This window comes from Peromyscus leucopus, chromosome 23 (genome assembly GCF_004664715.2).
Source record: "Peromyscus leucopus breed LL Stock chromosome 23, UCI_PerLeu_2.1, whole genome shotgun sequence".
NCBI lineage: Eukaryota > Metazoa > Chordata > Mammalia > Rodentia > Cricetidae > Peromyscus > Peromyscus leucopus.
This window is the reverse complement of record NC_051082.1, coordinates 44195727-44478117: the sequence shown is the minus strand read 5'-3', so window position 1 is coordinate 44478117 and position 282391 is coordinate 44195727. Positions and strand designations below refer to the sequence as shown.

General features: G+C 44.7%; 4 protein-coding genes and 1 non-coding gene across 9 annotated transcripts; 2 read left to right on the top strand and 3 right to left on the bottom strand.

The window, feature by feature from the left end:
* Positions 1 to 71451: 71451 nt before the first annotated feature.
* Usp42 (ubiquitin specific peptidase 42) lies at positions 71452 to 93815 on the top strand. Of its 3 annotated transcripts, XM_028890318.2 has the most exons (18): positions 71453 to 71557; positions 75862 to 76108; positions 77321 to 77521; positions 80256 to 80366; positions 81104 to 81206; positions 81958 to 82025; positions 82608 to 82678; positions 83586 to 83668; positions 84246 to 84357; positions 84734 to 84874; positions 85040 to 85140; positions 86573 to 86726; positions 87188 to 87916; positions 88020 to 88114; positions 89036 to 90499; positions 91353 to 91654; positions 93073 to 93123; positions 93705 to 93815. In XM_028890318.2, the coding sequence occupies exons 2-17, from the start codon at positions 75871 to 75873 to the stop codon at positions 93078 to 93080; spliced, it is 3981 nt and encodes a 1326-aa protein (XP_028746151.1). In that variant the 5' UTR covers positions 71453 to 71557; positions 75862 to 75870; the 3' UTR covers positions 93081 to 93123; positions 93705 to 93815. The 3 variants fall into 3 exon arrangements, with proteins under 3 accessions (XP_028746148.1, XP_028746151.1, XP_028746149.1); XM_028890315.2 differs by lacking the exons at positions 93073 to 93123; positions 93705 to 93815 and having other exon boundaries at positions 71452 to 71557; positions 91353 to 93066; XM_028890316.2 differs by lacking the exons at positions 71453 to 71557; positions 93073 to 93123; positions 93705 to 93815 and having other exon boundaries at positions 75299 to 76108; positions 91353 to 93066.
* Positions 93816 to 94793: 978 nt separating this feature from the next.
* Positions 94794 to 187612, bottom strand: Cyth3 (cytohesin 3). 3 transcript variants are annotated; one of them, XM_037198488.1, is made up of 13 exons: positions 187408 to 187612; positions 121952 to 122034; positions 119931 to 119995; positions 119449 to 119515; positions 111109 to 111227; positions 106628 to 106708; positions 103548 to 103660; positions 103194 to 103342; positions 102081 to 102192; positions 97993 to 98069; positions 97841 to 97912; positions 97591 to 97745; positions 94794 to 97351 (listed from the first exon to the last, which is right to left on the bottom strand). In XM_037198488.1, the coding sequence occupies exons 3-13, from the start codon at positions 119966 to 119968 to the stop codon at positions 97279 to 97281; spliced, it is 1056 nt and encodes a 351-aa protein (XP_037054383.1). In that variant the 5' UTR covers positions 119969 to 119995; positions 121952 to 122034; positions 187408 to 187612; the 3' UTR covers positions 94794 to 97278. The 3 variants fall into 3 exon arrangements, with proteins under 3 accessions (XP_037054383.1, XP_028746152.1, XP_037054382.1); XM_028890319.2 differs by having other exon boundaries at positions 187421 to 187546; XM_037198487.1 differs by lacking the exon at positions 187408 to 187612 and adding an exon at positions 156608 to 156807.
* Positions 171501 to 171607, top strand: LOC114707586. Its single transcript, XR_003736673.1, has one exon. It is a non-coding gene; the product is annotated as a U6 spliceosomal RNA (small nuclear RNA).
* Positions 187613 to 253079: 65467 nt separating the features above from the next.
* On the bottom strand, positions 253080 to 254755 carry Fam220a (family with sequence similarity 220 member A). The gene is given in 3 exon segments (XM_028890293.2): positions 253080 to 254266; positions 254268 to 254635; positions 254638 to 254755. Coding segments are annotated over 3 exon segments (810 nt in total). The 5' UTR covers positions 254744 to 254755; the 3' UTR covers positions 253080 to 253930.
* Positions 254664 to 273140, bottom strand: LOC114707580. Its single transcript, XM_028890354.2, has 3 exons — positions 273056 to 273140; positions 268458 to 269029; positions 254664 to 254821 (listed from the first exon to the last, which is right to left on the bottom strand). The coding sequence occupies exons 1-3, from the start codon at positions 273138 to 273140 to the stop codon at positions 254801 to 254803; spliced, it is 678 nt and encodes a 225-aa protein (XP_028746187.1). The 3' UTR covers positions 254664 to 254800.
* Between the last annotated feature and the right edge of the window lie 9251 nt (positions 273141 to 282391).

The following is a 282391-nucleotide window of genomic DNA, read 5'->3' as shown; positions in this document are numbered from 1 at the left end:
TTGCTTTAGCTAGAACTTCAAGCATTATATTGAGTAAATACCAGGAGAGTGGAAAGCCTTGTCTTATTCGTGATTTTAATGGAATCGCTTTGAGTTTCTCTCCATTTAATTTGATATTGGCTGTGGGCTTGCTGTAAATTGCCTTTATGTTTAGGTTCCTTGTGTACCTGATCTCTCTAGGACCTTTATTATGCAGGGGTGTTGGATTTTGTCAAAGGCTTCTTCAGCATCTAATGAGAAGATCATGTGTATTTTTTCTTTCAGTTTGTTTCTATGGTGCATTACATTGACAGATTTTTGTATGTTGAATCATCCTTGCATCCCTGAGATGAAGCCTACTTGGCCATGGTGGATAATTTTTTTTATGTGTTCTTGGATGTGGTTTGCCAATATTTTATTGAATATTTTTGCATCAGTGTTCATGAGGGCGATTGGTCTGTAATTCTCTTTCTTTATTGTATCTTTGTGTGGTTTGGGTATCAGAGTAACAAGCTTCATAAAAAGTTTGGTAATGTTCCTTCCGTTTTTATTGTGTCGAATAATTTGAAGAGTATTGGTATTAGCTCTTCTTTGAAAATCTGGTAAAATTCTGCACTGAAACCATCTGGTCTGGGCTGTTTTTTTTATGTTGGGAGACATTTAATGACTGTTTCTATTACCTTAGGGGTTATTGGTCTATTTAAATAGTTTATCTGATCTTGGTTTAACATTGGTATGTGATACCTATCCAGAAAATTGTCCATTTCTTTAAGATTTTCCAATATTGTGGCATGCAGCATGACAGATAATTTTCTGGAGGTCCTCATTGTCTGTTGTTATGTCTCCCTTTTCATTTCTTATTTTTAATTTGGATGCTCTATCTCTGCCTTTTGGTTAATTTGGATAAGAGCTTGTCTATCTTGTTGATTTTTTCTCAAAGAACCAACTCTTTTTTTCATTGATTCTTTGTATTGTTATCTTTGTTTCTATTTTATTGATTTCAGTCCTCAATTTGATTATTTCTTGGCATCTATTTCCCCAAGGTGAGTTTGCTTTTTCTTGTTCTAGAGCTTTCATGTCTGCTGTTAAGTCGCTAGTGTGAGATTTCTCCATCTTCTTTTTTGGCCCTTAGTGCTATGAATTTTCCTCTTAGCACTGCTTTCATAGTGTCCTATAATTTTAGGTATGTTGTATCTTCATTTTCATTGAATTCTAGGAAATCTTTAATTTCTTTCTTTCTTTATTCCTTGACCCATTGATGATTCAGTTGGACATTATTCATTTTCCATGAGATTTTAGGCTTTCTGTAATTTTTGTTGTTGTTGAAATACAGGAGGTTATTCTAATTTTTTGTATCTGTTGAGATTTGATTTGTGACCAAGAATGTGTTCTATTTTAGAGAATGTTCCATGGGGTGCTGAGAAGAAGGTACATTTGTTTATGTTCGGTTATAATATTCTGTAGATATCTATTAAGTCCATTTGAGTCATAACATCAGTTAAGTCCCTAGTTTCTCTGTTAATGTTTCCTTCTGGCAGATCTGACCAGTGGTGAGAGTGAGGTGTTGAAGTCTCCCACTACTAGTGTGTGGGGTTTGATGTGTTATTTAAGCTTTAGTATGTTTCTTTTACATATGTGGGTGTCCTTGCATTTGGGGCATAAATGTTCAGAATTGAGACTTCATCTTGGTGATTTTTCCTGTGATAAATATGTAATGTCCTTCCCCATCTCTTTTGATTTATTTTAGATTACGCCTATTTTGTTAGATATTAGGATAGCTATACCTTGCTTCTTAAGTCCATTTGAATGGAAAGTTTTTTTCCATCCTTTTACTCTGAGGTAGTGTCTGTCTCTGAAGTTGAGGTGTGTTTCTTGTATGCAACAGAATGATGTATACTCCCTTTATATCCACTCTGTTAGCCTGTGTCTTTTTATAGGCAAATTGATATTAAGAGATATTAATGTCCAGTGATTGTTATTTCCTGTTATCTTTTGGTGGTAGTGTTGTGTGTTTCCTTCTTTGTATTTGATGGTGTGGGTTTATCTATTGCCTGTGTTTTCATGGGTGTATCTAACTGCCTTAGGTTGGATTTTTCCTTCTAGTGCTTTATGTACGGCTGGATTTGTGGATAGGTATTGTTTTAATCTGGTTTTATCATGGAATATTTTGTTTACTCTGTCTATGGTAATTGAAAGTTTTGCTGGGTATAATAGTTTGGGTTGGCACCTCTGGTCTCTTAGTGTCTGCATAACGTCTGTCTTGAACCTTCTGGCTTTCAGAGTGTCTTTTGAGGTCAGGTGCTATTCTTATGTGTCTGTCTTTATATGTAACTTGGCCTTTTGTTTTACAGCTCTTAACATTTTTATTTATTCTATATGTTTAGTAGCTTACTATGGCATAGGGATCTTTTTTTTAATCCAGTCTATTTGGTGTTCTGTTAGCTACTTGTATCTTCATAGGCATTTAGTTCTTTAGGTTGGGAAAGTTTTCTTCTATGATTTTGTTGAATATATTATCTGTGCCTCTGAGTTGAAATTCTTCTTCTATCCCTTTTTATTCCTTTGGTTTGGTCTTTTAATGTTTTCCAAAATTTCCTGGATGTTTTATGTTATGAATTTTTTGGCTTTAGTGTTTTCTTTGACAGATAAATCTATTTCCTCTATCATATCCTCACCACCAGAGATACTCTCTTCATCTCTTGCAATCTGTTGGTAACACCTACACCTGTAGTTCCTGTTCATTTACTCAGATTTTTCACTTCCAGCATTCTCTGAGTTTGCATCTTCTTTATTGTCTCTATTTCAGTTTTCAAATCTTGAAGTGTTTCCTTCATCTGTTTGTTTTTTCTTGGGTTTATTTAAGGGATTCATTGATTTCTTCCATTCATTGTTTGTCTTTTCCTCGAATTCTTTAAGGGAATTTTTCATTTCCTCCATAAAGGCCTCTATCATCTTCTTAATGTCATTTTTAAGGTCAACATCTTCTGCTTCTTCTGTGATGGGATGTTCAGGTCTTGCTAATGTAGAACCACTAGGTTCTAATGGTGCCATATTAGTCTTTATGTTGTTGACTGTATTTTTGCACTGGCATCTACTCATCTTTTCCTCCACTCAGTAGATGTGGTATCTGTGTCTGAGGGAGCCTCTCTTGGTCTGATCAATACTCTTGGTCCAATGGGAGCTCTTAGGTAATCGTGGGATCTTGGTCCCATTGTTGGTGATGGACTCTATGTCTCTGGGAGCAGCTCTTAGTCTGGTGGCCTCTGTTCCAGGGAACAGCTGCAGTCTCAGAGTGTGGGTGGCTTTGGGAGGGGTTGGGCTTGTACGATACAGCGTCTGGTGGGGGATGGTAGTATTCCAACCTGTCTGCAGGAGATGTGTCTGCTGGCCTGAAACTGGGTCTGCAATGGGTGATGGTGTGGGGGTGTAGGGTTGTGCACCTGGGTCCAAAACTAGAGGCTGGGATGTTTGTCTATTAGAACAAAGACTCACCTCTTAGTCCAATCAGCTGGTGGGCTCTCCAGAATATACTTTCTTGATGACAGTCCTACATCTTTCTCCTAGGAGGCTCATTGGTACGCCCGGCAAGTAAGGACCTAGGTCATCAGGTCCTAGGGCCTCTGACCCTCTGGGTCAAGTCCATTACCGGACCCCCACCATTGGAGCTCATTTGCAGGAGGAGATTTCCACAAATCTCTGAAGCTATCCCCCCTATTTCTTGAGGTGAGTGGGATACTTGAATTATCATCTGTACCATGGCCCCCACCTTTGACTCATGCCTAGACAGCTCTAGGGGTCTGGAGTTGTAGATGCTGGAGGTGGATGTTAGAGACCTTACATTCCTGGGAGGGGACCGGAGAAGCCTTGGAAGGAAGATGGTTCTACAGTCACAGACCCCTCTCATACAAGGAGTGTTTCCTGTTCTAGGCACGGGGAGAAGACTAGGGATGAATCAAGAGGAATGGAAGTCAAGGATGAGGGCAAAAGATCATGTGTTCACGATAATTTACTGTTTAGAGATGAGCCTGGGAAACATAAGATTTCCCAGGCTGGGCTGGACCCTCGGCAGTGGAGAAGGAGGAGTGCTGAGGAGATGGCTAATTGGGTAAGACCTTGCCAGCCAGCAGAGGATCTGAGTTTGAGGCCCAAAAACACAGGCAAAATTAAGGGAGTAGCATAGGTCATACTCAAGGGCTTTCTGTGGGCACCTGGGAGGCAGAGCTGATACAAAGAGTCCAGAAATTCATAGGGCAGCAGGCTTAGGGAGCACAATGGAGAAAAGGCACTGTTTCAAAAAGGTGGAAGGCCAGGACCACATCCTATGATGCCTGGTTCCCTCCAAACACTTGCAAGATACTTATTGAGCCTGCTCACAGGCCAGTGTGTGTGTGTCCAGTCTACAGGAGACACAGAGGGAAGTGCAAACAATGACATGAAACAGAGTAAGTGGATATTCTGAAGGCGAGCCTCTAATGGCACTTCATGGTTTTACAAAAACACATGGGATGGCTCACTGTAGGGACTCACTGTCTCACCAAGGAGGACTTTCAATTGCTCTGTCAGCTGCCTCCAGCCTTAGGAGAGCCAGGATCACTGCCTGAGTTATCACGTGGCTTTCGGCGCTGACGAGGGAACCGATGGCTTCCTGCATGTGAGACTGGCACTTGGTCAACTGGATTTATTCCCTATTAACCATACACATGCCTTTATTAAAGTATTTGTATCACATGGATTGTGTGAGTTGTACACCCAGCCACGGTATACCATCACACACGGGCGTGGGTCTGAGGACAACTTGTGGGTGTCATTTCTCTCCTCCCATGTGGGTCCTGGGATCTGGATAGTTCACTCCAGTCCTTGGACTGTCAGCAATAGCCTGTGTCCACTGAACCCCTTATCCAGCCTTAATTTACTCTCTTAACGACAGTCCTTCATCTTTGCTCTTAGGACACTCTCCAGTGTGCCTGGCCAGTAGGGACCTACGACAACAGGTCCCAGGACCACTGACCCTCTGGGTCAAGTCCACTTCTGGCCCTGCCCCACACCCATTGGAGCTCCCCTGCTGGAGAATTCTCCAAAGCCTCCAAGTTACTCCCCCTATTGCTTGAGGTGAGTTAGAAACATGGCTTATCTTTGTCCTGTAACCTTGTTGCCCCTGTCTGAGACACCTGCAGGGCACTATGGTGAAGGTGTAGGAGGCAGAATGTTAAAGACCTTAACAGCCCCTGGCGAGACCTGAAGCATCCCTGGATGGATGTTGCACATATTTTCCCATATCCCACCTAGAGAGGGGATTAATCACGAGAGCCCCTGGTTAGATCAAGTGGCCAAAGGAGGAAACGTATCATGGAGTGGTATGAGCATGTAATCCCAGTACTCAGAAAAACAGCCATACTGATTTCCAAAATGACTGTATAAGTTTCCTGGTAGAATTTTTGAGGTCACTTAAGTATACTATCATATTGTCTGCAAATGGAGAAAGTTTGAATTCTCCCATTATAATATCTATCCCTTTGATCTCCTTTTGTTTTCTTATTGCTCTAGCTAGAACTTCAAGCATTATATCGAGTAAATATGAGTAGAGTGAAAAGCCTTGTCTTGTTTCTGATTTTAATGGAATTTCTTTGAGTTTCTCTCCATTTAATTTGATATTGGCTGTGGGATTGCTGTAAATTGCCTTTATGTTTAGGTTCTTTGTGTTCCTGATCTCTCTAGGACGTTTATCATGAACGGGTGTTCAATTTTTTCAATGGATTCTTCAGTATTTAATGAGAAGATCATGTGTTTTTTCCTTTCAGTTTTTTTCTATGATGTATTATATTGACAGATTTTCGTATGTTGAATTATCCTTGCATCCCTGAGGTAAAGCCTACTTGGTTATGGTGGATAATTTTTTTTATGTGTTCTTGGATGCTGTTTGCCAATATTTTATTGAATATTTTTGCATCAATGTTCATGATGGAGACTGGTCTGTAATTCTCTTTCTTTATTGCATGTTGGTGTGTTTTGGGTATCAGAGTAACTGTAGCCTCATAAAAAGTTTAGTAATATTCCTTCTGTTTCTATTGTGTGGAACAATTTGAAGAGTATTGGGATTAGCTCTTCTTTGACAATGTGGTAGAATTCTGCGCTGAAACCATCTCCATCTGGTCCTGGACTTTTTTTTTTTTTTTTTTTTTTTTTTTTTTTTTTTTTTTTGGTTGGGAGACATCTAATGACTGCTTCTATTTCCTTAGGGTTATTGGTCTATTTAAATAGTTTATCTGGTCTTGGTATAAATTTGGTATGTGGTACCTATCCAGAAAATTGTCCATTTCTCTATGATTTTCCCATTTTTTGGAGTATAGCATGACCTGATGTTTCTCTGTATGTCCTCATTGTCTGTTGTTATGTCTTTCTTTTCATTGCTGATTTCTAATTGGATTGCTCTATCTCTGTCTTTTGGTTAATTTGGATAAGAACTTGTCTATCTTGTTGATTTTTTTCTCAAAGAACCAACTCTTGGTTTCATTGATTCTTTGTATTGTTATCTTTGTTTCTATTTTATTGATTTCAGCACTAGATTTGATTATTTCTTGGCATCTATTCCTCCAGGGTGAGTTTGCTTCCTCTTGTTTTAGAGCTTCGAGGTGTGCTGTTAAGTCGCTAGTGTGAGATTTCTCCATCTCTTTTTTTTGGCCTTTAGTGCTATGAATTTTTCTCTTATCACTGCTTACATACTGTCCCATAATTTTAGGTATGTTGTTCCTTCCTTTTCATTGAATTCTAGGAATTCTTTAAATTCTTTCTTTCTTTATTCCTTGACCCATTGATGATTCAGTTAGCCATTATTCAGTTTATATGAGATTTAAGTTTTCTTTAATTTTTTTGGTTTTTGAAATCTACCTTTAAGCCATCATGCTCCAATAACATACTGGAGGTGATTCCAAATTTTTTTGTATCTGTTGAAATTTGCTTTGTGACCAAGAATTTGGTCTATTTTAGAGAATGTTCCATTGGGTGCTGAGAAGAAGGTATATTTGTTTATGTTTGGGTAGAATATTCTGTAGATATCTATTAAGTCCATTTGAGTCATAACATCAGATAAGTCCCTTTTGTCTCTGTCAAGTTTCATTCTGGCAGATCTGTTCAGTGGTGAGAGTGGGGTGCTGAAGTCTCCCACTACAAGTGTGTGGGGTTTGATGTACAATTTAAGCTTTAGTAATGTATCATTTACATATGTGGGTGTCCTTGTATTTGGAGCATAAATGTTCAGAATTGAGACTTCGTCTTGGTGATTTTCCCTTGATAAATATGTAATGACCTTCCCAATCTCTTTTGATTTATTTTAGTTTGAAGCCTATTTTGTTAGATATTATGATAGCTCTAGCTTGCTTCTTAAGTCCATTTGAATGGAAAGTCTTTTTCCAGCCTTTTACTCTGAGGTAGTGTCTGTCTCTGAAGTTGATGTGTGTTTTTTGTATACAACAGAATGATGTATCCTCTCTTAATATCCATTTTGTTATCCTGTGTCTTTTTATAGGTGAATTGAGACCATTGATAATAATGGATATTAATGCCCAGTGATTGTTAATACCTGATATCTTGGGTGGTAGTGTTGTGTGTTTCCCTTCTTTGGTATTTGATGGTGTGGGGTTATCTATTGCCTGTGTTTTCATGGGTGTATTTAAATTCCTTAGGTTGGATTTTTCCTTCTAGTACTTTCTGTAGGGCTGGATTTGTGGATAGGTATTGTTTTAATCTGGTTTTGTCATGGAATATTTTGTTTACTCTGTCTATGGTGATTGAGAGTTTTGCTGGGTATTACAGTTTGGGTTGGCATCCATGGTCTCTTAGTGTCTGCATAACATCTGTCCTGAACCTTTTGGCTTTCAGAGTGTCCTTTGAGATCAGGTGCTATTCTGAGGCGTCTCTATTTATATGTTACTTGGCCTTTTTCCTTTACAGATCTTAACATTTTCTCTTTATATGTTTAGTAGTTTGTTGGTATGGCAAGGGGACTTTTTTGTTTTGATCCAGTCTATTTGGTGTTCTATAAGCTTCTTGTATGTTCATAGGCATTTCTTTCTTTAGGTTGGGAAAGTTTTCTTATATGGTTTTGTTGAATATATTTTCTGTACCTTTGAGTTGGTATTCTTCTCCTTCATCTATCCCTATTTTTCTCACATTTTGTTTTTAGTGGTTTCCCAAATTTCCTGGATGTTTTGTGTTATGACTTTGTTGGCTTTAATGTTTTCTTTGACTGACAAATCTATTTCCTCTACCATATCTTCACCACCAGAGATTCTCTCTTCTTCTCTTACATTCTGTTGGTTATGCCTACACCTGAAGTTCCTGTTCATTTACTCAGATTTTGCACTTCCAGCATTGCCCGAGTTTGCATCTACTTTATTGTCTCTATTTCAGTTTTCAAATTTTGAACGGTTTCCTTCACCTCTTTGTTTTTTTCTTAGGTTTCTTTAAGGGATTCATTGATTTCTTCCAATTTATTGTTTGTTTTTACCTCGAATTCTTTAAGGAATTTTTCATTTTGTCTCTAAAGGCCGCAGTTATCTTCTTAATGTCATTTTTAAGGTCAATATCTTCTGCTTCTTCTGTGTTGGGATGTTCAGGTCTTGCTGATGTAGAACCACTAGGTTCTAATGGTGCCATATTGGTCTTTATGTTGTTGACTGTATTTTTGCACTGGCATCTGTTCATCTCTTTCTCCACTCAGTGGGATTGGTTTCTGTGTCTGAGGGAGCCTCTCTTGGACTGATCAATACCCTTGGTCCAATGGGAGCTCTTGGTTTAATCAGGGATCTTGGTCCCATTGGTGCTGATGGACTCTATGTCTCTTTGAGCAGCTCTTAGTCTGGTGGTCTGTCCGAGGGAGCTGCTGCAGTCTCAGAGGGTGGGTGGCTTTGGGAGGGGTGGAGCTTGTAGGATACAGTGTCTGGTGGGGGATGGTGGTATTCCAACCTGTCTGCAGGAGATGTGTCTGCTGGCCTGAAATTGGGACTGCAATGGGTGATGGTGTGGGGGTGCGGAATTGTGTACCTGGGCTCAAAGCCTAGAGGCTGGTATGTTTGTCCTGAGAACAAAGATTCACTCTTAGTCCAATTAGCTGGTGGGCTCTCCGGAATATACTTTCTTGATGACAATCCTGCATCTTTCTCCTAGAAGGCTCATTGGTACACCCGGCCAGTAAGGACCTAGGCCATCAGGTCCTAGGACCTCTGACCCTCTGGGTCAAGTCCATTACCGGACCCCCACCATTGGAGCTCACTTGCAGGAGGAGACTTCCACAAGTCTCTTAAGCTACCCCCCCATTTCTTGAGGTGAGTGGGATACTTGAATTATCTGTACCATGGTCCCCATTTCTGACTCATGCCTAGACAGCTCTAGGGGTCTGCAGTTGCAGATGCTGGAGGTGGATGGTAGAGACCTTACATTCCGGGGAGGGGACCGGAGAAGACTTGGAAGGAAGATGGTTCTATTTTTTTTTTTTGAGACAGGGTTTCTTTGTGTAGCTTTGCACCTTTCCTTGAACTTACTTTATAGACCAGACTGGCCTCAAACTCACAGAGATCTGCCTGTCTCTGCCTCCCGAGTGCTGGGATTAAAGCTTGCGCCACCACTGCCCGGCTTTTTTTTTTTTTTTTTTGAAGATGGTTCTATACTCACAGACCCCACTCATAGAAGGAGTGCTTCCTGTGCTAGGCATGGGGAGACTTGGGATGGACCAAGAGGAGGGGGAGTCAAGGATGAGGGCCAAAGATCATGTGTTTAAGGGGGTGGTGGCCTGAGATGCCACCTCTCAGGAGGCTCATGGAGATGTACTCTTTAGATATGAGCCTGGGAAACAGAAGATGTCCCAGGCTGGCCTGGACCTTGGCAGTGGAGGAGAAGGATTGCTGAGGAGATGGCTAATTGGGTAAGACCTTGCCAGCCAGCAGAGGATCTGAGTTTGAGGCCCAACAATACAGGGAAAATTGAGGGAGTAGCATAGGTCATACTCAAGGGCTTTCTGTGGGCACCTGGGAGGCAGAGCTGATACAAAGAGTCCAGAAATTCATAGGGCAGCAGGCTGGGGGAGCACAGTAGAGAAAAGGCACTGTTTCAAAAAGGTGGAAGGCTGGGACCACATCCTATGATGCCTGGTTCCCTCCAAATACTTGCAAGAGACATTTGAGCCTGCTCACAGGCCAGTGTGTGTGTGTGTGTCCAGTCTACAGGAGACACAGAGGGAAGTGCAAACAATGACATGAAGCAGAGTAAGTGGACATTCTGAAGGCGAGCCTCTAATGGCACTTCATGGTTTTACAAAAACACATGGGATGGCTCACTGTAGGGACTCACTGTCTCACCAAGGAGGACTTTCAACTGCTCTGTCAGCTGCCTCCAGCCTTGGGAGAGCCAGGATCACTGCCTGAGTTATCACGTGGCTTTCGGGGGTGACAAGGGAACCGATGGCTTCCTGCATGTGAGACTGGCACTCAGCAAACTGAATCTATTCCTTATTAACCATACACATGCCTTTATTAAACGTATCTGTATCACATGGATTGTGTGAGTTGTACACCCAGCCACGGTATACCATCACACACGGGCGTGGGTCTGAGGACAACTTGTGGGTGTCATTTCTCTCCTCCCATGTGGGTCCTGGGATCTGGATAGTTCACTCCAGTCCTTGGACTGTCAGCAAAAGCCTGTGTCAACTGAACCCCACAACCAGCCCTAATTTACCCTCTTAATGACAGTCTCTGTTCTTTGCTCTTAGGACACTCTCCAGTGTGCCTGGCCAGTAGGGACCTACGACAACAGGTCCCAGGACCACTGACCCTCTGGGTCAAGTCCACTTCTGGCCCTGCCCCACACCCATTGGAGCTCCCCTGCTGGGAATTCTCCAAAGCCTCCCAATTACTCCCCCTATTGCTTGAGGTGAGTTAGAAACATGGCTTATCTTTGTCCTGTTGCATTGTAGCCCCTGTCTGAGACACCTGCAGGGCACTATGGTGAAGGTTTAGGAGGCAGAATGTTAAAGACCTTAACAGCCCCTGGCGAGACCTGAAGCATCCTTGGATGGATGTTGCACACATTTTCCCATATCCACCTAGAGAGGGGATTAAGCACGAGAGCCCCTGGTTAGATCAAGTGGCCAAAGGAGGAAAAGTAGCATGGAGTGTTGTGAGCATGTAACCCCAGTACTCAGGAGTCTCTCGAGGTGTATTACGTAGTTGATGATCATTCTGGGAAACATAGAATGGTCCACGATACACTGTACACTCAAACAGTGGTATGGAGAGTTCAGAGGAGATGATGTGATGCTTTCCCAGTGATAAGGAGCATGTGGACCTCTCTTTGGGTCCCAAGAAAACATATACGAGCTGAAGACAAACACCTCAGGACTCCTATCATGGCTGTAGTAAGATGGTAGGCAGAGCTAGGCAACAAGCTTGAAGTTCCTGGACCAGCTAGCCAGCTCTGTGCAGAGGATGACTTGAGACCCTGCCCCCAAGAGAGGGAGAAGTTGCAGACCAACACCTGAGCATCCAGTAGCCTCCACAAAGGTCACTGGATGTATTACGTACAGTGTGTCTCTATTTACCCTTCTCTCTCTCTTTTATCTTACACTCATGCACACATTAAAGACTAAAATGAATGAGAAGGAGCAGAGTTTCCCAGGGAGAGCCTTTAATGGCCTGCTGTCACTCAGGTCCAAGGAATTACAGTGTCTTCAAGAATGTAATTAATCCCTGGATCCAGCTCTGTCTAGCTGGAAGTCTCTAGAGTTAAAAGGCCTAAACTACCATTTGCTCTTTGTGTGGTACAGAGGAAGGCAACACTACGGTTTCATGGCTTCATACATATGCCTGGAATGTGCCATTCCAATCCAGTATATTTCTTGATGTTAACATCCTCTCTTATCTTTATTTGTGTGTCTGTTTGTGTGTGTGTGCATGTGTATTTGTGTGTGTGTGTGTGTGTGTGTTGATATGTGTTTATGTGCACACGTGCATGTGTCCTGATTAGTATGGAATGGTGCCCCTGGCCATGTAGAAGACAAGATATGGGTGTTACTTTCCATCTCCCAAATTGACTCCTGGATTTTGAATGTAGTGTTAAGGCTTGGCTGCAAATACCTTCAATCCACTGAGCCATAGTGCTGGCCCCCAAAATCTTTGAAATATATATGGCCCCTGTATTATAATGAACACAAGAATAGAAACATCACATAGATACATTAATATCATGACTCAGACAGTCACTTGCCGGAATATACTTTCTTTTTTTATATATTAGTTTTATTATAATAAAGTAGTATTTCTTTAACATTTCTTCTTTTTTTTCTATTATTTCCGTTCTTTTAAAAAAATTCTTCTCTGATATATATATAGTTTTTCGAGACGGGGTTTCTCTGTGTATCTTTGTGCCTTTCCTGGAACTCACATGGTAGCCCAGGCTGGCCTCAAACTCACAGAGATCCGCCTGGCTCTGCATCCTGAGTGCTGGGATTAAAGGCATGCGCCACCACTGCCCGGCATGTACTATATATTTTGATGGCAGCCTTTCTTTACTCCTCATCTCCCATTCCTGCACCCAATTATTCTCTTCCCCAGATCCACTGTTCCTCCTTTGACTTCAGAAAAGTGCAGGTTTCCCAGGATATCAACCTAAAATGTCATCTTAAGATGTGAGAAGACCAGGCGCAAACTCCCATATTAAGGCTGGGTGAGGCAAAGTAGGACCAGTGGGAGGAAAAGGGTCCCAAGAGCAAGTAAGATTCAGAAATATCCACATTTCCACTGTTAGGAGTCTCACAAACAACCTACACTAAACAACCAATTACAAAGTGCTGGCTTTGCTTTATACCATGCTATATTTCAATATAGCCTCGAAAATACTTTTGACTTTTAGATCTATATTCAGGAATTTTACTCTCATTCTGTTTCTTTCCATATTTTGTATATGATTCTATTTTCTGTAATGTAAATTGTATGCTTATTACTCTATTGAAGGTTTGTTTTAATTTTATGGTTCTGAGTTTCTCAAAGATGATTTTTATATCTTAATTTTCATTTGTCATGTGAATTTACACTTATTTTCATTTTTTTTAATTATAAATGGCCAGCTTTGGCTTGGCTTGTTTCTTGCCAGATTTTTCTTTTTTTTTATTATTAAGAAATTTTCTATTTATTTTGAATACCAACTACAGATCTCACTCTCCTCCCTCCTCCCACCCCAGAGCCTTCTCCCTCAACTCACCCCCCATTCCCACTTCCTCCAAAGGGGACTCAGCAGATCCTGGTACATTCAGTTGGGGCAGGTCCAAGCTCCTCACCCTTGCACCAAGGCTGTGTAAGGTGTCCTTCCATAGGCTCTGGGCTCCAAAAAACCCACTCATGCACCAGGAATGGACCCCAATTCCGCTGCCTGGGGGGCCCTAAACAGTTCAAGCTAAACAACTATCTCACCTATCCAGAGTGTCTAGTCCAGTCCCATGGGGTTCAACAACTAATGGTCCACAGTTTATGAGTTTCCACTAGTTTGGGTGGCCATCTCTGTATGCTTTCCCATTATACTCTCAATGTCCCTTGCTCATAGAATCTCCCCTCTCTGTCATTGATTGGAATTCTGGAGCTCGGCCTGGTGCCTGGCTGTGGATATCTGTATCTGCTTCCATCAGTTACTGGATGAAGGCTCTATGATGCCAGTTAGGGTAATCACTAATCTGATTACCGGAATAGGCCAGTTCAGGCACTCTCTCCACTATTGCCAGTAGTCTAAGGTGGGGTCAACCTTGTGGATTCCTGGGAACTTCCCTAGCACTTCTCCATATTACCATGGTGTCTACCTTTATCATGGTATCTCTCTCCTTTATCTCCTACTCTGTCGCTGTTTCCAACTTCCCTTATGTTCTCATCCCCCATCCCTAGCCTGTCATTAACCCAACACCCCCAGTTTCCTCATGGAAATCTCATCTATTTCTCCTTCACTGGGCGATCTATATTTCCCTCTTAGGGTCCTCCTTGTTAGCTAGCTTTTCTGGGGCTGTGGGTTGTAGTCTGGTTATCATTTGCTTTACATCTAGTATCCACTTATGAGTGAGTACACACCATGTTTGTCCTTCTGACTCAGGATGATATTTTCTAGTTCCATCCATTTGCCTGTAAATTTATGATACCAATTTTTTTTTATTGCTGAGAGTACTTCATTGTGTATATGTGCCACATTTTCTTTATGCATTCTTCAGTTGAGGAGCATCTATGTAGTTTCCATGTTCTGGCTATTACAAATAATACTGCTATGAACATAGTTGAGCATGTGTCCTTATTGTATGATTGAGCATTCCTTGAGTATATGCCCAAGAGTGGTATAACTAGGTCTTCAGGTAGATTGATTCCCTATTTTCAGAAAAACAGACTTATTGATTTCCAAAGTGGCTGTATAAGTTTCTTGGTAGAATTTTTGAGATCACTTAGGTATACTATCATATTGTCTGAAAATAGAGAAAGTTTGACTTCTGCCTTTCTAATTCCTAACCCGGTGATCTCCTTTTGTTGTCTTATTGCTCTAGCTAGAACTTGAAGCATTATATTGAGTAAATACCAGGAGAGTGGAAAGCCTTGTCTTGTTCCTGATATTAATGGAATTCCTTTTAGTGGAATGGAGGAATTTCTCTCCATATCATTTGATATTGGCTGTGGGCTTGCTGTAAATTGCCTTTATGTTTAGATTCCTTGTGTTCCTCATCTCTCTAGGAGCTTAATCATGAAGGGGTGTTGTATTTTGTCAAGGGCTTCTTCAGCATCTAATGAGAAGATCATGTGTTTTTTTCTTTCAGTTTTTTTCTATGGTGTATTACATTGACAGATTTTTGTATGTTGAATCATCCTTGCATCCCTGAGATGAAGCCTACTTGGCCATGGTGGATAATTTTTTTATGTGTTCTTGGATGTGGTTTGCCAATATTTTATTGAATATTTTTGCATCAATGTTCACGAGTGCGATTGGTCTGTAATTTTCTTTCTTTATTGCATCTTTGTGTGTTTTGTGTATCAGAGTAACTGTAGCCTCATAAAAAGTTTAGTAATATTCTTTCTGTTTCTATTGTGTGGAACAATTTGGAGAGTATTGGGATAAGCTCTTCTTTGAAAATCTGGTAAAATTCTGCACTGAAACCATCTGGTCCTGGGCTTTTTTTTTTTTTTTTTTTTTTTTTGGTTGACAGACATTTAATGACTGTTTCTATTTCCTTAGGGGTAATTGGTCTATTTGAATAGTTTATCTGGTCTTGGTTTAACTTTGCTATGTGGTACCTATCCAGAAAATTGTCCATTTCTTTAAGATTTTCCAATATTATGGCCTACAGCATGACCTGATGATTCTCTATATGTCTTCATTGTCTGTTGTTATGTCTCCCTTTTCATTTCTGATTTAATTTGCTCTCTCTCTCTCTCTCTCTGCCTTTTGGTTAATTTGGATAAGAACTTGTCTATCTTGTTGATTTTTTTCTCAAAGAACCAACTCTTTGTTTCATTGATTCTTTGTATTGTTCTTTGTTTCTATTTTATTGATTTCAGCCCTCGATTTGATTATTTATTGGCATCTATTCCTCCAGGGTGAGTTTGCTTCCTCTTGTTCTAGAGCTTTTAAGTGTGCTGTTAAGTCTCTAGTGTGAGATTTATCCATCTTCTTTTTTTTTTTGGCCTTTAGTGCTATGAATTTTCCTCTTAGCACTCCTTTCATAGTGTCCCATAATTTTAGGTATGTTGTACCTTCATTTTCATTGAATTCTAGGAAATCTTTAATTTCTTTCTTTCTTTATTCATTGACCCATTGATGATTCAGCTGGGTATTATTCATTTTCCATGAGATTTTAGTCTTTCTGTAATTTTTTGTTGTTGTTGTTGAAATGTACCTTTAAGCCATGGTGGTCCAATAAAATACAGGAGCTTATTCTAAATTTTTGTATCTCTTGAGATTTGCTAGTGACCAAGAATGTAGTCTATTTTAGAGAATGTTCCATGGGGTGCTGAGAAGAAGTTATATTTGTTTAATTTCAGATAGAATATCCTGTATTTATCTATTAAGTCCATTTGAGTCATAGCATCAGTTAAGTCCCTTGTTTCTCTGTTAAGTTTCATTCTGGCAGATCTGTTCAGTGGTGAGAGTGGGGTGTTGAAGTCTCCCACTACTAGTGTGTGGGGTTTGATGTATGATTTAAGCTTAAGTAATGTTTCTTTTACATATGTGGGTGTCCTTGTATTTGGGGCATAAATGTTAAGAGTTAAGACTTCATCTTGTTGATTTTCCCTGTGATAAATATGTAATGTCCTTCCTGATCTCTTTTGATTTATTTTAGTTGGAAGTCTATTTTGTTAGATATTAGGATAGCTATAGCTTGCTTCTTAAGTCCATTTGAATGGAAAGTCTTTTTCTAGCTTTTTACTCTGAGGTAGTGTCTGTCTCTGAATTTGAGGTGTGTTTCTTGAATGGAACACAATGATATATCTTCATTTTATATTCACTCTCTTAGCCTGTGTCTTTTTATAGGCAAATTGAGACCATTGATATTAAGGGATATTAATGTCCACTATTGCTATTTCCTGTTATCTTTTGGTGGTAGTGTTGTGTGTTTCCCTTCTTTGTATTTGATGGTGTGGGGTTATCTATTGCCTGTGTTTTCATGGGTGTATTTAACTTCCTTAGGTTGGATTTTTCCTTCTACTGCTTTCTGTAGGGCTGGATTTGTGGATAGGTATTGTTTTAATCTGGTTTTATTATGGAATATGTTATTTACTCTGTCTATGGTGATTGAGAGTTTTGCTGGATATAATAGTTTGGGTTGGCACCCCTGGTCTCTTAGTGTCTGCATAACATCTCTCTTGAACCCTCTGGCTTTCAGAGTCTCCTTTGATATCAGGTGCTATTCTTATGTGTCTGTCTTTATATGTTACTTGGCCTTTTTCCTTACAGATCTTAACACTTTGTCTTAATTCTATATGTTTAGTAGCTTGTTATTATGGCATGGAGACTTTTTTTTATCCAGTTTATTTGATGTTCTGTTAGCTTCTTGTATCTTCATAGGCATTTCCTTCTTTAGGTTAGGAAAGTTTTCTTCTGTGATTTTGTTGAATATATTTTCTGTGACTTTGAGTTGGAATTCTCCTTCAACTATTCCTATTTTTCTTAGGTTTGGTCTTTTAATGTTTTCCCAAATTTCTTGGATGTTTTGTGTTATGACTTTTTTTTGACTTTAGTGTTTTCTTTGACTGAACATTCTATTTCCTCCATTTTATCCTCACCACCAGAGATTCTCACTTCATCTCTTGCATTCTGTTGGTTATGGCTACACCTGTAGTTCCTGTTCATTTACTCAGATTTTTCACTTCCAGCATTCTCTGAATTTGCATCTTCTTTATTGTCTCTATTTCAGTTTTCAAATATTGAACTGTTTCCTTCAACTGTTTGTTTTTTTCTTGGGTTTGTTTAAGGGATTCATTGATTTCTTCCATGCATTGCTTGTCTTTTCCTCGAATTCTATAAGGGAATTTTTCATTTCATCTTTAAAGGCCACTATCATATTCTTAATGTCATTTTTAAGGTCATATCTTCTGCTTCTTCTGTGTTGGGATGTTCAGGTCTTGCTGATGTAGAACCACTAGGTTCTAATGGTGCCATATTGGTCTTTATGTTGTTGACTGTATTTTTGCACTGGCATCTGCTCATCTCTTTCTCCACTCAGTGGAATTGGTTTCTGTGTCTGAGGGAGCCTCTCTTGGACTGATCAATACCCTTGGTCCAATGGAAGCTCTTGGTTTAATCAGGGATCTTGGTCCTATTGGTGCTGATGGACTCTATGTCTCTTTGAGCAGCTCTTAGTCTGGTGGTCTGTGCCAGGGAGCCGCTGTAGTCTCAGAGGGTGGGTGGCTTTGGGAGGGGTGGGGCTTGTAGGTTACAGGGTCTGGTGGGGGATGGTGGTATTCCAACCTGTCTGCAGGAGATGTGTCTGCTGGCCTGAAACTGGGACTCCAATGGGTGATGGTGTGGGGGTGCAGGGTTGTGTACCTGGGACCAAAGCCCAGGATGTTTATCTATGAGTACAAAGACTCACCACTTAGTCCAATCAGCTGGTGGGCTCTCTGGAATATACTCTCTTCATGACAATCCTACATCTTTCTCCTAGGAGGCTCATTGGTACGCCCGGCTAGTAAGGACCTAGGCCATCAGGTCCTAGGACCTCTGACCCTCTGGGTCAAGTCCATTACCGGACCCCCACCATTGGAGCTCATTTGCAGGAGGAGGAGACTTCCACAAGTCTCTGAGGCTATCCCCCTTATTTCTTGAGGTGAGTGGGATACTTGAATTATCATCTGTACCATGGCCCCCACCTTTGACTCATGCCTAGACAGCTCTAGGGGTCTGCAGTTGCAGATGCTGGAGGTGGATGGTAGAGACCTTACAGCCCTGGAAGGGGACCGGAGAAGACTTGAAAGGAAGATGGTTCTACAGTCACAGACCCCACTCATAGAAGGAGTGCTTCCTGTGCTAGGCACAGGGAAAAGACTTGGGAAGGACCAAGAGGAGTGGAAGTCAAAGATGCAGACCAAAAATCATGTGCTTAAAGGGGGTGGTGGCCTGAGATGCCACCACACAGGAGGCTCACATAACTTACTGTTTAGAGATGAGCCTGGGAAACAGAAGATGTCCCAGGCTGGCCTGGACCCTCGGCAGTGGAGGAGAAGGAGTGCTGAGGAGATGGCTTATTGGGTAAGACCTTGCTAGCCAGCAGAGGATCTGAGTTTGAGGCCCAACAATACAGGGAAAATTGAGGGAGGAGCATAGGTCATACTCAAGGGCTTTCTATGGCCAACTGGGAGGCAGAGCTGATACAAAGAATCCATAAATTCATAGGGCAGCAGGCTGTGGGAGCACAATGGAGAAAAGGCACTGTTTCACAAGGTGGAAGGCTAGGACCACATCCTGTGATGCCTGGTTCCCTCCAAATACTTGCAAGAGACATATTGAGCCTGCTCACAGGCCAGTGTGTGTGTGTCCAGTCTACAGGAGACACAGAGGGAAGTGCAAACAATGACATGAAGCAGAGTAAGTGGACATTCTGAAGGAGAGCCTCTAATGGTACTTCATGGTTTTGCAAAAACACGTCAGATGGCTCATTGTAGGGACTCACTGTCTCACCAAGGAGGACTTTCAATTGCTCTGTCAGCTGCCTCCAGCCTTGGGAGAGCCAGGATCACTGCCTGAGTTATCACGTGGCTTTCGGTGGTGACGAGGGAACCGATGGCTTGTTTCAATGGAGACTGGCACTCAGCCAACTGAATTTTTTCCCTATTAACCATACACATGCCTTTATTAAACGTATCTGTATCACATGGATTGTGTGAGTTGTACACCCAGCCACGGTATACCATCACACACGGGCGTGGGTCTGAGGACAACTTGTGGGTGTCATTTCTCTCCTCCCATGTGGGTCCTGGGATCTGGATAGTTCACTCCAGTCCTTGGACTGGCAGCAATAGCCTGTGTCCACTGAACCCCTTATCCAGCCTTAATTTACTCTCTTAATGACAGTCCTTCATTTTGCTCTTAGGACACTCTCCAGTGTGCCTGGCCAGTAGGGACCTACGAAGACAGGTCCCAGGACCACTGACCCTCTGGGTCAAGTCCACTTCTGGCCCTGCCCCACACCCATTGGAGCTCCCCTGCTGGAGAATTCTCCAAAGCCTCCCAAGTTACTCCCCCTATTGCTTGAGGTGAGTTAGAAACATGGCTTATCTTCTGTCCTGTAGTCTTGTAGCCCCTGTCTGAGACACCTTCAGGGCACTAGGGTGAAGGTGTAGGAGGTAGAATATTAAAGACCTTAACAGCCCCTGGTGGGACCTGAAGCATCCTTGGACAGATATTGCACAGATTTTCCCATATCTCACCTAGAGAGGGGATTAAGCATGAGAGCCCCTGGTTAGATCAAGTGGCCAAAGGAGGAAACATAGTATGGAGTGGTGTGAGCATGTAATCCTAGAACTTAGGAGGCTCTGGAGGCATATTACATTGTTGCTGATCATTGTGGGAAAGAGAGAATGGTCCAGGATATCCTGTACACTCAAAACAGTGGTATGGAGAGTTCAGAGGAGATGATGTGATGCTTTCCCAGTGATAAGGAGCATGTGGACCTCTCTTTGGGTCCCAAGAACACATATACGAGCTGAAGGCAAACACTTCAGGACTCCTATCATGGCTGTAGTAAGATGGTAGGCAGAGCTAGGCAACAAGCTTGAAGTTCCTGGACCAGCTAGCCAGCTCTGAGCAGAGGATGACTTGAGACCCTGCCCCCAGAAAGGGAGAAGTTGCAGACCAACACCTGAGCATCCAGTAGCCTCCACAAAGGCCACTGGCATGTATTGTGTACAGTGTGTCTCTATTTACCCTTCTCTCTCTCTTTTATCTTACCCTCATGCACACATATAAAGACTAAAATGAATGAGAAGGAGCAGAGTTTTTCAGGGAGAGCCTTTAATGACCTGTTGTCACTCAGGTCCAAGGAATTACAGTGTGTTCAGGAATGTAATTAAAACCTGGATCCAGCTCCTTCTAGCTGGAAGTCTCTAGAGATAAAAGGCCTAATCTACCATTTGCTCTTTGTGTGGTACAGAGGAAGGCACCCCTATGGTTTCATGGCTTCATATATATGCCAGGAATGAGCCATTCCAATCCAGTATATTCCTTAATGGTAACATCCTCTCTTTTCTGTATTTGTGTGTGTGTGTGTGTGTTGGTGTTGGTATGTTTTTATGTGCACACGTGCTTGTGCCCTGATTAGCATGGAATGGGGCACTTGGGCATGTCAGAAGACAAGATGTGGGTGTCAGTTTCCATCTCTCTATTTGACTCCTGTCTTTTGAATGTAGTGTTCGGGCATGGCAGCAATCACCTCAATACAGTGTGCCATATTGCTGGCGCCCAAGATCTTTTGAAATATATGTGGCCTCTGTATTATAATGAACACAGGAATAGAAACATCACATAGATAGATTAATATCATGACTCAGACAAACACTTGCTGGAATATATTTTCTTTTTTGCATATAATAGTTTTATTATAAAAAAGTATTATTTTATTAACATTTCCTCTTTTTTTATTTTTTTCGTTCTTTAAAAAAAAATTCTTCTCTGGTACTATACACTTTGATGGCAGCCTTTCTTCTCTCCTCTCCTCCCATTTCCCCCTCACACCTCCTCTTCCCCAGATCCACTGTTCCTCCTTTGCCTTCAGAAAAGTACAGGTTTCCCAGGGATATCAACCTAAAATGTCATCTTAAGATGTAATAAGACCAGGCACAAACTCCTATATCAAGGCCTGGTGAGGCAAAGTAGGACCAGTGGGAGGAAAACGGTCACAGGAGCAAGTAAGAATCAGAGATATCCACATTCCCACTGTTAGGAGTCCCACAAACAACCTACACTAAACAACCAATTACAAAGTGCTGGCTTTGCTTTCTACCATGCTATATTTCAATATAGCCTTGAAAATACTTTTGACTTTTAGATCTATATTCTGGGAATTTTATTCTTATTCTGTTTCTTTCCATATTTTGTATATGATTCTATTTTTTGTAATATAAATTTATGCTTTTACTCTAATGAAGGATTGTTTTACTTTTGTGGTTCTGAGTTTCTCAAAGATCATTTTTATATCTTTAGTTTTCATTTGTCATGTGAATTTACACTAATATTTTGTTTTTCTTAATTATAAATGCCCAGCTTTGGCTTCGCTTGTTTCCTGGCAGATTTTTTCTTTTTTTATTATTAAGAAAATTTCCATTCATTGTACATACCTACTACAGATCCCCCTCTCCTCCCTCCTCCCATACCAGAGCCTTCCCCCTCAACACACCCCCAATCCTACTTCCTCCAAGGCAAAGTCTCCCATGGGGACTCAGCAGATCCTGGTACATTCAGTTGGGGCAGGTCCATGCTCCTCCCCCTTGCATCAAGGCTGTGTAAGGTGTCCTACGATAGGCTCTGGGCTCCAAAAAACCCACTCATGCACCAGGAATGGACCCCAATCCTACTGCCTGGGGGGCCCTAAACAGTTCAAGCTAAACAACTATCTCACCTATCCAGAGAGTCTAGTCCAGGCCCATGGGGACTCCACAGCTAATGGTTCATGAGTTTCCACTAGTTTGGCTGGCCATCTCTGTATGCTTTCCCATCATACTCTCAATGTCTCTTGCTCATAGACTCCCTCCTCTTTCTCATTGATTGGACTTCTGGAGCTCAGCCTGGTGCCTGGCTGTGGATTTCTGTATCTGCTTCCATCAGTTACTGGATGAAGGCTCTATGATGCCAGTTAGGGTAATCACTAATCTGATTGCAGAATAGGCCAGTTCAGGCACTCTCTCCACTATTGACAGTAGTCTAAGGTGGGGTCATCCTTGTGGATTACTGGGAACTTCCTAGCACTTTTCCCTATTACAATGGTGTCTTCCTTTTTCATGGTATCTCTTTCCTTGAACCTCCCATTCCCTTATGTTCTCATCCCACATCCCTTGACTGTCATTAACCCCCACACCCCCAGTTTGCTCATGGAGATCTCATCTATTTCTCCTTCATTGGGCGATCTATGCGTTGCTCTTAGGGTCCTCCTTGTTAGCTAGCTTCTCTGGGGCTGTGGATTGTAGTCTGGTTATCCTTTGCTTTACATCTAGTATCCACTTATGAGTGAGTACATACCATGTTTGTCCTTCTGACTCAGGATGTTATTTTCTAGTTCCATCCATTTGCCTGTAAATTTCATGATACCTATGTTTTTTTTTCCTACTGAGAGTACTCCATTGTGTATATGTGCCACATTTTCTTTATCCATTCTTCAGTTGAGGGGCATCTAGATTGTTTCCATGTTCTGGCTATTACAAATAATATTGCTATGAACATAGTTGAGCATGTGTCCTTGTGGTATGATTGAGCATTCCTTGAGTATATGCCCAAGAGTGGTATAGCTGTATCTTGAGATAGATTGATTACCAATTTTCAGAGAAACTCCCATACTGATTTTATTAGTTTTCTGGTAGAATTTTTGGAGTCACATAGGTATACTATCATATTGTCTGAAAATAGAGAAAGTTTGACTTCTCACTTTCTAATTTCTATCCGTTTGATCTCCTTTTGCTTTCTTTGATCTAGCTAGAACTTCAAGTATTATATTGAGTAAATACCAGGAGAGTGGAAAGCCTTGTCTTGTTTCTGATTTTAATGGAATTGCTTTGTGTTTCTCTCCATTTAATTTGATATTGGCTGTGGGCTTGCTGTAAATTGCCTTTATGTTTAGGTTCCTTGTGTTTCTGATCCCTCTAGAAACTTTATTATGAAATGGCATTGGATTTTGTCAAAGAATTCTTCAGTATTTAATGAGAAGATCATGTGTTTTTTTTTCTTTCAGTTGTTTCTATGGTGTATTACATTGACAGATTTTCGTATGTTGAATCATCCTTGCATCCCTGAGATGATGCCTACTTGGTCGTGGTGGATAATTTTTTTTTGTGTTCTTGGATTCGGTGTCCCAATATTTCATTGAGTATTTTTGCATCAATGTTCATGAGGGAGATTGGTCTGTAATTCTCTTTCTTTGTTGCATTTTTGTGAGGTTTGTGTATCAGGGCAACTGTAGCCTCATAAAAAGTTTGGTAATATTCCTTCTGTTTCTATTGTATGAAACAATTTGAAGAGTATTGGGATTAGCTCTTCTTTGAAAATGTGGTAGAATTCTGCACTGAAACCATCTGGTCCTGGGCTTTTTTTTTTTTTTTTTTTTTTTGGTTGGGAGACATCTAATGACTGTTTCTATTTCCTTAGGGGTTATTGGTCTATTTAAATAGTTTATCTGGTCTTGGTGTAACTTTGGTATGTGGTACCTATACAGAAAATTGTCCATTTCTCTAAGATTTTCCCATTTTTGGAGTACAGCATGACCTGATGATTCTCTGTATGTCCTCATTGTCTGTGGTTATGTCTCCCTTTTCATTTCTGATTTTTAATTTGGATGCTCTATCTCTGCCTTTTGGTTAATTTGGATAAGAGCTTGTCTATCTTGTTGATTTTTTCTCAAAGAACCAACTCTTTGTTTCATTGATTCTTTGTATTGTTATCTTTGTTTCTATTTTATTGATTTCAGCCCTCGATTTGATTATTTCTTGGCATCTATTCCTCCAGGGTGAGTTTGCTTCCTCTTGTTCTAGAGCTTTGAGGTGTGCTATTAAGTCGTTAGTGTGAGATTTCTCCATTTTTTTTTTTTTGGCCTTTAGTGCTATGAATTTTCCTCTTAGCACTGCTTTCATAGTGTCCCATAATTTTAGGTATGTTGTACCTTCATTTTCATTGAATTCTAGGAAATCTTTAATTACTTTCTTTCTTTATTCCATAACCAATTGATGATTCAGTTAGGCATTATTCAGTTTCCATGAGATTTAAGTTTTCTGTATTTTTTTGGTTTTTGAAATCTACCTTTAAGCCATGGTGTTCCAATAAAATACTGGAGGTGATTCCAATTTTTTTTTTGTATCTGTTGAAATTTGTTTTGTGACCAAGAATTTGGTCTATTTTAGAGAATGTTCCATGGGATGCTGAGAAGAAGGTATATTTGTTTATGTTCAGGTAAAATATTCTGTAGATATCTATTAAGTCCATTTGAGTCATAACATCAGTTAAGTCCCTTGTTTCTCTGTTAAGTTTCATTCTGGCAGATCTGTCCAGTGGTGAGAGTGCGGTGTTGAAGTCTCCCAGTACTAGTGTGTCTGGTCTGATGTATGATTTAAGCTTAAGTAATGTTTCTTTTACATATGTGGGTGTCCTTGTATTTGGGGCATAAATGTTCAGAATTGAGACTTCATCTTGGTGATTTTCCCTGTGATAAATATGTAATGACCTTCCCAATCTCTTTTGATTTATTTTAGTTTGAAGGCTATTTTGTTAGATATTACGATAGCTATAGCTTGCTTCTTAAGTCCATTTGATTGGAAAGTCTTTTTCCAGCCTTTTACCATGAGGTAGTGTCTGTCTCTGAAGTTGAGGTGTGTTTCTTGTATACAACAGAATAATGTATCCTCTCTTTATATCCATTTTGTTAGCCTGTGTCTTTTTATAGGTGAATTGAGACCATTGATAATAATGGATATTAATGCCCAGTGATTGTTAATACCTGTTATCTTTTGGTGGTAGTGTTGTGTGTTTCCCTTCTTTGTATTTGATGGTGTGGGGTTATCTATTGCCTGTGTTTTTATGGGTGTATTTAAATTCCTTAGGTTGGATTTTTCCTTCTAGTGCTTTTGTAGGGCTAGATTTGTGGATAGGTATTGTTTTAATCTGGTTTTATCATGGAATATTTTGTTTACTGTGTGTATGGTGATTGAGAGTTTTGCTGGGTATAATAGTTTGGATTGGCATCCATGGTCTCTTAGTGTCTGCATAACATCTGTCCTGAACCTTCTGGCTTTCAGAATCTTTTTTAGATCAGATTCTATTCTGATGTGTCTGTCTTCATATGTTACTTGGCCTTTTTCCTTTACAGCTCTTAACATTTTTTCTTCATATGTTTAATAATTTGTTATCATGGCAAGGGACTTTTTTTTTGATCCAGTCTATTTGGTGTTCTGTTAGCTTCTTGTATCTTCATAGGCATTTCCTTCTTTAGGTTGGGAAAGTTTTCTTCTATGATTTTGTTGAATATATTTTCTGTGACTTTGAGTTGGTATTCTTCTCCTTCATCTATCCCTATTTTTATTAGATTTGGTCTTTTAATGGTTTCCCAAATTTCCTGGATGTTTTGTGTTATGACCTTGTTGGCTTTAATGTTTTCTTTAACTGACAAATCTATTTCCTCTACCATATCTTCACCACCAGAGATTCTCTCTTCTCTCTTACATTCTGTTGGTTATGCCTACACCTGTAGTTCCTGTTCATTTACTCAGATTTTTCACTTCCAGCATTCTCTGAGTTTGCATCTTCTTTGTCTCTATTTCAGTTTTCAAATTTTGAACTGTTTCCTTCACCTCTTTGTTTTTTTCTTGGGTTTATTTAAGGGATTCATTGATTTCTTCCAATTTATTATTTGTCTTTTCTTCGAATTCTTTAAGGGAATTTTTCATTTTGTCCCTAAAGGCTGCTAACATCTTCTTATGTTAAGTTCAATATCTCCTGCTTCTGCTGTGTTGGGATGTTCAGGTCTTGCTGATGTAGAACCACTAGGTTTTAATGGTGCCATATTGATCTTTATGTTGTTGACTGTATTTTTGCACTGGCATCTGTTCATCTCTTTCTCCACTCAGTGGAAATGGTTTCTGTGTCTGAGGGAGCCTCCCTTGGTCTGATCAATACTCTTGGTCCAATGGAGCTCTTGGTTTAATCAGGGATCTTGGTCCCATTGGTGCTGATGGACTCTATGTCTCTTTGAGCAGCTCTTAGTCTGGTGGTCTGTCCCAGGGAGCCGCTGTAGTCTCAGAGCATGGGTGGCTTTGGGAGGGGTGGGGCTTGTAGGATACAGTGTCTGGTGGGGGATGGTAGTATTCCAACCTGTCTGCAGGAGATGTGTCTGCTGGCCTGAAACTGGGACTGCAATGGGTGATGGTGTGGGGGTGCGGGATTGTGTACCTGGGCACAAAGCCTAGAGGCTGGTATGTTTGTCTATGAGAACAAAGATTCACTCTTAGTCCAATCAGCTGGTGGGCTTCTCCGGAATATACTTTCTTGATGACAATCCTACATCTTTCTCCTAGGAGGCTCATTGGTACGCCCGACTAGTAAGGACCTAGGCCAACAGGTCCTAGGACCTCTGACCCTCTGGGTCAAGTCCATTACCGGACCCCCACCATTGGAGCTCACTTGCAGGAGGAGACTTCCACAAGTCTCTGAAGCTAATCCCCCTATTTCTTGAGGTGAGTGGGATACTTGAATTATCATCTGTACCATGGCCCCCACTTCTGACTCATGCCTAGACAGCTCTAGGAGTCTGCAGTTGCAGATGCTGGAGGTGGATGCTAGAGACACCACAGTCCTGGGAGGGGAGTGGAGAAGACTTGGAAGGAAGATGGTTCTACAGTCACAGACCCCACTCATAGAAGGAGTGCTTCCTGTGCTAGGCACGGGGAGAAGTCTTGGATGGACCAAGAGGAGTGGAAGTCAAGGATGAGGGCCAAAGATCATGTGCTTAAGGGGGTGGTGGCCTGAGATGCCACCACTCAGGAGGCTCACATAACTTACTGTTTAGAGATGAGCCTGGGAAACATAAGATGTCCCAGGCTGGCCTGGATCCTCGGCAGTGGAGGAGGAGGAGTGCTGAGGAGATGGCTTATTGGGTAAGACCTTGCCAGCCAGCAGAGGATCTGAGTTTGAGGCCCAGCAATACAGGGAAAATTGAGGGAGGAGCAGAGGTCATACTCAAGGGCTTTCTGTGGGCACCTGGGAGGCAGAGCTGATACAAAGAGTCCAGAAATTCATAGGGCAGCAGGCTGTGGGAGCACAATAGAGAAAAGGCACTGTTTCACAAGGTGGAAGGCTAGGACCACATCCTTTGATGCCTGGTTCCCTCCAAATACTTGCAAGAGACATGTTGAGCTTGCTCACAGGCCAGTGTGTGTGTGTCCAGTCTACAGGAGACACAGAGGGAAGTGCAAACAGTGACATGTATAGAGTAAGTGGACATTCTGAAGAGAGCCTCTAATGGCACTTTATGGTTTTATAAATCCCATCAGATGGCTCACTGTAGGGACTCACTGTCTCACCAAGGAGGACTTTCAACTGCTCTGTCAGCTGCCTCCAGCCTTGGGAGAGCCAGGATCACTGCCTGAGTTATCACGTGGCTTTCGGTGCTGACGAGGGAACCAATGGCTTCCTGCATGCGAGACTGGCACTCAGCAAACTGAATCTATTCCCTATTAACCATACACATGCCTTTATTAAACGTATCTGTATCACATGGATTGTGTGACTTGTACACCCAGCCACGGTATACCATCACACACGGGCGTGGGTCTGAGGACAACTTGTGGGTGTCATTTCTCTCCTCCCATGTGGGTCCTGGGATCTGGATAGTTCACTCCAGTCCTTGGACTGTCAGCAATAGCCTGTGTCCACTGAACCCCACAACCATCCCTAATTTACTCTCTTAATGACAGTCCCTCATCTTTGCTCTTAGGACACTCTCCAGTGTGCCTGGCCAGTAGGGACCTACGACAACAGGTCCCAGGACCACTGACCCTCTGGGTCAAGTCCACTTCTGGCCCTGCCCCACACCCATTGGAGCTCCCCTGCTGGAGAATTCTCCAAAGCCTCCCAAGTTACTCCCCCTATTGCTTGAGGTGAGTTAGAAACATGGCTTATCTTCTGTCCTGTAGTCTTGTAGCCCCTGTCTGAGACACCTTCAGGGCACTAGGGTGAAGGTGTAGGAGGTGGAATTTTAAAGACTAGAGACCGTGGTGGGACCTGAAGCATCCTTGGATGGATGTTGCACATATTTTCCCATATTCCACCTAGGGAGGGGATTAACCAAGAAGGCCCCTGGTTAGATCAAGTGGCCATAGGAGGAAAAGTAGCATGGAGTAGTGTGAGCATGAAACCCCAGTACTCAGGAGTCTCTCCAGGTATATTACATAGTTGCTGATCATTCTGGGAAAGATAGAATGGTCCAGGATATCCTGTACACTCAAAACAGTGGTATGGAGAATTCAGAGGAGATGATGTGATGCTTTCCCAGTGATAAGGAGCATGTGGACCTCTCTTTGGGTCCCAAGAACACATATAAGAGCTGAAGGCAAACACCTCAGGACTCCTATCATGGCTGTAATAAGATGGTAGGCAGAGCTAGGCAACAAGCTTGAAGTTCCTGGACCAGCTAGCCAGCTCTGAGCAGAGGATGACTTGAGACCCTGCCCCCAGAAAGGGAGAAGTTGCAGACCAACACCTGAGCATCCAGTAGCCTCCACAAAGGCCACTGGCATGTATTGTGTACAGTGTGTCTCTATTTACCCTTCTCTCTCTCTTTTATCTTACACTCATGCACACATATAAAGACTAAAATGAATGAGAAGGAGCAGAGATTCCCAGGGAGAGCCTTTAATGGCCTGTTGTCACTCAGGGGTCCAAGGAATGACAGTGTTTCCAAGAATGTAATTAAAACCCAGATCCAGATCCATCTAGCTTGAAGTCTCTAGAGTTAAAAGACCTAAACTACCATTTGCTCTTTGTGTGGTACAGAGAAATGCACCCCTCTGGTTTCATGGCTTCAATATATGCCAGGAATGTGCCATTCCAATCCAGTATATTTCTTGATGTTAACATCCTCTCTTATCTTTATTTGTGTGTGTGTGTGTGTGTGTGTGTGTGTGTGTGTGTGTGTGTGTTGATATGTGTTTATGTGCACACATGCATGTGTCCTGATTCGTATGGAATGGTGCACCTGGCCATGTAGAAGACAAGATGTGGAAGTCACTTTCCATCTCCCAGTTTGACTCCTGGATTTTGAATGTAGTGTTCAGGCTTGGCAGCAAACACCTTCAATCCACTGAGCCATAGTGCTGGCCCCCAAGATATTTGAAATATATATGGCCCCTGTATTATAATGAACAGAGAATAGAAACAACACATAGATAAATAACATGACTCAGACAAACATCTGCTGGAATATACTTACTTTTTTGTATATAATAGTTTTATTACAATAAAGTATTATTTAATTAACATTTCCTCATTTTTTCTATTATTCCCGTTCTTTTAAAAAAAATTCTTCTCTGGTACAATATATTTTGATGGCAGCCTTTCTTCTCACCTCTTCTACCATTCCCGACCCCCACCTCCTCTCTTCCCCACATCCCCTGTTAATCCTTTTCCTTCAGAAAGTACAGGTTTCCCAGGGATATCAACCTAAAATGTCATCTTAAGATGTAATAAGACTAGGCACAACTCCCCTAACAAGGCTGGGTGAGGCAAAGTAGGACCAGTAGGAGGAAAAGGGTCCCAAGAGCAAGTAAGAGTCAGAGATATCTACATTCCCACTGTTAGGAGTCCCACAAACAACCTACACTAAACAACCAATTGCTTTCTACCATGCTATATTTCAATATAGCCTTGAAAATACTTTTGACTTTTAGATCCATATTCTGGAATTTTACTTTCATTCTGTTTCTTTCCATATTTTGTATATGATTCTACTTTCTGTAATATAAATTGTATGCTTGTTCCTCTAATGACGGTTTGTTTTACTTTTGTGGTTCTCAGTTTCTCAAAGATCATTTTTATATATTTAGTTTTCATTTGTCATGTGAATTTACACTAATATTTTATTTTATTTTTCTTAATTATAAATGCCCACCTTTGGCCTTGGCTTGTTTCTTGCCAGATTTTTTCTTTTTTTATTATTAAGAAATTTTCTATTCATTTTACATATCAACTAAAGATCTCTCTCTCCTCCCTCCTCCCACTCCAGGACCTCCCACCTCAACCCACCCACATTCCCACTTCCTCCAAGCCAAGGTCTTCCATGGGGACTCAGCAGATCCTGGTACATTCATTTGGGGCAGGTCCAAGCTCCTCACCCTTGCATCAAGGCTGTGTAAGGTGTCCTACCATAGGCTTTGTGCTCCAAAAAGCCCACACATGCACCAGGAATGCACCCCAATCCTACTGCCTGGGGGACCCTAAACAGTTCAAGCTAAAAACTATCTCACCTATCCAGAGAGTCTAGTCCAGTCCCATGGGGACTCCACAGCTAATGGTCCACAGTTTATGAATTTCCACTAGTTTGGCTGGCCATCTATGTATGTTTTCCCATCATACTCTCAATGTCTCTTGCTCATAGAATTCCTCCTCTCTCTCATTGATTGGAATTCTGGAGCTTGGCCTGGTGCCTCGCTGTGGATTTTTGTATCTGCTTTCATCAGTCACTGGATGAAGGCCCTATGATGCCAGTTAGAGTAATCACTAATCTGATTACCGGAATAGGCCAGTTCAGGCAATCTCTCCACTATTGCCAGTAGTCTAAGGTGGGGTCATCCTTGTGGATTCCTGGGGACTTCCCTAGCACTTCTCCCTTGATAATAGTCATGGCGTCTTCCTTTATCATGGTATCTCTTTCCTTGCTCTCCTACTCTATCCCTGTTCAAACTTGAATCTCCCATTCCCTTATGTTCTCATCCCACACCCCTTGCCTGTCATTAACCCAACACCTTCAGTTTGTTCAAGGAGATCTCATCTATTTCTCCTTCACCGGGCGATGTATGCTTCCCTTCTACAGTTCTCCTTGTTAGCTAGCTTCTCTGGGGCTGTGGGTTGTAGTCTGGTTATCCTTTGCTTTACATCTAGTATCCACTTATGAGTGAGTACGTACCATGTTTGTCCTTCTGACTCAGGATGTTATTTTCTAATTCTATCTATTTGCCTGTAAATTTTATGATACCAATGTGTTTTTGTTTTGTGTTTTTTACTGGTGAGAGTACTTCATTGTGTATATGTGCCACATTTTTTTTTTTATCCATTCTTCAGTTGAGGGACATCTAGGTTGTTTCCATGTTCTGGCTATTACAAATAATGCTGCTATGAACATAGTAGAGCATGTGTCCTTGTGGTATGATTGAGCATTCTTTGAGTATATGCCCAAGAGTGGTATAACTGGGTCTTGAGACAGATTGATTCCCAATTTTCGGAAAAACAGCCATACTTATTTCCAAAGTGGCTGTATAAGTTTCCTGGTAGAATTTTTGAGGTCACTTAGGTTACTATCATATTGTCTGCAAATAGAGAAAGTTTGACTTCTCCCTTACTATCCCTTTGATCTTCTTTTGTTATCTTATTGCTCTAACTAGAACTTGAAGCATTATATTGAGTAAATACCAGGAGAGTGGAAAGCCTTGTTTGTTCATGATTTTAATGGAATCGCTTTGAGTTTCTCTCCATTTAATTTGATATTGGCTGTGGGCTTGCTGTAAATTGCCTTTATGTTTAGGTTCCTTGTGTTCCTCATCTCTCTAGGACCTTTATCAAAAAGGGGTGTTGGATTTTGTCAAAGGCTTCTTCAGCATCTAATGAGTAGATCATGGTTTTTCATTCTTTCAGTTTGTTTTTATGGTGTATTACATTGACAGATTTTTGTATGTTGAATCATTCTTGCATCCCTGAGATGAAGCCTACTTGGCCATGGTGGATAGTTTTTTTTTATGTGTTGTTGGATGTGCTTTGCAATATTTTATTGTATATTTTTGCATCAATGGTCATGAGGGCGATTGGTCTGTAATACTCTTTCTTTATTGCATCTTTGTGTGGTTTGGGTATCAGAGTAACTGTAGCCTCATAAAAAGTTTGGTAATATTCCTTCTGTTTCTATTGTGTGGAACAATTGAAGAGTATTGGTATTAGCTCTTCTTTGAATATCTGGTAAAATTGTGCACTGAAACCATCTGGTCCTGGGCTTTTTATTTTTCTTTTTATGGAGACATTTAATGACTGTTTCTATTTCCTTAGGGTTATTGGTCTATTTAAATAGTTTATCTGGTCTTGGTTTAACTTTGGTATGTGGTACCTATCCAGAAAATTGTCCTTTTCTTTCAGATTTTCCAATATTGTGGCGTACAGAGTGACGTGATAATCCTCATTGTCTGTTGTTATGTCTCCCTTTTCTTTTCTTTTCCTTTTCTTTTTCTTTTTTTTTTTTTTTTTTTTTTTTTTTTTTTTTTTTTTTTTTGTTTTTCGAGACAGGGTTTCTCTGTGTAGCTTTGTGCCTTTCCTGGAACTCAATTGGTAGCCCAGGCTGGCCTCGAACTCACAGAGATTTGCCTGCCTCTGCCTCCCGAGTGCTGGGATTAAAGGCGTGCGCCACCACTGCCCGGCTTATGTCTCCCTTTTCATTTCTGATTTTTAATTTGGATGCTCTATCTCTGCCTTTTGGTTAATTTGGATAAGAGCTTGTCTATCTTATTGATTTTTTTCTCAAAGAACCAACTCTTTGTTTCATTGATTCTTTGTATTGTTATCTTTGTTTCTATTTTATTGATTTCAGCTCTCAATTTGATTATTTCTTGGCATCTATTCCTCCAAGGTGAGTTTGCTTCCTCTTGTTCTAGAGCTTTCAGGTGTGCTGTTAAGTTGATAGTGTGAGATTTCTCCATCTTTTTTTTTTGGCCATTAGTGGTATGAATTTTCTTCTTAGCACTGCTTTCATAGTTTCCCATAATTTCAGGTATGTTGTACCTTCATTTTCATTGAATTCTAGGAAATCTTTAATTTCTTTCTTTCTTTATTCCATAACCCATTGATGATCCAATTGGGCATTATTCAGTTTCCAAGAGATTTTAGGCTTTCTGTAATTTTTTGTTGTTGTTGTTGAAATGTACCTTTAAGCCATGGTGGTCCAATAAAATACAGGAGGTTATTCTAATTTTTTTGTATCTCTTGAGTGACCAAGAATGTGGTCTATTTTAGAGAATGTTCCATGGAGTGCTGAGAAGAAGGTATATTTGTTTATGTTCAGTTATAATATTCTGTAGATATCTATTAAGTCCATTAGTGTCATAACATCAGTTAAGTTCCTTGTTTCTCTGTTAAGATTCATTCTGGCAGATCTGTCCAGTGGTGAGAGTGGGGTGTTGAAGTCTCCCACTATTAGTGTGTGGTATTTGATGTGTTATTTAAGCTTTAGTAATGTTTCTTTTACATATGTGGGTGTCCTTGTATTTGGGGCATAAATGATCAGAATTAAGACTTCATCTTGGTGATTTTCCGTGTTATAAATATGTAATGTCCTTCCCGATCTCTTTTGATTTTTTTAAGTTTGAAGTCTATTTTGTTAATATTAGGATAGCTATAGCTTGCTTCTTAAGTCCATTTGAATGGAAAGTGTTTTTCCAGCCTTTTACTCTGAGGTAGTGTCTGTCTCTGAATTTGAGGTTTGTTTCTTGTATGCAACAGAATGATGTATCCTCTTTTTATATCCAATCTGTTAGCCTGTGTATTTTTATAGGCAAATTGAGACCATTGATACTAAGGGATATTAATGTCCAGTGATTGTTATTTCCTGATATCTTTCGGTGGTAGTGTTGTGTGTTTCTCTTTTTTGTATTTGATGGTGTGGGGTTATCTATTGCCTGTGTTTTCATGGGTGTGTTTAAATTCCTTAGGTTAGATTTTTCCATCTAGTGCTTTCTGTAGGGCTGCATTTGTGGATAGGTATTATTTTAATCTGGTTTTATCATGGAATATTTTGTTTACTTTGTCTATGGTTGTTGAGAGTTTTGCTGGATATAATAGTTTGGGTTGGGACCCAGGTCTCTTAGTGCCTGCATAACATCTGTCTTGAACCTTGTGGCTTTCAGAGTGTCCTTTGAGAACAGGTGCTATTCTGATGGGTCTGTCTTTATATGTTACTTGGCCTTTTTCCTTTAAAGCTCTTAACATTTTGTCTTAATTCTATATGTTTAGTAGCTTGTTATTATGGCATAGGGACTTTTTTGTTTTGATTCAGTCTATTTGGTGTTCTGTAAGCTTCTTGTATCTTCATAGGCATTTCCTTCTTTAGGTTGGCAAAGTTTTCTTCTATGATTTTGTTGAATATATTTTCTGTGCCTTTGAGTTGGAATTCTTCTTCTTCTTTCTTTTTTTTTTTCCTTATGTTTGGTCTTTTAATGTTTTACCAAATTTCCTGGACGTTCTATGTTATGACATTTTAGGCTTTAGTGTTTTCTTTGACTGACAAATCTATTTCCTCTATTATATCTTCACCACCAGAGATTCTCTCTTCATCACTTGCATTCTGTTGGTTATGTTTACACCTGTAGTTCCTGTTCATTTACTCAGATTTTTCACTTCCAGCATTCTCTGAGGTTGTATCTTTTTTTTTTTTTTTTTTTTTTTTTTCGAGACAGGGTTTCTCTGTGTAGCTTTGCACCTTTCCTGGAACTCACTTGGTAGCCAGGCTGGCCTCGAACTCACAGAGATCCGCCTGCCTCTGCCTCCCAAGTGCTGGAGTTTGTATCTTCTTTATTGTCTCTATTTCAGTTTTCAAATCTTGAAGTGTTTGCTTCACCAGTTTGTATTTTTTTTTTGGGTTTCTTTAAGAGAATCATTGATTTCTTCCAATTATTGTTTGTCTTTTCCTCGAATTCTATAAGGGAATTTTTCATTTCATCTCTAAAGGCCACTATCATCTTCTTAATGTAATTTTTAAGGTCAATATCTTCTGCTGCTTCTGTGTTGGGATGTTCAGGTCTTGCTGATGTAGAACCACTAGGTTCTAATGGTGCCATATTTGTCTTTATGTTTTTGTCTATATTTTGGCACTGGCATCTACTCATCTTTTCCTCTACTCAGTGGAAGTGGTATCTGTGTCTGAGGGAGCCTCTCTGGGTCTGATCAATACTCTTGGTCCAATGGAAGCTCTTGGTTTAATTGGGGATCTTGGTCCCATTGGTGCTGATGGACTCTATGTCTCTGGGAACAGCTTTTAGTCTGGTGGCCTCTGTCCCAGGGAGCAGCTGCAGTCTTAGAGGGTGGGTGGCTTTGGGAGGGGGTGGGGCTTGTAGGTTACAGGGTCTGGTGGGGATCGTGGTATTCCAACCTGTCTGCAGGAGATGTGTCTGCTAGCCTGAAACTGGGACTGCAATGGGTGATGGTGTGGGGGTGCGGGATTGTGTACCTGGGCCCAAAGCCTAGAGGCTGGGATTTTTGTCTATTAGAACAAAGACTCACCTCTTAGTCCAATCAGCTGGTGGGTTCTCCGGAATATACTTTCTTGATGACAGCCCTACATCTTTCTCCTAGGAGGCTCATTGGTACGCCCAGCCAGTAAGGACCTAGGCCATCAGGTCCTAGGACCTCTGACCCTCTGGGTCAAGTCCATTACCGGACCCCCACCATTGGAGCTCACTTGCAGGAGGAGGAGACTTCACAAGTCTCTGAAGCTATCCCCCCTATTTCTTGAGGTGAGTGGAATACTTGAATTATCATCTGTACCATGGCCCCCACCTCCGACTCATGTCCAGACAGCTCTAGGGGTCTGCAGTTGTAGATGCTGGAGGTGGATGGTAGAGACCTTACATTCCTGGGAGGGGACGGGAGAAGACTTGGAAGGAAGATGGTTCTACAGTCACAGACCCCACTCATACAAGGAGTGCTTCCTGTGCTAGGCACGGGGAGAAGACTTGGGAAGGATCAAGAGGAGGGGGAGTCAAGGATGAGGGCCAAAGATCATGTGCTTAAGGCGGTGGTGGCCTGAGATGCCACCACTCAGGAGGCTCACGATAATTTACTGTTTAGAGATGAGCCTGGGAAACATAAGATGTCCCAGGCTGGCCTGGACCTCGGCAGTGGAGGAGAAGGAGTGCTGAGGAGATGGCTTATTGGGTAAGACCCTGCCAGCCAGCAGAGGATCTGAGTTTGAGGCCCAACAATACAGGGAAAATTGAGGGAGGAGCATAGGTCATACTCAAGGGCTTTCTGTGGGCACCTGGGAGGCAGAGCTGATACAAAGAGTCCAGAAATTCATAGGGCAGCAGGTTGGGGGAGCACAATAAAGAAAAGGCACTGTTTCACAAGGTGGAGGGCTAGGACCACATCCTTTGATGCCTGGTTCCCTCCAAATACTTTCAAGAGACATGTTGAGCCTGCTCACAGGCCAGTGTGTGTGTGTCCAGTCTACAGGAGACACAGAGGGAAGTGCAAACAATGACATGATTCAGAGTAAGTGGACATTCTGAAGAGAGCCTCTAATGGCACTTCATGGTTTTACAAAAACACATGGGATGGCTCACTGTAGGGACTCACTGTCTCACCAAGGAAGACTTTCAACTGCTCTGTCAGCTGCCTCCAGCCTTGGGAGAGCCAGGATCATGGGCCTGAGTTATCACATGCCTTTCGGTGCTGACGATGGTCCAATGGCTTCCTGCATGCGAGACTGGCACTCAGCAAACTGAATTTATTCCCTATTAACCATACGCATGCCTTTATTAATCATATTTGTATCACATGGATTGTGTGACATGTACACCCAGCCACGGTATACCATCACACACGGGCGTGGGTCTGAGGACAACTTGTGGGTGTCATTTCTCTCCTCCCATGTGGGTCCTGAGGATCTGGATAGTTCACTCCAGTCCCTGGACTGTCAGCAAAAGCCTGTGTCCACTGAACCCCTCAACCAGCTCTAATTTACCCTCTTAATGACAGTCTCTCTTCTTTGCTCTTAGGACACTCACCAGTGTGCCTGGCTAGTAGGGACCTACGAAGACAGGCTCCAGGACCACTGACCCTCTGGGTCAAGTCCACTTCTGGCCCTGCCCCAAACCCACTGGAGTTCCCCTGCTGGAGATATCTCCAAAGCCTCTGAAGTTATTCCACCTATTGCTTGAGGTGAGTTAGAAACATGGCTTATCTTCTGTCCTGTAGCCTTGTAGCCCCTGTCTGAGACACCTGCAGGGCACTAGGGTGAAGGTGTAGGAGGTAGAATGTTAAAGACCTTAACAGCCCCTGGTGAGACCTGAAGCATCCTTGGATGTTGCACATATTTTCCCATATCCCTCCTAGAGAGGGGATTAACCACGAGATTAAGTGGCCAAAAGAGGAAAAGTAGCACGGAGTGGTGTGAGCATGTAATCCCAGTACTGAAGTGGCTCTCGAGGTATATTATGAAGTTTCTGATCATTTTGGGAAAGATAGAATGGTCCACAATACCCTGTACATTCAAACCAGTGGTATGGAGAAATCAGAGATGATGTGATGCTTTCCCAGTGATAAGGAGCATGTGGACCTCTCTTTGGGTCCCAAGAACACATATAAGAGCTGAAGACAAACACCTCAGGACTCCTATCATGGCCGTAGTAAGATGGTAGGCAGAGCTAGGCAACAAGCTTGAAGTTCCTGGACCAGCTAGCCAGTTCTGAGCAGAGGATGACTTGAGACCCTGCCCCCAGAAAGGGAGAAGTTGCAGACCAACACCTGAGCATCCAGTAGCCTCCACAAAGGCCACTGGCATGTATTGTGTACAGTGTGTCTCTATTTACCCTTCTCTCTCTCTTTTATCTTACCCTCAAGCACACATATAAAGACTAAAATGAATGAGAAGGAGCAGAGATTCCCAGGGAGAGCCTATAATGGCCTGTTGTCACTTAGGTCCAAGGAATTACAGTGTCTTCAAGAATGTAATTAAGACCTGAATCCAGCTTTGTCTAGCTGGAAGTCTCTAGAGATAAAAGGCCTAAACTACCATTTGCTCTTTGTGTGGTACAGAGGAAGGCAACACTATAGTTTCATGGTTTCATATATATGCCATGAATGTGCCATTCCAATCCAGTATATTCCTTGCTGTTAACATCCTCTATTATCTTTGTGTGTGTGTGTGTGTGTGTGTGTGTGTGTGTGTGTGTGTACATGTTTGTGTGCGTGTGTGTTGGTGTTGGTATGTGTTTATGTGTACAGGTGCATGTGACCTGATTAGCATGGGATGGGGCACTTGGCCATGTCAGAAGACAAGATGTGGGTGTCAGTTTCCATCTCTCAATTTGACTCCTGGGTTTTGAATGAAGTGTTCAGGCTTGGCAGCAAAACATCATATTGGTGGCCCCCAAGATCTTTTGAAATATATATGGCCTCTTTATTATAATTTTTTTGTATCTGTTGAAATTTGCTTTGTGTCCAAGAATGTGGTCAATTTTAGAGATGTTCTATGGGGGTGCTGTGAAGAAGGTATATTTGTTTATGTTCAGGTGGAATATTCTGTAGATATCTATTAAGTCCATTTGAGTCATAACATCAGTTAAGTCCCTTGTTTCTCTGTTAAGTTTCATTCTGGCAGATCTGTCTAGTGGTGAAAGTGGGGTGTTGAAGTCTCCCGCAACTAGTTTGTGGGGTTTAATGTGTTATTTAAGCTTCAGTAATGTTTGTTTTACATATGTGGGTGCCCTTGTATTTGGGGCATAAATGTTCAGAATTGAGACTTCATCTTGGTGATTTTCCCTGTGATAAATATATAATGTCCTTCCCAATCACTTTGATTTATTTTAGTTGGAAGTCTATTTTGTTAATATTAGGATAGCTATAGCTTGCTTCTTAAGTCCATTTGATTGGAAAGTCTTTTACTCTGAGGTAGTGTCTTTCTCTGAAGTTGAGGTGTGTTTCTTGTATGCAACATAATGATGTATCCTCATTTTATATCCAATCTCTTAGCCTGTGTCTTTTGATAGGCAAATTGAGACCAATGATATTAAGGGATATTAATGACCAGTGAATGGTAATTCCTGTTACTTTTGGTGGTAGTGTTGTGTGTTTCCCTTCTTTGGTATTTGCTGGTATGGGGGTTTATCTATTACCTGTGTTTTCATGGGTGTATCTAACTTTCTTAACTTTGATTTTTCCTTCTAGTGCTTTCTGTAGGGCTGGATTTGTGGATAGGTATTGTTTTAATCTGGTTTATCATGGAATATTTTGTTTACTCTGTCTATAGTGATTGAGAGTTTTGCTGGGTATAATAGTTTGGGTTGGTACCCATTGTCTTTTAGTGTTTGCATAACATCTGTCTTGGACCTTCTGGCTTTCAGAGTGTCCTTTGAGAACAGGTGCTATTCTGATGGGTCTGTCTTTATATGTTACTTGGCCTTTTTGCTTTATAAATCTTAACATTTTTTCTTTATTCTATATGTTTAGTAGTTTGTTATTATATGGCAAGGGTTTTTTTTTTAATCCAGTCTATTTGGTGTTCTGTTAGCTTCTTGTATCTTCATAGGCATTTCCTTCTTTAAGTTGGGAGAGTTTTCTTCTATGATTTTGTTGAATATAATTTTTGTGCCTTTGAGTTGGAATTCTTCTTCTCTTCCTATTTTTCTTAGGTTTGGTCTTTTAATGGTTTCCCAAATTTCCTGGATGTTTTGTGTTGTAACTTTATTGGCTTTAGTGTTTTCTTTGACTGACAAATCTATTTCCTCTCTTATATCTTCACCACCAGAGATTCTCTCTTCATCACTTGCATTCTATTGGTTATGTTTACACCTGTAGTTCCTGTTCATTTATTCAGATTTTCCATTTCCAGCCTTCCCTCAGTTTGCATCTTCTTTGTTGTCTCTATTTCAGTTTTCAAATCTTGAAGTATTTCTTTCTTTCTTGGTTTCTTTATTGTTTCCATTGTTTTCTTCCAGTTTTTTATTCTTTTCCTTGAATTCATTAAGGGAATTTTTCATTTAATCTTAAAGGACTCTATCATCTTCTTAATGTCATTTTTAAGGTCAATTTCTTCTGCGTCTTCTGTGTTGGGATGTTCAGGTCTTGCTGATGTAGAACCACTAGGTTCTAATAATGCCATATTGGTCTTCATGTTGTTGACTGTATTTTTGCACTGGCATCTACTCATCTTTTCCTCCACTCAGTGGAAGTGGTATCTGTGTCTGAGGGAGCCTCTCTTGGTCTGATCAATAAACTTGGTCCAAAGGGAGCTCTTGGTTTAATTGGGGATCTTGGTCCCATTGTTGCTGATGAACTCTATGTCTCCGGGAGCAACTCTTAGTCTAATCAGCAGTGCTGATTGGCTCTGTACCAGGGAGCAGCTGCAGTCTCATAGGGTGGGTGGCTTTGGGAGGGGTGGGGCTTGTAGGTTACAGGGTCTGGTGGGAGATGGTAGTATTCCAACCTGTCTGCATGAGATGAGTCTGTTGGCCTGAAACTGGGACTCCAATGGGTGATGGTGTGGGGGTGCAGGGTTGTGCACCCGGTTCCAAAGCCTAGAGGATGGGATGTTTGTGTATGAGAACAGACTCACCACTTAGTCCAATCAGCTGGTGGGTTCTCCGGAATATACTTTCTTGATGACAATCCTACATCTTTCTCCTAGGAGGCAGATCGGTGTGCCGAGCCAGTAAGGACCTAGGCCATCAGGTCCTAGGACCTCTGACCCTCTGGGTCAAGTCCATTACCAGACCCCCACCATTGGAGCTCATTTGCAGGAGGAGACTTCCACAAGTCTCTGAAGCTACCCCCCCCCATTTCTTGAGGTGAGTGGGATACTTGAATTATCATCTGTACCATGGCCCCCATTTCTGACTCATGCCTAGACAGCTCTAGGGGTCTGCAGGTGTAGATGCTGGAGGTGGATGGTAGAGACCTTACATTCCTGGGAGGGGAGTGGAGAAGACGTGGAAGGAAGATGGTTCTACAGTCACAGACCCCACTCATACAAGGAGTGCTTCCTGTTCTAGGCACGGGGAGAAGACTAGGGATGAATCAAGAGGAGGGGGAGTCAAGGATGAGGGCCAAAGATTATGTGCTTAAGGGGGTGGTGGCCTGTGATGCCATCACTAAGGAGGCTCACATAACTTACTGTTTAGAGATGAGCCTGGGAAACATAAGATGTCCCAGGCTGGCCTGGACCCTCGGCAGTGGAGGAGGAGGAGTGCTGAGGAGATGGCTTATTGGGTAAGACCCTGCCAGCCAGCAGAGGATCTGAGTTTGAGGCCCAAAAATACAGGGAAAATTGAGGGAGTAGCATAGGTCATACTCAAGGGCTTTCTGTGGCCACTGGGAGGCAAAGCTGATACAAAGAGTCCAGAAATTCATAGGGCAGCAGGCTGGGGGAGCACAATGAGAAAAGGCACTGTTTCAAAAAGGTGGAAGGCTAGGACCACATCCTGTGATGCCTGGTTCCCTCCAAATACTTGCAAGAGACAGATTGAGCCTGCTCACAGGCCAGTGTGTGTGTGTCCAGTCTACAGGAGACACAGAGGGAAGTGCAAACAATGACATGAATCAGAGTAAGTGGACATTCTGAAGAGAGCCTCTAATGGCACTTCATGGTTTTACAAAAACACATGGGATGGCTCACTGTAGGGACTCACTGTCTCACCAAGGAGGACTTTCAACTGCCCTGTCAGTTGCCTCCAGCCTTGGGAGAGCCAGGATCATGGGCCTGAGTTATCACGTGGCTTTCGGTGCTGAAGATGGAACCAATGGCTTCCGGCATGGGAGACTGGCCCTCAGCCAACTGCATTTATTCCCTATTAACCATGTGCATGCCTTTATTAAACGTATCTGTATCACATGGATTGTGTGACTTGTACACCCAGCCACGGTATACCATCACACACGGGCGTGGGTCTGAGGACAACTTGTAGGTGTCATTTCTCTCCTCCCATGTGGGTCCTGAGGATCTGGATAGTTCACTCCAGTCCTTGGACTGTCAGCAAAAGCCTGTGTCAACTGAACCCCTCAACCAGCCCTAATTTACTCTCTTAATGACAGTCCCTCATCTTTGCTCTTAGGACACTCTCCAGTGTGCCTGGCCAGTAGGGACCTACGAAGACAGGTCCCAGGACCACTGACCTTCTGGGTCAAGTCCACTTCTGGCCCTTCCCCACGCCCATTGGAGCTCCCCTGCTGGAGAATTCTCCAACGCCTTCCAAGTTACTTCCCCTGTTGCTTGAGGTGAGTTAGAGACATGGCTTATCTTCTGTCCTGTAGCCTTGTAGCTCCTGTCTGAGATACAGCAAGGCACTAGGATGAAGGTTTAGGAGGTAGAATGTTAAAGACCTTAACAGCCCCTGGTGGGACATGAAGCATCCTTGGATGGATGTTGCACATATTTTCCCATATCCCACCTTGAGAGGGTATTAACCACGAGATTAAGTGGCCAAAAGAGGAAAAGTAGCACGGAGTGGTGTGAGCATGTTATCCCAGTACTAAGGAAGCTCTCGAGGTATATTATGAAGTTTCTGATCATTCTGGGAAAGATAGAATGGTCCACAATACCCTGTACACTCAAAACAGTGGTATGGAGAATTCAGAGGAGATGATGTGATGCTTTCCCAGTGATAAGGAGCATGTGGACCTCTCTTTGGGTTCCAAGAACACATATAAGAGCTGAAGACAAACACCTCAGGACTCCTATCATGGCTGTAGTAAGATGGTAGGCAGAGCTAGGCAACAAGCTTGAAGTTCTTGGACCAGCTAGCCAGCTCTGAGCAGAGGATGACTTGAGACCCTCCCCCCAAGAGAGGGAGAAGTTGCAGACCAACACCTGAGCATCCAGTAGCCTCCACAAAGGCCACTGGCATGTATTGTGTACAGTTTGTCTCTATTTACCCTTCTCTCTCTCTTTTATCTTACCCTCATGCACACATATAAAGACTAAAATGAATGAGAAGGAGCAGAGATTTCTAGGGAGAGCCTTTAATGTCCTGTTGTCACTCAGGTGTCCAAGGAATTACAGTGTCTTCAAGAATGTAATTAAAACCTGAATCCAGCTTTGTCTAGAGATAAAGCTGGAAATCTCTAGAGATAAAAGGCCTACACTACCATTTGCTCTTTGTGTGGTACATTGGAAGGCACCCCTATGGTTTCATGGCTTCATATATATGCCAGGAATATGCCATTCCAATCCAGTATATTCCTTGCTGTTAACATCCTCTATTATCTTTGTGTGTGTGTGTGTGTGTGTGTGTGTGTGTGTGTGTGTGTGTACATGTTTGTGTGCGTGTGTGTTGGTGTTGGTATGTGTTTATGTGTACAGGTGCATGTGACCTGATTAGCATGGGATGGGGCACTTGGCCATGTCAGAAGACAAGATGTGGGTGTCAGTTTCCATCTCTCAATTTGTCTCCTGGATTTTGAATGTAGTGTTCAGGCATGGCCGCAAACACCTTCAATCCACTCTGCCATATTGCTGGCCACCAAGATCTTTTGAAATATATATGGCCGCTTTATTATAATGAACACAGGAATAGAAACATCACATAGATAGATTAATATCATGACTCAGACAAACACTTGCCGGGATATACTTTCTTTTTTTGCATATAATAGTTTTATTACAATAAATTATTATTTCATTAACATTTCCTCTTTTTTCTATTATTCCCGTTCTTTTCAAAAAAATTCTTCTCTGGTACAATATACTTTGATGGCAGCCTTTCTTCTCTCTTCTCCTCCCATTTCCCCTCCCACCTCCTCTCTTCCCCAGATCCACTGTTAATCCTTTGACTTCAGAAAAGTACAGGTTTCCCAGGATATCAACCTAAAATGTCATCTTAAGATGTAATAAGACCAGGCACAAACTCCCATATCAAGGCTGGGTGAGGCAAAGTAGGACCAGTAGGAGAAAAGGGTCCCAAGAGCAAGATACAGTCAGAGATATCCACATTCCCACTGTTAGGAGTCCCACAAACAACCTACGCTAAACAACCAATTACAAAGTGCTGGCTTTGCTTTCTACCATGCTATATTTCAATATAGCCTTGAAAATACTTTTGACTTTTAGATCTATATTCTGGAATTTTACTCTCATTCTGTTTTTTTCCTTATTTTGTATATGATTCTATTTTCTGTAATATAAATTGTTTTCTTGTTACTCTAATGAAGGTTTGTTTTTACTTTTGTAGTTCTGAGTTTCTCAAAGATGATTTTTATATCTTTAGTTTTCATTTGTCATGTGAATTTACACTTATATTTCATTTTATTTTTCTTAATTATAAATGGCCAGCTTTGGCTTGGCTTGTTTTTTTTGCCAGATTTTTTCTTTTTTTATTATAAAGAAATTTTCTATATTTATTTTGCATACCAACTACAGATTCCCCTCTCCTCCCTCCTTTCACTGCAGAGCCTTCCCCTCAACCCCCCCCATTCCCACTTCCTCCAATGCAAGGTCTCCCATGGGACTCAGCAGATCCTGGTACATTCAGTTGGGGTAGGTCCAAGCTCCTCCCCCTTGCACCAAGGCTGTGTAAGGTGTCCTACCATAGACTCTAGGCTCCAAAAAGCCCACTCATGCACCAGGAATGGATCCCAATTCTACTGCCTGGGGGGACCTAAACAGTTCAAGCTAAAAACTATCTCACCTATCCAGAGAGTCTAGTCCAGTCCCATGGGGACTCCACAGCTAATGGTCCACAGTTCATGAGTTTCCACTAGTTTGGCTGGCCATCTCTGTATGCTTTCCCATCATACTCTCAATGTCTCCTGATCATAGAATCCCTCCTCTCTCTCATTGATTGGACTCCTGGAGCTCGGCCTGGTGCCTGACTGTGGATTTCTGTATCTGCTTCCATCAGTTACTGGATGAAGGCTCTATGATGCCAGTTAGGCTAATCACTAATCTGATTACCAGAATAAGCCAGTTTAGGCAATCTCTCCACTATTTCCCAGTAGTTTAAGGTGGGGTCATCCTTGTGGATTACTGGGAACTTCCCTGGCACTTTTCCCTATTACCATGGTGTCTTCCTTTATCATGGTATCTCTCTCCAATCTCTCCCACTCTGTTGCTGTTTCCAACTTGAACCTCCCATTCCCTTATGTTCTCATCCCACATCCCTTGTCTGTCATTAACCCAACACCCCCAAATTGCTCATGGAAATCTCATCTATTTCTTTTCACTGGGCAATCTATGCTTCCCTCTTAGGGTCCTCCTTTTTAGCTCGTTTCTCTGGGGTTGTGGGTTGTAGTCTGGTTATCTTTTGCTTTACATCTAGTATCCACTTATGAGTGAGTACATACCATGTTTGTCCTTCTGACTCAGGATGATATTTTCTAGTTCCATCCATTTGCCTGTAAATTTATGATATCAATGTTTTTTATTGCTGAGAGTATTTCATTATGTATATGTGCCACATTTTCTTTATGCATTCCTCAGTGGAGGAGCATATATGTATTTTCCATGTTCTGGCTATTACAATTAATGCTGCTATGAACATAGTTGAGCATGTGTCCTTATTGTATGATTGAGTGGTATAACTGGGTCTTGAGGTAGATTGATTCCCTATTTTCAGAAAAACAGTCATACTGATTTCCAAAGTGGCTGTATAAGTTTCCTGGTAGAATTTTTGAGATCACTTAGGTATACTATCATATTGTCTGAAAATAGAGAAAGTTTGACTTCTGCCTTTCTAATTCCTATCCCTTTGATCTCCTTTTGTTGTCTTATTGCTCTAGCTAGAACTTCAAGCATTATATTGAGTAAATACCAGGAGAGTGGAAAGCCTTGTTTGTTCCTGATTTTAATGGAATTGCTTTTAGTGGAATGGAGGAATTTCTCTCCATTAATTTGATATTGGCTGTGAGCTTGCTGTATATTGTCTTTATGTTTAGATTCCTTGTGTTCCTCAACTCTCTAAGACCTTTATCATGAAGGGGTGTTGGATTTTGTCAAAGGATTCTTCAGCATCTAATGAGAAGATCATGTGTTTTTTTTTTTTCAGTTTGTTTCTATGGTGTATTACATTGACAGATTTTTGTATGTTGAATCATCCTTGCATCCCTGAGATGAAGCCTACTTGGCCATGGTGGATAATTTTTTTATGTGTTCTTCGATGCGGTTTGCCAATATTTTATTGCATTTTTTTGCATCAATGTTCATGAGGGCAATTGGTCTGTAATTCTCTTTCTTTATTGCATCTTTGTGTGTTTTGTGTATCAGAGTAACTGTAGCCTCATAAAAAGTTGGTAATATTCCTTCTGATTGTATTGTGTGGAACAATTTGGAGAGTATTGGGATTAGCTCTTCTTTGAAAATGTGGTAGAATTCTGCACTGAAACCATCTGGTCCTGGGCTTTTTATTTATTTATTTTTTGGTTGGGAGACATTTAATGACTGTTTCTATTTCCTTAGGGGTTATTGGTCTATTTAAATAGTTTATCTGGTCTTGGTTTACCTTTGCTATGTGGTACCTATCCAGAAAATTGTCCATTTCTTTAAGATTTTCCAATATTGTGACATACAGCATGACCTGATGATTCTCTGTATGTCCTCATTGTCTGTGGTTATGTCTCCCTATTCATTTCTGATTTTTTAATTTGAATGCTCTGTCTCTGCCTTTTGGTTAATTTGGATAAGAGCTTGTCTATCTTGTTGATTTTTTTTCTAAAGAACCAACTCTTTGTTTCCTTGATTCTTTGTATTGTTATCTTTGTTTCTATTTTACTGATTTCAGCCCTCGATTTGCTTACTTCTTGGCATCTATTCCTCCAGGGTGAGTTTGCTTCCTCTTGTTCTAGAGCTTTCAGGTGTGCTGTTAAATAGCTTGTGTGAGATTTCTCCATCTTCCTTTTTTTTTTTTTTTTTTTTGGCCTTTAGTGCTATGAATTTTCCTCTTAGCACTGCTTTCACAGTGTCCAATAATTTTAGGTATGTTGTACCTTCATTTTCATTGAATTCTAGGAAATCTTTAATTTCTTTCTTTTTTTATACCTTGACCTATTGATGATTTAGTAGGGCATTATTCATTTTCCATGAGATTTTAGGCTTTCTGTAATTTTTTTGTTGTTGTTGTTGAAATCTAACTTTAAGCCATGGTGGTCCAATAAAATACAGGAGGTTATTCCAATTTTTTTTGTATCTGTTGAGATTTGCTTAGTGACCAAGAATGTGGTCTGTTTTAGAGAATGTTCCATGGGTTGCTGAGAAGAAGGTATATTTGTTTATGTTCAGGTAGAATATTCTGTAGATATCAATTAAGTCCATTTGAGTCATAACATCGGTTAAGTCCCATGTTTCTCTGTTAAGTTTCATTCTGGCAGATCTGTTCAGTGGTGAGAGTGGGGTGTTGAAGTCTCCCACTACTAGTGTGTGGGGTTTGATGTATGATTTAAGCTTTAGTAATGTATCTTTTACATATGTGGGTGTCTTTGTATTTGGGGCATAAATGTTCAGAATTGAGACTTCATCTTGGTGATTTTCCCTGTGATAAATATGTAATGTCCTTCCTGATCTCATTTGATTTATTTTAGTTTGAAGTCTATTTTGTTAGATATTAGGATAGCTATAGCTTGCTTCTTAAGTCCATTTGAATGGAAAGTTTTTTTCCAGCCTTTTACTCTGAGGTAGTGTCTGTCTCTGAAGTTGAGGTGTGTTTCTTGTATGCAACAGAATGATGTATCCTCATTTTATATCCAATCTCTTAGCCTGTGTCTTTTGATAGGCAAATTAAGACCATTGATATTAAGGGATATTAATGTCTAATATTGTTATTTCCTGTTATCTTTTAGTGGTAGTGTTGTGTGTTTCCCTTCTTTGTATTTGATGGTGTGTGGTTATCTATTGCCTGTGTTTTCATGGGTGTATTTAACTTCCTTAGGTTGGATTTTTCCTTCTAGTGCTTTCTGTAGGGCTGGATTTGTGGATAGGTATTGTTTTAATCTAGTTTTATCATGGAATATTTTGTTTACTCTGTCTATGGTGATTGAGAGTTTTGCTGGGTATAATAGTTTGGGTTGGTACCCATTGTCTCTTAGTGTCTGCATAACATCTCTCCTGGACCTTCTGGCTTTCAGAGTGTCCTTTGAGATCAGGTGCTATTCTGATGGGTCTGTCTTTATATGTTACTTGGCCTTTTTCCTTTACAGATCTTAACATTTTGTCTTAATTCTCTATGTTTAGTAGCTTCTTATTATGGCATAGGGACTTTTTTTTATCCAGTCTATTTGGTGTTCTGTAAGCTTCTTGTATCTTCATAGGCATTTTCTTCTTTAGGTTGGGAAAGTTTTCTTCTATGATTTTGTTGAATATATTTTCTGTGACTTTGAGTTGGAATTCTTCTTTATCTATCCCTATTTTTCTTAGGTTTGGTCTTTTAATGTTTCCCAAATATCTTTGATGTTTTGTGTTATGACTTTTTTGGCTTTAGTGTTTTCTTTGACTGACAAATCTATTTCTTCAATCATATCTTCACCACCAGAGATTCTTCCTTCCTCTCTTACATTCTGTTGGTTATGCTTACACCTGTAGTTCTTGTTCATTTACTCAGATTTTTCACTTCCAGAATTCCCTGAGTTTGCATCTTCTTTATTGTCTCTATTTCAGTTTTCAAATATTGAAGTGTTTCTTTTACCTGTTTGTTTTTTTTTTCTTGGGTTTCTTTAAGGGATTCATTGATTTCTACCAAATCATTGTCTATCTTTTCCTCGAATTTTTTAAGGGAATTTTTCATTTCTTCTCTAAAGGCCTCTATCATCTTCTTAATGTCATTTTTAAGGTCAATATCTTCTGCTTCTTCTGTGTTGGGATGTTCAGGTCTTGCTGATGTAGAACTACTAGTTTTTAATGGTGCCATATTGATCTTTATGTTGTTGACTGTATTTTTGCTCTGGCATCTACTCATCTTTTCCTCCACTCAGTGGAAGTGGTATCTGTGTCTGAGGGAGCCTCTTTTGGTCTGATCAATACACTTGGTCCAATGGGAGCTCTTGGTTTAATCAGGGATCTTGGTCCCATTGGTGCTGATGGACTCTATGTCTCTGGGAGCAGCTCTTAGTCTGGTGGCCTCTGTCCCAGGGAGCAGCTGCAGTCACAGAGGGTGGGTGGCTTTGGGAGGGGTGGGGCTTGTAGGTTACAGGTTGGTGGGGGATGGTGGTATTCCAACCTTTCTGCATGAGATGTGTCTGCTGGCCTGAAACTGGGACTGCAATGGGTGATGGTGTGGGGGTGCGGGATTGTGTACCTGGGCCAAAAGCCTAGAGGCTGGTATGTTTGGCTTGAGAACAAAGATTCACTCTTAGTCCAATCAGCTGGTGGGCTCTCCGGAATATACTTTCTTGATGACAATCCTACATCTTTTTCCTAGGAGGCTCATTGGTACGCCCGGCCAGTAAGGACCTAGGCCAACAGGTCCTAGGACCTCTGACCCTCTGGGTCAAGTCCATTACCGGACCCCCACCATTGGAGCTCCCTTGCAGAAGGAAGAGACTTCACAAGTCTCTGAGCTATCTCGCTTATTTTTTGAGGTGAGTGGGATACTTGAATTATCATCTGTACCATGGCCCCCACCTCCGACTCATGTCTAGACAGCTCTAGGCGTCTGCAGTTGCAGATGCTGGAGGTGGAGGGTAGAGACCTCACAGCCGTGGGAGGGGACCGGAGAAGACTTGGAAGGAAGATGGTTCTACAGTCACAGACCCCACTCATACAAGGAGTGCTTCCTATGCTATGCATGGGGAGAAGACTTGGGATGGACCAAGAGGAGTGGAAGTCAAGGATGAGGGCCAAAGACCATGTGCTTAAGGGGGTGGTGGCCTGAGATGCCATCACTAAGGAGGCTCATGATAATTTAATGTTTAGAGATGAGCCTGGGAAACATAAGATGTCCCAGACTGGCCAGGACCCTCGGCAGTAGAGGAGAAGGATTGCTGAGGAGATGGCTTACTGGGTAAGACCTTGCCAACCAGCGGTGGATCTGAGTTTGAGGCCCAACAATACAGGCAAAATTGAGGGAGTAGCATAGGTCATACTCAAGGGCTTTTTGTGGGCACCTGGTAGGCAGAGCTGATATAAAGAGTCCAGAAATTCATAGGGCAGCAGGCTGGGGAGCACAATAGAGAAAAGGCACTGTTTCACAAGGTGGAAGGCTAGGACCACATCCTATGATGCCTGGTTCCCTCCAAATACTTGCAAGAGACATGTTGCGCCTGTTCACAGGCCAGTGTGTGTGTGTCCAGTCTACAGGAGACACAGAGGGAAGTGCAAACAGTGACATGAATCATAGTAAGCGGACATTCTGAAGGAGAGCCTTTAATGGCACTTCATGGTTTTATAAATCACGTCGGATGGCTCACTGTAGGGACTCACTGTCTCACCAAGGAGGACTTTCAACTGCTCTGTCAGCTGCCTCCAGCCTTGGGAGAGCCAGGATCACTGCCTGAGTTATCACGTGGCTTTCGGTGCTGACGAGGGAACCAATGGCTTCCTGCATGCGAGACTGGCACTCAGCAAACTGAATCTATTCCTTATTAACCATACACATGCCTTTATTAAAGTATCTGTATCACATGGATTGTGTGAGTTGTACACCCAGCCACGGTATACCATCACACACGGGCGTGGGTCTGAGGACAACTTGTGGGTGTCATTTCTCTCCTCCCATGTGGGTCCTGAGGATCTGGATAGTTCACTCCAGTCTCTGGACTGGCAACAAAAGCCTGTGTCAACTGAATCTCTTTCAACCTGCCCTAATTTACTCTACTACTGACAGTCTCCCTTCTTTGCTCTTAGGACACTCACCAGTGTACCTGGCCAGTAGGGACCTACGAAGACAGGTCCCAGGACCACTGACCCTCTGGGTCAAGTCCATTTCTGGCCCTGCCCCATACCCATTTGAGCTCCCCTGCTGGGAATTCTCCAAAGCCTTCCAAGTTACTCCCCCTATTGCTTGAGGTGAGTTAGAAACATGGCTTATCTTTGTCCTGTAGCCTTGTAGCCCCTGTCTGAGACACCTGCAGGGCACTATGGTGAAGGTGTAGGAGGCAGAATGTTAAAGACCTTAACAGCCCCTGGCGAGACCTGAAGCATCCTTGGATGGATGTTGCAAATATTTTCCTATATCTCACCTAGAGAGGGGATTAAGCATGAGAGCCCCTGGTTAGATCAGGTGGCCAAAGGACGAATTGTAGCATGGAGTGGTGTGAGCATGTAATCCCAGTACTCAGAAAAACAGCCTTACTGATTTCCAAAGTGGCTGTATAAGTTTCCTGGTAGAATTTTTGAGGTCCCTTAAGTATACTATCATATTGTCTGCAAATAGAGAAAGTTTGACTTCTCCCATTCTAATTTCTATCCCTTTGATCTCCTTTTGTTGTCTTATTGCTCTAGCTAGAACTTCAAGCATTATATCGAGTAAATACAAGTAGAGTGGAAAGCCTTGTCTTGTTTCTGATTTTAATGGAATTGCTTTGAGTTTCTCTCCATTTAATTTGATATTGGCTGTGGGATTGCTGTAAATTGCCTTTATGTTTAGGTTCTTTGTGTTCCTGATCTCTCTAGGACCTTTATCATGAAAGGGTGTTGGATTTTGTCATAGAATTCTTCAGTATTTACTGAGAAGATCATGTGTTTTTTTTCTTTCAGTTAGTTTCTATGATGTATTACATTGACAGATTTTCGTATGTTGAATCATGCTTGCATCACTGAGATGAAGCCTACTTGGTCATGGTGGATAATTTTTTTATGTGTTCTTCTATGCGGTTTGCCAATATTTTATTGAATATTTTTGCATCAATGTTCATGAGGGCGATTGGTCTGTAATTCTCTTTCTTATTTCATCTTTGTGTGTTTTGGGTATCAGAGTAACTGAGGACTCATAAAAAGTTTGGTAATATTCCTTCTGTTTCTATTGTGTGGAACAATTTGAAGAGTATTGGGATAAGATCTTCTTGGAAAATGTGGTTAAATTCTGCTCTGAAGCCATCTAGTCCTGGGCTTTTTTTTTTTTTTTTTTTTTTTTTTTTTTTGGTTGGGAGACATTAATGACTGTTTCTATTTCCTTAGGGGTTATTGGTCTATTTAAATAGTTTATCTGGTCTTGGTTTACCTTTGCTATGTGGTGCCTATCCAGAAAATTGTCCATTTCTCTATGATTTTTCCAGTTTTTTGGACTACAGCATGACCTGATGATTCTCTGTATGTCCTCATTGTCTGTGGTTATGTCTCCCTTTTCATTTCTGATTTTTAATTTGGATGCTCTGTCTCTGCGTTTTGGTTAATTTGGATAAGAACTTGTCTATCTTGTTGATATTTTTCTCAAAGAACCAACTCTTTGTTTCATTGATTCTTTGTATTGTTATCTTTGTTTCTATTTTATTGATTTCAGCCCTCAATTTGATTATTTCTTGGCATCTATTCCTCCAGGGTGAGTTTGCTTCCTCTTGTTTTAGAGCTTTGAGGTGTGCTGTTAAGTCGCTAGTGTGAGATTTCACCATCTTTTTTTGGCCTTTAGTGCTATGAATTTTCCTCTTAGCACTGCTTTCATAGTGTCCCATAATTTTAGGTATGTTGTACCTTTATTTTCACTGAATTCTAGGAAATCTTTAATTTCTTTCTTTCTTTATTCCTTGACGCATTGTTGATTCAGTTAGGCGTTATTCAGTTTCCATGAGATTTAAGTTTTCTGTAATTTTTTTGGTTTTTGAAATCTACCTTTAAGCCATGGTGGTTTAATAAAATACTGGAGGTTATTTCAATTTTTTTTTGTATCTGTTGAAATTTGCTTTGTGAACAAGAATTTAGTCTATTTTAGAGAATGTTCCATGGGGTGCTGAGAAGAAGTTATATTTGTTTATGTTTGGGTAGAATATTATGTAGATATCTATTAAATCCATTTGAGTCATAACATCAGATAAGTCCCTATTGTCTCTGTCAAGTTTCATTCTGGCAGAACTGTTCAGTGGTGAGAGTGGGGTGTTAAAGTCTCCCACTATAAGTGTGTGGGGTTTGATGTACAATTTAAGCTTTAGTAATGTATCTTTTACATATGTGGGTGTCCTTGTATTTGGGGCATAAATGCTCAGAATTGAGACTTCATCTTGGTGATTTTCCCTGTGATAAACATGTAATGACCTTCCCAATCTCTTTTGACTTATTTTAGTTTGAAGTCTATTTTGTTACATGTTAGGATAGCTATAGCTTGCTTCTTAAGTCCATTTGATTGGAAAGTCTTTTTCCAGCCTTTTACTCTGAGGTAGTGTCTGTCTCTAAAGTTGAGGTGTGTTTCTTGTATACAACAGAATGATATATCCTCTTTTTATATCCATTTTGTTAGCCTGTGTCTTTTTATAGGTGAATTGAGACCATTGATAATAATGGATATTAATGCCCAGTGATTGTTAGTACCTGTTATCTTGGGTGGTAGTGTTGTGTGTTTCCCTTCTTTGTATTTGATGGTGTGGGGTTATCTATTGCCTGTGTTTTCATGGGTGTATTTAAATTCCTTAGGTTGGATTTTTCCTTCTAGTGCTTTCTGTAGGGCTGGATTTGATGATAGGTATTGTTTTAATCTAGTTTTATCATGGAATATTTTGTTTACTCTGTCTATGGTGATTGAGAGTTTTGCTGGGTATTATTGTTTGGGTGGCATCCATGGTCTCTTAGTGTCTGCATAACATCTGTCCTGAACCTTCTGGCTTTCAGAATCTCCTTTGAGATCAGGTGCTATTCTGAGGCATCTGTCTTTATATGTTACTTGGCCTTTTTCCTTACAGCTCTTAACATTTTTTCTTTAGATGTTTAGTAGTTTGTTGGTATGGCAACGGGACTTTTTTTTTTTTTTTTTTTTTTTTTTTTTTTGATCCAGTCTATTTGGTGTTCTGTAAGCTTCTTGTATGTTCTTAGGCATTTCCTTCTTTAGGTTGGGAAAGTTTTCTTCTATGATTTTGTTGAATATATTTTCTGTGACTTTGAGTTGGTATTCTTCTCCTTCATCTATCCCTATTTTTCTTAGATTTGGTCTTTTAATGGTTTCCCAAATTTCCTGGATGTTTTGTGTTATGACTTTTTTGGCTTTAATGTTTTCTTTGACTGACAAATCTATTTCTTCTCCCATATCTTCACCACCAGAGATTCTCTCTTCTTCTCTTACATTCTATTGGTTATGCTTGCATCTGTAGTTCCTGTTCATTTACTCAGATTTTCCACTTCCAGCATTCCCTCAGTTTGCATCTTCTTTATTGTCTCTATTTCAGTTTTTAAATATTGAGGTGTTTCCTTCACCAGTTGGTTTTTTCTTGGGTTTCTTTAAGGAATTCATTAATTTCTTCCAATTTATTGTCTTTTCCTCAATTCTTTAAGGGAATTTTTCATTTCATCTCTAAAGGCCGAAATTATCTTCTTAAAGTCATTTTTAAGGTCAATATCTTCTGCTTCTTCTGTGTTGGGATGTTCAGGTCTTGCTGATGTAGAACCACTAGGTTCTACTGGTGCCATATTGGTCTTTATGTTGTTGACTGTATTTTTGCACTGGCATCTACTCATCTTTTCCTCCACTCAGTGGAAGTGGTATCTGTGTCTGCGGGAGCCTGTCTTGGTCTGATCAATACTCTTGGTCCAATGGGAGCTCTTGGTTTAATCAGGGATCTTGGTCCCATTGGTGCTGATGGACTGTATGTCTCTGGGAGCAGCTCTTAGTCTGGTGGCCTCTGTCCCAGAGAGCAGCTGCAGTCTCAGAGGGGGGGTGGCTTTGGGAGGGGTGGGTCTCGTAGGTTACAGGGTCTGGTGGGGGATGGTGGTATTCCAACCTTTCTGCATGAGATGTGTCTGCTGGCCTGAAATGGGACTGCAATGGGTGATGGTGTGGGGGTGCGGGATTGTGTACCTGGGCCAAAAGCCTAGAGGCTGGTATGTTTGGCTATGAGAACAAAGACTCACCACTTAGTCCAATCAGCTGGTGGGCTCTCAGGAATATACTTTCTTGATGACAATCCTGCATCTTTCTCTCTAGGAGGCTCATTGGTACGCCCGGCCAGTAAGGACCTAGGCCAACAGGTCCTAGGACCTCTGACCCTCTGGGTCAAGTCCATTACCGGACCCCCACCATTGGAGCTCATTTGCAGGAGGAGGAGACTTCACAAGTCTCTGAAGCTATCCCCCTATTTCTTGAGGTGAGTGGGATACTTGAATTATCATCTGTACCATGGCCCCCACCTCCGACTCATGCCTAGACAGCTCTAGGGGTCTGCAGTTGCAGATGCTGGAGGTGGATGGTAGAGACCTTACATTCCTGGGAGGGGACCGGAGAAGACTTGGAAGGAAGATGTTTCTACAGTCACAGACCCCACTCATACAAGGAGTGCTTTCTGTGCTAGGCACGGGGAGAAGACTTGGAAGGAAGATGGTTCTACAGTCACAGACCCCACTCATAGAAGGAGTACTTCCTGTGCTAGGCACAGGGAGAAGTCTTGGATGGGCAAGAGGAGTGGAAGTCAAGGATGAGGGCCAAAGATCATGTGCTTAAGGAGGTGGTGGCCTGAGATGCCACCACTAAGGAGGCTCATGGAGATATACTGTTTAGAGATGAGCCTGGGAAACATAAGATGTCCCAGGCTGGCCTGGACCCTCGCAGTGGAGGAGAAGGGATGCTGAGGAGATGGCTTATTGGGTAAGACCCTGCCAGCCAGCAGAGGATCTGAGTATTTGCCCAACAATACAGGGAAAATTGAGGGAGGAGCATAGGCCATACTCAAGGGCTTTTTATGTGCACCTGGGAGGCAGAGCTGATACAAAGAGTCCAGAAATTCATAGGGCAGCAGGCTGGGGGAGCACAATGGAGAAAAGGCACTGTTTCACAAGGTGGAAGGCTAGGACCACATCCTGTGATGCCTGGTTCCCTCCAAATACTTGCAAGAGACATGTTGAGCCTGCTCACAGGCCAGTGTGTGTGTGTCCAGTCTGCAGGAGACACAGAGGGAAGTGCAAACAGTGACATGAATCAGAGTAAGTGGACATTCTGAAGGAGAGCCTTTAATGGCACTTCATGGTGTCAGCCATGATGTAATTGACTCATCTCCATCTCCTATGTGTTTATTCTCTCTCTCTCTTTTTACCTCTCTCTTCTCTTGTCTCTTACACATTAGACACACACACACACACACACACACACACACACAGATGTTGCAATAAAATGGTATAAATTTTAGAAATTATAAAAATATGAGGTATTTCAATGGAGGCCATTTACTGTATGTCCTCCATGGTTCATGTTGTCATGTAGGATGGCCAAGGACTCACTGTGTCTCCCAGAGGACAATGAACTTCTGTTCCTCAAATGCTAAGGATGCAGGCCTGAACTAGTGTATGTCCATTACTCCATTTTTGTAGGAAGTTATGACCTCTTATTTGCCTGGCTTGCCCTCTTCTGAGTTTAATTCCTAGTCCTAATATTCTGTGTTCTATTTTATGGATTGATTGTATGTCTACCTACTTAATGTAACTGGTTAAGACAGAAGTTGTTTCCTTCTGTCAAATAATAATTTATATTTTTCATCCTGTGGGTTCAGGAATCAAATCAGTGGTCAGACACATGGGTAAAACCTTTTATATTCTGAGGATCTAGCCAACTTGTAATATCTTTTCTTTTTTAAGTATATCTCTATTTGTATGAATGTTCTGCCTGCATGTATGTCTGTTCACCACATGTGTGCATGGTCTCTTTTCCAATTTAGAACATGGCATCAGATCCCTTGGGAAAGGAGTTACAGACAGTTGTGAGTCCTTGTATTGCATGCTAAGAAAGCAAACGTGGGTCCTCTGCAAGAGCAGACAGTGGTCTTCATTGCTGAGCCATTTCCTCAGCCACCCCCAAAATCCTTTTTAAATGACTTCATTTGCACAAGAAGCTCAGTAGGGGAGTTAGTTACCTAGAGCTTCAGCAGGTCTGAGAGCTGAACCGTTTGCCAAATGGTCTGGGAGTATATGGGCCCGCAAGAAATTCATAATAAGGTGCAGCTGAATATTAAAGCTGTATATCACCAAATATTCTGTGATAAATGGCTTCCCATTTGACGGACCCTGATCGGTCAAACTATAGCTTTAATACACAGCTGAATCTATATTATATTCTTGCGCCCACAAGATCCCAGGTTGCATGAATTGGCAGAAGACAAGAATCAAAGCCCAAAGCAGCATATCTTGGTATGGGGCTGCAATCTCAACACTCAGGAGGCTTGGGGAAGAGATTTTCCATTCAAAGTCCGCCTGGGAAATAAAGAACATTCCAGGCTCTCCAGGTCTCTTAACAATGTGAAATGGGAGGGTTGAAGAGATGGTTTGATCGGTAAAGCAAGGACATGAGTTTGAGTTCCAGGAAGGAATGTAAAAACTGAGGCGTGAGGAGCAGCACACTCCCGGTCCTCTATGGCAAGATGTCAGGCAGAAATGGTATCTGGAAGCTTATAGTGCAGCTAGTCTGGTAAACACAGCAGAGAACTAGAGACTTAGCATTTGGAAAAAAAAAAAAAAGATGGAAGGTGAGGACCAACCCTGAGGAGTTCTTGTGGCCTCTATTCTCCTGTCATGGTATACAGCATCCACCCTCCTCAGACTTAATACAAGCACAAAGGTTAAAAAGAATGAGCATGGATTCTGAGGGAGAGCCTTTAAGTGGCATTTCATCATCTCACTTAGCCATGGAGGGTGGTCAGAAACCCACTCTGTGGCCATAGATGGCCCTCGAACTCCAGATCCAGCTGCTTTCACCTCTGGAATCTAGGACTATAATCCTGAGCTACTGTGCTCTCCATGCAGTGCTGGGCTAGGCTGGCACTGCTGCAGCTGAGTGTATCACCAGTCCTAACAGCCTTTCCTTTCTTAAAAGCCGTGTTGTATTACCTTGACTGTGTGCACCCAGGCACACACTAGGACTCACCTGGGTAGATCTGAGAACAACTCACAGTTGTCCTTTCTCTCCTGCCGCCACCTGGGGCTCGGGACCCGGCTGATCCATTCACGTGGTTGCACTGGTGGAGAAGACTTTCTCTTCTGAGCCATCTCACTCTCCTTACTGGGGATATGTTTCTCAATAATAATCTCACGTTTTCAGTCCCAAAGAGGCTCATTGGTGTGCCCAGCCAGTAGCAGGGACCTAGGTCAGCAGGTCCCAGGACCTCTGACCCTTGAGGTCAGGTCCACTGTCGGCCACCCACCAAGAGAGCTCGTAGGAGGAGGATTCTCCAAGCCTCCCCAGTTACTTCCCTATTTCTTGAGGTACATTAGACACACTGCTTATCTTCTATCCCATATCCTCTCAGTGCCTTTCCTAGAAGCCAACAGTGTATTAAGAATGCAGATATTGGGGCTGGAGAGATGGCTCAGAGGTTAAGAACACTGACTGCTCTTCCAGAGGTCCTGAGTTCAATTCCCAGCAACCACATGGTGGCTCACAACCATCTGTAATGAGATCTGGTGCCCTCTTCTGGCCTGCAGGCATACATGCAGGCAGAACACTGTATACATAATAAATAAATCCTTAAAAAAAAAAAAAAAAGAATGCAGATATTGGAGGTGAGATGATAAGGACTTCACAGCCACAGGAGTGGACATGAAGGAGGCCTGTGAAGAAGACGGTTACCCAATGACAGCTCTCACTCAAACCGGGCGGAGTTAGAGGGAAATCTCAGGTTGGATGAAGTGGCAGAAGACAAGAATAATTCGGGCAGGTGCTTGAGGTCAGCTTAGGAAAAATAGGAAGTTCTGTGGTAGCCTAGACTCTCAAACAGAGGGAAGGAGGAGCATTGGGAGGATGTTAAACCATAGGCAAAGTGCTTGCCAACGAGTGTGAACCTGGCTTTGAGTCTCAAGAACACATGGAAAAGTCCAGTGCAGAGCACACATCTGCACTCCCAGCTCCCCTGTGGGAAGAGGGCAGACAGAAATACAGGGCACTATCTAGAGTCTTGTGGGCAGGCAGCCTGGTCTGTGCCACACAGATGGAGATTCTACCTCAAAAAAAGTGGACAGTGAGGACTAACACCTGAGGATGACGTGTGTTTTATATATGTGTGCTGTGGCACGCGCGCACACACATACACACACACACACACACACACACACACACACACACACACACGCCCCTCAGGTTCTTATGGGGAGTTTTTAATGGCATTTCCTAGTCTCATGTAGCATGTTGGATGGTCAGGGTCTCAAAATGTCACCAGAGTAACATTGATCCCAGAGCCAGGTCCCTCTACTTCCAGGAATGCTAATCTAATTTGTGCCCTGTATTTAATGTTGGGGAGAGGACTCATGGCTGCTTCCTATAGTCTAAGTTAATCGTCCACCAGCTGAGTTGCCCCCCACACTTTAATTTAAAACATTTTTATTGAATTCATTATTCTCTGTGTGCCTGTGTTTTCCTTCCGCTATGTGAATCTTGAAGATCAAACTCAGATAGTCAAGCTGGGGACCCATGAGAGCTTTCATCTGCTGAGACATCTTGCCAGCCACTAATGTGCTTTCTTAATAGCAAATGTACATCTTTATTCTTAGGAAGCTTGTTGGTGTACCTGGACAGAGGGAACCAAGGTCTTCAGGTCCCAGGCCCTCTGGCCCTCTGGGTCAAATCCATTGTTCACACCCTACCTTTTAGAGCTCCCCTGCAGGTGGAGAATTATCTAAGCCTCTCAAGTTATTTCCCTTATTGTTTGAGGTGAGTTAGATAGTAGGATTATCTTCTCAGTTATGTACCCCCCAACCTTTCCTAGACACCTGTAGTGTATTAGAGGAAGGAGACGTCAGAAGTAAGATGATAAAGACAGCCTCAGGACATGACATGAAGGTGACCCAGAAGGAAGGTGGTTGTATAGTCCCAGAGATCATTCAGAAAGTGGATTTCTACATGCCACATTGGATCATAAGGGGTCCCAGTTTGGATCAAGCAACAGAAGGCAAGATTAAATGCCAAAGGAGGTGGTTTGGACCAACATAATTCCAACATAAGGCCCAGGCAGGTGATTTACCAATGGAGGCCAGCCTGGGAAACAAGTGTGTTCCAGGCTAGCCTGGACAATCAAAAAATGGGGAGAGCAGGGAAGATGGATTAATGCATAAAATTGTTGTTGAACAAGTGTGAAGACCTGAGTTGAGTCCCAAGAACACACACAAAGGCCTGACAGGTAGTGGATGTCAGTACCCCAGCTCTCCTCTAACCAGAGTGCATGCAGACATCAGAGACTATCTGGAAGCCTAGCAGGAAGCTAGCCTTGTATATGCAGCAGAGAACAGGAGACCATCAAAAACAGTGAGGATCAATACCTGAGATGTCTTGTGCCCTCCACATACCACATATCACACAGAGCTCAAGTCCACTGCTGGCCCCAGCCCGTTGGAGATGTTACAAGTCTCCCCATCAAATACTCATGGTTGGTTGTTTTTGCTCTTTACTCTTTGCTCTTTTGGGGGCCTGCCACCCACCTCTCAAATAAAACATACATGGAGACTTATTACGTGTGAATGACCAGCCTTAGCTTGGCTTGTTTCTAGCCAGTTTTTCTTAAATTAGCCCATCTACCTTTTGTCTCTGGGCTTTTTCCTTTTCTTACTTCTGTATATCTTACTTTCACTCTTACTCCCTGGCTAGCTGGGTGGCTGGGTGCCTGGCCCCTAACATCCTCCTTTCCTTGTTCTCTTGCTATTTCTTTCATCCTTCCAGATCTCTCCTTCTATTATTCTCTCTGCCTGCTGGCCCCACTTATCCTGCCTTGCTATTGGCCATTCAGCTCTTTATTAGACCATCAGGTGTTTTAGAAAGCACATTAAACACAGCTTCACAGAGTTAAACAAATGCAATATAGAGGAAATCAACACATATTTGCATCATTAAACAAATGTTTCACAGCATAAACAAATGTAACACATCCTAAAATAATATTCTACAACAAACACTAAGATGAAAAAGAAGACTAGCAGAGTAGCTAGGGGAGAACCTACAGGGATATTTCACAGTCTTATGTAGCCATGTAGGGTGGCCAAGTACGCTCTTAGGTTGCAGAAGATGACACTGAACTTCCTATGCACGTGCTTCCACCCTCAGAAGTACTAGTATTACAGGCCAGGTCTACGCTGTCTCCTTCAGTCAGGGTTGGGGAGAGGACCCGTGGCTGCCAGTCTGCTTGGCTAGCACTTTACCGTCTGAATTTATTCACAGTCCCGTCATTTCTTTTGTTCAAAATGTGTTTATTACGCTTATCAGTTATTCTCTGTGTGCAGGTCCTTGAGTACGTGGTACTTGTATGTAGGAAGGCAGAGGACAATATATGGGAGTCTTTTACTTTGTGGAACCTGGGGATTGAGCAGATGGGCTGCTGGAAAGCACCTTCATCTTCTAAACCACCTCACAGGGTTCCTGAGATCTTTGTTTAATGACAAGACTTTCTCTCTGCTCCTCGGGGCTCACTGGTGTGATCGGCCAGTAGGGACCTAGGTCAGCCAATTCTAGGACCTCCGACCCTTCCCGCCCCACCCTTTAGAGCTCCCCTGCTGGAAGATTCTCCAAGCCTCCCACACTACTTTCCCTATTTCTTGGATTACCCTGTATTCTATACCCATCCAGCACCTTTTCTAGACACCAGGAGTGTATTAAGGATCCAGATGCCTAAGGAGGTATCATGAAGAGCAAACAGCCTTGTGGGGAACAAGAAGGAGAGCTTGTAGGAAGATGGTCACATAGTCAGTACTGCCTGGACATGGGGTGCAGGGTCACAGGGAATTTCCAGATTGGATCAAGTGGCATAAGAAAAGAATGAGGGTCCAAAGAGCATGTGGTAGTGTGGGCCTCTAATACCAATATTCAGGGGCTCCCACAGGGGACTTAAGAGGTTGAGGTCAGCCCTGGAAACACAGGACTCTGAAAAGAAGAGGGAATGCTGGAGAGATGGCTAAATAATTTGCTTGCCAGTGAACATGAACCTCATGTTGAGTCCCAAGACATGTAGAAGACCAATGGGTACCATCCATCTGTACTGACAGCTTCCCTATGGTAAGATGGCAGACAGATACCGGAACTATCTAGACTTTGGTGGGGCAGATGGACTGCCTCTGCACCAGAGAGTAAGAACCTACCTCAAAAAATGTGGATACTCAAATGATCTGTGTCCTACATGTGTGCCATCATCCTCACTCATACATAGTATGTGGGGGGGGGATACACACACATAAAAGAAGGAAAACTAGGCATGTCTTTGTTTTATGTAGCCATGTAGGTTGGCTGATGACTCAGCATATCACTGAGGATGACTTTAAACTTGTGTTCCAGTTTTCTCCACCATGTGACATTTATTTGATGCTGGGGAGGGAACTCATGATGTGGTCCATGCTTGGCTAGCTCTCTACTAACTGACGCTATCTCCAAGTCCACATGCCATTCATTTATATACTCTGTGTTTGTTGTCACAAATCCTAAGGAGACCTAGGGAAACTGAAAGCAGTCAGTTCCCTCTACCCTGGGCCCCAGACTTGGGGGAAAAGCCCTATCATGCCAGCCACTCATGCATTCTTAATGACAAACCCATGTCTTTACTCCTAGGAGGCTCACTGTTGTGCCTGGACAAAGAGACCTAGGTCTTTAGGTCTCAGGACTTCTGACCCTCTGGGTCAAGTCCATTGTCCATCCCCCAGTTATTGGAGCTCCCCTGCAGGTGGAGAATTCTCCAGGTCTCCAAAGTTATTTCTTGAGGTGAGTCAGACACTCGGCGTATGTGCCCCTCAAACCTTTCCTAGACACCTGCAGTGTGTTAGTGGATGGAGAGGCTAGAGCTGGGATGATAAAGACCCTGTAGTCTCAGCAGGTGACCTAGGGGAGGCCTGGAAGGGAGGTGATCATACAGTCACTGATCCCACCCAGAGAGGGGGCTGCCATTTCCCAGACAGGCACATGAGGGCTCCTGGTTTGTATCAAGTTACAGAAGATAAAATAAGGCTCAAAGCAGATGGGGTGGCTTGGGCAGGGAACCCCAACACTCGTGAGGCTCAAGCAGCCAGCTGGAGGTCACCATAGAAAAAAGGTGTTTTTCAGGCTAGCTGGGCTAAGAAACGGGGCAGCGGTGGAGTGGTTGTGTGCACTGTGTGGTTGTCAAACAAGTTCTAAGACCTGACTCGAGTCCCAAGAATGCATGCAAAGGCCAAACAGGCAGGAGACATCAGCAGTCACACTCTCCTCTAACCAGAAAGCTGGCAGACATAGGAGACTATCTAGAAACCCAAGGGACAGTGATCCTGATGCATACAGTGGGGAAAAGGTGGACAGTGAGGACCAACATTCGGATCTGCCCTCCACATGCCTGCTGCTGCCCATCACATATCACCACCCTCCATCGAACATACACAAATGTTAAGAATGAGCAGAGATTCTGAGAAAGCGAAAGAGAGCCTTTAGTACCATTTCCTGGTCTCATTAACCATGTAGCACGGCCATCATTGGTGACCTCGAACCCCTGATCAGTTGCTGCCTTGTTCAGGATGCTAGAATTACAAGCCTTGTCACTTTGTACTCCATAGTTGGTGCTGGGGAGAGGACCTAAGGTTTGCTGAATGCCAAGACAGCACACTACCAACTCTACCTCACTCCTGTCATTTCTTTTGTTAGACGATCTATCATTTATTCTGTGTTTTCGCACCCTGTGTTCAGGGTGTAAGTGCACATGGGAAGGTAGAGGACAACTCTCAGGAGTCGGTTCTCACTTTCTACCATGTAGATTCTGAGATGGAACTCAGATGGTCAGGCTGGTGGCAAGTGCCCTCATGAGCTTAACAATCTGGTCTAAACAATTCCTAAGAATTCTCCTCAATGGCCGGGTGGTGGTAGTGCACACCTTTAATCCCAGTACTCGGGAGGCAGAGCCAGGTGGATCTCTGTGGGTTTGAGGCCCAGTCTGGTCTACAGAGTGAGGACAGGCACCAAAACTACACAGAGAAACCCTGTCTCAAAAAACAAAACAAAACAAAACAAAACAAAACAAAAAAAAAGAAAGAAAGAATCCTCCTCAGTGACAGACAGACCTTCCTCTTTTGTCCTAGGAGGCTCATTGGTGCTCCCAGCCAGTGGGACCCTACATCACCAGGTTTCAGGACCTCTGACCCCTGGGGTCAAGTCCTCTGCCAACCCCCACCCCCACCAATTGGAGCTCCCCTCTCTAGGCCTCCCAAGTTACTCCCCCTATTTTTTGAGGTGAGTTAGACTCTTGGCTTTTCTTTGGTCCTATGTCCCTTAGGCCCTTTCCTAGACAACTACAGAGAACTACAGGATGCAGAGAACAAGAAACACCATTTCAAAGCATGTATGTGGCCAGGAGCACACCAGAGAGAGGACTTGATACATTCCATCCTCTCTCACCGATGCACAGACACTAAAAATGACAACAGTGAGCAGAGACCTGAATGTCACGTCTTCTCGCGGAGCCATGTGTGATGGCCAAGGAGTCACCATGCTCTTACTATGACACTGACATTCCAACTCAGTTCCTGCAGCTTTGTTGTTGTTGTTTTAAGACAGGGCCTCACTGTGTAGACCAGGCTGGCCTGGAAGTCACTCTGTAGACCAGGCTGGCCTGGACTCACAGAAATCTGCCTACCTCTGCCTCCCAAGTGTTGGGATAAAAGGCGTGTGCCACTATTTCCAGCTTTTGCCCTGCACATTTGGGAATGTTGAGATCTCAAGCCTAACCTACCTCGGGCCCTTTATGCTGTTCAGAGGAGGGAACTCAAGGTTTCCTGTATGCTGTGTTAGTATTCTGCCCAGTAAATCATTTCTTCTGTTAAGATGTTTTATTGCTCTCTCCCACCTCCCCCCCTCGTGTGTGTGTGTGTGTGTGTGTGTGTGTGTGTGTGTGTGTGTGTGCGCGCGCGCACTATATATTTTGGGGTGACAGAGGGCACTCATTCCCCCCTTTCACTATGGGAGACCCACCTAGATCCTGAAGATCAAACCTGAGTAGTCTGGTCTAGCAGCAAACACCTATTTCTGAGCCATCTTGTAAACTCTCAATATCTACCTTTCATCTTTGCTCCTAGGAGGCTTATTGGTGAGGTCAATCTATAGCGACCAAGGCCACCAGGTCCTAAGACCTCTGACCCTAGGGGTCAAGTCTCCTCCCCAGTTGAGGAGAAGTCCTCATTTCCTACATTACTTCTATTTCTTAAGGTAAGTTGGACACTTGGCTGATAGGCTGCCACATGCTTCCATGTCCCCTTTCCTAGACACCTGCTGAGTACTAAGGGTAGAGACGTTAGAGAAGGATCTAGGTTTATGCCTTACAGTACAGGAGGGCGCTGGAAGGAGACTTGTTAGGAATATGCTCATACAGTCACAGGTCCCACCCAGAGAAGGAGTTGCCCCATACCAGGAACAGGGTCAAGCTGAGGTACCAGGTTGGATGAAGTAGCATAGACCAGAAGAAAGCTCCAAAGCAGCAAGTGGCATCATGGGTCTGCAATTCCAAGACTTTGCAGCCTCAGGCAGGAGATTTACCAGTTGGAGGTCAGTTTAGGCAACAGGATAACCCAGATTAGCCTGGACACTGTCAAAAATGGGGAATTCAAAGAGTTGGGAAGATGAATTTATGGGTAAAAAATCATGCCCAACAAGCATGAGGACCTGAGTTTTATTCCAAAGGACTCTTGCCAAATCTGAGGTGGTAGGATAATCTAGCACTCTGCTTTCCTCATGGTGAGAAGTCAGGTAGAGACAGGAAACAAAGCTTGTGGGGCAGTTAGCTTAGCATACACAATAGAGAAGAAGAGACTCCGCCTAAAAAAAGTGAAAGGTGGGGCTAGAGAAATGATCCAGTGGTAAATAACACTCAGTGCTCTTCCAGAGGACCTGGGTTCAATTCCTAGCATCCACAAGGCAGCTTACAACCATCTGTAACTCCAGTTGTAGGTGATCTGGTGCCCTCTTCTGGCCTCTATGGGCACCAGGAAAGCACACAGTACACTCATATTCATATATGTAAAAATAAATCTGCTTTTTTAAAAGATGAAAGGTAAGGAACAACACCAGAGGCTGTCCACTGGCCTCCACATGCATAGAATGGCATGTATTGCCTCTACCCCTCCACCCCAGAGAGAGAGAGAGAGAGAGAGAGAGAGAGAGAGAGAGAAGAGGAGAGGAGAGAGAGGAGAGACAGAAAGACAGACAGACAGACACACACACACACACACACACACACACACACACACTCAGGAATACTTAAAAGTGAATGGGCAAGCCAGATGGTGGTGGTGTACCCTTGTAATCCCAGCACTAGGAGGCAGAGGCAAGTGGATCTCTGTGAGTTTGAGCCCAACCTGGTCTACAGAGTAAGATCCAGGACAGCCAGAGCTACACAGAGAAACCCTGTCTTGGAAAAAACAAAACAAACAAACAAAAAAAAAAAAACAAAATTGAAAGGGCAGAGATTCTGAGGAAGAGCCTTTAATGCTGTTTTGAGTTCTCATGTAACCATGTAGGATGGCCATGGACTCACTGTGTTGACCACAATGACATTGAACTCCTGAAATAGTTGCTTTCTACCTTCAGAAATGCTAGTATAGGCCCGGGCTATCATTTGCCCTTTGTTTCTGGGGAGGGAACCCATGGTTCCTGTATCCTAGGGAATCACTCTACTTTCTAAGCTTATTCCATAGTCCTCGTATCTTTCCTTTAAAATGTTCGTATTACGTTTGCTGTGTGTGTTTGTACACCCACGTGCTTGGAGGTGAGCAGACAGCTTACAGCAGTTCTCTCCTCTCACTGTGTTGGTCCTAAAGATGAAATTCAGGTCATCAGACTTAGGGGCAATGGCATTTACCTGCTGAGCCATCCTTCTTAATGACAAGACCACATCTTTGCTTCTAGGAGACTCCTGGTGAGGTCAGCTCTTAGGTCCAACACCAGCAGACCCCAAGACCTCAGGGTCAAATCTATAGCCAGCCTCCAACCGGCTGGATCTCCGCAGTCTCCTACTTTACTTCCTCGAATTCCTGAGGTAAGTTAGACACCTGGTTTATCTGCTGTCCTACACCTCCACTGCCCCCTTCCCAGACACCCGCAGAAGAGTAAGGATGTTGGTGTCAGAGGTGGGATGACAAAGCCGGTACAGCCGCAGGAGCCCGTCTGACAGGGCTCTGGAAGGACAGCAACTCCCCCTGAGAGGGGCTTAAGCCATGCCAGGCAGGGTCAGACAGATCCCAGGCTGGATCAAGTGTCAGAAGGAGGACAAAAAGCAGTGTGTAGTGTGGACTTGTAATCCCAGGCCTCAAGGTACCCAGGCTTGAATTAATCCTGGGAAACAAAAGGTACTCCAGGACTAGTTGACTGTCAACAACAATAACAGAAGTGGGATTAAGGGAGAGCCTGAGAAGAATCTTTATTGCTATTTTTGATGAAAAGTAACCCAGGAAAAGTTAGGCATGTTAGCATTGGCAAACTGTAATGATTTTGGTGGAATTTTAGTGAAGAAGTGGTTGCCTATTACTTGTTTTTTCCTGACATAGTGGAGGCAAAACACACATTTGAGAATGAGCTTCATAAATAAGGAAGTTTTTGTGACTAGAGCCTTAGCTGGTTTACTTTGTAAATGAAAGATGTCCTCCTGGCATATACACTGTCTTTCAACATGGTCAGCTACTGTAGGAGCGGGGAGTCTCCCCAAATCTACAAGCTTTGGGTGATGTCAAACATAAGATACAAGGTGTAAGTAACACCTAGCACTTACTGCTTGTAAGCCCAGCACTCGTGGGGCTGGGTAGGAGGGTTTCTTTGAGTTCTTGGCTAGCCTGGGCACAAAGTGAGACCCTGTCCCAACAAATCTAACAGTGGATGTGGAAGATGGGTCCTTTATTGAGTGTTAGGAGCTTCCACATGTGGCATGCTTACAGTGGAGACCACAGGAAACATGAAATTAGTTCTCCTCCCACTATGTGGGTCCCAGGAATCGAACTCAGGTGCTGAGGCTTGGCAGCAAGCACTCTTCCTGCTGAGACGTTTCACTGGAATGCCATGGGGCCTTCAGTAAAGGTCTTCCAAGCATAAAGACCTGAGATAGATGGTCCGAACTCATGTGAGCCTGCCAGCTGTGCTAAGGCGGGCTTGTTTTCCTAGGTCTGGGGTGGTGAAATCCGGCAGGTCCCTGTGCCTTTCTGGCCTGCCAGTCTAGCCTTCATGGCTTGTTCCTGGCCAGTGAAAGTCACTGTCTCAAAAAACGTCAGTGGCATCTGACTAGTGATACCTAAAGTTCTCTGGCATGCACATGCACACACATACATATGTGCATGCCCCCATCACATACATGTGCCAACACACATACACACTGAGGCCAGGCATGATGGTGCAGCCTAGTAATCTCAGTTCTCCCGAGGTTGGTTCAGGGTCAGCTACATAGCCAGTTTGGGGCCAGTCAGGACTACATGATACCCTTTCTCAAAAAAGGTCTATTTATATAGCCAGGAGTGATGCATATGGCAAGAATTACATGGAAGCAATTCTCTTAGCTGGGTGAAATGGCAGTAGGAGCTTCTGGAATTCACTCAGTTCTGTCTTGCTTTAGGAGTGCTGCTTTCCAAGGCCAGTGCAGGCAACCTGGAGTGGTCACAGCTGGAACAGTGTTTCAGCCACAGTGGCAGACTCTTCTGCAGCTGCTGGGGTATCCTCACAGTGCCAGGGAGTGGGGAGAGGGCACAACACAGATGGCACAGGACATGTGGCTCTCAGGGGCTTGATGGATGCCATCTAGCCAAGCTCTTGGTTCAGTGAGAGACTCAAAAAAAAAAAAAAAAAAAAAAAAAAAAAAAAAAAGGAAGAATTCCACAGTCAACAATTGGCTTCCAAATGTGCATGTACCTGCAAGTACTACACACACATATGGGTGCATACATACATACTACACAAATATGGGAGCAGTTGAAAAAAAAAACACCTGATGTTGACCTCTGGTCTACACACACACACACACACACACACACACACACACACACACACACACGAAAAAGTTTTCCTATTCAAATTGCTTAGGTGATCGGAATGAAGGGACATCAAACTTTGTGTAAAATGAAATTAGAGGCAAGTCTCTCTTGCTCTTCCCTCAATTAAATCCTTAAGCCCAGCACTTGCAGATTGAGATGGAAACTGTTGAGTTTAAGCCCAGTTTACAGAATGAGACCCTGCCTCTAAAAACAAATACCAAACTCCCCCTTTCCTAATAAACCCCAACAGAGAGAAGAGGGAGGGACGGAGCAAGGGAGGGAGGGAAAGAAAGAGAGCGTGCACTTCTGTGACTTCAAAGGGAAGCATTCTGAAACACCAAAAAACTAGGTTGAATAGCAACAATTTAGTTCCTCAGTTTCTTAGTATTTGGATTTAGTTCCCTGAAAGATCCTTGGAAAAGGCAAAGTACTGAATCCATTGATGTCAGTTCGATTCTATCAAATCTGTTGTTTTCTTTGAGACAGGGTCTCACTACGTAGCCTTGGTCGAACTGGATTACAGACATGCACCATCACACTTAGTTTTTAAAAATGTATATACATATATATTTATTATATAAAATTATATATTAATTTGAGGCAGGATCTCAATCTGTATGTAGTCTAGGCTGGCTTCAACTCATGGCAATCCTTCTGCCTCAGCCCCTGAGTTCCAGGATTACAGACATGAGTAAACTCACCTTTTGCAAATCTCTTAATGTTAAAAAGGTCTACGATACTGAAATTCCAGTACCATTCTTTGTAAAGAAGAATGTTGTGGTGTTAATCTTGGCAGGAGAGCTGAAATCTGAGCAACTGGGATTCTCTTTCCCCCTTTTTATTTCCTCAGAGTACTTCAGCTTTTTTGCTCCAAATACACAACACTTCTTTTATTTATTTATTTATTTTCCTTTTCGAGACAGGGTTCTCTGTGTAGCTTTGGAGCCTGTCCTGGAACTCGATCTGTAGGCTGGCCTCGAACTCACAGAGATCCGCCTGCCTTTGCCTCCTGAGTGCTGGGATTAAAGGCGTGCGCCACCACCGCCTGACTCACAACAGAAATTTTATAGCCAGCCTACAGGGACAGTAATAAAATTGGTAGAATGAGTAGATATAGGCTTCCTATCTACAAATATAGTAATCAGAAGGGCTAGGGCTAGGGTGGGGTTATCAGAGCAGGCTGTGGCTGGAACATGGAAATTGTTGTTTTAAGACTGGATATCACTATGTAGCACAGGCTGCCTTCAAACTTGTGATCCTCCTGCCTCAGACTCACCTGTACTGGGAACCATGCGCCTTTTAATGCCCAAGCTGAGAAGTTTAGCCTCTTCTCTGGCCCAAGGAAGGCTCTGAAAGAGGGGAAATGGTATGCGTTGATCTGTATTTTAAAACAAAACAAAAAAAACTGTCCACAATAGTAAAGTGAAACCAGATTGGAGTGTCAGGGAAGCCAGTTAGACCAGGCTTAGTGAGAGAGAAGACAAGGGAGTGGTTAGTCAGGACCGCAGCTCCCTGGGTCAGTAGAGTGTAAGGGGTGAAAAACTGCGGTCAGCAGTGAGTGCACTTCAGGGCTGCGTCCTAAATGGACACCACAGGCAGGAGCTGTAGAGGGCAGGATGCAAGGATGTACTACTCTTGTCCAGCCTCGAGATCCAGGAAATGACAATAAGCAGCCCTGGGGCGCAGGAGCCTATCCAGTTGCGCCAAACACTGCAGCGCTAAGGCTTGAAGTGCAATGTCGACGGGGTGCAAGAGCTGTCCCTTTGCGCAGCCGGCCTCCGTAGGGTGAACAGCGGAGCCTCCGTGGGCCTAAAAGCCAGAGGTCGCGGATCCCAGGGTCGCCGTCGCCGTCCGTAAGGCCAAGCGCAGGAGAGGCACCAGTCTCGGGGGACGGGAAGCTCAGGTGGACCCTCGCTTTAAGGGCCCCAGCTGGGGCAGCTCGGGGAACTCTGGACGGAAGCGGCCCCTCCCCGCCCTGCTGCCGGACGCCCAGCCAATCAGCGCGCCCCGCCAATCAGCGCGTCGGACCAATCAGCGTGTCCTCTCCGGCGGCGCCCGGCGCTTAGCTGACGCGCGAGGCCAGCCCGCGCCCCGCCGCCCTTGGGCGACGGCCCCTCCCGCGCTTGCCGGGCCCGTTAGCTGCGCGCCGCGCCTCTTGCGCGACGGCCCCTGGGCGGCGGAGGCCGTGGCGGCGGCGCGTGCGGGCGCGGCCCTGGCGCGCCCTCTGGCGGCCCGGCCGGCGAGCTGCGGGTGCGGCGCTGACCCGGAGGCGGCGGCGGCGGTGCCCGGATGGAGGCACGTCATTGTCCCCGCCGGGCGGCTGGGCTGTGTGCGGCGGCGGCGGCGGCGGCGGCGGCCGAGGGGGATGGAGCGAGTGCCGAGCCGGGTCAGGTAAGCTCCCGCCTCCTTCCCGCCCGCTGCAGGCTGGCGTGGGGCCCGGCCGCGTGTCCTGCCTTGGCGGCCTCAGTCGCCCCGCCACCCTCAGCCGGCCGCGGCCCGCCGGTACTGGCGCGGCCCCTCGCCCGCCGCCCCCTCTCCAGGCACCGGGCGGCCCGGGGACCCCACGGCTGCGGGACCGGCGCTGCCGCCGCCCGGCCGAGCCAGGCCCGCGGAGCAGGAGGCGGCGGCGGCCAGCGCGGGCGGGAGGGCTCGCAGCGAAGGCAGCGCTGGGGCTGCACGGGGAGGGCCGGACCCCCATGGTTGCCATGGCCACCGCGCTCCCACCCCCACGGGCCCCAGCCCGCCCCCTCGGCCAGCGGGGCCGGGCCGCGCTGCAGCCGGCTGCTCCCGGGCCGCCGGGCGCGTTCGGAGCTGCCGGGGTGGGCGTGTGCACGCCGGGACGGTGTAGCCGGCGTCCGGGGCCCGCCCGCCGCCCCCCGCGTGACTGCCACCTCCGGCCTCGGGAGCCACCTCCGGCCCCTCGGAGCTCGGGGCTCGCTTCTCCACCCCCACCCCGCCCCCACCCCAGACAAACTTTGCCACCCGGGCGCGGTCCACTCGGCTTCTCCGCAGAACGCCCGAGTTGCCCACGCCGGAGCAGGCACCTGAAGGAGAGGCGGGCGGCTGGGGGTGTTGGGGGAGGAGCCCCGTAGCTCATTCCCCTCCAAAAAAAGCAAGTGTGCCTTCCTCCCTCACGTTCTTTATCTTTGGGGCAGGAAGAACCAACTTACCTGGGGGGAAAGGCGGGTGGGAGGGATCGGGTTCAGATGTTTGAAATGAAAATTTGACGGGACCAAAGTTTTACAATCTAGGACTTTAACCTCCCTAGAATGAATACAGTTGAGATTACTTTTGTTGAATAGCTCTTTTATATTTGAAGGCCTTAGGGCTTGCTTGTTTGTGGTTCTTTCAAGTAAATACACTCAAGTAACAAAAAGTGTTGAGAAACTAGTTAACGCCCCTTTTACAAAGTAACAACCCGATGCACGTTCTTATAGCTGTCTTTGGAGGATAACGTTTTCTTCAAAGGGTGCATTTTAAACATTTGCTTTTAACATGTCACTCATTCAGGTGCATAGGTCTGTGAATAATCAGTTACACTTGTTTTTACTTAGGGACAGTTTCACTTTCTTTTCTGTAATCATTGAATCAAGACTACAGTATTTGGTTTGCAGAGGTTTAAGACTAATCATTCCGTTTACCTAAATATAATTAAAGTTCAAATGGCATCTTTTTAAAGTTTCTTAAAATGGAAATGTTACAAGAACTTGTAAACAATATAATACATTGTTTATGAAGAAGTCGTGTATAAGTTTTTGTGTGTGTGTTGACTATTCCTTCAGTGTATGTGGAGTGACACAATGTTTAGTGATAATTGGTTTTTAAAATGAAAAAGATTAACATAGCCTACCATTTACTCCCCATAAAAGACATAACCAAGTAAAAGTTCTTAGTCCTGCTCATTTATCCAACTTTGGTCCCTGTTCAGGTTGCTAGTCTTTTAAAATGGTCTCTTGTAACTTTGTATGTCCTGAGAGGGTGTTAGGGGAAATTTTCGCTCAACTTTCATTAAGCAGTTACTTTCACAGTCCTATTTTGAACACTAACCTTCAGAAGCTTTAGTAAGAATAAAGAACAGGAGCCACATGAATCCTGTCGGACACAGTATAGTTGGGTTTTAAGAAAGGTTATCTCTATAAGAGGCAGAGTTTAGTTTGATACCTGATAGTTTTAGGGTAAGATGTCCTTGGCTGAATATCTAAATGAAGAATGATGAATGGATTTGGTTAGTCTTGTCAGAATCAAACAATAACATACTTATTGATGACTAGAATTGTGTCTTCCTTAATATTTTTCTTTTAAGCCTACTACCCCACCTTTCCTAGAATAATGATGTTTTATTTGGTTGGTTGTTAATCATTGGAAAGGTTACTTATCCCAGGAAAATCGGGTTTTACTGTCATTAATGTTATTTTAACTAAGGGTAGATTAGCCTTTCCTTATTGCTCAGTTTTGTCTTTCTTCCTTTAACTAACTCTCCCTCCTGTTTCTTCTTTCCTTTCTTTCATTAATACACCTTTTATTTCTCTTGCCTGTAGGATGAGAAAAGTGTAAACTTTACTTGGATAATAGGTTCAATCTTTCTTGTGAATGAAGGTCATTTATCTTTACTTGATTAAATATTCAAATCAGATATAATTGACTTTCTATTTTTATGTAACTGTCCTCACATTGTACTTCACTTTAATTAAAAATTGTAAACAAGAAGGTTGAAGCTTTTAAGAAACAACCTTATATTGTGAACAGTAAGCACATGGTGACACTGTTCACTGAAGTAGCAAGTACATGAGGATTTTATTACTGTTTGTACTTTACAGTAGTGAATATCTAAAGGCCAAATTTTAGAGGTACTTCCTTAGTTCAGAGTTTTTAAAGGACTAAATGAGATGCCTTATAAGATCACTCAGCACAAGCCGGTGCTCAAAGCAAACAGTAGTTTCTTCCTGTTTGCATGATTCCATTCATTTGTTGAACACAGTTGGGAAAGTTTTCCCCATGCCAGGTAGGGTGGAGTAAGTTTTTACTGCATGCTACTGTAGAAATCAGCAGAGGGCAGTTTTTAGGATGGGTTTCTGACTCAATCTTGGGGTGAAAAGTGTTGTCAAGGAAACCCTCTAGGATGGGTTTCTAATCCAGTCTTGGATGAAAGGAATTGTCAGGGAAAGCATCCTAGAGGAGTGAGTGAATTCTAAACCTGAGGATTGAAAGTGTTAACTGGCCAGTGGCAGAAAGATGGAAGAATAGCTTGCAGGAGCTCAGTGAGGACGGGGACTAAAACTGGACCCTATGGTGGGAACGTTCAGAGACCAAAGTGTGCCAAGACCAGATACTGGGAAGAACCATAGGGAGGTCAGTGGAACGCTCCTAAAAGGTTTTCTTCAGGGTGTGACATGTAGATCTGGCTGCCTGGACCATTCTTAAAAGCACTGTGGTGGTACAGTGGTTAGACAACCAACAGCCCAGCCGAGTTTCTTGGCCCTGGCTCTCTGTCCTGTCACTGACTAGTTTGAGTTGCTATTATTGCTTCATTCTGTAAACCTTGCAGATTTTGACTGATTGAAGGTTCATCATGAAAATTTAGCAAGTTAATATATATTCAGCAATTAATATGATGCCCAGCACATAGAAGAAGTTCAATTAGTAGATTTGAAAATAAGATTCATAGAGAATTCAATACACACATTTGTGTTCAAAGTTTGATGTTAGTAAAATCACAGGTTTCATTTTAAGTTATAATCCATATATGTGGACTTCAGAAAAATACCTTTCATTTATAAGACTTTTCTGTAGCTATAATTTTTCAAAACTTCAAATTTCATACAATGGTATTTTAGACTTTGAGTTAAAAATCAAAGCTAGAGGCCAGGTGGGTGGCGCACGCCTTTAATCCCAGCACTCAGGAGGCAGAGGAAGGCAGATCTCTGTGAGTTGAGGCCTGCCTGGTCACCAAAGCGAGTTCCAGGAAAGGCACAAAGCTACACAGAGAAACCCTGTCTCGAAAACAACAACAACAAAAAAAAATCAGCTAGGCCAGGCAGCGGTGGAACAAACCAGTACTCAGGAGGCAGAGCCAGGTGGATCTCTGAGTTTGAGGCCAGCCTGGTCTACAGAGCAAGATCCAGAACAGGCACCAAAAATACATGGAGAAACTCTGTCTTGGGAAAAAAAAAAAAATCAAAGCTAAATATTCTCTTTATGTAATTAAGATTTTGCCCTGAGAAATGGTATATGAATTGAAAATGTAGTCAAGTATATTAAAAGTGTGGAATGTTCCTAGCTTAAAGCAGTAGAGATGAAAAAAAAAGTTCTTAGTTAAATATATATAATTATGAATTGAGGTGCCTAATTATAAACTGAAAGATGATTTGGGGATGTGGTATAGGATACACATTTTTGTTGGTGGTGCTGCTGCTTTTAAGACAGGGTCTTGTATTGAACTCTTGATCCCCTGCCTCCACCTCTCCAGTGCTGGGATTACCTGCATGCACCACTGTGCCAGCTTAGTTGATGAAATATGGAAGATGGAACCCAGGCTTCATGGATGCTAGGCAAGACCTTGACCAGCTGAGCCACATCTCTACCCCACTAATGTCTTATGTTTGGGTGATGTGTTCGAAGATAGTGTCAGAAATTTCCAAGCTGGCGAAGTAGAGCTCTTCTCACCCTTTGACAAACATACTTTTTGTCTTTTGCAGGGTTGAAAAATGACCATAGTTGACAAAACTGAACCTTCAGACCCATCATCCTGTCAGAACCAGCCTGGCAGTTCTGAGGCGGTCTCACCTGAAGACATGGACACAGGCTCTGCCAGCTGGGGTGCCGTGTCTTCAATAAGTGATGTTTCAAATCATACACTTTCATTAGGGCCAGTGCCTGGTGCTGTAGTTTATTCTAATTCATCTGTACCTGATAAATCAAAACCATCACCACCAAAGGACCAAGGTATGACTGCAGAATTGCTGCGGGGATTCCTGTGCAAATGCTTCAGAAGGGCAGTGGTTTTCAAGTCTGGCACTATTTCATTTTCTTCTAATGAGCATTCATTCTTCATCCACCCACACCCCACTATTAACATGTATCACAAATAGGAGGGTAGATTGAGTTTTAGTTATCAGGATATGGATTTTTTTTTAATTCCCAGTTTATTGAAGGATAAACTTTATCTTGGCCTCAAACTCATTATATAGTCAAAGTTGGCCTTGATTCTCTTGTCTTCCTGATTCTCTCATCTCTACCCCCCCCCGAATGCTGGGATGGCAGGCAGGGCTGGGGGTCAAACACAGGACTTTCTGTGCCTTTTAGGGAAGCATTCTGTTAACTGAGCTACATTCCCAGACCCTTTTTATGAAAAAGTATGAGAAAATAGAAATATAGAATTCTAATGAACACTCACATAGCCATCAGTCAACTTTGACATGGCCACTTACTTGTACCTCCACCCACTGACTCCTTCTGCTGTGTGTGTGTGTGTGTGTGTGTGTGTGTGTGTGTGTGTGTGTGTGTACGTACATAAGCACATGTGCTTCGGGAGTTGTACTTAGTAGGCACACACACCTTGTCTTTCCCTGGTATTTTAGACAAGTCTAATATGCCACATTGTCTATAAGCATTTTAGTATGTACATCTTAGAGAATTCTTTCATAAAAATAAAGAATGTCTGGGACTGGAGAGATGGTTCAGCAGTTAAATATGCTGGCCCTTCTTGCAGAGGACCCTAGTTCACTTCCTAGCACCACTGTTACGTGAGTCGCTATTTGTGACTTCAAGTCCAGGGGTCTTACACCCTCTGTGGCCTTCATGGGAACCAGTGCTTGTATGTGCCCACATGTGGGAACAGACACACACAAATACAAATAAATCCAGTCAGTATTGTTTTTAATTAGTTTAAATGAAATCTACACATTAAGTGAATTTATATCTCTAAGATCCTTTCATTTGTATCCATCCCTTGTGTTTGAAAATGATTGAAGAAGCCCAATTAGAGGAGTTGATCTCACCTCAGATTCTGGACTTCAGTGTGGCTGTCTCCTCGGTGTTTGTGGCAGGCTGGTAATGAGGTAGAGGAGCTTGATCAGATCTAGGCATTGCTCTGTGTTTTGCTTATGAAATGTGCAAAGCTTTGTTTTTAATTTTTTGTTCTCTCTTTTGTTTAAGTCCTAGGTGATGGCATTGCTCCTCCTCAAAAGGTTCTATTTCCATCTGAAAAGATTTGTCTTAAGTGGCAGCAAACTCATCGAGTTGGCGCTGGGCTCCAGAATTTGGGCAATACCTGTTTTGCCAATGCCGCATTGCAGTGTCTGACCTACACACCACCCCTCGCCAATTACATGTTATCCCATGAACACTCCAAGACATGTGAGTGCTATGTACTCTTGTATGCATGTTTTCAGTGCGGTGGTTTGCTTTTGATGCTGTCTTCCTCAGAAATGAACATGAATTAGTGAAGCTACATGACCATGGGCATGGTATTTTGCTCAGTGGTAGTGTGTTCACTTAGCATGCACCGGGCCATTGGTTTAATCCTCAGCCTGCAACAACAACAACAACAACAACAACAAAAACCCCAAGAAACCAAGTTACATGATTACTGGGGATTTGGTTTGCTGATTTAGAAACCAGGATGAAGGTGGGCTATGGGGGGTGGGGCACGGACTCAGGGTTGGTGTTTGGGTTGCATAAGGAGCATTTCACACCTAATTTGATCTGTAAAATATTTTAAAAGAAGCTTATTTTGTCAGCACTTGACATTTCAACCCCCCCTAGTTTTTGGGGGGATTGGAATGTCTCACTGTGTAGCTCTGCCAGCCTTAAAATCAAGGCAGACATCCTCCTCAGCCTTCCAAGTGCTGGGGTTAGAGGTGTGAGCTGGCATTCTTAGTTTTAGATTTCTTTTAACTCAGTGGAAGCCCAGCTCAGAGTTGACTAGTGAAATTTGGAGTTGAAATCATTCAGTTCAGAGGTTTTGACTGCTGTCCCCATCCCTCTCCACAGCTCTTCTGAGGTGTGATTGATTACAGTAAACACATACTTGAGATTCACAAGTTAATTGTGAGGTTGTGGCCACAGTTGCTTGCATCCTATCCTAAGGTTCCCAGTGCTCCTCTGCTCTGCCCACTTCCCTGCTGTGCCTGCTCCCTTCCTCTACCCTGGGCAACTCCTGATGCACCCTTCACAGCAGATGAGTTTGATTTGTTTTCTAGGATGTCGCATAAATATGGAGTTATAAAGTATGTATTTTATTTTGCCTGACTTGGCATAATTAATTCAACGTTATTCTGTTGGATGCATGTATCAGTGGTTTGTTTTTATTGTTGAATAGTATTCCACAAATAAGCATACCACTATTTGATTGGCTATTAAAAACCTGTTTTGAGCCATCACAAATTACACTGCTCCACACTTGGGAGGTGGAGGAAGGAGGATCAGGAGTTCAAGGTCATCCTCAGCTACAAAGTGAGTTCCAGCCAGTCTGGCCTACCTGGGACCCTGTCTCCAATAAATAAACAACAACAACAACAAAAATTTAAGCTGGTACAAATATTTGCCAGTCTTTATAAAATAAGTATTTTATTTCTCTCAGGTAAGAATAAAATGGCTTCATCCTATGTTGGGCACATAACTTTTAAACAGTACAGAACTGTTTCCAAAAGGATTGTGATCTTTAAGTCCTGACCAGCAGGGATGAAGGTTCTGTTTGCACCATACATTTTCTAACACAGGGTGTGAACAGGCAACCCCCCCCCCCCCCCCCCCCCCGTATTGGGGCTTGAACCTAAGGTCTCATGCTTGCTAGGCAAATTCTTTATCACTCAGCTGTACCCTCAGCCCCTGTCTTCACCATCACGACCATTGACCATCAGGGACATTTAGTAAGTATCTTCTGATTGTTGGGACTTTTGTTTGCACTTCCCTAATTAGTAATGATGTTAAACATCTTCTGGGGAATCGAACTCTGGATACTTACTTTTCTGAAATGAAATACCTATTCTAATCTTTTTTTTTTTTTTCTTGAGACAGGATCTCCTAGCCCAGGCAGGCCCACACGGGCTGTACTACTAGTAGAGAATGTCCTTGAACTTGTGATCCTCCTGCCTCCTGAGTGCTGAGATTCCAGGTGTACACCACCATGTCCTGTTTATAGAGTGCTGGGGATGGAGCATAGGGCTTCATGCATGCTAGGCAAGCAGTCTGTCATGAGCTTACGTCTTTGGCTCCCCCTCACCCTTTTAAAGCCTGCTTATCTGTAAACGAGCTAGTTTTACAGTTGTTGAATTTGGGGGTTTTTTTGTTTTGGAAATGTTAGATTGAGACTTTTAAATGTTTTCACTGACAGGTGTCTTTTCATCTCAGTGTATTTTGGAAAGTTTGTTTTTTATTGTCAGAATTTGTGTTCATTACTTTTTATTTTTTTATCAGTTATATCTAAAATGTTCTGTTAAGAAGTCTTGAGCTGGCAGGATGACTCAGGGTCAGGTTGCTTGCCACCAGGCCTGACGGCCCGAATTTAATACCTGGGACTCCTGTTGTAGAAGGAAAGAACCGACTCCCACAAATTGTCCTCTGCACTTTACACACTGGCATGTGTGTCCAAACACATACAAACACAATAAATGTGATGTGAAATTCTTTACCTAGTCTGAGATCAGAGATAGTTTTCCTACTTTTTATTTGGGCCACTAATCCCTTTTTAGTTGATTTTTGTGGTGCGCTGGAGATGGAACTCGGCCTCACACACGCTAAGTGTCTGCCGCTGTGCCACACAGGTCTCTGCTGCTGTAGTTGTTCACATGTCTGTGCTTAGAGAGCAGCCGCCTTCCACTAGACAGCCAGAGCCTTTGTCTTGCACTTCTGCTGCTTAATAGAGAGCTGGCTTTGGGCACATTTCTTCTCTTGTCCTTAAACAGTCGGTGTAGGTAGACCTGTCACTCAGGCTCCTAGAGTAATGAATGAAAACTAATGATAGTAGCAAGCTCAGTGCATGCACATGGGAGCTGGCACTGTTGCTGCACCCTGGGCATCTGCCCTCATTTCCGGTCTTCCTGTTGCATACTGTCACATTTTGCCCATTTGGATTCTTATTATCTTGCAGGCCACGCAGAAGGATTTTGTATGATGTGCATAATGCAAACACACATTACCCAGGCACTCAGCAACCCTGGGGACGTTATCAAGCCCATGTTCGTCATCAATGAAATGCGGCGTAAGTTTCAACTGCAGTAGCTCATGTCAGTATTCCATGTCTAGTTATTTGTTATCATCCACATTGCCTCCTTTTCGTATTTTGAGATAAAGGCTCATGCTGTAGCCCAGGCTAGCCCCAAACTGATGGCACTCCTCCTGTATCATCCTCCCAAATGCCGAGGATGAAGGTGTACAACACTGTTCAGAGCTTGTATGCAGTTTTCTTACACACTTCATGCTTTTTGAGACAGGGTCCCAGCCTAGCCTTGAACTTGCTATGTAGCCAAGGATGGCTCTGAACTCCTGATTTCCATATCCCAAGTACTAAAGCATAGGCATGTGCCATCACTCCCAGCTTATCAGTGTGCTTTTTGTGCTATATCTTTTTATCATTTTAATTAGCCAAGTTGTAATAAAAATGAATACAAAACTCATTCAAGGTTCTAGCTGGGTAATTAGGTATATGGTTATCCCTTTGCCTAAAAAGCTGTTGAAAATAAGAGGTGATTTGGGTGTGGTATGCAAATACTTAGGATCCCAATACTTAGAAACTGAAGTCAGGAGGAGCAGTAGTTCAAGGTCGTCTTCAATTATATGGGGAGTTTAAGGCCCACCTGAGATCCATAAGACTCAGTCTCAAAAACCAACTCATTCAGGGATTTTTCCAGGCACATAGTTCAAGGTGTAGCTTTTAAGGGTGTCACCATGGCATAGGGTATCTAATAATAAGGCCTTGTCTTTCTTTAAATCCTATAGGTATAGCTAGACACTTCCGTTTTGGAAACCAAGAAGACGCCCATGAATTTCTTCAGTACACAGTTGATGCCATGCAGAAAGCCTGTTTAAATGGCAGCAACAAGTAAGTGAGCAGAGTCAGCGCTGCTTCGTCAGGCCGTGCTCTCAGCCTGTCTCTTCGAAGGCACAAGATCTGTCTGCTGTACCTTCCCCTGATCTGCAGTCTTTTAAAATGACTGAACTGTAAGGAAATGGACTTACTGTACCCATTCGGATTTGTTGATCCTACATGCTGGGCAACAGTCTTGCTGCTGTTTAGTTTCCAGGTCTGAATCTAGCTGCTTTTCCTCTTTAGTCACGCCTGATGCTTTCCTTCTTCATCTCCAGACTCAGAAATTGTCCCCCGACACCCTCTTCGGGTATCATTTCTGTAGCTTTTTGAAACCCAAATGCAGATCCAGGAAGACTAGAATGAAAGGTCACAACCCACCTTTGTGTTTGCAGATACCTGCACATGTCCCTCTGTGCTCTCATTATCTCATGTCTCAAGGATGGGTCTGAGTGACCATTATGCTGAGCCTCAGAGGAAGGTGCTCTGCTTTCAGCTCCCCTTGCCAGGCCTCAGCAAGGAAAGCAGCACAGCTCTGCAGAGAGCATCTTCTCAGTTCTCTGCCTCAAGTTCCATCCTAACAGGTCCTTCCCTCCTCTTACCAAGTCCTCCCAGTGGGCTAATCTCCAGCTGCCACACATTCTGACGTCATCATCATTTGTGATTCTCCTCTGAATTCTTGTTCCTTTATAAACAGATGCTTTTAGAATCCGGCCACAGTACTTGCCGAGCTCTCCTCTCATGTCACTATCTGGATGTTTTTCAGATTAGACAGACACACCCAAGCTACCACCCTGGTCTGCCAGATATTTGGAGGCTACCTAAGATCTCGAGGTAAACTTTGTTTGAAGGTTCATCATAACATACACACTTAGGGTTTTAAAATGCGAACAGTAGGGGTGGAGTAATAATGAAAAGTAGATTTCAGGTCTGCCCAGACCTCTGCTTCTAGTATATTCTTCTGGTACGTGCTTATGCACAAACAAACTGGGAGCATACTGTGCATAAGCTCTTCATGTTTCTCTTACTGCTAGAAAGCTTCCAGTTGGAAGTCAGAAGTCAGTCTCATTTCCTGTTGAGGAATAAATGGGTTTCTGTTTTGATGGTATTAGTATCCATGCACTATAGAGCATTCATAATCAGATACCTTCTTGTGTGCAAATGCTTGTGCAGGGTGAAGTCTTCTAATTTCTGGATCATAAGATATCTAGAGGTTATAGAACTTTATATTTCAGCCAGTGGCTTATAGGGGCTAAGTTGATGGCACTTCTACCCACAGTGTGTAGGATTTACTTATAGGCTTTTCGCTCACTGTAGTAAAAGTTGTACCTTTACATTCTTTATTTTGAAATGTATTCTGTCCTTTCAGTAGTTGGTAAGGCAAGAACTTACTGTTCCTATTTTCTTTTATTTCAGTTAAATGTTTAAATTGCAAGGGTGTTTCAGATACCTTTGATCCATATCTGGACATAACATTGGAGATTAAGGTGAGCTTAGCAGTTAATGGTGGTGAAGTTAAACATCCTTTCATAGCCTTTTTATGAATGTTCATATCAATCAAACAGATGGTGGTGGTTCTTAGAAATTTAAGCTCATTGAACTTTTCACACTCTTATTTTTTGTTGTTTGGAACTTTTGTTTTTCTGATTACAGATGCAGTTCTGTGCTTATTTAAACAAAGGAGAAATACTGTATAGAAGTACAAAACCTGCTTCTCAGAATCATTCTTGAGTGGTGTGATCTATACTGCTCCACAATAGCTTGCTTGCTTTTTAAAAAAGATTTAGAAACTTCAATGTCTGTGTATCTGTGAGTGTGTGTTGTGTGTGTGTGGATTCTGGCAGAGGCTAGAATGGGGCATTGGACCCCTGGAGCTGGAGTTATAGATGGTGCCAGCAGCCTGTGGGTGCTGGGAACTGAACTCTGGGTCTTTGGAAGAGCAGCAAGCACTCTTAACCTTGAACCATCTCTCAAGCCCAAAACTGCTTTCTGTTTATGAAGATAGGTTTATGATTATGCCTTAGCCTGTCTGCTGTTTTCATTTGATTCTGCTTGGAAGTATTGTTCTCTAGGCAATTTTATAGTAGATCTAGTAAGTAGATATTCCATAGTTTACATGCCTGGTTCTTGTTGGTTTTATTTTTATGCTGGTGTAAGTTAAACTACAATCTACTTTTGTTCTGTTTAATCTGCTTGTCTTTAAAGTGGGGGTAGGGCATAATTTCTTGTGTAGATGTATAAAAGTAGATACATCATGAACAGTAACATAACATTACATAAACATTTCCTGTTGCTTTTCTACCCAAAGGGTAGGAGTATATGTGTGTGCATTTGTCTGTCCATCTCAACCCCTGGCAGTGTGCATAGTGACATGATGTTTATGCCCTTTCCTAGGCTGCTCAGAGTGTTACCAAGGCATTAGAGCAGTTCGTGAAGCCGGAACAGCTGGATGGAGAAAACGCCTACAAATGCAGCAAGTACGCCATGGGGAGGTTGGGGGGGGGGGTTGCTTCCCTGGGGTTGTTTCAAGTTAGACACTGACTCGGTTTAAGGGCTTTTTAGGTGATTGTCTTTTTCTCTGTTCTTTTTGCTTGGGGGACTGGGTGTGGAATCCAGAGTCTCACATGTGCTAGGCAAGTTCCCTACCATGGAGCTGTATCCTAACCCAAGTTATCAGTTATTGTTTGGAATTGTCTTTTTAAAGGCAGAGTCTCTTATGTGGCCCAGCCTGCCCTTTGAATGTTAATCTTCCTGAACAATCAGATTACATATCTTTTATGTTGTTAGGCAGTTCCCTCCATTATTAATTATTATTACTACTCTGTGTATGTGGGTGTTATGGAGGATTGAACCCTGGGCCTTGTCCATACTAGGCGACCCACACCCCCAGCCCTCCTGGAATTTCTAATTTTACTGTTTTGACTGAGATGTTTTGTTGTTGTTTTTATTTAGTTTCTTTGTTTTAAATATTAAGAGTATTTTAGGAAAATAAAAACAGAGACACTGAAGTATCTATACTAAGCATCCCAACCTTTCCTTCCTGTGTGTTTCAAGGTGCAAAAAAATGGTTCCAGCTTCAAAGAGATTCACCATCCATAGGTCCTCTAATGTTCTCACCATTTCACTGAAGCGCTTTGCCAACTTCACTGGTGGAAAAATTGCTAAGGTACATACATGATTTGTGATTTTTTTTTTCATCACTGTACATTGAATTTCCCCTTTTCTTCCCAATGAATGATGAAAGTGGCTAAGATATAACACATGCTTGAGTCACTTAAAATAAGTCACGAGTGACATCTAGAGTCGTCCCTGTTACATTTTGTTGAAGATTCACAGTATGGATCCTTCCTTATTTATGGCAAATAAAAACATTGGGATTACCCTCAGCTCTCTTCTATTCCATGCATCGGCTTTCTGGGTCAAGGGTTGTAGGTCCTGCAAGTCCCTTCCTCAAGCACCATTCTTAGGTGTATGCCTGTAGCTGAACATGGGCCACCTGTGTCTTCAGAATGACGGCCCTAACTCTTCCCATTTATTTTTAGGATGTGAAATATCCCGAGTACCTTGATATTCGGCCCTATATGTCTCAGCCCAATGGGGAACCAATTATTTATGTTTTGTATGCTGTGCTGGTACACACTGGTTTTAACTGTCATGCTGGCCACTACTTTTGCTACATAAAGGTAAGCTGCTGGGTGGCTAGTAAGTCTGCTGTGGGACAGCACTGGCTTCCTGGGGTCAGCAGTGGGACTTTTACAGTGAGGTGTGATGGTCTATTGTTCTTAGGTGGTTTTTGACTGTGGTTCTCGAAACCAGACTCAATCCAGCCTCTCTGGTTTCTTTGACAGGCTAGCAATGGCCTCTGGTATCAGATGAATGATTCCATCGTGTCCACCAGTGATATTAGATCGGTGCTTAACCAGCAAGCTTACGTGCTCTTCTACATCAGGTATTGACCGGAACACAAGTTGTCAGCTTTGCTGTTGTGTCGGTTTCTCTCCCCCCTCATCAACATATTTAATTTTGAGCTGCTTTTTAAAAAGAGCAAGGTAAAGATGAATTGCCATCTGCCTGAGCATGAGGTCTTTGTGAGTGTAAGTTTGCTTAGCTTCCTGCTCAATGACAAGCGTAGAAAGAGGGGACAGCAGCCGGAGGAGGCCATGGGAAGGAAGGGGGCTGCGTGCCCTTGTGCCCTCTCTCAGCCAGGATCTCCCCAGCATGAACACAGGCCTCTAGTCAGGCACTGCCAGCACTTGGGCCCACTCTGTCTGCTGTTTTTGGAGAGATCTGATACAGGCTCCAAGTTGTCTCCTTTCCTTGTAAGGTGCTTGGGGTAGAACCCAGGGTCTCCAACACGCCAGCCAGGCCTTCTGTCGGCACATTCTCAGCCCCACAAAGTATCCCAAGTAGCCGAAAATTAAGACTATCCCCAGATACTCAACCAGGACAGAATGATCATATCCACAGGTTGATGTACTATACCAGTGTTAAGAGTAATTTGTTGGGGGAGATCAGGACTTCACTGTATAATGCAGAATGACCTTGATTTCTTGATCTTTCTGCTGAGAGTGATTTTCATAAAGCCTTTTTTATTTTTTCAATGCTCTGGGAAGGTGCTAAATGTATATGGAGGGGAAACAGTTTGAAATATTAAATGCAGGTACTGAAAAGAGCGGTATGGGCAAAAAGCCTGGGAGATAATCTGTATCAGAAGGGGAGATGTAGAGTCATTGACAGATGATATTACAGATTTTCTCTGATGGTGTATATTTATAATTGAAAACATAAACAGAAAAATAGTTTTTTAGAGAGCAGAACTATCAAAATAATACAGTTTAAAACATAATTAAGAGCCAGGCATGGAGGCTCATGCTGGTAATCCCAATACTCAGACTCAGGCAGGAGAATTGCCCCAAGTTTGAGGCCAGCCAAAACTACACAAGTGAGTTCCAAACCATCCAGAGCTTTAGAATGAGACCATGTCTCCAAAACAATAGCAAAAAGACAAAAACTAACGATAACAAAAAATCCAAACTGAAACCAACATTTCTTGACCCAGTTGGTGCTGGGTGTGGTAGTGCACACCTTTAATCCCAAGAGGCAGAGGCCAGTGGATCTCTGTATGTTTGAGGTCAGGTAGCCAGGGCCATGTAATGTGTCGGGGGGGGGGGGGGGTGCGGCTCATTGAATCAGTTCATTGTGTCCTGCCTCAGCACCCAGCACTGACAGCATAATGGAGGTGCTATGTGTAGCTCTGTCCATGAGACATGGAAGCTCCATTTCCCATTTCTGTCTGACAGGCTAAGTACTGTTAGATTTGTAAATAAATCTTCTAGGGAGATGTCCTTCCTCATATAAGCTATTTCATTCTTTGTCCTCAGGTCACATGATGTGAAGAATGGAGGGGAACCCACTCATCCTACCCATAGTCCTGGCCAGTCCTCTCCCCGCCCAGGAATCAGTCAGCGGGTCGTCAACAACAAGCAGGCGGCACCAGGGTTTATTGGACCCCAGCTGCCTTCCCATGTCATGAAGGTAACGCTTCAGTCGGGAATGCATTTCTGCTTGAATCCCAAACCTGGTATCACTGCAGGAGTTGCCTCATCTGCTGACCTTGCTGCCTGAGGTCACTGTAGCCCTTTATTCCATAAAAGGCTCCAGGATGGGGGAGTAGTGATCCGGTGGCTGCTTAGGGAGTGTGTGGAAGGCCCTTCTTACTGTGCACGCCCACGCTTCTTGTGGGCTAGGTATTTGGGTCTTAATTAAAGTTGGACTCAGGGAAGTAAAACTCTTTCAGGGACACTTTGTTCATGTCTGTGGGTCATCTTAGGAGTGTGGCAGTGCAGAAAGAGTTTGCTTGTAAACAGATAACAGAATGGTAGGTATTTCCGCATAGGTCAAGCTTGTCAATCAACAAAAGCAAAATGAGAAGGGCCCTAACCATTGTGTACTCTGTGTCTAGAGTCCTGACCCAACTGTTTGGTTCCTCCTTATAGAATACTCCACACTTGAATGGCACCTCACCGGTGAAAGATACGCCAAGTAGCTCCATGTCAAGCCCTAACGGAAACACCAGCGTCAATAGGGCGAGTCCTGTTAATGCTTCGACTTCTGTGCAAAGCTGGTCTGTCAGCAGGCCCTCCGTTATTCCAGAGCACCCCAAGAAACAAAAAATTACCATCAGTATTCACAACAAGTTGCCTGTTCGCCAGGGTCAGGCACAGCTGAATAACAACCTCCACGGCCCTTCTCTGGAGGCCCCTAGCAAGGCAGCACCTTCCTCCACCGTCACTAACTCCTCTGCAATACAGTCTACCTCGAACGCACCCGTGACGTCCGTTTCTAATAAAGTAGCAAAATCAGCTTCCCCTAGTGAATCCTGTTCTAAGCCCATGGTGAACGGCAAGGCTAAGGTGAGCTCCAGCGTGCTGGTCCCCTACGGGGCTGAGTCCTCAGAAGAGTCTGATGAGGAGTCCAAGGGCCTGGCCAAGGAGAACGGTGTAGACCTGATGGCCAGCACTCCCTGTGCCAGGCCAGAAGCTGAAGATGAGGACGGTGAGGCTTCACCTCATGAGCTTCAAGAACCCGTCACGTTAAATGGTGCTAATAGCGCAGACAGCGACCTGAGAGAAAACGGCCTGGCCTTTGACAGTACCAGCTGCCAGGTCCAGCCTGATCTACACACAGAAAACCTCTTTTCCAAACTTAACGGTCTTCCTGGAAAGGTAAGCAGCAGGGAGGGAGGTCTCAAATCTCATAGCTCACTTAGCTGGATGTCATTAGGCATGGAGCTGGCCACTGGAGCTGAAGTACTTTGTTTCATTGTAGGTGACCCCTGCTCCTTTACAGTCTGTTCCCGAAGACAGAATCCTGGAGACCTTCAAGCTTACTAACCAGGCAAAGGGCCCATTGGGTGAAGAGAGGTAGGAGTCATGTCAGTGAGTGTGCCCGTGTGAGTTGAGCACACAGTGTGAGTGAGCACACCAGATAGTGGAAGACTGGTATGATCATCTGTGGGTCTCGTTAGCTTACCTCTTAGAGTAAATACCAGCCTAGGAAGCCAGCAGTCACGTTCCCCTGACGGGTTCAGCTGACATTTCCTCCTGCATGCCCTCTTGCAGGTATAGTGGTATTCCTGGAAACACTGGTTTTGTTTTTGAGACGGGAACTCACGTTGTTGAGACTGACCTCCAGTCCCCTATGTAGCTGAAAATGGCCTTGAATTCTCAATCATCCTCCCGCCGCCGCCTCCTCCTCCTCCTCCTCCTCCCCCTCCTCCCTCCTCCTCTCCTCCTCCCCCTCCTCCTCCCCCCCCCTCCTCCTAAGGGCTGGGTTGTCAGGTGTGCACCATCACACCTGCTCTACGCAGTGCTGAGGGCAGAACCCAGGGTTTGTGCATGCTGGTGGACTACCAACTGCACCACACCCTTAGCCCCTAGATCTTGAGACAGGGCCTCACTGTGTAGTCCAGGCCGGCCTGGAACTGACTATGTAGATCAGGCTACCTTCAAATTCTTGCCGTTTCCCAAATGCTGGGCTTACAAATATGTGTAGCCACCATTCCTGGCTACATTTAGCTCTTCAGATGAGTTAGATACTTAGCTGAAGGTGTGGAGTGTCTAGAACTGCAGAATTGTGAAAGCAGGAAGTAGTCCTGATGCAAATTCTTTTATACTTAATGAGGGAAAAGAAACACTTGGTTTCTAGGAATGATAAGCTTCCTACTGCATTTCATCAGATCTGCTTAAAGTACAGGCTGTCGAGTAGAGCTGTCTGGCAGTCAGTCCTGTGTGGCAGTCAGTCTAACCGTCGCTTTTTGTTTCTTTGTTTTGGTGGGGCTGTAGTTGGACTACAACAAGGGAAAGCCCCCCGAAAGACCCTGTTTCACAGCTGGAGCCCATCAGTGGTGAGACTGGTCCCTTTGAGACACCGGAGGCAGTCACCAATGGGAGCATGAAGACCCCTACGACCATGTCACCCCTGGAACCTACCATCGACTGTACCAAAGAAGACTCCTCGATTGTTGTTTCAGCTAACCCTGGGGAAGCTCTGCCCTCCATCACTGCTCTTTGTAACACCACCGGTACTACCTTGGGGGATGGCCCACCGCCCGAATTGTGTGACCCTGATGACTTGACTACCAGCCCGAGCCAGCCAACCCAAGCAGCGAAAGGGGAGAGAGCTGAGAACTCGCAGGACTCCACCATGGCTGAAGCAGTGGAGAGGCTGAGCCCGGCTCCCTCAGTACTCACAGGCGATGGGGGTGAGCAGAAACTCTTCCTTTACCTCAGCACAGAGGGATCCGAGGAGGCGGAAGACTCTTCCAGAAGCTCAGGGATCTCTGCAGACACAGTGCCCCCTCAGCCTGACAGGACCACCAGCTCTTGTGAAGGGGCTGCCGAGCAGGTGACTGGGGACAGAGGTGACGGAAGCAAGATGGGACCCAAAGTTCAAGAGCCTTCCCCAGCCAAGGAGAAGATGAGCAGCCTCCGGAAAGTGGATCGAGGACACTACCGAAGCCGGAGAGAGCGTTCTTCTAGTGGGGAGCATGCGAGGGACGGCAGGGCCCGGACGGAGGACCACCACCACAAGAAGCGGCGCTGCCACAGTCGAGAGCGGCCCGCGCAGGAGCGCCGCCCTGCTAACCCACACTGCAATGGGGGCCAGCACCCGGGCCATGGCGACAGAGCCAGCCCTGAGCGCCGCTCCCTGAGCAGATACAGCCACCACCACTCACGGGTGAGGAACGGCCCAGAGCAGGACTGGAGCCGGTACCACCATTTGGAAAACGAGCATGCCTGGGTCAGGGAGAGATTCTACCCAGACAAGATGCGGTGGGACAAATGCAGGTATTACCACGACAGGTACACCCCGTACACGGCCCGAGAGTGGCGGCCTCTGCGTGGTCGTGAACATGAACGCACTGCCCAGCCTGGGCGTCCACACAAAGACAGCTACTGGGGCCGTAAGGGCTGGGAGCCGCAACCCCGGGGGAAGGAACGGCCCCACTTCCACAGCCCACGAGAAGCCCCTGGCCTTGCCCTGCCCCTCGAGAGGCATCCCCAGGAGAAGGCTGTTCTGGACGTGCAGGAAAGCAGCCACAGCCTCCCTGAGCGCTTTCATGAACATGAAAGTGTCAAGTCGAGGAAACGGAGGTATGAGACTTTAGAAAATGTTGATAGCCGCCTAGAAAAAAAAGCCCACAAAAATCTGGAGAAGGACACTTTGGAAGAGCCAAGGGTGAAGAAGCACAAAAAATCTAAAAAGAAAAAGAAGTCCAAAGATAAACATCGGGATCGAGATGGCAGGTGAGACCTGGAGAGGGGGTCCTAGTGGCTGGGCACGGAGTGGCCAGAGCCCTTGCCTGGCCAGCTCTGTCCTGATGACACCAAGCCAGAGGGTTGGGTCTTGCTCCACCAATTTGGGTTTTTTTTTAATCACTGGAGTTCACTGAGGTTTGATTATTTTACCCATCTCTAAAGTTTCACACAGCTTTTAAATTGTTGGTCCCTAACAACTCTCTCTGGCCTGACATACGTCATCATATTTGTGTATCTGTTGTATTTTCTCCTCTGCTGCCTGCTTGCCCACTTGGAGGAGTGAGTTTAGGACACACCCATTTCTTTCCTTGGCTTTTGTCTCCTTTGTAGGCCACCATTTCTCATTTTGAAGTCTAAATGTTTTTGTATCTTTTTGAGGCCCAAGCTGGCCTCCAACTTAGATCCCCTGCCTTAGTATCCCCAGTGCTGGGATTTATGGGCTGTCACCGCACCTGATTGGTTTTGCATCACTTAGGAGCTTAACTGTTGGTGACAGTCTTAATTGATGTCTGAATTGTGAGCATGAATGCAATTCCTGTATCTTTTAGCTGACATCACTTAACATTAAAACTGGGGAAGATTACCATAGCTATCTGTAAACAGGCAGCAGGTCACGGCTGCCTTCTATCCTGTCCTGGACATGTGGCAGAATGTGCCAAGCCTGGCTAAGGCAAAGCAGTGCTGTGGACTGTGGTGTTGTAGTTGAAGACCTTGGGCTTAAAACTTGTTTCCGTGAAAGGAAACAACACGTTGGCAGGAGAAATTTGCCCACTGTCCCGGGGGATGGAGTCCCAGGACTGCAGTGTTCCTTGGTGCTGAACTCTGGCTGCTTCTTCTGTAGGCACCAGCAAGAATCCGACTTTTCGGGAGCATACTCTGACACTGACCTCCATAGACACCGGAAGAAAAAGAAGAAAAAGAAAAGACATTCGAGGAAGTCAGAGGACTTTATGAAAGATGTTGAGATGCATTTACCGAAGTCCTCAGGCTATGAGGCTGTCGGCCATTTCCGGAGAACGGAGGGCACCTTTCTGCTGGCTGATGGCCTGCCTCTGGAAGACAGTGGCTCTCTCCGGGAGAAAACAAAGCATTTAAGGATGGAAAGCCGGCCTGACAGATGTCATCCGTCAGAGTATGGCCAGGGTAAGAAGATGGGGAATTACGGACACAGCTCTTTGAGTACCGAGTTTTGGGAAAGGTCATGAACACAGAAATGTAAGGGGCACAGAAGGGTGTAAGAGTGGACTCAAGATGCCCCAAAACAAGACCCTCCCGAGGAGCAGAGGTGTGGTTTGACCTCTGGCTGGGTGTGACCTCTGTTGAAGGCCTGAGTTGCATGGAGCTGGGCCAGGCATAATCTGTGTGCTCAGACCCCTGGAACTCAGAGCACCTATGTGTGTCACACAGAACTTTGGCTCTTAAGGTATTCTGTGCCTGTGTGTATATTTGTGTGCACTCACATGTACATCTGTGTGTGTGTATATTGTGTTAACTTCTGAGTCCCTAAAGGCCCTAGTATACCCCAGTTCCTAAGCCATAACTCAGTAGTGTGGTTTCTAGAGATTTATCTACATTGTGGGGCTCTGGCATCCTCCAGGCTGCTGGTTTCTGAGGTGTTTTTACTGGATCTCTTCTCCCAAAATGATGGGTCCAGGCTAGCCCGGAACTCACAATCCCCCCTCACCCTCCTGAGTGCTAGGATTACAGACCAGTGCCAGTGTGCTTGGCTGCCCCTTTTTCTTCCTACCCTGTTTCTAATGAGCTTTTCCTCTAAATGGGAGCATTTGGCTTGTAAAAACTGTACAGGATATGAATGTCAGTAGGGCCAGAGCAGAGGCTGGCAAAGTGTAGCCCTGGGGCTACAGCCTAACCTGCAGTTCAGAACGGCTCTAACACTTGAAAGTATTTAGTGGTATTTGTCCAAGTGAAACACTGTGTGAGATCAGTAGACTTTGGCTGAAGCTCGTGTTTTGTGTTGTACTGTTTTGGTGCCACGCAGTAGAGCTAAGACATGGCCTGTCCCATTGAAAAGGTTTTCATCATCTGGTCCTTGATATAAAAAGCTTGTCAATTCTGCCCCAGACACCCAAAGATTATGGTCACGAATAAAAGGCACGTGTGTTGCTACAGAGATGTGTTAGTGACCCTGAGTGGAACCTTTGGCTTTTTAGCAGTCCACCCATACACTGCATCAGGCTACCCCAAACTGGTGGGTGGTTTGCAGCTAATGCCTCTGCACCCACACCTCTGCTGTGACCACTGACCCTTTCTTACAAACTTCAGTTCTTCCTACAGCTCTCTGTAGGACTCTCAGCTCATTTCTTTGGGCTGAAATCTATCCGTCACATAAGAATGTACAGCAGTATGCTGGGGCAGAGACCTGGTCCTCGGGCGTGGCTCTAGAGCATCCTCTCTTGGTGTTCTTTGAAGCACTGCCAGCCAGTGTCTGCTTGCTCATCCTGTAGGAGTGATTTTTCAGCAGCGACATCGAACTGCAGGAACTGACTGTAGTCAGTCCTCAGCTTACACACATTAAATTGTTTCCTCACTTTACCTTCCAGGTGATTAAAGCCTTGGCCTCATAACAAAAAAAAAAAACAAAAAAAATTACGGTAAGCCATTCTCCTGTCTCTGTTTTGGTCATTTGTAGAAGTGCTGAGTGGATCTAGTTGGGTTTATTCTGAAGAAAAGACTGGAGTCCTGGGGTCTGCGTCTCCAGCATACACTCAGCCACTAGCTAGCGTGTCCAGACATGGAAGTTGTGCTGAGAAGTGGGGTTAAGTATCTGAGAGCAGAGAGGAACCACACGGGTCAGGGCCATGTCCGGGGGGGTCCTAACGCTGGTGTTTTATTGTATGGCCCTGAGAGACAGGAACGCATAGCCCACACTTGGTGAAGCAAAAAGGACTATGTCTGTCAGTCCAGTCTGCAAAGAGGGCTTTAAAATGAGCTGCTACAGAAGCTCAATTTGCGGCTAATTAACAGGCTTTGTCATCAAGACAAAGACTGTAAGCCTCTCCTCTGCCCAGTGAAAGTGGAATCTGAGGCGATTAGCAGCTGTGGGGCCCAGCAGATGGCGCCTCCCTGGCTTCCCAACTACAGTTCAGGAAGGAATTCACTTTAGGAACTTTTCAAAGCCCTTGGGGAATCAGCCGCCTCCCTTCAGCTAATGCTTGCACCTCTTTTCTTTCAGATTCAACATTTTCAACAGAAGCCATCCCCAACCCAGCTTAAATTATAAACATAGAAAATAACTTTGTTCAAACTGCGTGGTGCTTCTTTAGTAAATACTGTACAGACTTTACCATGGACAACTTTTTTTTTAAGTTTGTTTTTGTTTTTTTTTTTTTTTAGTTTTTACTTTTTAATTGCCCTTATTCCAAACGGATACTTTGTACACTGCTGAACATTGTAAATTACCGTGTACATAAAAACCACACTGAAAATAATGCCCTGGAATAGACCATCTCAGATGCTGCTTAACTACAGACTCAGGTTGACTACTTGTATTTCATGTAATGTTCCTCCAAGCTAGACATCTGGTGCACGACCAGCTGGGAACCATGGACTTCAAAAGGACAAACCCACAGTGCGTCTATTTAATTTAAAGACCCAAGCTCTCAACTAGACCTTCGAGGGCTTCCTCTGCAATGTCTGATACTAGAAACTAATTTGCTTCACATTTTAGTTGTATTCAAGATTTGAAGATGTATTTTATAGACAAGTTCTGTTTTTGAACTTTGTGGAACTATTCCAATCAATTTACCAGTTATGATGAGTATTTGCATTATGAATGTATAATCCAGACATTATTTGTAAAGCCTACAGTATGTTTTTATTACCTAACACTTTTTATACTGTGTCTTGTCTCGACAATATGATATTGGAGTCTGAGTCGTCAGCTTGATCCCTTCAAGTTTCTAGTTACAGACAAAAATCATACTGTGATTTTATTTTTAATATGGATATGCTATCAAACTGTGATACACTTATAATTCACTGGTCCTGCATCAGGAGACGGGAGTGGGGAAAAGACTGTATTTAATACAGTGTGTATCTGAATAATCTGTATGGTTTATACAGTTTGTGTTGTTCAGAGATGTCTAAAGTTGATCTTTGTTTTTTTAAGATTAAAAAAGCACTTGCCCCACTGTATATACGGCATGTAAAATTTATATAGTATATAAATGGCAGCAAATTGAACGACTCTGGCTCAGTTTTACTCTGTTCTCCATAAACTCACAGCCATGTCTGTTTTGAAGAATTGAGTCTGAGGCAGTTGTGTCTTAGCAGTATGTTTTTATTTAGGGAACACAGTATTTGCAACAGTTCTGACAGCTGTAAGCCCTCCATTTTACTAGCTGTTTGCTTTGCAATAAAATAGCCAGAAGTTCTGATATCAACAGTAATAGGATATTTCTTCATGCAGGTTGTGGGAGTATGTACATTGTATAACAAACACTGCAGAAATTAATACATATGTACATTATTTACATACTATTTATTGTAAATAGAAATGTTTTCTAAGATAAAAAGAAAGAAATCACTTGTGGTTTCTGGTCTGTAACAGACCTAACTTGTCAGCAAAGCACAGCTGTAGCTCTGAAAATCAGTATGACACGAAGCACAGAGCTGCTGCATCTCCAACAGCTCCTAGGTAGACGGTGGGACCATGTCACTCAAGTGTTCTGACACCTCCAGGGCCAGTCTACCTACACCTGAAAATGACACCAGGGCCCAGCAGGACAGGAAACTGTCTTTGGCCAGAGTAGGGCTTAATGCTTCGATGATAAGTGCAGACAAAGGGCGTGAGTATGACCGAGCCTTTGCAAGCCCTCGAAGTGGCCAGATGCCCTTGGGGTTAATACTGTCACAACATAACCTGAGTTAGGTGACTCCATGTAGATACTCTGAGAGCCAGTAACTTAGGATTCTTAGCACCAACGGCCATCAGCCAACCAACAGCCATAAGGCAAAGTCCCCTCCCAAAGATGACTATGGCATTAAAGACACCATGAGGTGGCCTCATGCTTAACATCCTCAACATCCAACAAAGAGTGATGTATCCCCAGGACCATACCTGGGTTGGACATGAGAAGGCAGATTCACCAGAGTCCTGATGGGAGGCATGTCAGTTCCCCACCTCCTGCCCCCCCAACACACACAGGCGCCCAATCAGCAGCAGGCTCTGGTCTGAGGTGGTGAAGGCTGTGGGGTAGGATCATGGAAGACTGGAAGCCAAGCTGCATACACACCAGCCAGGCAGCTCAAACAAAGGTTTCAGGTTTGAGGTATTAGTAAAAGTAAAAGCCTAGAAGCATGGGAATAAACCAAAAAGTGATCAGTCTGGTACAGGAGGGAGTTTTGGCCTTGAGCACCATCCCCAAAATCTTATGTGACAGCTACCTCTGAGGCAAAGAGCCTCAAGACAGCCCACAGAAAGTCATGTCTAAGTGCATTTGGTTGAAGGTTTTCAAGGACCCTCGGGATGCAAGCTCCAGGTGTGTCTGTGCAGACAGAGCAGGCAAGCACTTTGGCAGAGAAGGCCATTTTCCAAACAAGCCACATGCAGCCTCAACAGGGTCCTCCAAATTATGAATGGGCCTCCCCAGAAGTGCAACAGAAAAGGCCCTACCACCTCACCCTGTCCCTGTCACACAGTACCCTGAAATCACACCTGGTATATATAGGGTTCTATTGCCATAGGTTTCTAAGTGGCACCTTCAGCTTCTCCCTCTCTCAGAAGGGGAAAATGTTGGAAAGTGTATGACTGCTTATGCCTAGTCACTACATCAAAGTATCGGCTCTAATTACTATGTCAGTGAGCAGCACTTAACCAAAAGTTTGAAACAGCAAGCAACAAAAGTACCGAAGCCAACACAAGCCATGTGCAGGTGGACCACATGGAACTGTCATGTGTGAAGGTCAGACGACAGTTCCGTGTGGTGAACACGTCAACAGCCTGTTTCCAGGGAAGGACTCTTATCTCCCAGGCCTCGACACTGACAGGCTAAACATCCCGAGCCATAACCATATTTTAGTGATTCGTCTCTACGGGGGTACAGGAGGGGAAGTGGCAGTTAGCCACACCTGGAGTCTCTCAAGCATACTGGTCTGCACGGTTACCCCAGTGCCTCATCACCCAGAGTGGCTGCCTGGGCCCTACCTGACACATCAGGCCCCAGCTGCTTCCACTCAAGCTTGGGGGCTGCATATATAGACTGTTTTCAGTGCACAGTATATACGTGTGTCCAGGAGTTAAGTTTATAGCTGCCATTCTAAAAATACTACTGTTAGAAATTAAGTATCTTTCATTATAATTTTCAGAATATAAAAAGGCATATAAAAGCTATAGTCCTATATATCTGAGAAAAATTCTGGATAAAAAAATGGTAGGTTTTCCTTTCCCATTTTGATATAAAACAGCGACTTCTAGAACAGCTAGTGCTGCCCGAAAGAGCAGGTGTTGCGGCATGGTGTGGATGAGGCTCTGGCTCCAGAAAAGGAGGAGTCCCCTGTGGGCTGTGCAGGTCCTGAGGCTGTGTCACCAGGTGCTGTTTTGACAAGGGTCCCCAAAGGTCAACGCCAGGACAGTAGCAGGAAGGAAACACTCACAGCTGACCAACATCCCCGAGGACAGCACAAGGCTTTGAGGGCTCGGGCCTTGGCTAGCTGTTCTGGAGGACCCGTGGGCAGCGCACTCCCCTCGTCCTGCTGCCTGCGAGCAGCCGGTGCATCTGCTGTGGCGTCTGGCTCTCGGCATTTACCTATTTCTTATTGGCAATCCTCCTTTTCCTTGTGGCCAACATGTCATAGAATGGGTCCCTACTGATGCTTGCTCTGGGGAAGAAAGGAAGAAAAGTGGGTTGTGAATGCAGCAAGGCCTGGATGCCCAGTCCCACCACCTGACAAGCACACACAAAACAAGCAGCAGGTGTAGGTCTGGGGTGACCAGGCTAATCTGAGTTTCTGACAAAGGTCAATCCTGACACACTGAGGACAGGTTTCCGACATGCACATATGTGCACACAACACTCCTGCTTCCCATGGGACTGAGCAGCCTGGCTGTCCTCACTCACTTGATGGACTTCATCCACTCCTCCTTCTCCTCGGGGCTAGGGGCGGAGATCCGGTATACAACATGGTTCCCCTCCACCACACGGCCATCTGCCTCTGTCTTGCAGGCTTTGATGACCTGCCCTTTGTGACTGGGGTTGTACAGCTCAAAGCAGTTCTGGTAGAGAGAAGAGAGCCGTCACAGGGGCAGGGAGGAAGGGGAGGCTGCAAAGATCTGGAGTGGAAAGGCGCAGGCACAGGGAAACCTCATACCGGTTTCCGAGGGTCCTCCACCTCCCTGATGCTGAGGTTCTCCAGTGGGATGATCCCCCTGGGCTCCTTGTCCTAGAAGACAAATGTGTGAGGCCAGGCCTGGCAGCCTGAGGCTCCCGGGACCCTGCAGAAGGTAACGCAGCCTCACTTACCGTAGTGTACTCAAAGTAGTAGAGGCAGTTATCTGTGAGGATGAACCAGCGCCGTTTCCAGGTCTTCACACGTCCCCCTAGGAGCAGAAGAGCCCCGTGAAGCAGGTGTTCATGCAGCTGGAGCCCAAGGGTCCAGAGAGGATCCCAGAATCCCCTTAGCACCACATCACTGCCCTGTCAAAGGAGCCAAGCTCAAGACTGGGCTTCTTTCCTCTTCAAACCATCCCATACTAACCCCAGTTAGAAAGTCCAGAGCAAGCCATGAGGCCTGACCATCCAGGATGGCTGGGTGCAGGGCTGGGGCCCCCATGCACCCCCCACCCGGGGCCCACGCAGGTGCCCTCTCTCCATGGCCACCCAGGGTCACCCTAGGTCACGCACACTTTCAAATCTGCTTCCTGGAAAAGTTAGTTGTAATGGATGAGCGTAATTTTCCCCCATGAAATGAACACGATGAAGTCAGTGCCAGCTCACCCAGGTCTGTCCAGGCTTAATCCCGTTACGTCAGGGCAGTTATCGCATTACTGGGACTTTGAGCAGCCCTGGGATCCATCAAAGTCAATTACTCTTGGCCCAGGGAATTATTAGATTGAATTAATCTTTTAACAAGATCTGGAGCACATGTGTACGTACACACACACACACACACACACACACACACGGCTGTCTGTATCTGCTCTTTTCTATGGAAAGGAACCCTTCCTTCTGCCCTAACTTATTTGTTACTGTCAGTCAAAATATTTCTACTGACAGCTTTTGCTTTTGACAAGAAATTTGAAGGAAAAGAAAAAAAAAAAAAGGAAAAGCTGCTTGTGGTAACAAATTCAGGTGCTACCAAGAGTTCCAGGTAAGATTTAGCCCTCCCTGTCCCGTGGGCTCCTGGAACTAACAATGGCAATACAGAGGAACTGGCTTGGCTTTCTCTACAACAGGCCAGGAGTGGGGAGTGTGCCTCCGGCCCCCCAGGCAGTGCGGGGTGCTGGGAAGTGCAGCCAGGCTTCGGGAGGCACAGAAAGTGAGGGGGGAGGGGACAGCAGGTAGAGAGGGAATCACCAGAGCACAGTGGGATGTCAGCCAGTCCCAGCCCTCTCCACACCACACCCCTTCTTGCCCTAAGGGCCTGCCCTTTGCTTCTCCAGCCTGGAGTAACACCTCTTTCTCCCACCATCTTTCCTGGTAGCTGACCTGCACCCCTACTCCCCAGATCACAGCTTCCGCACTCCTGTCACTCAGGGCCTGTCTCGCATCATTACACACAGGAAACTAGGGATCCATGGGAAGCCCCATCTGTGCAGGCCCAGGAGAAACTCAGCTTAGCCTCTCTTTTCCCCAACACCTCCAGTGAGGAGGAACAGAGAAAGGTATGCCAAGATCTAGCCACACTAGCTGCTTCTCTCAGGTACTCTACTCTCCCAGGCCAAGGGGGTGACAGAATCAGGTAAGAGCAAGCTTGCACCTCAGGCACCCACCACCACTGTGTGTCGCCTCTTCTTCCCTCAGAGACTCCCACTGCAGTCATCCCAGCCTCACTGGTGCTTCTGGCCTTCCCAACAACAGTCTCAAGAGCACTGGGAAAGTAACTGGCCAGGCCCTCCCTTCTCTCCCTCCCTAGCCATGGGCTCCCGTTGGCAGAGCTGCTCCAGGTCTCTGTGGCAGCAGCCCCTGCCAAGTGCCTGCTCCTCCTCTGTGCGCCCACTGTGGCTGTCAGGCCCTTCTGTGCTTTGCTTGGCCTCAAGCCCCCTGGCCTGCCAGGCATGGGGTCACATTGCCCAGAAGGGGTATTTGTGAGGATGGAGGGCCTTGGCTCTGTACCCTGGACATCCCACCGCTCCCACAGTCAGGCACCTACACTGAGCAGGGATCCCATTCTGCTCAGAGGCAGGCCTAGCAGGGGTAGTGCCCCAAACCTGAAGTCACAGCAGATTCTGCTACAAGGTGGCAGGATGCCCTCCACTCCCGAACCCTGCGTTCAGCCTGTGCACAGGAGCTGTGCTCCCAAACACTTGGATGTTTTTGTACTTTCATTGCTATTACCAAGCATGTGTAGGTGGACACACATGGCTGTACATGCACATAAACACACGGATACATGCATGCCCATATATACTTTTTCTCCCATGATAATTCAACGCTAACTACATCCTATGTTTTTAACATGAATGGCCAAAATCCAACATTGTACACAGCCCCACCACGACAGCAGAATGCTTCCAGTATGTCTTCCACCCTCTTGACACTTTTGGAGAAGTACCAGCTGGCTGTGGCAAATGATAGGTCTGGGCTCTTCCACACAACTGAGGGAAGCAATGGGCAGAAGTGCCCATGGGCCCCAAGCACTTGGGAAAGGCCAGTGCAAGCTGTTCTGCCCACCAGCTTACTGGGTGGGGTGCTACCTGTGGATAGTGCCTCATGTCGTCATGGCTTTGGCCTCAGACTTTACCACTAGAGCAGAGTGGAGCCAGTGGCTGCTGGTGTGAGGGAGACCACAGTGCAGCACCGACAGCAAAGGCGGACCTTCGCTCCCTGCTTCTGGCTGCACCAGTCAACTGCTCTGCACACTTAGTTCACGGGTTAAAAAGCACGAGCTGGCCTATGTCTTGGCTTCATTCACTTATTCTCACTCTAGGACTGGCCTCTCTAGCGGCAGATGCTGATACTGCCACCGTCCCTCAAGGGCTCGTGGTCCACTGCCAGTGGCTCAGGAAGCACACTCTTCCTCTTCCTAGTCCAAGTCCACAAGCACAGTGTGACCTGAGGGGCTCAGGGTGCATATCTAAGTCACTCAGGTGTCCAAGTTCAAGGCTATGGTACTAGATTTTAAGGCCAACATTGAGAACATTTCTAAACTTTGACATAGTGAGAGCGAAGCCAAAGAGGAATGGTGAAGGCCAGGATTCCACAGGGAGACAGCAGACCCTCAGGAGAACCCCACAAGCTACACCTGTCACCTGTCTCCATGACACAGCCCATCCTCCCTTGATCCATATTTTTAAAATCATCATCAGAGGAGTTGGGGATTTAGCTCAGTGGTAGAGCGCATGCCTAGCAGGCGCAAGGCCCTGGGTTCGGTCCTCAGCTCCAAAAAAAAAAAAAAAAAAAACATCAGCATTCTATCCCTCATGTCTTTGTTATTATACAGCAATAATATTATCTGGACAGGGTGCTGTCACATGTCACAGGCTTTACTGTTGAACTATGATACTTTCATCCCCCCCCTAGAGTCAAAATGAAGCCTAAAAATCTCATTTGTTCCAAATGCAGGAAACCATTAAGTGTCCGATAAGGAAGCCTTTGTACAGACACACACACTGTTGGCTAGTGGTGTGGGGGTGGCACTGTAAGGACAGGCTGGTTTTCAGCTTCCTCACTGTTGCAGGACCTTGAAGATGGGGGGCAAGCTTGTTCCCACACAGTTTCCCCATGAGCTTCTGGTCCTAGGTGCTCTGGGCCCTGCCCTGGTGGGTGGGTATCACACACACTACACCTGCGTGATGCTGCCCCAGCCAAGTCCAAAGCCAAATGGATCAGATGAATGGCAACCACAGACCGGAGCTTCACACAGACCAACGTGGGGGAGAGAATGAGCCGCCGCCGGGAAGGGGAGGAAGCCACTGGGTACCTACCTCCTAACGCAGGACAAGCAGGGACAGCCCGTCACAGAACAGAAAGGTGGGAGCCACAGGCAGAAGGAAAACAACAAGAAGGCACATTTAAACCGCTCGTCAGAGTCACAGTCACGCCAAAGCACGAGAAAGCACACGGGTTCTGGAGGTAAAGGCACTTGCTTCCAGGCAGAGAACTACCCGGGTTCACGTGGATCCTAACTCAGTAGCTTTCTGGGATGGGTCTTGCAGTGGATGCTGCAAGCATGGCCCACTCTGGAAGGCCACAACTCAGTGACACAGTCACTAGTGCTGGGATGTGTGGCTGCCCAGAGTGGGCTCTGGCTTGACTGCATTTTTCTTTTTAATCTTTCTGCCTTGTAGTTGGGGGTTGTGGCTCCAAGGAAGGAGCAGGGCACAAAGCCCTCGGGAGCTGCTGCTGTGGGCTGAGGGGTGCAGGCGCAGGTCCCACCCTGCCAGGCTCACCCAGCTTCAGCAGCCAGCCTTCACGGTCTGGGTTGAAGAAGGTGTGTGTCAAATCATTCCCATCATCTTCTGGGATCTTAAACGGCTCATTCTTGATACTTTCATATAAGTTCTATAAGGAAGGAGAAGAGCCAATCAGGCGCTGTAAAGAGAAATAACCATCCTCCTCCCTCCTGCACAGGATTGCCACACAGCCCGGGAGACCAGGCTAATTAAGGAGACACTTGGAAGGCACCTTTGAAATCAACAAGCCAGCATTCCTGATTTTCATTACTGGATTACGAGTATCTGAAGATTTAAAATCACTTAAGAGGTTAGGAGATGGGCCAGTTGGTGAAGAGCTTCCCGCAAGCGTGAAGACCCTACCTGAGATGTCCAGTGTCTATATAAACTAAGAACCTAGGTTTGGTAGTTTGTGCCGGTCATCTTAGAGGCAGAGCCAGGAGGATCCTTGGGACTTACAGTGAGAGACCCTGTCACCAAAAAACAAAAACAACAACCAAAACCACCTGGACATGGTGAGAAGGCTCAGCAGGTCAAGGCACTTGGGCGCACAAGCCTGGCAACATTAGGTTCCATTTGCAGAACTCACGCACATGTGAAAGGAGAGAACCAACTCCACAAAGGTGTTCTCTGGCCTCCACATGCCAAAAATGACTGAGGGAGAACCCAACCCTGACCTCAGCCCCCCCCCACCCCTGCCCCACGCACGCACGCACGCACATAGGAAACCCCACAAATGATGACGGGAAGGAGATGATGATGGTTAGTCTTAATTGTCAGCATGACACAATCTAGAATCACCTGAGAAGGAAGTCTCAATGAGCAACTGTCTAGATCAGGTTGACCTGTGAGGAAGGCAGGCCTAGCCTACCAGTGGGTGGTGCCGCTCCCTGGGCTTGGGTCCTTGAGTGCACAAAAACAGGCTGTGAGCTGAGCAATGCTAAGCAGGCATGCACTCCTCCTCTCTCGGCTCTTAACTGGATTTGACTAGGTGCTTCAAGTTCCTGCCTTGACTTCCCCACAATGACAGGCTGTAACCTAGACTTTGTCAGGATATTTTATCAGAGCAACAGAAAAGAAACACAACTGGGAAGCGGCCTATGGACTCACCCTCAGCAGTTCCTCAGGAAGGTCCCCACCCTCGTTGATGCCGCGGTTCATGGTGATGAAGCGCTCGGCAGTAGGCTTGTCTCGCACGTTGTGGTTGTGCAGGCTGGTGTTGAGCATGATGATGGCGAAGGACAGCACGTAGCACGTATCTGCAACACGCCACAGATGGGGAGGCCTGAGGCTCAGCCTGAGGCTCAGCCCGCCTCCCGCAGGACAGTGGGGCCCAGAAGTGTTGCCTATGCTGCCTCCCTGGCAATGGTCTGCTCACGCTGAGGGCTTGTTCCCCACGGGGCATAGGGGGGTGAGAGCTATGGCTGGGAGCATCTCAACTCAGGGACATGGCAGGCTGCTGACCTGTGGACTGGAAGACCCCAGGGTTGCACAGGCAGTATCGTGATGCAAAAGCCTCCATCATGCGGTCGATCTTCTGCGCCTCTCCAGGAAGTCTGAAGCTCCATAGAAACTGCCTGTAGAGAGAGGACGCTTCACTGAGTAACCCTGGGAGAACAGATCTGGCCAGGCCCCACAGAGTTCCTGCCCCATGGCCTGCTCAGTCTGAGCCTACCATGAAGTCAGCTGGTTTCCTCCTATTCAACAACTAAAGACCGTTGACTGTTCCTCTTGTGTAATTACAAACAGTTCTTCAAGATCTGCTGCAGATGCCTCACACCTGAACAGGATCCCAGCATGTTCTGCACCCCGTTACCGCCTTCTGCATGTCCCAGGTGATCACCAGGGCCCACTCTATCCCCGTGGCTGCTACAGTTGTGACAGGATAAAGGATCCATCCGCTCCTCTGAGAACTCTTCACAAGGCCAGGTCAGAGTCAGCAGCCAGCACCCGCCCAATCTTCCAGGCCACAGCCACAGTCTGCTGCTGGGTCACTCCTGCCCAAGCCCACAGATGTCCCTGTCCTCACAGGTTCCTCTCCCACTCAAGTCTCCCCTGATGTCCTATGTGACACCAGAGCTCCTGCCTCATATCTCCAACTCCTTCCTGCTTCACTTTCTCGGGCTACAAGGCACCCACCAGCACTCCCCATCTGCCTGCCTTAAGTACCAGGGGAAAGGTTATGCCTTCTAGAGTCACCCTGGCCAGTGAGGCTCACATCCACGGGGACAGCCATGCAGCAATGGCTCAGTATGTCAGATCTACTGGCCGCCGGAAATCTTCTGGCTGCTTGGTATCTTAAGACACAGCTAGAACAGTGGCACAAGGGAGGACCTGCTCTCCTCTCTGGGCTCTTCCTCCTATGCAGGCCTGATAAGTGGGACTGTTTCTTTTAGGCCTGTCCACCACTCCCTCCTCCCTGCCACTGCCCCCATTCCCAGGGGGGATTCCTGTCACAATCAGCCACCCACTCTGCCAGATCCTGGCTCAGTAGCATCACAGACTGAAGTCCTATTCCCACTTTCAAGACAGCCACTAGGGCCAGGCCCATCTCTGACACTTTCTCACTCTGCCCAACATGGTCAGCAAAGCACCACAGACATGCTCTCCTTGCCCCACACCCCCACCGCTTGCTCCATCAGAGCACCCTCCTCAGTTCTGAACCCACCATGACCACCTTCCACCCCCTAGTCTGAGGACCTCTTACCCAGCCTCACACTTTATCACTATAGCAACCAGCTTCTATCAACAAGCAATGAAACAGGCATTAGCAATGCCTGTCATTCCCCTGCACCAGCAGTGGACTCTGCACCATTCTGAGCATGTCCCACTTGCATCCTTGATTAGATCCACGGAATCGAGGAAAAAGTTCTACAGGCTGGGCACAGCTAAGATAGAACCCACTGGAGCAAACCCAAGGTAGGTAGCAGCTACTCACTCTCCTTGGTCTGGTGGAGAGGTCACCTTGGACTTTGACCTCTGACTGTAAGGCAGACACAGAGTGGCAAAGAATAGAACCACAGTGGTAACGGCTATGCCATGGACTGGCTTTCCAGGATCATCAGGTCTGATCCTTTCTCTGGCTATATAGTTCTCCAAAACTGAACCTAAAATCAGCTAACCAGATCTGCAAGACTCCTGTATGGCTTTTCTTGACAGCAAGCTTTTCAGCCCAGGCTGAACTGCTGAGTAGTGTCCAAAAGGCCACAACCAAAGGCTGCCAACATTCCAGTCTGCAGCTGAAGTAAGGCCGTGTAAACAACCCGAGGCAGGAGGCGAAGGTATGAAGACACGACCAGACAAGGCCGGCTATGTAGGCTTAGCTTGGAACAGGCTGGGGTGACTCCACCAGGCCAGTCCTTGTTACCTCTTCCTATACACCAGGGTGAAGACCCAGTCCAAATGCCATGCCATCACAGAAGACAAGATGCCATCTGCTCAAGACTGCAGACCCAGCAACTAGAGTGGTAATCCCAAGAGCAAACGATGGGCACCAGAGCAGCACTGAGTACTGAGGGCCATCCCCCTTCGCTCACATATGACGACAGTGACAGTGGCTTTGCTTTCCTCAGACAAGACAGAGACCACAGAATGGCATCTGATGGTTCAATCTACATCCTCCTTGGTATAGCCACATGCTTGGGGCCTGAGGCTAAATCTAGTGACAATAGGCCCGGGAGACACTGCGGCTGTCCCAAGCATAGCATGGGAAGAAAGCACATACAAGCTATGATGGTTAACCTACATTATCAACTTGACTGGATATAGAATCACCATGGAAACAAAGCCTTGGGTCTGTCTCTGAGGGTGTGTCCAGATTGGTTTAAATGGGGAAGACCTGTCCTGAAGGTGGATGGCATCATTCCATGGACCAGAACTTTCCCTCCTACCTCCCATCTCCACGAAACCTTTAAGAGCAAGAAACTCCGTCCATTCTCAGACTGGAGCATCTGTCTCTTTCCTTTTAGGATACTATCATACTATATATACATGGTGGTTCTTCTGCTTCAAAGCCCCATCATGGCTGGGAGCATGGACCTCTCCTAATAAAGCTCTATGGAAAGCTTCATTTTATTTATTTATTACTTATTTCTCACCTCAGCTTTCTTTCTACAAACCTGTCAATATCTTTTATTATCTACACATACACCTTAGGCAGCTGCTGTGCCATCCCCGTCATGACAGACTGCACCCTCAAACCAGACAGAAGCTCAAGTCACTTCTCATCAGGGCATTGCATTGCAGGAGCAAGTGAGGGAACAGCAAGTGCAGGGACCCCAGAACGAAGGGCAGCAAAGAAACTGAGAAGGTGCAGAAGTAGCGGCCACAGCGAGGCAAGCATGTAGCCCATCCCTGAGCAAGTCTGGCTCCACCCAGGGCTGCTGAGTGTCACAGAGGAGAGAACGCAGAGGTGGACCTGCCAGAACTACAGGGCTGTTTGGGGGCCTGGGCGGAGGTCCATCACAGTCACCTGGAGTGACTCAATGGCCACTGCCACTCTAGCCTTCCCATACGTCTATACATGCTGTGAGGCAACCACTCACCTTAAGGCCTGGACAAGGTTGAGATCAGCGAACTCATGAAGCTCAACAAAAGCCTGGAGAACTTTGATATTAAAATCATCCCTAGGAAAGAACAAAAACAAGGCAAGCCCATTTCACCTGAGTCACCTGGAGAGAAGTCATACATATCCACGGCAGGTCTTTGCAGGTAATGGTAGCTGACGACAAGCAACCATGCTCTTCATTGTAAATTTGTTTTAGAATTTTTATTCGTTTTTTATTTCGAGGCAGAGTCTCACTAAGTTGCAGAAAGCCTGGAACTCAGGATCCTCCTGCCTCCACTCCCAAGTGCCAGGATTACAGGCATGTGTCCATGCCCAGCAGTTTTCAGATTCAATGCAAAGGATACCTGAGAGGCTCTCTGGAGAATACTTCCTAATGGGTAGGAGTTGGGAAGAAACTGACCAATACCCTCAACTCATCTTAAAGGCCAGTTCTAAAGTACTCACACAGACAAATAAGGCTCAGGCCCTATACACATTCTGGAACCTTCAAAATAGCCCCTGAGCAAGGTTTACTATAGTCTCTGCGCCACAATGGGGTTTTGAGTGTGAGAAAATAAGAAGCAACATTCTCAGGCCATAGCCATAAAATGCACTGGAGAACAGAAATTGGGGGCGGGGGACCAACAATACATCATATTAGGGATTTTTGTTTTGTTTTGGTTTTGGGGGGGTGGGGATCAGGTTTCATTATGTAACTCAGACTGGCATGGGACTCACTATATAGCCCAGGAACTACAATATAGGAAACTCATTAAAATCCTCCTGCCTCAGCCTCATGAGTGCTGGGATTACTGGCATAAACTATTGGTTTTTTAAATGTAAAGCATGAAAATACAATAAAAGGCAATTTTTTATTTAATTAGCAATAAAAAGAAAAATGATGTATCAGTGTATTTCACTAGATTTTGGCTCAAATTCTGCAACAAGCCTGCTCACCATGTGCTCTGAGGACACTCTTAGAGCACAATGCCAGGGTCCTTTGCCCTATCAGAGGACTGGCACCCACCATGGGTTGCAGGAGGGTAATATACCTACAACCTCACAGGGCACAGCTAGGATTCACCATATTTGGGGAATGACCAGGCCTGGCCTGAAGGCCACAATCCGTCCCACACAAGCACTAGACACATTGTAAGCAGTGGCCATAGCTTAGTGTTGTCTCCCCACAGGACACCTCCCCTCACATGGAAGTTTCAAGTTAAAAGGCAGGAGCTTAGAAACAGCACTGGGGAAGATGGGGTACCGTTGTCTCCAGGACCCTTGATGGTTCCTTAGCCTGTGTCCCCAGAAGGGGGCATGATGAGACCTTCCCAGGAGGCAATGCAAGGCCTGTCCTGGCAGACAGGAGAGGTTGGCTTGAGTCCATTTGTGCAACACCACACTTGTGAGATGATTCACTGAAGTGGCAAAGCGGCTCAGCATCAGGCATACTTGGGCCAAGTGTGTGTCTACACATGCACACTCCTCTGCTGTTAGTGTGGAAGGAGCAGCATTGGCAGCCAGGTTAGGGCCACAACTAGGGACAAGGCCTGTGACCACATCAGCTGCCAGATCCCCAGGGAGTGGTGGATGCCAGAGGCAATGTTAGGCAGACTCCCACCTCTACAGCATTTAGGATTTGGGACTGGGGCTGTTCAACCTGCTAGACTTCTTTTTTTTTTAAAAAAGATTTATTTATTTATTATGTATACAGTGTTCTGTCTGCATATACACCTGCATGTCAGAAGAGGGCACCAGATCTCATTATGAATGATTGTGAGCCACCATGTGGTTGCTGGGAATTGAACTCATGACCTCTGGAAGAACAGCCAGTGCTCTTAACCTCTGAGCCATCTCTCCAGCTCGCTAGACTTCTTTATATATGCTAGCTGTGTCCTTATCAGATATCAAGTAAGATTTTCAAATGGTCCTCTTCAATGAGAGGGGCTGCTTCTCTTTTAATTTTTTTATATTTTGTTTTTTAAGACGAGGTTTCTCTGTGTAGTCCTGGTTGTCCTGGAACTCACTCTGTAGACTAAGCTGGCCTTTAACTCACAGAGATCCACCTGCCTCTACTTTCCCAAGTGCTAGGATCAAAGGCCTGTGCCACCACCGCTCAGCTTTTTTCTTTTACTTTTTCTCCCCTCTTTCTTCAGAGTATTATCTAAAGCAAAAAATAATTTGGGGGTGGTAAACTGACTCAGCAAATAAAGGCACTTGATACAAAGCTTGACAACCTGAGCTCGATTCTGGAACCCATACGGTGGAAACAGAGAACCAACTCCCATAGGTTAACATGCTATCACTTATACATGTGCATATATAAACAAACATGTACAATGTTTTAAAATTTTGTGATGTTCCGTTTACCTCACTTTCTTCAATTGCTTGGGTTTTAGGCACTAGATCTAAGAAAGCCTTGCAATAACAGGATCATGACAATTTTCATGGCTTCACATTCATATCTTGGATCCACATTAAGCTCTCTGTGTTAGGAGGAGCCCAATCTTGTCTCTCACAGATGTCACCTGACACTGGCTGCTGGGGTCATTCCTTCCCCACTCAAGTGTCTTGCTATATATGTTAAAAATCATTTTACAGTAAACATAGGTGTTCATTCCTGGATTCTCAATTCCATTCTATCACCTTCTAGACTACTTTTTATATTTATGTTTATTTATGTGTATATATGGCAGGGGTAGGGAGAATGTACATGTGAATTCAGGCACAGTAATAGTTGGAAGAGGACATCATCAGACCTCCTGGAGCTGGAGTTACAGGCAATTGTAAGCTACCAGATGTGGGTACTGAGAATGACCTCAGCAGAGCATCAAAATGCTTTTACCTGCTGGGCTACCTCTCCATCCAGCCCCGATGAAACTTCTACACATCTGTCTTTTATGCCAGTATTGCACTGTATTGATTAGTACAAATTTAATTTTATTTTGTAACCATAAAGTGGTTTTTTGAAGAGGAACCTTCCACATGAATCCCATTATTAGCTTGCTGACTTCTGCAAAGAGGTCAAGTGGGACTTTGTTGGTGTATCAGATCTAACTATCAAGGTGGAGAGTACTGCCCACAGCAAGCCTGCTTCCCAATCCGTCAGCATGGGACAGATTCCATCTGTTTAGATCTGTTCACTGGTCTCACTGTTTCAGTTTGCAGGCTATCTATATGTCTTCTGATAAGACTCACTCCTACTTCTTTTCAATGCTCCTATAGATAGAACTACTTCAGTTTGCTCACTGAGATACAACTGGACAGAAACGCAACTGGCCGTGGCATACTGAACTTGCCTCCTGTGACCTCACTAAGCTTGCTTGTTCACTCTGATAGTTCAGCATGTGTCCCGGCTAGGTTTACTGTCAGGGCCTTGTGCATGCTAAGCAAGCACTCTACCACCAAGCATCACTAAAGCTCTTTAACTGACTTATAAACTGAAATAACTGCCCTGAGCTAGAAATGCCAGCAGTCAACAAATAAATGAGTGACTGAACAAAAATAAATGGCCATTAGAGACTGTAAGGGCACATGTGAAACCATTTGGTACATAATCTTCATATACTGCTGAGTCTGATTTGCTAATTTATTTTTAAAAATTCATTTCTATATTCAGTCATAACAGATACTTGTTCGTGGCTTTCTTGGCTAGTCAATGTCTGGTTTTGCTATCAGGTAGTACTAACCTCCCTGAATGAGCTGGGGAATGTTCCACGTTAGATCAAATATTTTTAATGAAAAGCAAGAGTAGAACTGCCCTGCTTGGGCAGTGTTCCACTTTGAACACTACTCCCTTCTTGGCACCTGCTGACTTAGTCTTCCTGCCTAGCCTCGGCTAAGCACAATAGACGGTCCTTAATGGTGGCACACTTCTACACTCCAGCCCTTAGAGGAAGAAGCCCTTAGAAGGGAGAAGATCGCTGTTAAGTGTGAGGCCAGCCTGGGCTACACAGCAAGACCTGATCTCAAAAATCAACAAAGCCAAGCCAAGCAAAACCACCAGAAGATGGACCTCTAGCTGAGGTGGGGAAAGTCACCTCAAGTGACAGGGAAAATACCCCAAGTAGTCTGGGACATTTCTGGGCCAACCTGCAGAAGGCAGTGCTTTTACAGGCCAGGAAGGAGTGACACTGGTGACTTGGAGAGGGGTTCCAATGGGACACTGACCCTACCTGGCCCTCAGTCACCTTCTCTTTCTGTTGTTGTGTGCGTTTCTGCTGCTACATCTAAGAACTCCCTGTGTCATTCCAGATCATCAAGATTCAGTTCACCCCTACACTTTCTCTTAAGTATGTAATAGTTTTAATTCTTCTATTTAGGTCTTTGGTCCACTTTAACCTTTGGTGTGGTAAGATTCCAAATGCCCCGGGTGTCCCAATACCTTTATCCTCACAAGGATCCTCAGTCACACTGGGGCAGCACTTCTCTGTCCCTATAGTCTGCATCCCAAGAACTGTGAGAGCATCCTCAGCTTACCTCTCACCCAGGTAGTCTCCAATGACAGTCTTGTTCAGGCCCTCTCCTTTGTACAGAAACTGGGCGACATCCTCTGGGGAGCTCTGAAGCAGGTCGTTCTCAATTAGGAACTGAATGCCCTGAGGAACAAATGAGATGGAACGTGCTGGTCAGGAGGTCCGTTCATGATCCATTTCAAAGTTGGAAACATGCTTTGTGCAGTAACCTGGGAGGTCTGGACACTGTGAAAATGCCAGAGCCCATGGAGCCTGCACAGCCTGACTTTCAGAACGTCATACTGTGTTTCATCCACTCAGATGTTACCCAGCAGTTAAAACACCATCACATCTATAAAGCTTGGGGGGAAACCATGTCTTTCCTGCCTCACAGGACCTTACTGTGGGTGAGAGATGCTGCCATGGGGCAGCCCAATAACCACCAACCCCCTTTACAATTATTTATTTCTATTTCATGTGAGTGGTTGCCTGCATGCATGTCTGTCTGTGTACTTCATGCATGCCTCGCACCTGCAGAGGCCAGAAGAGGGCGTCAGATCCCCTGGGACTGGAGTTCAGAAAGTTATGTGCTACCATGTGGGTGCTGGGAATTGGACCTAGTCCTCCCAAAGAGTAGCTGAGTTATCTCTCCAGCTGCCCTGCTCCACCTTTTAAAAAGAAGTATTTCTTTTTTGTTTTGTTTTTTGTTTTGTTTTGTTTTTTGAGACAGGGTTTCTCTGTGTAGCTTTGGTGCCTGCCTTGAAACTCACTCTGTAGACCAGGCTGGCCTCGAACTCACAGAGATCTGCCTGCCTCTGCCTCCTGAGTGCTGGGATTAAAGGCGTGTGCCACCATGTCCGGCCAAAAGAAGTATTTCTTACCTGATTAAAAATGTAAATTATTTATGTGTGTGAGCCCATCACTGACCACAATCAGAGGACATCCTGCCATGAGTTGGTTCTCTCCTTCTACCATGGAATCCTGGGGATGGAACTCAGGTCTTCAGGTATGGTGGTGTGTTTACCTGATGAGCCGTCTGGCCAGTTCTCCTTATTCATTATGACTGTGTGTGTGTGTGTCATGTCTGAGTGACATGTATGTGTGGAGGTCAGAGGACCTTCAGGAATCAGTTTTCTCCTTCCACCTGGACACTGGGGACTGAACTCAAGTTATCAGGCTTCTATGGCAAGTGCTTTTATCTGCTCTTCCCACCCTGCTTCAACCAACCCTTTTATTCTACCACCTTACCCCAGATAATTGTTTTACAGGCTTCCCTTACATACAAATGACAAATGTCACACAGGTCTGGGCAAGCAGCCATAAGTGGAAGCCTTTCACTGCCCTTCCTCTTCCTTTCTGAGTTGAACTCCATGTGGTGGCCAGAAGGACAGCATCTCTCATGTGAGAGAGAGACTGAGGTAAGCATTTTGCTCCCGTCACTTGAGAGTCACTTACTGCCATAGCAACTATATGATAAAATAAAACTCCATTGTGTAACCAGGGTTTTTTTTTTTGGGGGGGGGGCTGGATTTTCTGTTACCTGAGGCCAAAAGCATATTAACTGGCACACTACCACTGAGCTTACACCAGCTGAACACATGCCCACTTTAAGAACCTGCAAAGCATAGCTGACAATGTCAAGAGACAAGGCTGTCCCAGGCCTGAATGAGCTGCACTGCACACATCATGGGAACTCCCAGGACCTGCCACAACAGCAAAACACTCCCCTTTTGCACACCCTGAGAGCTGGTTTCCAGCCACCTTACACCAGGCTAGGAAGAACACAGATAATTCTGCTATCGTGTGTCAAGAGGCATTTCTACAAATTCAGAGAGGCTTTTCCAGCTGTAACTCCCAGGCCTAAGCCTGCTTTGGCTTCCTCATACACCCACAATCCATCTGGCAGCCTTATTTAGCATTTCCAAAAACTTCAGGCAGCAACAGACAACCAGTAAAAGAAAAGATAAAGATAGAAGATGGAAGATTGCAACTAGATGGAAAGAACAAAGTGAATGGTACCCAGCAAAAGACAACACAAAAGTACATGTGTGTAAATATATGCAATTACTGGGTGCATGGTGCAAATATGTGGATGTACACATGTAGGTGCTCATGCATGGAGGCCCTAAGTTGGTGTCATATCTTCTTGATACTGTGTTCCATTTTTAACTGATTAAGACAAGGTCTCCCACTAAACCTAGAGCTACCATTCTAGCTAATCTATTTAGCTACCTTGAACTAGGGCTTTTTTGCTCTGCCTCCCAAGGGCAGGGACTACAGGTAGCCACTGCACCTATCCAGGTTGTGTGTGGGTTTGGGGTTTCCAATCTCTGGTTGTCAACCTTGCACAGCAAATACTATACGCACTGAACCATCTCCCCAGTCCCAGGCAGGTGTATTTTCATTCTGCTTATGCACAGTTTAAAAAAAGCAAATCTAATTTTGGTGATAGTGTGGGATACCTGGGGGAATAGATCTGAGAAACAGTGGCCCCAGAAAGATGGCCTACAATGTTCTGCAAGCACATTTTGTTCTGGGTTTGAGGATTTTGTTTCTTAATTTGTCAAGATGCTTCAAATCTTACATCTAAAATTTGTGGGCCATGTAACATGTCATTTAAGCCTGACAGTCCTAAATTAACTCTTGTGTGTTTCTGATGGGAAAGGGAAAGAGCATGTCCACCTGGGTGCTACTGTGAAAGATAGACAGACAGAAAGACAGACACTGTCTGTCCTGGAGCATGGGCTAAAAGCCAGCAGCACTGCTCTGTGCTCACACTGTGGTTCACCAACCATCCAGGTGAGGAGAACTAGGAGTAAGTAGAGATGGTGAGTCAGCAGCCAGCAGGGCACAGTACTTGGAGACCCTGGAGGTTGGTGAGGGAAGAGCAATCACAGGAGGTTAGGCAGAAGTTTACCTTCTAATACCTCAGGGTCAAAGGTCAATACTCCAGCATTACAGAACCCTTACTAGGGTTATTAGAATTCTTAAGACTAACAGCGAGTGTAAACTGATTAGTTTGCTACCCTGGCAGGGAGGAGGGCATCTGAAAGAACCCAGGATTCTGAAATAAAAGGCTCATGGAAGCAGAGACTGAAGTGGCTCTGACCCAGGCCTGGTCCCTGGAGACTACCTTGACTGTGGCTATGAAACCCAGAGGTTGAGTTTGTGTCCACTCCCCTCAAAGAGCTCAATGACCCCTTGGCAGATGTAGATATTCCCAGTGCCCTTAACAAGTCACCTGGCTCCCCCACTGACCTGGGGCTTCAGGGTCTGTGGTCTCAAGGCTGAGTACCAGACCCTGGAACCCCAGGTCTCTGCCTGGTCACAGTGAGTTTATGGAACACACTGTCTAGATGCTCAGGACCTGTCCTGAGCCTCCACCCTCCCAAAGAATGAGGTCACCCACCCTAATAGCTGACCTTGATTGTCAACCTGACAGCACTTAGAATGACCTAGGAGAAAAGCCATGTCTGTGAGGAAGTTTCAAGGGAGTTTTAACTGAGAGCAGAAGCCCCCACCATGAACATGGGTGGCACCCCTTCCACGGGCTGGGTGCCTGGACTGAATAAAAAGAGAACTAGCAGAATACCAGCATCCATGTCTCCTGACTGTCAATGCAGTGTAAGCAGCTGCCTGAACCTGCTGCTGCCATACCTTTCCAGCCTGACAGCCTGTACCCTGACCTAGAGCAGACATAGCCCCCTCCCTAAGGTCAGCCTGCACCCTGACCTGGAGCAGACATAGCCCCCTTCCTAAGGTCAGCCTGCACCCTGACCTGGAGCAGACATAGCCCCCTTCCTAAGGTCAGCCTGCACCCTGACCTGGAGCAGACATAGCCCCCTTCCTAAGGTGGGCTGTACCCTTACCTGGGAGCAGACATAACCTCCTTCCTAAGAACAGCCTGCACCCTACCTAGGAGCAGACATAACCTCCTTCCTAAGGTGGGCCTGCACCCTGACCTGGAGCAGACATAACCCTCCTTGCTAAGGTCTCCTTTCTCAGGCATTTTGTCACAACAGTGAGAGAACTAATCATAGAACTGTTTTCAGAGTATAAACCACCAAGGATGTGAGAAAGTCCAATAGAACAAGGTGATTTCTGGCTTACAAGTCACATAAGGGACACAAGGAGGACCTTAGCAAAGAAAGGTCCCCTCTGCAAGAGACACATGTCCTGGTCATAAGAAACAGGGAAGTCAATGGTGAGTTTAGGCCAAAACCTATGATGGTTAATCTTGTCAACCTGACTGGACTGAGAGACACCTAGGTCAGTGAAGGACATCTCTGGGTATGTCTGTGAAAGTGTTTCCAGACACGATTAGACTAGACTAGACTAGATTTGGAGGGTTCTGACTTCATTAATTAAGATTCTTCTAGGTTGACAGATTGAAAGTAGCAGAGCTGTGGAAGATAGGGTCTGGTTAGAGGAAGTGGGCTGATGGTGACGTGCCCTCGAAGGGTCTATCTGGCCCCTTCCGGCTTTGTCTGTTGTCTAGGTGAGCAGAGGACCTCTGCCATGTGTTCTAACCATGTTGTTCTGCCTCACCTCAGGCCCAAAACTATGCATCGAAACAACCATGACGAACTGGAAAACCATAGACCCAAATTAATATTTTCTCCTTTCAACTCCATCAGTGATCTGCCACAGTGATGAAAGGTCTAGACAGATTGTAAGCAGACTGGAGTCAAAAGTCAGAGACCAAGACAGCTGCTGTAAGTAAGAAAGGGCTCCATGGGGGTGGCAGTGAGCCGCAGGCAAGCAGAGGACATAGCAGCAGGCCTGCTTTGAGTTCCCTGACGAGTGTCCTTGAAAGAGAAGCAGTTAAGCCAGGAGTGGTGGTGCTCACCTTTAATCCCAGCACTCAGGAGGCAGAGGCAGGTGGATCTCTGTGAGTCCGAGGCCAGCCTGGTCTACAGAGTGAGTTCTAGAACAGCCAGGGCTGTTATACAGAGAAACCCTGTCTTGAAACAAATAAACAAAAATGAACAGTTACACCGGGTGCGATGGCACATGCCTCCAATCCCAGCACTGCAGAGGCTAAGGCAGGGACACTCTCGAGTTCTAGGCTAGCCTGAACTACACAGTGAAAGAAGGTGCACAGAAGAGAAGGCCTCGAGAGAGACTGGGGGTAAGTTCACAGCTAAGGAGCACCTGCTGACCATCACTGGAAGCTAGGAGAGAGGCCGGAACAGACTCCCTCCATATTTAAAGAGCATTCTGCCTGTGTCTTCAGTTTGGATTCCTTGTCTCCTGTAGGAGGATTATTTCTAAGTCTTAAATCATCTAGTTGTGGCAATCTGTTACAGATATAGGGTACTACACATTAGACAATTAGTTATAAAAGAAATCAAATGTCTCAGTAAAATTCAATTTGTTTGTTTGTTTGTTTGTTTTTGACAAAGCGCTTCTCTGTATAACAGCCCTGGCTGGCCTGAAACTCACTTTTGGACCAGGATGGCCTTGAACTCAGAGATCTGTCTGCCTCTGCCTCCTGAGTGCTATAATAAAGGCCTGTGCCATCACACCAGCATTTAAATTAATATTTAAAAACAGCTGTAGAAATGGAAGGGCACATCCAGCCCTTTATCCCAGTACCTTTTCCTGTCTCTTCATTTTAGTCTTCCTCTAAGGGCATCTCAACTAAGAGACACTTGGTATTTATTTATTTTTATTTATAGAGCTTTATTTATTTTTGTTGTTATTTTTTAAAACAGGGTTTCAGTGTGTAACCCTGGCTGTCCTGGAACTAGCTGTGTAGACCAGGCTGGCCTTGAACTCAGAGATCCTCCTGTCTCTGCCTCCTGAGTGCTGGGATTAAAGGTGTGCACCACCACCGCCCAGCTGATTTATTCATTTTTATTTTATGTGTACAAGTGCTTTTCTTCCATGTATATCTGTGCACCATGTATTTGCAGTACCTTCAGAGGCCAGAAAAGGGCTTCCAATCCTCTGGAACAGGAGTCACAGTGGATGTGAGGCACCATGTAGGTGCTGGGCCTCCAACCTGCAAGTGCTCTTACCTAAAGAACCATCTCAACAGCCGCTGCTGGTGTTTATTTTAACCTAAGTAATTTAGCCAAGCCAAGTCTGTAGTGAGCAATAATCTGCTGTTAGAACTTACTCCTCTCATTTCTTCTCTTGGAGATTCTTGGGGTCTTTCTGAAGGAGGAGTTTATAAAAAGGTCCCATTATGCAGCCCAGGCCACCACACCTGTCATGACCATGCCTTCTTTTTGTTTGTTTGTTTGTTTGTTTGTTTTGTTTTGTTTTCGAGACAGGGTTTCTCTGTGTAGTTTTGGTGCCTGTCCTGGAACTCACTCTGTAGACCAGGCTGGCCTCGAACTCACAGAGATCCGCCTGCCTCTGCCTCCTGAGTGCTGGGGTTAAAGGTGTGCGCCACCGCCGCCCAGCAACCATGCCTTAATTCAACCTCTCCTAGTAATTGACACCTTATTTCATCCCTATTTTTAATGGCAACCCAAAATCTTGACAATTATTTAAACTTACATGTACCTACCAATGCCCAGGAAATCTCAGCTATCTTTATCTTTCTCTCCTTTTCTCCTTTGCTGTAGCTGTAGTATAGAACATACTGAGCTAATTGGGACTCCTAAAATACATTTTTCCATCTAACCCTTTACTTGTTTAGACTTAGGTTTTGCTGGTTCCTTTGCATATCTTTGTGTGTGTGTGTGTGTGTGTGTGTGTGTGTGTGTGTGTGTGTGTGTGTGTGTGTGTGTGACTGTTTTATGAGGCATGCCATACTCTGTGGTCCAGGCTGATCCTGAACTTTATGACCTTCCTGCCTCAGCCTTCCCAGTCTTGGGATTACAAACCTGAGCCACTGCCCCTGGCTCTGCACAGCTTCTGCACCTTGTGGGTATGTTTCTTGTTTTCAGGTCTATCTACTCAGCTTCTTAACAAATAGTAAGAGGTCTTAGTAACTAACTTTTTGAGTCCCTCTATATCTAAAAATGCCACTGCCTTTTTTTTTTTTCTCCTTTCATTAGTGACAATCTGGACAGAGTTCTCAGTTTTAAATCATTTCCCCTCAAGCTTTAGAAGACACTGTTTGGCTAATGTTACTGACATAGCATTCTCTGATAATGCAGCTCCAGACTTCCTTGATCTAATCAAACCTTTCCTGATTTATTTATAAACCCCAGTGCTACTTCTAAACTCCAACACAATGAGCAAACCAAAGCTCCCTAGTGTCATCACTGGAGACTGACAGTCCCTCCTAACCTGAAAGACCATTTCCTTGTGCTTTCACAAGATGACACGGTGCAGCAAGACATGGGGAGTAAACATGATTCTGAGCTGCAGAGTGAGATTATCTGCTGTGTCCTTAGACTCAAATATGTGTGTCCCTCAAAACTCACACATTGTTGTAGGTTTGAGCCTGTGGAAGTAGAGACTGAAGGGTAGTCAGGGTAGGACAAGCTTATTTGGGTACCCTTGGGTTGGGGGATTATGGCTTCATGAAAAGAGAAATTCTAAAGTCAGTTTGCGCCACACCCTCCTCACATGGAGGACTCAGTAAGAAGGTGGCTATCTGCACTGAGAAGAGAGACCTCACTAGAACACAACCATTCAGCAACCGTGATCTCAGACCCAAAGCCCTCCAACTGTGAGAAGTAAATGTGTGTTGTTTAAACGCACCCCCACCCTTCTGGAGGCTCTATGCATTTTTTTATGCATCCCAGGCTGGCCTGCAGCTGGCTTTGTAGTTCAAGACAATGCTGAGCTTCTGCTCCTCTTGTTCTCCTGTTTCCGCCTTCCAGTGCTGGGGTTACAGCGTGCATCACCCGGCCTGGTTTTCAGTCTGTGGTATTTTGATGCAACAGCTCAGCTGACTAAGGCAAGTATCACAACCATGTCTATAACCAAAAGATTTTGGTATTTTTCCCCAGCAAAAAGCCATATGCAGACTGAATGAGCTTTTTACTTTTATTGAGCAACTTAATTATAAATAATTGAATAGAACCAGCAATTAGCATAAAAAATACATTTCAGGTCAAAAGGGACACAAAGTGAAACCTATTAAGCAATTTGACAGAGCCTGAGGAAACACTGACTCCCTTGAATGTGGTAGGCAGACACCATGGGGCTGACTAGAGTACCTGGACCTGGAGTACCCCACAAACTGAGCCCAGGGGCTTCCACTGATTGCACCTGCACTCAGGTCCCCACACTGTGAGAAAGACCTTTAGGTCCAGGTAACAATTCAATCAGAAGCACCTGCTTCATCCTGCTTGTAACAAAATGAAACATCACCTCCATCCTTTCACGGGGTGATGTGATCATCTCTGCTCCAAGGCAGTCAGTCACTAAAACCAGCCAATCATTTGCATACTCTCACCTTTTTGGGGTCCATGTTGAATTTCTTTCTTCCCATGGCTATTTGCTTGTTCCTCTGAGTAGTTTTGCTATTGGTTTTAAACAATTTTAAAAAATCATTAGTGAGAGCTTCCACAGAGTGCAGCAGAATCACACCCTCCTGTGCCTTTTCCACCTCAGGTCAACCTGAGACAGAAAACAACGGTGTTCAGCAGAGCCCACCACCCTCAGTAACACATCTTCAGAAAGGATACTGGTGAAAAGTAGTGCCTTTCTAAAAGAAATTAAAAATGGAGTTCCTCATGATACAGAAAGGTTAACTCAGAGTCCTGAGCCTACAAAGCTGGTGAGGACACAGGAGGCAGGGAGGAGGGATGGACAACTCCAAAGTCTCCCACTTCCCAGCCCTGCCCTTGAACCCGTTGGTGAGCTCAGCTCGAGGGAGGTGGCGGGAATAAAGAGTATCCAATAAGTAACCTCGAAGTACAGTCATGAACACTTTACCTTTCCTCCACTGAAGTTAAGTTATCAATCTCTGTCATCACTTCTGCAATTTCATATTTCAGCCTCTGTCAAAAAAGAAGGAATTGGATCATGGGGTATCTAAACTATCCTATACTCAGAGGTTCAGAGCCATCTTGGTCTTCCAGGTACAAGCTTTCCCAAGGACCCATATGAGCATCACAAGGCCAAAACCTAACACCTGTATAAGTAAGGTAGACTCAATGTCAGAGGCAACATAGAACAGAGAAATCCATCTCTCCTCTCCTCTCCTCTCCTCTCCTCTCCTCTCCCTCCTCTCCTCTCCTCTCCCCTCCCCTCCCCCCCCCCCCCCCCCCCCCCCCCCCCCCCCCCCCCCCCCCCCCCCCCCCCCCCCCCCTCCCTCTCCCCTCCCCTCTCCCTCTCCCTCTCCCTCTCTCTGTGTGTGTGTGTGTGTGTGTGTGTTGTGTGTGTGTGTGTGTGTGTGTCCATCTCTCATCAGACACATCACTGGGGTCCACTAAGCAGGTTCTGAAGTACTTGTGTGAAAAATCAAGAAAGAAGCAAAAAAAATAAAAATAAAAATAAAAAATAGAGAGACTCATGTAAAAGCAAGTAGTGGGTCCTTAGCTCACTTCACTGTAGTCATTACACATAACCAGAGGTAGGGTAGCCTGAACTCTCAGGGGAAGCCGAAACCTAGGTATGTCTAGGCTGACATCAGGTTTGCCAGTCAATAGTCTCATGACTATCACTTCATAAGAGATGAAACTCCATGTGGCTACAGAAACAGCTCAGAAGTTAAGAGCATGTACTACTACTCTCTTCCAGAGAATGTAAGTTCAATTCTCAGCACATGTATCAGGTGGCTTACAACCATCTTTCAGTCAGGCTCCAGGGGATCCTACTCCTCTGGCCTCTGTGGGCATGTGCATTAATGTGCATATACCCACACATATACATGTAATTTAAAGTAATAATAAAAATTTGAAGTGATAATTATGATTTTTTTAAAAATAGAGAGAGATAAAGCCCCCAAGGACAAGGTCCAACTCAGAGACATGAGAAGCAGAGGAGACAGAAATTGTTTACCCCCTACTGGCTGGCTTTCCAGCCTCCCTGAGCCTCAGACAGCATCCTTGGTGACAGGATGAAGCAGCCAGTGTTCAGGGAAGAGTCCATATTATTGAGCAGTATGATCACTACTGTCCACATGATATGCATTCTTAATTCTTTAGACAAAGGACTTATCTGGGTTGCAGAATTTTCCAAGAATGCAGGCTAACCTTGAGCCAAAGTTGCCACCAATTACCTCTCAAGTACAAAGACATTTTATTCAGAACCATATTATGTGTGTGCCAGCAAGTTCAGACTTAAACAAGTTCCTAGAAATGAGCCATTGTCTAGGACAAGGCCTGCTGTACAGTGAGTGGCCTATGAGGCAACATTTACTTTGGCAATGACAATGACTATGAAGCTTCTCAAAAAAGGGCCACACGACTCACTTTCCTGAGGAAGCCTCACACCAAAGGACCCATGAGGCCTCTGAATGGTCTCTGAAGCATCAGACACTAACTCTGAAACTGTGGCTTCATTCATTTCCCCTCCTGTGGGACACCCCCCAGCGCTGGCCTCTGAGTCAAGTACACAAATGTGGGGAGGCAGTGTTTATCCATCTGTTTTATTCATCTTTGTTTAAATTAGTCATTCTGCTCCTACCACCACCAAGTAGGCACTTAGTATACAGCTAGAATACAATATATGTTTGTCTGTTCACTCAGAGGACACTGGACTGCCAAAAATGTAGCGGGCACCTATCTAAGTGCTTGTAACTGGGGCCACAGGTCAACTACTAGGAACACTGGTCCCTCCACTGTTGTCTCCGCTCCAGAGCCTGTGCTGTCTGGGATGGAGTCTTTGCCTCCTCAGCTCAGAGAACTCTTATCTCTGTCTCCATGGTGCTCACACTTTTCACATTTTCTTGAAGCTACCCTATCAGTATTCCACACAAATTCAAGGTAGACACTTTGCTGTTGGTGTATTACCTCAATGTCATCAATAAGCTCCTTTTTTCTTCGACGAATGTCCAAAAGCTCTTCTCGCTCTTCTAATGACAGGTCTTCAGGCACTGAAAAGAAGAAGAAAGAAAGAAAGAAAGGAAGGTCAACAACTTGAGGGGGGAGCTGGTGAGGCTGGAGACTGGAGGTGGGAAGCATCTACCCTTGCCTCACTCCCCCGCCTACCCCGCAGAGACTGCCAGCTTCTCTAGAGGAAAACAGAAGCTACATACATCTGTACACAACCTTACCACCAAAATGCTGATTATCCTGCCCAGAGTCTTACCACCAACCTTCCCCACCCACGGAGCCCCGATCAAAGGTTAACATGCTGGGGTACTTCTCTGTAGCCTCTTGTAGCACCACAGATACTGGCCAACCAGCACACCTGGTTAAGACCTTCCTGCTGTACTCAGCTCTCAACTGTTTCTTAGCCTTTCACTCTCAAAGTGCTACATCTGTAACACATAAAACATGCCCCGAACCAGACACACAAAGCTAAGAAAGGTCATTGTGGTTACACCTTGCGGAGTGAGAAACACAGTGGGAAAGCAGCGTGAAGCTAGCCTCCCACTCAAGCCCCACCACAAGCCTTACAGAACTACGGACTTTCTTAGCATATCTAACTGATAGTATAAAAATGCATGTTCATCTCATTAGAATGCCTGGGGCTGGGACTGGGAGCAGGACACGAGGAGCACAAATGGACACAGACACTTTGGGAAGCACTCAGGTACATCAGACAGCATCAAAGACACACATGGCATGCCCAGCAGCTTTCTTCTAAGTATATACAGTAGAAAACTCTCCAGCAGTGCATCAAGAAGTACAATAATGTTGAAGAAGCACACTTTATAGATTAAAAGCAAAGAAGTTAAATGTCCATCTACAGTAGGATGGGGAAATGTGCTAGAATCTCACAGAAGTGAGAATGAAAAACTACAAGCAACAAACACGTGACTTCAGGACATTTGTGTAGATATCAGATACATTCTCATATGGACCAGAAAAACAAAAAGTAAATAATATATTGTTTAGGTACTGTCTCAGTTTTGCACCCTGTTGCCACGATAAAATACCCTGACAAAATCGTATTAAGGGAGAAAGGGTGTATTTGGCCCACAATTCCAATGTATTGTCATAGGGATGCCCTGGGAGTTTGAACACCCATCTATAGTCAAGAGCAGAGAGCAATGAGTGCATTACCACGCTCATTTCATAGACTAGGACTCAGCCCATGAAATGGTGCTGCCCATATTCAGAGTTGGTCTTTTCCACTTCAACCCAATAAAGAAAATCCCTCACAGCCATGACCACAAACCAAGCTAATCTAGATAATTTGTCATTGAAACTTCTTTCCCAGGTGATTCTAGATTATGTCAAGTTGATAATTAAAACTAACCATCATGGGGATGGAGAGATGGCTCAGAGGTTAAGAGTACTGGCTGTTCTTCCATAGGACCTGGGTTCAATTCCCAGCACCCACATGGCAGCTCACAACTGTCTATAACTCTAGCTCCAGGGGATCCAACACCCTCACACGGATATACATGCAGGGAAAACACCAGTTTACATAAAAATAACTTTAAAAAAGAAAAAAAACTAACCACCATAGGCATGTAAATACACGTCATAAAATAATTAGAACAATTACAGAGCTCATAATAAGCATGGCCTTTAGGGAGAGAAGGAAGAACATGGAATAAAGGTGGGAAGCAGAGAATAAGTCATATTACTAACTTCCTCCTTCCTCTACTAGCTCTACACTGAAACTGAATGACACCTTAGCAATGTTCTTAGGCAATCTTCTCTGCCAAGATATTACAAAGGGAAGAGCAACCAGACAAGGCTATACAACAACTGAACCCTCAAAACACCATGAAGACAGTCACTGTTGTCTCTATTTTATAACTGAGGCCAAGAGAGATGAAATGATTTTCCCTAGAGAAGAGATATTGAAGACATAATGGGGCTGGAAAGATGCTCAGCAGTTAAGAGCACATGCTGCTCCATCAAGAGGCTCAGAGTTTGAACCCACATCAGGCAGTTCACAGGTGTCCGTGACTCTGAATCCAAGGGGCCAGATGCTCCTTCTGGAATCACTGGACAAATGAACACACACACACACACACACACACACACACACACACACACACACACACGATAGATAGATGATAGATAGATAGATAGATAGATAGATAGATAGATAGATAGATAGATAGATTTTTAAAAGAAATAATGCCCTGCAATATCATCTATCTGGTAAACAATATGAGCACACACATCCAAGATGCTCAATACATGGCAAACATCAAGCATGACAAACTCAGATTTACAAGTTGTGCAGCATGCACTGGGCAAGAGTAGGAGCTCCACAAGGTCCCCGGAACCAGTGTCTGTCTTCTGCCTTGCAAAGTGCCAGCTTCATCCCAAACTGGCTTCTAATCTGCTGGAGCTAAGGCTACATGCTTTCTCACCGCAGGGCTCCTCAAGCTTCCTCCCAAAATGTCCTATAGAACATCTCCTTAATTTTCACTGGCCAAACCTGTCTCAGGTCTCAGTTCACACTAATTAGCAAAAGTAGAAGACATATCCAACACACACAGCATTGAAAGAGAAGACATAAAAGGAGTCAAGAATTTATACTGGAGAAAAACAGCAATGCCCAACACTCAGATAGATGAAGCATAAGCAAGCACACATTTTTTTGCCTCCCCGAAGCTATTACTCCACTCTAACGAAAAGAGCATTTCTCAAAGTAGCCAGTCTCCAGAATGGGGTCAGCCTGATGTCAGAGAGTAAATGTCCTCCAGTCCGTCAGCCACACACACCAGCCTCCTAAAGTAACCCCTCTGTAAAACTTTTCTGCTGACTTCTCCAACATACGTGTACAAAACAAGAGTCTGGAAGGAGAGCTGCAGACTTCAATCTTCTGCACGATGATTTTTCTAAGAAGTTCTACCAACAGTCTTCCTCCTCCCACCCTGAGGAACAGAGGGCTGCCAAGAGTGAATCAAGATGAATGGAAACACCAGGATGATTTTCTTCTAAAGATGCCAATGCTCCTCCAATCAGAAGCATTCCATGAACTGCCTGAGTTTTTCTCTTCCTACAATGCCTGTCTTATCCTTTAAAGGCAATGAGGGTCTAAACAATGCAAGGTTGCTCATTCATGTCACCAGAAATTCCAACTGAAACCTGTTCATCTAAAAGAGAGAGGAGCTGCTGAGATGGCCTAGCTAGTAGAAGTGCTTCCCGTCAGACCCAGCTTGAGTTTGATCCCCAGGACCCACATGGTGGAGGGAAGGAATTGACTCTTTTAAGTTGTTTTCTGACCTCCACACATACACCATGGCATGCACATGCATGCACACACACACAAAAATGTGATTTTAAAAAGGTAACTTTTGTCAGGTAAGATGATAGTGTTTTACATAGGAAGTATCCTTATTTTCTAGAGAGTCATACTCAAGAATTTTGGGGTATAAGGTATATATCTAAATTTTACTCTGAAAGACTTCAGAAAAAGAGAATTGGGCAAACTAAAAACTATTGAATCTATTTGATTGGTTATCAGTTCTACATTCAAAGTTTGAAATTTCTAAGTCAGGTGTGGTAGGGCAAGCCTTTAATCCTAGCACTTAGGAGGCAACAGCAGGTGGATCTCTGTAAGTTCACTACCAGCCTGGTTTTCATACCAAGTTCCATGATAGCCAGGGCTACATGGGGATACCCTGTCTATGGAGGGTGGCACGAGGAGGTAGAGTGGGGAGGAAGAGAAGGAAGAAAAAGAAAAAATTAAAATTTCTCATAATAAAAAATGATCCCCCCCCCAAAAAAAAATCCACTTGGCCTTAAATGGCTAGTATCTCTTCTAGTAACATCTTTTGAGGGATTTGACAGAAACAGGCATGGGAAATAGCAGAACACTCTTGGCACATTAAAAAGACTAACAGGGCTGGAGTAGTGTAACTCAGTGTGCACATTACTATACAGGATAAAAGAACATGATAAACTGTTCCCGGACCAATCTCCACACTGCTTCTGTCACTTCTCTACCCTGCCGTGATGTCATGTCGCCGGGGCCTGGAAGGCACCATGAACAGTGACGACAGCTGTGTGGTAAAGCACCAGCAGTGTCTCCCAGCAGCCACAGGATCTGTGACACACAGGCCATTCCACATGCTCAGGGACCGTGTGTAGAGCGAAACAGCAGACAACACTCAGAGAAGGCTCCCTACCTATCAGACCTTCCCCAGCAACACACCATCTCTGATACAAGGCTCGGACTCACTTCCTGACATCGTGGACACTCTGTCACTTTGTCCTGGCTTAGATGACACTCTTGGCAAAGGTGTCATAGTGAAAAATATTTCCTCCAACTTCAAGTAAGAAAAAAAGGCATAGCCAGGCAGTGGTGGTGCACACCTTTACTTTCAGTACTGTGGAGGCAGAGGCAGGCAGATCTCTGTGAGTTCGATGTCAGACTAGTCTACAAAGGGAATTTGAGGACAGCCAGAGCTACACTGCAAAACCCTGTCTCGCAAAAGAAAAAAGGCAATGATGTTCATCCACATGACCTTCAACATTTGTAAGAGGCATTCAACAGAAGCGACATGAAGCAATCTCTCTCTGTGCTTTCTTTTCCTAGCTGCAATAATGGATGACAGCTTCACTGTGGAGGGCCTTGACATCATTCGTCTGTGAGTTAAATTTTCAGCGGAGGTGGGTGTGTACCTGGTGTAAGGTTAAGGGAGTCATCGGATACGTTACTGCTTCTCCTGAGGATGACATCAACTTGAAGTCAGCCTGAAGGCAGTAAGAAGTCAACCAACAGTATGTTTTCTGCAAGCACTGCTGGCTTAATGAAATCTCTGCTGGTGCTCGGAATGTTGCTCTCACATCTCTTAGGAGGAGGATTGGGAGGCCTGCTGCAACGTTACAATTTCCATTATACCCTACTGAACAAAGATCTTTGACACAGACCTTCTTCTCAGGCATCTCTTCACTGTTGCTCAGTGTGTGGAGAGACTATATGCTCAGCCAACCGTTAGGTTCATGGTACATGCTTTCACTGTGCACCTTTGCCGTCCACTGTGCATTTGTGCACACCTCGATTTTCTGTAACTTATTTTAGTGTCACTATTTCTTTACCAGACTAGAAAACTGTCAAACGTCAGTTCATTAGGTTAGGAGTAATCTGTCTGGGATACATCTTTCCGGGCATTACTAATATAAGTTTCTGTGAGGATTTAACCCCTCCCCATTCCTTTTTCTCTTTCTTCTTTCTCTCCTCCTTCCCTCCCTTTTATTTGTGATGCTGGATATGAAAGTTATAGTCTTGTGCACACTAGGCAGCTACCTACCACAGAACTATTACCCAGCCCAGTTTTGAACCTTTTTTTTGTTGGGGGTTGGCAGGCCTTGCACAACTGAGCTATACTCCCAACACTTTCTCTATTTGAGACAGTCTTGCTAAGTTAGCCAGGTTGGCCTTGAACTCACCCAGTTTTTTAGGTTGGTGGGTAGGCTGAAGTTGGAGATTGCTCAATTTATAACATTTCACCATATTCTACACAAAGGCCAGAGCAGTAAATATGGAGGTATGGGTGAGAAGCACTTCCTCATGACACCAGAGCACTCAGGGCAGAGAAGCAGGGAAGACACTACCCCGAGCATGTTCACACTGGCAGCTTACCCTGTCTATCCTGCATGCTCTCACTATGAACGGACAGGATCTATACTTTTAAAATGGCTTAAAACAAGAGGATTCTTTGATGAATCTTCCCAGAGGTTGCAGTGTTTGAAACCACAGTGGCTTGCAGAAGGAGGTGCTTAGAGAACCACCAGTTTTGTTTTCAGGAGTAGAACAGGAAGCTTGACAACCACTGGGCACAACTACCCCATCTCGGAACACCGGGAGGCTGGGAAGCCAATTATTTCAAGATCCACTCACTAAAAAAGTTTGAGATCTGCTGATCATATATAAATACACCTCACATAAATCCTGTGACACACAACTTTTTCATGTCAACAGGTATGCTTTGTAAACAAAATTGTTTTCCTAACACTGGCTTTACAGGGTGAAAAGTTCTGAATGAAAGCCTATACCTCTGACCTGTGTTTCTCACATTTCATTCTGAATGGGGGTAGGTAGTAACATCTGGATTAAGCTATTTAAGATCTGGGGATTTGGGCTGTAGTTTTTTAATTTGTTCTTCATTTTATTCCAGCTCTGAATCTGCTGTATCCAAGGTCTCATTCCTGGTCAGGTTTGTGTTTGTTGCTCGCTATGAATTCCCGTTTCTAAAAACGCCTTTGAAGATTCCATTCATGTTTCATTGTCTTGCCTCAGCCCCTCTCTCTTTTTTCCCTTGTCCCTACTAATATTACTATTTCTGAGTTTCCTAAATGCTGATTTTTATGCAGTTGGTTTATGTTAAGCTTTTAACACTTGAGGTTGTATTTTCTATAGAAATTCTTGTAATTTTCATTTTTCTCAAATGGATTTAAATTTCTCTTACTTACCATGAATAATTAAAATATATGTACTTGTAAAACAAACCAAAACAAACGCTAATTAACTACAACGACTAGTGTGTGAAATCCCCTGAAGCAGGTTGGATTTGCCATAGAATTCTGACCACATGGAGACAGGCCTGAGTTCTTTATTTGCAGACTTGGTGACCTCTAAGAAAGCAACAGGACCGAAAGCATGAGTCTATGATAGTTGTAACAGCAGGTATAGTTTCAATATTTTGGTCTGAATTCTGGAGAGCAAACCTAAATGTTTTCACAAGGGAAAAACAGAGTGGAAGGCAGGAAATCCTGTTTCTGCTGCTGGCTCGGCTTCAGAGAAGATTCAGAACCAATTCATGTCCTGGACCAGGCCCTGCCTCAAACGAAGATTTACAAAAATCAAAGCACCCTAGAGTTGGTGAAATCTGCTCCCAGCCATGATGGGTAACTAAAATTGAACTTAAAATTTTGTCCAAAATGAGGGAGAAAGTAAACAAAATCCCAAACCTTGTAAAATAGCTTTTAAAAAAGGTTAAACAAGCTACTTTTCAGACAATAAAACTTAAAATAATTTTTTTTTTTTTTTTTTTTTTTTTGGTTTTTTTTTTTGTTTTTGGTTTTTTGAGACAGGGTTTCTCTGTGTAGCTTTGGTGCCTGTCCTGGATCTTGCTCTGCAGACCAGGCTGGCCTCGAACTCACAGAGATACGCCTGGCTCTGCCTCCCGAGTGCAGGGATTAAAGGCATGCACCACCACCGCCCAGCAAAATAATTATCTTTAACAGATCTGCAGGTGGGTGCGCAAAGGGGTATCAAATGAAAATCTATACGAAACAATGTCAAGTGCTCAAAGGGTAGCTGTGTGAGCAAAAGTTTTCCAGTCCTGATGCAAATCTCTTGAAAAGATTTACTGCTGCTGTTGAAAACAAAAGCAAAAAGGATATTGGTTTAGCACTTATGTAAAAGAAAAAGAACAGAGGACTAGGAGGAAGAAATAAAAGCACATCGCTATGAACTTAACCTAGTTAGACATAGTAGTGCACACCTGTAAACTTAGCATTCAGAAAACTGTCAGAGAACCAAGTTAAGTTCAAGGCCAGCTAGAGCTACAGCGAGACCTTGCCTCAAAAACACAATGACAACAAAAACAGGAGGAAAATACTATTTTCCTGCATGAGAAATGGGAGACTATGATAAGTTGAAAGTACATATTACAGGGCTGAGAGATGGCTCGGAGGCTAAGAGCACTGGCAGAGGACCTGGGTTCAATTCCCAGAGTCCACTGGCAGTTCACAACCATCTATAACTCCAGGGGATCTGACGCCCTCTTCTGGTCTCTGCAGGCACCAAGCATGTACATGGTGGACAGACATACATAAGGCAAAACGCGCATACACTAAACAGATAACCACCACTGTCCTTAAAAACAGAACATAGTGCAGTGGTTGGGAAGATGGCTGAGTAGGTAAGAGCACTTGCTATGGCAGCATGCGGACCTGAGTGCAAATTCCTAGCACCCACGCAAGAAGCTGGGGTGGCCGTGCACACCTGCAACCCCAGCACTGTGGAAGACAGAGAGAGGCAGGAGGGTGACTAGGGCTTACCGGCCACCTACATGGCTCAAGTGAGTAAGACAGGACACTGAACATCCTCCTTTGTCCTCTACACATGCCTCCACACAGAAACACAGCCCCCACCCCCTCTACCCCCAACCCCCACACACAAACCCTGAAGCAACTAACAGGTTTTGTTTGGGTTTTTTGTTTTTGCATTTGTTCTTCCAAAACCCTACATAGAGAAACGTATACGAACAGTCCTGGCTGTCCTGGAATTCATTCTGTAGATCAGGCCACCCTTGAACTTACAGAGATCCGCCTGCCTCAGCCTCTCAAGTGCTGGGTTAAAGGCGTACACTGGGGCTGGGGATTTAGCTCAGTGGTAGAGCACTTGCCTAACAAGTACAGGGCCCTGGGTTCAGTCCTCAGCTCGGATGGGGGGAGGGGGCAAAAAGGCATACACCACCATCTCCCGGCTGCAACTAACACATTTTGCAATAACAATATTGAATTGAGAAAGTGGAATTACTGCTTTGTTTACCACATTTAATAAAGTTCAAGAATTCATCAATCATATTCTGTCCCTTACAGACACTGAAATGTAGAAATATTTACATCTCAGAATCAATGAAAAATAAGGGATTTTTGTACATAGTTTAGAAAACGTACTGATATTTAAAATGTATACTGATACTAGAAAATAAAGAGCACCTTAAAGATGAGAAAGGGCTTTCTAACAATGAAATTATATGAACAGTCTCATTGTGTGACAAATTATAGGTACCAAGAAGCTGCGATTTTCTCGGTTCTGGGTTGTTGTTATACCTAAGGCTACCCTTATAACTCATTTTCTCACTGCCACACACATATGTTCTGTGTTTCTTCTCACACACACACCTTCCAGAAAATTAGCATTCTGCTCTACAACTCTCCTGAGAAGAGATAAGATCCCAGACTTATGAACTGTGACCAGGAACATTATGTTTTAGGAACTAGAAGTCAAATATGATAACTTAACAAATTATTCAATGAACAGAAATTTGATCACTTAACTTGATCACTTACCATATGGTTTTGACTCTCAGCTGCAGACTGAAAACACTGTAACTTTTAAGTTTACTCTCATTTCAAATAATCAACACTAATACATCATGGCTAACTTTCCTGTTGCCATTTGGTAGTATTTTTTATATTTTTTTGGTCAGTTCAGGAACATGCCAGTCCTACAGGATACTGGCAAGGCATGAGCCTGGGACACTGGTCTCTGCTTATCCACCAAATAGGAACTCTGCACACAGAAGCAATACCTTTCCTGAATTCCAAAATGCTTGGGCTCAGAACAACCACCAGGGAGATTTGACAGCAAGAACAAAGGGACAGCTGGGGGCCAACAGGAGCAAGCACTAAGTTTTGAATCTCATCATCAAGAGCCACTTGACCTCCAGCAGGTGATAAAGCCAGTCCAAACTCTCACATCCAAGTGGGTCACTTGGCCAGTCACATGATGACTACAGCAGGAAGGCAGGCAGGGTGGGGAGCGCTCAGCTGGCCAGGCTATGGGCTGAGCCACAGGGCCAGGTAGGGACTGAGAGCTTCAAGGTCACATGTGACTGACTACCTAGTGGATACAGGAACAGTGTCAGCCCGACACTGGTCACCCATCAGTCTCCACTCTCTTTAGTGTTCCAGGACACTTGCCTCGTCTTCTCTGAATTAAGTAAAACGACAATTAAAGACAGACAAAGACTGAATCATTTGCCACCTGTGCACCACCGTTAAAGAAAATGACTATTGAGAGAAAAGATCTGGGACAGGTGGTGAGGGAAGCCAGAGAGAATAATCCCAGGCTTCCTTGATCCACTCTGAAGGAAAGCCAGCTACACAGACAGCATCTTACAGATGGAAACGGCAAGAGCAGCCAATGGACAGGAACACAAACAGGCTTCTCTCAAGCTCTGGAGAGTTATAAACCAGAAGCTGGAGACTTGACAAGACTTTATACTTAAACGTCCAGGCTAAGCAGGAAAGGAATTGAGTTTCAAATCCCAGTGATGAGAGGGTGGATAAAGATCAGAATGAGAGGAAAACTTCAACACAAAAAAAGACAAGCGGCCAGGGTGGTGGCCCTAGCTTCTTTCTCCAGCACCACAAAATAAACAAAGACAAGAGACACAATATCATTTGAAACACAAAATATAAAATCAAAGCAGGAAAAAAATGGTGTATTGTTTTCTACTGTTGGAGAGAGAAAAACAAGACCACAGGAACTTACAGTTTCTCATAACTTATGGTCATGAAAGGGAATCTGTTTCTCACCAGTGACTCCAGACTATCTTAGAAACTTCCTATGACCAAGAGACAAGGACAGATGTGACAATGTGCAGGGTTAAGGTCTGTACAAAGCCTCACACCTCACCACACTCTGGAGAAGACAAAGCTCACAGCCTTGACGGAAAAAACCACAGGGAGAGCTGCAGACACCCCAGCTGTTACAGTCGCCTCAGCTAAGTCTCCAAACACCAAGGTGTCTTGGTGGGATGAGCTCAACCCCCACATGACTGGCCAGCTGAATGTAGCAAGATAACTGAACCCAACAAATCCGGGGACAACATGCTACTGCAGTTTATAACAACTGTCTAGAGAATGTGATACGCAGTAAAGCGTAACTGGTACTTAATAACTATGAAAGGAAAAAGGTTAAGTTTAAAAACTGAACAAAAAATAAAGCTAAGTTTATGTAAAAGAGCACATTTATAACACACACAGTATTAACAATTAAAACGAAAGCACAGAAAGTAGTGGGGAGGGAAGCCTCAGGGTGTAAAGTGCTTGCCGTGTAAGCCCCAATGAGGGACTGAGTTCACATTCCCAGAGTTAGGGGAGAGGGAAAACAGAGGGGGACACACACACACACATGTGCCTGTGTGGGTATGTGCGCCATATATGTGCAGGAGCCTAGAGAGGTAAGAAGAGGCCATCAGATCCCCAGCAAATGGAGCAACACGTAGTTATAAGCTACCACGTGGATGCTGGAAACTGACTTAGGTTCTCTGTAAGAGAAGCAAGTTCTTAACTGCTGAGCCATCTCTCCAGCCCCCAAGACCACATTTTTATAGGGAACATTGAGAATAGGCCAAGAACAGACAAAAAAAAAAAAAATTCATGGTGATAGAAATCTGAGCAGTGGTTAATCTGGGGGTGGAAGGTGCTGCCTGAGAAAGGGCATGGCAGAGCTTCTGTGGTGTTGCCAAGTACTCTATTTAGACGTGGGTGGTCACTACACAGTGCATGCATCCAGCACATACAGAATAAGACAGCTGAGCTCTAGGGTACACTTAGCACTTGGGTACTACTGTGTTAGTCAGATTCTTGTCACCACGACAAACATCCAAGAAAATCAGCTACAAGAGAAAAGGTTTATTCTGGCTTGGAGTTTCGGAGGTTAAAATCAAGTCCATAGTTATTTGGCCCTGTTGCTTCTGGGCTTGGGACAATGGACAAATGATCAAAATGAAACTACTTTATGGCCAGGAACGGACAAGAGAAAGGAAAAAACAAGAATCTAAAAATCCCCTTCAAAAGCACACCTCTGATGAACTATAGCTTCCCTCTAGGCCTCATTTCTTCAAGGTTCACCATCTCTTAAAAGTGCCATACTGGGAACTAAGTTTTTACCATATGAGACTTTGGCAAGTATTTGCAACCCAATCTACAGCATACACCTTCTTACCCTTAAGAGTCTCCATCTAGGGACCAGGGCATGACTAGTGGGTTAGAGTGCTGCCTCTGCAAACATGAGGGCCTGAGTTCAAACCCCTGGCACCCATATAAGAATCCAGGCATGGCTATGTAAGCCTATAACCCTGGCATCAGAGCTGTGGAGTCAGGTGAGAGCCCATGACCAGCCAGCCTAGCCCAACCAGCAAATTTCTGGTTCAGAGAGAGGTTCTGTCTTAATGCAGTAAGATGAAGAATCTACTCTGGCCTATACATGTGCACACATGGGCACATGCATCACATACACAAGCATACACACACACACACACACACTCACCTCTTAAAATTTTTAAAGTCTACATCTGAATAGTTGACTCCTTTCAACCCTTGATAGCAAAGTGTTTCCTAAAAAATAAAGGCAGTGAAATGGCATCTGAGAACCAGACAGTAAGAACCAGTGTCAATCAGTGACTTGCAGCTATCAAGAATGCTGACTTTGTATGGAATAGCCCATTTTTTTCTGCCCAAAGTTATTACTTTTGTCTCACAGTAGAAAAAAATAGTTTAAAAATTAGCACATTAGTGCTGGGCGGTGGTGGTTCATACCTTTAATCCCAGCACCTGGAAAGCAGAGGCAGGTGGATCTCTGAATTCTAAGTCAGTCTGGTCTACAAAGCAAGCTCCAAGAACAGCCAAGACTATTAAACAAAAAAACCCTGTCTTGAATTTTCTTAAATAAATAAATAAACTAGCACATTGTATAGATTAAAAAAACAGCAAAAATTGAGAATCAGGGCAATTACTATAATTTTTTTTTTTGGTTGTGAGCCTAGCCTTTAACGGCTGAGCCATCTCTCCAGCCCCAATTATTATAATTTTTAAATGGCTGCCTTGTCTTTAGACACAGTGTTGCATATTAAAAACAAAAACAAAAAACTGTCATTGCAATGTCCCCAAGTTAGCCTTCTGGACTCCATATAAACATCCTCTTGACAACTGGCATACAACCCACAATTATTGCCCTTCCTGTTTGGTGATGCAGTCAACCACCACCAAGGAACAGAAGAAGCACTGTAGTCATGTGTTACTGAAGGCAGTGGTAGAGGGCAGTTTACTCCCTGGCTCCATTCAGCAAAACTAAACACAAGAAACAAGAACTCAGTCAGCTCTCTAAAATCTGCAACAAAACATGTCTGATTCTAGCCAATTTCAGCAGCAGTTTTTATCATGTGGTCTGTAAACCTCCACCAGAAGCACATATCTGGAAGATGCTCAGTAAATAAGTGCTTACTGCACAAGTATGATGACTGGAGTCTGGGTTCCCAACACCTACATAAAAAGCCAGGTACAACTGTGTACACTTGTAATCTCATGGCTGGGGAGGCAGAGGCAGGAGGATCCCTGAGGAATTAGCAGCCATCTAGCCTGGGCAACTAGAAAAGCTCCAGGCGCAGTGAGAGACTCTATCCCCAAAGTAAGGTAAAGACACCTGACACAGTCCTCTGGTCTCCATGTACCCCCATACACCTGCACATACACATTCACACACAGAGGTGCATGTTTGAAACACAGTTCCCAGACCTTGTCCCAGACCTTTCAAGTCAGAACCTCTAGGCACGAGTCTCACAGAAATGCTATGTCTCAAATCTTATGTCTACCACATTATTAGCTGTGTGACCTTGAGCTACTTATTTACCTTTATGTGACTCAATACTCTCATCTGTAAATAAGCAATACTACTATTTTTAAAAGTTAATCAAATCTATTAATTTTAAATTTTCAAAATAAGTACTGTTTTTAATGAAAACAAGAAATAATTTAAGATTTTGAAGAATACTTGAAAAATTAACAGTGGGCAGTGAGACTTTCTACCCTAAATAACAGAAGAAATAAATGTTTTATATCAACCCTGATAGACTGGTTCTTTCCATATCCAGAAGTTGAGGTTGTAGAGGAAAGAGAAAGTTTCACAAATACATGAATAGGAACTGTGCAGAGACATTTTAAAGGACACTGTGGCAGCCTCTCACAAAGCTAAACACAGGCAAGCAATACAAGCCAGCACACATTCCTAGACTTACCCAGCTGAGCTGTGTCCACACGAAGACTTGCCCATGATATTCATAGCGGCTTATCTCACTGCTGCCCACATCTAGAGACACTATGATGCCCTTTAGTAGGCGAATAGATAGAGAAATTGATACATTCCAACTATGGAGTATTATCCAGAAATAAGCTATGAATGTGTTAGTGAGTTCCTCTTTGCTGTGACAAATATTTAAGAGATAGTCTTAAGAGATAAGATTCGTTTTGGCTCACTGTTTTAGAGGTTAAGCCACACTTCAATAAATCCACTGCTTTGGGCCTAAGGTAAGAAAGAACACCATGGAGGAACATGCAGTAAGCAGGGCTGTTGAAGACCAGGAAGCATAAAGAATGAGCAATGACAAGAGGCTGGGAGATAAGGTCTTATCTTTCCAGGGCACATCCACAGTGACCCCAATTCCTCTAACCAGGCTCCACCTCACAATAACGCCATTATGAGTCCACACAAACATTAATCCACTGACTAGACCAGAGTTCTCAGGATCCAATCACCTCTCAATTTTTAGATCCATGGGCCAGATTCCAAGCCTTCACCAAAGAGCCTTTTGGAATACTCCACATCCAAAGCCTAACAGAAGCCACGGGGAAACCTGTATATATCATATCATATAAGCCAATATGAAAAGGCTACAATACTACATGATTTCAACCATATGACAATTTGAAAAGGACAAAACTACAGCAATGGTCAAGGATCAAGGGTTGAGGGAGACACATGGAAGAATAAACAGGCAGAGAACAGAGAATTCTTCAGGACAGTCAACCTGTCTCTGACACTGTGATGCGGAACTCATTTGTCAAACCAGAGAACACTTTCCCAAAAGTCCCTAGTCAACCATGGATCTGGTTAATACTAATGATTCAACATTGGCTCATCAATGGTAAATATGCCATGCCAAGATAACATGTTAGCAGAGAAATTTAGGGGCTGGCAAAATACCTCAGCAGGTAAAAGCACTTGCTAAGCCTGATGACCTAAGTTAAATTACCAGGACTCACATGGTGGACAAAAAAGAATCAAGTCTCAGTCTGTCTCTGTCTGTCTGTCTGTTCTCACACACACACCTCGTATTTTTTCTTATTAATAAAGTATTATTTGTCTTTTCTCTGTCAAATCCTGAGCCAACCAACTTTGCCAGACTACCTGGGGAAATACAGGAAAAGTAACATACAGAAGAGACAAGACATGGCTTCTGGCTTAACCAGTGATGTGACTCCCAAACAGTCCCAGCCTTAGCTTAGAGCCAGCCACCCCAAATATGGCAGCCCCAGCCCCAACGAGCTTGGCTACTGTGCAGATGCCCCCTTGAAATGATGCTGGTTTAGAAGCGGCAGCAAGGAATGAGTGAGGTCAGGGGACATGGCTGCCAGGCTGCTGAGGCTCTCATCTGTCAGGGTCTCTGGTTGGTTCAACACCACTTGCAGACAGCACACAACTCAGAAGCTGTAAGGTGCCCTGACCGAGAAGCAGGTACAGACCAACTTGGAGCAGGCATCCATTTTTAGGTGTGAGGGGACTATGTAGGAAAGCTGCTTCCAGCGCAGAAATAAGAGGGGTGGTAAGCAAGTTTTTTTTTTTAATATTTAAAAAATAATAATAAAGTGACACATCCCTGCAGTCCTGGCTCCTACAGATGCCATGGAAGGAGGATTCTGAGTATAGGAAAGAAGCTGTGATGTGGAAGGAAACAGATAGACCTCTGCACTATTAGCTCATTTGTTTGTTCGTTTTTTGAGACAGGGTTTCTCTGTGTAACTTTGGCACCTTTCCTGGAACTCACTCTGTGGACCAGGCTGACCCGAACTCACAGAGATCCACCTGCCTCTGCCTCCCAAGTGCTAGGACTAAAGGCGCGTGCCACCACCTCCCGGCATATCAGCTCATTTTTATGTAAACTAAATCTGTTGAATAAAACATTAAGTCAATCAGTCTACCTGAAAAACAGGGATAATGACATCCCAAACTGCCAAGTAACTCTGGCTCTCCAACAACTTTGAGAGCCACCACTGGCAGCTTAATTAGCCAAACTTCTACCAAGCCTCTTTGAAGACCTGAAGGAAAATGAAGGGCAGCTCTTGATCCAATGCGGATGAGCCTTTCAAGTATGTACAGGAGACTGCAACCTACAACTTGAGATTAGATTATTTTAAAAGATAGGGGGCTGGGGGGGCACTTTCTCCTCTGAGAACTTCAGTCAAGAAGATAAAACTCTTTTGTAATTTTTTTTTTAAAAAAATATAGTGTCCAAAGCCAGGCAACTGTGATGCACACCTTTAATCGAGACGCCACCCTATCTCGAAACACCCCCCCCCAAGTATCCAAAGGTAAATTTTTAGCAAAACAAAAACCCACATCAAAACAATACTTGAAATTTGAATCAGTATAATTATCCTATTGTGTGTCCCCACTCCCCCAAAAAAACCCTTTTGTTTATATAAGTCCACCCTTCTCTCCAAACATCCTGGTGGTGCATTCTGACATAACCTCACACAGCACCTAAGGCAGCAGAAAGCAGCATTTCTTTATGTGTATACCTTTAAAATAAATGGCTATGAACAGTGTGTGACACCTAGCTTGGCTAATAGCACTAAAACACCAAATGTGAGTTGGGATAAACAATAATTTAATCTTTGGTAAAACTCAAAGTCTTAAATGAGACATCTGTGATTCTTGGTTGTCAACCTGACGACACTGGAATTAACTAAAACCCAAGCAGCTGGGTAAACCTGTGAGTGAGTCTCTTTTTTTGTTTGTTTGTTTGTTTTGTTTTGTTTTGTTTTTGCTTTGTTTTAGACAGGATTTCTCTGTGTAGCCCTGGCTGTCCTGGAATTCAATCTGTAGACCACACTGGCTTAGAACTCCCTGCCTCTCCCAAGTGTTGGGTGTGATTAAATGTATTCGCCCCCACATCCAGTGGACATTTTCCTTAATTAGATCATTTGAAGTAGGAAGGCCCATTTTTAAACTAGATCTTCTGATGTAGGAAGATCCACCTTAATTTGGGTCATACCTTCTGGCGACAGCCTACATAAGGATATGAAAGAAAGAAACTTTCATTCCACCTGCTTGTTCTTGATCTCACTGGCAAGTCCACTCCTTCACTGGCATTAGAGCCTACTGGGTTCCAGTGTATAGAGAAGACAAGCTGAGACTTCCAGCCTTGTAAACTGAACAACTACTGGATTCTTGGGTCTTCTATTGGTAGACAGCCATTGTTGGACTAGTTGGATCACAGAATGTATCTTAGGTTAAGGTTTCTATTGCTGTGAAGAGACACCATGACCACAGCAACTCTTATAAAGGAAAACATTTAATTGGGGCTGGCTTACAGTTTCAGAGGTTAAGTCCCACCATGAGGTGGAAAACATGGCAGGATGCAGGTAGACATGGTGCTGGAGGAGCTGAGAGTTCTACATCTTGATCCACAGGCAGCAGAAGGAAACTGTGTGGCACACGGGGCTTAGCTTGAACACATGAGACCTCAAAACCTGCCCCCACACTGACATACTTCCTCCAACAAGGCCACACCTAACAGTGCCACTCCCTATGGGCCAAGCATTCAAACACGTGGGTCTATGGGGTCCATTCCTATTCTAACCACCATAGTCTGTAAGCTATTCTAATACATACCCTTTCTACACTGTTTAAGTTCTGTTACACTAGAGCAGTAGTTCTCAACCTGTGGTTTGCAATCCTTTTGGGGGGCTGAATGACCTTTCACAGGGGTCATCTAAGGCCATTGGAAAACACAGATATTTACAATTCATAACAGTAGCAAAATTACAGTTCTGAAGGTTATGAAGTAACAAGGAAAATAATTTTATGGATGGGTCACAACATGAGGAACTATATTAAAGGGTCTTGACATTAGAAGGTTGAGAACCACTGATCTAGAAAACCCTGAGTAATACAATATCTGATTACAAAATGGACAAATATTCCAGAACACGTTCTCAACTTCCTTTCCAGTGGAACTTTGGTACTGACTAAAACAAATCAAATCATGTCACAATAGTTTCACAGAAAAGCTCAAATGACATTCAAACTCCTCCCCTCAGCCTCCAGGTCAGTCTCAGATCTTACCCACCTCAATTCCCTGAGCACTAGCTCCCCTTAGCCTCCTTCTCCCCTTCAGACTTGAGCTCCAACCTGGCCTGCCCCACACTATTTAAAGGACCCCCAACTACTTCCTAGGAGACATCTTTTTGGAGCACATATTGTTAACACCATCGAGAACCTGACTGAAGACTCAATGGCCCAGGGTCACACCCTGGGTCTCACTCCGGTCTTGTCCCTTGGCTAAACTGTGGGACTAGAACTTGTGTTTCTTTTTTCCCACTTAAGAAAACTGAAAATTTTAAAGTTATTACACAAAACACAATTTACCATCATAGTCAACTGTTGTAATATATGCCTATAATTCCACCACTTGGAGGCAATAGGCAGGAGGAGTCCAGCAGGGCTACATAGTAATACCTTGCCTTTTGAGACACCAAAATAAACTATTATAACCATTTGTTGGGGTGAGTGTGCACAGGTGCACATGTGTGTACCTGGGAACTGAAGCCAGGACCTGATTCATACAGAAGAAGCATTTTTCCCAATTAATCTACATTCCCAGCTACTTCATTACCATTTTTAACGACTTATTTATTTTTATTTTATATGCATTGGTGTTTTGCCTGCATGCATGTCTGTGTGAATGAGTCAGATCCCTTGGAGCTGGAGTCACAGACTGGCAAGCTGCCATGTGGGTGTTGGGAACGGAATCTAGGTTCTCTGTAAGAGCAGCCAGTGCTCTTAACCACTGAGCCATCTCTCCAGTCCCTTTTATAACCATTTTAAAAGTACAGTTCAGGGGGCTGGCAAGATGGCTTAACAAATAAGGGCACACAGTAAAGACTCTTACCACCAAGCTAGTTCCAGTCCTAGAATCCACACAATGGAAGGAGAGAACTGATTCCTGAAAATTGTCTTCTGACCTCCACACATGCTGTGACGTGTGTGGGTGCACAGCACATACATATACACATAATAAATAAATGAAAAAAGAACTACAAACTACAGTTTGGTAGTGTTGACTACATTCACTGTGTGTAATCATCATACCTACTCATCCTTAGAACTATCTCATCTTGCAAATAATATACAACCTGTCCTATTAAATATTAACCTAACCTCCATTGTTTTTCTTCACCCTTGAGAACCACCATCAACCTTCCGTCATTAAGAATTTGACTATTTGCAGACCTTTATGCAGGGGGCTTTTCAGTAAGTAGCTGACTACACTCAGCACGATGGTGCTCTTGGGGTTTATCTAGGTTCTAGTATGTGACAAGATTTCTTTCCTTTTTTTTTTTTTTTTAAGACAGGGTCTCATTTTGTTAAGGCCAGGCTAGCCAGGAATTCAAGGTGATCCTCCTGCTTCAGCTTACCCTTAGTACTGGGATTATAACATATACCAAGTCTACAAAAAAAAAAAAGCAAGTTCTTCCTTGTAAAGGCTGAGTAATATTCCACTTATGGACCTACCATATCTTGTTTACTCATTTGTCAAAAGAAATTTTTATTAGATTCATTTATTTTATTTTGTGTGTGTTTTGCCAGCATATATGTACATACACCACATGTGTGTGTGGTTCCTGTGGAGATCAAGAGGGTACTGGATTCCCTGGGACTGGAGTTACTGGTAGTTGTGAACTACCTTGTGGGTGCTGGGAATAAAAGCTGGGTCCTCTGCAAAAGGAACAAGTGCTCTTAACGACTAAGCCATCTCCCTAGTCCTGGTTTCCGCTTCTTGTCTATGATCAAGGGTCATGTGGTATTTTACTTTTAGTTTTTCAAGGAATTTCTGTACTACAAACAATCATGCCTTTTTACATTCCCTGAGAGTAGCTGAGAGTTCTACATCCAGATTGGCAGGCCACAGGAAGAGACTGAGCCACTGGCCTGGCTTGAACATCTGAGACCTCAAAGTCCTTCCCCTAGTGATACACTTCCTCCAACAAAGCCACACCTACTCTAATAAGGCCACATGTCCTAATAGTGCCACTCCCTATGGGGGCCATTTTTATTCAGATCACCACAAGCCCCTATTTCTCCATTCTACCATACAATGGAATACTATGAAATAGTACCATTAGTAGCATCATGCTAAATTATTGTTTAGTTAGATCTATAACAAACAGCACATAGTTTGTGTTCAGAAATTATCTGCTGAATTGGATGCAGGCAGTACTCTCTTGGAGAATATTTAAACTACTGAAAGAGACAGACAGACAGACAGACAGACAGACAGGAACAGAATTTTCAGAATACATAACATACAGGTGTTTTTCTTTCCAAAAACTTGCTCCAGGGATTGGAGGCATTTGTGTGCTGTGGGATATTTTTCTGTATGCTGTGAATGTGTTGCTCTCATTGCTTGATAAATAAAGCTGTTTGGCCAATGGCAAGGCAGAATAAGGTTAGGCAGTATGTTCAAACAAAAGATGGAGATGAAGAAGGGTGGAGTCATAGCCGAAGCTGCAAGCCACCACCAAGCAAGATGTGAGAGAACAGGTAATGCCATGAATCCACGTGGCAAAACACAGATTAATAGAAATGTGTTGAATTAAATTACAAGAGCTAGCTAATAATGACCCTGAGCCATAGGGCATACAGACTGTAATTAGCATAAGCCTCTGTGTGTTTACATGACTGGGCAGGACACAGGAAAACTTCTAACTACATTGCTTGTTAATGTCTTACAATATAAAGAGCTGTTTCATAGGGCTGGAGAAGTGGCACAGGGGTTAAGAGCACATGCTGCTCTTGCAGAATATCTAAGATCATTCCCAGCATCCATGTTGGTCCACTCACAACTGCCTGTTAACTCCAGCTCGAGGTGATCTGATGCCCCTTTCTGGCCTCTGGGTACCTGCATGCATATGAATATACCCACACACATATATTCATAATTAAAACATAATAAAATAAATATTTTCTTTAAAAAAAGATTGTTTCAATATTTCATGATTCTAGTGAATTCCTGAAATCAGTACCAGCACTGACTGCTGTGTCAGATGATCCATAAAACAAAATTTGGGGAAGAGAAAAATAACTATAATGATGTGTCAAAAATAATTTTAACTATTTTTTGTCAAATAATTTTAAAGTCAGGACACCTTTAATGACACCAGAGTCCAGCATTTTAAGATCTACAACACAATGAGGCAATGTGATTCTGGTTTGTGAAATACAACATCAATCTTGGCAAAGCATCCCTCTTCCTTCTCCTCCTATTCTTTAAATAACCATTGAAAGCAAATTTTAATTCTCTTGGCACTCAACCCCCAGGGCCCTTGAGAACCAATGATCTAGACAGGTGCAGTTCCTTGGTGTGACTCCCTCACTGCCTCTGTGTGTTCTTCTAGCCCCTAAGAACAAAATCCCACCTGTTCTCGATTCCTCATCTAAATGCAAGAGTATACCCCAAAAGAGGATGAGCACTGTTCCCAAAGAGCTGAAAAGCACAAACCTATCACTCCAGGTATGTTCTCCTGGGTCACCTGACAGAACTCCACTCCACAGTTCTAAGAATCACAGTCAAGTGTTCATTTGGGCAAGGCACTCTTCTTCATGGTCTTGTAGCAAGGCTGTGGATGCAGCAAGGAATGACAAGAGTGAAACATTCCCTGTGCCTTTAACAGTCACTGCAACTTGTTAGAGAACATAGCTTTGATGGGCCTACCATGGACTGCATAAGATAAAAACAGGCCAAAATGATAAAGTATATTGATAACTGCAACCGTGAAATGGCCCCAAAGATGGACTAATAGACATAAACGGGATGGATAAATAGATACATGAGAAAGCACACTTAGCAAAAGGCTAATTACAGATTCTACACTGTAGTTGCATTTGTTTGTAACAGGGTCTCAGGCAGTCCAGACTGACCTTGAACTCATTATATATCCAAAGATGAGACCTTAAACTTCTGATCTTCTTGTTTCCACCTTCTAAGTATGGGGATTGCAGGCACACACCACCATGCCTGGTTTATGCAGTGCTGTGAACTAAACCCAGGACTTCCTGCATACTAGACAAGCCACTCTACCAGCTGGGCCACATCCCAAGCCCTCAGGCCAGTTTATGAATTTTTCATTCAGTGGAATTTGAGTCTCAATTATTAGGCTAAACTTGATGACCAGCAAGCCCCCAGGGATTGGTCTGTCTCCAATCTCGTCACATATGTAAATATGTAGTGCCACATACATATTTCTACATGGATGCTGAGAATAGAGCAGCAAGCACTTGACCCGCTGAGCCATCCTCAGCCAGTAACTTTCAGTCATTATCTGTGCCTCTCCATACATGCTGCGGGGTGCTGCCAGACAGAGGACCAGTTTCCAATGGGAGAACAAGTCAATAAAGAAAGGCCCAGTGATCAGGCTCTGAAGGTTCCTGATGGTACCTTCAGCTTCAAGGAGCCAAAAGGAGATATTCCACAACTAAAGGGAACACTGACAGCCCACAGAGTTATGGAGAATCTCTCCAACACAAATGCAGACAAGACTGCAAGCTGGAAAAACATTTTTTTCATGACTAAAAACTTCCCAAATGTGGCACAAACTCCCCCACAAACCTATAAATTCAAAAAGTTGAACAAACTGCAAACAGGACAAACCCATAGATCTATGCCAAGACACATCATAAATACACTTCTAAAAGAGAAGGGGAAAATGAACATTTCCAGCGAGAGAGCAGAATGCCTTACCTAGAGGAGACAGACATCACTCAACAGTGTGTTCGCACAGAAGCCTTCCTGGCCCAAAGAAGTAGCACAACATTGTTCAAATCAAGAAGAAGAGCTATCAACCCTCAACTGCAGATCTGACAAAATTATCCTTGAGGAACCAAGGGGAAACTGAAACATTCTAAAACAAAGGAAAAGCAGGAATCATTTGCCAGGGGTAGAACTCCCCAAGAAGGCCAGTAGAAAGGACAGAATGCAGGAAGGAATCTGAGTATTAGAAAGAACAGGTGGAAGGCTTAACTACACTGATTTTCTGCCTGAACTTCTGTCAAGGATGGCGCTGAGGGGAAACCTCGAGCACTGTCTGCTAGCACTTTAACAGATGTATCATAACTTAGGGATGGTTAAGGGACACAGTGAGAAGTTTCTAAACTTCGTCTGAACTGGTAAAACAGCAACACTTAATAGAGTAATCATATGAACATATAATTACGCATTGTATGCAGCAGATATATACATGTATGCACAGACACCTACAGCAGCTTAAAAAAAGTTATACAAGTTGGACATGATGGCACATACATATAATCTAAGTGCTAGGAGGCAGAGGCATGAGGATCCTAAATCTCAAGCTATCCTGGACTGTATGAAATCCTGTTGCTGAAATGGAGGAGAGGTAAGGGGGGGGGGACAAGACAATCAAAAACAATGCATATTCATAAAATTCAAGTTTGCAAAAGTATTTAAGTAATGCATGAGACAAAGAAAAAAAGAGAGAAGAAAACAGTATATAGCAAGCTTGAGTCCTAGAACATGAAGGCAAGCACTCTATCACTCACCTATAGTCCCAGTACTCTTTTTACTTTATTTTGAAATAGGGTCTCATTAAGCTGCCTTGGCTGACTTTGAACTCATTTTGTAGCTGGCCTTGAAATCACAACCCTCCTGCCTCAGCCTGGAGCCTCATAAGTGCTGAGATTACAAGTATGTACCATCACTTCTGACTCATGACTTTAGAATCATCAGTGGCAAAAGCTAAAAGAATTTTGAGGAAAATATTTAAAAAAAAAAATCCTAGCATTAGATAGGCAATGGTGACACATGCCATTAATCCCAGCACTTCAGGAGCAGAGGCAGGTGGATCTCTGTGAGTTCGAAGCCAGCCTGGTCTACAAAGAGAGTTCCAGGACAGTCAAGGCTACACAAAGAAACCGTGTCTCAAAACAAAACAAAACAAAAAATCCCAGTATTCCTTTAAAAATCAAAAGTAAGGGGCTAGCGAGACGGCTCAGCAGTTGAGAGCCCTTGTTGCTCTTACAAAGGACCTGGGTTCAGTTCCCAGAATCCACATGGTGACTCACAGCCATCTATAACTCCAGTCCTAGGGGATCAAGTGCCTTCTTTTAGCCTCCTTGAGCACCAGACTCATATGCAAGTAAAAAAAAAACAAAACAAAACAAAACATAGGGGTCCTATGGGAATCCCCAAACAACTACAGTCTTGTTGCCAAGACTGTAGGTTGCTTTCCACAATCTGATGGCATGGCCCATTGCTGAAGGCAAAACCTACATAACTCATTGAACAGGGAGAAGTTGAGCTGGTGCCTACACAGAACCTCCCCCCCGCCCCCATGTTCTAGTGTCTTTGGTACAGGAAGGTACTCTGCACACTTCCAAAAGAAAAATATAAACACCAAGCGAGCCACAAACCCTTTGATCTAAATGGTATATTGCCTGTAAGATATGCCAGGGCAATAAAGTTTGTGGCACAAAGCTTGCAGGAGTAACTAACCAATATCTGGTTTGACTTAAGGTCCTCTCCAAGAGATGGAACCCAAACCAGACACTGAATAAGAACCAGAGACTAGATAACCCAGGGACCTAGGATAAAACCAACTACTACTTACTGTTCTGAAAACAAACAAACAAAAAATAGAAATAAAATGACTCCTAATGACATTTTGCTATACTCATAGATCAGTGTCTTGCTCAGCCATCATCAAAGAAGTTTCCTCCTGTAGCAGATGGGAACAAATACAGAGACCCACATCTGGACAGTGTGCAGAAAGTGAAGAAGAGACCTTGGAACACTCAGCCCTAAATGGGACGTCTCTATCTCTCCCTTCAGGGCTTAGGGAACCCTGCAAAAGAGAAGGCAGAAAGAATGTAAGAGCCAGAGGGGATGGAGGACACCAAGCAAACAAAGCCTCCTAAATCAACATTATCAAAGCTCAAATGAACTCACAGAGACTGAGGCAGCATGCACAGGGCCTGCACCAGGCTGCACCATATATATTATGCATATATATTTTGGCTTCTAATTTAGTGTTTTTATGGGATTCATGAATGTGCAACAAGTAGTTATTTTGGCTGCATGTATGTCTGTATAAGGGTGTCAGATCTTGGAGTTACAGACAGTTGTGAGCTGCCACATGGGTGCTGGGAATCGAACCTGGCTCTTCTGGAAGAAGAGTGCTCAGTGCTCTTAACTGCTGAGCTATCTCTTCAGTCCCTTGGGTCTTTGATTCTTGTGCTTCTCTTGGACTCTTTTCTTTCTGTTTGTCTTGTCCAATTCCGATATTTGGGTTTTGTTTTATCTTATTTTATTATTATCCCTTGGAAACCTGTTTTCTAATGAAAGAAAGAAAATGGATCTGGATGGGAGGGGAAGAGGAGTAGAGGGAGGGGAAACTGTAATCAGGATATATTATGTGAGGGAAAATATTTTCAATAGTCTCTTCAGTAAATCATGCTGGGATAATGAAATATTGACATGAAAGATGTCACATTATACTTTTACCCTTCATATAATATTCAAACTCACTCAAAATGGATCATTTACGCTCAGTGTAAGAGCAAAAACTCCTGGAAGAAAGGTAGAGGTAAACCTACATGACCTTGGATCCATCAGTGCATTATTACATATGACAGCAAAAGCAGGAGCAATGAAAGAAATACAGCTGGGCCTGGTGGCACACTCCAGGAACTCCAACTCTCGAGAAATTAAGGTGGAAAGATGACAAGTTCCAGGCTAACCTGAGCTACACAGTAAGACCATATGAAAAACATTGGCAGAAAGGTAGCTGGTGTCTAGCTTTAACAGCTCAGTGGTTGGGTTGGGGATTTAGCTCAGTGGTAGAGCATGCAAGGCCCTGGGTTCGATCCTCTGCTAAAGAAAAAAAAAAAAAAAAAAAAAACAGCTCAGTGGTTAAGAGCACTAGCTGCTACTGCAGAGGACCTGGGTTCAGTTCCAGCACTCACATGGTGGCTCACAATCATTTGGAACCCAAGTTCCAGGGGATCTGACACCCTCCTCTGACTTCCAAGAGCACCAGGCATGCACATGATACACATACATACAGGCAGGCAAAACACTCGTACACATAAAACAAAATTAAATTTAAAAAATTAGTATGTTCAAATGCCAACAAACACATGAAAAGAGGCTGGGCCTGCTAGTCACAGAGAAATGCAAATCAAAACCACAATGACATTCCATTTCATAGGCGTGAGAATGGCTGTAATGTTTTTAAAACATAGGAACAAATGCTGGCAAGCATGTAAAGAAATTAACTGTCCTACATTGCTAGTGGCAATATAAAAATGGACTAGTCACGGTGGGAAAGTTTGTTGGCATCTTCAGAAAGTGAAACACCCAACAAATTTGCTTCTCTCTATATATACCTGAGAACTAACACTTTAACCAGAATTCAGAAGCACCATTCACAATAGCCAAAGGTGGAAACAACCGAAACATCCACCAATCCGTGAGTAGATAACAGTTGTGGTAGGGGCTGGAGGGGTGGCTCAACAGTTTAGACTGTGTGCTGCTCTCCCAGAGGATCCAAATTTGGTTCCCAGCACCCATGTCAGGCATCTCACCACTCCCTCTCCCCCCAGTAATTCCAGCTCCAGGAGATCTCATGCCCATTCTGATTGATTCAGGCATTTGCACTCACATATTCACAGTTGCCCAACACACACACACACACACACACACACACACACACACACACACTCGATTTTAAAAATAAAAATAAATCTTTTTGAAAAGTTTTTGCATAACCTTACTTACACTAGAATGCTATTCAAGTAAAAAGAAAAACCACCAATACAGGCTATAGTATAAATAAATCAGGAAAAGATTATGCTACGTTAAAGAGGACTGGCTGGGAACTTACCACAAACAGGAATAAGCGAGCTTTTGAGGACATAAAAATATTCTAAAGCTAAACAGGTGGTAACTGTCATTGAATTGTGTACTCAAAATGGTAAATGTTATAGTATGTATATTGTACCTAAAAATACAGGTTGTCGGGGGCTGGAGACATGGTTCAACAGTTAAGAGCACTGGCTGCTCTTCCAGAGAACTCGAGTTCAATTCCCAGAACCCATATGGAGGCCCATAATCATCTATAACTTCAGTTCCAGAGGATCCAACACTCTCTTCTGGGCCTCTTCAGGCATCAGGTATGCACATGGTGCAGTCATACAATACATGGTACACATGCCAACAAACACATGAGAAGAGTCAGATACTCATATGCATACAACAAAATAAGTAAATAAATAAATACAGGTTGTGGTTTTAGTCTTTTTGCTTTGGATTCCTAGAATCTAAAATCCCGAGTTTCCTACTCTGTCCTTTAGTGCTTGTTTCATTTTCACATTGTGCATCCAACATCAGAAAAACAATGCCGCACTGGACACAGGGAACTAAGCCCCTGTAATGCTGGCCATGTGGGCATCTGAAACAAGACAATCACTGAAGTTAAGAGTTAAAAAACCAGCCAGAGGAACTCCACCAGATCAAGGCTTACACACACCTACCTAGAACACATAGAAATACCAAAGGCACTCCTAGAAGTCTAGACCAACAGCTAGTCCATCATTACTGAATAAAATTTCTTATAATAAAATCTATAAATAAAACAAATCAAGCCAGTACAATCTGTCATGTCAGTAAGATATTTACACATTCTCTACCACATGCCAACTAAGTGTGGCAGAAATTACTTTGCACACAAAGAGCAAACTATAAAATAAACACTGATGAAGCTCACAAAAAAAAATTAATCTGCAGATTATCATGACAAAATATAATAGGTTTTAATGGTCAGGCAGTGGCGGCACACACCTTTAATCCCAGCACTCGGGAGGCAGAGGCAGGCGGATCTCTGTGAGTTCGAGGCCAGCCTGGTCTACAGAGGGAGATCCAGGACAGGCACCAAAACTATACAGAGAAACCCTGTCTTGAAAAAAAACCAATCAATCAATATATAAATAATAGGTTCTATCTTTAAACAAAGAAGAAATCAATCTTAAATATTTATTAATCAGTGTGGTCTTTGACATATGCCTAATAAAGTAAGTCACTAAGTCTAACAAAATGTCCCCTCAGGCAGAGTGTATGAGAGAGGAGTGGGAGGGGGAATAAGATGTCAGAGAAAGTGCGAGTGACTGTACAAGTCACAAACTCATAATGTCCCTGCGACTGGGTCCCCCACCCCATCTTTAGAATGTATGTGTGTTGCATGCATATGGAAGTCAGAGGACAGCTTGTGGGAATCAGTACTCTCCCTCCAGCAGGTGGGTTTTGAACTCAGGCCTTAAGGCCTGGCAGTAAATGTCTTTACCCACTGAGGCATCTTGCAGTGCCACCCCGCCTTTTTTTCTATTTATGTTTAGCTGATTTTATGATTTTATGTGCATGGGTATTTTGCCTGAGAAGGTGAGAAGAGAGTGTTGGGTCCTCTAGAGCTGGAGTCACAGATGTGAGCCACCACGCAGCTGCTGGTTCAAGCCCCAGGTCCTCGGGAAGAACAGTTATGTACTCTTAACCACTGAGCCAACTCTGCAGTCCACCAGCTTCTTTCTGAAACTAAAATCCAAGCAGTCTCCACACAAACTGAGCTGTCTTCCTGTACCCATCACACATCCACACACAAGCACAAACCACATTTCCCAGTAAGTTGGCTTAAAGAGCCTTGGAGATGCTTCCTCCCTTCTTGCTGGGAAAGCCTGAACCACAATTCCCTCTGAGGCAGACTGGATACAGCTGCAGAACATCTGGAATTCCATTTCCCACTCACAAACATCTAGAAAGTAGAACACTTGAGGAATTTAATGTTGTAGTGGGGGTGGGAGAGTGCTATTTTAGGACACAGTAGGCAAAGAGGGGTGTAGCCCATCTGGTTTTCATCTCACAACCCAGGAAAGAAAGTAAAGTGAGCAGTCTAGGCTGAAAACGCCGCAAGGATTCTCCAGCCACTCCAGGACAAAGTCCTCCAGGAGCCTGTGGTCACCTCTCAATACTTCAATTCCAAACTCTTGCTCTCCACCAGGGCCTTGAAGGAAAGCAACTAATGTAACATCTCAAGGGTGGTCAGAACACCAAGGTTCCTATGGAGAAGAAAGTGAACCAGAAAGGTTGGCAATCTGAACTGCAGGAACCTGCTGGAGAGCGCAGGGCTGCCACATGGGTGGGCTCTCCCTCTTCTCTACACCCCAAGTGGCAGAAGAGCCTTTGTACAGAAAAATCATTCACAGCTCAGAAATGCTATGGAAGGAAGGAAGGAAGGAAGGAAGGAAGGAAGGAAGGAAGGAAGGAAGGAAGGAAGGAAGGAAGGAAGGAAGGAAGGAAGGAAGGAACTGAAGAAAAGATTGCAGGAAACAATCGCAGCAGACTGGTGAAGTTCGTGGTGTCGAGTTTGAAGTCTGGAGTCAGTGGGAAGGTTTCATTCCCACACAAGTCAGAACCAAAAAAGGGAGGCTCTACGTCCTGCCTTTCCATGCAGAAGATTTGCAACAAGTTTTCCAAAGATGAGAAGCTTTTGTTTAGGGCATCAGTTTAGCAACATTCCTACCAATTAATATTTCAATAATTAGGGTCTGAGCAGGTTAAAAGGACTCGCCACACAACCCTAACAATCTTAGTTTGGATTCCCAGAACCCATGTAAAAATCCACAGAGCTGTGTATTTGTCATCCCAACAGCCCTACACTGAGCTGGGAGGTAGAGGCCAACTGGCCCCAAGTAGGAAGCACAGCAACAACAGAACCCTGCTAAACAACCCAAAGCTGCCCTCTGACCCCCACACTGCACTGTGGCACATGGGAACCCTCCTACAAACATACACACACACACATACCCTACATAAAAATCAGTATTGTTTTAATTAGCAGTGCCCTCTGTGGTGGCATATGCCTTTAACCCCAATACTTGGGAGGCAAAGGCAGACAGAGGGAGATCTGAATTGTGACACCAACTTGGGTTACACAGGGAGTTCCAAGCCAGCCAACACTACACAGTGAGCTCCTGTGCGCGCGCGCGCGCGCGCGCGCGCACACACACACACACACACACACACACACACACACACACACACACACACACGAGCAATGACTGTGAAAACATGAACTTTTCCCTTCTTTTACATTCTAAAATGCTTACTTTTTCTGCTAACTCGGGGATCATATATGGTCTAAGAAGCTTGCTTTCGGTGGTGGGATTAAACCAGAGGCATGCACACACTAGGCAAGCATTCTAGCACTGAACTACACCCCACCCCACAAGTTACCTTCTTGATCCTTTATTCTATCAAACTACCTCAAACCTTTGCTGACATTCCAGTGTCAGAGGCATGTTAAAAAGAAAAGATCACATGTGTACAGTGTATCATGAGAGACAGTACTGTTTCCTAGATCCAAAGCGCATGCTTTTCCATGTCCACGGGACAGAAGAACGCACTCAGCATGCCCTCTGGCCAGGCCTTTGTTCTAAATACTCAACTCCAAATGTGGAGGTTTTGGGGGAGGAAAGGGGCAGGAAAAGAAAAGTCTTTGTGAGCTAAGGATCAAGTCCTCAATTTGTGTGGGAGGGTAGGATTTAGGGGTCAGGCCACACTAGGCTGGGAGCAAAGAACCCCACCCCCATGATCTTATTAAAAAAAAAAAAAAAAAGAACCATTTTAAACCAAAAAGTGGAGGCAAAGGGACTTATCTACAGCCAGCCAAACCAATGCTCAACTTTAACATTTAGCTTCTGGAAATCAGGCTGCCTCCCTGAGCTCAGTGCCCTCCCACACTTTCTACCCATGCCTCCCACAGTTCCCTCCACAAAAGGATTCCCTCAACTCAGGCACTCTGGCTCATTTTTAAGAATGTAAAAAGTGCCCCTTTTTATAGAGGACTTCCTCTTCCCGTTGGTCTTATCTTCCTTTCCCTCCATTTATCTAACGGGACACAGTATCTAATTTTGTTAGACATTTTTATCGGCGGCTCATGAGTTAGAGGTTGCAGTGACAAGGAGAACATAAAGCCTTTGCAACTGCTTCGTTCTGAAAGCACTGAGTGCACGCAAACAGGATACATCAAGCCACTGTAGAGACACAAACAACTGCAAGCTCTCTGAACAGAGGAACAGATGTTTAACAGCTGTCCAGTGACAGTCTGAAACAGTAGAACAGAAGGTAAAACTTGAGCTAGCCAAATGAAGCGCAGAGGGAACGCCAAGGAGGAAACAGTTACACTCAAGTTGGCTGGGGAGCCTGGAGCCTACTGACTTGTTTCTCCCATTGGCTATTCAGCTACAGCTGGAGAAAGGAAAGCAGCCATACTGCTTTTAAGTGCCCAAAGGTGGTTAAATCTGCTTCTAGTTTAAAAACATGGTGCCTCTTTATAGCCTCCTAAAGACATAGTATCTCACTACTACCAGCTGTGCTTTAGCTCAGAGAGCAGGTTTGCTTGTCAAGGCAAGGCCCAGAACCAGCAATCGTGGACCCATAGCTTGACTCCTCCTTAGGAATGTCGTGAAGGTTATTTACACAGGCCATTTAATCTGGTTACATCCCAGTTTTCTGGTCTAGTGACTGGGGTTTATAGTCTTATAACCTATTCCTCCTAATCAAACCATTCCCTACTAGAGAGGGGCTCATTAAGACTCAGGAAATTTACAAGGCTTAGGAAGTAAACAAAATCTCACAGCTCTCATGAAGCCCCTGAATCCTACAAGATTCACAAGGTCCCTCCCTGAGATTATAAAAACTGTACTGACTGCCAGAGAGGGATTCTGTGGCCTGCCAAGAGGCCTGAATGCTCACTCATACTAGGGTGGACTTTTAGGTGATGCAGCTGCCTATGCATCATTCAAACTCCTCTAGAAAGCCCTATAATCTCACTTCATTAGAGTGGAAGAGAAACACCTCCCCCAAAAAAATCATACAACAGGAGCAACCATCTCAAAAACCATAGTGAAGACTACAAGTGAGTTCACAGTTCAAATAGAAATCGATACCTCTGCCATTTTCATTGCTATTACTTATAACCACATTAAACACTGTAACAGTGTTTTCAATCTATGGGTCACAACCCCTTTGGGGTCAAATGATCCTTTCACGGGGGTCACCTAAGACCATCAGAAAACAGATATTTACATTATCATTCATAATTGTAGCAAAATTACAGATATGAAGTATCAACAAAAATAATTTTATGGTTGGGGGTCACCACAATATGAAGAACTATACTGAAGGGTCACAGCATTAGGAAGGTTGAGAACCACTGCTCTATAACATCTATAAACTATAAATTCACAAGGAGCCATGGATCCTCTAAAGCTAAAGTACTATCATTGTTCTAGGAGGAGGAAAGGCGAGCTTGAAGTGGTTGAGAATGCTGAATGACTAATGCAAATGCCACAGACAGAACTAGTCAAAAATAAAAACACAAGCAAATGAGAGTGAATGTCTGTAACCCCAGCACTCAGAAGCTAGAAGCAGGGGGATAAGGAGTTCAAGGCCAGCCTAGTCTGTGTAAGACCCTATCTCAATAAAAATAAATAAATAAACAGGATTCCAATGTGCAACCAGACTTAGAGAAAATTCTGTGCTTGGGGGACTGACTTGACGATTGAAAGAATATCAATTTAAATTTAAAAAAATCTGCAGGTCCACATGTGGCTCACAACCATCTTTAACTTCAGTTCCAGAGGATCTTCTGACCTCCAAAGGCTCCTGCATGTACATGGTGCACATAAACTCATGCAGGCAATGCATTCATATTTTTTTAAGTGGCAACTGCTAAGACAAAAAATGGGTGGGTCACACCAGCATTCTCTCAATGCTAACTAATCAATTCATAAAGATAAACCTGTCACAGGCAAGAGAATACTAGAAATTAACTCGATCAGGAGGTTAGCTTCCAAGAATGGGGCCCACTGAGAATTAGAAAACTGCTCAAAGTGGGGAGGGGTTTAATGCTGGCCTAGGGCACTTACCTCACTAAGACATTTCCCAAACACCTCCCAGGGACCGTTCATCACCCTGGAGAGAGCTTTGGATTTTTTGATAAACACAACCCTTAATGCCATTCCAGGCAAATTCACAATCTGGTTATTATTGAAATGAACGAGGAAACAAATGGGCCTCTAACCTTGGCTATGTCTACAAGAAGCACCTACTTAGACTGTACAGTTGACTCAGCCAGCAAAGTGCTTGTACCACAAGCATGAGGGCATGAGTTTGACACCCAGAATCCATGTTAAAAAAGGGGGGTGGGGGCTGCTGGTAGCATGTGCTTGTAAACACAGCTCTGGGGAAATAGAGACCGGCCAATCCTGGGCTTGCTAATAAGCAAGTAGCCTAACTGGCAGTTCAAGTCTTGATAAAAAACTATTTGGAAAAAAAAAAAAAAAAAAGATAGACAATGAGGAGTAACACCAAGGTTGACCTCTGGTCTCCATATCCCCCAACATAAATAAGTAGCCACACACATACACATGCATGAGAACTCTGTATACACAGATTGACCAACTCCGTGCCTATTGCTAGTTAGGTCTGCCATCAAGAGCTCCTAAGGATCTCTACCTGGTGTTCCCACATCTCATCCTCCAACTATTCTTCTCCCCAGCTGCTATTCCTCTGCTCCTGTGGAAATTATCAAGGGCACAGTGACAGATGGATTACAAGGTCTGTCATGATAGGCAAGCTGCCATCACAGAAGGAAAAGATCTGTGCCATGGCTTCTGAGCACTCCTGTTGTGAGGCTGACCAATCATAAACTTGCGCCCAAAGCTGGATAAAAAAGAATCCAACAACAAAAGCAAACAAACAAACAAGTAACTTTAAAAACCTTTGCCAGCACCACCACCAATTAGGACCCTGTGGTGGGATCTGCAGCAGCAGGCAGTAAGCCAGACTGTTCATGAGGCCTGGCTATGGCTGTAGTTCTGGTTCCAGCTCTAACTGCCACTTCCCTTACCTTTGGTCAATTTTCTGGATATGGCTTTCTAGAGTTCCTGTAGTTTCTGCAACTTCCCCAACATCCTTCCAGTGACTTCCTTACATACTTAACTAACATCATCTTCTGTGATTTGTAACCAACTCTGGTGGGCACAGACATCAATTTTCAAGTGCTAGATTTGGTACATGGCACTCTTGACATCCTACCTCCCTGTAGTCTTCTGCTACTCTGGCCACTCTCCCATCCTTCTGACTTCTTAAATTCTTTCTAGCTCAGGTAACCCAGAGTTCTTTGCCTACTGTGCCCTGCTGTCAACACCTTCAATATTACTCCCAGCAAAGTTCATTCTTCAGTCATCCACATTCTTCATTCTAAACTTTCTCCTGGTTATCTTCAATGCTGTCACAACTTCACCTATCATCTGAGTACTATCAACAGTCAACTACAAAGTATACATCTTCCCAAGGAAAAGCAGTACATACACCAAAGTGCTGGCAGAGTCCTTTGTTGTCTTATCCTGTACAGTCTGTTTCTACCATGTGCTCAAGTCTACTACTATTTACCACATCAGACAAGCCCTAGCTTTCACCCAGAGTGAAGACCATCAAATCCTGTCAATTGCACCTTCAAGCATAGTCTCTGCAGTTGCAGCTTCTACCCATTTCATGCCCTTACCCTTTCTCCAGCCTTTACACCTTCTGTCTGCCTGGGCTGCTCTAACAGGATGCTCTAGACTGAGCTGCTTAGAAACTACAGAAAGGTATATCTCACGGTTCTGGAGGTTAGAGTCCACGAATGGCATCCAGGAGGAACATCAGTGTCTGGTGAGGGCTGCTCTCAAGGTGGCCATCTTTTCGCTGTGGCCTCATGGGGTGGAAGATGCAAGGCAACTCTCTGGGGTCTCTTTTATGAGGGCACTAATCCCCATTCATGACCTAATCACCATCAAAGACCCCCCCCCAACTCCCAACACCATAACCTTGGGGGCTAGGATTTTTTTTTTTTAAGATATGTGTGAGTGTTTAAACCTGCATGTATGTATGTACATGCCTAGTGCCCATGGAGGCCAGAAGATAGCATTTAATCCCCTGGAACTGAAGTTACAGATGTTTGTGAGATGCCATGTGGATGCGGGAATCAAACCTAGACCTTCTGTTAAAGCAGCAAGTGCTCTTAACTACCAGGCCATTTATGCAGCTGGGGATTGGGGGCGGGGCAGGGGGCTAGGATTTCAACAGATGAATTTTGGAGCTGAACGAGATGGTATACCCCAGCTATTCAAAAGGCTAAGGTGAGAAGATCATTTGAGCTAGGATTTCAAAACCAGCGTGTGTGACTGTGCTTTTCACTGGCTAAATCCAGAACTACATCTCAGCTAGTTTTGTATCACAATTTTATATCACAAAGCACAGTCTATTGTTTAACTTTACCTTTCAGAAACCTACCATAGGCTCTTCCTTATACAGGGAAATCACTCAATACATGCTACACTGAAATGATAAACTAAATGACAAGTCCAGGAATGCCACAGCAGACAGCACCTTGCAACTCTCATTTGCACTGTTCCTGGAAATCTGCAAGTCAAGCACATTTTAAAGCCCTCAGACAGAAATCCAGTTCCAATGTAAGCAGAGTCTCCTCTTCTCTCAACAATCTACAACATATGTATCTACCTGCTAGGGAGTACTGCTCTTAAGAGCTCCAAGTGCTCAGGCCTACAGAGACAGCTCCATCCATGAACTGCCTGCCACACAAACATGAGAAATTGAATTCAGAACCCTAGCATCCATATAAAAAGACAGGCAGGGCAGCACATCTGTAACTATAGTGCTGGGAGACTGAGACAGGAGGCTCCCTGAATCTTGCTGGCTAACGAGCATAGCTCAAACAATGAGTTGCAGGTTTAGGGAGAGATTTTGTCTTAAAAAAAAAAAAAAACAGGTTGAAAAGCTGGCTCAGTGTTAAGAGCAGCTGTCTAGCCAAGGCTCTGAGGTCAGTTACCAGCACACACATCAAGCTGTTCACAACATCCTCTGACTCTAGCTTCAGGAGATCGAATGCTCTCTTCTCTTCTGGCCTCCTGCAGCATCCAGGCTGTGTATACATATGCACAGACACACACATAACATTTTAGGGGCCAGAGAGATGGCTCAGTGGTTAAGAGTACTTGTTGCTCTTTTAGAGGACCTGAATTCTGCTCCTAGCACCCACATGGTAGCTTATAACTGTTCTTAACTCCAGTGTCAGGGGATCCTGTGCCCTCTTCTGACCTTCATTGGGACCAGGCATGCACAGAGTACACATACATACATGCGGTAAAACACATAAAATAAAAATTCAATTTAAAACATAAAGATGTTTTAAAAGGTGGAGGGTCTAGAGAAATGGCTCAGTGGTTAAGAGCACTTGTTCCTCTAGCAGAAGACACAGGTTCAATTCCCAGTTCCCATGTGGTGGTTCACAACCATCCATAATCCTAGTTCCAGGGAATCCAATGCCACCTTCTTGTTTCCATGGGCACCAGACAGGCATACGATGGACATACATACATGCAGGCAAAACGCCCATACACATAATAAAACAACAGTACCTGGGGTACAGAAACTTATCTGACTCCAGCAGCTCAGGACCTTGCTTCGGTCCTCTCAGAACTCTATATATACACAAACCACCGTAATAGTCAAGCAGCGGAGAGTACAATGGTTGGGGCCAGGCCCTCAAGGCACATGGGAATGAAGAAAGGACTAGGCACAGTAGCCTAGAGGGCAACCTGGGCTCCATTAGTTTTCACAGGACAATGAATCTCGGGAATACATGCCATCACTAACCGAGACCAAGCACTAGCTCTTCATCCATTCTGTTCTGATTTCTACTTTAAAACATGTGCAGGAACTAGAGAGATGACTCAGTAGACAGAAGGAGGACTGAGTTTGGATCCCTAGCACCTACATAAAAAGTCAGGTGTTCTAAAATTCACATATATGTAACCCAAGCACTGAGAAGCTAGAGGCAGGAAGATCCCTGGAACTCACTGGCCAATCAGTTGGCCTAGCCAACTGGAAAGCTCCAGATCTAGTGAGAGACCCTGTCTCAAGAATAAAAAGGTGGAGACAGGTAGGGGAAAGCACTAGACATCAGCCTTTAGCCTTCACACACATACATGCACACACAGACACACACAAGCATGAAGCGCTTGTTCACCTAGGAGTCGTTGCTAATTACATGTATATTCTATGTATACATCCACACAATCCATGGGAATTGGTTACTAATGTGTCTTCACTTCCTCCTGGAAGTCTCAAATTCATCTAATTTCCAGAGAAGACAAGAAAGGCAAAACACAAAAGGAAAAAAAAAGATTTCACGACACTCAGGAAGTATTTGCTCTCTGTTGCTAGAGCACAGTGTACACACCAATTTGCCTGAGATGTACAATTAGTGGAGTTGGCTCTGTGCAAACATTCTAATTTACAAAAGAAAACACTGTAACTATCTAAAGCAACTGTTAGGTCTTATCAAGCACCCTTACAAATGGTTGCCAAACTCAGGAAATGAACTATAGCAACAAGGACATGAATTAACTATTAATATTAATATTGAGAGTCAGATATATTCTCCTTTAAATTAATTGCTTCTTAAGTACATGTCCATTAAAAATTATAAGCATTATGGAACTTGGTATCTAGTTGTTTCATTTGTGGTCAAAAGAAATAACACTGGGGTTCACAATTAAGCATAACCCTCCCCCTACAGGTAACTGCTTAACAGTTCCCATTAAAGGAAATTCCTTACTTTTAAAAAGAAAAGGAGAAAAAAAATGGTCAGATTAAAGAAGGGAATGCTAATACCCAAGATGAAGTTCAATGAAGACAAAAAGCAGTATGTTTAATAAAGTATACTAGAGAGTATTCCTTGTAAAGAAATGCAGTGTGCCAGGCAGTGGTGGCACGCAACTTTAATCCCAGCACTCGAGAGGCAGAGGCAGATGGATCTCTGTGAGTAGCCAGCCTGGTCTACAGAGTGAGTTCCAGGACAGCCAGGACTATTCCACAGAGAAACCATTTCTCGAAAAACCAAAAGGGGTGAGGCATGGGGAAAGGACTGCAATGTACAGTGGAATGTAAATAACCTATACATACAGAGAAGTATACTGTGCAAAAATAAAAAATGTTTTAAAGTCCTGTACACTGGGGATGTATCTCAGAGTAGTGTAGATTTTGGGTTCCACTCCCAGGACCAAAGACAGGAGTGGAGAAGGAGGAAGGATTAGGAAATGGGAGGGAGACTTCAGTGCAACCACTCTGTGACACAATGAAAAAATGCACACTGTTCACTTTCAGATTTGTAGAATACATCCATTAAGATGATATCCAATATATACCTTGGACCTTGGGCAAGAAATAGTGATGTACCAGTGTAGATTTCCATAATGTAGATTTCCATAATGCCCTTGTGTGTGAAGGACTTGGTTGTCAGCAGACAGGCTTTTGAAGGGTGAATGAATCATGAGGATTCTAACTATCAACAAACTAACAGTTTTATCAACAGTTCATGCTAGGACCTGGTTGGAAGAAGTTGGTGACTGAAAGACATGGCTCTTGTGAGGTGAGCAGCCTTCCTCCATCAATGCTCTTCCATCCTGATGCTCCTGTCTCACTATGGTCCCAGAAACACCAGGCCAGGTGGTCAGTCACAGGCTGAAACTTCTCAAACTTCAAGACAAAATAATTCCTTTTTCCCTTATTTTTGTCAAAGCAACTAGCAGGTGACTGCCACATGAACTTCACACATGTATTGCTGCAGCAGGGGGTGTTAACAGCGGGGGAAAGAGTGGGTGGGCAGGAAGTACAGAACTCCCTGCTTATCTTTAGGAACATGTTCCAAGACCTCTAGGAGACAACTAAAACTACACATACTACCAATGTATGTGTGTGTGTGTGTGTGTGTGTGTGTGTGTGTGTGTGTGTGTGTGTACATTCCTACATAGCTAGCTAAATAAGGTTTAATTTATTATTTAGGAACTTTCGGAGATTTAAAGCAGCTGACTACTGTAACATATTGTAATGAAAGTTGCTTAAAACTATTGAATGGTTCTAGAACTGTCCATTCAGTATTTTGAGACCAAAGTGAACCATAAGAAAATGAAACTACAGAAAAGAAAACCACAGACAAAGGATGGAGGTGACTACTGAATAAGGGAACTCTATAGTCTGCCCAGTTTTGTTGCCTAAAATTGCTCTAAAATAAAGTCTGTTAATAAAAGGGTTAAGTCTCTGGAATTAGGAAGCTAAGGTAAGACCTAGCATAGGCTACTCAAGACCTAGTCTCAAAAAAGGGGAGGGGGCTTCTTTCCCATCCTCTCTGGTCTCTACACATCACCACCCACAATGCCCTCAGCTCTGTCCCCCTTCTCTTTACCAAACCCAAGTCCCCAGTGTTTTAATCACTACCTACAAGTTAACGACCTCCAAAGTGGATGTGATAGCTAACACTGTCAACTTGACAGTATCTAAAATGGAAACATATCTAACCATGGAAACAAACCTCTGGGGCATATCCATGAGGGACTTTCTAGATTAGGTTAACTAATTAACTGAACCAAAAAGACTCATCCTATATGGATGACACTATCCTGTGAACTACATAAAACAGAGAAGGGTGGCTGAGCAGCAGCGTCCGTCTCTCTCTGCTTCCTGGCTGTGGATGTACGTAAGTGGATGCTACTCCTGCTGCCTAGTCTTCCTGCAATGACAGACTGTACCTCAACTGTGAACCCAACCTCATTTTCCCCAGGTTGCTTTTGGGAGGTACTTTATCACTGCAGTGAGAAAAGTAACAAAGACCACTAGTTCTAACCTATCACCTCGGAACTGGAATACCCAGTGGCCTCTCAGACAACGCCTTACAGAAAATAGGGGTTATCTTCTTCATCTCTTTGTAGTAAAACGCCACAAGACTTTCATGCTTGGAGATTATCAATTAGCTAGAGTGGACAACAAAAGCTGTAGAAAGTATGAGAAAGTACCAAGACTATAAAATAGCTGTTATTAATTTGTTAAATTAACTAAGTTTTGAGTTGTTACTACTTTTACACACTTTTTAAAACATGTTAAATTACAATGACTTCTTCCACTACAACTCAATGCCTGAGACCCACATTTGTATTCTTTTCCCCAAGACAGGGTCTCTCTGCATAGTCCTGGGTGGTCTGGAACTGGATCTGTAGACCAGGCTGGCCTCAAACTCAAGATCCCCCTACCTCTGCCTCCAGAGTGCTGTGGGATGTTAATGTATGTCCTGTGGGAGCCCTTCTTGGGTTCTTTGTGGCGTTACCCAGCAGGTCCGCATAGAGGATGATTAGACCTGGCTGTGCAGGTGTCTGAGATGTCTGACTTGCTTGTGGGATGGTTGTATTGTTTCTGATTGATCATAAATAAACCTATGGCTGTGCTGCAGAAGATAGCGGACTAACAGAGAGAAATAAAAGACAGAAGCAGAAGACTGACTGCCAGATGCGCAGCAAAGATGTGAATGTTGCCAGTGCAAGGTATAGATTCTAGAAATGGTACTTAAATAAGAAGTTAGAAGCCTGCACGCCATACATTTGTATGCAATATAAGTTCTGTGTTCTTGTTGGCTGAGCGGCGTGGATGGGGGTGACAGGATTGCCTGACTGTGGGCAAGGCAGGAAGACTCTGGCAACACCAGAGTGCTGGGATTAAAGATGTATGCTACCATGCTGGGTAGATTTTCTCTTAAAGTGGGGCTTCCAATTAAGTTTCAGGCCCCATAAATCCTCACCCCCACACTCCACACAACCCCACATCCCCACCCCACCCCTTGTCCTCAGATGCTGCAGTGGGGCCTCGGGCCTCTCACATTACTCTTCATTTCTTTTTATTACAGAATTCAAGATCCTGGAGAAAGTACGCCGTTGAGACAATGTGTTCATACCCTAATCCATCTCCAACCTCTAAGAAATTAATAAAGATCTATTAAAAATACGTCACAAGAATTTTGGGATGGATCTTAGATCAAAATTCTAAACAAGTATGTTCCATGTTTCCTATTAAAAACCTACACATGAAGGTACCTGCTTAAAGACATCCTAAAGTAGGGGTGGGGAGATGATGTCACTAGGAAAAGCACTTGCTGCACAAGCATGACCCAAGTCTGGATCTCCAGCACCCATTTTTTTTTTTTAAAGGAGCAGCCACACACCTCCATTATCCCAGTACAAGGCAAGAGGTGGGGGCAGAGGTGAGAACTGGAGACAGGAACATCCCAGGATTAGCAAGCCAGGCAGTCTAGCCAAGAGCTCCAGGTTCAGCAAGACCTTGTCTCAAAAAAAAAAAAAGTAGAAAGCAGCAGGGTGATGATAGTTCATGCCTTTAATCCCAGCATTCTGGAGGCAGAGGCAGGTGGATCTCTGTGAGTTCAAGGCCAGCCTGGTCTATAGAGTGAGTTCCAGGACAGTCAGGGCTACATAAAGAAACCCTGTCTCCAAAAAAAAAAAAAAGAGGAGGAGGAAAGAAAAGAAATGAAAAAGTGGAAGTGGAAAGCAAAAGAGGAAGAGGTCTGATGCTGACCACTGGTCTTCATAAACGAAGCCATGAACACACAACACGTATGTATGTACACAAAATTTCTAAAACACAGCCAAAGCATCTAACTGTACTCCGAACCAAATGGGGGTGGGGGACAAGACCACACTACTTTTGCCTGGTATGACCTGATCCTATAATCAAAATTGCTTTTTATTTCCTCTGATGTGAAATGCCTTCATTTTACTTTGAATCTTCTAGTGGTCACCTTTAATACTATTTTTCACAACAGGGTGTAGTCCTGGCTGTCCTGGAACTCATTCTGTAGACCAGGCTGGCCTTCAACTGATAGAGATCTGCCTGCCTCTGCCTCCCGAGTGCATTTTTGTAATTATCAATGTCAAAAGTAAAACCAAGTCTGGGTCCTTACCTTCTTCCAAAATTTCCTGACCCACCCCACCACCAAAACTGGCCAGCTTCTTTCTATCAGATTCTCTGAGTCCCAGAGTCATTTTATAGAATTGCTATTAGATAACCAGCCCCCCACTTAAATTGTTTTGTATTCTCATTGAATTCATTCTAATGATTAAGCTTATAATTAAACAATTTTATGTTTAAATTTCAATGACAGTGTTCTGGTTTTGTGTTTTTAATATCACAACTTTCTCATTTTTAAGTTATTTATCATTTTTAAGCTATTAATGGTTTTTTTGCCATTAATAAGCATTCTTTTACTATGTCACCCAGGCTGACCTTGAATGCTGGATACAAGTAATCCTCCCGTTTCAGATTTCTGATTTGGAAAGCTGATTTCAGGCACATCAATTAAGTCTTTAGTTGAGTGTCTGCATCTATGAAAAAGTTGTTTCTTTTTACAGAAAAACTCCCAGATGGCATCAGAAAGATTGCAGAGAAGACCCCACGTCCTTGAACAGAAAGGACATGCTGGTGCCTGCAACTTCAATCCAAGAATGGGAGAGCTCCCACTGAAGCCTACATGCTAGGTCCACCCTTTGCATGCACATGTGCATATGTGGGCATGCACTCAGAAGCCAGAGGTCAATGTAGGATGGGGTCAATATAGGGTGCTTTCTTCTCAGTCTTCCTTCTTACTTTTGAGATAGGCTCTCACAGACTAGACAAACTCCCAGGCTTATCTCTATCCCGGCACTGAGCTATACTGACCTATACCTCCACACCCGGCTTTCTGCATCAGTGCTGGGATCCATACTCAGGTCCTCATGTTTACAAGGCAAGTACTTTATGAACTGAGCCATGTCCCTACTCCACTGGCTCAATCTTCTCTGCATTTGCAGAGAGCACTTTTCAGTTGCCTTCACAAATTAACAATTAGGGTGATTAATTCTTGAATACAATCTTTTCCCCTCAACTCTCTCAGCCTTACTCCATCCAACAACGTTGCAGTGAAGTTGCATCCTGATGTAAGGATGTTACTTCCTAAGTAACTCCCTACACATATTTGCTTCAGTAAGGCTGTTTTAGAGTGTTTTGTCCTTAAAACTTAAATTTTTCTTTCCACTAATTTCACCTGATGCAGAATAAGCCTACTGAATATACAAAAGCATCTGCTGTTTTTCTTTAAACTCAAAGATACTTTTCATTGTACCTCTGATGACTGTTTCCGTTTTGTTTTAGTAACTTCTCATGAACAAGCACTCATTAACTTCCCACATGGCCAATTTTCTTCCTCATGGATCCTAACAGAGTTTAAAATTCTGCAAATGCACCAGGCGGTGGTGCACACCTTTAATCCCAGCACTCGGGAGGCAGAGCTAGGCAGATCTCTGTGAGTTCAAGGCCAGTCTGGTCTACAGAACAAGTTCCAGGACAGGCACCAAAACTACACAGGGAAACCCTGTCTCGAAAAACAAAACAAAACAAACAAAAATCTGCAAATGCATTTAGTAGTATTATTTTCTTTCTCTTGGCATACTCATTTCACTTCATAATTCTGTCTCTCAATCAACTAGTTTTCAGCTTGGCCTATGGCCTTTTTCATCTTTAAAAAAAAAAAAGAAAAAGAAAAGATTTAATGGGCTGGAGAGATGGCTTAGTGGTTAAGAACACTGGCTGCTCTTCCAGGGGACCCAGGTTCAGTTCCCAGCACTCACAAGTCTCCTTGGGTAAACCATCCTGTTGATTCCGGATTCTGGTGTCTGTATCTAACTCTGACCTGGTTTCCACTCCAGGTGGTTGGAATGCTGCCCACTGCTCCAGGAGAAAGGCTGCAGCGTGAAGGCAGCAGCCTCCATAGTTCTGAGCATATGGAGTCCACATGTGTCCTATGGCCTCCCAGCCCAAGGGCTCCTGAATCTAATTGCTGTGCAGGAACAAATCCACCCCTGGCTGCCTGGAGTCATTTGTGATCCATCATCCAGCCTTTTTTCCCTACTTCCCAAATTAGCAGAACCCATATCAAAATTTACATTGTTTCTTGTAGCCCTGTACTAATTCTTAGGAAACACAGTGAATAAGTCGGGCCCTCATATTTCTTTACCCTGATCCCACCTATTATGATTCAGCTTTTCACCTTTTTTCCCCTCAATCAATTCTATCAGAAACTGCTGATTCAAGAGAAAGGGAGACAGGAAGGTAGGGGAATTCTAGTACCTATTCACATATTCCCTCCAAGTTGCCAATGATCATTTCTTCTGTGTTCTTCCATCTTCTCAATTCTCTTTCTTTTGGAGTGAGCTATTCTTTCTAAAAATATTTTGGATTAAATTCTCTTTCATGCTGTTGGGTTTTTCCACCCATCTGGATATCCTTGCTGTCTGTACACATTTAAAAGTGAGATGGAGTTAACTATGTGGCATCCTTCAGTGTTGTAGTCAAGTGTCTTCTCTCAGTAGATTTCCTTCTTGAGTTTGCATTTTGAGTGAGAAAGTACCTTACCTTTGGGGTTCATAAGCAAAGCCTAGCCACTGCCTTCCATCATGGTAAAAGGTCAAATAAAGAGCTGACAGGCTCAGAAGGCAAAAATAAAAATAAACAACTTTATTAGGGTTGTGGGTATATGCCCAGAAAGCCCCAATTTCCCTCCAGACAGGGAATTTAATTTTTATAGAGAAATGTTTGTCTAAAAATAAATATCTATCAGCTATGCCCTTACTAAAGAGGAAAAGGAACAAACAGAGGGAAGAATGTGGGGAACATTCTAGCACAATGGCTTCCAGATGGCCTTTTGAATCCAGTTTGTGTGTGACACAATTTCCACACTCACCACCCTTGCCCAAGCATAGCCTCGTAAGGGGCTGCCAAGAGCCTTTCCTGTTTCTTCTAAATCCCTATTCTCACACCCATCATGGTGGCACAAACTTGTCACCTTGTCCACTATGGAGGTGGAAGCAGGAGGATCAGTTCAAAGCCCATCTCGGCTACAAAGGAACTATCTCAAAAAAAAAAAAAAAAACCCTTCATTCTGTCCATCTGTTTGTATGTAATGTCTGTTCCTTCAAACAGCTTAGCTCTCCCTTCTGCAAAAGGGCCTTTCCTTGTATTTGTCTCTCTCCACTTAAAATCACAACATAACTGACAGATTCATCATATGCATCTGATAGGTGTGGTGGCACACATCTCTGAGTTCAAGTCTGTCCTACTCTGCCAAAAATGATGCCCTGTTTCAAAGAGCTGTCTAGTATACATATATATTGAGTTGATTGCCATTCAAGCTGATAAACACGGCCACCTCAAACAGTTACCGAATGTGATGGAACTAAACTGGTCAATTCCAGGTGTATGATACAGTACTGACCACAGCCGCCATCCACACATTAGACATACAGAACTTACTTATCTTGTGATGCACGGCCTCTTTACTTGCCCCACCCCCTGTCCTCGTCTTTTTCATTGTGAGCAGTTTCTAATTTTCCTGTCTGTCAGGATTTCAGAGTGAATGGGGGATGAAAGTTTGGTGTCCTACGTCCTCTACTGTGATCATGCTGGAGTCTCTCAGAAGTTAAGAATTTATCACAGCTCCTTTTACCAATGCACTGGTCTTCAGAGTAAACATCTTCCAGACAACACACTTCTACCTCTCATGCACCTGTTCATATACACTGAGAGACCACAAGAGTCCTGCTCTATCTAGAGGTACTTAAACTGAAACTCCATCTTTTCCTTTTGCATGTGGTGGAGGGTACAGGAATGTGCTCTCTCATCTGTCCATATGTGCTCTCAGGTCCAGTGCGCCTTCCTCTCTCATTCTCTGCCTTGTTTTTTATACTACTGTGGGAGGTGGATGGAAAGGGGTACCATGACCTGTCTGTAGAGGTCAGAGGACAACTCTTGAGGAATGCTTCTCACTTTCCACCTTGTGGAGGCAGGCTCTCTCTTGTTTCTGCATGTTAGCTGCTAGAGAATTTCTAGGCAATACCACTACCTCTGCCTCCCATCTCACCACAGCAGTGCTGGAAATAAAGATGCTTGCTGGCTACCACCTCAGCTTTCTTATATGGGTTCCAGAAACCAAACTCAGGTTTCTCAGGTTTATGCAGCAAGCCCTTTTACTCACTAAGCCATATTGCCAGCCCTCTCACCAACCCCTGCCTTTTTCTTTTTTCTTTTTTTTTTTAGTTTTTCAAGACAGGGTTTCTCTGTGTAGCTTCTCGGTGCCTTTCCTGGATCTTGTTCTGTAGACCAGGCTGGCCTCGAACTCACAGAGATCTGCCTGCCTCTGTCTCCTGAGTGCTGGGATTAAAGGCGTGTGCCACCACTGCCCGGCCGCCTTTTAACACAAGCTTTGACTGAAGCCAGAGTCTGCCTTTTCACTACACTGGCTAGACATCAAGTTCCCAAGGATCTCACCTGTCTCCACACCCATCCTGAACCATGGATGCATGTAGGTAAGTGGTTGCCACGTGGGGAGACTAGAGGCAAGGACAGGGTTTGTGAAGTGATACAAATGTTCAAAAATAAAAAAGTGGCCATAGTTACACAATTTAGTGAAGATACTAAAATCTGTTCAACTTCTTCAAAAATTGAGACAGCTGTCTCATGTAATCCAGACTAGCCTTGACCTCTCTGTAGTTTAAGGATGACCTTAAACTCCCAATCTTCTGACCTCTACCCCACCCCCACACCCCGATCCTGCCCCATACTAGGATTATAGGCCTTCACCACCACACCCAGTTTGTGTAGTACTAGGGATGGAATACAGGAATTCATTCATGCTATGCAAACGTTCTGCACCAACTGAGCCCTCAACTGCACACTTTAAAAGGGTAACATTTGCGAAGCAGTGGTGGCACAGCCTTTAATCCCAGCATTTAGGAGGCAGAGGTAGGCGGATCTCTGTTTTAGAGACCAGCCTGGTCTACAGAGTGAGTTCCAGGACAGCAAGGGCTGCACAGAGAAACACTGTCTCAAAAATCCAAAAACAAAGAAAGGGAGGAAGGAGCACTTATGGGTTGAGGATACAGTTCAGTGGTGGTGTGCCCAATACGTGCAAGGCCAGGCCCCAGTCAATCCTCACACTGGGTCCCCCACCAAATGTTACTGTTATGACGCGAATTTTAGTTCTTTAAAAAAAAAAAAAAATAGCTGGGCGGTGGTGGCGCACGCCTTTAATCCCAGCACTCGGGAGGCAGAGCCAGGCGGATCACTGTGAGTTCGAGGCCAGCCTGGGCTACAGTGAGACCCAGGAAAGGTGCAAAGCTACACAGAGAAACTCTGTCTCGAAAAACAAAAAAAAAAAAAAAAAAAAAAAAAAAAAAAAAAAAAAAAAAAAGAAAAAAACTGTAGTAAGATCTAAAACTCTAACAGATCTATTAAAAAAACAAATCATTAAGAAAAGTAAGCTACTAGACCATTCTAAATTAAAAAAAAAAAAGGTAGGAAGCACTAATGGGGAAAGAAGTGGGGAAGACATGAAGGAAGTGTCTCAGTTATGAAAACACATCTTTCAGTGAGAGGCAGAAAATTAACTAGTGAGGACCAAGGAGACAGGACTCTTCTTACTGTAAAATAGGGAAGGATACTTCAAAATTATGCCCAAGATGGCACAGACCCAGCAACACTCTACAAAGTAGACTCTTTTCCCTTCAATTTGCCCAACATTGCTAGCTAGTCCTTTACATCCACGAAAGCTCCAGTAGCTTGTTTTTCTGTAAAGTCTATATAACCTTTAGATAGTGAACATTTCTGTGCTAATAGGTATATATTACTAATGCCCCAACCATAGAAATGTACATCTAAAAATAGTGTGCGAGGGTTTTCAAGGAAACCTGCCTATAAAATCAAATCTAAGAAGAATAACTAAGAAGGCTCCACAGACTGCATGATTTCTTCACAGGCAAAACTGGTCTCAAATAGCTCCCAAACAGGATGTCTGGCTACAATTAGAAGAAATATGAGAAATGTGACGCCCACACACACACACAAAAGAAAAACAAAATATCTGAGATGCACAAGTGTGTGAAAACCACTAGCCTTACAGTCAGTCCACTAATCACAAAAACTATTTTAAAAGATGAAACTCACCTTCAGTTACAGGGTAATAATATATAGTTGGTCCTTAAAAGATGCCAAGATGCAACAGCTTTCTAGTAAGTAGACTGAAATAGATGCAAATTAAATTTTTGATTGAACTGCTGATTTGGAACTTAATGGCTTAAATGCATACATAGAAGCATTCCAGGAAAAAATACAGAACCTGGCTTTCTTTAATGGAGTAATACTGTCTCTACCCCACCTTAAGCAAAAACAGTATTTTGAAGAATTCTCACTCTGTTTTGCATGAGGAACGGGTTAGGCCCTCTGGGTTCTCACACGTTACTATTTTCTGCCTCCCACTGAAAATGTGTCAGCCTCACGTACACTCTCTGGTTACATGGTGTGTGCATAATATTAAAAGGGAAAAAAACTAAAACGCCTACTAGACTAGTCACAAACAGAATTAATACTTCAGAATGGAATTTAAACCAGTCATCTGAACAAGAGACTCCTGGATCCTGTTGCTATTTCTTGAATGCTTTTATAGGGTGTCATTTCTTTCCCACCCTGCCCTTTTCCTTTATTGAATTTTCATACAATGAGTTTGCTATGACCATCACCGGATGTAAGAACAACAACAAAAAGTTACAGCTGGATCCTGTATTGGCTTCAGCTGCAACTAAAGCTAATTTCTTTTTAAAGCCTTCAAGAAAGCACTGAGGGAGGGAGGGAGGGAAAAAAGAAAGACTCATTCCCAAGAGAGTTTGCTCTATATCCAAGGATGCAACAGCAAAGCATCTTTTTTTTTGTTATGTAACTACAGTTTGTCTAAATTCTCCAATCCTAAAGTTCATTTCATTATAAAACCCTGGCCAAATATTCAAATAAAATCTTTACTATGTTAAGCCAGACAACTAATCACCTCCATATGGGTGTGGGTCTAAAAAACTATTGTGCATGCTGGTTCCCAATTCACCCACACACAGTTCATCAACATCTGAGCCTTTTAGTCACTTCTTTTGGTTACCAACTTAGGCCACACTTACCAAAAAACACAAGAAATGAGTACAACTTTGACCTTGAATTAAGAAGATGACTTTAAGGTATTCATAATGAAAGTAGCATTAAAGAAGAAACTAACGCACACCTCTCTCTTGCTCATATGCATAATCTAGTCTACAGTTTGCAAAGAATATTAGACACTAAGATTATATTCATCAAAAAAAAGAGACTAACAATATGATGTAAATCTTAATTAGAGGCTAAATATGTAAGAAAAATGGTGAGGCTGGACAGATGGCACAGCAGTTAAAAGCATTAGCTCACTCTTCCAGAGGACCAAGGTTAGAGTCCTAGCACCCACATGGCAACTCACAACTTTCTGTAACGCCAGTCCCAGGAGATCTGACATCCTTTTCTGGCCTTCATGGATATCCGGTATACAGGTGGTATCCAGGCACACGTGGTATAGATGTGGTATCCGGCACAACACCCATACACATAAAATAAATAATGTTTAAAAAGAAAAATAGTTTGAAAAGACTCCTTGAGAATAATCAGGGAAAACTGAATTTGCACTATATGCAAAATACTATGGAATTGCTGTGTGTGTGTGTGTGTGTGTGTGTGTGTGTATGTGTGTGTGTGTGTGTTTAAAACAAGGTCTGGTGCTCGCTTCGGCAGCACATATACTAAAATTGGAACGATACAGAGAAGATTAGCATGGCCCCTGCTCAAGGATGACACGCAAATTCGTGAAAAAAAAAAAAAAAAAAAAAAAAAAAAAAAAAACAAGGTCTGACTGCCAGGCTAGTCTAAAACTCACTAGAGTAGCACAGGCAACATCCTGCTTCAGCCTCCCAAGAGCTGAGACCCACTGTCCAACAGGAACTGCTGTTACTCTTTAAGTGGAAGACTGTCCACAGCAAACCAAACACTAAAGGATTTAAGGAGAAAATGTAATGACACTTGTAACCAACTTTCAAATAGATCCTACACAAACACACACCATTTAAATTATATGAAGAGGCAGAAAATGAACAAAATGTTAGCAATTCATTAATGTAAAAAGACAGAGGGTTTCCAGTTATTAGGATGAAGAAAACATACAAATGAAATTTGAATTGCTGACTCTGAACTTAGCTGTCCAATGGTAAATGTATAGAAGTATTTATTGTACCATTCTTTGAAAAAAAAACGTTATATATTTGAATACTTTCAAAATACCAAGTTTGGAGAGAAAAATTACATTAATTGCCTTGCCAATCACAAGTTTTTCCTGCACCCCAAAAACAGAAGCTCACTCTGCTGGCTCTGTGAATTGGGGCAGGCAAGGGGCTCAATACACTGAGGGCTAGTAGATATGAGTGCCTACTATCTGACAATTTCACTTATATTTTTAAACATTTATTTCACAAATGAGAAGTTTGAAGCTCAGAGAGCATAACTTACACAAATCAGGAAACTAGAAACAATATACATGTCAATGCCAAGTTTAACAACTGGGTTCAAAATGTCTCTCTATGTATCTAAGCACAAAGACTCAGAACAAACTCTCAGCCTAGACAGTTGACTCTTCTGCCATGAAGGAGGAATTATTCTCAATGACTAACCTAGAATACAGGAAACAGGCAAAAACACTGTTAAGTTACAGACAACAAGAGGTGGTAGGTGCCTGTCCAGACCCTATTTAGGAAAAAATGGTTGCATGGCTATCTCCAGCAACATGACACCTATCATGTCAGCCAAAATGAGGGCTGGTAATGGAAAAGGCTGCCTACCAAGTGCTGTGGCAATCCTACAGTTCCAAAATCCAGTTAATGTATGGAAGAAACTATTTCCACATGGAGATAAGAAAGAGGCATGTTTGGAACATTAGGAACTAAGAACATCAGGTTCAATTCTCGTAAAGTAAAGGCTACTCTCTCTAGCTTACATGTGGGATAATGCTCAGGTGGTCAGCAGTGCAGCCCAGGCAGGTCAGCCTTCTTCCCTTTAATCAGTGCCACCAACAACTTTACCACTCTTTCATTAAGGAAAAGGCCCACCTGTAAAAATCTGTTCTTGAAATCTCCAGTCACTAATCCAGCCAGCTATGGTTCTTGAGCAGTAACCAGCCACACCAAATTCCTGAGACTGGAGAGCTCCTCTAAGAAACGTTCTGCTAAAGCAGCGGCCCCAAGAGCAAACTTGTGAATTCTCAACTCCTGGGCAGCCAGCACCAAGCTTCACTGTGGTGGTGCTGAGGACAGAGCCCAGAGCTTCACATCACTGAGCTTCATCCCTAGCCAGACTAAATTTTTTCTACCCTATCAGAAACCTTGGCTGGGTGGCAGTGGTGGTGCACGCCTTTAATCCCAGCACTCAGGAGGCAGAGGCAAGCAGATCTCTGTGAATTAGAGGCCAGCCTGATCTACAGAATGAGTCTCAGGACAGCCAAGGCTACAAAACAAAACCCTGTCTTGAAAAACCAGAACCAAACACAAAAACAAATACTTTATAGGTAAATTGGGAAAGTTAAATAAAAGTTTTGATGTGGAATTCATGAAAACAATTCTAAAATAGATGGCCTCCACCCCTCTTCAAATGCAAGACCAAAATAACCCATAATAATTGACAAGAAGACAAGCAAGTCCAATTGTCCTTTACTGTGAAGGAGAGAGGTAGAGGCAATGTGAAGGTTAACAGAAACTTAAAATCTAAAAACTAAATGTCAAAGCATTAATAGCGGCAGAATCCCAGGGGAAACAGCTTATGTTCTTTCCAGATTTAAAAAGAAAAATTAGTCATGTTCTGCATGTCCAGCCACATTATAAGGCATTTTATGAAACAGAACTACTACCCCAACAGCTAACTGAGGGTGGGACACATATGTCCTCCTCTAATGCTGTCACCGGGAGTGAAGGCCATGGGACAAGGTCTGGGGAACAAGAGGCAGAGTATGCAAAGACCAGTCTGAAGTGAAGACTAGCATAGAGCCTAGCCCCTATTTTAGATGAAAAAAAAAAAAAGGTTCAGCCAGGGCGATAGGGCAAGAGTCAGTCTCTAAAAAAGAAGAAAGCTAAGCTTTAAAATTATGCTCCTTTGGGAATCACAGATAGCCTATGATTCCTGAAAAAGTGCAGTGTTGTAGAAGTTTGTCCCCTACGAAGATTTTCTTTCTATATGGCAGTGAAAGGCATCATTTTCTTCTCAAAGCTTTCATGCTCAGAAATGCAGTCACGTATTGAATTAAAGTCTGCAATCACTCAACCTCCCACATTTGGGATCTACAGCCTTGTCACATGAACAGGCCAAACATTTAAAAGATGCTAAAATCCTCTATTTTCCCATACTCTAACACAAACAAAAATGAATTCATTTGTCTGATCTTTTCTCAACTCAAAAAAATTTTAATCTAATTAGTGAAACTTGGCAAAGGGCATTCTTGATCATTTTCTTTTATTTCCTCTCTACTGAGAACTACAAGGGAGTCCTGTCTTCTAATAGAATGTTAAGTTGCCAATGCCTGCACCACTTTTACTTACTGTGCTTAAAAAAATATTTATGCTGAAAGAATTATAATCATAAAAGTCTGCCAAATTCAACTATAAAAATATCCTAAGCATATGAAAATATAATTTTGTTTACACATTTTATGCAGAAGAACAAAGTGTTAATCTCAAAAAGAAAATATAACCTACCTCAGGATTTTTTGTTAGTTTTTCAAGACAGGTTCCTCTGTGTAATAGCTTTGGCTGGAACTCACTCTGTAGACCAGGCTGGCCTCGAACTCACAGAGATCCACCTGCCTCTGCCTCCTGAGTGCTGGGATTAAAAGCATGCGCTACCACTGCCCTGCCCTACCTCAATTCTTAAAAAGACAAATATATATGGTTAATGAATACTTACAAGAAAGGAAAATGCTTCTCTCTGTGTAATCTACAGCAATGTGATCCTTCCTGAGCGAGAGAAAAGGAAATGTGCTTGCTTCCCCACAGCCTCAGGCCAGTAGCCTCTGGCTCTAAATGACAACACCTCTTCCTGGCCATTCTAATAAGAAGGGTTTTATTGCCTGATATGACAGGAAGTATAGAGACAGTGATGCTACAAGGGGGATTAACTCAGCAAAACCCATCATCCGGAAGTGTGTGGGCTTAGAACTCAATGGGCTAGCCATCAAGGCTCAATAAAGTCCAATGTAAGGAAAAGAATCATATCCTCTGGATATTTAAGATGGGAAAACTCCTCCAAGAAACCACCCTACGAGGGGCCCTCATGCTGGCCCTCCTCCGGGACTGGTGATAGGAAAGTGGGATTGCCCAGACTGGGTGACCGGGACCCTGTCCCGATGGGGAGGTATCTTCTGTACATGGTTCTGTGCACAAGGAAGAAAACAGGGTGGACTTGTGATAGGGGATCAAACACAACAATGATCACAAACCACACAGAACAGGGAACAGAGGAATGAACAGGTAGACCAATCCTTCCTTCTCTCATGCTCTCCTCCCCACCAAATACCTAGGTCCCATTTTTATGGTTTCAAACCACAAAGCATTACTTAAGTACTACTTTATAAAAAAGAAAAAATTATTTAGCTCCATAAGCCACCCTATTATTTAAATCAATTTTAGAAACAGCTAAACCATTACTGCTTTAATGAACTCTCATATTATCAAATTGTGGTTTTTAAAGAACCTCCAGAATGTGAAAATAATAAATGCAACCCAGATGTTCACAAAAAAAAGAAAGAAAGAAAACAAGATTGTTTTTACTTCATAGCAACCAAATAGGTCAACCCATTTCCTCCTTCTGAGAATCCTCGGGGGACCACAAGCGCCACTCCAAGAGCATGTGTTTCATATGCATCTGTCCACAGAAATAGGAAATGCCACTGTCCAAAGTAAACGGAGAATATTATATGTTCCCATGTAAGTGAATTAGAAACTGCATAAGTCTGTTTTCTCCATGTTGCCAAACATCTGGATGAAAACAGGGGAGGGGTAATCAGTGATTACCTTTCAGTCATCATCAAAATGCTTAGTTTTATAGTAAATTGCTGGTTTTCTTTATCAATTACAGAAATAAGTTTGTTAAAGGAAGGGAGAGAGGAGCCTAGCCACTGACGACAGCCCTACTGAGAGCTTACAGCAGGGGCCTGACCATCCCCTACTGAGTAGTGCTCCTGGTGACTTACTAGAACTGAGACAGCAGAGAAAGTCAATTTTCTCTGTGAAAGTAAATTACAGAATCATCTTAGCCAACTGGGTTGACTTGAGTGAGTCTCTCCTAATATTTACATAGGACTGAAAGACATTTATCTGAAATAAATAGCTTACTGGACTGTCTCTAGGCAGAGTATACAACAGTTCTGAATCCCAGAGTCTATCCTATCACATCATTTGAGAGCCAGACATCAACTTTAAAGGCAGTTAATTTCAAAAGTCAGATGGAGACAAGAACCATTTTCCAGCCTTACTTAAATCATTTACTGTTTTCCCAAAAGGTCAAGATATTTTATGTATCTTCAGCAGATTTTAGGATAAGTTGATAAAATCTAAGGATGGTGGTGGCGGTGGCAGGGCAGGGGAGACACGGACATGGACATGGGACGTCCGACAAGACAATTCACTTTAAAGAGCTGGAGAGATGATGGCACAGCAGTTAAGTACACTTACTGCTCTTGCAAAGGACCAGAGTTCAGTTCCTAATACCTATCAATGGCTCACAGTTGCCTTTTGACTCTAGCTCCTGGATAGCTAACACCCTCTTTTGGCTTATGCCAAATACACACACACACACACACACACACACACACACACACACACACACACAAAATTTGTTTGTTTTTGTTTTTTTGTTTTTGAAGACAGGGTTTCTCTGTTTAGTCCTGGAACTTGCTCTATAGACCAGGCTGGTCTAGAACTCAGAGGTCCATTTGTGTCTGCCTCCAGAGTGCTGGGGTTAAAGGTGTTAATTAAAAAAAGAAAATCTCTAACAAATGTGGTGATGCGTGCCTTTAATCCCAGCATTCCGGAAACAGAGACAGGAGTCTGAGGCCAGCCTGGTCTACATAGCAAACTCCAGGAAAACAAGATTACACAGTGAGAGTCTCTAAAAAGCACTTGGGGTAGGAGGGGGAGGCACTTTAAAATTTATAATTGTCCTGTTTAGAAACTGAAAAACCCACATCCATTAATTTCTTTAAACTCATCTACACACACACACACACACACACACACACACACACACACACACACACAGAATTTTAAATATTGAAAAGCACAGAAACTAGTCTCAGATTCACACATTACAACACAGAAGACAAGTCTAATTACATGTAATCAGAGTTCCAGGAGAAGGAATCAATGAAGAGACAATGACCATGAATTTTGCACATCTCATGTAAGATCAAGTCTTGGCATGGTCCTTCCAAGAAGAAAAAAAACGACAGCAACTAATCCCAGGCAGGACAGATTAGAGAAAAACTACCTCTGGGCCCAACACAGCTAACAAGTGAAGAAGATGGCCAAAGGTGAGGTGGGGAGAGAGACATTCTAGCCTCAAAGGAGCAGTAAGACTCAGCTGGTTCCTCCACAGAGGCACTGCACCAGCCCATGGCAGTGGATGAAAGGTCCCTTCCAACATCTTGGGAATGAACTTGGTAACCTACAACTGTACACTCGGTAAAAATAATAATAATAATAATAATAATAATAATAATAGAGCCTTTGAAAGAGGAGAAGGCAAAGACATTTTTGACAAAACACACATGCTGTGGGATGTTCTGTATGTTAAATGTGTTGCTCTGATTGGTTAGTAAATAAAATACTGATTGGCCAATAGCCAGGCAAGAAGTATAGGCACGACAAGGAGAGAGGAGAATTCTGAGAAGTGAAAGTCTGGGTCAGAGGGAAGCTGCCAGCTGCCGCCATGAAAAGCGAGATGTAAGGTACCAGTAAGCCACGTGGTACTATAGACTAATAGATATGGGTTAATTTAAGATATAAGAACTAGATAAGAAGAAGCCTGCTACACCCATACAGTTTGTAAGCAATATAAGTCTCTGTGTTTACTTGGTTGGGTTTGAGCAGCTGCGGGACTGGCGGGTGAGAGAGATTTGTCCTGACCCTGGGCCAAGGAGGCCCAGGAAAACGCTAGCTAGCTACACACACATAGGACCTCTCTCTTCTGCTCTCTAAGCCTACTCACAATAAGCTAAACACCCAAAGTCATCTTCAACTCTGAGGTTCCTGCACTAACCCCAAGCTGTCAGTGTATCTGTCTGAGCCTCCAAAACACGACTACTAGAAAAGCAACAAGAGTTACAGCTATGGGCTGGAGAGACGGCTCAGAGGTTGGGAGCACCAGCTGCTCTTCCAGAGGTCCAGAGTTCAATTCCAGCACTCACACAGAGGCTCATAACCATCTATAATGGGACCCAACTCCCTCTTCTGGTGTGTAGACATACATCCAGACAAAACACCCATTTACTTGAAAAGAATAAAAAAGGTACAACAAAGCATCTTACTCCTGAGACAGGTAGACATTTAACAGCCGAAACACGAATGTGGATCAAAATGCTGAGGCTGCTGGGAATCAGAGTAGCACTCACCAGCTCCTAATGAGAAGACAATCTGTTGGAATCTAGGAAAACTGAAAGCAGGCCTATAAGCGGTGACAGCCACGCCAACAACAGACCCAGGAAGCCTGACACGTTTATGGAGAGACAAGCCTGCAGAGCTCATCTCAGTATTGTCTGTAACCACACCAGTGGAGAATCAACACGTCAGAGGTCAGCACAGGACAAAGACAGAGTGAGGGAAGTTAAAGGAAACAAGAGCTATGAGTCTATATACCATTATGTGGGTCATCTTACATATTTACATACTAGCTGCCAAACACCCATACAGTTGACACCAGTTTATCATTAAAAAGGAGAGACTTACATAAATACACACCAATGTCTAAGCATGAAAAACACACCACAGGGCCCCACAGCAAATTTTAACCACTGTTTCTAACCCACAGAAAAAGATAGAGAATAGGACCAGAGCTTGCTACATACTGTAACCACAACTGACTTGAAAGTATTTACTGAGAACTAGGAGAGGGTTCAGCGCTGAAGTGCCTGTTGCAGAAGAGTGAACACCTCCAGTTCAGCTGCCAGGCACCCATATAAAAGCTGGGCATGCTCCTGTACATCTGCAGGCCTAGTGCTGGGAAGTTGGAGGCAGGCAAATTGCAGGAGCTCCACAGTCAACCGGTGAGCCCTGTGTTCAGTGAGCAATTTTCTCAAAAGATTATGTGAGGGGCTGAAGAGGTAGCTCAGCAGTTAAAAGCACTGGCTGCTCTTCCAGAAGACCTGGGTTCAAATCCCAGCACTCACATGGCTCACAACCCTCTGTAACTCCAATCCCAGGTGAAATTGTGCCCCCTTCTGGCCTCTGTGGGCACCGCATGTATATGGTACACAGATAAACATTCAAACACAAACATAAAATAAAAATAAATTTTTAACAGATAAGGTGGAGAGCCCTCATATAGTTCTATCTTTTTTTAAATGTGCATGTGTCTGTTTATGTGTATGAGTGAAAAACATCTGACATCAACTTTTGGCCTCTACACAGACATGCATACAGACACACAGACCATACCAAAATAATTTTTATCAAGGACCTGATGTGCACAGACACACAGAGCTGTATTTTAGATCTTAAAGGCATAGCAACAGATAATATCTCTGCATTCATACAACTTTTTTTTTTTTGAGACTGGATCTCACTATGTAGCCCTGTCTTCAAACTGACAGCAATCTTTCTGCCTGAAACTCCCAAGGGCTCAGATTAAAGGCATAGGCTACCATGCCCAGCTAGAACTTACATATGAGAGAAGAAGCGGACAATAAACAAATACACAGTGGCAAGGGGCTGCTAGGTGCTAAAAGAAATGGAACTGGAAAAAGGAAGCTGAGAAAGGGAAAGAGGACATCGGGGTGCTGTTTCGAACAGGCTGTCTGAGGGGGGCCTCAGGGTAAGGAGACAGTGCAATCACAAAATCCTGAATGAAACCAGGAAGGCAGCCAGGGTATAAGGCCTTGGGGCAGCTCGGGCAAAGGTCCTGAGGCAGGGGTGTACCTAGCACAGAGATCAGTGAGTGAAATGGGAAGATGATGGCTGGGCTGCTAAGAGCACTGGCTGCTCTTGCAGAAGACCCGAGTTCAGTTCCCAGAACCATGTCAAGAGGCTCACAACCACCTAAAACTCCACGTCCGAAGACTCTAACACTCTTTTCTGGCCTCTACAGACACATATACACATAAGTTAAAAACAAAACAAAAAAAAAAACAAAAACAAACTTTTTTTAAAAAAGGCAATGAACCATACAAGGGCCAGATGTGGTGGCAAATGCCTTTAACCCCAGCATTTGGGAGGTAGCAGAAGGGTCTCTGTTCCAAGACAGCCAGGCTGCCAGGCATATACAGTAAGAACTTGCCAAAAAAAAAAAAAAAAAAAAAAAAAACCTACAAAGGGATCAAGGAGAACAAATGGATTTTTTTAATGTAGCATATATCAAAGTATATAAATTGTGTGTGTGTGTGTGTGTGTGTGTGTGTGTGTGTATTTGGTATATACTAAAGAATTGTTATGAGTGAGGGAGGAGGAAGATTTCTGACAGAACTGCATGTGGCCCACAAAGCCTACAGAGCATCCTTTCTGAACCTGAACCTTTGACAGACACAGCTTGTAGCCCTCTGGGGGATGTGGGCCATGGCAAGGTCTGAGGGCAGGAGTCCCATTAAGACGAGGGCGGGACAGACTGTGACTAGTGGAACACACTCTGGCTGTACTGTAAACAAGGATGAGGAGGAACGGGGTGGGGGAGGGCGTTAGAAGGCGAAGGCAGAGAAGTGAAAGATAGCACCTTAAGTTGGGCTGGAGCAACCACGAGAATGACACTGCTGTAAACTGAGATAGAGGACAAGCCTCTGCTACAGACTGAGATGGAAGGACTTATTTGCAATAATACCTAAAATCATACCGCACAGTCAACAGCTAGTATACTAATTCTGAGCAATGGGACACTATGCATAGTGCTTACTAGTTTGTCTGTTTTGAGTCAGAGTCTCCCTATGTGGACCAAGCTGGCTGGAACTCCCAAAGGTCTGCCTGCCACTGCTTCCAGAGCACCACTACACTGGAAGTCTTAATGGAGACAAGTCACATGTCATTCCATCCCCTTTGACCACTACTTCCCAATCCTGCAAGCTCCTATAACTATCACCTGGATCACTACAACTTCCTTATTGTTTTCCCCATACCCTCTATTCTTCCTCTAACCCATTGTCACTAGGGACCCAGGAATACCTTTCTTAAAAGGTAAAGTGAGCAATGGCTAAGAATATAGACTCAAGGCAGGTGTGGTAGCACATGTCTTTAATCCCAGCAGTTGAGGGACAGAGGCAGGGGGATCAAGACCAGCATGGTCTACACAGGGAATTCCAAGCCAGCCAAAACTACCTAGGGAGAGCTTGTCCCAGAAAACTAACCAAACAAAGACTATAGACTCTGACAAGAACACAGATACAAGTAAGTCATGGCTCCATCACTTACCCGCTGTGAAATTTAAGCAAACTACTTAGCTTCCCCTCTCCCTTCATTTTTTCTATCTGTAACTGGTAATTCTTGGAAGAGTAAATAAGATATGTAAACCACAGGAGACAGGACCTGACAAAGAGCATTATATAAACATTAGCTAAAATTATTGAAAGATAAATCTAATGTTGATACCTTGTTTGAAATGGCTTCCTGCACTGTGAGTGAAATCTGCTGCCTGTTGTTCCAAGCCACACACAGGGCTCTGCCTGGATCACCAGCCCTACAGGCTGTACCTGAAGGAGTCATTCCTCCAAGAAGCCGTCCAGGCCAAGAGCTTCCTTCCATCTCCCCCACCACTTCCATGCCCCACCTCCAACACCCTCCTCGTCGCCTCTTGATCTCTTTCAACACATTTAGAATAATTTGTGGTTAATTTAGAGATCTATTTTCCTTTTAAATCTGTCTCCCCATGCAAACATAAGCTCCATGAACACAGGAAATTCACCTGCCTGACTCATGATGACAACCCTTGTGCCAAGCCTAGGGACTGCCACTTGGTAGGGACCGCATCAATATCTCAATTACTGCTAGAGCATGCTGTATGGATACTCTAAAACCATCTATCCCATTCACTTCTTAAGCTCTCAGAAGTAGAGCAGCTACTAGTTTCCTATAAATACAACGAATGCATGGAGAGAACATACTATACTTAATAAATATCTTATGTAAATCTCCTCAAAAAAAGTGGTTTTGAGATATCTCTTTGTAAAGGGGGTGTTTTCCTTTCTATTGTAGGGGTAGGTTGGTATTTTATTTGTTTTGGTTTTGGCATTTGATTTTTTGGGGGTTTTTGATTTGTTTTGTTTTTGAGACAAGGTCTCTCTACATAGCCCTGGCTGTCCTGGAACTCACTGTATAGATGAGGCTGACCTCAAACGCACTCACAGAAATCCACCTGCCTCTGCCTTCTGTACTGGGATTAAAGGTGTGCTGCATCACACTCGGCTTTGTAGGGATGATTTGTTTTTGTTTTAAGAAGGTTTTATAGGGCTGGAGAGATGGCTCAGAGGTTAAGAGCACTGGCTGCTCTTCCAAAGGTCCTGAGTTCAATTCCCAGCAACCACATTGTGGCTCACAACCACCTGTAGTAAAGATCTGATGCCCTTTTCTGGCATAAAGGTGTACATGCAGATAGAGCACTCATAAATAAATAAAAAAAATTTTTAAGAAGGCTTTGTTCTGTAGCCCAGGCTGTCCTTAGAACCCCTGTGTAGTTCAGGCTGGACTTAAAACTCACTGCAAGCCCCACCCCACCCCCACTCCAGTCTTCAAGTGCAAGGATTACAGGCATCCACTGTGCCAAACAAAAAAGGGTGTTTTCTGACCAGCACAGCATATTGTTCTTCCCTGAAACTTGTTTTCTAATTTTAGCAAAGGTGAAGACAGGCTTATTTCAACTTTATCCAATTTCAAGAAATAAGAAGCATTTCCTCCCCACTTCAATTCATCAACCTCTCTGAACAGGTGATCATTGTTCTCAGTTCCTTGTTTAACCTTCCAGAAAACGTTCATTCGTATTCAAGCACTTCCTTAAAAAAAAAAAAAAAAAAAAAAAAAAAAAAACAGAAACTAGCACACAATGCATATTTTCCTACTGCGCTTTTGTAACTTCATAAAACGTCATGGAGGTCTTTCTGTATCAACTCATTTGCCTCTTTCCTCAATTCTGTAACCTCAGTCACCATCCCCTCTAGCAAGGGTTACTCTCCCAAGTCTCCTGCTGATGGACATTTAGGGCAATGAATAATCTTCTGCCTTTATTGCCTCACACAAGTAAAAATGTATCCCCATGCTAAACAAGTACAAATATACCCAGTGGTGGTGGCGGCGGCGGCGGGGGCAGCAGTGGCAGGGCACTTTTAGTCCCAGCACTCAGAAGGCAGAGGCAGGTGGATCTCTGTGAGTTCGAGGACAGCCTGGTCTACAGAGTGAGTTCCAAGACAGCCAGGGCTACACAGAGAAAACCTGTCTTGGAAAAAAGGTACAAATGTAATGTATCTCCACGTTAAATCCTCGAACCCCATCACTGAGTCTGAGGACTTCAGGTGATTTTAAAAGCTACTCCCCATTACTCCTGTTGACATCAGGGTCTAAACAGGGAAACGGGAATCTCTTTAGGAATCTAAAGCAGAGGGAAACTGGTGTAGGGAATTTGTTACAGATGTGATAGAAAAACAGGAAACAGTAAGACAACCCCGAGACCAGGAGGAGCCACAGCTCTCCCTTCTGTTGGAAGGCTGAAGGCAGAAGGCATTTCCAGAGCTTGGGGGCTAGGAAGGACAGGAGCTAGAAGAGCAGAGACCCTATGGCAGGAGCCGAAGCCTAAAGGAAGAGCAGCTGCAGAGAAACTGCCAGAGGCAGACCGGTTACAAGAAAACCGTTTCTTCTTCTTTCTGCCCCTAGTCTCCCCCAAAAGCTCTCACCTACCAAGCCCAGCCCTGCAAGACCACTCCCCAAGAGTCTAGGAAATGCACCTGCAGGAGGGAAGGGCAAGAAACAGAGCCGAGCCACCAGGACCCAGAGTACATTAAGCCTTTTTGAGAGCTCTGACTAACGTGCACTGTGGCCAGCAGAGGCTAAAATGGCCTTCCCAACACTCCGTTTTCAAACGTCAGGCTTAGCGCGGGCCAAACAGGTGAAAGCTGGGATCTCCTGCTAGCTCTACTTTCCTATTTGAGTATCCTGAGCTTCAGAATGCTTGAGCACAGACCGCATCAGCACCCACACAGATTGGAACTCAGTGGGTACAACTCGCACCCACCACTTCATCCGCCCCAATGGCACATTCAGAAACTTGGGTCAGGTGGCGGCAAGGAGCCAAACTAGCCAGTTACCTTCTAACTAGAGGCCTAGCTCAAGAACTGTTCTAGAACATCTGAAAGGCACCAAGCGCCAAAGGAAGTAAAAATCCCTTAACTACACTCTGCACACATTACAGGGAACAATGTGTTCATGTAATCTTGTACGCCACTTGCTCCTTCTTATAACGGCCTCCCAGCCATTCATACGCCATCCTTTCCTTATCTTGCACTGCAAAGAACAAATAATTAAAGCCTGGACAAAAAGTTCAATTATAAAAACTCAAGTAGGAATCAATTTCTGAAGTCCTCTTTACCTGACCAACACACAAATAATAAAAAGATCTTTTAAATTATCCTCAGCCTCCACTATAACTACTATTTGAATAAATTTAACGTTTATCTTCTAAGCAAGCTGAAACAGAGGTTCTCAGATGCAGATTAAAGGTCTCTCCTATACTCTAATAATGTGCCAAATAATGCTATGCTTTATAACTCCCTGGTAACTGAAATAGTTTTATCAAAGGGCTGATTTAAAAAAAATCAAATTTTTTTCAAAGCAAAGCAGTTTTTGAAAATGGAAATGAGATTACTACAAGGAACTGTATGCTAACTTCAAACCTCCATAGCTCATAGAAGCCTATCAAGTTCATACAATAAATATATAATGACTCACATTTCAAAATTGTGAAAGATTTTCACTTGGTTCAAAATTAAATACTCTAAGATTGCCAAAACTACGTCTGTCTTTCCACATTATAAGGAGGAAAGATTTTGATAAGTCGAATCAATGAAAGTTAAAAAGTTGTTTTAAATAAAGCATTTTGAAATAGAAAAAAAAAAGTTGTTTTCTATCAAAGAGCATGCTGTCTGGCATTTCAATAGAAAAATCAATAAATCTTTTCATTGTCGAATATTCCAGGAAGGTGAATTAAATGATACTGTACATTTAAAATATCCACATCTTTCATAAGCTGAGGTTTGGGGTATTTTTTTCCAAATTTAAAAGTAATGCATGTATTCTTAATGCTACCAGTGTATATACATTGTCTAGACAGGAATTTATAAAATAACTACTTGTTCTTGGTAACTTTTTAAAATTGTGTGTCTGTGCAAGCTTGTTGCTGCTTGCCTACAGAGGTCAGAAGACAACTTGTGGGCGTGGGTTCGCTCCTTCCACCACGTGACAGCCGGCTGTCAGACTGTCTTGACAGCAGGCCCCTTAATTAGTTATTTTTAATGTCTCGTCAAAGTAATCTTACCTGACGGGCATTACTGTTTCTCAGTTTTTTACTTTTTACCATGGAATGCAGCGTCATTGAATGTAACATCTTTTTTAATTTTAAGAGTGTTTCTCTGGGATATAGTCCCAGAAGAGATCTCAATAGCCCAGGGATAGTTTTAAGCCCTTCTGATATAAATATCGTCCTTTATTATAATTCCCAAATCCTATAAACTGCTAAAACACATTGGCTTCTACGTTTTCCCCCTTTGTAGCCGGCTTTTACCTTCAAATATTTGCATTTGTGCACTCACAGAATCTGGAGCACCGCCACGCAATCGCCAAACCAGCTACCTTCCTGGATTCCAATATCAAATGTCTAAACATTGCCCCAGTCTTTTCCAAACTACTATGTCAAAGTGTGATATAGGCGAAAGGCAAGGAATCCACAGGGATCTCATATCTCCAGACCGGCAGCCGGTATGTAGGAGGGTTTGTAACTGGGTTCCTTCTCTTCATAAACAAAACACCCACTCGGTGCCACTGCGCTACCCCTGGCTTTTACTATGAGAACTGAACTTGGCAAATGCCACGAGGGGTGCCAACTTCCTGCCAGTCCAGCCACCTCGTCTCTTCCACGGGAGGAAAAAAAATCTGAGAAGCTCTGGAATTCTAGAAGGCACCTTGATTAAGCACTTCACGGGGAAGCCTTCAATACTGCTGATTCTTACGGGCAGCTGCTCCAGCAGCCTGTAATTAAGACTTTTTTTTCCCTAAACACTCCCTTATTACATGGGATTCTGATCATTCTGTCAGCAAAAAGGAAGATCGTTACTCAAAGTCCAGACAGCTTCAACTTGGGGTATTTGGCTAAAAATGAGGAGTACTTAACCCTTCGCTTTCTCAATCAACGATCCACTCCACATACGGAGACTCTTGCTGTTTTGAAACTCCAAATTCACAAGATGACACAACAAGAATTTGTATTCCACCGAGTCGGTTACAACCAACAGCACACTTGCAGCAGGATGGAAGTTAAGGCACCAACAGCCTCAGCAACACCGAGAACTGATAACCCACTCCTGAAAAGGTGTATGTCACACGCACCTGTCCTGGAGTCTTAGAGCCGGGCTGGCCATGGCTCCGGAGTCCCACCCTCGGCTTTAAAGGGATCCCACCTGATCCCTTAATGTCTTAATTATATTTTCCTTTTGGTAGTGTTGCCAAGATCAAACCCGGGGCCTTGGGCAAGCTAGACATGGATTCTGTCGCTGAGCTATTTATCCCCCTCTTTATTTTTACACCTCTCCCTACCCCGTAGCATTTTATTTTATTTTTTCAATTTGATAAAAATGCATGCTCAGACCCGGACTCGAGCTGCCTGCCCCTCTTGTCGTTTAAGCTATTCGCAGTGAACACTTCTGATCTAAAAACCAGAGACGCGGTCATGATTTCCAACCTTCCCCTCTCCCTCGATGGACCCCCCGGGACACCCGAATTGAAAACTTTCCCCTCCCCATTATTTCCCACGAGCTCCCTGGCTCCAGACACCTGAGGAGAGCCGAGAAGGAGCGGGGGGCCCTCCGAAACAGCTGGACTCGGGAGGGCGTGGACGCCCTTGGCGATGAGACGCTGGGAAGGTCGCCCCGCAGTGTGCCCCTATCTCGGAAAGGTGACCCGGCGCTGCGCCGCGGAGACCCCGGCCTCGAACCCGCGACCCGCGACCGCTCTGGGAGACGACCCCGCGGTCTCCGACATGTCCTCTCACCAGGGCTGCGAAGCCTGCGCCCCGGCCTCACCCCCCGCACACCTCCCCACGGCCGCCGCCACCCTACCCCACACCCGGCTACCCGCCTCCAGCCAGGGCTCTCCACAGCGCGACCCCCGGCCTCGGGGCCGCCCAGCGAGCGGGCCACACCTCCGTCACTCACCGCTGCCGCCCTCACCGCCACCGCCTTCGTCCATCTTGAGGCCACTCCCCGCCAGCCGGCGAGCCCGGAGCCGCCGGGAGCGACCGGGCTGGAAGCCGGGACTAGGAGACGCGGCCGCGAGGAGGTCCGGGGAGCTCCTCGGCGCGCGCGGCCCGGGTCGCAGCCGGGCCTCCTCCGAGGGCCGGGCGGGGCCCCGCTGCTCCAGTGCGGTCACGTGACATAAAAGCCACGCCCCCTCTTGCCGGTGTGGGCGGAGCCCCGACGCCGAGCGGTCCCCGCCCTCCAACTCCCGCCCGGCCTTGCAGCAGCTGCTGTAACTGCTAGCCCAGAGACCTGGCTCCTGCAGAGCAGCACCCTCCCTCAAACCTCCATTCTCCCGTTCTAGGGCGTCCTGGAGACGAAGGTGTGTCAATCAGGGGCACTGGGAACGCCCCCACTCTACCAAACGAGGCGGCTAGGGTTGCGACTCGCGCGTGCACGGAGTAGGTGAATGGGAAAAGACCTAGAAGTGAAGGCTGGCAATTGGCTCAACGGTTCCCCCCGCCTCCCCATATAAAGGTAGAAGGAGAGAAAGGACTATAAAGTTTTACTGTGACCTCAGCATGCGTGAGCGTCCACATATTACATACATACAAATAATCGTGTGGGGACATAGTTTTGCTGTTAAGAGCATTTGCTGCTCTTGAAGAGGACCCCACATGGGGAAGCTCAGAACCCCCTGTAACTCCAGCTCCAAAAAGGATCCAGTGGCACCTGCACTCACATGCACATAATCCACACACAGACATATACCTAATTAAAAAGAAAATAAAAGTTTAAAAAAGAATAAGAAGCTGGAGAGATGGCTCGGCTCAGCGATGAAGAGCACTGGCTGCTTTTCGGGATCACTTTGGTTTGATTCCTAGCACCTACATGGGGACACACAACATCTGTAACTCCAGTTCCTGGGTATCTGACACATTTTCTTGCCTCCACAAACACCAGGCATGCTTGTGGTGCACATATATACATACAGGCAAAACACAGATACACATAAAATAAAATTTAAAAATTGAGACAGGGTTTCTCTGTCCCGGAACTCTCTTTGTAGACCATCCTGGCCTCGATCTCAAGAGATCCACCTGCCTCTGCCTCCCGAATGCTGGGATTAAAAGGGTGTATCACAATGCCCAGCTAAATAAATCTTTTTTTTAAGTGCCTATTTTTAAAAATAATAAAACTTGGATGTGGTAGTGAATAACTTTGATTCCAGCAGGAAGATCTCTATGAATTTAAAGTGGGCTTTGGCTACATAGTGAGTTCCAGGCCAGCCAGCGCTACCTAGAGAGACCCTGTCTGAAATAATGATAATAATAATAATAATAATAACCTGAAAATGAGCCCACTGAGAATGCAGCCTCTCCCCACCCCCACCTCCACCCTTCTTCATCCTCAGGATGTTAGGATAGGATAATTCCAGCCTTTTATCCTTCCGGTGTATAATAACAATGGAGTCTCATTTTTCCTGTGGATTGGTTGCATTTTAAAATTAACAGAGTATAAGGCTTGTAAATGCATGTAGTCGAGATGCTGAGCCCTAATCCCAGTCCAGCACAGCTGGGGCCCGGCTCTCAGAAAGCATTATTATAGGGGTTGGCCAGTCTGGCGTCAGATGCCCTTGGAGTTGAGCTTTAGTCTCCCTTGGATTGCTGCCAGCTGCCCTGGATTTATGATGCAGTAGAAGCTCTGAATTCAATTTCCCGTGGGCACAGCCCAGGGCTGAGCAGACGGCCTTAGTTCGCCCCTGTTCCAAATCTATGGCTTGCTTTTCTCATGCCGTGTGTCTCGATTCCAGCAACCTCTCCTTAGCATTGAATGTGGCCCTCCCGAGCCTTTCTGCTCCAGTTAAATTGCATTAAAGAAAAGCAAACATTGTAAGGGAGGAGATAGTTCATCTGTAATAAAATTTTCCAGCAGCTGTTTTATATTTACAAATTGCCCATTGAATCAAAGGATATTTCCCCCATCATCTATCTATCAAAGCAGACAGCCTTCACCTTTCTGCTCAAGGTTACAGGATGATTTCAAAGACTCCAATTTCCTGATAACCTCAAGAATTATAACCCCGGACATTCTGCTGCTTCCTAGACCAGAAGGTATGCTTCTGCGAGTTGATAAGCTGTTTAGAGACTTGTGACAGAGATGGCATAGAGAAGTGATCTGGGAGTCAAAAGAGGTATGTTCAAGTCCTAATGAATGAAAATGTGACTTCCTGATCCTGTTCTGTCGGTTTTGTTATCTCAAGATAACAGCTTCCTATCTGAGAAAGAAAAAAGAAAAAAAAAAAAAACAGCACTCTTTGAAAATGATAATGTGCTAGGGTGGAGCTTTGAACTCAGATATCATCAATTATAAATGTTTTTCGATATTAATCCCTGGGCTGGTGGAATGGATCAGTGGGTAAAGGCACTTGCACCTGAGTTCAATCCCCAGGCCCCACGTGGTAAAAGAAGAGATCTGACTCCAGCAAGCTGTCCTCTGACCTGCACACGCACATGCACGCACACGGGCACGCACACCATAACACACATATACATGCACACCGAGCAATAATGCAATTTAATATATATTAATATTCATTCCTAATGCTTCCATTTTCTTAAAGCGTGGTCTACAGGCACTTCTCTCGGAGTCTGAATCTAAAAAACTGCTTCTGATACCCATGGAGTCCAATCCATTAGCATAAAGCACACAGAAGTTATTTGTAAACAATGAGTATTATCCCTGTGGGTCAGCCTGAGACCCCATTTTGACAAAGCCTGAAAGAATGTTGGGAGGAAAGACAGCTCAGTGTGCAAAAGTGTTTGTCCGGCAAGCATGAGGATGTGAACTTAAATCCCAGCACCCATGTGGAAAGCCAGGCATGATTGTGAAAGCGCAGTAGAAACAGGTTGATCCCAAGAGCTCACAGGCCTCCAGCTTAGCCAAACTGGCAAGCTTCCAGTTCAGGGAGACACCCCCTTCTCAAGGCATTAAGGAGGAGAGTGGTGAGAGGAAGGCACCTGGCTGGGTGATGGTAGTGCACCCCTTTCATCCAACACTCAGGAGGCAGAGGTAGGTGGGTCTCTATAAGTTCCAGGCCAGCCTGGTCTACAGAGCGAGTTCCAGGACAGCCAGCTCTGCACAGAGAAACCCTGTCTCGAAAAACCAAAAAAAAAAAAAAAAGATGAAAGCATCTAACATAACATTCTTCTCCGGCATCCTCATGGGTACCACACAACACACAAGGATACAAGGATGTTGGGAGATGGGGCTGGAGAGATCCACTCTGCAGTTAAGAGCACTTGTTCTTGCAAAGGGCCAGGTTCAGCACTACATGGTAAGTCTCAAGCATCCCTAACTCCAGTTTTAAGAGATCCAACATCTTCTTCTGACCTCCTCAGGCAAAAGGCATACATGCAGAGGTGCACATATGTACATCCAGATAAACACTAATTACATAAAATGAAATAAATAAATCTTAAACAAAAATTTTAAAGAACAATGGGAGAATAAAGGCTTAGGGTATCATTTCTGCCCTTTATATGAAGACCTTCAAAATTCACAGGTGTTAATATCAGGGGGAAAAAAATAGATTTTCTTTCTTGAAGAGTGGTGTTTTCTGGTATTTCATAAATCCCTCAAAGATAGCTGTTCTGCCTTCATATAGGGACATTAAAGCTGTCATTAGCCACTAAGACACTCAGTTATGGCTAGTTTTGAGGGCTTTTCTCAAATGTTAAATCAATATCTTTATTACATTTAGTTAGTTAGTTAGTTAGTTAATTTTTAGGGGGCGTGCACGCATGCCATGGCACAGGTGTGGAGATCAACGGACAGCTTACAGAAGCCAGCTTTCCCCTTCCACCATGTGAGTCCTGGGATCAAGCTCAGACTGTCAGGCTTGGCAGCAAGTGCCTTCGATACTCATCCAGCTGAGGTATTGAAATTGTCCTCAGTAAATTTGTAAGGAAAAGGACTCTTATAAAAAGACATGCCCCGAGATAATTGTATTGAATAAAATTCTTTCATTTTTGCAATTACTGGGCAGGAAATATAGATAGGTGCACTTTATTTTTTACATTTCTTAATTGTGTATGTGTGAGGACACTCGTGTGGTACACGTGTGGAGGTCACAGGACAACTTTCTAGAATTGACTCTTCTCATTCCACCCTGTGGGTCCCAGAGAATCAATCTCAAGCCCTTAGGCTTGTCCTGGGATAGAACTTGGGTCCTCAGGCTCAACAGCAGGCACTCTTATCCACTGAGCTACCTTGCAGGCAGACCCCTTAGGCACCTCTTACATTCCAGTCTCTGGTCTAGGTGCTCAGAATACAAAGATGAAAAAACGATTCAGCTCCACCGGGCGTTGGTGGCACATGTCTTTAATCCCAGTCCTGGGGAGGCAGAGGCAGAGGCAGGCCACTCTGAGTTCGAGGCCAGCCTGGTCTACAGAGTGAGCTACATAGAGAAATCCCTCTTGAAAAACTGAGGGAAGGGGGAGCAGGGAGGAAGGGAGGGAGGGAGGGAGGGAGGGAGGAAGGAAGAGACTCAGCTGTCTTCCTTGGACTGATGGACTAGAAGGGATAGAATATGGAAGGAAGTAATTATACAAATAACTAGTTACCCATCCCAGCGCCCCCCCCCCCCAGTTCTGGGAATGGAACCCAGGGCAGGTGTACCCACTCTACCCATTATAATTTTGATGCCCCCTCCTATTTATAACCGTTCTTTCATTTGCTGTTGCATGCCTTGCTAGCTTTGCAGCCCTACAGAGATTGTAATCTGTCTCTACCGTCTCCTGCAGGGTGTGGCCATGTGAAAAAGGGCAGAGGACAACAGTAATCGCTGGAGGGGCAGGCAGTGTGAAAAGTGGAAGACATTCTGCAAACGTGTTGAAACCCATTGATCAGTCTCTTAACCATGGAGGAAACAGTTGAAGGAATCAAGACAGTGCATTCCATCGAGGTTGGGACGTCATTTTTATATGTTCATCTTTCTCTTGCCCAAGGAAGTCTGTGGAAGCAGACAGAAGTTTCTTCCCCTCAAACTAAGGGCACAACCATCAAGGCCTGCCTAAACCAGTTTCTTCTTTCCCTTCCTTCCCCCTCCCTCTCTCCTATCTTTTTTTCTTTCTTTTATGTAGCCCAGGGTGGCCCTGAACTTGCAATACATTGGAAGATAACCTTGAACTCCTGACTTCTGCCTTCTGGGATTAAGCAATATCTACTCTCTCTTTCTCTCTCTCTCTCTCTCTCTCTCTCTCTCTCTCTCTCTCTCTCTCCTCCTCTCTCTCCCTCCACCTCTACTGTTTCTTTCTCCCTTGTCCCAACAACACCTCCTATATAACCCGGGCTGGCCTCGGTATCCTCCTGCCTCAACCTTCTGGATGCTGGTAGTAACAAACCTACACCATTGCTCTCAGATGCCCTCCTCTTTTCTCCCTTTTCTGTGCGTGACCAGGAAAAGACCGCCCACACTGCTGAGCTGAGGCTGCTGCCAGATCCGGGACAGAACAGTTCCCAGCTCCTTTGATAACGGAAAAAGAATGCAGATATAGTGGTGGCAATCAGCAGACCAAGACCTCGACTAATCTGTTACATGTGGTCAGGGGTCTGGTCCAGACTGCCATACAGGCAGCCAGCTAGCTCCCTGTGGGCTCACAGTCACGAAAGGAAAGTAATGTTTTCCAAAAAAATAAATAAAATAAATAAATAAATCTAATTTCACCTAGGAATAGAGAGGATCTTGAACAGATTAGCAGGCTCCACTCTGCCCAAGCAAACAGAAGGATTTCACGTGGCAAGTCATAGCCTTCATTAAATTTTCAGAAGCCCAGACACTCCGTCCTTCAAGCTCTGTCTTTCAGATCGTTTTGGTGCCATCCACCTTGGTCTCATTTTCCCCCTGGAATCCAGCATTGACATCAGTTCCCTGGCCTCACATTACTGAGGGCAGCTTAATTTGTTTTAGATTGATTCCTAACGGGTTCTCTTTTTGGTTTTTTCCAGGAATAAAGGTGGCCAGATTTCTTTTTCATGGTAAGCTTGGAAAGAATAACTGACCCCTATTCCCAGCTGTTAGTCCATGGAAGAAAGGCATGCTAGGCAGCACCAGTTATTGTAATTATAACTTAAATTGTCTTCTACAGTAATAAAATGCTATGCTTTTTTATTTTGCTTCTTTATTCTAGTTGTTTGGTCATTTGTTTTTGGGGAAAGGACCTCTAAGGACATATATCCCTCACCATCCCTATCTTGATCCTCTGTGGCTGGAATTACAGGTGGACCACCACACCCATCAGGCATTTATTTATTTATATTTGGGGGGCATCCAAACTCCAGTTAGCATGATGACACAGAAAACACCCTAACTGCTAAGTCATGTCCCCAGGCCCCACACCCAGATTTTTTGAGATAGGATGTCTGCTGTTGCTATGGCCTCTGAACTGAATCATCCCACCAGGACTTAGAAAATAAAATGTGCAAGTCCCAGGAAGTTCCTGAAATTGAACAGGGTTCCCAGGATACCCTCCCCCCACCAGGTTATGTAAGCAGCAGGAATTTCTGGGAAGGAACATTCCCCTAGGACCTCCAGGGACACAGCTCTCATGAGTCAGAACCCATGGTGGAGTGGGCTCTTTATGACGCAGCTGCCTTTGAGTCACCCCTGCTCCTGTAAGCAATCTCCATCAATTCACTGGTTTGCTGAGCTAGACTTCGGGTGGCATCCTCTCCTTCATCGGTCCTCACTGACTTATCAGGAGTTGCATAATGTTTTTTCGTGTCTACCTATGAAGACTTACCCAGCAGTGGCTCATGCAGTCCTTCAACTCATGATTCTCCAGCTTCCACTCACTGATCACCAGGATCATAGATGTGTGCCACCACACCAAACTGAATAATGCTGTTATTATTTCTACCTAGTTTGTCCCTGACCTACTGGAAAAAAAATAATTTCCACACACAAAAAAACTTAGTCACCGTCTGTGGTACACAGCTTAAAACTGTCATCAGATATTGTCCTGGAGTTCAGAGTGTATATTTCAGTCAGGTAATTAAAAAGATAAAGGGTAAAATGACAAATATAAAGACATAGAGCATCTGTCTGTGATTAAGGCTGTCTACACAGAAAGTGTGTTCCTTGCCGGCAAGTGACAGGATGCTCAACGGTCCTGTACTGTAAGGACAATGACGACTGTGACTCAAGAGGACTTAACTATACCCAAGCAAATGTGATTCTGTAATTTGGCCTGAAGGAGGGCAGAAGCCAATCATGAGTTCTGACCACATCACACCCAGTGATTGCCTGTGGGCCCCAGCCAAACTGGTACCTGAATAACCCACATTGTCAAATCAAAGGGGCAGGACACTTGTGCTTTCTGGCCGTGTGACCTTGTTTCAGTTCTCTGTGCCTCCGTGTCCATGAAATAGGACTAACAACAAGCCCTGGTTCAAAAAGGTGCCATGAGAAAGCGATGCTGTGAAACTGGGCATGGTGGTGTATGCCTGTAATCCCAGCCCTTGGGAAGCTGGATCGAGAGCATCAAGTTCAGGCTAGGACCAGGAAGAGCACTGGCTGCTCTTGCTTGCATTCCTAGCACCCACAGGGTAGCTCACAATCATCCATAGCTCCAGTTCCAGGGGATCTGATGCCCACCACTGAACTAAATGGGCAGGAGGCATGTACATAGTTCACAAATACACACACACACACACATACACACACACATAGGCAAACCACCCATACACATAAAAATTAACTAATTGAATTGTGCCCATCCCCAGTCCCCCCCCCCTCTGCTCTCTAGAGAGTATCCTGGGGTTACGAAATCCCTGTAGTCTGTTCTGCATGGTCAGTAACCCAACATAGGCTCTTGCCCTGATCCTGTTGCTCTAGAACTGTTATATCTTTTGACTTGAAAGCCTATGAACAGGACGTCCTAGTGCTCACTGCAGACATCACCAGCATGGTTTCCAGGGTCCCAGAATGTAATTCCAGTTACTCAGGAGGCTGAGGCAGAAGGAACAAAAGTTCAAGGCCAGAGTGGGTTACACAGAAGTACAAAGCCTAGGCAAAAAAAAAAAAAAAAAAAAAAGAGGGCTGGGCTGTGGCTCAGTGGTAGAGCACCTGCCTAGAATCCCCAGTGAGGGGCTGGGGTGTGGCTCAGTGGTAGAGCCCCTGCCTAGAATCCCCCAGTGAGGGGCTGGGGTGTGACTCAGTGGTAGAGCACCTGCCTAGAATCTCCTAGTGAGGGACTGGGGTGTGGCTCAGTGGTAGAGCACTGGCTAGAATCCCCCAGTGAGGGGCTGGGGTGTGGCTCAGTGGTAGAGCACCTGCCTAGAATCCCCCAGTGAGGGGCTGGGGTGTGGCTCAGTGGTAGAGCCCCTGCCTAGAATCCCCCAGTGAGGGGCTGGGATGTGGCACAGTGGTAGAGCCTCTGCCTAGAATCCCCCAGTGAGGGGCTGGGGTGTGGCTCAGTGGTAGAGCACCTGCCTAGAATCCCCAGTGAGGGACTGGGGTGTGGCTCAGTGGTAGAGCACCTGCCTAGAATTCCCCAAGTGAGGGGCCGGGGTGTGGCTCAGTGGTAGAGCACCTGCCTAGAATCTCCCAGTGAGGGATTGGGGTGTGTTTGGCCCTGTATTCAATCTTCAGTTGCATTAGGGAAAAAAATATGTCATTTAGACAGACTCCTAATTCCTGCTGGAGTAAAAGTGCTCTCTAGCCGGGCGGTGGTGGCGCATGCCTTTAATCCCAGCACTGGGAGGCAGAGCCAGGTGGATCTCTGTGAGTTCGAGGCCAACCTGGGCTACCAAGTGAGTCCCAGGAAAGGCGCAAAGCTACACAGAGAAACCCTGTCTCGAAAAACCAAAAAAAAAAAAAAAGTGATCTCTAATCCTCTCACTAATACGAGTGACATGGGTGAACATTATATATGAAACAAACAAACATTAGAAGATGGAAATGAGCCAGGCGGTGGTGGCGCACGCCTTTAATCCCAGCACTCGGGAGGCAGAGCCAGGCGGATCTCTGTGAGTTCGAGGCCAGCCTGGGCTACCAAGTGAGTCCCAGGAAAGGCGCAAAGCTACACAGAGAAACCCTGTCTCGAAAAACCAAAAAAAAAAAAAAAAAAAAAGAAGATGGAAAATGTAGAGAGGAGGCAGCAGATGGGTTCTGGACATAGGGACTCAAGAAACACCAGGTGGTGAATTCCTTCATATTCTTTCTGTTCCATCTATCCTAGAGTGGATGCTGGTGAGGCCAGACATTCAAATGCTCAGAAACACTAACTGGCATTTAGGGGTTGGGGCTGGCGGAGGGAGAGGAGTGACCTCCGGGGCGGGGGGCGGGGGTTGTTGTCTTCAGCCAAGACCAGGAAAGGCGTAGCAGGGCAGGACAGAGAATGTTTAGATGATAAAGCCTTACCACCCTACTCCCACCATAAACAAAAGGTTGAGTAGGGAGCCTGTCTCCCACCCTCCCCGGGCTGTCAGGACACATGGCAAGCCCATGCCTCCCTTCCCAAAAGGCCAAACAGGGAAACAGATTGGATTCCAGCCTCAAAGTAAATGAGGGCTCCTCTTCTCTTTCCCCATTGAGGTGATGTTAGGGAAGATCTAGGGGAAATTCAGGACTTTCCCACCTGCCAAGGCCTGGGGTAGCCAGAAAGTCCACCCATACTCAGACATAATAATATACACCCCCCCCAGCCTGGTATGTCAACAGAAATCAAGTGGAAAACCTTACCTTCCACCCCCACTCAGTCCTAAATGAGGAATAACTCTAGAAGACCAAGAGTCTCCTAACATATAATTTATTAGAAATCACTTACCCAAACTTTATCATGGTTGTGTATACCTGTAACCTCAGTACTTGGGAAACAAAGGCAGAGGATTTGGGGTTCTAGAAATCTAGGTCCTCCGGGAGACAGCCAGTGCTCTGAGCCATGTCTCCAGCCCTTTGTTATTTTTAATCCACCTCATTTGTCCTTGTTTGTTACAACAGTCATAGGGACTAACACCCTCTGGCTCAGTCACTGTTCTCTCTCTCTCTCTCTCTCTCTCTCTCTCTCTCTCTCTCTCTCTCTCTCTCTCTCTCCTTCTTTCTTTTGTGGTCCAAGCTGGCTTTGAACTCACTATTGCTGAGGACTAACTCTGAATTTCTGGTCCTCCTGACTCCATCTCCCAACTGCTGGGATTACCTGGTTGTCCGCGGTGATAGGGATCAAACCCAGAGCTTTGTCATACTAGGTGGACACACTGGCAATGGAAATGGAAGTATCTTTTTTTTTTTTTTTTTTTTTGGTTTTTCGAAACAGGATTTCTCTGTGTGCCCCTGGTTGTCCCAGAACTCACTCTGTAGACCAGGCTGTCCTCGAACTCAGTGATCCACCTGCCTCTGCTTCCAGAATGCTGGGATTAAAGGTGTGCGCCACCACCTGGCCCTAGTCTATTTCTATCACCCCAAACTCCCCCCCCCCTGCGCGCCTTTTTTTAGACAGAGTCTCTCTACATAGCTCTAGCTGTCCTGGAACTCACTCTGTAGACCAGACTGGCGTAGAACTCACGGAGATCTGCCTGCCTCTGCTTCCTGAATGCTGGCATTAAAAGCATGTGCCACATAGCTGGCTATTTTTTTATTTATTTATTTATTTATTATTATTTTTTTTGTTTTTGTTTTTTTTTTTTTTTGTTTTTCGAGACAGGGTTTCTCTGTGTAGCTTTGCGTCTTTCCTGGAGCTCACTTGGTAGCCCAGGCTGGCCTCGAACTCACAAAGATCCGCCCGCCTCTGCCTCCTGAGTGCTGGGATTAAAGGCATGCGCCACCAACGCCCGGCCTATTTTTTTAAATCATTTTAATGCTCAGGACAGTCTCACTATGTAGCCCAGGCTGACCTCAACTCAAGATGGCCCTGCCTCGCTCGGCCTCCTGGGTGCTGGGATGACAGTACACCAGGATGCTGGAGGGAGAAACGAAGGTTTTCCACGGGGCTGTGCTGACTGGAGCTTCCTCTGGAGGAGAACGAGTCCTGATTCCAGCTGCGGCTGAGGCGCCGTCCTCTACAAAAAGAAAGAGGGAAACTCCCCCAATCAGGCGGCATTTTTCTGCGGGTAAGAAGGGGCTTGAAAACAAGCAAAGGAAAATCACTTTCTAGAGGCGACACCACATCAATGCAGTGCCCAGGGCACATTCTTCGCCTGGAGCCTGCTCTCTGTCAGAAGGCTCCAAGTCTGCTGGCTGGGAGCTTAATAATCATCACTCTTCAATCCTCCTCCACAAGGCCAAGTTCAAAGGAGGCAGAGCAGAGGCTCAGGGAGACATGTGGAAAGACCAGGTGAGGCAGGGTGAGGATGTCTGTATCCCTCCCTCCCCTTCTCTCCCCTCCCCCCTTCCTCTCTTTCATTTTGGTTGTTGTTTTGTTGGTTGGTTTTTTTGTTGTTGTTGTTTGTTTGTTTTTTGAGACAGGGTCTCTCTGTAGCCCTAGCTGTCCTGGAGTTTACTATATAGACCAGGATGGCCTGGAACTCACATAGACCCTCCTACCTCTGTCTCTGGGATTCTGGGGTTAAAGGCATGCGCCACCACAGCCAGCTTCCCTTTTACCTTTTAAAACGAAAAGGTTTTCATTGTTTTTGGTATCTTAGTATGTGCAATATATGTGTATGATATATGCATACCTGTGTGTACGGGTGTGCACCTGTGCATGCTCACAGAGGTCAAGGGAGGATGTTGTAGGTCCCGCTTTAGCATGCTCTGTCCTATTCACCTGAGACCAGGGTCTTTCACTATCCCTGAAGCTAGGGTGGTAGCCAACCGAGGCTCCTGTCTCCTCCCCCACAGTGCTGGGGTTACAGGTGCACACACACACACACACACACACACACACACACACACCATCATACCTGGCTTTTTAATTTGGGGACTGAGGATTCAATCTCGGATCCTCATGTTTGTGCATATGCTCTTACCACTCGTCGTTTGTTTGTTTGTTTGTTTGTTTGTTTGTTTGTTTGTTTTGAGACCAAGTCTTGCCACATAGCCTAGACTGGCCTTGAAGTTGCCATCTGTCTGCCTCTTAAAGCTAGGACTAAAAGCACACACTACTACAGCTGGCCCTGTTCCCTTCTCTCCCTTAGATTTAGTACACAAAATAAACAGCTGGAGGCTGGATTCTGCCCACACCGACAAGTCCAACACCAGCACCAAGTCACCGTGGCTACCTTTACCTTTCAGGACCTTCTGGAGACTAAGTGAAGTTCACACTTTCCCTGGAGCCCCCCCCCTCCCAGAACCTCTCCACATCCAGCAAACAAGGCATATATTGTCCCTTTTAGAGCCTGGGAAGTGAGGTTCCAGACAGTAACTCGACTAAGACCACACAAGACGACAGGAGAAGAGCCAACAGACATATTGCTTCCACTGGCCCTGTTCCTCTGGAATCTACGAGAAGGGAAATAGCTCAGCCCCAGCAAATATTTTCTGTCTACCTTTTCTTTCCCCCTCATTCTTTCCTTTCCAGCTTCCAGGGTAGGATATGGAGTCAAGGGTGGTTCATATGCTAGACAAATGCTGAGTCCAGGCTGAGTCTCCTGACCCCCGCCCTCATGGGATTCATAGGCTCTACGACCAACCCCAGCTCACGCTAGAGCTCACTGACCCCTCAGGCCTCACTGAACTAGCAGCTCTGCCACTGAGCCACACCCCGGCCCCTCACTGGGGATTCTAGGCAGGGGCTCTACCACTGAGCCACACCCCAGCCCCTCACTGGGGATTCTAGGCAGGGGCTCTACCACTGAGCTACACCCCAGCCCCTCACTGGGATTCTAGCAGGCTCTACCACTGAGCTACACCCCAGCCCCTCACTGGGGATTCTAGGCAGGTGCTCTACCACTGAGCCACACCACCATGACCACCTCACTGGGGATTCTAGGCAGGTGATCTACCACTGAGTCACACCCAGCCCCTCACTGGGATTCTAGAGGTGCTCTACCACTGAGCCACACCCAGCCCTCACTGGGGATTCTAGGCAGGTGCTCTACCACTGAGCCACACCCCGCCCTCACTGGGAATTCTAGGCAGGTGATCTACTGCTGAGCCACAGCCCCAACTGCTTTTTTTCTCTATGTATTCTGAGACAGGGTCTCACTAAACTACTAAATAAGTCCTGAAACCACTCTGTAGCCCAGAATTTGAACTTGTGATACTCCTACTCAGCCTCTAGAGGAGTTGGGATTCCAGACCTATGACATCAGGCCCAGCACTTTCCTCATCTTATGTTTTCTCTCTCTCTCTCTCTCTCTCTCTCTCTCTCTCTCTCTCTCTCTCTCTCTCTCTCTCTCTCTCTCTCTCTTTGACAGTGTTTCTCTGTGTAGTCCTGCCTGTCCTAGAACTCACTCTGTAGACCAGGCTGGCCTTGAATTCACAGAGATCTGCCTGCCTCTGCCTCCAAGTGCAGGTATTAAAGGTGTGTGCCACCACCATTCAGCATGTCTTTTTTTTTAATAGTGTTTTTTATATTTTAACCTATAAATTTATTTTTTATTTTTATATGTATGGATGTTTGCCAACATGTATGTCTGTGTACTCTAGACATGCAGTGCCCACAGAGACCAAAAGAGGGCATCAGATCCCCCTGGAACTGTAGTTATAGATGGTTGTGAACTACCATGTGGGTGCTGGGAATCGAACCCAAGTCCTCTGGAAGAGTGGCCAGTGTTCTAAACTGTTGAGCCATCTCTCCAGCACCTCATTCAATCTTTGTTGAGTCACTATCAAGTGGCATAGATACCAGTCCAGGATCTGGACTTTAAAATAAGGATTGAATTTCTTTTTATTCCTTTCCTCTTTAAGTTTATTTTTATTTATTATTTTTTTTTTGAGACAGGATCTCTCTGTCAACAGCCCATGCTGACCTGGAACTCGCTTCATAACCCAGGCTGGCTTTGAACCCAAAGTGGTCCACTTGCCTCAGCTTCTGGGATTTCAGGTGTCAACCTCCACACAGCTGAAAACTGAACTTCAAACAGTTTGTGGACCCAGCCAGGCATGCTGATGTACTCCTTTAATCCCAACACTTGGGAGACAGAGGCAGGTGGATCTCTGTGAGTTCAAGACCAGGCAGGTCTACACAGCCAATTCCACAACAGTCATAGAGACCCTGTCTAAAAAGGGAGAAAAAAAACTGAGGAGAAGAAATAGTCCGTGGCCTCACTGAGGGTGCAGCTCAGTGGTGGAGCACTTGCCTAACATGAAAGATCATGGGTTCTGGGGCTACAAGCCTGTGACTCCAGCTCTTGGATGGTGGTGGTATGGGGGTCAGGTTTTCAAAGCCAGCCTGGGCTACATAGACACTGTTTTAAAGCAAAGAAACAGTTCCTGAGTTCAATCCCCAGGATCCCTAAAAGAAAGAAAAGGGGCCCAAATGGTGGTGGCACACACTTTAATTCCAGCACTTGGGAGGCAGAGGCAGGCAGATCTCTGTGAGTTCAAGGCCAGCCTGGTCTACAGAGTGAGTTCCAGGACAGCCAGGGCTACACAGAGAAACCCTGCCTTAGAAAAAAAGAAAGAAAGGTTTCAAGATATGGTCTCAAAAACTAAGTGGTTGTTCTTACAGAGGACACAGGTTCTGTTCCCAGAATCCTCATGGCGCTCACAACCATCTCTAACTCCAGTTCCAGAGGATCCTATACCATCTTCTGACCTCCACTGGGTACCAGGCACCCACATGGTACACATACAGACATGCAGGAAAAATACTTACACACACACACACACACACACACACACACACACACACACACACAATGAACTAATAAAAAATAAATCTCTTTTAAAAATTAAAAAGTGAGGGGTTAGGGAGATGGTTCAGTGGTTAAGAGCACTGGTTGTTCTCCTAGAGGAGCCAGGTTCATTCCCAGCACCCACATGGCAGCTCACAACTGTCTGTAACTCCAATTCCCAGGGATCTGACACCCTCACAATAACATACATGTGTGCCAAAGTGCATAAAATAAAAATAAAATTTTTTAATTTTAATTTTTATTTTTTGGCATTTTATTTTTTTTTCTATTATCAGCTTGATACAGTATAAATTCTTATCCTAATAGTGAAATGTTTTACTGAAGATTGCCCAGTGATTGAGTAAAACCAAAACTTATTATAAGCCACAGTCATCCTAGGGTCCCCCCTGCCATATAGCCTCCCTGGAGTTGTGAGTTGCAGTCTGATTGTTCTTTGCTTTATATCTAGTATTCACTTATGAGTGAGTACATACCATGTTTGTCCTTCTGGGTTTGGGTTACCTCACTCAGGATGGTATTTTCTAGTTCCATCCATTTGCCTGTAAATTTAATGATGTCATTGTTTTTCTCTGCTGAATAGTATTCCACTGTGTATATGTACCACATTTTCTTCATCCATTCTTCAGTCGACGGGCATCTAGGTTGTTTCCAGGTTCTGGCTATTATGAATAGTGCTGCTATGAAAATAGTTGAGCATGTATCTCTGTGGTATGATTGAGCATTCCTTGGGTATATGCCCAAGAGTGGTATGGCTGGGTCTTGAGGTAGATCGATTCCCAAGTTTCTGAGAAACCGCCATGCTGATTTCCGTAGTGGTTGTACAAGTTTACATTCCCACCAACAGTGGAGGAGTGTTCCCTTTGCTCTGCATCATCTCCATCATTGACTGTCATTAGTGTTTTTGATCGTAGCCATTCTGACAGGTGTAAGGTGGTATCTCAGAGTCGTTTTGATTTGCATTTCTCTGATGACTAAGGATGTTGAGCATTTCCTTAAAAGTCTTTCAGCCATTTGAGATTCTTCTTTTGAGAATTCTCTGTTTAGCTCTATAGCCCATTTTTTAATTGGATTGTTCATTATTTTGATGTCTAGTTTCTTGAGTTCTTTATATACTTTGGAGATCAGTCCTCTGTCAGATGTGGGGTTGGTAAAGGTCTTTTCCCATTCTGTAGGCTGTCTTTTTGTCTTACTGACCATGTCTTTTGCCCTACAAAAGCTTCTCAGTTTCAGGAGGTCCCATTTATTAATTGTTGCTCTCAGTGTCTGTGCTACTGGTGTTATATTTAGGAAGTGATCTCCTGTGCCCATTAAAAAAATTAAAAGTGAGCTGGGCAGTGGTGGTGCACACCCTTATCCCAGCACTTGGGAGGCAGAGGCAGGTGGATCTCTGAGTTCGAGGCTAGCCTGGTCTATAAAGCAAGTTCTAGTACAGCCATGGTTACACAGAGAAACCCTGTCCACCCCCCCCCAAAAAAATCAAAATAAATAAATAAAAATTAAAAAGTTGTTGTCTCCTAAGGAACTATACCCAAGGTTGACATCCTCCGCACACTTGTGCACGTTCACTGCACACACTCACAAAACAGCTGGGAGGGAGGATGCTCTTCTGTCACCACGCTTCCCAGCGGGCCTCTCAATGAGGCCCCATGCTACTATAAGAACCCCCTCACCGTACTCCTGCAAGAAACCCAAATAAGCTCACTGGCGGCTAAGCTAGCCATGGGTTCATGCTCATCTCCCCAAGAAAAGCCATGGCAACAAATCCCCAAGACCCTGTCAAGAGCCAAGCAGGGAGAGGATTCAGTCACACGTGGCCCCGCCCACTTCTGTGTCTTCATGCGGGCAGAATCTGGTTAGCATGCAAACTAACCAGGGTGAGATAGATTGACCAGAGACTTGAAATTAGGGCTCTCTGAGAGGTGACTCAGGACGGTGGATTCTCGTCACACCTGTCCTACAGAGTCTGGCACTTCTCCTTCTGCGTGCTCCTGGAAAACTAATGACAGAAGCGCCAGCCACATCCGAGGGCACCCTTCCCAGGACATATGACAAGGCAGCTTGCTAATTAATGGGTGGCCACTGAGGGCTGGGACCCTCTGAGACATGTTACCCATCAGGTTTGCCAAGAAGGGTGGCTTGTCACACAATGTCTGGGAGGTCACAGCAGGATCAGCCAGCTACAAGTGAGGAAGGGAAGTACCAGCCTTTGTTTTTGTTCTTTTGAGTGTGTGTGTGTGTGTGTGTGTGTGTGTGTGTGTGTGTTTCTTTTCTTTCCATTTTGTTTTTTTCTTTCAAGACAGGGTTTCAGCCGGTGTGTGCACGCCTTTAATCCCAGCACTCGGGAGACAGAGCGCAGATCTCTGTGATTCGAGCAGCCTGGTACAAGTGATTCAGGAAAACAAAGCTACACAGAGAAATCTATCTCGAAAAACCAAAAAAAAAAAAAAGAGACAGGGTTCCTCTGTGTTGCCCTGGCTGTCCTGGATCTTGCTCTATAGACCAGGCTGGCTTAAACTCACAGAGATCTGCCTGCCTCTGTCTCCTGAGTGCTGGGATTAACAATGCGAGGCATCACCACCACCCGGCTATCCTCTTTCTTTTGATGGCGTCCTATACTGGCCCGGAACTATTAAAATCGTCTAGGCCAGCCAGCAAACCCCGGGGTTTTACCTGTCCCCTCCCCAGCACTGGGTTGACAAGCCTGTGACAACACCCCTGTGCTTTCTTTTACGTGGCAAGCACTTTAGCATCTTAACTAGCCCCCTGGTTTTGTGTTTGTTTGTTTGTTTTTTGAGGAAGGCACTTGATATGTAGGCCAGGTTTGCCTTGAACTCCTTATAGAGTCCAAGCTGCATTCTGAGCTTGTGCCTCCTGAGTGCTAGAATAAGACCCATGTGCCACCACACCTTCTCCATAGCTGGGAGCGAGCCTCTTGGCTAAGCCAGAAACTGAGAGCAGAGAGCACTCAGACAACGTAGCAAGAGGCATCCAGGCAGATCCTTGCTGCACAACACGCTCAAAGCAGCAGCGTGCATAAGCTGCGAAAGGAAGAAACTGCCCAGACATCTACCCGTGAGTGTACAGTTGCATGAGCAAATGGCAATCTATCTGTGTAATGGAATATTAACGATAGAAAGGAAGCCTTCGGGCTCAAACCATGGCTCAGCAGGTAAAAACACTTTCTAAACCATGGAAGGGACCAGAATCCAGACCCTCACCACCCATATCAGTGCCAGGTAGGTGTGGCAGCCCACCCGTAATTCCAGCATGCAGGATGGGGAGACGGGGAATCCCTGGAGTTAGCTGGCTAGCTGGATTAGCCTTATCAGAGAGCTCTGTGTTCACGTGCCTGGATACATAAGGCAGAGGGTGATCTAGGAGACACTTGACATCTACTTACATCCTCCACACTCACAGGTCTGAGCATGCACAAGCATATATGTGAATATGCACACAAACACCCGGAAAAAAAAAAAAAAAGCCAGGCTTGATTCATGATGCCGGATGGATGAACTCCAAAAACATGCTAAGTGACAGTGCCAGACACAAAGACCACAGATTGTGTGATTCCATTTATAGGAAATGGCTGGAATAAGAAAATCCATAGAGACAGGGACTGAATCAGTGGCTGCTGGGAACTGGGCGGTGGAAGGAGGAAATGACTTTGGAGTGGGCATGAGGTTTTCTTTGTTGGAAAGACTTGGGAACTGGCTGTAATATGAAATTTAAGATTTTAGCCATGGGCTGACCCAACACCTGTAATTCCCAGGAAGGAGGATCTCAAGGCCAGACCAGGATACACGAATTCAAGGCAGGACCTGAGTAGCCTAGCAAGCTCCGGTGTCAGAAAAAGGAAGAGTAGCAGAGGGGGAATATCTCAGCAGCAGTGCTCACCAGTTTGCATGAAGCCTTAGGATCAGCACACCCTCCCCCCCCCAAAAAAAAAAAACCCACTATGGTAGCCCACATGCCTGCAATCCAAACACTCAGGAAGTATGACAGGAAGTTAAAAATTATGCTTAACTACATATCCAGTTGGAGGTCAGCCAGGGCTACTCAGTCTCAAAGGAGGCAGGAAGTCATGGAGATGGGTCAACGGGTAAAGCACCCGCTTGTCATCCAAGTGTGAGGACCTGAGTTAAAACCCTCAAGACCCACGTAAAAGCTGGGTGTAGTAATAATGTATGCCTACGAGGAGTCACAGACAGCCCCGGAAGCTCATTGGTCAGGTGGCCTGGGATATAAAGTGGTCAACAACAAAGGAACCCTTCCTCAAATGAGGTGGAAGGTAAAACCCATGGCTCAGGTTGTCCTGTGACCTCCACGCGTGCATGCCATGACATGCACGCACCAGCACGCACACACAAAAAGTAAAAGGAGGGTTGAGGGGACAATGAAGTGGTAGAGCACACGCGTGTGCAAGGCCCTGGTCCTGACTTAGTACAGAAAACCAAACCAAACACCAACCAAACAACGTAATTCAGCCAGGCCCTTTCCTTAGGGGGCTTGTGAGATATCCACAGGAGAAAACTGTGGTCCAGGGTCTGAGCAAAATCTCTTCATGGCTAAACCTCAAGTTGACGTGCACAAGAGGAAACGTGACTTGTGTTGTGGTTTCTAGTCTAAGTGTTCGGTGCAGACATCTCTCATCTCCCTAATGGAAAGGGCCATATCCGCTTCCTGGATTTTGTGAATGGGGCAAAGACCCCTGAGGAAAACAAAACAAAATAAAAAAAACCTCCCAAGTAACACCACTGATGGTACCCGGTCCATTAGTTTTCTGGGCGTGACTTCGGGTTAATTATTTATGATGAGGCTACAAGAGAAGCGAGCGCAGCAGACAGCCTTCTTGTAATCGCCTAGCTTCTCAGAAGGAGCCGCATAGCTTGGCGGGGACTCCAGGATTAGAATGAAAAGAAACATCGAACAGTAAAGTGAGGGAAAAATGTTATTTTAGTGAAGGCAGCCAGGGCAAGAATTGAGAGCAGCAACCTGGAGGCAAGAATTGAAGCAGAGGCCATGGAGGGGGCTGCTTACTGGCTTACTTCTTGTGGCTCACTCAGTCTGCTTTCTTACAGAACCCAGGCCTGCTGCTCAGGGATTGCCCCACCCACAGTGGGCTGAGCCCTCCCACATCCGTGCACGTCAAGCATTATTTCTGTTGTTCTTGTTGTTTTCAAGACAGGGTTTCTCTGTGTAGTCTTGGCTGACTTGGAACTTTCTTTGAGTCCAGGCTGGCTTTGAACTCAGAGATCTGCCTGCCTCTGCCTCGCCAGTGCTGGATTTAAAGGCATGTGCCACCCCACCCCACTTCATCAAGCATTATTAATAACACCAGATTATGGAGAACCCCAAAACATCCATCAGCTGGCGGAGTAGGTAGGAAAAATGGTGTTTCTGTATAATGCATTCTTATTGTGGAGTTAAGGGAAGAATTAAGAGAGAGTACAATCAAAATACATTGTATAAAACACGCAAAGAATTAATAAAAATATTTTTTGTTCAAAAAGTGAAGTGAGGCTAGTGGTGGCATACCCCTTTAATCCTAGCACCCAGGAAACAGAGGCAGGTGGATCTCTGAGTTCAAGGCCAGTCTGTCTATATAACTAGTTTCAGGCCAGCCAGGGCTATATAATCAGGCTCTGTGTCAAATAAACAAGCATGTTGGGGGAGGGGCAGGGCGAAAGGGTGTCGACTGGCAAGATGGCTCAGCGAATAAAGGATACTGCTGTCACCCTGAGGACCTAGTTCAATCCCAGGCCCCAGGTGGAAGACGAGAACTGACTCCCGTAAGTTGACACTTAACGTCATGCGCGTGCGCGCATGCACACACACACACACACACACACACACACACACACACAGCCCTCCAATTAGCCAACATACTAAGAATTAAAGAGAGTGAGGGGCTGGCTGGAGAGATGGCTCGGTGACTAAGAGCACTTGTCAATTCTTGCAGAGGACCTGGGTCCAGCTCCCAGAACGCTCTGTAGGCCGCTCACAACCAGGTGCTCTCTTCTGGACTCCACGGGCACCTACACCCACAAGACACACATATACACATAAAGTAAAAAATAAGTATGTCTTTTTTAAAAAAGAAAAAAACAATTGCTCATAACCAAAATATGGGGAAGAAGAGGAAATCAGGGGGGAACACTGTTTCCCCTCTGAAGCCTTCACACTCTCTGGCTCCTATCTAAACCTTTCACCAGAAACTGACAGGAGCTGGCCAACAAGTCACCTACATGATAGAAAACAGATTAGGTGTTAATTCTGAATGCACAATAGTATAAGCCTCCCTCCCGTGAAAAATTCCAGAGCTAAGGAAGGCGGTTGGTGCATGAAACAAACTGAGCTTCCACTTCTCAGAAGATCACACATGTGACATCTTAGGCTTATTTATGGTAGTTCTAGGAGTTGTGCACTCTAGAACACTTGCTGTCACTGAGCCGCACCCCAGCCCCTCACTGGGGGATTCTAGGCAGGTGATCTACCTCTGAGCCACACCCCAGCCCCTCACTGGGGGATTCTAGGCAGGGGCTCTACCACTGAGCTACATCCCAAACCCTCACTGGGGGATTCTAGGCAGGTGCTCTACCACATGACCCTACAAGTTTATCACGGAAGAATAAAAAGTAATAGAAGGGAAAAGAGGGGCCTGGGGTGTAGTACAGCATGAACAAGACCCTGCGTCAAATCACCAGTACCACATCAAAATGTGATGTGATACTGCACACTTCTGTTTTGTTGTTGATGTGTTTGTTTGTTTGTTTTTTGTTTGTTTGTAGACAGGGTCTCACTATGTAGCTCACTATATAGACCAAGCTGGATGTGAACTCACAGAAATCCACCTGCCTCTGCCTCCCAAGTGCTGGGATTAAAGGCATGCACCACTACACCCGGCTAATAGTACACACTTGTAATCTTACCACTCAGGAGGCTGAGGCAAGAGGATCATGAGTTACAGGGTGACTTGGGCCACATAGAAAGTTAAGGCCAGTCTGGACTACATGAGACCCTGTCTGGAAAAAAAAAAAAAAAAGAGGCAGGAAGGGCAAGACAGGCATGAGAGTACACACATGTCACCCCAGCACTTGGAAGGTGAAGGCAGGAGGACCTGGGTTCAGTGTTGTCCAGGAATATAGAGAGAGTTTGAAGACAGCCCATCAAGAGAGGGCATGCGGAGGGAGTGAACAAGGAGGAGAGAAATGCAATGCAATTTGAATATGATACGTTTATTTACTTATCATCCCATCCCCAGCCACTGTGGACAACTAAAACCTGACGTTCAGTTATCCATTTAAAATCCCCAACATCCTCCCCTCAGAGCAAAGAGTGGCATATCAGAGCACAGTGAGAAATCCCACGGAGAGGACGTGAGCTGCAGCCCAGCCCCTGGGGGAGGTTTCGGTTCCATCCCACCGGGCAAGGCTGCATCTTCATTGATTCTGAGGTATACTGCACTCCTCACATCTCAGCAAGAACTACTCATTTAGGTGTGAAATTTAATAAGTGACACATTTAATTATACATGTTGACTTTGCCTGTTCCTGGAGGATGGAAAACAAAATGACTCTTATGAAACGCAAGACAAGGAGAATGAAGGCACTGTGCCTATTGGACTAGGAAATGTAGCCACCCACCACCATATACTGAGGAAATGGAGAGGGCTGAGGATGTAGCTTGGTGGTAGAGCACCTGCCTAGAATCTCCCAGTGAGGGGCTGGGGTGTGGCTCAGTGGTAGAGCACCTGCCTAGAATCCCCCAGTGAGGGGCTGGGGTGTGGCTCAGTGGTAGAGCACCTGCCTAGAATCCCCCAGTGAGGGGCTGGGGTGTGGCTCAGTGGTAGAGCACCTGCCTAGAATCTATCAGTTAGAGACTGAGACGTGGCTCAAAAGTAGAATGCTTGCCTAGAGTCCTTGAATGAGGGGCTGGGGGTATAGCTCAGTGGTAGGGTACCTGTCTAGCATGCACACAGCTGTAGATTTGATCCTCAGTACTGCCTGCTTTCTCCCAAACAGAAAGAAGAAATAGAGAAAGGAAGGAACAGGGAGGTGTTCCATGGCATGATGTAGCTGTCTTCTAATATCCACCTACTCACCCATCCTGGGAGCCTTGATAAGTGTCAGGTGGGGGGCCGGAGAGATGGTTCAGCATTAAGAGCACTGGATGCTCTTCCAGAGGACCCAAGTTCAAGTCCCAGCACCCATATGGCAGCTCACAACTATCTGTAACTCCAGTTCCAGGGGATCCAACACCTTCACACAGACATACCTGCAGCCAAAACACCAATGCATATAAAGTAAAAATAAATGAATCTTAAAAAGATTCAAGTTGGAAAGTGTTGCTTGGTAGTTTTGTGTGTGTGTGTGTGTGTGTGTGTGTGTGTGTGTGTGTGTGTAAGATTTGCAAGTGCACATGCACACACATCACAGTGTGCATGCGGGGGTAGAGGGTAAATTTCAGGGGTCAGTTCTTGACTTCCACCTTGTTGAGGCAGGCTCTTTCTTATTATTGCCACCATGCAGTGTACTCAAGCCTGGTTGGGCCTTGAGCTTTGAGGCATTGTCTTGTCTCTGCCTCCAATCAGGCTGTAGGGGTGCTTGATTTCCAGATGTGGGTCCACGGTATCCAGCTTTTTCACATGGATTCCAGGAATTGAGTTCAGGTCCTCAGGCTTGCACAGTGAAGTGTGTATACCTGCTAAATCGTCTCAGTGGTCACACTTAGGACTATTCCTCTTCCAGAAACATGCCCCATTCCTTTCCTTCCTCAGTCAACTCAATCTTTGTGAGCTACAACCCAGCACTCTCCTCCTCCTCCAGGGGAGCCTTCTTTTGTTGGTTTGTTTTGTGACAAGGTCTCACAGTATCGCAGGCTGGCCTCAAACTCCCTATGTAGCCATAGATGACCTTCAACCCCACCTCCATCTGTCACCACCTCCTAAGCACTTGGATTACAATCCTGATCCACCACACCCTGTGCATGCATGACTGGGGATCAAAACCGGGCTTCATGCACTCGAGGCACTCTGCTAACTGAGCTACACCCCTAGGACTTCTTCATTCTTTGAGACAAGAACTTCTGCTAGGTGGTGGTGGTGCACACTTTTAACCCCATAGGGAGGCAAAGGCAGGTGGATCTCTGAGAGTTCAAGGCCAGCCCAGTCTACAGAGTGAGTTCCAGGACAGGAGCCAAAGCTACACAGAGAAACCCTGTCTCAAACAAACAAACAAACAAAAAACCAAAAAACGGGTGGTGGTGGTGCACAACTTTAATCCCAGCACTTGGGAGGCAGAGGCAGACGGATCTCTGTGAGTCAGCCAGCCTGGCTACCAAGTGAGTTCCAGGAAAAGGCACAAAGCTACACAGAGAAAAGGGGGGGGTTGGGGATTTAGTTCAGTGGTAGAATGCTTGCCTAGCAAGCGCAAGGCCCGGGTTCGGCCCTCAGCTCTGGAAAAAAAAAAAAAAAACAGAGAGATGAAGGAAGAAAGGAAGGAAGGAAGGAAGGAAGGAAGGAAGGAAGGAAGGAAGGAAGGAGGAATGCCAGCAGGGTGGCTCAATGGGAAAGCACTTGTTAAGTCCAACAAACTGAGTTCAACCCCTGGGTAGATGATGAGAACCAATTTCCACAGGTTGTCTTCTAACCACCATACATGGGCCAACGCTCATACATACACATCATACACCTACACACACACACACACCCCAATAAATAAGACAAATGTGAAAAATAAAATAAAATTAAAACATAAGGTGGAGCTGAAGAGATGTCCCAGTGGTGAGAGTGCTTGTTGCTCTTGCAAAGGACCTGAGTTTGATTCCCAGCACCCACATCATGTAATTACACTTCATGTAATTACACTTCATGTAATTCCACTTTGAGGGGATCTGACGTCTCTTTGGGCCTCTGTGAACAACCCCACGCAAATGTGCATAAACACTCAGACCATGCACACATACACATAAAAAGTAAGTTGCAAATGAGACGGAAGGGCTGGAGAGCTGGATCAGCAGATCAAAGCACAAACATGAGAACCCGAGTTCAAATCCCCAGGACTCGTGTAACAAGCAACCACTGGAATTCCTACAATTCTGGTGTTGGAAGAAGCATGGACAGGAGGGTCTCTGGGGCTTGTCTGGCCACCAGAAAAACTCCACATTCTCAGAGAGATTCCATACTCCAACAAAGTAAGATAGAGTAGTACACACAAGCACACATACACACAACATTAAACCTCGCTGGAGGCACATGACTGTAACCTCAGCATTGGGAGGCTGAGACAGGAGCATTATGACTTCGAACCCAGTCTGCACTACACCGTGAGAGCCTGTTTCCAAACACCTGAAAGAGGCGGGGAGCTGGAGAGATGGCTAAGTGGCTAAGAGCACTTGCTGCTCTTTGAGAGGACCAAGATCCAGTTCCCAACATCCATGTCAGGTGACCCGCAACTACCTGTGAGTCCCACCTCCAGGATCCAATGCCTCTTGCTTCTTCCAGCCCCTGTACTCATGTGCAACACACACACACACACACACACACACACACACACACACACACACACACACGAGAGAGAGAGAGAGAGAGAGAGAGAGAGAGAGAGAGAGAGAGAGAGAGAGAGAGAGAGATTTAAAAGGAAGAGAAAGAAAGGAGGGAGGTGGAGAGAAGAAATTTGCAAGAAGCAAAAATAAATGTGGGAGATTTGAGATCTGAAGACACAGGCTGCCCATGAGCACAACTGAAACTTGGCAATGAGCCAGCCAACGTTCATCTGGAAAGGTCATTTAGCTGGAGACGTGTCGCTGTAGGTTTGGCACTGACAGAATGAGCTAGAAACAAATGGGTCATTCACATGAGGGAAGACACAAACGCACTTTGAAATAAGCAAACCCTTCAGGAGGAGTAAGTGGACATCATCTTTTGGGGTTGTTTGAGACAGGGTCTGGCGTCAGACTTGAATGAATTTTGATCCTCTTACCTCCCAAGTACTGGGACTACAGGCATGGGCCACCATCCTTGGCTGACATTGTCTTTTAGAAACCTTAGAGGGGCCAGCAAAAATGGCATCAGTCGCCAAGTCTGCCGACCTGAGTTCAATCCTTGGGACCCACATGGCAGAAGGTAAAACTGACTCTCAAAAGTTGTCCTCTGATGTCATACACACACACACACAAACACACACACACACACACATAAATAAATAAATAAATAAATAAATAAATAAATATGAACAAAATTAAAAGCCGTATCATGTTTGTGCCCTTCACCCAGTAAACTTCACTTCTCAGGATTCAATTTTTAAAATTTATTTATTTTTATTTTATGTGCATTGGTGTTAGGTCCCCTGGAAATGGAATTATAGACAGTTGTGAGCTGCCATGTGGCTGCTGGGAATTGAACTCGGGTCCTCTGAAAAGCAGTCAGTGCTCTTAACCACAGAGCTATCTCTCCAGCCCCCAAAATTCAGTTGTTGTTTTTTTTTTTTAAATTACAGAAGTACAAATGAGTTTTTATGTCTCCAATGCTGATGAAAGCATTGTCTAGAATGGAAAAATAGAGGTTTCTTCAAACAGTAGAGTTATTTTCTATTTCAATTTTAATTTTTAAAATTTTTCTCTTACACGTATAGGTGTCTTGGCTGCATGTATGCATGTGCACCATGTACATGCAGTGCCTACAGAGGCCACCAGATACCCTAGAACTTGAGTAACAAAGGGTCGTGAGCTGGGAACTTACCCTAGACCCTCTGCAAGAGCAGCCAGTGTGCTTAACCACGGAGCCGTCTCTCCAGCCCCAGACAGGGTTAAGTCAAGCTGGACATGGTGGTGCACACCCATACTTACAGCATTCAATAGGCTAAAGCCAGAGAACTCCCAGGACTGGGCACAAAGTGAGTGCCAGGTTAGCCAGGGATAGATAGTAAGATCTTGTATGAAAAACAAATAAATAAAAACAATTCAGCCACACAAATCTCTGCATTGCACAATGAGCCAGTTGTATTTTTTAATAGATAAAGTTGCCACGTTGTTTCCTTTTATATATTTACTTTGTGTGTTTGTGGGGGGGCATGCTTATGTAAGGTCAAAAGACAGCCCGAGAAGCTGGTTCTCTATTCCACCTTTATGTGGACCCTTGGGATTGAACCTAGGCCATCACGCTTGGCAGCAAGCACTTACCCACTGAGCCATCTTACCAGCCCTAAAATGATCTTCATAAAAGGAAAATAACTGGGCAGTGGTGGCGCACATTTTTAATTCCAGCATTCAGGAGGCAGATGCAGGTGGATCTCTGTAGTATGAAGGTAGCCTGGTCTACAGGGTGAGTTCCAGGACAGTCAGATCTACATGGAGAAAGCCTGTCTCAAAAATGAATGAATGAATGAATGAATGAATGAATGAATGAATAGAAAGAAAAATAAAATATTTATATTGTTAAAAAGGCAGAACAATAGTCTATAATCCTAGCAAATGGGAAGCTCGGCCCAAGTCTGATGACCTGAGTTGGATCACCAGAACCCACACAGTAGAAGGAGAGAACTGACTCCTGAAAGTTGTCCTCTGACCTCCACACTCACACTGTGTCTACACACACACACACACACACACACACACACACACACACACACACACAGAGTCATAATGATTAATGTGTTTTTGTAAAGAAAGAAAGGTCATCATAAGTTTGAGGCCGACATAGGCTACATAGCCAAGGCCCTGTCTCAAAAAACCTCAATAAAGAAATTAGAAGTTGGAGGCTGGAGAGATGGCTCAGCAGTTAAGAGCACTGGCTGCTCTTCCAGGAGACCTGGGTTCAATTCCTAGCACCTACATGGCAGTTTCCAACCATCTGTAACTCCAGTTCTGGGAAATCCAACTCCTTTTTCTGCCCTCCATGGGCACCAGGCACACATGTGGTGCACAGGCATACATGCAGGCAAAACATCATGGACATAAAATAAAAATAAATCCATCTTTAAAAATTAAATAGCCAGGTGGTGGTAGCGCACGCCTTTAATCCCAGCACTCGGAGGCAGAGGCAGGTGGATCTCTGTGAGTTTGAGGCCAGCCTGGTCTACAGAGCAAGATCCAGGAGAGACACCAAAACTACACAGAGAAACCCTGTCTTGAAAACAACAACAACAAAAAAAAAACACTGAAAATAATTTGCTTGTGTGTTTCCGGTGTCTTGGCTTTTTGTGTTTTGGCCAAGCATGGCCATTCCCACGAACTTAGAAGACACAGCCCCACACTGCAGCTAAAATCATGCTTTTTGCTAGTGATTTAGTTTATGAATGTTATAAATATAATTGACTTGTAAAGGAGAGAGCACATTCTTTCAGAATCTGCATGTCTCTTCAGATGGGCTTAATTAAGACAAAATACTCTCTAAATAAAACGCCTCATCAGAATGCATGACATTTTTAGAACTTGAACAAGATCATGGAAGCTTCAAGACACTAAAAAATATTGAAAGCAAGCATTCTTCTTTGTCAAGAGTCCCAAAATACGTCTCAGCATGCGTGAAAATCCAAGATCCAAGAACAAAGACTCTGGACTTGATGTTTTAATACTCACATTAAAAAGACCAAGAAATATGACTGCAATCTGGATGAAATTGGACAAAGCCTGGAAGGTGATCAAATAACAAAAGGAAGAACCTTCAGCGTAAGAATTTTTGATTTGATTAAAGAGACCTGAACAAGGGGATAAGACTGAGTAACCATTTCAAGGCAAAACTTACTGGCTAGAGCCGGGGAGATGGCGAGCAGTAAAAGCTTGGGATCCAGAACCCACATGTGATAGTGAGCTTTGTCCACTCGACACAACCTTGAATCACTCAGAGTCTCAGTGAGGGGCTGTCTGTCTCTCGTTGGTCTGAGGATATGTCTGTGGGGAATGGTCTTATGTTAACTGACGTGGGAAGAATCAGCCCACTGCAGGTGGCACCATTCCCCAGGCAGAAGGGGTCCTGAACTGTATGAGAGTAGAACAATTGGGCTGTGCACAAGCATGCACGCATTTCATGCACGCATTTCTCTTCACTCTTGGCTGTGGCTGTCATGTGACCAGCTGTTGGAAGTCCCCACCTTGACGTTCCCACAATGAAGGACTGTGATCTGGAATTGTCAGCTACAATAAACCCCTTTCTCTCCTAAATTGCTTTTTTTTTTTTTTTTTTTTGGTCAGGGTATTTTATCACAGTAACACCCTGAAGAGGCTTCGTTGTGGCACATTCAGTTTAATATGATGGGTGTTGAAGGTTTACTGCATTTTCTAAAGTGAGTGCAGCCTGTACCATGTAAGGAACAAAGAATGAAGTAGGTCCCCCCCATCTTCCCCCTATTCTAATGCTCAGGAAACAGAGACAGGGGAGCCTCAAGAGCAAGCTGGCTATAGAAACTAGCCATGCAGGGTGAGTCCCAGGTCAGGTGAGAGACCCTGCTTCCGTGAAGAAGGTGAAGAATGGTTGATTAAGACTCCCAACATTAACCTTAGAGCCCCACACATATGTATACACACACATGCAAACAAACATACCACACATGTATATCACATCCAAATATAATATAGAGGAAAGAGGAAAAAAAGTAAAACAAAACAAAACAAAACAGTAAAAGGACATTTTAAAGGGTGTCATGGGGCCAGGCAGAGTGGCCTTTAATTCCAGGCCTTGTGAGGCAGAGACAGGTGGCCCAAGAGCAGCCTGGGCTATACATTGAAACCCAGTCTCCAATAAAACCAATCAAGCAAACGAAAGGCGTCATGGGCTGGGGGTGTGGTTTGGTTGGAAGAGCGCTTGACTAGCATGCACAGAGTCCCGGGTTCTAGTCCCAATGCTGTATACAACCGGGCACACCTATGTCCTTAGCACTCAGGAGGAGGCAGAGGCAGAAAGATCAGGAGGTCATCCTTAGCCACAGAGTAAGTGTGAGGCCAGCTCTGAGCTATAAGAGACTCTGTCTCAAAAATGTTAAAAAAACATCACTTTAAAACAAAGACATCTCTGGAGTTCGAACCTAAAAAAAAAAAAGCAACAAAAAAAAAAAAAAAAAAAAAAAAAAAAAAAAAAAAAAAAAAAAAAATGTTAAAAAAAAAAAAAAAAGGTATCATTTTCAGTTTTGCACCCTGAAGAGGCTTCGTTGTGGCACATTCAGTTTAATATGATGGGTGTTGAAGGTTTACTGCATTTTCTAACGTGAGTGCAGCCTGTGCCATGTAAGGAACAAAGAATGAAGTAGGTCCCCCCATCTTCCCCCTATTTTTACGTGTGTAAATATGTGTATATGAATGTGTGCATGCATGTCTGTGTACGTGTGTGTGGTCTAAGCCTGATGAGGTTTTCCACCTTAGTAGACAAAACAGGGCCTCTCAATCAAACCCAGAGCTCACTGACACACAACTAGTTTTGCTAACCAGTTTGCTGTGAGGATCCCTATCTTTCTGCCTTCTGAGGCTGGAATTCCAGGCCACGCCCACCCAACAGTCACAGATAAATGAGAGTTGTTTGTGGTGGAACCCATGGCTAGCATGTGTGAGGCTCTGGCTTTCACGTGGATGCACACACACAAATTCTAATGAGGCTGGGATGCAGACTGCTTGGTAGAGTACTACTTAGAAGACACAGAGCCCTGTGTGTGGTGCTGAACACTTGCAATCCCAGAACCCAGGAGGTGGAGGCAGGAGGATCAGAGGTTGAAGGACATTATCAAGCTATACATCAAATTGGAGGCCAGTCTGGGCTGTATTGAGAAAAATTTTTTTAAAAAAAAATTCCTGTTCCTATACCCAGGTGAATTTGTTGGTGAGTCCTTTGGGGCCGAAATTCATCAAGAACTAACAGGAACATCCAGAACCTGCTTACCTGGATCCCCCACACTTAGCCCACTTCCAGGGCTGCTGTCTGGTTCTGAGTTGTTTACAGACCTAAGAGCAGCCATGAGATTCTGAAGCCTGGGGTCATATTTCATTTCTCAATATGCCCCATGAACTTGCAAAAAGTTTAAATGACAAATTTTGCAATTTAGTGTGTCATTCTCTCTCTCTCTTCTCTCTCTCTCTCTCTCTCTCTCTCTCTCTCTTTCTCTCTCTCTCTCTCTCTCTCTCTCTCTCTTCTCTCTCTCTCTGGAGTGTGTGTGTGTGTGTGTGTGTGTGTGTGTGTGTGTGTGTGACGGAGAGACAGGGTCTTGAACCTGGCTGTCCAGGAACTCACTAAGTAGCCAAAGATGACCTTGAACTCTTGATACTGCCCCTTCTACCTTCCAGCTGTGGTCACTCCAGCCCCATGCCGCCATATTAGAGGCTTACGTCAGCCAGTTTAGTGATTCATTCTTCTAAAGAACACTTTTACATGTGTTGATTGATGGATGGATGTGTGAGGGTCATGCCACAGCACACATGTGGAAGTCAGAGGACAACTAGTGGGAATCTGCCCCCTCTTTCCACTGTGTGAGACCTAGGAATTGAACTCAGGTTGTCAGGCTTGGCAGCAAGCACCTTCACTGGCTGAGCCGTTTCATTGGCCCTTAGTGTATATTCTTTTTTTTTTTTTTTTTTTTTTTTTTTTTTTCGAGCATTTTCTGTGTACTTTGCCCTTTCTGAACTCCTTGTAGCCCAGCTGCTCACTCACAAATCACCTGGCTCTGCCTCCCGAGTGCTGGGATTAAAGGCGTGCGACACCACACCCTGGCTTTTAGTGTATATTCTTAACGGGGGTGGGGGGGTGGGGAGGTATGCAGCCCAGGGTCTTGTGCATTACAGGCAAGTGCTCTGTCCCTGAGCTGCATCCACCAGCCCCATTCTTAGAACTTGCCATCTGAAATTCTCAAGGCCAAAAAGAGTTTACAGAAAATATTTCAAAGATGGGTGGACTCCATATTCACATGTTTCCCAATAAAGAATCTACTTTCTGTTTCCAAATATATCAAGTGCTCTGAGCATGACCACACTCTTGATTCTATTTTTTCCAGGGAGGGTTGGCTTAGAGTAGAATCATAAGAGATAAAGCATCTCATTATAGAATCATACATTTTCCTAAGTTATTTGTCTATTAATGTGATTTAAAAAAAAAAAAAAAGATTTCTTTGAAGACAGTCTCAGCCCAAGCTGGCTTCGAACTCACTATTATGGCCAAGGACCACCTTGAACTCTTGTATTTCTGCTTCCATTTCCTGAGTACTGAGGTCAGAGGCACACACCAGGTTTATGGTGCATGCCAGGAATAGCACCCAGAGCTTCATGCATGCCAGGTGAGTGCTATACCAACTAGGCCACATTCCCATATAGGATGTCAAGGAGGAAGGATGAATAGGGAAAAGAGAAAGGTTTTTTTTTGGTGGGGGGGCAATGAGGTGCCTCCTAATACTGGAAGCCCATGCAGACATGCCAGGTAGGCAGAACAGATGATTCAGGGTGGAGGGAGGGAGAAGACGTGACACATCACTGAGGGTCAGAGAATGCCAGGCCTTTACGGTGAGTCGGCTGGAGAATGGGATCCGAGGCTGCAGTGGGAGAGCGGCTGGGGGGAAAGGCTGTGGTTCTGTGCGCACTGAGACCGTGCGGAAAGGCTGGGGTTCTGTGCGCACTGAGGCCGTGCCAGAAGGCAGGTTGGAGGAAGGGAGGCCCAGGCAAGAATGCAGACTGTCATCACAGAACTTCAAGTCTGGCCAAATAATCCTATTATCTGAACATATCACCCCAAGAGAAAGAAGCCAGACACAGAGACTACATATTACATGATTCCATTTAGAGGAGATGTCCGGAATTGGAAAGCCCATAGGGACAGAGAGCAGGGGGGCAGAGGAGGATCAGCAGGGCGAGTCTGCTTATCGGATACAGGCTCCTTTTGGGGTGATGAAAATGTCCTGGAAGCAGACAATAGCAGTGGTTGCTCAACCTTCTGAAAGACCCAAACATCATGAATGGTAAATTATATCAGGGTGCTTTACTAGGATTGAGGGGAGCTGGGGGAGGCAGGAAATAGATGCCTTGCATGGCAATGTGTGCCTGTAATCCAAACGCTTGGGAGGTGGTGGAGCTGAAGGTTCAGGAGTTCAAGGTCAACTTCAGGGATACTGAGTTTGAGGCCAACCTGAGCTACAGGAGACCCTCTCTCTCTCTCTCTCTCTCTCTCTCTCTCTCTCTCTCTCTCTCTCTCTCTCTCTCTCTCTCACACACACACACACACACACACACACACACACACACACACACACACACACAGGAGAATGTTGGCTGTTAGGAACTAGGGGGAAAGGTATAGGAGTCAGTGTTTAAGGAGTTCCTGGTTCCTGTTTAAAAGATGAAGAATGTTCTGTGGGTGATGGTGGCAAAAAAAAAAAAAGGTGTGTTAATGCCAAGGAACTAGTCATTCAGAAATGGCTTCAGTGGCAATCCCCCTGCCCTCCACCCCATGGTGTCAGTGTTGAACCCAGTGCCTTGTTCATGCAATACAAACACTCTTCCTCTGAGTCACATCCCTAGTCCCTAAAGAGTACTTTTTACATCATGTATATTTTCCCACAATTAAAAGGAAAAAAGGACTTTGATGGGGGGGGTAGTATGCAAGCGAGCAATGTGATCATTTTAATTTTTAAGATATTTTTCAAAAAGTGTATGTGTATGCCTATGTGTGTTCTGCCATGAATGAGCAGACCTGGGGAGGCCAGAGGAGGGTGGCTAACAGCCTGGAGCTGGAATTACAAGCAGACAAAAGCCACCCAGCAAGAGTGCTTGGATCTGAACTCCGGTCCTCTGGAAGACTATTGCTCTTAACCTCTGAGCCATCTCTCCATTCCCTCCTTTTTAACTTTTACGATTGCAACTTTTGTTCATTTGCTTGTTTTTGTATTTTTTGTTTGTTTGTTTTTTCAAGACAGGGTTTCTGTGTGTAGTTTTGGTGCCTGGATCTCGCTCTGTAGACCAGGCTGGCCTCGAACTCACAGAGATCCGCCTGGCTCTGCCTCCCGAGTGCTGGGATTAAAGGCGTGTACCACCGCTGCCAGGCAACAATTACAATTTTTAAGTGACGTATTTTTCACTATGTTGTAAATATCAGCTGATAGAATGCTTACTTAAGTATGTACAAAGCCTCAGGTTCCAAGTCCAACACTATAGTGTGTGCAGGTGTGTGAGTGTGAATGTGTGCCAGTGCAAGCATGTGGAAGTCAGAGGACAATCTGTGGGAGTCAGTCCTCTCCTTCCACCATGTGGGTCCCAGAGATCTAACTAGGGTCACCTGGCTTTGGTGCAGAGGCCTTTGTCCCCCGAACCATCTTCCTGGCCTGCTAATAGGAGTTTTGAAACTGCTCTTTGGAGAAACAACTCTGTTGTAAGTTATTGAGCCAGCCAGGCATGGTGGCACACAGCTGCGATCTCACACTCAAGAGAACGAAGCAGGAGGATTACTGTAAGTTTCAGGCCAGCCTGGACTCCAGAGTGAGGCATTACCTCAAAAAATAGATACAAATAGATATAGATATAAATGATATAGATATGGATATATCATTGTGAGGAGTCCTTGGGCCAAGAGCATTCCATTCATAGTCCATAGAAGAAGGAGACAATGAATCTGAATCAAAGACTTCTCCATCCCATGGTGGAAACATCCCAAACCTTGCTACAGGGCATATGTGAAAACTGGAAAATCATGCCATTGTCCTAACTTGACAAATTATATCATACTTAAAATATTTATTCAAGGGCTGGGTGTGGCTCAGTTGACAGAGTGTTTACCTAGTATGCACAAAGCCCTGAGTTCCATTCCCAACACTGTAGAAACCAAGCATGGGAATGAATGTCTGTAAGCCCAGCACTCAGGAGGTAAAGACAGAAGGATTGTAAATCCAAGGTCATCTTTTCCTACATACTTAGTTCAAAGCCAGCCTGGGCTACATGAGACTTTGTCTCAAGAAAATTATTCAATCTAATTTTGTTGGTTTTTTTTTTTTTTAGGAGGTTGGCTTTGGTTTGGGGAGGTTACATTGCATTCATTATTATTGTGCATAGGCATTATGTGCACATGAATGCACATGTAGGACATGTGCATGTGGCAGCCAGAGGACAACTTCATGGGGTCAGTTTTCTTCTGCCTTGATGTGGGTCATCAGGCTTGCACAGCAAGTGTCTGTAACAGCTGAACTATTTCACTGCCCTGTTGTGTTTTGGTTTGCTGAGACAAACTCTCACACCGCAGCCAAGGCTGGCCTAGAACTCACGATCCTTCTGCCCCAGCATCTAGGAGTCCTGGAATGGCAATTGTTAACCACATCTGGTGGTTTGTTTAAGTGTTTATCGTCATTAAAGAGGTTGATTAGGAACAGACTTTAAGGGGGTGAGAACATGTGTGCGCGTGTGTGTGTGTGTGTGTGTGTGTGTGTGTGTGTGTGTGTGTAAATGTGTGTGAGTGTGTAGGCCAGAGGTCAACACTGGGTGTCTTCTTCAATCTCTCTTTACCCCAAAGCTCACCAATTCAGGTAGACTGGCTGACCAATGAGCTCCAGGGACCCTGTCTCCACCTCACCCAGCATTGGGATTGCAGGCATAGGCCACCACACCCATCTTTGAAATGGGTGCTGAGGATCTGAACCCAGGTCATCAGGCTTGCCTAGCAAGCACTCTACTGACTGAGACCACAAGCCCCTGAGGAAGAGCAGCCAAAGGAGGGAGCCCTACAGCTCAGCTCTCAGCGGGGTCTCTTACAGAAGAGCCCAGGTGAGAGGGTCCCCAGCAGTCTTCTGGTGTCGCTGGAATCCATCCAAGTTGGGGAAGCAGGAATAAGAAGCACTGATGCCTCAGGGCCGGGAGCCGTTGTGAGGACTTTGATTTTTAATCCGAGTCACAAGGGCAGTCAGGCGCTTTTGTGCAGAACATCAGATCATTTTCCCACAAAGTAGCAAAGAAAAGATCCCAGAGTTATGTTCCCAGGGCCCATGGGAGCTGGAAACCGGAGAGCTATTTTCTTTTGATGTTGAATCAAACCGGGAACAAGAGCCTCCTGGAGGAGAGCTTGGGAAGGGGTCACCGGTGTTAAGGAAACTTTATAAAAACCCGAATAGGGCTAGCTCACGTAACTGATTTCTCAGTGAAAGGCATGAGTTCTATTAAACTTGGGAGCATCTAAGATAACAAACAACTTCACACTTCAGGAGCATTGGTGCCAGACCTAACCAGAGCGTGAAATACAATGGAAGCATGCCTGCTTATGCAAGATGAATGGCAAGCTGGTTTCACTGTGTCCCTGAAGTCTTGTATGTATAACCAGATAATGAGGCACATGTTAAAAGGCTAAACTAGACACCAGCTTACAGGGTGGATCAGCGGGTGCTTGCCACTAACCTGGTGACCCAAGTTTGATCCCTCGACCCCCATGATGGAAGGAAAGAAATGACTCTGGAAACATTTTCCTCTGACTTCCATGTATGTGCCATGGCAAAGGTACACACACACACACACACACACACACACACACACACACACACACACACGTTGTCTGCTGACCTTCTTCATACACATGACATTGCACTCATGCATCCACATTCATAGACACACATTTCATATACACATGCAGTAACAATAAATAAAATAGCCAAGTAGCAAAAGTAACTCAGATGTACATCTACAAAAGAGTAGATAGATGGGTGGTGGTGGCACACGACTTTAATCCCAGCACTCGGGAGGCAGGCAAAGGAAGGTGGATCTCTGTGAGTTCGAGGCCAGACTGGTCTACAGAGTAAGTTCCAGGACAGCCAGGGCTACACAGAGGAAACCCTGGGGATGTGGGGAGTAGATAAACAAAATGTGTTGCCATATGTGGTGGTTTGAATGAGAATGGCCCCCTTAAGCTCATAGATTTGAACACTTGGTCATCAGGGAGTGGCACTACTTGAAAGGATGAGGACGTATGGACTTGTTGTAGGAAGTCTGTCACTGGGGGTGGGCTTTGAGGTCTCAAAAGCCCAAGCCAGGCCCAGTGGCTCTCTCTCTTCCTGCTGTCTGCAGATCCAGATGTAGAACTCTGTGAGCACATGTGTGCCTGCATGCTACCATGTTCCTCACCATGATGAAAAATGGACTAAATCTCTGAAACTATAAGCAAGACCCAATTAAATGCTTTCTTTTATAAGAGATGTCATGGTAATGGTGTCTCTTCACAGCAACAGAACTAAGACACCATACAATATAATAATTGATAATTGATAGGCTAATGCTTTAAAAGGTAGAAAATTATAGCACACACTACAATATAAATGAACCTTGTGGACATTATTCTAAGTGAAATAAGCCAGTCCCCTGAGTGTGGTGATGTGCTATGATCCACCTCTGGGGAGGTGCAGTCTGCTGGAGGATCACAAGTTCAAAGTCATCCTCAACTATATAGCAAGGCTAAGAGCAGGTAGGGATAAGCTTGTCTTTTAAAAATGAAGAAGGGGCTGGAGAGATGGCTCAGCAGTTAAGATCACTGGCTGTTCTTGAAGAGGACCTGGGTTCGATTCCTAGCACCCACATGGTGGCTCACAACTCCAACCCCAGGGTTGTGATGCCCTCCTCTGGCCTCTGAGGACACTGTACACCCATTGTGGCACATACATGTATGCAGGCAAAACATCCACACATATAAAAAAAGTTTTAAAAATTAAATAGATAAATGAAGGTGTTTAAAAGGTAAAGAAGAGGAAGAGAAGAGGCAGGGGAGAAGGTGGAGGGGAGAAGAAAAGTAGAGGGATGGGGGGAGGGTGGAAAGGAGAGAAAGAGATGTGGTGGTCTGAATGAGAAACGGCCCCATAGTCTGGAGCATATGAACACATAGGCCCTCGCCGGAAGCACTGTTCGAGGAGGTGGTATAGCCATGCTGGAGGAAATAGGTCATTAGGAAGCATGTCACATGGCAGCCTCTGATGTCATGCTTTCCTGCAATAATGGCCTCTCCCCACCCCCACCCCCCGGAGCCATCAGCCCAAATAAACTCTCCCTTCTATAAGTTTCCTTGGTCATGTGCTTTGTTATAGCAACAGGACAGTAACTAATACAGGCTGAGCATCCAAGTGCACGAATGCCTCTAATCCCAGCACTTGGGAGGCAGAAGCAGGAGGATATCTGTGAGTTGTTCAAGGCCAGCCAAAAAGGGGTAGAGGAAGTGAAGGAGTCAAAAATTCTCAAATGCGGCAGGTTTTTCGAAACCCTGTCTCAAAAAAAAAAAAAAAAAAAAAAAAAGAAAAGAAAAGAAAAAGAAAAAAAATTCTCAAATGCATAGAAACAGCAAAGCAATATTGGTAGTATCACTATGATGGTTACCAGGACTGGAGGGGCATAAATGGGATTTGTTTAATATGAAGAGTTTCAGTTTTGCAGGACAAAGATGTGTGAATGCACAAAAAAAAAAAAAAAAAAAAAAAAAAAAAAAAAAAAAAAAAAAAAAGATATCAAATTGTATGTTTTATTTATATATATGAATACATATATACTGCTTATTTGTTTGTTTTTCAAGACAGGGTTTCTCTGTGCAGCCCTGACTGGCCTGGAACTTGCTCTGTAGACCAGGCTGGCCTCGAACTCAGAGAGATCTGTCTGCCTCTGCCTCCAGATTGCTGGGATTAATGTGCTCCACCACCGCCCGGCCTGTATGTTTTATATATTTAAAACAATTAACATGTCATGTGGAAGCAGAAGATAGAAGTTTCCTCAGGATTAAGAAATCCTATCACTGGGCCTTTGAGATGGCCCAGTAGTTACAAGCACTTCTGCCAGCCATGACGACTTGAGTTCAATTCCTGGCACCCACATAGTAAGAGAAAGGCCAGACTCTGGCAAGTGGTCCTCTGACCTCCACATCATGCCACACTGTATGTCCCTGTGATAAATAAGTAATATCTATTTTTAATAAAGAAAAAACCAGGCTTCATCAAAACCTCTAATAAATTCCTCCTATTTTCATGTAACATGTTTTATGATGATATTGTCTTCGAGGTTCAGGAGGTGCTAGGAATTGAACCCGGGGCCCATGGATGCCAAGCTTACATTCTGCCACTGAGGTAAGCCTCAATGTTTGTTCTTTGGGTTTTTTAAAAAATAATTTTCAACATATTGTAGAGGCAGGATGCTCAGGAGTTCAAGGCTAGCCTTGGCTATATAGTGAGTTTGAGACCAACTGGGAATACATGAGACTCTGACCAAAAAATAAATATACACGTATTTTTTCAATTTCTGGTTTTTAAAAGTCTTTAGACTGGAAAGGCAGCTTAATTGATAGAATGTTTGCCTAACATCCAGGAAGCTCTGGGTTTGCTCCTCATACATCAGGAGTTTGGAGCCAGCATGGGCTGTCTCAAAAAAAAAAAAAAAGGGTGTAGAGGCAGGGGCATGGTGGCTCATGCCTTTAATCTCAGCACTGGGGAGGTGGGAGGATCTCTGTGAGCTCAAGGCCAACCTGGTCTACACAGCAAGTTCTAGCACACAGAGACCCTGTCTCAAAAAAGGGGGCGGGGCCCTGGAGCGATGGCTCACTACTGCTCCCACAGAAGACTCGGGCTTGGTTCCCAGAACCCACATGGCATCTTACAATCATCTGTAATTCCAGTTCCTGGGGATCTGATCCCTCTTCTCACCTTCCTGGGTTCCTGCATGCAAGTGGTGCATAGACTCAGGCAATAAATAAATACTTTTTAAAAAGTCTCTTTGGGCCGGGCGGTGGTGGCGCACGCCTTTAATCCCAGCACTCGGGAGGCAGAGCCAGGCGGATCTCTGTGAGTTCGAGGCCAGCCTGGGCTACCAAGTGAGTTCCAGGAAAGGCGCAAAGCTACACAGAGAAACCCTGTCTCGAAAAAACCAAAAAAAAAAAAAGTCTCTTTGTATGCTAACCTAAAAATATATTTTAAGGGCGCTAGCAAGCCGACAGCTCAGCAGATAAAGGTGCCTGCTGACAAGCCTCAGAGGACGAGCTCCATCCGTGGAACCCACATAAAGGTGAAGGCGGAAGAACTGTCCAGAGTTGTCCTCTGACCCTCAAGTGCATGGCAGGGGTGCACACAACATTCATGAGCACAATAATAATAAACCGTTTTTTGCAAAAACTGAGGTTTTGGTTCGGTTTGGTTTGGTTTTGGGATTTTTGCCTCAGGGTCTTTCTAGGTAGCCCTGGTTGGCCTGGAATTCGATATGTAGACCAGGCTGGCCTCAGACTCACAGATATCCACCTGTCTGTACCTCCTGAATGCTGGCACTAGAGACATGCAAAACTACACCCTGCACAAATTGTCTTTAAAACGGAGAAATTGAATAAAATGAATTTTGACCATTTCCTAGATCTGGGGTTGTTGAATTATCGTATTTTGAGGGAGTTTTATTCTTGTAGAATTCATGTTTGTGGTCACTATTCGGAATATTTTGTGTTCTTTTCAACATCAGAAAATTACATAAGGTCGTTGTCACTTCGTTACCTCCCTAGTATTGTCTTCCAAACCCTACAAGATGTTTGTTTTATTTGGAGTGTTCTCTAACTCTCATTGTATAAACTGTACCCACGGCTCAAAGCTCAGTCATAATAGTAACTGGAAATACTTAACGAAAGCACGGAGAGCCAAATCCTGTCCCCTGTCGTCTGGTTTAGCAAGGCTGGGTGAACCCAGCAGTTGGTGTCTTTCTGTCATCCCAGAGGGCTCACAGATTAATTATACTTTGTGAAATGGCAGTATATACAGATGTCTTATGTCCTTTATTTGTTGGTTTTTGAGACGAGGGCTCTAGAAAGTTGAATAGTTTTCCATGGATTTATGGGTTTTTTTTCTCTCCTGCTTTTACTTAGTCTGTATGTGCACTTCTGCATGGTGTATGTTATATTACGTGAACACGCCTGCCACGTGGAGTGCATGCGGAGCTGAGGACAACTTTGTGGGATGGGCTTCCCCCGCCCACATTTATGCGGGATCTAGGAATCAAACTCAAGTCATCAGGCTTGCATGGCGGGCACTTTACCCACTGAGCTATCCAGCCTACCCTCCTTTTCACTTCATGGAAGTTCTGCCAGATAAAGAAAATGTAGTAAAATGCAGGGGAAGCTGGGATCCCAAAGCCAGCCAGCCTGGGCTACACTGCTGTGGATATCACTCTATATAAATAAAACACTGATGGCCAGTGACCAGGCAGGAAGTATAGGCAGGACAAGGAGAGAGGAGAATTGGGGAAACAGGAAGAAAGGGAGAGAGACACTGCAGCCACCGCCAGGACAAGCAGCATGTAAAGACGCCGGTAAGCCACCAGCCACGTGGCAAGGTATATTTATAGAAATGGGTTAATTTAAGATATAAGAACAGTTAGCAAGAAGCCTGCCATGGCCATACAGTTTATAAGTAATATAAGTGTCTGAGTGATTATTTTATACGTGGATTGTGGGACTGCGGGGTTTGGTGGAACCTGGAGAGAAGCCCTCCAGCAACACTACACGGTGAGTTTGAGGCTAGCCTGGGTAATTTATTGAGAACTTGACTCAAAATAACAATAATGATGATGACGGGAACACAATGTGCCACACTGATAGCTCATTAAAAGAAGTCAAGCCAGGCGGTGGTGGCGCACGCCTTTAATCCCAGCATTTAGGAAGCAGAGGCAGGCAGATCTCTGAGTTTGAGGCCAGCCTGGTCTAGTGAGTTCCAGGACAGCCAGAGCTACACAGAGAAACTCTATCTTGAAAAGCCAATAGATAAGTTAAATTAAAAAAAAAATAAGTATAGCTGGTAAACCAGTAAACTTGACTTATTTGTCCGTTATCCCTCAATAGACCTGGGGGAAAAAAAATAAAATTGAAAGACCCAGATTCAATACCGAGAAAGTTTGGACACTAATAACTTAGCCAAGAACATAAGTGTCTCACTCTATTTTTCATTTAGGATTTTTTTTATTTTGTGTATAAGTATTTTTGCCTGCGTGTATATATGTGTACCTCCGGCATGCCAGGTGCTCGTGAAGGTCAGAAGGGGACATCAGATCCTCTGGAACTGGAGCTGCAGGCAGTCATGAGTTGCCATGCGGATGTTAGGTCCTCTGCAGGACCTGCCGGAGCTCTTAATCACTGAGCTCTGGCCTCTATTTTTATTGTGTGTTGTGCTGGGGATGGAATTCATAGCCCCAAGCATGCTAGGTAAGTACTCTGCAACAGTTATCCCCCAATACCTTTCTACTTTTTATTTTGCAACTATTTGTTCATTTACTTCTCTACTTATATTAATTTAAGGTCGCAGCAAGGTAAGGGGGTAGGGATGGCTCTGAACTCCCTCTGTGACCCAGGCAAGGCCTTGGATTTGTAATCTCTTACCTTGGCGTCATTATTGCTAGGATTACGAGCCTGTAACACCAGGCCCAGCCATGAGTACCACTTTTTTTATTTCAGTGCTGGAGAACATTCAAGACAAGCACCCTTCCACTGAGCCATACTTCCACCTCATAACGTTATTTTAAGCAGTTTCTGGTCTCACAGCAAGCCTCTAAGTTATGACGGGAATAAACTGAGTGACCTCTTTTGAACCCATGGTGGATTTGCCCAATACCTCTAGGCTTCATTGTCCATACCTGGTAACGGGTGGGGTTGGGCTCGCTATCTTCGAGGGAAAACTGGAAACCCACAAGTTTAAGACCTCCTAGGATCCTCAGAGATTATTAAACCATTTTATTAACTTTTCATCCATGTCTTTACAAGATTTATAAACAGCATATTTTACATGCTTCACATTCTCATAACTACTCACCATGAATCATCATTTTTGTGTGCGCCTGCGAATGTTTGTGTTCCTGTGGCGGGGTATTAACGCATGTCATTCAGACAGAGACAATCAGTCATCAGACATCTTCCTCAACAGTGTCCCACCATCATGTAGACCAGGCTGACCTGCCAGCCTCTGCCTCCTGAGTGCTGGAATTAGAGGATTGTACCACCGCAGCCTAGACCCTCTCTATTTTTTTTATTAACTTTTTAGTTGTTTTAATTTTATGTTTATGAGTACTTTCCTGTGTGTATGTATGTACACCATGTGTATACCTGGTGTCTACAGAAGTCAGCATTGAATTCCCTGAGACTGGAATTAAGGATGGTTGTGAGCCACCTTGTGGGTGCTGGGAATGGAACACCAGTCCTCTGCAAGAGCAGCCAGTGCTCTTAACCTCTGAGCCATCTCTCAAGCCTCTTTCCACTTTATTTTTTAAGACAGAGTTTCTCGGGCAGTGGTGGCGCACGCCTTTAATCCCAGCACTCGGGAGGTAGAGGCAGGCGGATCTCTGTGAGTTTGAGCCAGCTGGCTACCAAGTGAGTTCAGAAAAGCGCAAAGCTACACAGAGAAACCCTGTCTCGAAAAACCAAAAAAAAAAAAAAAAAAAAAAAAAGACAGAGTTTCTCACTGAATTTAGAGCTCTCCCATTTGGCTAGACCGACTGGCCAGCCGGTCCCAGGGATCCTCCAGGGAGATAATAGACACATATCACAAAGCGCAGTTTTTACACGGATGGGTGTTGTGGACCCAAACTCACATCTTTGTGCTTGCACAGGAAGCTTTTTTTTTTTTTTTTTACCCAGTAAGCCATCTTCCAGCAGCCCCCTCCTTATTACATTTTAAAACTGTGCATGGGTGCCACAGCACATGTGGAGAGCAGAGGATGACCTGAAGGAGTCAGTTCTTGTCTTCAACTATGTGGGTCCTGGTAATTAGGCTTCGGTGGCAAGTGCCTTTACTGGCCTGAATCATCTCAACAGCCCTGTTTCTTGTTTTTCTGAGATTGGGTCTCATGCAGCCCAGGTTGGAGTTGGACTTTTACAGTAGCTGGGGCTAGCCTTGAACTCCTGCCCCTTCTGCCTCCACTTCCCCAATGTTGGGATTTTAGACAAGAACAGGTCCATCCTGGCCACTTTTCAGTGAACAGGTCAGTGGTGTCAGTATTCACAACTGTAAGCCGCAGTGAGTAGCAGCTCCCTCTGTCCACCTCTAGAACTTGATCATCTTTTCCAAGTGAAACTTGGTCTCCATCGAGTACTACTGCAGAACCAGGGAGAATGCTCAGAGGGTAAAAGTTCAGTCTGTTCCTGTCCTGACTCACAGCTGCTCATTCCCACCAATAACAGGTCATCCTAGAAGTCGCATCGCTACAAGCCGTGGCTTTTTTTTTTTTAAAAGATTTATTTATTTATTTATTTATTTATTTATTTATTTATTTATTTATTATGTATACAGCATATGTGACTGCAGACCAGAAGAGGGGGCCAGATCTTATTACAGATGGTTGTGAGCCACCATGTGGTTGCTGGGAATTGAACTCAGGACCTCTGGAAGAGCAGTCAGTGCTCTTAACCTCTGAGCCATCTCTCCAGCCCCCACAAGCCGTGGCTTTTAACGATATGGGAAAGATGGAACAATGCCGGTGGAACCCCGGGGTGGCAATGCACTGAATTCAGTTACACTCACCAGCAGCACCATGAAGTCTTTGGGGAAGGTGTGTGCTGAGACACAGGAAAAGAATCTGAACCTGAAAGGACCAGTGTGCTGCCTACCAAGACACCGAGAGTCACGACAGGAAGAACACCAGTGGTGAAGGGTTCAACATTTCGCACTGTGACTCTACAGGCCACTCTGATTTACACATTACTTCAGCGACTGTCAAAACTGCTTCCAACAGCATTGAGCCAGCAGTGGTGGCTGAAGTCACTATTGGAGATACTTAAGTCAACTGCTTTAATAAATTGACTTAGGCTGGGCAGCGGTGGCGCACACCTTTAATTCCAGCACTTGGGAGGCAGAGGCAGGTGGATCTCTGTGAGTTCCAGGGACAGCCAGGGCTGAACACAGAAACCTTGTCTTGAAAAACCTAAAATAAATAAATAAAAGTAAAAAATACGATCTGCATCTGTAATCAACTCCTGAAAGTTGCCCTCTGACCTCCACATGCATATCATGACATGTGTGAACAAAGTGCATACACATAATAAATAAAATTAAAACATTCAAAAATAATAAAACTGTCATCAGGGAGCTGGAGAGATGGCTCAGTGGTTAAGAGCAATGACTGTTCTTCCAGAGGACCCAGGTTTGGCTCCACACCTACCTGGTGGCTCACAACCATCCTTAAGTCCAGTTCCAAGGGATTAGACACCCTCTTCTGGACTCTTCCAGCAGACATGCGATCCAGACAGAACACCCATCCACACAAAATGAAAATCAATAAAATACAATCTTTAACAAACAACTTCAGGATTTGGAGAGATGGCCTAGGGGTTAAGAGCATGCACTGTTTGCAGAAGACCTGGGTTTGGTTGCCACCACCCTCGTGGCAGCTCAGAACTGTCCTTAACTCCAGTTCCAGGGAATCAGCCTCTTCTGGCCTCCTCCAGCACCTACAATGACACATTCACAGACCCTGCCCCCACATAAATATGCATATACTTTTTAAATAAAAGAAACACATTCACTTTTTTTGTTCGTTTGTTTTTAGAGACAGGGTTTCTCTGTGTAGCCCTGGCTATCCTGGAAATCACTCTGTAGACCAGGCTGGCCTGGAACTCACAGAGATCCACCTGCCTTTGCCTCCTGAGTGCTGTGACTAAAAGTGTACAACACCACACACACAGCTCATTGACATTTTTAAAAAATCAACTTTACACATTTCCAAAAAGGAAATCATGTTCATTTATGGCTTCTGAAACCAAAGCTGGGATTCAGAGCCTATAGAAACTGGGGCTAAAACCATAGGAAGACCCACAGGGCTAGGTGATTTCCAGGCATACAGAAATGTACCACATCCGTTGATCTAAACCAACTTCTGTATGAGGTTAACCCCAAAGAAGTTAAAAAAAAAACTAGTTAGTTTGTTGTTTATCTATTTCAGTCCTGGAGTCGGAATTCAGTGCCTTGTGTATGCTAGTTAAGGCCTAGAATATTCACTGGGGCATTCTAGGCAGGTGCTCTATCACTGAGCCACACCCCAGCCCCTCACTGGGGGATTCTAGGAAGGTGCTCTACCACTGAGCCACACCCCAGCCCCTCACTGGGGGATTCTAGGCAGGTGCTCTACCTCTGAACTATGCCTAAAACCCATTTGCGGGTTTTGTTTGGTTGGTTTTGCTTTTGTTTTTTTGTTTTGATTTTTTGAGACGGGGTTTCTCTGTGTAGCCCTGGCTGTCCTGGAACTTGCTTTGTAGACCAGGCTGGCCTCGAACTCACAGAGAACTGCCTGCCTCTGCCTCCCAAGTGCTGGGATTGAAGGTGTGCACCACCACCGCCTGGCTGCTTGTTTTTGTTTGAGACAGGGTCTCAATCAGAGCTCAGGCTATATACTATGTGCTCAGACTAATCTCTAATTCAAGAGCCTCCTACCTCAGCTTCCCTAGTGATGAGATTACAGGTGGGTGTGCTTCATTATACCCAGCAAAGCCACTTCCTAAATCAAACCTGGGGAGAAGGGTGGAGTGGCATGTACTTTGGGCTCAGATGTGTTCCATTTATCACTGATGAAATCACTGCTCAAAAATAGAAAATTCCTTCTGTAAGGCAAAGGACACCAGACACCATTGATAAGACAAAACCACAACCTATAGGATGCAGAAAGATCTTCATCAACCCCACATCCAACAGAAAGCTGATCTCCAAAATATACAAAGAACTCAAGAAACTAGACATCAAAATACCAAACAATCTAATTTTAAAAAATGGGGTACAGAACTAAATAGAGAATTCTTATCAACAGAAGAATCTCAAATGACCAAGAAACACTTATAGAACTGTTCAACATCCTTAGCCATCAGGGAAATGCAACTCAAAACCACTGAGATTCCATCTTACACCTGTCAGGATAGCTAAGATCAAAAATACAAGTAACACCTCATGCTGGAAAGAATGTGGAGCAAGGGGAACACTCCTCCACTGCTGATGGGAGTGCAAACTTGTACAGCCACTTTGGAAATCAGTATGGCAGTTTCTCAGAAAACTGGGAATCAAACTACCACAAGACCCAGCTGTACCACTCTTGGGCATATACCCAAAGGATGTTCAACCATACCACAAGGACACTTGCTCAACTATGTTCATAGCAGCTTTATATGTAATAGCCAGAACCTGGAAACAACCTAGATGTCCCTCAACCAAGGAATGCATACAGAAAATGTGGTACATTTACACAATGGAGTATTACTCAGCTGTTAAAAACAAAGACACCGGGAAATTTGAAGGCAAATGGATGGAATAGAAAAAATTCATCCTGAGTGAGGTAACCCAGACCAAAAAGGACAAACATGGTATGTACTCACTCATAAGGGGATAGTAGCTGTAAAATAAAGGATAACCATGCTACACTCCACAGACCCTGAGAGGCTAGGTAACAAGAAGGGCTCAAGGCGGGGATGCCCAGATCTCCCTGGGAAGGGGAAACAGAAGAGATTTCATGGGTGGACTGTGGGAGGGTGGGCATTGGGAACATGAGTGATCAGGTTGTGGGAGAAGAGGGGAGTGTGGAAAGAAACTACAGGAAAGTGGGGGTGGGGCATTCCGGAGTCAGGTAAAAACCTGGCACAAGGGAATCTCCCAGAAATCTACTGGGATGACGCCAGCTAAGACTCCTAGCAATAGCTGATACATAGCCTGAACTGGCCATCTCCTGTGACCAGATTGGTGCCTAGCCCAGTTGTCATCAGAGAGGCTTCATCCTGCAACTGATGGAAACAGATGCAGACCCACAGCCAAACATTAGGCTTGGGGAACCCTGCAGAAGAGGGAGAGAAAGGATTGTAAGAGTCAGAGGGGTCACAGATACCACAAGAAAACTCACAGAATCAACTAACCTGGGCTTAGAGGGCCTCACAGAGACTGAACCAACAATCAGGGAACTGGGATGGGACCACTGGGCACTCTGCATATGTGGTAGAGTTGTGTAGCTTGATCTTTTTGTAGGACTCCTAACAGTGGGAACAGGGCTGTCTGTGACTTTTAGCGGCTTTTGGGACCCTACTCCTTATACTGGGTCGCCTTTTTTCCAGCCTTAATACATGGGGAGGTGCTTAGTCTTACTGCAACTTGATATGCCATGTTTTGTTGATACTCATGGGAGAACTGCCCTTTCCTAAACAGAAACGGAGGAGGAGTAAATTGGGGGTGGGGGGTGGGGACAGAGTGAGGGATGTGGGAGGAGGGACTGGGAGGAGAGGAGGGAGGGGAAACTGTGGCTGGCATGTAAAATAAACAAATAAATTTATTTAAAAACCAAACAAACAAAAACCCAGAAAATTCCGTTCTAGCAGAGAATTCACTCCTCACAGTCACTCACAGCAATCTGTTTTTCCTCCTTTGTTCCTCGCAGAGCTGGGAATCTATCGCCTGCATTTCCCACGTCTGAGCTATTTAACAACTGGCTATTTTTGCTAATCTTTTGGATTAGTCTTTGAACTGCTAGAGAATCGCCACCTTAAAAAGGAAATGTTTCTGCCTTAGAACTTCTACTCTTGTGGCAATAGCCATGACCAGTCCAAAAAAAAAAAAAAAAAAAAAAATGCTGTGTAAGTACCCAATGGCTTACCTCGAAATGGGTCCCAGCAGCTAAAAATAAGCCCTGAAGGAAAAGCAAAACCTAGGCCAGACACAATGTGACCAACGGACCCTTCTGAGACAAGGGATCTCAAGGCCCAAAGGCTGAGGGGCTCTTGGCTTACTTGATCCAAAACAAACTTGATACAAAAACCAAAGTTGATTCAGATTAATTGTATATATGAATCAAAATGTTACCCTGTCCCTTATAAATATGTTCAATTATAACACGTCACTCAAAAGGAAATACAGGCTGGAGTGTGGCTCAGTGGTAGAGCACCTGCCTGGAATCCCCCAGTGAGGGGCTGGGGTGTGACTCAGTGGTAGAGCACCTGCCTAGAATCCCCCAGTAAGGAGCTGGGATGTAGCTCAGTGGTAGAGCACCTGCCTAGCATCCCCAGTGAGAGGCTGGGGTGTGGCTCAGTGGTAGAGCCCCTGCCTAGAATCCCCCAGTGAGGGGCTGGGGTGTGGCTCAGTGGTAGAGCACCTGCCTAGAATCCCCCAGTGAGGGGCTGGAGGTGTGGCTCAGTGGATCTAGTAAAGTCTGGGTGTAGTGGTCTCTGATCCCAGCACTTAGGAGATGAAGGCAGGAAGATTAGGAGTTCAAGTCACGCCTCAGCTACATGGCAAATTTGAGGCCAGCCTGGGCTTCAAAATATCCCATCTTTTAAAAAAGTACACAATTCAATGTCTTGTCATATGTGCATAGTTGTGCAAACATCACTACCCTCAATTTTAGAATATTTTTATTACCACCAAAAAAAAATCCCCTGCACATCTTACTCATCTTCCCATTAGTCCTCTGAACCTTGCTCCAGTCCCTGGCAACCACTTTCTATTTCCTCTCTGTAGATTCACTTTGTCTGACATTTCATATAAGTACAGTTATGCAATAGGTGACCTTTGGAGTCTGGCCTCTTCACATGCTTCAAAATCCGAGGGAGTTGTAGCATGTATCAATTCCTCATCCTTGCTGGGAATCAAATTTGGGGAGCCATCTTGCTGGGCTGCCATACCCTGAATATCCCACTTTGTTAACTCTGTGTGTGTGTGTGTGTGTGTGTGTGTGTGTGTGTGTGTGTGTGTGTGTGTTCCCTCCTGTCTCTGCTTCTCCCTGGCTGGAATTAAAGATGCACACCACCACACCTGGCTTTTGCTCATGGGTCTGGGGGAATCAAACTCAGGTCCCCATGCTTACATGCTTGACTGGCTCATCCCAGCTCTGCTTCATTCATTTGGGCATTTGTTTCCTTTTCAGGGTTTTCAGGAGATCCAACCCCGGGCCTTGCACATGCGATGCAAGCCCTCTACCACTGAGCTACATCCTCCAACCTCCTACACTTCCCTCAGTTTTTTCTGCTCCATGGCTTAGTCACCTTAGGCTGCTACTGTGAATATCCACAGACTAGGTGGCTCAACTAACAAGTATTTGCGGCTGGAGAGGTTAAGAGCACTGGCTGCTGTTACAGAGGACCTGAGTTTGATTCCCAGCACCTACATGGCAGCTCACAACTGTCTGTGACTCCAGTTCCTGGGGATCTGATGCCCTCTTCTGGCCTCCATAGGTACCAGGCAGGCACATGATACACAGACACACCTACAGACAAAACATCCATACATTAAAAAAGAAAGAAAAAGAAACAAGCAAACAAACAAAACACAAGCATTTGTTTCTCATCGTTCTGGAGGCAGAAAGTTCAAGATCAAGGAGCTGATGAATGGCACTGCAGCTGTCAGAGGACTGGAGATCAGTTCCCAGCACCTGTGCTGAGCAGTTCACAACCTTCTGTAACTCCAGATCATAGGGTCTTGTGTGTTACTGAGGAATTGCCAAACTGTTTCCCAATGCAGTGGTAGGCCCCTGCATTCCCACCAACAGCATCCTAGAGCTCCAATTTCTCTGCATCCTCCCCTAAACTCCCCATGACTCTTGGGTGATAGCCAGTCTAGCACATGCAATTTGCATTTCCCTCATGACTAATGGCGCTGAACGTTTTTTCACTTGAGTTGGTTACAGATATGAATCATCTCTTGTTCCCCATTCATGCTGAAAGGGCAAGGGTGAGTACAGCCGTCTGTATTTCCTCTCCCTGGATGGCTCCACATTCTTACAAGCTTGAGAATGCCCTCTTGCCCCTCAAGATTAAAGAAGGGAAAGACTAAATCAGCCCGTGTCTGTTATGTGGATATTACTCAATCTTCTCACTTAATCGTTCATTGATACCAGGAGGATGGTGTGTATGTGTGTGTGTTGTTACAGTGAATGGAACACAGGGCTTTACATATGCTAGGCAGGCTCTCTGAGCCTGAGCCCCTCACAAGGGATTCCAGGCAAATACTCTACCTCTGAGCCACATCCCTGACCCTTCTCTGGGAGATTCTAGCCAAGGGCTCTACTGCTGAGCAACACCCCCAGTATAAGGGTCTCTGCGCTGGCTAGTTTTATATCAGCTTGACACAAGTTAGTCATTTTAGAAGAGGAAACCTCAATGGAGAAAATGTCTACACCAGACTGGCCTGCAGGCCAGCCTGTGGTGCATTTTCTAGATTGGTGATTAATATGGGAGGGCCCTGCTCACTGTGGGTGGTGACATCCCTGGGCTGGTGGTCCTGTGTTCTGTAAGAAAGCAGGCAGGGAAAGCCAGTAAGTCACACTCCTCCATGACCTCTGCATCAGTTCCTGCCTCATGGTTACTGCCCTGTTTGAGTTCCTACCCTGACTTCCCTTAGTGGTGGACTGTGCTGTGAAACTATTAGCTGAAATGAATCTTTCCTTCCCGAGTTGCTTTGGCTCATTGTGTTTTATCACAGCAGTAGAAGCCTTAACTAAGACAGCCTCCTTATGTCGCCTGGAGTGGCTTCAAGCATGTGACCCTCCTGCCTGAGAAGTACTGGTGTTACGGGCACGTGCCACCATACCTGGTGCAGCCTGGAGTTTACAAATAAGGAAGTCAGATCACTCAAGTACCTGCTGGTGAGTGGTCAGCTGAGACGCAGCCCCAAGGATAAGCACCTGGTTACTTTGCGATCTGCCCCCATGGGTCTCTGCAGTAACAACGTAACAAGGGATAGTCTCGAGTCTGTGGGACGCATTCCCACATGCTGTCATTTGGATGTGATTAGTCTCCACAAAGCCCATGGGTTGGAGAGTTGGTCTCCAGGATAGTGGTATTGGGAAGTGGAACATCCTTGGAGAAGCTGGGCTAGTGGGAGGTCCTTGGATCACAGGACAGTCCCTTCAGGTGCCATTTCCTGTGAGGAACTGAACATTCAGGGGTAGGAGGCCCAGACCTGTAGATCCATGGGGGTGCTGTGACGGTCAGCTTTGCCCACTTGACACAACCTAGAATGACCTGGGATGCGAGTCTCAATGAGGGACTGTTTACCTTGGGTTGACCTGTGTGCGTACCTGGGGTGGGGTGGGGATTGTCTTAAGTTCACTGATGTGGCCAGTATGGGCGGCACCATTCCCTAGGAAGGGGATCCTGAGTGCAGGAAGCAAGCTGAGCACAAGGAAGCAAACAAGCTTTCATTTTCACCCTAAGTCTTCCCAATAATCCACTGTTTGATTTAATACCCCCACTTAATAGCTAATCCAATTAATGGAGATTTTTTTCCATTTGTCACATAAGTAACTGAGGTTTTGCTTATATTAGAATATATAATGAGGCTGCCAAGATGGCTCAGCCGGTAACAGTACTTTCTGCCAAGCCTGACCACCTGAGTTGGAAGCTCCAGACCCAACTGATTCCAGCAAGCTGTCCTGTGATTTCCACATGTGCCTCCCACACCCAAATAAATAAATGGAATAAAGGAAAAAAAGAACTTAATAATGGATCACTTAAAGTACCAAAGTGAAAATGGCTTCTCAGGGGGCTTCAGTAGGAAAGAAGGGGCCCAACTGGAGAGGGAAGAAGGGTTCAGAAAGGGTGACAGTAACAGGAGGTGGCAGGGAATAGGACCAAAGCAAAAGTGGATGAAAATGTCATGAGGGTTGGGGGTATGGCTCAGTTGCCAGAGTGATTGCCTAGTGTGCATGAAGTCCTGGGTTCAAATCCCAATACTACATAAAATTGGTCTGGTGGTACTCATCTACCACTCTAGCACCCAGGAGGTGGAGGCAGAAGGATCAAAAGTTCAAGGTCATCCTCAGCTACATAGTAAGTTTTAGGCACACCTGGGCTACAGAAGACCCTGTGAGGTAAAAAAAAGAAAGAGACATGGTGCTGCACACTTTTAATCCATGCACTCAGGATGCAGAGACAGGCAGATCTCTGAATTCCAGACCAGCCTTGTCTACATAGAGAATTCCAGGCCAACCAGGGATATACAGTAAGACTTTGTCTCAAAAAGAAAAAAAAGAATAAAAAAAGAAAGAAAAAATAAAAAGGATGAAACACCATTTTGTTGCTAAATTAATAAAACTCTTCATTAGTCTCAATTTTTTCCCACATTGTGTGTGTGTGTGTGTGTGTGTGTGTGTGTGTGTGTGTGTGTGTGTTCATACTTGGGAGAGAATCCAGTGTCTGGTGCATGCTAGCTATTCATTCTGCCACCAAGCCACATCTCAGACCTTTGCTTCATAAGCCACCTGATGTGGGTGCTGGGATCTTAATTCTAGTCTTCATGAAACAGCAGAAAGTACTCTTAACCAGTGAACCATCTCTCCAGCCCCCATACTTGCTTGTTGAGACAGAGTTCTTCAAGCTCTGTTTCCCAGACTGGCCTTGAACTCATAGCAATCTCCTTGCCTGAGCCTCCAGAGTCCTGGGACCACAGGCAGTGAACAAAAGAGACCCTCTCTCAAACAAGCTGGAAGGGGAGGATTGATACCCAAAGTTGTCCTCTGATCTCCACACACTACCAAGGCCCAAGTGCATCTGCATGCGCATGAGCATACACATTCACTCACACACACACACACACACACACACACACACACACACACACACACACACTTTTTTTTTAAAGGGCAGACTCCTCCAGTGAGAGGCTAGCATGTGGCTCAGCAATAGAACACTTGGTGTGATGGTTGGTGACATCATCAGCTTGACAGAATCTAGCATCACCTGGGAGATGAACCTCTGGGCATGCCTGTGAGAGACTATCTTAATAATGTTAATGGTGTGGGAAGACCCATCTTAACTGTGGACCATACCATTTCCAGGCAGGGGATCCTATATGACAGAGAAAGCAGGCTGAGCCTAATACACGTGTATTGAGTCTTCTAAGATTGCACAGTGGCCAGCTGCGTCATGCCTTCATACATTGCTTTCCCCACCAAAATGGACTGCACCTGGAATCACAACCTAAAATAAACCTTTTTCTATTATTATCTAATTTTATCATTGCACCAAGAAAAGAAACTAGGGCTGGAGAGATGTCTCAGAGGTTAACAGCACTGGCTGCTCTTTCAGAGGACCATGTTTAATTCCCAGCACCCACATGGTGTCTCCAAACTACCCGTTACTCCAGTTATATTGAGATCCAATGCCCTTTTCTAGCCTCCTAGGGCACTAGGCATGCATGTGGTACACAGACATATAGGAAGGCAAAACACGCATACATGTAAAATAAATTAGAAAAGAAAGAAAAAAACTTGGGCTAGAGAGATAGCCACAGTTACGAGCACTGGCTGCTCTTGCAGAGGATACAGGTTTGGTTCCCAGCACCTACAAGGCATCCACAACTGTCTATAACTCCAGGGCTACTGCTATACCGTTTTCTGCCCTCCATAGGGTCCAGGCATTCACATGGTGCACATCCATCCATCCATCCAAGCAAACACTAATGCACATTACAAACCAACCTTTAAAAAAAGAAAGAAAATGAACTAAGACACCCAGCATGCATTGCCTCAAGCTCAGTTCCTAGCACCTAAAACAAACATATACTTGCCAAGCAGTAATCCAGAATTGAAATAGGCTGGTGTGACAGAAGCCTCCACCCAAGAAGCTGGATACATGGTTAGCAAGTGCGAGAGTGTCTCTTCCAACATCTTCCGGATGTCTCCCAGCCCCAAGAACAGTCCCAGGCCTCCATACAGCTGTATGTTAACAACTAATTTCCTTCCGAGCCTACAGATGCATGAGGTGGACTCCTGTCTTCATCTGTTTATCTTTAGAGCCTGGCACGCTGTCTCAATGAAATAAAAACATTCCCCGGAAACCAAAATGACTACCGTAGACTCTTCCAAGACCTGACCTGTCTGTTCCACTTTGGCTGTACAATTCTCATTCACACATGAGGCTGGCTGGCCAGCCAAAGGCCACTCTAATCTTGTTTGAAAAGGGTCTCACTCTTTAACCTAGGCTAACTAATAACTCACTGCCTAGTCCAGGCTGGCGTTGGCTCCTTGAGCCTCCCAAATTCTGGGGTTATGGGAAAGAGCCACCATGTCCCATTTCTGCTCTGATCATTTAAAGGAAACTAATGTGTCCCTAATGATGGATGAGCTCATTGTTTATGGGAGCCTTGCAGAGCCCAGGACAGGGTCCAAGCAGATGGGAAGCTCCATTACTAATATTTGTGCTGACTTTGTTTATGAAGTGGACACACCCCAAAGCACCCGACTCTAATAACGTTAACATCATCTTCCTTTTTGTGGATGTGGACAGTAGGATCGTCTTGCTATGTATCCCAAGCTGACCGGAAACTCACGTCCTCCTGCTTCATTAATACTCTCGAATACTATGAGGACCAGTGTGCACCACCATGCTCAACATGGACAGCATCCTAACTTCTCAGGATATGCTTTAGAGAGCAGAATTGTGGTGCCAGGGACAGTATGGTGGCACAAAGCGGGGATTCCAGCACTTGGGAACTGGAGGCTGCAGGATCAATGCCAGTCTTGGCTACGTAGAGTTTGAGGCCTGCCTGAGCTCCATGAGCTCTCAAAACAAGCAATAAACAAGAACATACGGGGGATGGAGAGATGGCTTAGCAGTTAGGAGAGGGTACTGCTCTTGCTGAGGACCCAAGTTCAATTCCCAGCAGCCACATTGGGGCAGCAGCAGTTCCAGCTGCCTGTAACTCCAGTTCCAGAGGATCCAAAGCCTCTGGCTTGCACAGGCATCTGCACTCAGTGGCAGGATAACCATGCACACACACACACACACACACACACACACACACACACACACACACACACTGTAAATTAACCTCTGTTGACTACGTCTAGAATCAACTAAAACCCAAGCACCTGGGCTTTTTCTTTCTTTTGGTTTTTTGAGACAGAGTTTCTCTGTGTAACAGTCCTAACTGTCCTGCATCTCACTCTGTAGACCAGGCTGGCCTTGAACTCACAGAGATCCACCTGGCTCTGCCTCCCTAGTGCTGGGATTAAAGGCATGCGCCACCACCGCCTGGCACAGCTGGGCATTTCTATGAAAGACTTTATTGATTGGATCATCTGAGGCGGGAAGACCATTCTAAATCAAGAGCAGTACCCTCTCTTAACTGCTGCCATCTCTCCAGCCCCAGTATGTTCTCATTTATTGCTTGTTTTGAGAGCTCATGGAGCTCAGGCAGGCCTCATACTCTGTGTAGCCAAGACTGGCATTGATCCTGCTGCCTCCAGTTCCCATGTGCTGGAATTCTAAATCTGGGCTTCACCTTCTGGTGGCAGCCCACACAAAAGGACATGGAAGAAGGAAGCTTTTGCTTTTTGCCTGCTTGCCTTCACTCTTGTTGGCAAGTTCATCCATCCTCATGCTGAGACATTCCTTCACTGGCATTAGAAACTACTTCTTTAGGATTCCAGCACAGACTGAAGATCAGCAGCTTTCTAGGAATCCTCCAGGACTCCAGCACAGATTGGGACTGCTGATACATCCAGCTTTGTGGACTGAACAACTGGGTTCTTGGCCCTTCCACTGGCCAATTATTATACTACCCTGATCTCAGCCTATAAGCCATTCTAGTAAATCTCCTTTACAAAATACACACACACATACCAATCATTCCACCAGTTCTTAGAGAACCCTAATTACACACACATACACACACTTGAAAGTAAATCTCTTTTTTTTTTTTTTAAAAAAAAAAAGGAATATACTATGTTTTTAGACAGATTAAAAAGCCCTTCTAGAGCTGGCGAAATGGCTCAGTAAAGTTCTTGCTATGCAAGGATGAGGACTTGAGCCTGAGTCCCCAGCACTCACTTTAAAGTTGGGCGTGGCCTTGCACACCTGTAACCCTAGCTCTGGGGGTGGGGGGCAGAGACACGAGGATCCCTGGGACCCACTGGCCAGCCAGCCTAGCAGAATCAGTAAGCTCCAGGGACAAACCCTGCTTCAAATAAGTGGAGAGTGATTAAGGAAGATAATGTCCTCTGTCCTACACACACACACACATGCATGGGACACACATGTACATCACACACAGAGACACAATAAGTAAAAACAGAGAGAGAGAAAAGATAAGCACCTTCTAGTCAGGGCCCTAATATTCTACAGCGGAGTGGGAATGAAAAGGGAAACCCTTCCCTGCCCAACTCCATCTCCAGGGGACTTCGCAGGCCCGGCCGGAAAACACTCACTTCCTGCCTCTGACTATAAGATGCCTTATGTCACATGGGGAATGTTCCAAATCCTATTTTTGGGAAAAGAGGTAATATTGGAGTCAATGAGGGGGAGGCCAAGTTCTGCCTGGAACTGGAAGATGCCCAAGGGCGCTTTAAGCAGCCTTGCAGGTCCAGGGGGACAGACACTTGAAAGTCTCGCCTCCCTGCCTTGGGCATCAGCTCTCATGTTTTGAGTCTCCAGTGGCTCTTGTGGGGGACAGTACAGGATGTTCTCATGAATCATCCCAAATTTGATGAACTGTCCCAGAACCGATGCCAAGGTCAAGTTTTAAACCTGAATATGGATTTCATCTGGAGTGTGCTGAGGTTAGCTGGCTCTCCTGCTGGAAGTTGCATGTCTGGGCTGCAGCAGAAGGAGAAACACTGTCTCAGATGCTGGGAGCACAGCCTAGAATATCTCAGCACCGTACGGCTCCCGTAGACGTAGCCAGCAGCGCAGGGTGGAGGAGAGCTAAGAAAAAAGATGGGGTTGGAGGACTCAGTGGAACTCAGTGCTCTTACAGAGAACCTGGGTTGGGCGCACCACATGGTAGCACAATGTGACTCCGTCAGGATCCCACCCTCTCAGCTTCACGGCAACATCCACGATACATACAATTTTTGTTTGTTTTTTTTTTTTTTTTCGAGATTTCTTATGTTTTGCGTTTCTGAATACTGGTACCAGCGGCCGAATACAGAGATGTGCTTGCTAAGTGTGGATAAAGCGGCGCAACTGGTAATTTTTTAAAAAAAAAATGAAAATAGAAAAGGCATGTGCGCACGTAATAACTCAAGAAGCAGTGGACTCTGTGATTCCAGCACTCATCACAGAGCGAAAAAAAAAAAAAAAAAAAAGAGGAAGAAAAAAGAAATGAATTGCTTCAAGGGGTACAAGGCAGAAAGAGATTTGAAAACACTTGATACTGCACAACAAACGCCTTTGGAAACACACAAACTGATGTAAAATCAGTGCAGAAGAATGTCACTCACAGTGTGCTCTAGGTACTCAATACTGTGCTGACCCTTTCCATCCTGGACTCAAAGAAACCACAGCCTGAGGGCTGGGGTGTGGCTCAGCTGCTAGAGTGCTCACCTGCCAGAAGTCTCGGGCTCCATCCCCAGCACAGGCATAAACACAGCCTGGAGGTGCACAGCTGGAATCCCAGCTCTCAGGTGGCAGAAATTTAATTAAGGTCATTCTCAGCTACAAAGTGAGTCTGAGGTCAGTCTGTGCCACCTGAGACCTGTGTCCAAGAGAAAATAGTTAACTACCTTGTGAAGAATTTAAAAACTAAAGCCAGGCACACACCTCTACTCAGCACCCAGGAGGCAGGAGGATCACCAGATCAGGCCAGCATGGGCTACACAAGACCCCATCTCAAAAGAAGTTTTGAGGGCCAGCATTATGGCTCAGAGGGTTAAAGTAACTTTAGCCAAGCTGTATGATCTGAGTTCAAGTCTCAGGAATCACACGGTGAAAGAGAAGCTACTTTTTCCAAGTCTGGTGTTGTTTTTAAAGATTTATTTATTTACCATGTATATAGTATGAGTGTACACCAGAAAAAGCACCAGATCTCATTACAGACAGTTGTGAGCCATCCTGTGGGTGCTGGGAATTGAACTCAGGTCCTCTAGAAGAGCAGCCAGTGCTCTTAACCTGAGCCTCTCTAGCCCCTGGTTTTGATTTTGGTTTTTGAGACAGGGTCTCACTGTGTATCCCTGGCTGTCCTGGAACTCGCTCTATAGACCAAGCTGGCCTAAAACTCAGAGATATGCCTGGCTCTGCTTCCCAAGTGATGGGATTAAAAGTATGTGCCACAATCCACAGCCTGGAAATTTGCTTTCTGACTTCTATATTCTCCCTGTGGCTGGCTTACACTTTCACACACACACACACACACACACACACACACACACACACACACACACTAAATGCGATTAAAACTTAAACTTTTTCTTTGTAGAGCTATGGACAGTATAATGCAAAGATACGGATTCCTACAATAAATTTCCTCCCAGCTTTGTGGTCTTTAGGAACATATCAGAGGAGTTTTTAATACAGCATGTGAGAGCCATGCAGAAGACAGGAAATAACAACTCTGGCAATTGTTCCATAACAGACTAAGCCAGAAATATTTAACAAAGAGAAAGCCTGGAGTTTATCCCAGCAAACTGCTTTATTTGAACAAAGTCCTAAGTGGTGCTCAAAACATCTCTAAGATATTAAATAGCATGCAAGCTATTTATACATACTCGATTATCCCAATTTATCATTTAACATTTTTCTTTGACAGGTCTTCTACAAAAACGCACAAGGAATCGCAGTAATGCATTGGAATTAAAAGAAAACAGCCTAAAAACTTTTATGTCTATTTATCTATTTATTATGCTTGGGTGCACATGTACCTATGCCAGAGCCCCTGTGTGCAGGTCAGAGGACAACTCTGGGGAGTCAGTTCTCACCTTCCACCGTGGGGTTCTGAGGCTCAAATGCGGTTTGTCAGACTTGGTGCCAAGCCCATTTACCCTGAGCCATGTTCCTAGAGTTTAGGAATATTTCTTTAGGGGCCATAGTGATGGCTCAGCAGTTAAAAGGAATGACTGCGCTTCCAGGGGACTGGAGTTTGGTTCCCAGCACTCAGACATCAAGTGGCTCACAACCACCTCAACTCCAGCTGCAGGTGGATCTGACACCTCTGGCCTCTGTGTTGGCACCTGCACTTCCCACGTGCTCACACAGACACACAGACAGACAGACACACACACACACACACACACACACACACACCACCACCACCACGCACAACACACACACACATAAACATCATTTATATACTGGAGAAATGGCTCAGCTTTAAGAGTACTGGTTGCTCTTCCACAGTACCAGATTCCTAGCACTCAAGTGATGGCTCACAGTCGTCCATGACTTCCATTCCAAGGGATCCAATGCTCCTTTCTCATCTCTGTGGTAACTGCATTCATACACATAAAAAAATCAAAATCTTAAAAAATAAAAACATATTGTTGACATAATCCATTTTGTAATAAATTCTTTATATATATGTATTATCTATCTATCTATCTATCTATCTAATCTCATGGGACTAGAGAGATGGTTATGAGTTCTGCTCTTTGTTTTTGTTTTCCGAGACAGGGTTTCTCTGTTGTAGCTTTGCGCCTTTCCTGGAACTCACTCTGCAGACCAGGCTGGCCTCGAACTCACAGAGATCCGCCTGGCTCTGCCTCCTGAGTGCTGGGATTAAAGGCGTGCGCCGCCGCCGCCGCCGCCGCCGCCGCCGCCGCCGCCGCCGCACCCGACCTGCTCTTGCAGCTCTTACAGAGAACTCCAATTCAGTTCCCAGCACCCTCATCTGGTAGCTCACAACTACCCATAACTCCAACTCCAGAGGATCTGACCCCTTCTACTGGGCTCTATGGGTACCTGCATACATGTGGCATTCACTCACACAGACACACACATAAGAAAAATAATATAGTATTTCCTAAAACAAAATATACAGATGAGAAAGTCAAGATGGCCAAGTCAACTCTGTGGTATAAGGCACTGAGTTCAGAATAATCTATCAGAACCATGAATCTATTTTATTAAGTTTAATTTGCTATGCAAAATAAAGCTTTAACTTTCAGCAAACTGTTCTATCTACAATCCACTTCCTTCTGTTTGAGCAAATAAGCAAAACTACGTAAACTCTAGTGCTTAATGGTCTCCTCAAATATCTACGTACATTAAGGTTGCAGGTGTGCCTCAGTTGATTGCCTAGCATGCACAGGGCCCTGGGTTCAATCTTCAGCAATGGATGGATGCATGCACAATTCGATGAATATTATATGCCATGTAGTTTTATTAATTGGATCCTGAAATATAAAAAGAATACAATTGGAAAACTGATCAAATGTGAATTAAAAGCTGGGTATGGGGTTGGTGAGATGGGTCAGCAGGTAAAGGCACTTATCTTGCCAGCCTGATGACCTGAGTTTGATCCCTGGAAGCTGCATGGTAGAAAGAGAGAACTCCCACACGTTGTCTTCCAACCTCCAACACGGCACAAGAAACAAGAAAAAGCTGGGTGGTGGTGGTGGTGGTGGTGGTGGTGGCGGCGGCGGCACGGGCCTTTAATCCCAGTACTTGGGAGGCAGACACAAGTGGATCTCTCTGAATTCCAGGCTAGCCTGGTCTACAGATTAAACTCCAGGACAGGCTTCAAAGCTACATGGAAACCCTGTCTCAGAAAACAACAACCAACCACACACACACACACACACACACACACACACACACACACACACACATACACAGGCCAGGCATAGGGATGTATGCCTATAATCCCAACACCCATGTGGGTGAAGCAGGGTTGCCAAGAGTTCTAGGCCAGCCTGGGCTAAACAGTGAGTTCCAGATCAGTCAGAGCTATACATCGTTTGTCTTTAAAAAATATATATATATGTGTGTGTGTGTGTGTGTGTGTGTGAATAAAATGTGAGGTTTGCCGGGCGGTGGTGGCGCATGCCTTTAATCCCAGCACTTGAGAGGCAGAGCCAGGCGGATCTCTGTGAGTTCGAGGCCAGCCTGGTCTACAAAGTGAGTTCCAGGAAAGGCGTAAAGCTACACAGTGAAACCCTGTCTCGAAAAACCAATAATAATAATAAATAATAATAATAATAATAATAAAATGTGAGGGGGGAATTGAAAAATAATTGAAGAGGGGGAGGAAGGGAAGAAGACAGAGACAGGGAAAAAGTCTGCAATAAACAAACCAACCAGTGGGGAAAAATGAAGGCCTTCTGAAAGCAGCTCATTTGCCTTGGTGGACATGCGGCTCCCTCTTCTGGTAGGCCTGACCCTTGCATGCACTGATGCAGTAAGTTTGTCCTCCTGGCTGCAAATGAAGACGCTTGCCTTTCTGTGGCATCGCAGCCACTGTGGCTCCCTGCAGCTCTCCTTCAGAATTAGAGTTTTCTATTGAAATCCTTTTTGTGTGATACTGGGGAATGAAACCACAGAGGCATACTCTGCTCCTCTGGGGTGTGTGTGTGTGTGTGTTGTTATGGATTGAACTCAATGTCTCCTGTGTGCTAGGCAAGTACTTCTAAAACAATCTTTAAAAAAAAAAACAAAAAAAAAAAAAACTATGCCCTGCTGGATGTAGAGATACACACCTTCAAGCCCAGCGCTTGGGAGGGAGAAGCAGATAGGTCTCTGGGAGTTTGAAGCCAACCTCATCTACATAGAGTTCCAGGCCAACTAGGGCTATATAGTGATGCCTGTCTTGAGGAGAAAAAGAAGAGTCTGTTGACAAAGCGGGGTTGTTTTTTTTTTGTTTGTTTGTTTATTTGTTTTTCTCTTAGAGAGCTGGAGAGAAGGCTCAGTGGTTAAGAGCCCTGGCTGCTCTTCCAGAGGACCTAAGTTCAGTTCCCGGGACCCACATGGAGGCTCACAACTACCTGTAACTCCAGTCCCAGAGAGTCTTATGCCCTCCTCTGGCTAATGGCTATGTGCGAAGTTGGAGCCCAGTCCGGACCATATGAGACCCTGACTCAAAAGCAAGGAGTCTTAATGGGCCCCAGGAAAACAAAAATAAAAAGTTTTATATTTTTAGAACTTTCCTAAACAAGTAATTTGAAAACAACCTTTTGGACTGGTGAGACGACTTAGCAGGTAAAGGAGCTTGCTACCAAGCCTGAGTTCAATCCCTGCACCCTGTTATGTACAAGAGAATCGACTCCTAAAACTGTTCTCTGAACTCCACCTCTGTGCAAGGCGCTGAGCACAACAAAAAAAAGAAAAAACAAGACACACAACACAACACACACACACTCGTGTAATGTAATGAAAAAAGAAAATTTTTTTGTTTTTCAAGACAGGGTTTCTCTGTGTATCCCTGTTGTCCTAGAACTAGCTGTGGACCAGTCTAGACTTCAACTCAAGAGATCTGCCTGCTTCTGCTTCCTGAATGCTAGGATTAAAGGTGTGTGCCACCACTGCCCCACGGGGGAAGGGAGCTTTTAAAAATAACTTTTTCTTGGGTAATCTAGAACTATGTAGACCAGGCTGGCTTCAAACTCACGGAGATTCACCTGCCTCTGCCTCTCATGAGCCTGGTTTCCTTCCTCGGATTTTTATTATACAAATATACAGCTCTTTAATGAAGGGTTAAACTTGAAGTAGATGTCTCTTAACGGATGAATTTTTTTTCCAAGACAGGGTTTCTCTGTGTAACAGTCCTGACTGTCCTGGATCTTACTTTGTACACCAGGCTGGCCTCCAACTCACTGAGATCCGCCTGCCTCTGCCTCCCAAGTGCTGGGATCAAAGGCGTGTGCCACCACACCTTTGGGGTTTAACTGATGAATTTTGATAACATACATACACACACATTATTCACTGACCTCCACATAAGCACTGTAACACACACACACACCCACTCACTCATCCACACAATAAATGTAATAAAAAAAATTTTAAAGAAATATTTGTGTGGCCAGGTGACGGTGGTGCAGGCCTTTGATCCCAGCACTTGGGAGGCAGAGCCAGGTTGATCTCTGTGAGTTCGAGGCCAGCCTGGTTTATAGAGTGAGATCCAGGACAGGCATCAAAACTACACAGAGAAAACCTGTCTCAAAAAACTGGGAGAGAGAGAGAGATGGAGAGAGAGAGAGAGAGAGAGAGAAGAAGGAAAGAAGAAGAAAGAAGGAAAGAAAGGAAAGAAAAAGAGAGAAAGAAAAGACAGAAAGAGAGAAAGAGAAAGAAAAAGAGAGCAAGAAAGCAAGCAAGCAAGCAAGAAAGACTTGTGTGTAAATAGATTGTACTTATGTGACTTCATTGTACATACAGGCACAAGCCATTTATTACATAACTTAGTGTAAATCTTGGATACTCAAATTTATAGACTGATTGCTCTGATATGACATAACAGAACTGGACTGAGGGATTCTCTCTACATCAAAATGTATTTATTCATTATTTGGGCATGAGGTCAAAGGGCAACTTGGAGGAACTGGTTCACCCCTTCTATGTGAATTCCTGGATTCGAACTCAGGTTGTCAGGCTTGCTGACAACACCTTTAACTGCTGAGCCCTCTCACGAGCCCAATTTACATGTGAGCAGCATTTCTTAATTTACTTTTTACTCTCCATAGTCCTGAAACCACCTAATGACTTCAAGACCTCATCATCTGCTCCAATTTTTCTTAAAGAAAGGAAATTATGATTTCCAGATGTGAATAACAAGTCCAACATTTTCTACTAGGCATAGTCCCTAAATTTAAAATAATTGTATGGTTCAGTCCTTAAGAGCAAAGACTGTTGTGTAGGGGATGTGGGTGTGGAGCAGCACAGAAACCTAGGAACCCAGTTCTTGCCCAGCACCCACCAGGTCCTGTGATCCATCCCCAGCCTACATAAAACAGGTGTGATGGTACATGCCTCTAGTCCCAGCCCTCAGGAGGTAGATGAGTTGACGGTCATCCACAGCTACATACTGCAAGTCCAAGGCTACATGTTCTATGAAAACTTCATCTGAGGGGAAGAAAAAAAAAAAAAAAGATGGCCTCATGTGGCTCAAATTCAGACAACTTTGGCTTCAGGAGTGCTAGGGTTACAGATGTCCACCACAGCCAGCCAGTCCTTCTGAAGCACCATATTTCTGTACTACTTGTCTCAAATGTTTATACTTCTAATGTGAAGTTAATATGACGCTTTGTTCTGCTTCTGAATGCTGAGATTATAGATGAGAGCCACCATGCCCAGCTCTCTTGGGGTTTTGAGTTATAATCTCATCATACAGCCCAGGCTGGTCTTCACCTCTAGGCTCTTCTCTGCATCTCAAGTGCCAGGATCACAAGTGTGCCACCACACTCAAGCAGAGATGAGTATTTTGCAAGGACTCAACGCACACCCAGAGGGTCACTACATATCACTTTTCCACAGCCATCCACCTTTTTCTTTTAGATGTGTGTTGGTATTTTGCCATGGGTGTTGGGTCCCCTGGAACTGGAGTTACAGACAGTTGTGAGCTGCCATGTGGGTTCTGAGAATTGAACCCAGGTCCTCTGGAAGAGCAGTCAGGCCCTTAACTACTGAACCATCTCTGCAGCCTCCTAACATCCACCTTTATCATACAGGCCCTCTCACTGGCCTGGAGTTCACTAATTAGGCTAGACTGGATGGCTAACAAGCTTCACGGACTCTATCACCTCCCTAGTGCTGGGACTGTGAACAATGGCCGCCACGCTGGGCTGCTGTAAACAATGGCCACTACACTGGGCTGCTGTGTATGGGTTCTGGGACTCAAACTCAGGTCAGTCTTGCACAGAAAGCAGTTTCCTGTGTCCCTAGCCCTTTGTTTTGTTTCCTGGTACATTCTTGCTTTGTAATCCAAGTTGGCATAGAACTTAATTCATAGCCCAGGGTGTGTTTGAACTCATAAATCAGCACAGGCTAGCCCGGAACTCATGCCTCAGCCTCCTGAGTGGTGGGTGTGTACCACTATACTTGACCACGCTGCACTATTTCAGAACCTGTGAGAGAGGGGAGAGAAGAGGAAACAAGAGGGCAAAGAGGAGGAGGGAGGAAGAGGAGTTCAAATCCTTCTTTGTGTTGGCTTTCTTCAAGTGGATTCACGTCTTCATCAGCAACCTGTTCCACCCGGTGCTACAGATGCTTAAATGTTAGGAAGACAGTGATGTTAACAAAAATATGAGGAAACATGAGCGCACACACACAAAATAAAACATTTATTATGCTAAAGAGCAGATTTTATTATTTGCCCAAAACACTAAAATAGCCCATGGCATAGTAATTTAGCACACAGTATAAATGACAGTCAGGTTCCCCTCCCCCCAGGGCTGTTTTTAACTCTCTCTTGGGTAGGGAGCTTAAAAATGTCCACTCTTTAAATGACCTTTATTAAAGTTATCAACAAACCACAAAGGGAGAAATACTTTAGAAAAAAATCTTAATGTAAAAGAGATCACGAATCCTAGCATCTGGGAAAAGGGAAATACTTCATTTGCAATCTGTGTTCTGTCAGCAGAAGAGTCCCAAACTCTTCTGTGATTGAAGGTAATCCTAAGTTTAATATTGCAACTTCTCCAAAGTGCCGCCATTGACACCTGCACTTCAAGCGGAAGGAAAGGGGCAGCGAGAACAGACGTGTGACTGCAGGTCAGGGAGTCCACACAGTGCAGGAAGGGCAAGGCTCGGACCAGAGCAAGGCTTACAAGAAGTGGGAGCAGGCTTCGGATCTCCACTTCCATCAGATGGCCAGAGGTGAGCTGAGACAGGCGGCATCTGGGATGCTAGCCCTTTAGAATGGGTCTCCGCGAGAAAGAACTCTGCGCTAAATGGTTTTTGTCTGACCTATACTGGATAGATCAATCATCTCTTAGAAGGGTTTCCCAAGTTCTGAGTCTTTCCAAACGATTGAAAACATGCTCAAAAATGTCTCTCTGCATCAATCAGTGAGGTGTATCTGGTCACAGGAATCAGAGCAAGAACTGAATGGCTGCAGCATACACCAGAATTAATGCAAAAGAAACTGCAAGACGACCTTTAAAATTAATCTATTTTTATTGTTCTGCCTGTACCTTATCTATGGCATCAGACTTGCTAATCTGGAGGATTGCAGAGCCAGTGACCCTCACGACTATCTGCAGACCATCTGAAGTACTTTTTAAGCTTGAGAGAGTTTTCTCGTATTCTACTGTTTGCTCTGAAAACATAGGGTTTAAATGGTCGAGGGATACACATCTTGTCTCATCTTCTGGGAGAACTTCATAATGGGCAGAAGCATGTGGCAGCTGGCACAGCTCAGAATATGGGTAAGACAGTTCCGACCTGGTGCCCAGCCCCTCAGGAACGGCACTTAGAAGTTCACACTTCAAGAAACCCATTTCCCTCAGTTTTCGGATGACCTGGCCATCCTGACACCCAGGACTCTCCTTTGGGGTACTGTCCACAGCTGTCTGTGGCCCTGGGCCCTTTTCCTGGCCAGTTACTTCCTAGTGCATCTCCGATGCCACAGGATACCCCAGCCAGATGTTCTTCCAAAGCAGATGACAGAATCTTGCTTACGGAGGCTGCTGGAGCCAAATTTCTTCCCATTGATTCCTTCAGATACTGAAGCACTTTGTACCCACTGTGAAGTATGAGGTCAGCCTCAATCTGATCATGTTTCATTTCCAAGGATGCCACCACTGTGTCCTGTGACTTTCCATCAGTATCTGCTGCAGGCTGATCTGTCCAGGAAGGCACATCTGCTGGCTGGGGCTCCCCTTCTGGCTTCTCTTCTCAAGGCCACATGATAGTTTGTCCAAGTCACCTCCTTGTGACCTCTTTACATTTGCCAAGCAAGTACCCGGGGTCCCTCTTCCAGCCCTCATGCTTTGTGCCCTCTGATGCAGTGAGCCGGGGTGATGCCTATCAGTCAGGGGTGGCCTTCAGTGGATCTCAATATGAACCTAGAAAAGATAATCAATGAAAATTCTGTGACAGAGAGTTATTAAAACATTTAAGCACACAAAATATCACCAAACACTAGTTCCTTGAGGAATGAGGCCACAGAGCTGAACAGGAGTCAGAGAGTGAGAGGCACTGGCCACTGTCACAGGCCAGCCTGAGCTTTGCAGTGAATTCCAGACTAGCGTATGCTTACAGCATAGATATGGAGACAGGAAGATCACAAGTTCAAGGCCATCCTTGGCTACAGAGTGAGTCTGAAGTCAGCCTGGGCTATATGAGAGCTTGACTCAAACAGATAAATACGCAAATAAAGTATACATAAAGGCAAATAATCAGTCTCCATGGTCCCAGGTCTTATAAGCCCCAGCCCCCATGTTAAGTCTACAAAAGAATCAATACTGTTAAACTATGGCAAACAAACCTGCCCACCAAAACTCTGAGTGAGAGAGGAGTTTATTTCCAAGTTCAAGGGAAAAATAAAATGCAGTTCTGGGAGCCAGTTCCTCAACATCCACTCCTTTCACCCTGCTGAAGGTGCTAAGGGCTCAAAAGGCAACAGAAGGGTAGGAGCAAAGGCTCCCAGGCATGACCAAGATCCTCAGGGCAATCAGAAGGCATCTTCCACACAAACCCTCCCCCTGTATGAGGCAGCCAACCTGCTAAATGACAATAGGCCTGACCCAGTTAGGCAGCTGCTACCCTGCTGGATGCCTGTCTCCTCACCTTCCCTAACCCAGGCTATTAATGGCCTCGGGCACCTGACCGTCCAGACTACCACTGCTCTGTAACCTAAAAATATCCTGGCCCCAATACTTTCCAAAGCAAGCTAGCAAGGCCAGTCCTAAGGGGGACAGGAAGGAATCACAGTGAGTAGGGCAATGGGCTTGAATGGCAGGATCCTGTGGGCTGAGGGCTCGAACACACACTCTAAGACGACCAAGCCCAAAGCTGTGGAGTGCTGTGAAGTGGATCCTGGTACCGATAGGCCCTGAATGGGGGATCAGGCTGGAGGTCACAAATTTCTACACACTACCAAGGATGAGGAAAGGCGCTCACACCACCCTTCTGAATGAAGCTGACTCATGACCACTGGGAGGACACATCATTGAATTTCTTCTATTGACCTGGCAAGCATCTCTGCATCACGCCTGATCTCACAAAGCCAGCTGTGCCCTAAGGTCACACCTTGTCTCCGGTCACACATCTGCTCAAAAGTACATTCAATAAGGAGAAGCTACACCCAGCTCTGAGGAGCTGGGTGACTTGGTATCCTCAGGAAAGGTAACAATTTCTCAGGCGGTGCTGTAGGCTGAGCTGGGAAAGCACTGAGCATTCTATTCAGGCAGCATCCCACAGTGACAGTGACGGCAGCTTTTCTGTCAGTATTGGCAAGTGTCTCAGGGAATGAATGAAGGGGCTGCTGGAGGGTTGGTAAAGCAAAGGGCAGAAAAGGGACCTCAACAGACAAGTGCATCTCATGGGGGCAGCAGATATCAAAGCCCAGACTGGGGCTGCTGAGCAGTGAATAGTGAACAGTCAGTCTACCCAAGGCAAGCAGCTAACTTTGGAAGTCTCCCCTTTACCTGGGATTCAGCTCCTAGGATTTCTTTGCTACAGATTCAATCAGCTGCTCCCCAAGCCCTTCCCCGAGTCAGGTGCTGTTGTAGGTCCTAATGCCAGGACAGCAGAACAAGAAGACAAAACAGATCCAGGTTTCCTTTCTAGTGAATCATTAACCCACATGCATAAACCTCACTGTAATACTGCTCAAAGGTCAATCTATAGCCACGCCTCATAACGTGTACCAGGACAAACTGTTTAAGTGAGGGACTGGAGAGGGCCCGGTGGTTAAGAATGCTTGCTGCTCTTCCAGAGAACCTGAGTTCAATTCCCAGCACTCAAAAAAGGCAACTCACAACTGCCTAAGGATCCAATCCTCTTCTGGCCTCCATGGGCACACATCCCACACATAAAAATTTCAAATTAAAATGCAGTTCCAGTTCCATATCCAAATGTGGGGCACTTTTATCCCCAGCTCTAGGGAGGTGGAGACAGGCAGATCCCTGAGTCTTGCTGGCCAGCTAGCCTAGCCAACTGGCAAGTTGCAGTCCAGTGAGAAAGTCAAGATGGAAGCACCTAAGGAATGACACGGGAGGTTGTCCTCGTCTCCACATACATGTGCACTATCCCCCACCCCGAAAGTTAAGATGAGCCCAATGTGGTGGTGCATGGCTGTACTCTCAGTACTCAAGGAGAGCGCAGAGAGAGGAGGATCATGAGTTCAAGGTCATCCTCAGCTATTCAGTAAATCTGAGGCCAGCTTAGGGCTACATAAGAAGCCATCTTTAACTTTCCTCTCAAAATAAATAACAAGGGACAAGAGATATAAACCCACGTAGAGTGTTAACCCTGGCTTGCACAAAGCTCTTAGTTTGGGTTTTTTGTTTTGTTTTGTTTTTGAGACCAGAATCTCACTATGTAGCCCTGGCTAGTCTAGAGTTCACTATGTAGATAGACCAGGCTACCCTTAAATTCAATTAAATCTGTCTGCCTCTGCTTCCCAAGTGCTGGTGTGAACCAAACTACCTGGCTAAGCCCTTGCTTTGATCTCAACAACAACACACACAGTTAAAATGAGCCAAGTGTGGTGGTACATGACTAGAATCCCAGTATGGAGGAGGCCAAGAAAAGGAGGCTTTCCAGTCTGAGGCCAGCCAGCATGGACTCCATGGCAAGAAATCTATCTCAAAAACATAAGGACTTTCTAATAACAGCAAACATCAAACATGAAAAGAGATTGTTGAACTTGGACTCCACAAAAATAAACTGTAGGGATCTGGATAGAGGATTCACTAGTTAAGAGCACTTGCTGCTCTTGCGGAAGACTGGTGTTTGAACCCAGGACCCACACGGCTGCTTACAACCACCTGTAACTCCAGTTCCAGGGAATCTGACGCCCTCCTCTGGCCTCCGAAGGCACCAGGCATGCAAACAGGGCACAGATATATATGCAGACACTTACACATACCCATAAAATAGAAATAAATAAACCTTTAAAAACAATTTTCAGACTCAGCATGGTGGTACCTACCTTGAATCCCAGCACTTGGGAGGATGAGGCAGGAAGAATTCTAGTTCAAGGCCAGCCCTGTCGCAAACCTCCCTTTCTCAAAAGTAAACAAAAGTAAGCACGATCAAAACACAACATAAGCAAAGACAAAGCAGAATACACTCAAAAACTGTTTAACATTTTTTTAAAAACTCCGAGTAACAGCCAGGTATGGGTGGCTTGTGCCTCAGACATTTGAAGCAAGCAGACCAATCGTTTTTAGTTCAAGTCCTGTGTAGAATACATGGGTACGTTCCAGGACAGCCTGCAGTATAGTCAGAGCAGGGGTGGGGGATGAGGGATGGGAAGACCCTGTCTCAATAAAAAAAAAAAAAAAAAAAAAAAAAAAAGAGTAGGACTGGGGAGATGGCTCAGTGAGTAACATCACTTCCTGTGCTAGCATGAGAATCTGAGTTAAAATCTCCCACACTTAACAAACAAACAAACAAACACACACTCCAAAGAGGTGGGTGTGACCACATGAGCATCTGTAACCCCTGCGGTTGCCCCAGCTGGCCTAGCTGAAACATCAAGCTTCCAGTTCAATGAGATGCTGTTTCAATGCGCACTTGGGCACATGCATCCACACTCATGGGCATGCACCAAACAACCACACACACACACACACACACACACACACACACACACACACACACACACACACACGCGCCCATAGCAACATTATTCATAGAGATAGTGACAACAACCCAACAACCCAAAGGTCCAGCAGCCAACTGAAAGGTATCTGGAGAAATGGCAACTATTAATAGATTCAAAGTGGGATCCAGCAGTGGGAAAGCTCATTGGTGGAAGAAACTGGAGCCATCTAAGTGGCATGCTCACACCAGAGCTGGGGAACTCTACAGGGGCTCTCAAGACTGTTTATCATTTTTTCCTTTTCTTATTTATTTAAGACAGAGTATTGAATAGCCAGGCTGACCTCAAACAGGCCATATAGTTGAAGATGACCCTGAACTCCTGATCTCTTGCATACTTGGACTACAGACCTAGGTCATCTTGCCTTAGTTGTATGCGGTGCTGGGGATGGAACCTAGGGCTCAGGGCATGCTAGATGAGGTCTCTTCCAGCCAGGCCACATCCCCAGTGCTTTATCCGCTCACCTGTCCACAGACTTGCTGCTACTGTCTTTGGGCTACTGTTTATCAGCACTGGAGTACCGGGCTTTGAATCCATTTTCTTTTTTTTTTTTTTTTTTTTTTTTTTTTTTTCGGCTTTTTGTTTTTGCTTTTAGTCATTGTAGCCAGGTGGCTCGACTCAGGATCCGCTGCTCTGCTCGGTGCTGGATAAAGGGTGCGCCCGGCTGAATCCATTTTCAAACCTCTCAGGTACACACCCAGAAGCAGACTTAGTTGACTGTGGGTTAAGTCCACATTCAATGGTGTGAAGAACCACAAGGCTTTCATGACAGCTGTGCATTGTACAATCCAACCAGCAGCACACAAGGACTGAGGACACGCACCTTTACCTGCATCTGCTTCTGCAACCTCTCCTCCCACCCTCCACCTTACAACAGCCATCCTAACAAGTGTGGAGTGGCCTCCCACTGCTCCGAGTGATCTGCTTTCTCCTGGAGTCCAGGATCTTCTCAAGGACACATCCACCATCTGTGTATCTGCTTAGATAAATCTCTATGCCAGCTCCTTCAATGACTGGATTGAGCTGCTTGGGTTTTTTTGTTTGTTTGTTTTTTCAATTGTAAGAGGTCTTTCTCTATTCAGGGTATTACTCCTTTACCAAATTTGCCAACAAATGCTTTTCTCCATTCTGTGGGTGATCTTTTTTACTTTCTTCCCCCGACGTTAAAGATGGACCCAGGGCCTCATCCACACTGAGCTACACACTCAGCTCCTCCAAATTCATTCTGTGGCTTGTAGAAGTAGTTCGTGTTTATTCAACTTTATTGCATCCTACAAAACTATCAAGGGGTGAAGAGACTGGCCCTTCCCTCTCCAGGTACAGACACGTGGGGGCTGGAGCTCAGAGCTCTATACACCACGTGCAGCCCCAGCAGTAAGCAGTTTTGGTGTTTGGTTTTTTGTTTGTTTGTTTGAGACAGGGTTTCTCTGTGTAACCTTGGCTATCTTGGAACTCGCTCTGTAGACCAGGCTGGCCTCAAACTCATAGAGATCTGCCTGCCTCTGCTTCCCAAGTGTTGAGATGTCATCTCATATGTGATGGGTCTCTTTTAACATTAGTAAAAATAGAATGAATTCACGTACTTTGAAACTGTCTTTATATGTGTGATGGATACAAGCGTGTGTGTGCACGTGCCAAGGTCGAAGGACAACCCTGCTGCTGGTTCTCGCCTTCTCGGCAGCCCAGAATTCTTACACTAACACCTGCCTGGAGCATACAGGATTATTTCCAACTCTTTCAGAAACAAGGAGGCTGCTGTGGTGACACAAGCTTGTAATCCTAGTGCTCAGGGAGACAAAGCAGGATCTAGAATTCCAGTAGCCTGAGTTACAAAGTGAGTTCTAGGTCAGCCTGGTGAGGCTGTCTCAAAACAATTAAGCAAAATGAAACAAGTCCAGAATACAGAATACAGGTAAGAGGCAGGGGAGACGACTCCAGGGTTAAGAGTGTTTGCTGCTCCTGGAAATGACCCCAAGTTCAGTTCCCAGCACCCACATTGGGTGGTCACAATCACCTGTAACTCCAGCTCAGGGAATCCGACACTCTCTTCTGGCCTCCAAATGCAGCTGCATAAACACATATATACACATTTTTAAAAAAAGGAATGTAGGTGTTGGGCCAAAAGTCACTTTCTACCAAGACTGATGACCCCCAATTGATGTCCAGGACCCACAGTATAGAAAGAGAACTGATTCAGACAAATTATCTTCTAGCCTACACACACACACACACACACACACACACACACACACACACACACACTTAAATACCAAGGAAAAGCAAGAAGGGGAGCTGCTCCAACGCACTTTGTACAAAACCACCACTTTCTTCCTGGCTCACTACCCAATCTCTCCAGCTTCCTGCTGCTGTTCCAGGACCACGTGTGGGTCCTGGTGACAGCTCTGCCCTCTGTCTACACTCCGCACTCCTCCGACACAAACATCAATGTGGCAACAGCCTTTACCTCGGCCAGGGTTTTGCCAAAGTGCTCAATGGGGTCCTCTCTGTTTTGCTCAGAATGCCAGCCAGCTCCCCTTCCCCTTAGAAGACAAGAAAGATTTCCATGTGCCGGAGAAGTTCTGAGAATGGGTGTGTGACAACTGCCCAATATGGCAAGGTATTAATGTCCCTGAATTATACACTTAACCAGCGTCATAATTTGTTCTTTTATTTATTGAGATGGGGTTTTGTGTGACCCAAACTGACCTCAAACTCACTCTGTAGCTGATACTGACTTTGAATTCCTGATGGTCCTGCCTCCGGCTCCTAAGTGCTAAGATCATAAGCTTGCACCACTACACCTAGTTTGCAGGATAAGCTTTGTCATAAACTTTTCCTCCTTTAGCGTCTCTATACGCTGAGATTCCAGACCTGTAGTACAATGTCTGGTAAAGCAAAAACTCATTAAATACAAGGGGGAAAAGATGTCTAAGTGGTGAGAGGGTACTGAAATCCATGAAGCTATGGACTTAGAAAGAAGTTCAGAGAGGAGGAAGAGTAGGCTGTGGCCTGTGAGATGGCTCTGTGGGGAAATGTGCTTGCTACCATGCCTGCTGACCTGAGCTCGAGACAAGGAACCCACACAGTAGGAGACAAGGGACTCCTGCAGGTTGTGTTCTGACCTCCATGCATACATTATGACATTCCATGTGCACAGGGATGCACACACACACACACACACTCATGCATATACACATAAAAGTAGTAAATAAGATGTAATAGAAAGAGGAGATCGGAGCTAGGAGCCGGGGATGTAGCTCAGTGGCCAAGAGTCTGAGAGTCCAATTCCCCAGTACTAATCAAGTAGGACAGAGCTGGGTGGTGGTGGTGGTGGTGGTGGTGGTGGTGGTGGTGGTGGTGCACACCTTTAATCCCAACACTAGGGAGGCAGAGAGAGGCGGATTTCTATAGGCCAGTCCCGTCTACAGAGCGAGTTTGAGGCCAGCCAGGGCTACACAGGGCAATCTTGTCTCAAAAAACTTAAGAGGAGGAGGAGGAAGAGAAGGAGGAGGAGGATGGTTAAGAGCATAGAAGGCAAATAAGGATTGGAAGGCTTGCTGAGCACAGGCAGCAGGGGAGAAGCTGAAGGTGAAATAAGGACATCTTGGTCGGCCTTTATAGCATCTTTTCTGTTTTTTTGAGGCCTTCTCTTTGGGTGACATGGGACTAAGACACTTGATCTATGTTTTTTTGTTTTTTTTAAGATTTATTTATTTATTATGTACACAGAAGAGGGTGCCATATCTCATTACAGATGGTTGTGAGCCACCATGTGGGTGCTGGGAATTGAACTCAGGACCTCTGGAAGAGCAGTCGGTGCTCTTAACCTCTGAGCCATCTCTGCAGCCCTGATCCATGTTTCTTATAGCCATACCAGTAAAAAGTTATAAGCATGGCTTGTTCCAGTGGGTATTCATGATACTGGTTATGTTTGTTGGTTTGGTTTTCAAGAGGAGATTTCTCTATGTATCCCTGGCTGTCCTGGAACTAGCTCTGTAGACCAAGCTGGCCTCCAAGTCAAAAATCCACCTGCCTTTGCCTCCTGCATGCTGGAATTAAAGATGTCTACCACCACCCAGCTTTTTATATAGTTATTTTTAATTTTTATTTTAGTTGGGAATGGGCAAGGTCTCATGTAGCCCAGGCTGGCTTTGAACTCCTGATCTTCCAGCCTTTACCTTCCAAGTGCTGGGATTACAAGTGTATGCTACCATGGACCATGCAGATTGTTTTTACTTATATGTAGTGATTGGTATAGATTCTCACTTTTTTTTTTTTTTTTTTTTTTTTTTTTTTTTTAGACAGGGTTTCTCTGTGTAGCCCTGGCTGTCCTAGAACTTGCTTTGTAGATCAGGCTGGTCTAGAACTCACAGAGATCCACCTGCTTCTGCCTCTCAAAGAGTCTCACTTTTTACCATCTGTCTTCCCATGCTGTATGAAACAGTAGAATGTTAATAACCTCAGAAGATTGAGGCTTGCTTAAAAACAGTACTTTCTTTCCTTTGCTTTTTTGTTTGTTTTGCTTTGTTTGAGACAGAGAAACAATGTAGCCATGGCTAGTCTAGAACTTACTATGTAGACCAGACTGGCCTTGAACTCACAGAGATCTATCTGCCTCTGCCACCAGAGTGTTGGGATTAAAAATATGCCTGGCCGGGCGGTGGTGGCACATGCCCTTAATCCCAGCACTCGGGAGGCAGAGTCAGGCGGATCTCTGAGTTCGAGGTCAGCCTGGTCTACAGAGTGAGATCCAGGACAGGCACCAAAGCTACACAGAGAAACCCTGTTTCAAAAAAACAACAGAGAGAGAGAGAGAGAGAGAGAGAGAGAGAGAGAGAGAGAGAGAGAGAGAGAGAGAGAGAGAGAGAGAATATGAATGTATTCTTTTAATTATGTGGCTGGGGGTATACTCACAATCATAAGTGGTTGCGAGCTACTAAGTGTCAGTGTCAGTGTCGGATACTAAACTCCAGTCCTGGCAACAGCCATCTCTCCAATCCTTTTTCTATTTTAGGATAGGGATTTTGTCACTATGTTGCTCACAATGACCACAAACTGGCTAATGAGGCAGCCCAATCGGCCAAGTACTTGCCATGCAAACATGAGAAGAACTCAAGTTCCATCCTCCAGAATACACACAGAAAAAAAGCTAGGTGTGGTGTCACAGCTTACAATCCCAGCCCTGGGGAGTTGGACACAGGAGAATTACTGGAGATGAGAAGATCCCTGGGGCTCCCTGGCCAGCCAGCCAGTCAAGTCAAATTAGTGAGCCTAAAGCCAATGAGAGACCTTGTCTCAAAAAAATCAAGAGGCTTGCACCTGTGGACAGACACACAAGGTTGACCTCTGACCTATACATACATACACAGATATATGCATTTGCATGCTTGAGCATACACAACACACTCACATGTCCCGAATCCCTGGACTCAAGCCTCACAAGCAGCTGGGATTATAGGTGTACACTTGTTTACAAACAGCACTTTTAAAAAAAACTTTTTTTTGCGGGGGTTACATTTGTTTGTGTGTGGAGTGTATGTAGGGGTTACATTTGTTTGTGTGTGGAGTACATGTATGTGGTCCCTCCTGTGGTCAAAGAGCAGAACACAGGAGTCATTCTTTCCTTTGCCCAAACATTCATAATTCAAAAATTTAAAGTAAATAAAAAATATTTTTTAAAGATTTGTTTTATAACTAACCAACTTCATCGACTAGTTACGTGAGATGCTGAAAGTTACAACATTGCAGTTACTGATACAAATGGTGTTAACTGGAGACATTAAAGCATTCTAAATGTTTTGCTTATTCCTAGAATATTCTTCAGGAAGTTAAGACATGCTTTATGTCTAAGTGCTAAGTCTTAGTATAGTGGTTATGATCCTATAAAACAAACAGGATATGATGTAGGTTTGGTTAATTATTGGGTTTAATTTCTGCTTGATCCTCTAAAAGAATAGTGTGTTGGTATAATGTAATAACATGATTTTCATGAAAACAGTTGAGACTGAAGCCTTTCAAAGTTATTTGATTTTTTAGATCATCAGTCTTGTAATGGAAATGGTTCCGTTTGCAATGTGAGCCCTGTGCTTGGTGGAATGACAAATGTTTGCTTTTATAATACACAGATTTTCCTTGGAAATAAAAGATGAAACACGCTTCCCCCTAAGTTTTCTAAGAAATAAAAGAAATTAAAAAAAAAGATTTGTTTTATGTTGTGCAAGCTTGTGTACCACAAGCACTCATGGTGCTCACAGAGCTGGAACTGAAGTTGCATGTGGTTGTGAGCCATCAAGTGGGTGTTGGGAACGGAACCCGGGCCCTCTGCAAAAGCAGCAAAATGCTCCTGACTGCTAAGCCAACTCTCTAGTCCTAGTACTTTAAAATGATAACCCTGGGTTTTCTGCGTCTACAAACCCTTTGCATCTAACTAAAGAGCTGTTCGTACTGTTAAAACGCCTCACTGCTGAGTTCGGGACGCAGCTCTGGGGTGACGTAAGGGGCCTTGGGTTCCATACCCAGCACTGCCACAAGGGTAAGAGAAACCCCAATGCCCGATGAACAAGACGTTAAGTGTAGGGTTAACACAACCTTAGGGTCCGATATTTTAAACACACTCCTGTCCCCTAGAACAGGAAGAAACAGTATACTGGAGGGAAAAGGCTATGAGCTGCCGGGGTCCCTTCAGCCAGGCTCGATTTCTCATTGCACCTTCCTACACCCAAAGGTCAGAACATTGAAACCCTCAAACTAGGTTCAGTTAGTGATTTTTCACAAATAAACAAAAGTCCTAAAGCCTTCAGGGGAGTTTAAAGATTAGATATAAAGACTTCAAGTATGGCATTGTACCCCAGAACCTCTCTCTTCCTCCCCCAATACGAAAAGGCTGCATTTGGCCAGGTCCAAGATCAAATCTAAAACCCTTACATGTGTCCTAGGAAATCCTTCTCTGGCTGGGCAGTGGTACACACCTTTAATTCCAGCACCTGAGGAAGAGGCAAGCGGGTCTCTTTGAGTTTAAGGCTAGCTTGGTCTACACAAGGAATTCTAAAGAGAGCCAAACTGACCAGGGTTGTATGATCAGAGCCTGTCTCAAAAGGTGTTGGGGGGAGGGGAAGATACACCTTTCCCAAAGTGCTTGGTGAGACTGCCTTACCCTCCACCTGGGCGCACCTGACCCTGAATTAAGACAGCCAGATTCTCTATAGCTGGCTACACCTAACTCACGACTCCTCTGGAGTCCACCGGGCTGCCCTCAGTACCGATGGGCCTGCACTCACTCACTGCTCACACCACTCTGATTGAAGGCAAGTGCCCTCCTCCCAAAGGCGCTTGCCTTCAATCAGTACAGTGCACACTCCCTGTTATGAAATATGGCTTTGAATCACCTTTCCAGCGATGATCTCACTGTCCTACAAACAGATGCGCAATTAGAAGACACCGGGAATGGAATTTGCCGCTGTTTATTGCTTATAAAACAAACGAGCCTTCAGCAATCCTGTGGTGAAGAAAGCCGGTACAAGATCACAAAAGTTCCCTCTGAAAGAACTACACTGTGAGAGTGTCCCTGTCAAGGAAGACATTCATCGTACCCCAGGGGCAGGAAGGGAACGGTTACAACTAGGTAAAGAGGAGACCCTAACAAAGTCTAGTCTGTCATCAAGGGGTAAGCGAGGTGAGAGGCCAGTCATATCCACATGTGATAAGCATGTACATGTGCTGATGTTTGAGGATGACAGAACATGCCTTATAATGTTTAGAAGACTTCTCTAGGGAGCCAGAGAAATAGCTCAGCTGTTAGGGAGTACCTGCTGCTCTTGCAGAGAACTAGAGTCAGGCAGTTCATAACTGCCCATAACTACATCTCCAGGGGATCCAGCAACCTCTTTTGGCCTCCTCCTGCTCCACATACACATACACATAATATGTACAAATATGACACCTCTAACTGACCGGTGGAAAACAGATGGAGAATACACAAAAATCCAGGCTAGCAACTGGAGTAGCTTGGACTAGAGAAGGGTACAAAGAGAAATCAATACAAGAGGAATTGTTTCGGGTTTTGTTATTGAGATAGGGTCTTGCTATGTAGCCAAAGATGACCCAGAGCCTCTCTCATGCCTCCACCTCCCAGATGCTAGGATTACAGGCAAGGATCTTTATACCCAGTTTATGCAGTACTAGAGATTACACCCAGGGCACTGTGCAGAGTAGGCACACACACTCCCACCTGAGCTACATCCCTAGCCTGTTATTTTTTTAATGGTACAAAACACAGCAATTCCAGACATAATATTATGTAGTAGGTAATCTCTTGTAGTCTTTCACATAATTTTCTAAATGAGCACAAATCACATGTAACTCTAGACACCAGATCCCATGAGTCTACATGATGGCTCAAGCATAGACTACAGACACTTATATCCCCAAAGTTTCTTTTTGTAAACTCTGAGATAACTTGATGTCTAAGAATCAGGATGTCTGATTTCTCTCAGAGGAGGTTACTAGATCTGGCAGAAACACCAGGGCCATGTTTCTACAGGTTGGTAATTGGCAAGGACACAGGCGCTCTGGTTTATCTCAGTGCCCACACCCAGCACTCTTTTCTCATCTGGGGCACCTGCTGTAAAGGTTTGTTATTTCTGCCCCCACGGCCTGGTATCACATAAGATGCCAAAGCCCTTGTTAGTGTAAGATATCTTGATTTGGGAGCAGCGATATAGCTCATTTGTTAGAGTGCTTGCCTAGCATGCAGGAAGCCCCAGGTTGATCCCAGCAGTACCTCATAACCAGGTATGGTGGTTCACAGCTGACACCACTCCCCCCGCCAAAAAAAAAAAGGAAAGGTATCTTAATTTGGACCTTAAAATCAGTTTTTCTTAACTCATTTTACCGAATCTGGATCATACTTGGCTTCGGATTTCACATGGTCTGTAACCACCTGTGTCAGGGACCATTTATATACCAGGTCCGTTACACTCTAATATGACCCAACTACAGAAAAACTAGGTAAACTACTTAGAGCTGGCTCCTCTGCACACCAGGGAACCACATATGCACAGTAAGTCTAGGGCTGGGGCGATTTTCCTTGTCTACAGCAAATGCAAAGCGCCCGCCGGGTTCAGCTCCCAGAACCACAAGAAATAAACAATACTGTCAGGTTATATGCTTCCCAGGGGTGGAGCCGAGTCCTTCCACACAGCCTGTGCCACTCCAAGATGTGTAAACAGAATCCAAGGAGGCTCACTGTCCAGCCTCTCTCTCTTACTTTTTGGGACAGAACACTCAAATTGGCAAAACCTCTCTCTCCACTAGAGAAAAGCGTTTTGTAATTCAAGAGATAGGGAACTGTCAGTTGTTTCCAGCAAACGCGGCCTCCAGAATGCTGACACGGGCATGCTGTTATTCCAAACTGTCTCAGGCCTCCGAATTTGTTTTACCTCTTTCTCTCATCTTCATCCCTCCTGCCATTTCTAACCCCTGGCCAGAAGAAATCGGATACACTGGTCAAAACACCATTAACTTTCAACCTAATGGTACAAGGATAACATAATAAACCTTCACAAAGTTTGGGGAACCAGAATCCACGTAAGAACTCGCTGCCACCGGATCGCCAACAATTTGTCATTTTTAAGGACAAAGCGTCCTAAGGGACCTTCCTGTCATCGTTCCTCGGACCCCACCCCCAGATGTAGGATCTGTACTCTGAAGCATCGCCTATGCAGAGTGGGGTTACAGAGGGAAAATGCACGGTACTTGGTAGACAGACACTCAGCCTTGGACTGATGGCACCAGCCTCCCAGCACATGCATCCCTCCGAGCCAGGTGGGCAGGGCCGCGACCCAGGGATGCCGAGGGCGCGGCTCACCTACCTGCAGACGCACGTTGAGCATCATGGAAGCCACGATGTAGAGGTAGGGAAAGTTGATGCGCAGCCGCCAAGCCAAGTCAAAGAAGATGAGCAACGTGCGGGTCAACCCCTTGCAGAAGACCCCATAGGAGCGGGCGGCGGCCGAGCGCGACAGCCGGACAGCCAGACCCGACAGAGCCGTCGCCATATAGAGACCCGCGGCGCTCCCACTGCCCGCCCGCCCGCCCGCCCTCCCTCTCCGCGCCGCGTCGTCCAAGGCCTCCTCCCTGGGCCGCTGTTCCGAGCTCAGCGATCTCAGGGAGCTGGGGAGACCGCGGCGAGGCCGGCGGGAGGGCGGGCCGCGGGGGAGCTGAGTCTGCGCGTCACTGTCGGGAAAGCGCCTCCGCGAGCCACCACCTGGATCCCCGGCCGGGCCGCGCGGCCTGACGTCACAAAGCCGGCCCGCGCCTGCGCAGGCAGCAGACTCCGCCCCCTCCCGCCCCGCCTCGCAGACCGCTTCCCTAGCAAGTGAGGTGCGCGTGCGTGGGAGGAAGGAGTTGCTGCGTTGCGTCCTGGCGCCCTCTAATGGTGAGGCTAAAGGATAACACCAGAGGGAACGTCGGGCGTGGCGGCGATTGCCTTAATATTCCAGCTCTCAGGAGGCTGAGGCGGGACCTGGGCTACTTGACAAGGCCCGGTCTCGAGCAAGAAAGAGAGAAAAAAAGAAAAGAGGGGCTCGGAAGATGACTCAGCGGTCAAGAGCGCTTGCTGCTCCTCCAGAGGACCCTGAGTTCAGTTTCCAGCACCCGTCTTAGGTGGCTCACGGTCACATACAACTCTAGCTTCAAGGGATCCGATGCCTTCTGGCCTTCGTGAGCATCTGCACTCACCTGCGCGTGCATATGCTGAGATGCACATTCACATAAAAATAAATAAGTCTTTAGAGAAAGAACAGGGAAGAGATGGACCATGGCCATGGTCACAGGTACTTTATACCACGTTCTTTAAAATGGGTACAGTGGCCAGCGAAATGGTAAAGAAGGTAAAGGCACTTTCTGCTACTCCCGAGAACATGAGTTCAATCCTTGGGACCCGCACGGTGGGAGGACACAACTGACTCCAGCGAGTTGCTCTCTATGCTGGTTTTTTTGTTTGGTTGGTTTTTTTGTTTGTTTTTGTTTTTGTTTTTCTCTGTTAACTTGACACAAGTTAGAGTTACCCTGGAAGAGGAAACTTCAACAGAGAAAATGGGAAGCCTGAGCAGGTGGGTTGTAAGAAAGCAAGGTAAGGAAGCCAGGGAGAGCAAGCCAGTAAGTGATGTCCATCTGTAATTTCTAATTCAGTTTCTGCCTCCAGTTCCTGTCCTGCCCGAGTGCCTGCCTGCCTTGGCTTCCCTCAATGACAGACAGTTCTTTTTGCTGTGTAAGCCAAATAAGTCCTTTCCTCTCCACGTTGCTTTTGATAATGGTGTTTATCACAGTAATGGAAAGCATACTAATATATCCTCCTGCCTCCTCCCGCCTCCTGTGTTTTATGCATGTGCACACCATGTGCGCGTGAGCTCGCGAGTGCGCGCACACACACATCCACACTCGCACAATACACTAAATAAAATGTGACTTTACATTTTTCTAATGGTTGCAGTGGGGGCTAGAGAGAAGTTAGTGCTTCCTCCTCTATCAGAGGACCAGAGCCCAGATTGCAGCAGTCACATCAGGCAAGCTCCTAAACATTTAAAACTCCAGCTCCATGGAATCTGATACCCACTTCTGGCCTCCACGAGCACCCAAACGCACACTTATATTCATACACACACACATACAGTATTTAAAAAAAATGGTTACAATGGGAAATTTCCTATCATTGTATATTTACCATATTTCCAAAAGAAAGAAAAAAGGCATTTGTGGGTGAATGAACAGCCCGGTGTTCTTGTGTGAACGGCCTGCCATCCCAGCCATTCTTGTTCAATGTTCAATTATATACACTTTAAATCTTTATTAATTTGTTTTTTTTTTAAAAGGTTTATTTATGATGTACACAATGTACTGCATGCAGTTACACCTGCATGCCAGAAGAGGGCACCAGACCTCATTACAGATGGTTGTGAGCCACCATGTGGGTACTGGGAATTGAACTCAGGGCCTCTGGAAGAACAGCCAGTGCTCTTAACCTCTCAGCCATCTCTCCAGCCCCTGTTTATTATTTTATGGGTGGAAATGTTTTGCCTGCATGTACCACTTTGCTTGCATGTGTGTCTGTGCACCACGTGTGTGCCCAGTGCCTGCAAAGGCCAGAAGAGAGCATCAGATCCCCTGGAACTGGAGTGACAGACGGTGAGCTTCCAAGTGGGTGCTAGGAATCCAACCTGGGTTCTCTGGAAGGGGCAACCAGTACTTTTAGCACTGAGTCATCTCTCCAGCCCACAATCATATATGCTTTAATAATTGTAGTACTGCCAGGTAGGGTAGGACATACCCTCAGTCCCAGCACTCAGAAGGCAGAGGCAGGCAGATCTCTGTAAGCTCAAGGCCAGCCTGGCCTACAGAGCAGGTTCTGGAACCCAGAGCTACACAGTGAGACCCTGCCTCAAAAAACAAATCAAAATAATTATAGTACTAACTAAAGCCTCTGAGGTAAAACATACATCGATTTTGAAGAATTCTAGTATTCTGGAATGTAAGGAGTTTGATAGAAATCTTTTTTCTGGATTTGTTTGAGACAGGATTTTTTTTTTTTTTTTTTGAGACAGGACCCTAGGGGTCCTGAACTAGTTCTGTAGACCAGGCTGGCCTCGAATTCATAGAGATCACCTGCCTCTGCCTCTGCTGGGATTAAAAGCATGGGGCACCACTGCCCGGCTAGGATTTTTTTTTTTTAACGATGTTATATTCTTTTTGTGTGTATGTGTGAGGGAGTTGGTAGGCAGTCTCATGGGTTTGGGCCCAGGTAGCAACCCAAAGCTGATCTCAGGAATCTTCCTCAATGACTCTTCCAGTTTATTCTTTGAAGCAGAATCTTCAGTGACACCAGGACTCACTGGTACTGCTAGTCCAGCTAGCCAGCTTGCTCTGAGGAACCCCTTGTCTCTGCCTTCTGAGGCTGAAATTAATTCTGCTGCCCAGCTTTTATTCAGCTTCAGGGTCTCCTGATTCCAGTCCTCACACTTGGCCAGCAAACACTTTATCCCCTGAGCTCTCTCTCCACCCCCCCAAAAAGCTTATCGTTTGAGAGATAAGACTGGGGTGTGGTTCAGTTGAGATAGCGCTTGCCTAGCACACATGAAGCCCAGGATTCCGCAGCACCTCATTAACTGGGCATGGTGGCTCACTCCTGTAACCTCAACAGGTGGAGGCAGGAAGATCAGAAGTTCAAGGTCATCCTTAGCTACACAGTAAATTTAAAGATAGCCTGGGTTAGCCGGGGGACGGGGGGAGTGAGGTGGGTGGCGCACACCTTTAATCCCAGCACTCAGGAGGCAGAGACAGGTGAATCTCCGTAAGTTCGAGGCCAGCCTGGTCTACACAGTGAGTTCCAGGACAGGCTCCAAAGCTACAGAGAAACCCTGTCTCAAAAAAAAAAAAAAAAAAAAAAAAAAAAAAAAAAAAAAAAAAAAAAAAAAAAGATAGCCTAGGTTATGTGAGACCTTATGGAAGAAGGGAGAGAGACAAAGACAGAGAGAGAGAATTTTGTCAGTGTGAAAAGTACTTTTGTACAGGCACAAAGTGTGACAAGAAGGGGCTTGGAGGGAAGCTTATTAATAACTGATCAACAAGCCCGTCTGCTCTCCTTACACTTCCCCCTGCTGCTCTCGGAGCTGTGCCTCAGAAGACAGCCAGCCCAGAGAAACCAGGTTCCATTTCCAGCAACTTCTCCACGCTCCCCTGACCTGTTTCCAGAAAAAGAGGATGTGGATGCTCATCCCCCCACTCCCCCTAACCCCCACCCCCGTCCTGCCTCTAGGTGTTTGTGAGAAATGAATGAGATCAGGGGGGCAGCACTGGGCACAGTTCCAAGCACACAGAAGGCACCCAGAAAACAGGAACTATTTTTATACCCAGAGCGCTTGAGTCCTGAGAGTGTAAGTTCAGTGGATTTATGAACGCAGTGTGCTGTTAATAACGGTTAATGATCAGCTGTTTACAAAATGGCGTTCCTTGAACAGTAAAATGGCTCAGCAGGTAAAGACACTTGCGGCCAAGCCCAGTGAGCTCAATGCCCAGGCCCCACATGGTAGAAGAAGACAACATACAGGTTGTCCTCTGACCTCCACAGGCTCACCACACACACACACACACACACACACACACACACACACACACACACACTAATGAATAAATAAAATAACTTTCCTTGACAGCCCAGCTTTAGTGAGGCAGTGGATTCAGTCCCAAATACTGCAGAAAACAAAACAACAACAAAATCCTGTTTGTTTATTCTCATACATATACCTCTATGAAGCTGTTTTTAGTCTTTTTTTGGTGTAAGTGTGTGTTGTATGTGTTGTATTGGGGGAGGGAACATGTGTGCCTGTGCACAGAGACCAGTTTGCTGTCTGGTGTCTTCCTCAGTCACTTTCTAGTTTTTGAGACAGAGTCTCTGGATGAACCTGGAACTCACCGATTGGCTGGGCCATCTGGCCAATGGGCTCCAGGAATCCTTTTTCTCGCTCACCAGTGCTGGAATGACAAGAGTCTATGACCATGCCTAGCTTGGTTTTTGTTGCTTTTTGTTGTTGTTGGTTTTTGTTTTGTTTTGATTTTTTTAGGCAGAATCTCACTCTGTAGTCCTGGCTGGCCTAGAACTCACTACGCAGACCAGGCTGGCCTCAAATCCTGCGCGCCTTCGTCTCTATCCCTAATGCTGGGATTTAAGGCATGTGTTAGCACACCCTGCCCATGCCCAGATTTTACCTGGGTGCTGGGGATCCAACCTCAGGTCCTGATACTAGCATGACAAACACTTTACCCACTGAGCCAGATCCTCAGCCCCATGCATGGAAATATTTTACACTAAAAAAATGTTTTATGTATGTGAGTGGTTTGCCTATGTGTGTATATATACACCATGCTCATGCCTGGTACTTGTAGAGGCTAGGAAGGGGCATCAGATGTTATGAGGAAAGACCATAGCCTCAGTCTAATTATAATTAAAGATTTATTGCTTAGTTGCTAGCAGGATGAATAATCTCTGAGGCAGATTTGAGATTGCCATGAGAAGGGTGGGGTGACTTTTGATACCTACTCAAGCAAGCAAAAACTGGTCTGTTCTGTCAAGTTAAGTGCCCCAGAACAGTCTTGGGGCATCTGCATACACAAGTTATAGAAAGCCAAAAAAAAAACCAGTTAATCATATCAGAACAAGTAGATAATCATGGCTATACATTTTGGGATGTGGTGGGGTCACTGGGTCAGAGTTCCTGGGAAAGTTTCTGCCAGGGGCTGGAGCCAGACACAAACAGCTTGTGTGTACCAAGATGGATGCCCGACTTTACATGAAGTTTCCTTAGCTGTCACCCAGATACCCTGGAACTGTAACTTACAGTTGTAAGCTACCTATGGGTGCTGGGAACTGAACCAAGGTCCCCTGCAAGAGCTGAAAGCATTCTTAACTGCTGAGCCACCTCTCCAGCTCTATGAAAGTATTTTTTGGGTTTGTTTTTTTTTTTACATTCACATTTAATCAACCTGAAGAGAAAGATTCAGGAAGAGAGAATGGGCACAAAAGAGCCAAGATGTGGGTCACCAACTTTTTCTAAAGCTGGATACAGTGGTTCACACCTGTCATCCCAGAATTTGGGAGGCTGAGGCAGGAGGATTGCCTGGAGTTCCAGGCTAGCCTGGGTGTTCTGTTGTTACTTCCTCTGAGTTGAAGTGTTCCCTCCTGGAGGAGGGAAAGAAGCTCATTCAACTTGCAAGGCTCAGGAAATTTATACAACTTGCAAAGCTCAGGAAATTCATGCAATTTACAAGCTCTGGAAATTCACATGATTTACAAGACTCAGGAAGATAGAAAGTTATAGGATTCATAAGGCTTCTCTCCAAAGTTATGTAAGCAGTCAATAATTGCTATGTAGAAAGACTCCCCAGGTGGCTAAGTTAGGTTGTTCAGTGAGCTTCAGGGATACAGCTCTCCTGAGTCATCACTCATGTTGGGGTGAACTTTTAGATGACAGAGCAGCCTTTGAGTCATCCATGCTATTGTAAGTCACCCACATTCCTGTAAGTAACCCAATAAACCCACTGACTGACTAGGCGAGACTGAACAGGGAAGATCACTCCTTTGTCATCTGTGAGATGAATAGATGTTCACATCTTCCTAGGAAAAGTCAACACAATGCCGGGCTAAGCCAATAAAACTATTACAAATGAGGAAATCAGAAATATTGAGAGTATGGTATTTTTGTTGTAAAAACTGGTACTTTAGAAAGGAAAAGAAACTGGGTGTGGGCTACACACTTGTGGCACCAGTTACTTGGGAGGCTCTGGGCAAGATGACTTGAGTCCAGGAGTGTAGGTCTAATCCAGATGGTGTACTTACAGAGCAAGACCCCGGCTCAACAACAGGCTGGAGAGAAGACTCAGCAGTTCAGAGCACTTGCTGCTCTTGAAGAAGACCATATGGCCCTCAGCACCCATGTCAGGAGGCTCACAACCACCTGTAACTCCAGCCTGAGGTGGCCAGATGCCATCTTTAGACAGACATTTGAGTGTTCCTGCTCACATGGTGCACATGCATACACACATGTGCATAATATCCAACAAAATGTAAAATATAAAACCAATGGAGCTGGAGAGATGGCTCAGTAGTCAAGAGCACTTATGTTTGCAGAGGGTCTGGGTTTAGTTCACAGCTCTTACATGGTCACTCACAACTATCCATGACTCCAGGCCTAAGGGATCTGATGTCCTCTTCTGGCTTCCACAGGCCCCAGGTATGCATGTGGTGCATAAATATACACCCAGGCCAAATACCCATATATATAAAAAACAAATCTAATTTTAAAATCCAAAGATAATTAAAATATTTATATTGAGCTGCAGAACATCAAGTTTCCTTTAACCCCAAAGTTCTCCTTGTTACCAATATTAACCAACAGTAATCATGGTCAGAGCACAGCAGTCAATACGTTTTTTTCAAATCGTTTTTGAGCAAATTATCACTTTTAGAATGTGTCAGAATGAAAGGGATGACATTTTAAAAAAGACATGAGTCGCCAGGTATGGTGGAGCATGCCTTTAATCCCAGAACTTGGGAGGCAGAGGCAAGTGGATTTCTGAATTCAAGGCCAACCTGGTCTACAAAGAGAGTTCTAGGACAGCCAGGGCTACACAGAGAAATGCTGTCTCAGGAAAAAAAAAATTGCCAGGTGGCAGTGGCTCACACCTTTAATCTCAGCACTCAGGAGGCAGAGCCAGGCAGATCTCTGTGAATTCAAGGCCAGCCTGGTCTATAGAGTGAGATCCAGGGCAGGCACCAAAACTACACAGAGAAACCTTGTCTTGGAAAAAAAAATTTGTATAGAATTTAGAGCTACAGAGATGGCCAAGTGAGTAAGGTGCTTGCCAAGAAACCTGAGGACCTGAGTTGATCGCCTAGCATCCACTTGTAATTCCATCACTCAGGAGGTGGAGACAAGTGATTCATGGAGCAAGCTGCCTAACTATACTGTGAGTTTGGGTTTGGCTCAACCCAAAGACCTTGAGTCAATATATGAGTCGGAGAGCTATCAAGGAAGAGACTAGGGGCCTGTGAGATTGCAAAGGAGCTTGCAGCCAAACCCAGTGACCTGAGTTCTATCCCCAGGACCCCATTGGTTGGAAGGAAAGAACCTATTTCTATAAGTCATTCTGTGCTGTGTTGTGTGTATGCCCACATTCATATACTCACAAATAAATAAATAAATAAATAAATAAATAAATAAAAATAAATAAAAATTTTAAGGGAGACATCAGCTGGGAATAGTGATGCACATCTTTAATCGTAGCAGTCGGGAGACAGGAGCAGGCAGATCTCTGTGAGTTCAAGGCCAGCCTGGTCTACATAATGAATTTCAGGACAGTCAGGGCTACATAAGAAGACCCTGTCTCAAGAAAAAGAAGAGGAAGAGGAGGAGGGGGAGGGGAGGGGTGGAAGACCAGACATCAACCATCAATCTCTCGCCTCCAAGCATGTGTGCATGAATACACACACACTCACATACATCTGGGCACCCGTACACATACAATCATGAATGCATATGTATGCATGCTGTACGCACACAAAAGTGAAAAACAACATATAGACTTTGATGAAATAGTTCAAAACAATGCAAAATGTAACTTTTCTAGGAAATATATGGTAAGTCTGTGTAGTCTTATTTCACATTTTTATTTACTCTTGGTTTTGGAGCCAGGGTCTCAGGCCATCTAGGCTGGCCTTAGATTCACTGAGTAGCTAGAGTTGACCTTGAGTTTTTTATCTTTCTGCCTCTACCTCTTAAGTCCAGGGATTGCAGGTATGCTCAGCTTTATCTTTATTTTTTAAATATTTATTCAGTTATCTTTGTTTTTATTTTGTTCTGCTTTTTGAGACAGTGTCATACACCCTAGAACTAGAGTCCTAGGCAGTTGTATGCCACCAAGTGGGTGTTGAGACTTGAACTCAGTTCCTCTGCTTGAGCAGCCAGTGCTCCTCACTGCTGAGCCATCCCTCCAGTCCCAAAGGTCAGGGCTAGGGATGAAAAGCCTTCTTGGTTGGTATTTTGTTTTGTTTTTGAGATAGGCTCTCACTGTGTAGCTATGTGGTCCTGGCTGGCCAGGATCTCACTCTGTAGACCAAGCTGGCTTCAGATTCACAGAGATCTACCTGTCTCTACCTCCTGAGTGTTGGGATTAAAGACATGTACCACTGTGCCCTGCTGCTTATTTATTTCTAAATGTTTTTTTCATTTATTATTATTGTGTGTATGAGGCATGTGTAGGGATCAGAGGACAATTTTCGAGAGTCAGTTCTCGCCTTCTGCTGTAGGTTCCATGCCTCAAACTTAAGTTATTGGGCTTCTGTGTTGGGCCCTAGGCTGTATTTCTGGATGAGCTTTTGTCACTTAGATGTAGTTATTTGTCAAAACTCCATTCGTGGGGCTGGAGACACAGCTCAGCAGTTAAGAGCACTGACTGCTCTTCCAGAGGGCCCGGGTTCAATTCCCAGCACCCACATGGCAGCTCACAACTGTCTGTGGCTTCAAGATCTGACACCCTCACACAGACATATATGCAGGCAAAAATACCAATGCACATAAAATAAAAATAAATAAATAATTAAAAAAAATTCCATTCATGGGAAACCTGAAATCTAATGCATTTCATGGTCTGTGATGTTTTTAATGATCCCTCAAATAGGAAACTATAAATGAACACAGAACTCCAACGATACAGATGCAAACATGCTTAAGGATGAATGTACTGATTTCCATAATGATTTTGGAAATGTATCAAAAAATGAGGTGGGGCTGAGGAAATGGCTCTGTAGTGAAGTGTTTACCTTGCAAGCACTAGGACCTGAGTTCTTTTTTTTTTGTTTGTTTGTTTTTGTTTTTGTTTTTTTGAGACAGGGTCTCCCTGTGTAGCTTTGCGCCTTTCCTGGAACTAACTCGGTAGCCCAGGCTGGCCTCAAACTCACAGAGATCCGCCTGGCTCTGCCTCCCGAGTGCTGGGATTAAAGGCGTGCGCCGCCGCCGTCAACACCACCTGGCCTGAGTTTTTACCCCAGTACTCACATGAAAATCGAGGTGTGTTTGGAATCTCCAGAGTTGGTGAGGTGGAGACAGGAGAGGCAGGCCACCCAGCCTAGCCCATTCAAGGAGCCCCAGGTCTGGATGAGAAACAAGGAGGTTGAGGGCTGAAGCGAGAGATCACTGGGTGAGAGCACTTCCTGCTCTTGCATGGACTGAGTTTGGTTCCCGGCACCTACTTTGGGTGGCTCATAACTGCCTGTGACTCTAGCTCTGGGGGATCTGATGCCCTCTCCTGGCCTCTTTGGGTACTTTCATGCACATGTAAACACATACACGTACATAAACCCACACAAACACCCCCCCCACCCATACACACAATTTAAATCTTAAAAAACCAACAACTGAGGGGTTGGAGAGATGCTCAGTGTTTAAGAGCATCCATCACTACTGCAGAGGACCCAGGTTTGGTTCTCAGCACCCTTATTGGCGGCTCACAATCATTCGTAATGTAACTCCAGTTCAATGGGATCCAACTTTCTGTTCCGACCTCCACGGGCACCAGGAACTCACACAGTGTGCATACATCCATGCAAACAAAAACACGTATACACATAAAAAGATAAATAAATCTTTTAACATATTTAACACAGAGACATTCCAAGACGAGGACTGGTACAGTGGCTCCAGGATGCTTGCCACCGACCTCAGCAATCCGAGTTTGATAATGAGAACCCACACACTAGGAAAGAACTGACTCCCACAAGCTGTCCTCTGAATTCTCTGAGTCTTTGCACACACATACACAAATGCAATAAAATTAAAGTGCATAGTCACTGAGAATTGACACTTGAGGTTGACCTCTGACCTCTATTTGCATACTTCTACACATGCACTCACACATGTGTGCTCACACATATACACTCACAGACTTATACCTGCACCAACACACATACACATAAAAGAGATGAACTGTGAATGAGTAAATGGATAGAAAGACGATAAAGCAAGTGTAGTTAGAATGCCTGCTATAGATGTATGGGGGATGTGTCTTCATTGTAGATTTCTCTCCACTTTACTGAGTATTCAAAACTAATTTTTAAGCTGAGTGTGGTGGTTCACACCTTTGATTCTAGCACTTGGGAGGCAGATCTCTATGAGTCCAAGGCCAGTCAGGCCTACATATCAAGTTCCAGACCACCTAAGGCTACATAGTCAGACCCTGTTTCAAAAAAACCAAAAATGCATATGTGTGAGTGTGTTCACAGACACACAAGTGCCACGATGCATGCGTGTCTCTATCACTGAATTATTCCCTAGCATCTCACTAGGGAAATCTAGGCAGGGCTCTACCACTGAGTCACACCCCAGCCCCTCACTGGGGGATTCTAGGCAGGTGCTCTACCACTGAGCCACACCCCAGCCCCTCACTGGGGGATTCTAGGCAGGTGCTCTACCACTGAGCCACACTCCAGCCCCTCACTGGGGGATTCTAGGCAGGTGGTCTATTGAAAGAGCCACCTGTCCAGCCTCTGAAATTCAGTTCTTCATATCTAGTTGCCACATTTTAAAAGTTCAGTCCTGACAGTCATGGTAGTACATACCTTTAGTCCTAGCCCTTGGGATGCAGAAGCAGATGGATCTCTGTGAGTTTGAGGCCAGCCTGGTCTACATAGTGATTTCCAGGACAGCCAGAGCTACATAGAAAGACTCTGTTTCAAGAAAAAAATGGGAAAGGTTTTCTTTTTTTTTTTTTCTTTGAAACTAGCTCTGTAGACTAGGCTGGCCTCGAAATCACAGAGATCTGCCTGCCTCTGCCTGATTAAAGGCATGGGCCACCACAGCCTGGCTGGGGAAATGTTTTCTTAAATGAAAAAACTTAATTGTATTTTTATTTGTGTGCATGTGTACACATGTGTGTGCATGCACACACAAGTAAATGTTTACAAAATTTAAAAAATAATGAAGACTCAAAGGCTAGACTTGGGACCCGAAGGATTGTATTCTGGTGGTATTGATATTACCAATTCTAACTCCTGCTTGAGGTCCCTGTGCCACTCCAGAAAAACATGTTCATCCCTGCTGAGAGAGAAGGAGAATCTCCGTTGTCTGGTGCCTTCTCACTCATTAGGGAAGAAAGGGACTCAGTGAGTCACATAACCAGAAACAATGGGGTAGAGGAAGTCTTGTGAAAAAACGGGAAGTCGTGGCTAGGCAGGGAAAACCAAAAGGTATTGGGACTGGCAATGGCCCAGTTGGTAGAATGCTTACGGTCCCAACATGAGGCCCTGAGTCCAACTCCCAGGACCCATGTGAAAACACCTGTAATCCCTGTGGTGGGGATGCAGAGGCAGGAGGATCCCTGGGGTGTCCTGGTCAGTCAGTCTCGTTAAATCACCCAGCCCCAGGTAGAGTGAGAGACCTTGTCTTAAAAGTAAAGGGGTGTGGTAGGAAACAGGGGCAAGGTGACTCAGCAGGTAGAGATGTCTGCATCTCACCAAGCACCAACTCTTGTAAGTCATCTTTGGACTTCCACCCAGGGGTCATGCCCACAGACCCACTCACCGACCCTACCCAAAATAAAGAAATCCATGAAATTTATAAATAAAGTGAAGAGTCATTGAGGAAGATACCTGACATAGACCTCTGGCTTCCATACACACATGCACACGCACAGCCACATACAAGCATACATGTACATATACACACAAAAAGCCCTCCACTGATTCAGAAGGATTACCAATAACACAGACGCAAAATGACAATGGCTTCATCAAGCTCAAAGTTTATTTCGTCCATGTCTAAAAGTCCAGATATAAGTCAGTCAAGCTGGCTGTGTGGGCTGTAGGGACTGAAGGCTGTGGGCAGCCTGTGCATGGAGACGTGGAGGTGGCGTGAGACAGGGGTGTTATGTAGCCTAGGCTGGCTTTTTTAAAAATATTTTTAGTTTTTGTTATATAGTCCAGGCTGGCCTGGAATTCACAGAGATCCTCCTGCCTCTGCCTTTCCAATGTTGGGATTAGAGGTGTGTAGCACCATGCCCTGCCTGGTTTTGAACTCTCCGCGTAGCTACGAATGACTTTGAACTCCCAGGACTTCTGACTCCTCATGCACCACCCCACTTCCATCTTTTAGTATCTATTTTTTTGTTTTGTTTTTGTTTTTGTTTTTGTTTTTCGAGACAGGGTTTCTCTGTGTAGCTTTGTGTCTTTCCTGGAACTCACTTGGTAGCCCAGGCTGGCCTCGAACTCACAGAGATCCGCCTATCTCTGCCTCCCGAGTGCTGGGATTAAATGCGTGCACCACCACCGCCCGGCTTTAGTATCTATTTTTTAAAAATGTTTCATTACATTTATTTATCATGTGTGCGTAGGACACTTTCATGTCACGATGCACATGTCACGGCAGGAGAGAACTCCCAGGAGTCAGTTCTCTCCTCCTACTGTGTGGGACCCCAGGATAAAACTCAAGTCATCAGATTTGGCAGCAAGTGCCTCTATCCACTGACCCACCCAATGCACACTCTTGCCCATTTTAAAATCAGTTAGATGAGGGCTAGAGAGGTGGCTCAGAGGTTAGGAGCATTTTTTGCTTTTTTTGTTTTGTTTTGTTTGTTTGTTTTTGAAACAGGGTTTCTCTGCGGAGTTTTGGTGCCTGTCCTGGATTTCACTCTGTAGACCAGGTTGGCCTCCAACTTACAGAGATCCGCCTGGCTCTGCCTCCCAAGTGCTGGGATTAAAGGCATGTGCCACCACCACCAGGCTGCACTTCCTGCTCTTGCAGAGGACACAGGCTCAGTTCGGAGCACCCACATGGTGACTCACAACAGTTTGTAACTTCAGTTCCAGGGGATCTAAAGCCTCCTTCTGGCTCTGCAGGCATCAAGCATGCACCAGCACATACATGGTCTGCAGACATACATGCTAGTAAAACATACATATACATACAATAAAAAGAAATCTTTAAAATAAAATGAAACATAATAGTTACTGAGACCTTATGGTCATTTTATAGGGAGGCATGGCACAGTTGATAGACTCCTGAAGTCGGATCCCCTGACGTCACCAGCCTGGCTCCAACTTGCCATCATTGATCTCTGGAACACCCCTGAGTCAGGAAGCCCTTTGATCCTCTGCAAAATGAGGAGCATGAACCTTGTGCTCTCAATTCAATTATGGGGTCACTAGGGCCATAAATATGGGAAAGGTGTGAACCAGGCAAGGTGGTTCCCACCTTTAATCCCA

Bases quoted from the DNA above. Each gene is read 5' to 3' on its own strand.
- Usp42 (XM_028890315.2), top strand. From the start codon at position 75,871: ATGACCATAGTTGACAAAACTGAACCTTCAGACCCATCATCCTGTCAG. The intron at 80,367-81,103 runs GTAAGTTTCAAC...TAAATCCTATAG, and splicing joins CGTCATCAATGAAATGCGGC to GTATAGCTAGACACTTCCGT. The intron at 86,727-87,187 runs GTAACGCTTCAG...TCCTCCTTATAG, and splicing joins TGCCTTCCCATGTCATGAAG to AATACTCCACACTTGAATGG.
- Cyth3 (XM_028890319.2), bottom strand. From the start codon at position 187,454: ATGGACGAAGGCGGTGGCGGTGAGGGCGGCAGCG. The intron at 111,228-119,448 runs GTGAGAGTATGC...TTTGTTCCTCAG, and splicing joins TCAACATGGACCCCAAAAAG to GGCATTCAGTTCCTAATTGA. The intron at 97,352-97,590 runs GTGAGTGAGGAC...TTTCTTCCCCAG, and splicing joins GAGTGGATGAAGTCCATCAA to AGCAAGCATCAGTAGGGACC.
- LOC114707580 (XM_028890354.2), bottom strand. From the start codon at position 273,140: ATGGTCATAGACTCTTGTCATTCCAGCACTGGTGAGCGAGAAAAAGGA. The intron at 269,030-273,055 runs GTGAGTTCCAGG...GTTATCCTTTAG, and splicing joins CCAGATGGCCCAGCCAATCG to CCTCACCATTAGAGGGCGCC. The intron at 254,822-268,457 runs GTAGGTGAGCCG...TATCTTTTCTAG, and splicing joins TGCTCAACGTGCGTCTGCAG to GTTCATATTGAGATCCACTG.